Below are 288,358 nucleotides of genomic sequence, written 5' to 3'. Positions count from 1 at the left end.
GGACTTCCGACCTATACATGGTGTTGGCCTTACCTATGTTTTAATTATTGTAAATTATTAAAATTCAGAACCACTAGACAGATTTAAGTAGCTAGAGCTTACATTTTTAATTTAACTGTCAGAACAAATTGTTTTATATTTATGTGTACAAAGATTTATAAGGTGTAAGGGGTGATTGTAAACTGAGGACATAAAACCCTATATTTTAACTTCAAATACAGTTATGACTGTTGTTCTAAGTACTAAATAATCCCTTATCTTATAAAATGATTCTCGGTGTTCCAGGGCACAAAATTATTATGTCCATATCGTCTACAATTTTAGATTGATCTCCTGTTATTACATTGTTGGCTTAGTTTATAATCAGTTTCATAAGTTAGTAAGTATGACAGCTGCTTGATTTGGTCTAGGGGAAAAAAAGAACATTCTGATAAAACTCTACTAGTAAGAAAAAAATCAAATAAATAGTATAATAAACTTTTAACATCAAAAGGATATAAGGATCCTAAAGTACTGTAATGATTCAAATAGACACATTACCCATGCATTAGAAATAGTTTATTAGTAACTTCATTAAAATACGTAAAGCAGATGTATCAAAAAGCTGTAGTAAGACCCCAAAGGGAAAATATTCCATTTGCTGTCTTGTTACTAAATCTGTGTGAATTTCTTAAAATGTGAGAAAATATACTTTAAATATTGGTTTGCACACATATTTTAAACATGTTTTATTATATTAATAAATATTTTTGAAGGTGGAAGTTTTTTTTTATAGTATCTGAAAGGAGAATAGGAGTTTTTTTATGATGTATTATTTTATTTTATTATATTTAATTTTATCAATTCCATTTTATTAGGGAACATAATTGCTAACATTTAATGAATGTTTCCTTTTGGCTATTGCTTTACATGTACTAACTCATTTAATGTTCACAATAAGTTTATGAAATAGGTCTTACAGCTAAGTCATTATATAATGAGGAAATTAAGAAACAGAGAGACAAGCCAAATCTCCCAAATTTATACATTTAGCAAGTGGATAAGTTGAAATGTGAATCTAGGCTATTTGTTTCCTGAGAGATATTTTAATGACTACATTAAATGGAAAAAAAATTATATTATATATACATCCATACTCAGGAGCTAATGGAAACTTGCTTTGGAGAGGTATTTAAGTTATACAAGGAGAATCCTTTTTTAAACAATAAGCACATATTTGTATGTAACAATGCTTTTATTACATTCTAGAATATGTACCCTAGTTACAGTATTTTATCTTTCCACTTTGAAGGAATTCTAATATATTCTAGTCACTGAAAAATTCTGCAGGGTATATATGTTTTTCAGTTCTTATCTGTCCAGAGGCTGAATTTATTAATAAAGGTTAACACACACCAATCTGTCAAAGTTAACTCTAGGGTGTAGACTTATTGAATGATAAAAGTGAGGGAGACACTTTCATGGTAATGTTTTTACCTTGTACCATTTATTCTCTCACAATACAATTTTGACTTCTGTAATTAAAACAGAAGAAAGGTAAAAAAAAAAAATCCAAGCAGAGCTTATAGAGTACCACAGATGGCAGTTTTAGTTTATGGATAAGAACATGGATGCTGAGAAGGTTGGTAAAATAATCAGGATCATCTAACTCCAAAATCTACTCTTTCCATTAACTTGAACTATTAAATGAAGAAAAGCAAGCAAGCAATATGAACTTAGAAATCCAGCCTTTGACTCTGTTAGCTGAATAACTTGTGACAGAACTACGATTCCACCAGAAGTCTTGGCATAAGTTTTAAAAAGGCAAGAACTCGGTGATATTTACCTCTATCCTAACACAATGTCTGGCCCATGGTTAGAACTCGGCAGTTATTGAATTTGAATGAAATAAAGAGAATATTTTTAATTATCTCCAAGGAAACAGTTCTTTCCCATGGACATATACTGAGAGATCTGTTGTTTCCATCTCACATTCTTAGATCAAGAATCAGACACTACTTTAAAAAAGGAGTACGGCAATCAGTAGCCTGGTTGTTCACAACTCAGTTAATTTTCATAAACAGACAACCACATTTGAAATTGGCAGGAATGAGTAGTGCCCTCCTATTCCCCTGTGGCACCTGGGATTCTTTTTATGAATTTCCCAAGCAGTCAGACATCTCAGAGTATTATTTTCATCTGCTTATTTTTCTCTTCCCATCTCTCCATTTATTTCCATTGCTCATCCAAAAGTTACTATGCAAATAAAACTTTAATAAAAGAATGGGGATTATCATGAGGCATAAAATATTCTAGTTTCCTTTCCCCATACTTGTAATCTGAGTATTGATAGTAATTGCAAGTGTTTGGCCTTAAGGCAAAGTAATTCTTTCAATGTTATTTAACATCAGAACAGTGTTTAATTTTAAGTAATTGCATATGGAAGGAAAGAAAATATAATTTAAATAAACAGGAAAACCCACAATCCGTTAATAATGATCTTTAAGAAATACTTTCAGCAGTCATGACAATTCGTACCCTAAAAGTAAATTTAAAATGTAGCAGTTTCAAACCTTGTGTAAAAAATTTAAATTATACTATTTTTAAAGCTGCCTAAGCATCCTAATTGTCCTTTATCTTCCACTTTCAATATCCATTATCTTTGTATGCCTACAGTTTATGCTTAAAGAATCAAGCCATAGCCATAAAAATAGAATTGCATTTTTAGTAACTATTGCCATTATACTAAAAATACATTTGGATCTATAAGATTTCACAATTTCAGTACTCTTCCCCAATATCAAATGTCCTGAATTTACTACAATTGAGCAAGAGAATAGTTTTGAATTGTTTTTCTAATTAAAGTGCAGAAAGTTAATAGGTCTGGACATCTCTGCAAAATGAGTAAATGTGTACCCTTGTCTTGACATTTCCTTCAGCATTGATTTGAAAACACTAAATATATTTTATTTTGTAGAACCAGAGCACAAAAATACACCTAGTAATTGTTTTCCATTGATATTCCCTTGGTGAATTTGCATTTGTAGGATAAGAATTGACATTTATAATGCAGAGCCGGTCAAATTATAGAATTTGTAAACTGAAGCTCTTTATTTTTATTACTATAACCTTTCAAAGTGATTGGATGGTTTTGTACAGCCTATTTATTTATCTCATTTTAAAATTGATTAAAGAAATAACTTTGCCTATGGAACAGAAAATGAGTTATTTCTTGAACAATTCCATTTAAAATACAATTGTTAGAAAGTTATTTTGACACTTTAGGACTAGGGCTCCACTAAGAAATCAACTTGATATTAAATATTTTAACAGAAGATAGTCTAAATGCAATGGGTCAGGTCTGGTCAGTAGGAGGTCCCCCAGATTTGTGGTGAACTTGGGAACTTTTGACTTCACATAGGTGTTGAAAACATGAATAATGCCCTTACTATTGATTATATGCCAGGAGGAAAAAAGTCAGGGTAGTACATCTGTGGGAATGAGATGAAGCAGTGGCATAGGTCAAACTGTGAATAAATGAAATATCAGTTCAGCAGTAATACGCTATCCCTTCCCAAGATTCGTTGTACAGACCAACACGGAGGAATACTGAAACCAGGGAAATTCACAAAGCATCCATCTCTCAGCACTTTCTATAAACTATAACTGATATATAGATAAAACCAGGCTAAAAGGAACATGAAAGGCATTCACCCTTAACAGAAAGAGAAGTTTAAAAGGCCAAGATAGAATGGAATACAAAAGTTGGTAAAGGATAATTCCATAAACTTTGTTTTGATGTTCTGTTTGCTGATGGTTTGTGGTGATTGGGGTTCTCTCTTTTTCTTTTCCTTTGTATGAGAGTCAGAGAGGGTGGGCCCCAAAAGATGGAACTAGAAAAAATTAATCCATTAAATAAATGAACACAAAATATACAGAATATATGATTCTGGAGTGAGAATTTTTGGACTTCTATCCTAGGAGGTTTCATTAGCTCCATTGACTAAAACATCTACACAGAGTTGGTGACTCTCAATGTTTATCTTCAGGTTTGATACTTATTTTGAAATTAGACAAAACACTCTCAATATAATTTGGAGAAAATGCATTACTTTCCATCTTCTCTTTCTCTTGTCCTTCTGTCTCTGATATTGGTGACATCATCTGTTTGTTTGTCTAAGTCAGGACCATCAGTTGCTGTCCTTCAGTTTGTATTAATACTATTAACTCCCCATTATCCTCTACAACTACTGGAACAAAGGCCTATTCATGATACACCTATAACTTCTTCTTTCCTTCTTGATTGCTATCACTGCACAGGATGCCCTCATTGTCTCTATCACAGAGCATTGTGGTCATCTCCAAACCCATGGAGGAAATAAGTGTCAATGAAAAGGAAATGAGATTATGTCTCTAGTAAAGATAATTCATTAGAAAAATATTATCCTGCAATTGCACTCTTGGGCACATACCCGAAGAAAACTCTAATTCGAAAAGATACATGCACGCCAATGTGCATAGAAGAACTATTTACAATAGCTAAGACATGGAAGCAACCTAAATGTCCACTGACAGATGAATAGGTAAAGAAGATGTGGTATATGTATACAATGGCATACAACTCAGCCATAAAAAGAATGAAATAATGCCTTTTGCAGCAACATGTAGGGACCTAGAGATTATCATACTAAGTGAAGTAAGTCAGATAGAGAAAGACAAGTATCATGTGATATCACTTATATGTGGAATCTTAAACAATGATACAAATGAACTTGTTTGTAAAACAGAAATAGACTCACAGACATAGAAAACAAACTTATGGTTACCAAAGGGGAAGGGGGAGAAAGATAATTTGGGAATTTGGCATTAACAAATACACAGTACTATATATAAAATACATAAACAATAAGGACCTACTGTATAGCACAGGGAACTATATTCAATATCTTGTAATAACCTATAATTGAAAAGAAGCTGAAAATAATATACATATATATATATATATGAGTAAGTGGATCACTTTACTGTACACCTGAAACACTGTAAATCAACTATGCATCAATAACAAAGATAATTCTTTAGAAAAATACTTTGTTCAGGGTGGAGAGGAGACTTGAGGGAAAGAGATGAAACAATAACTAGTTTCACCTGTCAGGTAATTCCCTTCACAACTTGAAATTCCTTTAGTTCAATCAGTGAAAGTGTTTTGTTGTTGCTGTTGTTGTTTATTTGCTTAATTTGATAAGTTACTAAGAATGATTTTATGTCTTATGACTTCAACCTAAGGATATTTAAGATAGAAAATAATTCAGAATCTGATTATTGTTTATGCCATGCTCTCTTAGAGGACATATAGGTATCTTTCTTTTTTTGTGAATAAAAAGTAGCTTTTTATTTTTTTTATTTTTATAATTTTACATATTTATTGGAGTATAATTGCTTTACAATGGTGTGTTGGTTTCTGCTTTATAACAAAGTGAATCAGTTATACATATACATATGTTCCCATATCTCTTCCCTCTTGCATCTCCCTCCCTCCCACACTCCTTATCCCACCCCTCTAGGTGGTAACAAAGCACCGAGCTGATCTCCCTGTGCCATGCAGCTGATTCCCACTAGATATCTATTTTACGTTTGGTAGTGTATATATGTCCATGCCACTCTCTCACTTTGTCACAGCTTACCCTTCCCCCTCCCCATATTCTCAAGTCCATTCTCTAGTAGGTCTGTGTCTTTATTCCTGTCTTACCCCTAGGTTCTTCATGACATTTTTTTTCTTAAATTCCATATATATGTATTAGCATACAGTATTTGTCTTTCTCTTTCTGACTTACTTCACTCTGTATGACAGACGCTAGTTCCATCCACCTCATTACAAATGGCAAAATTTCGTTTCTTCTTATGGCTGAGTAATATTCCATTGTATATATCTGCCACATCTTCTTTATCCATTCATCGGATGATGGACACTTAGGTTGTTTCCATCTCCTGGCTATTGTAAATAGAGCTGCAATGAACATTTTGATACATGACTTTTTTGAATTATGGTTTTCTCAGGATATATGCCCAGTAGTGGGATTGCCGTGTCATATGGTAGTTCTATTTGTATTTTTTTAAGGAACCTCCATACTGTTCTCCATAGTGGCTGTACCAATTCCCATTCCCCCCAGCAGTGCAAGAGTATTTCCTTTTCTCCACACCCTCTCCAGCATTTATTGTTTCTAGATTTTTTGAGGATGGCCTTCTGACTGGTGTGAGAGCATATCTCATTGTAGTTTTGATTTGCATTTCTCTAATGATTAATGATGTTGAACATTCTTTCATGTGTTTGTTGGCAGTCTGCATATCTTCTTCAGAGAAATGTCTAGGGCTTGTGCCCATTTTTGGATTGGGTTGTTTGATTTTTTTTGTTATTCAGCTGCATGAGATGCTTGCAAATTTTGGAGATTAATATTTGTCAGTTGCTTCATTTGCAAATATTTTCTCCCACTCTGAGAGTTGTCTTTTGGTCTTGTTTATGGATTCCTTTGCTGTGCAAAGGCTTTGAAGTTTCATTAGGTCCCATTTGTTTATTTTTGTTATTATTTCCTTTTCTCTAAGAGGTGGGTCAAAAAAGGATCTTGCTGTGATTTATGTCATAGAGTGTTCTGCCTATGTTTTCCTCTAAGAGTCTGATAGTGTCTGGCCTTATATTTAGGTCTTAAATCCATTTTGAGCTTATTTTTGTGTATGGTGTTAGGGACTGATCTAATCTCATACTTTTCCATGTCCCTGTCCAGTTTTCCCAGCACCACTTATTGAAGAGGCTGTCCTTTCTCCACTGTACATTCCTGCCTCCTTTATCAAAGATAAGGTGACCATATGTGCGTGGGTTTATCTCTGGGCTTTCTATCCTGTTCCATTGATCTATCTTTCTGTTTTTGTGCCAGTACCATACTGTCTTGATTACTTCAGCTTTGTAGTATAGTCCGAAGTAAGGGAGCCTGGTTCCTCCAGCTCCATTTTTCGTTCTCAAGATTGCTTTGGTTATTCGGAGTCTTCTGTGATTCCATCCAAATTGTGAAATTTTTTGTTCTATTTCTGTGAAAAATGCCAGTGGTAGTTTGATAGGGATTGCATTGAATCTGTAGATTGCTTTGGGTAGTAGAGTCATTTTCACAATGTTGATTCTTCCCATCCAAGAACATGGTATATCTCTCCATCTATTTGTATCATTTTCAATTACTTTCATCAGTGTCTTATAATTTTCTGCATACAGGGCTTTTGTCTCCTTAGGTAGGTTTATTCCTAGATTTTTTATTCTTTTTGTTGCAATGGTAAATGAGAGGGTTTTCTTGATTTCACTTTCAGATTATTCATCATTAATGTATAAGAATGCCAGAGATTTCTCTGCATTAATTTTGTATCCTGCTACTTTACCAAATTCATTGATTAGTTCTAGTTGTTTTCTGGTAGCATCTTTAGGATTCTCTATGTATAGTATCATGTCATCTGCAAACAGTGACAGCTTTACTTCTTCTTTTCCAATTTGGATTCCTTTTATTTCCTTTTCTTCTCTGATTGCTGTGGCTAAAACTTCCAAAACTATGTTGAATAAGAGTGATGACAGTGGACAACCTTGTCTTGTTCCTGAGCTTAGTGAAAATGCTCTCTGTTTTTCACCATTGAGGACAATGTTGGCTGTGGTTTTGTCATATATGGCCTTTATTATGTTGAGGAAAGTTCCCTCTATGACTACTTTCTGTAGGGTTTTTACCATAAATCAGTGTTGAATTTTGCAACAAGCTTTCTCTGCATCTATGGAGATGACCATAAGGTTTTTCTCCTTCAGTTTGTTAATATGGTGTATCACATTGAATGATTTGCATATATTGAAGAATCCTTGCATTCCTGGAATAAACCCCACTTGATCATGGTGTATGATCCTTTTAATGTGCTGTTGTATCCTGTTTGCTAGTATTTTGTTGAGGAATTTTGCATCTATGTTCATCAGTGATATTGGCCTGTAGTTTTCTTTCATTGTTGCATCCTTTTCTGGTTTTGTATTATGGTGAAGGTGGCCTCATAGAATGAGTTTGGGAGTGTTCCTCCCTCTGCTATATTTTGGAAGAGTTTGAGAAGGATAGGTGTTAGCTCTTCTCTAAATGTTTGATAGAATTCACCTGTGAAGCCATCTGGTCCTGGGCTTTTGTTTTTTGGAAGATTTTTAATCACAGTTTCAATTTCAGTGCTTGTGATTGGTCTGTTCATATTTTCTATTTCTTCCTGATTCAGTCTTGGCAGGTTGAACATTTCTAAGAATTTGTCCATTTCTTCCAGGTTGTCCATTTTATTGGCATAGAGCTGCTTGTAGTAATCTCTCATGTTCTTTTGTATTTCTGCACTGTCAGTTGTTACTTCTCCTTTTGCATTTGTACTTCTATTGATTTGAGTCTTCTCCCATTTATTCTTCATGAGTCTGGCTAATGGTTTATCAATTTTGTTTATCTTCTCAAAGAACCAGCTTTTAGTTTTATTGATCTTTGCTATCGTTTCCTTCATTTCTTTTTCATTTATTTCTGATCTGCTCTTTATGATTTCTTTCTTTCTGCTAACTTTGGGGGTTTTTTGTTCTTCTTTCTCTAATTGCTTTAGGTGCAAGGTTAGGTTGTTTATTCGAGATGTTTCCTGTTTCTTAAGGTCGGATTGTATTGCTATAAACTTCCATCTTAGAACTGCTTTTGCTGTATCCCATACATTTTGGGTTGCCGTGTTTCCATTTTCATTTGTTTCTAGGTATTTTTTTATATTTCCCTTTTGATTTATTCAGTGATCACTTCGTTATTGAGTCGCGTATTGTTTAGCCTCCATGTGTTTGCATTTTTTACAGATCTTTTCCTGTAATTGATATCTAGCTTCATAGTGTTGTTGTCAGAAAAGATACTTGATATGATTAGAATTTTCTTAAATTTACCAAGACTTGATTTGTGACTCAAGATATGATCTATCCTGGAGAATGTTCCATGAGCAGTTGAGAAAAATGTGTTTTCTGTTGTTTTTGGATGGAATGTCCTATAAATATCAATTAAGTCCATCTTGTTTAATGTATCATTTAAAGCTTGTTTTTCCTTATTTATTTTCATTTTGGATGATCTGTCCATTGGTGAAAGTGGGGTGTTGAAATCCCCTACTATGAATGTGTTACTGTCGATTTCCCCTTTTATGGCTGTTAGTATTTGCCTTATGCATTGAGGTGCTCTTATGTTAGGTTGCACACATATTTACAATTGTTATATCTTCTTCTTGATTCGATCCCTTGATCATTATATAGTGTCTCTTCTAATAGTCCTTATTTTAAAGTCTATTTTGTCTGATATGAGCTACTCCAGCTTTCTTCTGGTTTCCATTTGCATAGAATATCTTTTTCCATCCCCTCAGCTTCAGTCTGTATGTGTTTCTAGGTCTGAAGTGGGTCTCTTGTAGACAGCATATATAAAGGTCTTGGTTTTGTATCCATTCTGACAGTCTGTGTCTTTTGGTGGGAGCATTTAGTCCATTTACATTTAAGGTAATTATCGATATGTATGTTCCTATTCCCATTTTCTTAATTGTTTTTGGTTCATTATTGTAGGCCTTTTCCTTCTCTTGTGTTTCTTGCCTAGAGAAGATCCTTTAGCATTTGATGTAAAGCTGGTTTGGTGGTGCTGAATTCTCTCTTCTTTTGCTTGTCTGTAAAGGTTTTAATTTCTCCATCAAAACTGAATGAGATACTTGCTGGGTAAAGTAATCTTGATTGTAGGTTTTTCTCCTTCATCACTTCAAATATGTCCTGCAGTGGCAGAGGCCGGTGTTATGTTGCACGAGCCTGAGGTGCCCTGTGTGTTCTCCCGGGGAAGTTGTCCCTGGAACCCGGGACCCTGGCAGTGGCGGGCTGCACAGGCTCCCCGGGAGGTAGGTGTGGAGAGTGACCTGTGCTCGCACACAGGCTTCTTGGTCGCTGCAGCAGCAGCCTTAACATCTCATGCCCATCTCTGGTGTCCGCGCTGATAGCCGCGGCTCGCACCCATCTCTGGAGCTCCTTTAAGCAGCGCTCTTAATCCCCTCTCCTTGCCCTCCAGGAAACAATGAGGGAAGAAAGTCTTTTGCCTCTTCTGCAGGTCCAGACTTTTTCCCGGACTCTCTCGAGGTTAGCCGTGGTGCACTAACCCTTTCAGGCTGTGTTCACGCTGCCAGTCCTCTCCCTGCACTCTGACCGAAGCCCGAGCCTCAACTCCCAGCCCCGCCCACCCCAGCAGGTGAGCAGACAAGCCTCTCGGGCTGGTGATTGCTGGTCAGCACCGATCCTCTGTGTGGGGATCTCTCCACTTTGCCCTCCGTACACCTGTGGCTGTGCTCTCCTCGCGGCTCTGAAGCTCCCCCCCTCCATCAGCTGCAGTCTCCACCTGCAAAGGGGCTTCTAGTGTGTGGAAAGCTTTCCTCCTTCATGGCTCCCTCCCAGTGGTGCAGGTCCCGTCCCTATTCTTTTGTCTCTGTTTATTATTTTTTATTTTGCCCTACCCAGGTACGTGGGGAGTTTCTTGCCTTTTGGTAGGTCCGAGGTCTTCTGCCAGCGTTCAGTAGGTGTTCTGTAGGAGTCGTTCCACATGTAGATGTATTTCTGATGTATCTGTGTGGAGGAAGGTGATCTCCGCATCTTACTCTTCCACCATCTTCCCCCGGCCCCCAGGTATCTTTCTTGACCTGAGTAGACAGAGTGCTGATAAAGATGTCCCCAGCCTGTAATAATATAATCATGATGATTATAAGAGTTAAGTACTTGGAGTGATTTCTGAGTATCAGCTATTCTGTTAATATGCTTACTGTAGACTATCATAATCAATCCTCATGGTAATCTTATGGGGAAGGTACTATTATTATCTTCATTTTTATAGATGAAGAAATTGATTTTCAGAGGGGAGAATTAGATTACCTAAAGTCTACCACTGGTAAATTTTAGAGTCCAGATTTGAATGCAGGCTGAATCCAAAGATAACTTCTGTAGTAATCACCAACTCTGGAACCATCTTCCTGAGTTCTAATCCCTCAGAATCTATCTCCCTTATAGGGTTGGAATGAAGCTTAAAAGAATTAATAGATATTTAGCATTAATCAGAAGGCCTAGCACATAGTGAATGCTCTATAACTGTTAACTTTTTTCATTTAACTGCCTACCCCCCATCCATACCATATTTATAAGTGAGACATTGGGTAGATTTGGATACATGTAGCTTTTAGAACCTCTGTCTACTATTTGCTTGGGGAACAGGCGGAGCAAAGGGAGTAAAGGAATAGGTTTCATCATACTCCTTAGATAAATTGGTGCACAAATCACAAGATTTTAAAAGTTATTCTGATTTAAAGACTCCCCTTGAATGGTATAAACGATCCTCAAGGCAGGAATGGAAGTCCAAGTCTAGAAAAACTGCTGGTGGGAATCTGATGCTAATAATTGTTACCATTGTTTCTGTCTGATCACACTTGGTTCTTCTCCAAGTCCACCCAGGTAGAATAGAAGCTTTGACCTCTTAAGACCAATGCTTTTTGCATATAATCATGTTTTAAAGCAAAATGAAAATGATATCCAAAAGCCACAGCAAAGAAAAATTGACAAATTCATTACTCAGAGTTTTCTCACTTATAATAGATAATATGCTCACTGAAGCACAACCTTCATATTGTTTCTGGTTTGGGCATATGAATATCTTCACTCTCTGTGTCCAAATTCAAATTTTATTAGTTTTTAAAAAGAGGAAATATTACACACAACATACACTATTATTTCAGATGCCAATAAAGGTGGATCTTAGTTAAACAAATGACTTAACTAGTTAAAGATAGTAGAAACTGATCCTAATTAATGAATTTTCTTATTATTCTTTCCCATGGTCTTTAGCTGTGACAGTTAGAGAGGAACCTATAAAACGGTGAATGGTTACCAAATTATCTCTGCTCATTTGATTTTTTAAGTGTTTATTATGTAAACTTTGGTCTCCAAATACATTGAATTTATAGTTTTGGATTATTTTAAATGGATGCTTCAAATGTTGACAGTGAAAAGAATTTCATCCTGGGAGCCAGGAGACCTGAATTTTGTTCCTTTCTTAACTTGTCATGAATGTCACTTTGTCCCTCTAGACCTCAATTTCCTCATCAGGAAATGGAAACTGTGCCTGGGTAGCTCTTCCTCTGGTTTATTGATTCTTCAAGTTTTAGCTTAAGTATCACTTTCCTAGTTTAAATCCTATTGTTAAATTTCTAATTTCGTCTGTAATTTCCTTTCAGGTATTTAACATCACTTCAATTCAATTATGTAATTATTTATCTTCTATCTACTCTGCTAATGGACCATAAGCTCCATATGAAGGTAAGAACTACTATGTTTCTCTTCTATACCATTGTAAGACATAATAGGCTCTGAATTATAAGGCATATAAGACACAATGGAGTTTAGGAACTAGATAAACTGGGGACTGTCTGCTCCACATAAAGTTATTAAAATTTAGAAAACACTATTATTGCCAAACAAAACCCTTATGGGGCTATGATTTTGTGATTTCTAGCTTCTAATAGTAGGTCATTCAAACACCCAAGTGACATTAAAACAAACAAACAAAAAACAAAACAAAACAAAACACGGGAGAGTTTATGAAATGTGTTCCATTAGACAAATTAATATATTTTTTTCTCTAATATATTTTTGTATTACCTTCTGTTGCATACTGAAAATGTTGCTCATTTTTCAGTAACCTCAATTGCTCCTTCATGGAACTGTGTTTTCTTATTGAAATATAGTTGACTTACAATATTATATTAGTTTTAGATGTACAACATAGTGATTCAATATTTTTATAGATTACACACCATACAGTTATTATAAAATATTAATTCTACTCCTGTGCTCCACATTATATTCTTGTGATTTATTTCTTGATGAACTCAACCATATACTACTATCTCAAAATATTCTTGGGCTTCCCTGGTGGTTCAGTGTTTGAGAGTCCACCTGCTGATGCAGGGGACACGGGTTCATGCCCCGGTCTGAGAAGATCCCACATGCCACAGAGCGACGAGGTCTGTGAGCCATGGCCGCTGAGTCTGGAGCCTATGCTCAACAACGGGAGAGGCCACAACAGTGAGAGGCCTGTGTACCACAAAAAAAAAAAAAAAATAGAAAGAAATTATTGTATCCCCATCAGTAACTGTACATATAGCTCTCTAAGTTACATAAAGTTAATAGGTTAAAAAAACACATTGAGAAAATAATTATTAAAATTTATCACCTCCTTACAAAATAACCCATTTTACATTGACCATGAGATCTCTTTTAATAATGAGCTCTTCTTATATATTTCAATATGCATTTATATTTACAACTTGTTTTGCATGGGACTTTTAAGATGTCTATTACCTTTCAAAGTGATATGCAGCTGTATGGATAAAAATTCTGCTTCTCAAAGAGATGAAATTGTGCTTTTTATTTACTTCACTTTTGTAATACAGACACATGTACTCTGTGGACGATCAATAAATAGTATTGACCAAAATTGCAATAGTTTTAACCTCACTTTCAAATGCCCTTTAATAAGAAAATTTAAATAACATGAAATGTAAATTAAAGCTATGAACAGAAAACTAAAGCTGGAAAATATTTATCAAAAGAAAAAAAAAGCTAGACAAAAAGAAGTTAAGTTATTCAATACCCTTGACTGTGAAAACCCTTCATTTCTCATTACAAAACTGTAGACAGCATACAAAAGTGTAAAAGTTTGAACTTTACATATTCTTTAAACTAAAGATATTCTTTAACTACCATATTAGATTCCTTACAAAAAACATTAATTTGTACCATATATAATTAAAATAATTATGAAAATAGAAATGCATTGACTTAGAATAATGTGTTTTTTCCCCCCACAGTGTTGGTCCAATGATGGGGAACAAAATACATCATTAGTACCTATTACCATGTGTATTAGAAAAATTATGCATCCAGTACTAATCTTGTCACTGGAAAAAAAAAAGAATATAGTATACCTCAATCTTATGTTGAATTTAGGAATTTTTTTCATAATCTATGTCACCACAAACATAATTATCAATAATGAAAAGTCTGCCACTTGCAAAAATGATGTAAAGAAATTCTGCAATCATCATCCAAAATTTAAAAAACAGTGCTTTTTGTGAGACAGAATATCCCTAAAGATTAGAATTAAACATAAAATAAAGTAAATAAGACACAGTTTCAAAATGCATATTAAACTTTTTGAGGCAAAAATAACTTTGTAAGCAATTTCTCAGATGATTTCTAAGGCTAGAGGATAACTCTCAGACATAATAGAAATTTCAAGATAACCTAAATATATAAGAAATAGTTAAGCTTTTCTAAATATAGAACTAATTTTATCTAAAGGAAGATTTAAATTTTATCAAAATGTACATTTATTATGCAAATATAACCATGAAGAAAATAATACCTCAAATGCAGAATTATTTGTCTCTGTCTTACATATTCAACAGCACTGACAATTGTTTACATTATAAGCTTTATGATTTCTCAAGGAATAGATTTCTAGCTAAGATTTTACAAGGATGCTGATCTTAATCTATTGAATAATTATACAAAACAAAACTCTTTTGAAAAAGAACTTCTTGATTTTTTAAAAAATTCTGAACCTAATACTGCTTTACAAAAATGAAGTCTGATAAAAAATTTACATACAGCAAACTATTCCATAAAGTATTAAAGAAACACTTTTTTTCTAGGTTATATCCATATCTTTAAATCAACTATTCAGTGATTTTTCCATATGAGATATGAATTTAAAGAGTTTCTAGGTCACCATCCCATAACTAGATTGTGACAATGAAGAAGACAAAGATGAAAACAAAGATGAAGGTGAAGGTGAAGAAGAAAGAGGAGGATGAGAAGGAGGAAAAGGAGGAGGAGGAGCAGGGAAAGGAGAAGAAGGTGATGATAATGATGAGATACCAAAGAAGATGAAAAAAAATAGTAGAGAAGAAAGAGTGGAAGAAAAAGAGGGGTAGGGAAGAAAGTGGACACTAACTAAAAGAAGGTAACTTTTATTATTCCGAAGCAAAACATTATTAGGAAAGATACGTTCCTCCTATCTTTCCATTTATTTACTGTCATATGTTAGTCATGTATCCACTCTATCCTTTTCTTTGCTGGGCAATGAGAATAATATTGCCAATTATCTCACAGATATGTTTCTGTTCATCTGTATCTATCTATCTATCTATCTATCATCTATCCATCCATCTTTCTTTCAATCATCTAGCTCTATGATCTATCTATGTACGTTACTTTCTAGCGTTTCTCAGAGAAGAAATTATCTAAAAGCAATCCATGTGTCATTCTTGAAAAATATCTAACAATAAACCTTATTCACAACTTTGTTAGCATCATCCTGGCAAGTGAAACTGTAATTAGAACAGCAGGAAAAGTTCCTCTGTGGGGTCATAACTCCTCATTTTGTATATCTTTCTGCCCTAAGCTGCCCTCAATGGACTCCATATGTAAGATCTTCCAAGCAATGCTATAGGTTGTTTTTCTCCCCATTGAAAACCATGCTTTCATTTCAGTTGACTGTAATTAAATAATCCCAAAATATTCAATTAAGGAGCAAATAGCTATCTATATTAATATTTCTCTTCTAGGTAATTTTGCATTTTAAAAGGTAATTTGTTTTAACCACAGTAAGTTTTTAAGAAAATCTAAAATATAGATATAGTAATCAGTTTATACTTACAGAGTGGAGTCCTTCTGGAAATTTACAAATCATATAACATACCCGAGCTAATCTCGGGTATGTTAAGTTCAGACATATTGGGACAAATATTACTTTCACATTAAGAGCTGGATTAAATTACTTTTGCCTCCTATTTCTTTGCTTATTCTCACCATTAGAGCTAGAAAATTTACTCACCTGTCTTCAAATCTTTTCTCATATCCAGTTTTGTTTGTTTGTTTGTTTATTTTTCAGTTCCAAATGATGTCTGCCTTTTCTCAGAATAGACCTTGTCTGTTTGTTCACTGTTGTATCTAATACAATAAATGTCGGTTGGAAGAGTGAACAGTGTATGGTTAGACCTCAGTGATGAAGGAAAACTAGAGCCAACTCAGTTTTGTTCAAAATATCCTTCTTTTGGTCAATGAAATTATGTTTTGATTTGGGCAAAAGAAATATGCACATTGGGGGGTTGCATAGTCAATGAGATAAACTTAAAGTCAATTGGTATTCACATCCTATGAGGATAACAGAAGAAACAGGTATCTAAAAATGAATAAATTATTGGTACAAACAGAAACGTCAAAAATACAGATGATTTTCAACCTTTTAGTGACTAAATTAATATTTGCAACTTTAAAGAAAACAAAAATTAGTCTTTGGAAACTCTACAGATAAGTACTAAAATGACTTGTTAATAGTTTATCATTTTATTTCAGACATGGCATGTACAAGTCTTCAACATCCCCTGATAGAATACCTTTATTCTTTCTTGTGACTCGATTTTCTTTGTCAGGCATTTTTCCCCCCTTATATCATTGCACAGTCACCTATTTCCATACACAAAGTAACTAGCCAATATATGCTACTACATTTCCAATCTCACAGAATCCTAGGCCCTATTGTTGCAATTCCTTTCTCTACCTCAGACATTGTGAAAGACATTGTTGTAAAGTATTGTTGAGTTGACAGGTTTGGAGTTGCTGATGACACTGTAGAAAAAGTCTTCCCCAAAGGCTAAAACCTACATTTTATCAAAGAAAACAGCAATGAAAGATTTGAACTATTGTGTCTTGAATTATGGCTGGCTGAGATACTCTACTGAATCACTTAATCCTTTTAATACCTGCTTATTTTAGCTTTTATATAAGCATCTGCTCATACAAAGCCTGCATCAAACTCCAAATCCAAGGACTATTAGAACTGCCTGTAAGACTGATGGACTGTGCTGTGAGCTGTGAAAAGATTCAGAAAATGAGGGCATCAGTATCACTGGAGGCCAGGAGGTGGGAGCACTTAGGTACCTGGACTCTTAGTCTTCTTGCTTCTCACTTATTGGATTTCTTCTAATAACACACTGTTTCTAACAACTAAGAACAATATGGTGTCAGGAAATCAGATATGTTGATGTAATTATTTTTGTTAAGCTTCTAAGCCTATTGATTGAGACTATCATAGGAAAATTCTATAGTGGCTGTTGTGCCACATGACTTTGAAATCAATTACAGTCGAGTTCATGTCTCATGTGACAAATCTAATAGAAAAAGATTGATCTGTTTAGAGCAAGGTAAGTACTTACTATTTAGATTTGATTTTGTTATGCTTCTGAGTAGAATAAATGAGGAAGAATAGAGGCGAGTCATTCGGACATTGCTTTGCCTCTCAAGCCTTAGCCAGCAATGTAAAATTCCCACTCCCTCTCACCATTCCCATCACAGGGAGGATAAATGAGAAACTGAGAGAAGAAACTGAGAAAGGATTGAGTCAGTGAAACAAAAGGCTTTTTTCTACTGAATAAAAGGAGAAAAAATAATCTAAAGGACAATGCAAAAATAGCCACCAAAGCAAGTCCAAATGTTTTATTCATTAAAAAACACGCGGCTCAAATTTTGAACATTTGATTCAATGCACATACACACACAATGCACACACACATTTGATTCAATGCACACACTCACAAAATCAAATTTTGAATATTTGATTCAATGCACATACACACGCAAACGCAACAAAGAAAAATCTCATCACCAAAGTGTCATCACCAATGTGTCTTGCTAGAACCAAAAGGATTATTAAGTGGACTTAATGAGGTTAAGAAAAGGTGATTAAATACCCAGTACTTCATGCTTCCCTGTGTATAGATTTTCTTAAATTTAAATCTAAGAATATGAAAACAAACATTAGCAGGTAAAGTCAGCAGCTCTTTTATAGGTAAACAAATTCTGTTTTAGAAGTAAAGAACTGGATCTCAGTGTAAAATTGTATCTCTGAGGTTGTATAATTTATATTGTTGCCCTCAAAAGTGGTAGTACTTGATCAGCGAATGTTATCTAAAATTTATTAATAACACCATATCATTTATGGAACTGAGAACTAAATATTTTACTTTCCTTTCTTGCTGTTTTTAATGATTGGCTATTACTAGCCTTTCCTCGTCACGTTCCTATTAGTGCTTCCCATGATACTTCACTGCTTTAATCTTCAGAACATTTAAAAAGAATATAACGGTACTTCTATCCTTTTTGGTTATCCCTTTATTGCACTCTAACAAGTTTCATGTAAGCTGGAATCTCCATGCTATATTACTTTACCTAGAGGACAGTATGTCTCTTTGCTAAATTTTTCAAACATTTATTTGTAGAAAATCATATTCAGAAATTATTCTGTAAGCAAGATAAAAATGTGCAATAAAAATATTACTCAACCATAAAAAGAGAATGAAATAATGTCACTTTCAGCAACATGGATGGACCTAGAGATTATCATAATAAGTGAAGTAAGCCAGACAAAGACAAAAATCATATGATATCATTTATATGTGGAATCTAAAAAAATGATACAAATGAATTTATACACAAAACAGAAATAGACCCACAGACATAGAAAATAAACTTATGGTTACCAAAGGGGAAGGAGGGGGAGGAATAAGTTAGGAGGTTTGAATTAACAGATACACACTACGATACATAAAATAGGTAACCAACAAGGACCTACTGTATAGCACAGGGAACTATACTAAATATTTTGTAATAACCTATAAGGGAAAATAATCTGAGGAATAATTTATATATAACTGAATCATTTTGCTGTACACCTGAAAGTAACACAACATTGTAAATCAATGATACTACAATAAAAAATAAAATAATATAAAACAAAAAGAATGTTCAGAAGACATGTAAGGAGCTTGCTCTCCACCACATTTTCTTCTAATTCACAGAGTAGTAAAACACTTGATTAAAAGAAGTCAAATAAAAATATCAAGTATAAATGCTTGTGGGCACCCCATTACTAACTTCTTCATGAATAAGCCAAGGAGACATTCCCTACCAATATTTAAGAAAGGGCATCAAGCCACAACATGTAAGACGAAAATCTTACCACTTAGAAAGGATTGTATACAGGATAATGCAAATACAATTTGGATATTCGTTAGGAAACCATGAGCCATAAAAAGTCAAATAGCCACAAATGATTCATCCTAAAATAAAAGTAGACATTGTTCTACAAGAAAAAAATATGGAACCATTAGGTGAAAAGTTGAATAGTGGTAACCAGTTAACCTAAGATTAATACAGGTTTACCTGCAAATGAAATGTGACAATGCCTGAGCTTTTCCTCTGGTGTTCCAGAAAAGATAAAAATGAAATAATCTTCCTTTAACTTAAGTGCTGCATACTCACAGTAGGCTGGGTAATAGAAGTGCTATTGAGACTTCTTATTCTCATTGAAAATAATGTCAAATTGGATGACCATTTAAGCATGGAAGTGATAGATAAAGAAAATTTTTTTAGTGCAAAGGGTTTTTTGTTTTTGTTTTTTCTAAATTTAAAATTCTCTTTTGGAAACTTACTTTAAATAATAAAGTACTCTATGTTCTGATGGCAGCACACAAAATAAATGCAATTGAAATAGTTTGTGAGTGATCTCTCTGAATGATGCAGTAGTAGGTACTGTTTTCATATTTCAAAGAGTGTGGACTGGCAGTGTTCTGCATGCCTTTATTTTGTCTCTCCAGCCTCACAGAGAGGACAAAGACACATCGCTCTCTCCTCCCTTCTCCTTGTTTGCATTTCTCAATTACCCCCTCTAAATCTGCAATTTGTAAGTATTGATTGAACTAATCCATTAAAACTGAATATCTTTAAGGGGTGAAACATTTTTAACATGAAATATACTATATTAATTGAAAGATTTATCCTGTCTACAGTGAAAGAAACTTAGTAATTAAAGAGTTTGTGTGTGTGTGTGTGTGAGAGAGAGACAGAGAGAGACAGAGAGAGACACAGAGGCAGAGACAGACATAGAGAGACAGAGAAAATGTGTCTTTGCATATCCTTGGAAAATTTCTGCAAAGGTTTGTATTAGTGTGAGAGCATTCACCACACTTGCAGCTTCCTGAGATATTGGCCCAGACTGAAGTATAGATGATTAAAGTCAGCTCAGGTTTCTAGTAAAAGCATATATTATTATAATGCTAGGACAGACTTTTCTCTCTTTGTATCTTTAGAGCTTTTGTGATCAAACAGAAGATTTACTTTTTTCCTATATTTGAATTTTAAAGGGCTCTAAAAATCCTGATTCTCTTATATCTGAATGTCACAAATCTTTTAAAAAATTGTTCAAGTGGACTCTGTAATATATAGAGGGGACAAGTTCAGGGATAAGCATCTGGAAGGATTCTTTGTTGCTAGGAAGAGGGGCTTTCTCTATCTTGTTATGGTGGCTCATCCCTGGAGGATCTTAAAGCAGAAGAGGTAATATCCATCTTGAGTACTTGCAATGTAGTTTCTTTCAAGTACAAGAAGCTCCCATCATTCAAACTTTAGACCCAAAGGGCTATTAACACAGCACTACTTGATAATAATGATGATGATATCCTATACAGCACAGTGTTTACAGTTTTCAGAATGCTTTCAGAAAAAAAATAATGTTCAACTCTGATCTCAGCAAAATCCCTTTGTTCACTACTTTTATCAACAGCACCCACCTACTCACACCAATTAGTACCCCTATGTCCTTGGCAGTGTTCCCCTCATCCTAATTCCCCACTGTTTTCAAAACTCCTCTGGAATCTTTTACTTTCTTTCCATGTCCACTTGCATGGGCATGGTTCAGCGCTGATCTCTCTCACAGAGAATTTTATTTAACTGTGACTTCTCTTTCAGATCTCAGATCATTACCTCTGTGTGTGTGCACTGTGGCCACCAGAGGTAACATTCTGAAATGCAGTTCTAATCACAACAGTGTCCTAGTGGTCATGGGTCGAGGACTCTTACAGCTTGCAGGGAAGTCCATACTCTTTACTGATAAAATCCACACCTCTTGCAATCTGCACTCAGCTTCTCTGGTTTTCTTTTCCTTTTCTTTATTCCTTCATCTGTACCCTCAAGTCACACAGAGGCATTGCTTACCCTTCTTCACCACACTAACCCATAGAACGTTTCTGAAACTTTGCCCATGCTCTTCCTTTTGTCTGGAACAACCTTCTTTGTTCTTGTGCTGAGAAAAATGGCCTTTGGTCCAGGATGATTTGGAGAGGACTAGAGAGGATGTCAGGGTTCAGTCATAAAGGACTCTTAAACCAGGTTAAGGAAACTGAACTTTGTGTTAAGGAAATTGGGAAACAGGGAGGATTTTTGAGAGGTAAATGATGTGCTTGCATTTTAGATGAGGATCTCCCTGTACAGAAAATGACTTGGAGAGGAGCAAGGGATGGAAACCAGTTAGGGATGTTTTGGATAAGGAGAGGAGGTGAGCTGATGGCTACAGTGGGGCAGCAGGAATTGAGAGATACATGAATTGAAGAGTCTTAAGGAAGTACATGTGGCAAAATTTGGAAATTAACTAGATCTGGGGAGTCAGAAGACTGCAATCTATTTAGATATAGACTTTCTATTCTAAATTTATGGTGAGTTTCTTGATGTCTGTTTTTGAATCTGGAGAGTATGATTTTTAGAAGTGACTTTTAAGGTGAAGAAGTTGCTATTTTTATTCAAATGTAAGGGAGGAACTTAAGGTCAGAGTTACTGCTTGACTTATTCAAGATCACATAGTTAATAAGTCAGAGCTGGGGCCGTGCCATCCCAAATAGTCTGACAGCTCTTTTAAGTTATTTTCAGCAAGGAAAACAGGAACTTTTTAAAGCTGTAAATGAGTTTTCTACAGCTAGAATTTTATTTTTACAAAAAGGAGGTGACATGGGATCACATGTAAAAATGAATGAAGCTGTTTGGGCCTGTCTGGGGCCTTCACAGTTGTCACCAGGCTCTTGATGACCATGGGCACAGCTTACCTGGCAACAGCACAGCCTGGCGAGGCTGGTGCTCTCCTCCCTCTGTGGCCTCAATCTTCCCATCCAGGAGTCACAGGTGGTGGCCCTCACTAAGTCAGCCTCACTGGGCTGCGGCAAGGCTGAGGACTGTTGTCCTTTCTCATGGCCAAAGTCATGGGCTAGTTCAATGCTCTGGGGACTTGCAGGGCTGGGGGATCTGGAAATTTGAGATTCCCTGGAAAGAAGCAGGTGGGACAGTGTCTCCTTCTGAGACCATAGAGAGGTAATTCAAACAAAAATTAAAAAATGCAGACAAGACAGAGAAGTCTCCAGAGAAAAGCCCTGGAAAAGCAGCAGAGAACCAGAGTTCTACCCTCATGGAGTTGACTTGTACCAACCAAGAACATGATGAAATAATAATAATTCAGAGCATGAAAATAATATTAAAGGCCAGATAGCTTGAGGAAGAGGAAGTCTGGCTGTGTCTCCTTTCTCCTTTGGCAACCTTAGGCCTGTTTTGTCAGAAACCAAGTTCAGATGCTTGAGCCATGTTGGAGTCATCAGCTGGGCAGCCAGTGGGGCCGTAGCTTCTCCTTCCATGTGGCTCACGAGGACAGGGATTTACTGCTGGCCTAGAGGCTGGGGATGACTCCTTTTCAAAATCAGGCATTCCTTCAGGAAAGGGAAACCTTTGTCCAGGGAATGATTGTTGGCTTGACAATGGGGAGACTTCATAGTGTCTTGAAAACTTAACTTCTGAGGAGGTTGTGGAACTGGAAAATAAATCTGTATGGAGCAACATGAAGCAAAGTGCCTGACAGCTCTTTCATAGAGCCAATACCCTTGGAAGGGGGATGTATATATATATTCCTATATATTCGTATATGTATATGTATATACATACATATATATATATATATATATATATATATATATATATATATATATATATATATATATATATGTATATACATATATTCCAAATAGATATCCCACAGGAAATAATCCCTTTGGAGAAAGAGACATAAGTATGGGCTCCTGAGAGTAATATAGTCGAGAAAAGCACTAAATGTCTTCTCAATCATGTTGTATATATAAATCATATTAATACTAAATTGCCACTGTAGTTAATAAAGCAGACCACTAAGTGTTATTCACACAGAATGTATTTCCCCACTCAGATCAAGGGGGTGAGAGTTGGGATGTGCCTCTAGGCTCATGAAAGTGTTTCAAGTATTTTGATATTTACCAAAAAAGGAAAAGTTGCCATTTAAAAAAAATAAATAAAAACAGAGGAAAAGAAAAAGGAAGGAAGGAAGGAAGGGAATGAGATAAGCATGGGGAAGAGGCTACTGAATAACAAGATGCCATAATGTATATATATGTTTAATTCATTTTTAAATAAAATTTTCTCCCTCCAAAAATAATATATACAAATCACTTGACTTCGCTGATTCTGTCTTTTTCATACAACTTTGGAATGTTTATTAGCCATTTATAAATAAGTATCCTCAAGCTTTCTTTCCCATCCCATATCACGTTTTACTAAGAAATTTTGTATTTATCCTCAATCCTCAAATTTCCTCAAGTTTAAAGCCACTTTCTTAATCTTGCTCTTTACTTATTTATTTATTTTTTGGGGTCACACCAGGTGACTGGTGAGAACCAGTTCCCCGACCAGGGATTGAACCTGGCCCCTGGCAGTGAGAGCTTGGAGTCCTAACCACTGGACCGCCAGGGAATTCCCACTCTTGCTCTTTTTTAATATCATGATGATGACATTTCTAGGATTGTCTTCTAATTGATGAGAGGATACTAAAAAAAACCAAAAATGCTTTTGTCTAAATGCCTCTTATTTTTCAATATGTCAGTGGTAATACATAATTAAATATCCACTGACACTCACTTAGTATAATTGGAAGTGAACATAACCTGGGTTTGTACTTAAAATGGAGCTCCTGACATGTACCTCCTTCCTTAGATAGATGAGCCTTGAATCATGCATTACCTCAAAGAAATGTGGTTTGTGTCAGACAGTGAGCGCAGCATTACTGAAGCAGTGGGACAGTCCTAATCAAGATGGGCAGGGAGATGACATACAGACAAGTGATGAGAGGTAAGCTATTGATATCAGATTAACTCAACAGAAGAGAGGCAGCTTGACTTGGCGGTGGGATGGAACAGAGGCAGGGAGTTGGGGAAGAGGCACCACAGAGATATGGGCAAGAAGGGAGTAGATGACAGTTCCAACAGTGTTCAGGTTTAGAATCAATGCTGCTGGATTATTCAATAGACAGACTAAGCCCAAGTTGGGGTAGGAGAAAATGCATATATTCAGAATTTTATTAGATTTCCTTATACTTCCTTTGCTGTTGAGTATTGTTTTTATGTAAATTACATATGCAGAGGGCAGTATGATCATGACTGAGCATATTTGGAGCCGAAGACAGAGGTTAGACTGTCCAGTTATGGAGATGTGAGGGCTAGGGGGAAGATAGAGCCTTACAAGACTTCAAGAAGACTATGCACATCAGTGTCAAGAACTGTGAAGGATCTGAGAATTGACTGTACACTACTTGCAATCTAACTATTTAGCCTGCCACAGTTTTGTGGCTGCTGGCAACACAAGGAGACTCCTGGGTCAGAGACAAAGGCTTTCATTACTCACAGTAATAGCAATAGTGGACTTACACCAATTCACTGAGCCTTAGTTCCCATGGAACAACATGAAGAGGGCCAGGTGATAGCTGTTCACACAGTAGGTTGAACGGTAGGAGTGAAACTATGAGTTTAGGAAACCCAGAAACTATTAATGTGTAGTAAGCCTGACCATCCTTCTGGAGGAAGATAACATTCCTGTCTTCCAAGGCTGCTCACTATACAATCATAATTGCACTGACAGCCTGCAACAAAGGGTGTCAGTGTCTTTGCTCACAAGATGTGAAGAAACACCAGAGACCCATGGAGAACTGATTCCCAGCCATCAACAAATTCAAGTCCTTATTTTACTGTTTAGGATACTGAGGCTCCAAAAGGTTAAGTGATACCTCAGGGAAACACAATCATTATAAGATTTTAGGTTAGACCTAGATGCCCAGGTCTTAAATCAGGTTAATAGCAAACCTCACTCTGTAACATACAAATTTCCCCAAATTTCTCCCACAGAGTTCTTATGCTGTGTGCATGATATACATTTTTTTAACTTAATTGAAAAGTAGTGATGATTGATACTCACTGGTCTCTTCTGGTTCCACACTTACAGTATCAGTAATGTCATTGTCCAGAGTATTTTGTGAGAGATTATTCGGATTGGGCCACTTCTTCTCAGGTAGATTCAGAGATGTATATAAATTTTTCTCCACAGGAGAAACACATGGTTATTTATACTGTGACCATAATTTGTGTAGTAATGTTAGAAGCATGACTTGGTGATACTATACTACCCAAGAGGATCCTTTAGAAAAGAACTTCTGACATCAGTGAGCCTGTCAGGAGGTAGAAGGTGAACAGCCCTCTGAATTATACAAAGAACTCAGTGATGTTTGGAAATTAACACCTCAAAGTCAAACACTTTACCTGTAAGAGAGGGATACCTCAAAGTGTTACCGTGATAATTAAATAGAATGTACATGGCCATCCTTTATTTACAAAAAGTCACCAGAGATTGTGCTCTACTTAAAATTGTGGGCAGTTGTATACTTCGTAAAAGCTGTCAATGACAATCATGAGAACTGTAAGCTGATGAATGTGACAACACTGACACTTTGCTTTTCATAAGATAAAACTTCTAAGTGTGTGACTTTCAAAGAAAAGTTTTAAATCTACAGAAACAATACAAAAAACTAAAACCAAGATCATAGAAAGATGATTTTTAAAAAGTTGTCTTTTTCATGTTCAAGCTCATTTTTATGGAAAACATGTGATTTCCTGAAATAAATAAGCTTTTGTTTTTGTAGAATATTGGGCTTATTTTATTCACTTGTCACTAATTTTCAATTTTTTCAAAATGTTGAATTTATAATGACTAAAGGTGTTTTTGTTTCTTTAATTAAAATTGATATTTTCTATTTCCACCATTTGTGTATTTTCCAATTCTGTTACTGTTCATTTAATCACTGTACAAATTGAGTGTGTTTAAAAAATCATGATATTTTTATGAACCATGTTAAATGTCTTCAGAATTCATGACTTCTAATTAATTGATAAATCACCATAAAATTGGAAATATTATTAGAATTTAGAATCAGATTGTGTCTATGGCATTTTAAGAATGTATTACCATCCTTCCTAAAGCCCAGATTTCTCCTAACTATTATTTTTACTAAGGATCTTTCATTCTTCCAATAACAATGTTTGGGCCTCATCTATTACTTGTTATCCCCCTCTCTTCCCCCTCATATAACCAGGGGTCATGTCCTTTCCATTATTCTGAATTCAGCCAAAATCATTTACCAATGTGAAAACTGAGGCCCCAGAATGTTATGATTCATTAAGGTTACACAAAAAGATAAATATCATATGATATCACTTATACATGGAATGTAAAAACACGATACAAATGAACTTATTTACAAAGCAGAAAGAGACTCACAGACATAAAAAACAAACTTATGGTTACCAAAGAGGAAAGGTTGGGGGGGGATAAACTGGGAATTTGGGATTAGCAGCTACACAGTACTATATATAAAATAGATAAACAATAAGGACCTACTGTATAGCACAGGAAACTGTATTCAATTTTTATCTTGTAATAACCTGTAATGTAAAAATAATTATTATTTTTACATTACAGGTTATTATAGGTTATATATATATACATTACATATACATATATATATACATATATATGTACATTACATGTACATATATGTATATATACATATATATGTATATATACATATATATACATATACATATATATATACATTACAGGTTATATATATATATATATATATATATATATATATTCTGAATCACTTTGCTGTACACTTGAACCACTGTAAATCAACTATACTTCAATTAAAAAAAAAGATGTTACCATATTTGAGACTCCTTCTTACTTCCTACCTCTAATCCAGACTGGCATCTTCTTTTTTCTGTCTACTCTGGTCCCTTCCTAAAGCACATATATGGTCATAGTCAAACATCATGAAAGGATTCCTGCTATTTACTAAATAAGTCCACATGTCTTGGCATAGAATTCAAGAACTTCTATGTCCAAGTCTTAATATACCTTTGCAAAATTTTTCCATCTTTTCCATAATATATCTCCATGCTTTCGTGCAACCTGACAAGTTGACATTACCTGTACTTTCCCATGTCTTCAATGCTATTCCCTTTACATGAAATGTTCCCACTTCATACCAAGCTGTCAAAATTCTACCAAAACTATAGAATCAGCTTGAAGTCTTATTCAAATCTTGAATTTATGTTCTCACATTTCCTTGAAAATCTTAACATTTTTGTATCTCTCTTATTGTAATAAGTATCTTCCACATTTAAAATTGAATCTCCATGTGCTCATGTTACATTCAGTGATACAAAAAAGCAAAATTTGTATCCTAATTATTTTAATTTTCCACTGGTTCATAGTATGTATGCTAGGTATCAGAAGTTTCTTCATCAACTTCTCAGCATCATTTCTTTCCCTGAAACTAGCCCTCACAATATTTATGTTAGATTGCCCCTTGTCCTCACCTTTCTTTGTGTATGTTGCACATTGAAACAGGAATGAGCACAGCTCAGAAACCATTTCATAAGAAATGCTGTTTATGTACCCTAAGTATATGAAGAATACATCCTTACAAAGAAAGTATAAGTAATAAAAAATAACAATCAATGTGGGACACATGTCACATGAGACCAGGGCACCAAACTTAAAAAAAATTACATAGAGTTAAAACTAAATAAATCACGCACTGTAAATGAGAAAAAAGTCTTGAGCAATATTGGTAACAGAAGTTACTATGTGGGCCACCAATAAGGAAATTCAGAAAACCTCAGCCTAAAGAGGGCACCATAGCTAGAAAACATAGGTAAGTGTTGGATGACAGAAAAATCATGGTCTGAGTCTTGAAGGAGGTTAACAGAAATCCCTGAACACCTCAGCCTCAACCTGTGTACTCAGAATTCATTACCTATGTGAGAAGAATCAGTTAAGATCACTTCTGAACATCTGAAATAGTAAAGTATAAGTATGTGCATTGATTACAAATAATTTACAGCTATCACCTAGAGTAGATTTGATGATAATTTCCAATCTCTGCTTGCCAGTATATTGGAAAAAAGGGCAGCCATGAATAACAGGGTAATCTCTGATCTCGTTCTCACCAAGGTTTTCTTCTGCCCTTGGATGTGTGTGATGTATTCACCCTATTCTGTGGCTCACATCAGTCTACAATTCACAGTAATTTATACCAAATATGTTGTGAGAGCAGCAAATTCACACATTGTAATCCAATGTACATTGCATTATATCCAGCGTAAATGAGATTTGAATGACACTTTCCATTAATCTATGTTCTGTAAGAGTTGCTTTGCTTTTCACTTCTGTTTGCTTGTGCAAAAATCCATGAAAACACAGGAAACCATTCTTCTAATGCAAAAAATTGTGTGTGTGCTTGTGTGTTTGTAGGACTCGCATGTTTGGAGGAGTTTTATCTAGCACTCAAGATTTTCTTGGGAAAAGAGCTTTTGTTCTGGATGTTACTTGGGGAATTATTCCTCACTTAACTAAAATCCTTTATCCCATGATTACATCTGTGACTCCAGAGCAAATGTAACCCCCGTGGATGCAGCTATGGATTAAATTGCTTGTTTGCTACCTCTTGGTCTTTTGGGTTTTTGTTCCAACATCATAGTTTGGGAGCATGTATAACCAACTGTTGTATGTGTTCCTACAGTTCCCTCAAGCCTCCCTATCTACACAAGAATGATCCTTTCCTTTGTGACTACGAAACTCAACTTTCTCACAAATTGAGGCAGTACAATTGGGCAGCAAAGATTTTAAAAATTCTTGGAATAATGTTTTCCATCACTTTGAAAAATGTCATTGATGTTCAGAATACAGGAAGGATTAATGAAGTATGAAGACACAGTCAGAGTGGGAAACTGAGTCAGGCCTTCACATCTTTCACTTTATTATTTCCTACAGTCTTTTACACCCTCCTGCTCTGAATTGTCTCTGTCTTTCAGATCAGTTTGTCACTGACACATCTATTTGATAAGTCATTGCAGCAGTATGTTGCCCTTTTCTGTATTTGTTTGACCTACCATGTTTCCTATATTAAGCTCCTAAAAATAAGCTATATCACAAGAATTAAGAAAATGAAGGATTTATCCCAATCCTAGTTAATTATTGATATTATTAAACTATGTACTTCCTTAAGTATGTTTGCAAGAGTCATAAACAGAAACTCTCTATTAAATGCTTCCACATTTCAAATGATTCTTGGCATTTATGTCATTCATGTTGTTTTTCTCAAGGTTTATACCATTTAATCAGTCACAGAAGAAGTAGTGGGTGGTTAATAAGTTATTTACAGGAAAAGTTAAGCAAATAAGAATTAATGAAAGTCACTTAACTGACATCACTAAAGAAAACCTGACAAAAACTTAACTACTCAAGTAGTTTTAATAGTTGTCAACTTCATAATACAATGTTACAGTTTATTATTCAACAAATATAATTTATTTTGTACTCTACAATGTTTTAAAACTTTCTAGTGGAAACTTTCACCAAGGAATTTGAGGCTATATTTCATCTTCCACGACTTGTTTTTTCAAATGTATTTTGTGCAATAAATCTGCCATATTCAGTAGCAGTTGGCTAGGATGACCATATAATTTATCATCCAAACTAGGACACTGTTGAGAGTGTGAAGGGATGCCGTTAATAATATTCTGGGTTAACTAGTGTGAAACCAAACTACCCTGGGACACCATAACTTATGGAGATCCTAAAGTTGCTCAGGTAGGGAAAGTTCACATTTCTTTGACCTTTGACCTCTTATGAAAGAAAGACCAATAAAAAAGGAGAATGAGAATTGGGTCTGGAGACTAAATAATTTGGTTAAAATCTTGACTTTTCCAAGTAGTAGCAGGATGACACTGCTCAAGTTATCTCTGTTTCCTTTCCCACTGTGAACTATAAGATCTGGTACATTTTGCATTGTCTTGGAATCATTTAATACCCAAGATTGTAATCTCCTAGAGCAGTACTGTCCAATATATTAGCCACCAGCTACATGTGGCTTTCTTTTACATGTGACTTTTTAAACGTAAATTTGAAATAATTAATATTACGTAAAACAATTTCTCAGTCTCACTAGCCACATTTAAGTGTTGAATAGCCACATGTAGCTAATGGCATCTGTATCCATGCAGATTAGAAGATTTCTGTCATTGCAAAAATCTCCATTGCCAACACTGTGAAGATCAAGATCATCATTATTTCTTACCCAGACTCTGTCAAATCCACCTGAATAATCAGTGCACATTCACTTTGGCACCCTTGGATCCATTCTCCATTCAGCAGCCAAAAGATTCTCTCAAAAGACTAAACTTGTCAGTTTGCTCATCTATTAAAATCATTTAATGGTGTCCTTAGTCTCCCCCACTCCTTGTGTGGCCTGCCTCCTCTACTCCTATCATGGCTTATTGCACCAGGCCTTCTGCTGTCTGCTTCCAGCCTCAATGACCTTATTATTCCATTTGCATTTGCCTGGCTTCCTCCCTCTACAGGTCCCTTGCCTGTTTTGTTTTCATTGCCTTGAATGCCCTTCTCTCTGATTCTCACCACAGATATCCTCCTGCAGATCAGCTCAGGTGTCACTTCTTGGAGGAATCTCCCCAAACCTCTCTGATAGATTAAATCTCACTTGATAAATCTTAAACATCAAATAGTAATCATCCAGGAGTGAATTTTTTGTTGTTTTTAAATTTTTTTCCTATTGAAGTATAGTTGATTTACAATGTCGTGTTAGTTTCAGGTGTACAGAACGATGATTCAGTTATGTATCTATCATCTATCTATCTATCTATCTATCTATCTATCTACCTATCATGTTTCAGATTCTTTTCCCTTATAGGTTATTACAAAATATTGCGTATAGTTCCCTGTGCCATAGAGTAGGTCCTTGTTGGTTATCTGTTTTATATATAGTAGTGTGTATATGTTAATCTCAAGCTCTAATTTATCCCTCCCCCCCCTTCCTCATTGGTAACCATAAATTTGTTTTCTAGGTCTGTGAGTCTCTTTCTGCTTTGTAAATAAGTTCATTTGTATCTTATTTATTTTATTTTTTTTTACATTCCACAAATAAGCAATATCATATGATATTTGTCTTTCTCTGTCTGGTTTACTTCACTTAGTATGATTGTATCTAGGCCCATGAATGTTGCTGCAAGTGGCACTATTTCATTCTTTTTTATGGCTGAGTAATATTCCATTGTGCACATATATATACCACATCTTCTTTATCCATTCATCTGTTGATTGACATTTAGGTTGCTTCCATTCTTGGCTATTGTAAACAGTGCTGCAGTGAACATCCTGCAATCCCACTCCTGGGCATATATCTGGAGAAAAACTATAATTCGAAAAGATACACATACCCCAATGTTCATTACAGCAGTGAATGTTTATTCATCTTTATATTTGAATTTCCTCTAAAGTGGTTGCCATGCAGTGGGCATTAGTGGAACAAATGAATGATCTGAGGCCTCCAGTAGGCTCTACCTGTGTTACTAGAAAAAGCTATAACACTTGATATAGAAAGGCAAAATTGATCAGAACACTGAGACTGATCTCTAAAGGTCAACAATTTTTCTCCACTGCCTCATGTTGGTTCTGTTTTGTTTGAACCAGAATCTATTAATAGGAGAATTATTTCTGTAAATATGAACTGGAAATCTGAATTCCTATTTCAAGAATTTTAATAGTTAATATAACAACCAATGATTAATTCACACTACTTGCTGTAGGGTGGTTGTTGTGAAATGTCTATTTTCTAAGAGTTTTAACACAGCTTTGGTCCCAAGAGACCAAGTCTTTTTTGGGTTATTTGATCTTCTACCAAAAGAGAATTTCTCTGTTTCCCTCTTAGGGCTTCTGTCAGGCCAGCAATTTAATATGTTTGACATTTTTGACTTAACAGTTAATGTTTAAAATAAATTATAAATTAAATTTAAATAATTAATGATGTTAAGCTTCATAATTATATATCTTATTTACAGGTGACTCCTAAAACATTTTTAATAGGATTTTGATAATTAGCTTAATGACTCATCAATGTGTTTTATGTCAAGTAGTACTGGCCTTTAAATTCTAATCATCGAAGAGTAAAAAGCAAATACAAAATGAAAAAAAATATGTCAAATATTTTGTTAAAAGTATTTATCCATACACTCTTTGGAATAAAGACATATTAAACTGCAAAATTAAGGTTAGTGTAACTAAAACAAGAGACAACTACTTAGATGTAATTGAACTATTAAAGGTTTCCATTGACATTATATTTGCCATCTTAAATGTTAATTAACATTTTTATTAATAAAATCTTTCACTCTGAAATAAATACACAGAATCTCTAAATACATGTGCATGGTAATGGGTTTTCTTTTTTATAAATATGTTGCCTTCTGCCTTTCATTTTCTCTATTGCTGTCCTGCTGTTTTCTTATTAATACTCCTAGGTTTGAACACATAACTAAGGGAAAGCTCTCCTTTGTTTTTCTCTTTAGTGTCATTGGCAGCTATTGTCACCTTAAGAGTTCTTTGGGGCCTTCCAAGATGCGTAATAATGGAAATGATGATGACTTCCATTTATTGAGAACTTACAAAGCACTTTTGCATACACTTCACGGAAACATTATGAGGCATATATCATTATCTCTCTTTCAGAAGAGGCTACTGATCCTTAAAGCGATTAAGTAGCCTTGAATTAAGTCGCATTTATGGCTAGGGACAAAGGCAAGATTGGGACCTATGTAATCTTGATTCTAGTTTCACCCTCTCAGATATTAAGCTATACTGTCCAACAAGCTATATTACCTAGTCTCACCATATTCTGGTGAGGACAATTCAACTTCTACCTTGTACCTCTATGCTTAAGATATTTTATCATACAACTGTTATTAAAATTTAGTAGGGTTAGACTCCTGAGCCTGGCTAAGTAATGTGTCATCAAAGAAAACTTGGGGAATGTTCTCTGCTTTACCTCTATGCTATGGCAATGAAGCTCACTTCAGCATAGATGGTGGTTAAAGCACAGTGGGGTCCAATGCCCTGGGGTTGAATGTTAGGTCTACTTCTCACTTTCAAAACCCTGTGGAGAATGTTCAATCTCAATTTTTCATTTATAAAATAGGGATAATGATTATACTTTCCTTATAGGATTATAGTGATGATTAAATGTACAGTCTTTGAAGAGTGCCTGGTACATACTTATCTCAATAGTTGCTGCCTACCATTATTACTACTATTAATAGTTTCATAAAAATTCTTGTAGATATTCCTCTGAAAGAAAAGAAGAACTAGACTTATATCCAAAATAAAGTGAATAGTTTAGAAATAAGAATGATAATGTAAACTTTTTCTTGGACCCATACTAAGCGACAGGCAATATGTTGGCATTTAAATATGAGGAAAACAAGACTTAGAATAAGTAATTTTTAGTAACTGGATATGAAGCCAATCTGTTTCCTGGACGCCTAAGGGCTTGATGACAATGAACTCCAGGGAGAGATGAGGAGAACCATCAGTAGTTTAAATACTCAGTTTCCCAATTCCTCCCCGACTGCACTGTTTGAGTCAGTTGTTTCAGGGTAAGGCCTGGCTATCTGTATTTTAGCAAACTTCCTACATGATTTTAATTCTATCCAAACTTGGGAACCACAGACCCTATGAAATACTTCAAAGGAGGTCAATTAACAGAAGGAAGAAGGTTTCGGGAAGAGTGAGACAAGCACAGCCCCGGCCTTAAAGACCTCCAGGAGAGAGACAAACTGGGCAAATCAAGAAGGAGAGGTTTAGAAGTCATGTGAGCCATCTTTAGGGCTATAAAAATGCCCTATATTCCACGCGCAAGAGTGTAACTGGTAAGGTTTTGCTAGGTCTTCAGAGCAGAAATATATTGGAAAATATACATAAGGACGTCCTGATTTAAGTAATTTGCTTGGCAAACCACATTAAACAAGTTTAAGCTTATGTACAGTGATTCTCAAAGCAAGAGACAGAACATCAATTTTATACTCACCAAGAGCATTCAGAGAAAAGCTGAATTAGGACATCCATGGCAAATTAAGCACAAACAAATACCTACCCGCCCCAATAAAACAGGATTGTGAAAGCTTCTCCCATTTTCCTCTGATGGCAAGCCTCTCAAAATATTCTCTTTTTATTATTAGATTGATAGAATTCTGGAGTTAATAGAATCTCAGAAGTAATCATAAGTAACAGTATTTTCTAGAGTATGGTGGCCCTACAACATTAAATATTTTTGCCCCTATCCCTCCACCTATGCATTTGCTTAAAACCAAGGAGTTCTTCCTGAGGCTAACATTCTACATATCTCTCTTCTCTGTCTGAATTTTTCTTCAGGAAAAGAAGGTACAGAGCAATTGTGTTTTGGTAAAACTTTCTTATTTACATCCCACAAAGCCAGTCATCTTTTTGTTTAGATTCATCCTTGAGTATTTGTCTTTCCACAAGTGCCCAAGCATATACATCTTACCTCTTAACTTGTGATACCAAATCACCAATGGTGTTCTTTGTATTTCCAAAAACCCCTCACATCTGTACTTGATTTGTGCTTTGGGGAGAGCTCCTTTGTTTTGGACAGAATGCTGCTTCATTTTTTTCTGCTCAACATTTTTTAATGTCTGTGTCTGACCAGCTGGCATAAAAATGTCTGTCTTTGTTGAATGCATTAAACATTATGATACTTTGTCCTTTGACCCACTTTGTCCTTTAAACCATCTCGCACATCCAGTCTGACGCCTAAGGGCTCTCAAGATTCATAATGACATCATGTGCTTGGGCACTGTACTTATTTACAGCATGCTTTACGTACGTCCAGATAAAATAGTCAAATGCTTCACTCCAGAACCACTTCTCATAATTTAGCTTCACCTTTACACTCCCTTGTCTATACTCAGTAGAGGTCTATTTTTTTCCCATTTGGCTTCTCTCCTCCCTGTGGGTCTCAGCAAACTATGTAGCCTGACCCAGCTGCCACCATTTGAGTTGTAAAAATTCACACATCTGTTAGTGTCTCTCTGTTGGCCTTTTGCAAAGAAGTACTTTGTGGAAGTGGATTTTCTAATAGATACATGCCAAGATTTTTCAGAAACAGTTAAGAAATGTATTCTAATTCGGCAAGTCATATGTTGCTCTATTTTTACAGTTTACTTAAAAATGAAATAAAAGAATCATTTTAATGTATAAATCATATTATAAAAGTTAGTACGCCAGAAGAATCTTTACATTATTTCAATTGATTATGATTTAATCAATTTAGAGGTAAGCAGAGATTCTTACATCCATTATGTGAAAGAGCACACAGAGGCATCATTTCTATTTTATTAAGGAAGCAGTTAAGTGGTTTGCCTATAATCACATATTTAGCAAGTTATGGGGCAAAGACGAGTAGCCAGGTATTCTGACTCCTGACAAAAAAATCAGTCAATAGCAAGGGTAAAATGTGCTCAGGTGCTATACAATTTGCTGACACTCTTCCACATCCTTTTAAAACTACATGGAAATTGGAAAAGACAAGCATCTTTGAGGAACCCACTACACCTACACCTAAATGTCACTATGCCCTTGCACTTGTCCCTAAAGTAGGCCTTGACAACATAAAAGGTACCTATTTTATCTGGGCCTTGACACAAATAAGAGTTGACTAGTTATTAACAGAAAGAAGGAAAGAATGTTCCAGGCAGAAGTAACAAGTACCAAAGTGCCACTAGAAGAAGCATTGTAAAACAACATGCTTATATTTCCAAATCCATAAACAGAGTAGCATTCTGCCTTAAGGTGGAAACTCAATGACTAACTTCTGAAAATTCACATGGCATAATATTGTAGCCACAAAGGCATTCAATCTGTGACTCCTTTTATGAATTATTGGGAATGTGAACAGCTGGAGCATGGATAACACCCTCAAGTGTTGCTTTTAGTCTGTTGTCTGGGAAGTATCAAAATAAGTCATTAATTTTAGAATAAACTAAAGCTCCCAAATTTAAGGGGCTTTATAAATAATGAAGTTTGCACGAAAAATGTCACTGGATCCTTACCACAATCCTATGAGTGATATTACTCTTCTTATTTACTTTGTTTGCACAGTAAGGATTTGAAAATTTGAGATAGCAAATGATTTGCTTAAGATCCCATAAGTAATTTATCCCAGAGCTGGGCCGAGAAAATAAATATTTGGACCCCTGGTCCAGTGTTCTGAAAAACAAGACAATTTTGTGATATTTCTTGGATGTAAAATTTCTTAGAGGTAAAAGATAAACGAAAGATAATCAGAAAAAGAAACCAGCTGTGGCAGAACTGTAAAAAGGTCACTGTTTGTTTTCACTCACCAAAGATTGTTTACTTTCACGCATATTAGCATTTGAGGGCACTCACCCATTGCTATTTCTATTAGCACATTTCTGTTTCCCCTCTGTATACATAATTACACCACACCCCTCCTTCAGAACCTAGGACCTCCTGCTATTTGCCTCAACCTGATTTCCTCCACATTGAATGCTGTCTGCTGACTGCAGACCACCAAGGACATTTATTTATGCCCCATGGAAATGCACCTCTTCATTTCGCTCCTTGTACCATGATTATTTGTATTGTCTGAGGCCTCAGCTTGACAGGATGACCATACATCCTGGTTTGTCTGAGAAAATCAGGAATAATGCCTGTTGTCCTGGCATAGTTAGAAATGGTGCCCCCTTTCACTTTTATACATGTCAGAGTTTTTCAAAAACGCATATGATCACCCTACACCAGATAACTGGGTAAATTAATGAGTGTTCTTGAGAGAGGGAATAGGGATGTATCAAATAATTTTCTAGCCAATGTTCTTTCAGTAGCCCACAGTTGTGTTAGATACATGTATTTTAAGAAAGAAGATAAAAAAAAAATTCTGCATGTAACTTCAACACAAGATTTTTAACCTGCCATAAAACAGATATTAATAATGTTTTCCTAGCTTTATCTAGAGAAGATTATTTTTAATTAGAATAACTTCCAAGAGATTGGTTCAAGATGGAGGAGTAGAAGGACATGCACTTACTTCCTCTTGTGAGAACACCAGAATCACAACAAACAGCTGAACAATCATTGACAGGAAGACACTGGAACTCACCAGAAAAGACACCCCACATCTGAAACAAGGGAGAAGCCACAATGAGGTGGTAGGAGGGGCACAATCACAATGAAATCAAATCCCATAACCACTGAGTAGGTGACTCACAAACAGGAGAATGATTATACTACAGAAGTCCCACACTGGAGTGAAGGTTCTGAACCTCAATTCAGACTTCCCAACCTGGAGATCCGGCAACAGGAGGAGGAATTCCCAGCGAATCAGACTTTGAAGGCCATCGGAATTTGACTGCAGGACTTCTACAGGACTGGGGGAAACAGAGACTCCACTCGTGGAGGGCACACACAAAGTAGTGTGTGCATCAGGACCCAGGGGGAAGGAACAGTGACCCCATAGGAGACTGAACCAGACCTAACTGCTAGTGTTGGAGGGTCTCCTTCAGAGGCAGGTGGTGGCTGTGGGTGACCATGGGGACAAGGACACTGGTAGCAGAAGTTCTGGGAAGTACTCCTTGGCATGAATCCTCCTGGAGTCCACCACCAAAGAGCCTGTAGCCTCCAGTGTTGGGTCACCTAAGGTCAAACAACCAACATGGAGGGAACTCAGCCCCACCCATCAACAGACAAGCAGATTAAAGTTTTACTGAGCTCTGCCCACCAGAGCAACACCCAGCTCTACCCACCACCAGTCCCTCCCATCAGGAAGCTTCCACAGCCTCTTAGAGAGCCTCATCCATGAGAGAGCAGACAGAAGACACAAGAAGAGCTACAATCCTGCAGCCTGTGGGGGAAAAAAAATTCACAGAAAGAAAGACAAAATAAAAAGGCAGAGGACTATGTACCAGATGAAGGAACAATATAGAACCCCAGAAAAACAACTAAATGGAGTGAAGATAGACAACTTTCCAGAAAAAGTATTCAGAATAATGATAGTGAAGATGATCCAGGACGTTGGAAAAAGAATGGAGGAAAAGGTCAAGAAGATGCAAGAAATGATTAACAAAGACATAGAAGAATTAAAGAACAAACACTTAGAAGAATTAAAGAACAAACAAGCAGAGATGGACAACAGAATAACTGAAATGAAAAATAAACTAGAAAGAATCAATAGAATAATAACTGAGGCAGAAGAACAGATAAGTGACTTGGAGGACAGAATGGTGGAATTCAGTGCCATGGAATAGAAAAAAGAAAAAAGAATGAAAAGAAATGAAGACAACCTAAGAGACTTCTGGGACAACATTGAATTCACCAACATTTGCACTATAGGGGTCCTAGAAGGAGAAGAGAGACAGAAAGGACCAGATAAAATATTTGAACAGATTATAATCAAAAATTTCCCTAACATGGGAAAGGAAATAGCCACCGAAGCCCAAGAAGCATGGAGAGTCCCAGGCAGGATAAACCCAAGGAGAAACATGCTGAGACACATGGTAATGAAATTGACAAAAATTAAAGATAAAGAAAATGTATTAAAAGCAACAAGGGAAAAACAACAAATAATATACAAGGGAACTCCCATAAGGTTAACAGCTGATTTCTCAGCTGAAACTCTACAAGCCAGAAGGGAGTGGCATGGTATATTTAAAAAGATGAAAGGAAAGAACCTACAACAAAGAATAATCTACCTGGCAAGGATCTCATTCAGATTCCACAGAGAAATCAAAAGCTTTACAGACAAGCATAAGTTAAGAGAATTCAGCACCACCAAACCAACTCTACAACAAATGCTAAAAGGATTTCTCAAAGTGGGAAACACAAGAAAAGAAAAGGACCTACAAAAACAAACACAAAACAATTAAGAAAATGGTATTAGTAACATACACATTGATAATTACCTTAAATGTGAATGGATTAAATTCTTCAACAAAAAGACACAGGCTCCGCAGTCTTGCTGAATGGATGCATAAACAAGACACATATACATGCTTTCTACAAAAGACTCACTTCAGACCTCAGGACACATACAGACTGAAAGTGAGGGGACAGAAAAAGATATTCCATGCAAATGGAAATCAAAAGAAAGCTGGAGTAGCTATATTCATATCAGATAAAATAGACTTTAAAGAATGTTACAAGAGACAAGGAAGGACATTACATAATGATCAAGGGATCAATCCAAGAAGAAGATATAACAATGATAAATATATATGCACCCAATATAGGAGCACCTCAATACATAAGGCAATTGCTAACAGCTATAAAAGAGGAAATCGACAGTAACACAATAGTAGTGGGGGGCATTAACACCTCACTTATACCAATGGACAGATCATCCAGACAGAAAATTAATAAGGAAACACAAGCTTTAAATTAAACAACAGACCAGATATATTTAATGGATATTTACAGGACAATCCATGCAAAAAGAGCAGATTGAACTTTCTTCTTAAGTGCACACACAACATTTTCCTGGATAGATCACATCTTGAGTCACATATCAATCCATGGTAAATTTAAGAAAATGGAAATCATATGAAACATCTTTTCTGACTACAATATTATGAGATTAGAAATAAATTACAAGGAAAAAATGTAAAAAAAAACACAAACAAATGGAGGCTAAACCATACGTTTCTAAATAACCAAGAGATCACTGAAGAAATCAAAGAGGAAATGAAAAAATACCTAGAGGCAAATGACAATGAAAACATGAATATTCAAAACCTATGGTATGAAGCAAAAGCTGTTCTAAGAGTGAAGTTTATAACAATACAATCCTACCTCAAGAAGAAACAAGAAAAATCTCAAATAAACCATCTAACCTTACACCTAAAAGAACTAGAGAAAGAAGAACAAACAAAACCCAAAGTTAGTAGAAGGAAAGAAATCATAAAGATCAGAGCAGAAATAAAAGAAATAGAAACAAAGAAAACAATAGCAAAGATCAATAAAATGAAAAGCTGGTTCTTTGAGAAGATAAACAAAATTGATAAGACTTTAGCCAGACTCATCAAGAAAAAGAGGGAGAGGACTAAAATCAATAAAATTAGAAATGAAAAAAGAGTAGTTACAATGGACACTGCAGAAATACAAGGCATCATAAGACACTACTACAAGGAACTCTATGTCAATAAAATGGACAACCTGGAAGAAATAGGCAAATTCTTAGAAAGGTATAACCTTCCAAGACTGAGCCAGGAAGAAATAGAAAATATGAACAGACCAATCACAAGTAATGATATTGAAGCTATGATTAAAAATCTCCCAACAAACAACATTCCAGAACCAAATGACTTCACAGCTGATTTCTATCAAATATTTAGAGTAGAGATAACACCCATCCTTCTCAAACTCATCCAAAAAATTTCAGAGGAAGGAGCACTCCCAAACTCATTCTATGAAGCCACCATCACCCTGATACCAAAACCAGATAAAGATACTACAATAAAAGAAATTACAGGCCAATATCACTAATGAATATAGATGCAAAAATCCTCAACAAAATACTAGCAAACAGAATCCAACAACACATTAAAAGGATCATACACCATGATCAAATGGGATTTATCCCAGGGATACAAGTATTCTTCAATATATGCAAATCAATCAATGTGACAATGTGATACACCATATTAACAGATTGAATAATAAAAACCATATGATCATCTCAATAGATGCAAAAAAAAAAACTTTTGACACAATTCTACACCCATTTATGATAAAAAGTTTCCAGAAATTGGGTATAGAGAGAACGTACCTCAAAATAATAAAGGCCATATACAACAAACTACAGCATCATTCTCAATGGTGAAAAACTGAAAGCATTTCCTCTAAGATCAAGAACAAGACAAGGATGTCCAATCTCACCACCTTTATTCAAAGTAGTTTTGGAGGTCCTAGCCACAGCAACTAGAGAAGATAAAGAAATAAAAAGAATACAAATTGGAAAAGAAGTAAAACTGTCACTGTTTGCAGATGACATGGTACTATACATAGATAAGCCTAAAGATGCCACCAGAAAACCACTAGACCTAATCAATGAAATTAGTAAAGTTGCAGGATACAAAATTAATGCACAGAAATCTTTGCATGCCTATACTCTGAAAACAAAAGATCAGAAAGAGAAATTAAAGAAACAATCCCATTCACCATTGCAAAAAAAAGAACAAAATACCTAGGAATAAACCTACCTAAGGAAGTAAAAACCTGTGTTCAGAAAATTATAAGACACTTAGAAATAATTCAAAAATGACACAAACAGTTGGAGAGATATACCATGTTCTTGGATTGGAAGGATCAATATTGTCAAAATGACTATACTACCCAAAGCAGTCTACAGATTCAATGCAATCCCTATCAAATTACCAATGGCATTTTTTACAGAACTAGAAGAAAAACAAATCTTAAAATTTGTATGGAGACACAAAAGACCCCAAATAACCAAAGGAGTCTTGAGAGGAAGAAAACAGAGCTGGAGGAATCATACTCCCTGACTTCGGAGTCTACTACAAACCTACAGTAATCAAGACAATATGGTACTGGAACAAAAATGGAAATATAAATCAATGGAAAAAGATAGAATGCCCAGAGATAAACCCACACACCTATAGTCATCTAATCTATGACAAAAGAGGCAAGGGTATACAATGGAGAAAAAACAGTCTCTTCAATAAGCGGTGCTGGGAAAACTGGAAAGCTACATGTAAAAGAATGAAATTAGAACACTCCATGACACCATACACATATATAAACTCAAAATGGATTAATGACCTAAATGTAAGAACAGACACTATAAATCTCTTAGAGGAAAACATAGGAAAAACACACTTTGTCATAAATCACATCAAGATCGTTTTTATCCCACCTCCTAGAATAATGGAAATGAAAACAAAAATAACCAAATGGGACCTAATGAAACTTAAAAGCTTTTACACGGCAAAGGAAACTATAAATAAGATGAAAAGACAACCCTCAGAATGGGAGAATATATTTGCAAATGAGTCAACCAACAAAGGATTAATTTCCAAAATATATAAACAGCTCATGCAGCTCAATATTAAGAAAACAAACAACCTAATCAAAAATGGGCAGAAGACCTAAAAAGACATTTCTCCAAAGAAGACATACAGATGGCCAAGAGGTACATGAAAAGATGCTCAACAGCACTAATTATTAGAGAAATGCAAATCAAAACTACAATGAGGTCTCTCCTCACACTGGTTAGAATGGGCATCATCAGAAAATCTACAAACAACAAATGCTGGAGATGGTGTGGAGAAAAGGGAGCCCTCTCTCACTGTTGGTGCGGATGTAAATTGATACCGCCACTATGGAGAACAATATGGAGGCTCCTTAAAATACAAAAAATAGAATTACCATATGACCCAGCAATCCCTCTACTGGGTATATACCCAGATAAAACCATAATTCAAAAAGACACATGCACCCCAATGTTCATTGCAGCACTATTTACTATAGCCAGGTCATGGAAGCAACCTAAATGCCCATTGACAGACAAATAGATAAAGAAGAGGTGGTACATATATACAATGGAATATTACTCTGCCATAAGAAGAAACAAAATTGGATCATTTGTGGAGACATGAATGGACCTAGAGACTGTCATACAAAGTGAAGTAAGTCCGAAAGAGAAATACAAATATTGTATATTAATGCATATATGTGGAATCTAGAAAAATGGTACAGATGAACCAGTTTGCTAGGCAGAAATACAAACACAGGTGTAGAAAACAAATGTATGGAGACCAAGGGGGGCAACTGGGGAGAGGCTGGTGGTGGTGGGATAAACTGGGAGATTGGGTTTGACATATATATACACTAATATGTATAAAATGGATAACTAATAAGAACCTACTGTATAAAAAATAAAATAAAATAAAATAAAAAGAAAATAAAAGTGAATGCCGGGGTTAAAAGGGTAAAGAATCTCTTTAATAAAAAAATATTTCTTAGTTGAAAAAAAGAAAAATAACTCCCACATTTTCAAATAAAAAAGCCCATTCTCAGTTGAAACACTTTCTTCACTTGGCTTCTGAGAAATAGCACTCAACTCAACTTGGTTTCCATTTACTTAATGAACATTCTCAGTTTTCTTTGCTGGCTATTCTCTTACTTCTTTTAAAATATTGGATTGAGGGCTTCCTTGGTGGCACAGTGGTTGAGAGTCTGCCCGCCGATTCAGGGGACACGGGTTCACGCCCCGGTCCAGGAAGATCCCACATGCTGCGGAGCGGCTGGGCTCATGAGCTGTGGCCGCTGAGCCTGCGCATCCGTAGCCTGTGCTCCGCAATGGGAGAGGCCACAACAGTGAGAGGCCCGTGTACCGCAAAAAAAGGAAAAAAAAAAATTAGATTGAATGCCATACAAAGCTGTCCTTGAAGGAGTTTTTTTCCCTGTTGACATGGATTCCTAACAGGATATCATTCAGTCCTGTGGTTTTATAGCAACCCTATGCAAATAACTCCTCTGAATTTCAAATGTTTAGACTCAATTGCCTGCAGCATCTCAATTTTCATTCATAAGTTTATTTATTTATTCTCTCATACAGCAAACTTTTTTTTTAGCTGCTAATAATTGCCAAGCACTGCTTTATGTGTTATCGCAGTGAGTAAGGCAGAGTCCTTGCATGCGTGGAGTTTCCATTTCAGGGAGATAACAGAGGTCTCAAATATGTTCCACACCAGAACCCTTGAATCCTCAAACACACACCCCTCCACACACATACGTGCACAAACACAAACTTACATCATCCTCAGTCTGCTATTTCAAGTGACAGCTCCACAATTGACCCATTGCTCGGACCAAAAACATTGCAGTCACTCTCGACTTCTTCTTTTCTTATACTCTAAATTCTATCCACTTAACACTTAAAATCTATTCTGAATCTCTGCACGTCTCTTAACATTCATCTTTGCCACTCTGGACCAAGCCACCACCATTGACGGCTTAGCATTTTGAAATAGCCTCTTTATTGTTCTCCTTGCTTTCAGTGACATTTGTTACAATTTATTCTCCACATAGCAACAGTAATTATCTTATTAAACATGAGCCAGATCCATTCACCAAATTTCTCCAGTAGTTTTCCCTAAAACCTAGAATAAAAGATGATACCCTTCTCATGCTTAGAGCACCCCGTTTGATAGAGTCGTGAGCTCCACAACCTCTCTTACTTCTCAAGCCTTTTATCACTTCTCTCCTACTGTTCCTCTTTTCTCACTTCCCACACTCTCCTCCTGCTGTTCCTTGAACGTATCAAACATACTCTCACCCTGCAGCCAATACAGCTATCCCTCCTTGGCCTAATATGCTCATTCCCCAGACACATGCATAGCTCATGACTTCTCGTAATTCAGGTCACTGCAGATGATACCTCTGCAGAGAGGTTGTCACTTATTACCTGGCCTAAATCAGCTTCTCACTCTCCCATCCTCATTCTGTCTATTCCCAGATCCTGTTTAACTTTTGTTTCTAAACTACAATAAACATTATATGCCTATATTTTTTGTATTGCTTTTCCAACATTCCACTGGCATATTGCTGCCATATAAAAGAAACTGTTTTATTCCAAGCCCTGAGAAAGTATAGGTCAAGTAATGAGTATCACCTACGATCTGATGAAATAATAAATTAATTCATTCAAGCAATCTTAATAATCTCTGCCTCACAGGCCCTTTACATGAGAGCTGTCTGACATGAAATAAAACCCCAAGCTTGACGATGGAAGAACATGCATAAACAACTTCAAAATGTCTTTAGACGCTTTCTTGTCTTAAATGATAGAGAGGGGTAGTTTTGTGGTGTGATGGCTCTTTCAGATTACATCATGATTTCAAATTTTGTGACCTGAAGAAGTTACTTAACTTCTCTCTACCTTAATTTCTCCGAAGTTTTACCTACCTCACAGGGCCTTTGTGCAAATTACATGACATGATACACATAAAATGCTTAGAACAGTGCCTGGTACGTTGTAAATGTGTACTACATTTCTTTCTTTTATTCTTTCATTTTTGACATCTATTCCTTATGTTATTTAGCAAGTGATAGACGAGAATTTACTATATTTTCTGGCCCCCCCCACTGTGATCTTGAGTGACACTTATTAGATGAGGCAGAATGTTTTGATGGTAGATAACATCACCAACTCAAATGCCATGTGATTGTTTTATGTGGAGATAATGTGTGGGCACTGCTCTAATGCCGTGGATGTTGGGCCCAGTGCGTGTGGCTTTAATCCCAAACAGTCCGCAATCCTCTTGGTCCCAGTGGAAATGAGACAGTGCTAAGAGCTAGGTTTGCTGTTAAGTGCTCAGAGAATCCCTGATGAATTAAATTAGATTAGTCACAGCTTTTTTCTGCCTCCGCATATACAAACAGGTGCAGAGAGGCTCACCTTATGAAATTTTTAGCTTTATTCTCCTACTAGTTTCTTTCTATTCTCTTCGTCTTTTTTTTCCCTCACCTTTTAGCTTTGGAGGCCTGAAGTTGCCAATTCAGCTGCTTTGGAGCAGGTGGATTAGTGGTGGTTTTATGAACTTGTGGATAATGGGTTTTTTATTGGGGGGATGTTTAGATTTGTCTAAAAGAGGGATTGCTGATGCTTTTACTACAGCTGCCCCTGTTCTCAGTTTAACTTCAGACACCTCAGGAAGATGCCAGTAGGGAATAACAAGAAATTACTCTATTCTTTTGAACTCAAACAGCAAGATTGTGTAACAAGCTGACTGAACTTCACCCTCTCCCATCCCACAAAAAAAAAAAAAAAAAAAAAAAAAAGACACCTGATAAAATCAGATGAGGATTTGAATCACATAAGAGACGGAATTTTGTGCCAAAATTTCCACAACCTTGTAATATCATTTGAAATTAAGCCATCGTTTAATTGTATTGCTAATATAGCAGTAACAGTGATGGTAACAGTACAAAATAAGGAGAATACAGGGAGCAAATAGAGACTTCAAATACTAGGTTAATGCCAAAGCCAGAACTGGGGGATGCTGTGTTGAATATTCCTAATCACCTTCTTCCACCTACCATGGGGAGAAAGGTCGCCAAAAGGAGTATAGTTTACTTTTCATTCCACGCCTTTCCCACCTGAAGGTCAGAGAACAGAGACAGCTCCCTGATGGACCACTTTAGAGAAAGTGATAGAGATTTTTAGGGCCTAATTTTCACCCCACAAGTTGTCAAGGTCCCAAACTGTTTTCTCCTCAAAAATAGAGAGCTGAAACCTCACAATGACAGACTGAAATTAATCATCCTATCTAGGTTTGGTTCTCCAGCCCAAGAGCTTCTCATGGAACAAGAGTATGTCTTTTATTTCTGTACCTTTAATACCTAAGTGTCACCAATAAAGGTTGAGTGAATTAATTAATTAATGTTCTGGTCTTGGCCCTGGCTCTCCCTCCTCTGTGACGTTGAAATCTGTTCACTCTTTCCCAAGTCCACCACCATGATGGACCACCATCATCTCTCACCTGGATTACACCCCCAGCTTTATAATTGGGAGCTATCCCTTCAGTTGTGGCCCCATACTCTTGCCTGAATACCTGTTTCTTTTTCTGCACTGCAAACAAAATTACATTCTTTAAATTGAAAATTTTATCAGGGCAGTTCTCCACTCAGAACTGTCCAATGGCTTTTTATATCTCTTGGTTTTAAAGTCCAGGTTTTAGTTTGTGCATTTGGCTTGTAATACCCAACATAATGCAGCCCTAAATGATTTAGCATTGATTTAATGCTAAATCGATGGCATTATTTCTGCCAACCATCATGTTTGTGTTATATGATCCAGCCATACCTCGATGCACATATTTTTCTTTCACATTTTAACATCCCTGTTATGATGAATCTCAGTTCGTGATACAATTGCTGTGTTATTTCTTTTCATATTGGTACACAAAATTATGATTCATTTTATATTTTATATCAACCTCGACTTAATAGACAAGAGAGTATTTTATTTTTTTATTTTAATTTTATAATTTCTCAAATTCCTTTATTTATTTATTTTTAACATCTTTATTGGAGTATAATTGCTCTACAATGGTGTGTTAGATTCTGCTGTATAACAAAGTGAATCAACTATATGTATACATATATCACCATATCCCCTCCCACTTATGTCTCCCTCCCACCCTCCTTATCCCACCCCTCTAGGTGGTCAGAAAGCAGCGAGCTGATCTTCCTCGGCTATGCGACTGCTTCCCACTAGCTATATATTTTGTATTTGGTAGTGTATATATGTCCATGCCACTCTCTCACTTCGTCAAGAGAGTATTTTAATTTTTTTTTTTTTTTTTTTTTTTTTTTTGTGGTACACGGGCCTCTCACTGTTGGGGCCTCTCCCGTTGCAGAGCACAGGCTCCAGGCGCGCAGGCTCAGTGGCCATGGCTCAAGGGCCCAGCTACTCCGTGGCATGTGGGATCCTCTCGGACCGGGGCACGAACCCGTGTCCCCTGCATCAGCAGGCGGACTCTCAACCACTGTGCCACCAAGGAAGCCCTTAATCTTTGACTTTAAATTCTGGCCCTTGATATATATATATGTAAACTCCCGAAATGTCTACTTGGTTAACATTTTTTTGTGGAGGAATGTCCCTTAGTTTTTATTGTCCCAGCTTCATAGAATATATATCTCTCTTAATAATATGTTTCTCCTCAAGTGTTTATATAAGACAAAAAAAATATATTTATGCCCCCGAAGTTCGATGAAATATTTTTTTTAACAAAATAACTTGCAGGGAAATTCTTCAGCTACAATCCAAATACAACTGCTAGAATGCCAGAGTCACTTTCATATAAACTGAAAATTGTGCCAAGTGTCACAAAGAGTATGTGCTTCTGGGAGACTGTTTCCAGCGAATGATGTGCCCAGTGTTTCCTCAGTATGAACAATTTGATGACATCAAATGCCAGTCCTGAATCTGTTTTCACAGTGACTTTCTCATGTAACCCATATTCTTGCATAGGTTTTGTGATAGCCTTAAAGAATATCATGGAGAAGTAAGGAGATTGAGAAAGATGATTAAAAACAAGATGTTACAGCATATACAAAACATGTTAATAAACATGTTGAAACCATGTTAATTGGTGATGAGAAAACTTTCAATATTTTACAATTTAAAATGATCATTTTGATAGGGACAGAGTAAAGGGACAAAGTAGGTAATTAAATAGTTAATCCCACTAGGGTATTGTAGGTAAGGAAAAAAGTTCAGGAGACACCTGTAAGTTAATGATCACTCAAGAAAGCAGGTTTGCTTAACCACAAAGCCAAGCAGGCTAGCCAAGCAGCAAAACCATGCAACAGAAGCATGAGACATAGGCCAAAACAATAAAACAATGGTGGCATGAGACCCACATCCTGCCCAGTGAGCTCAGCAAGTTATTGATGCCTAGGACATGCTCCTCTGAACACACTAAAAACAAAAATATAAGGAAAAGGTGAAATTATACTAAAACCTGAGATGATTTAACATTTTTAGCATATGGTACTGCCTTTTTGCTCATTTCCATTGCACCATGACTAGTCCAGGCTTGACCATATAGTGACAAGAAAACTCCCCCCTCGACATGGAGGAGGAACTGATGATGGAAGCATGATGTCTACTCAACAATGAGGAAGGTGGTCTTTTCCCCCTCCCCACTTTTCCTTTGATTATAAAATTGTAGCCCACTATGTTCTCAGGGTGTAGCACCCTCTCACCCACCTGCTTGTAAGCCTCACAAGTGTCCTATCCTAATACTTCTTAGCTATCACTTTGCCTCTCACTGAATTCTTTCTGTGCTGAGACATAAAGAACTGGAGCTCCTCGGAGCCCCCTGAAACTCCACCTAGTGGTTAAAATTTGAACACTGACATAGTCATATCACTGTGTCCTATATTTTAGGAAATTGCTTGAGGATGTGGGGTGGAGGTGTGCAGTAGATTCTTCAGTATCCTGATGAAGTAGTATAGCCTATACATCTACCATCATGTGTGGACACAGACAAGTGACTTGCTTTGACCAATGGGACAGTGATATGCATGGCAAGCAGAGGCCTGAAAGATGCTTGTGTATTAAATATATATATTTTAAAATTTCTGTATATTATGATATTTTGGCATCTTAAACTCCCTTCTGGCTAGGGAGAGACTGCCCCTTTGTGGGTTAGCCAATTCTTAGAGATAAGAAGGGGCTCAGCCTGAAGGCTCCTTTGATATGCAAAGGAGCCTACCTCCTCTCTCTGGCCCTTACACCTTTGGAGAGATAGTCTTCTGCTTTAAACATCCCAGAACTAGGTACCCCCAACTAGGGATCACTCCTATAGTTTTGAGCCAGTCAGAATATTCAGATTAGCCAATTCTCAACTGTTTACCCTGCCCTAGCTTCATTTTCCCTCTGTTTCCCGCTTTCTGCCTCCTGACCACCCTTGGGTGTCTCCCTGTGGCCCTACATGGCATGCTGTGTGCCTGCTGTATCTAAGACCTGTGATATAATAATTTTTTTGTTTTCTTGAGCTTCTACTCGATTCCCTTTTGTGGCCATACCTTACTGACCATTATATAACAGAACACAGAAGAACTTGTATGGTTGGTCTTGGTCTATTGGGCCATACTGGCTTTCTTCATGAAAAGGTCTAGGAGAGCTGGTGGTCTCAGAACCATGAGAGACATGGAGCAAGCTGGGTTCACTCCACAGCCTGAACCAACCCCTGTTCATCTCAGCCCAGGTTAACCAAACCCCCATCTATACACAAATGTGTGTGAGCAAGAAATAAATGCTTACTTTTTTAAGTGAAGGAATATGGGGATATAGTGTTATGCAGATATGTTGTGGAAAGCAGTTCATTACTACCATGCAAAACACAATTGATAATGGAAAAGAGGCTGTTGGTTAGAGATATTGTTCAGTGCATCTGATTTTTGGAAAGAACTGTTGATGTTAAGAAGGAGATAGACCAAACTATGTCATATGCTTGCTGTCAGCTTGAGTGACTTATCCTCTTCCATAGCACCCTGTCTTTTCTTATATTATATCACATATCAGATGTTAATCTAGTTGTTTATCTAAATTGTTCACTAGAATCTCACATACGTGGAGGATAGGATCAAGTTGTATTCCAGTGATTTCTGAGAGACAGCAGTGAGCAGCAGCTGGAAGCAAGACCTTAGTTGCCTGACTGGTGATGGAACCCTGGTCACAGTGGTGAGAGTGCCAAGTCCTAACTACTAGGCCACAAGGGCAGTGGCTAGAGTCTGGACCCCAGTCCTTGTCTGCCTTGAAAAAATAATTCTGACAAAGAGATGGAAGGTAGAGAGGAAAGTAAGGCATTTATTACAAAAATAGATTGCATGCTGACAGACACATGAGTGAGCTCAGAGAAAAAGTCGTGCCTTTGGGAAGTTTAAATCATTTATAAAGGGGTAGTCTTCCTGGTTTTTTTTCCTCTGGCCAATCATCTTGCTTGTTCTTTGACTCAAGACCCTCCCTTTTAGACCCTCCAAGGAGCCTTTCTGCACATGTGCAGTCGAGGTCTCCCTGAACCCAAGTATGAGAAATATGTGACCTCTTGATCTTTTGCCCAAGCAAGGCTTAGCTCATCTCTGCCCCTACCATTACTATTATCTTAGAGTGTCCACCGGAGATGAAGTCCAGCTATTTACCCTGTTCCTGCTGTTATTTCTACCTGGAATTATAAACAGGAGGCTGGTTGTAAATGTCTAGCCTGGAGCCCATCTATCTCCTGCCTCAGCAACACTCAGCATGATGCCTGGTACATAAAGACTCTTACAAATTATTTGCTGAATTAAACTATCTCATCTCAACTCTGTCTCTAGATAGTATTTGACTTGAACAAGCTACTTTATTTTTATGCTTTCAGAATCTTTTTTGTTTTTTTGTAAATGGGACGATTGGTCTAAATAATCTCTAAAATTCTATTTCTATACTATATTTTCATGTGCTAAAATTTTTTAAAATCATTTATTTAATTGTAGAGTTTATTTAAATGTTTGTAAACTTTCATCAGAAGTGATAAAACATAAAATAGGATTCCCATAAATAAGATTAGTATCTGTTATATTTGGTTGTATTTTATTCCTTTAACCACATCCTTTTATTATATTCATTTTTATAAATAAACCTGATTTTATATCATTAAGATCTCATTCTACACATACTTTTTTATCTTAACTTTTTATTTAAGGTTACATCATGTTCTAATATTTAAACAGAATGCTTAGTTCATTGAATTTCAATTAAAAAATAATTATAACTTTTAAATTTATGGATTTTTCCACAAATTGTAGCTTTGGCTGCACCCCACTAGTCTTGGGCAGAATATTTTCTATTTCATTTTTTATAAATTTGTTCATCTGTTCATTTATTAATTTCATAATCTAAGCACTCACACTAGCTAGTGTCTGCAGCACGGTTTCAAGCACTGGAATTCCAGCCATGTACCAGAGAGATAAAGGTCCTGTCTTAAAAAAACACAGTTTCTTGTATCTGTACACTTGGTAGTGAACTATAGGTTGAAAAACAACGATAACAACAACAGCAAAAAACAGGCCTCACCTACCTGCATGTAAGCTATCATTTCACTCTTCTTTTAAATTCTCAAACAAAATTTACTTGAGCTCCCTTCTACTGGTTTGAAGAACTATGACTCTGTGTACTAAAGAGATTTTCTTAGGTTCCTATCAAACAGGTTCTAATGAACAGGTATTAAATTATTTTCCAGGGACCTCCACATGAAGGCACTTACTGCTGTGGTCAGTTGCCTCTCAAAGTAATTTACGTTATCAAACCAGAACACTTAACATTGGAGTTTAAGAAAATGGTCACTTAATGGTGTTTTGTCCAAGAGCAACAGAGAGATACTTTCCTTTCTTTACATCTGTGTAACTGGACAACTCTCTCAAATTGCTTTCACAAAAGTAAATTTATCTCAATTTGAAGAATAACTGTTTACAACTTTAAAATGGCAGTTTTCTTCAAGCTTTTCTTATTATTAAAAAAAAAAATCTTAAAGAGACAGAAGCTAGGCAAGGCTCTAAGTTGTGATAGTTTAGATTTCTTTTTTGAACCATAGTTACTCTGGGATCTAGGTTTTTGATTTTTTTTAAATTGTGTGTTTTCTTTGTTTCATTATTAAAATATATTTCACTGTGGAAAGTGGAGGTCTGGTATATGGATAACTATTGTGTTCTACAGATGCTTGGAAGATTTTAGGTTGAGTAAAATGATAAATATCCTGCTGTAAATTCATGTATGAGGTAGAAACTATGCCCTGGAAAGCTAGATTATCAATTTCCCAGACCCCCTTGCAGCCAGAGGTGGTCACGTGACCCTTTTATCTGTTAAGAGGTGTGTGATAAAGCCTTTACTTTGACAACTACAGCTGTTGTAGTCTTTATTCTTTGCCATTCTTTCTGTCTAGAACGGGAATATGACTAAAAGCACAACCATCATCTTGTGACCATTAATAAGAGAGGCAAAAAACTAAGAATATGGGGAAGAAAGAAGAACTGTGTTCCTTAAAGTCATAATTGAGTTACCAGACTAGCATTAAACTGACAACTTCTAGACTTCCTTTATGTAAGGAAAAATAAAGTTGTATTATTGGTGCAAGAAGGGGGACCCCTTCCTGGGCCCTAGAGTGGGCTCTTGTCTAACACTTGGAAAATGAATTATCCGAGGAGACAAACTTGCTGACAATGCAAGAGACTTTATTGGAAAGGGGCACCCAGGGGGAGAGCAGCAGGGTAAGGGATCCCAAGAGAACTTCTCTGCCATGTGGCTCACAGTCTCAGGTTTTATGGTAATGGGGTTAGCTTCTGGATTGTCTCTGGCCAATCTTTTTTATATATATATATATATAGGCTTTGTTGTGTCTTCATTGCTGTGTGTGGGTTTTCTCTAGTTGCAGCGAGCGGGGTCTACTCTTCATTATGGTGAGCAGGCTTCTCATTGTGGTGGCTTTGCTTTTTGTGGAGCATGGACTCTAGGTGTGCAGGCTTCATTAGCTGTGGCATGCAGGATCAGTAGTTGTGGCTCACGGGCTCTAGAGCACAGGTTCAGTAGTTGTGGCACACAGGCTTAGTTGCTCCATGGCATGTGGGATCTTCCCAGACGAGGGCTTGAACCCGTGTCCCCTGAATTGGCAGGCAGATTATTTTTTATTTTATTTTATTTTATTTTTTTGCAGTACACGGGCCTCTCACTGTTGTGACCTCTCCCGTTGTGGAGCACAGGCTCCAGACGCGCAGACTCAGCTGCCATGACTCACGGGCCCAGCTGCTCCACGGCACGTGGGATCCTCCTGGACCAGGGTACGAACCCGTGTCCCCTGCATCAGCAGGCGGACTCTCAACCACTGTGCCACCAGGGAAGCCCTGGCAGGCAGATTCTTAACCACTGCACTACCAGGGAAGCCCTGGCCAGTCATTCTGACTCGAGGTCCTTCCTGGTGGCATGCCCATCACTCAGCCAAGATGGATTCCAGTGAGAAGGATTCTGGGAGGTTGGTAGGACATATGGACTGGTGTCTACTCTTTCCTTTTGACCTTTCCCAAATTCTTTCAGTTGGTGGTAGCTTGTTCCTTACTGAGGAACAAGTTGGTGGTATTTCCGAGTTCCTTACCAGATCTCCTGCTCTAAGATAACTCATGCAAGTGATTACTGTGGTGCCTGGCCAGAGTGGGCAGTTTTGGTCTGTGGTTTCCCTAACATTATCCCTTTTTTTAAAGCAGCATGATTAATAATATTGTTCAAATACTCTCTAAGCTCACAAGTTTTGTATATTTGATCTTGCAGTGACTGAGAGATTCTGTAAATACCTCTTCATAATTTTAATCATATTTTTATCTCTATATTTTGATGCCATGATGTTCAGAACATGTTTATCATTTTTATATCTAGATTGGCAAGTATGCCTTATAGCAATATAAAATGACCTTCTTCACTTATTAGTTAATTTTGCCTTAAAGTTTCATTATCTGAAAAAAAAAGAAAAATATTACATTATCTGAATCATTTAATGACTTATTAAAAATATGGATTAGGTGTTATTATAATCAAGGTTTACTTTATTATGTATTCTTCACAGAAGTACCAGAATGAAATTTTAAAAACACATTTTATGTCAATTTACTGTTTAATTAGAATTGTCAATGTTTTCCCATCATACATAGAATAAAAGCCAAACTCCTGACAATTGCCTTTTAGTACCTTTGTTGTCTAGTCCTTGCTAAACCATGTAACTTTATCCTCTCCCCAAACCTACTGTCCGCTTTTAACTTTTCATTGATAACACCATCTTTCCTGATGACTGAATGTCATCATCAGTGATTTTTTTGCACTTGTTGGTCCCCTTGAATGGGCTGTTCTTCCCCTGATTCCTTCCATCTCTACCTCCATATCTCATCCTGCAAGTTCATACCAGTTATTTTGCTGGCAAAAATCTAACTCAAGTGGCTTAAGTTTGTTGCAACATATAATTCAAGAAGTCGAGAGGTAGATCATCCTTCAGGGCTGATTTAATCCAGCCACTCATTATTCTGAGGTGCTCTCAGATTTAATAGCTTCTATGTATCTTAGACTGGTAGTGAAATAGCTGAAATAGTAACAGTTCTCAGTTCTGTACATGTCAAAGAGTAAAAGATAAATGAACTTTTTATATAATCTCTTCTTAATGATCCAGGAAGAATTCTGCTAAAACCCTCTCTAGCATTTTATTGCTCTCTTGATGTACTCACTGGGATGGGATTACCTTAGACCAACTAGACGCTTTCTAGGAGGTAGTGTGGCTCAACACTTGTGTGAGGAAGGGGGGAAACCTGAACAAAACTGGGATTTTGTGACGTAGGATAGGAACAGAGTGGATCCTGAATAAACCAAGCACAATTTTACCATTAATTGTCACGGAGGAAGAAATTTTCTTCTACCCTTCTAGATTCTTCTGGCTGGCCAAAGAACTAAGTTGATATGAGACAGATTAACAGAAGAAAATAAAACAAAGTTTAATTACATGTGTACATAGAAGAGACCCAGAAAAACTGGATAATTCACCAAAATGGCTGAAATCTTCATGTTAAACAGTGTCTTCACCTAAAGAGAAAAGAGGATGTTGGGCATAGGAGTTTGGAAATTCGAAGGGGAGGAAAGATATTGGCATGGATATGGAAAAGCAAATGTTTGGTAAATATATGTTTCCTGGACCGGGCAGAGACAGTGAGACACAGAGAAGAATTTTAATATATAGACTTTGCTAGGTTCCTCTCTCTGTCAGCCACACTAGTCCATACTATAGTTATAAATGGTAGAAATCCATTTGTAGAAATGGATTTGTAGAAATCAATTCATATACATGAATTGAATATTCACTTTAACATTTACTTAGGGAATTCCCAGGAGGTTCAGTGGTTAGGACTCAGCATTTTCACTGTTGTGACCCAAGTTCAATCCCTGGTTGAGGAACCAAGATAAGCCACATGGTGTGACAACAACAACAACAACAACAAATTTACTTTAATGTCTTTGAGTTTAACAGTGTATTTGAATTTTTAATTTAAAAATGTTGAAAAAATAATTTGAGGAGGTTGATCCAGTAGCAGGTGCCGGTGGTGGTAGTGATGGATATAGACACCCTTGAAGTGAAGGCCAAGTATCCTAGCCCTTTGTCCCATTTTGACCCTTGGGTGAATCATCTCGGTTCTCTGTGTCTCAGTTTCTACATCTGCATTTAATAGTGGATTCTCAATAAATATCTGTTGAATTAATGTTTGACATATTCATCTAAAAATTGAAAGAAACGGATTAGGTGATCTCTGGTCTCTTCTAGGCTTTCACTCATATGACAAATATTCACTGAGTGTCGATCAGATAACATAAAACTACCATGAATGAAAATATCTTAGCAATTTATGTATGGTGTATAATTATGTAAATTTGATCAATAGTGTATACTTTTAACTGATGAGCCAGAGTTTTTATTTACAAATGAGTGATAGCTCTCAGAAGTAGACTTCTGGAAAAGACACAGAAGTATAAGTCAACTTGGTAAGAAAGTCAGTGTCAAATACAGCAACAGAGTAACACTGTTCTTTTCAATGCTTTTCTCCAAACTGAAAATGTGTAAATAAATGTACGTATGTTTCCTAAAGTTTAGGGTTTGTGTCTAATTGTAGCTACTTCAAAAGACTCAGTTCCATTGGATATAACACATTTTTGTGCTGAACTGTAGTATCCTTATTACTAGTTGAAATAGAAGTTGTTAAAATACCCTTTATAATTCATCTGGTTCGAGGGACAACAAAATAATGGTGGATAATGAATAAATGTCAAATTCTTCTTTGTTAGCTGCTTGGTCCTTACCTACTGAGTTTCAAGCTGTGTAGAAGAAAAAGAGACAATTGTGACATGATACCCGCAAGTACTTATTACATTATCCTTGGTATTGAACTAATGATAACCAAAAAATTACATTTTTATCAGGCACCCAGGGTACACAATAAAATATTCATTTACCTTACACTGCATACAAAGCTGTTTCTTTCAACACTTTGTTTCTTGTATAGAATTGCAGTAATGTGGTTCCCAGTACATTAAGCACTGAAGTAATTATTATCCTCCTAGTATACAGCCATCTAAGTTAAATACCATTAAATGAAATGCTTTCATAAATATGGTATGCCTTTATAGAACTATTACCTACATTTTCTCAAAATACTGTGCTCAATTGGTCCATAGGAATTAGTGTTTTTTTCTCACAGTTATGTGGATAACCTAAGGCTTCAACCAGAAGGAAGAAAGTTTTATGGCTCCAAATTTATTGGAACACATAGGATTTCTTTGTGGCTACTATCTCAAACCATGCCTCCCATACCCCTGTCACTTTTCTTTTACAACTTCTTTTTATAGTTACTTCTATGAAGACCTTTCAGCCATGATCCTGTACTCTTTAAAACATCTTTCTGCAATTAACATTTTCTCTGACATACAGGCACTTAGCAAGATTGCCAATGCTCAGGAAACCAATTGCCAATGGTTTCTAAATTAGTCTGCACATTACAATCCTCCGGGAATCTTTTAAAGAGTTCCAAATCTTAGGACACTTCCCAAACCAATTAAATCACAATCTCTGTGGATGGACCCAAATCATTAGTATTTTTTGAAGCTCTCCAGGTGATTCCAAAATGTAGACAAGTTTGGGAACAACCAGGCCAGCAGTTATGATTCAAATTTCTTTTAAAAAACTGCTATGTATGCATCTTTTGATAGACACTTAGGTTGTTTCCATACCTGACCAATGAATGAAGAAAATTATTTATCATATATAATGGAATATTGTAAAGCCTTAAAAAGGAAGGAAATGCTGCCATTTGCCACTACATAGATGAGACTGCAGGGCATTATTCTAAGTGAAATAAGCCAGATAGAGAAAGACAGATACTTCATGTATCACATGTATGTGGAAACTTAAAAAAAAAAAGAGTCAAACTTACAGAAACAGAAATGTATAAAAGTGGTTTCCAGGGGGCTGGAGAATGGGAGAAAAAAGAGAGGTTGGTAAAAGGTATAAACTTTCAGTTATAAGATGAATAAGGTCTGAAGAGATAACATGATGACTATCATTGATAACACCATTGTATAACTGAACTTTGTTAATAGAGTAGAACTTAAATGTGAGGTGATGGATGATGTGTCAATTAACTTGATGGTGGAATACTTTCACAATGTCTAAGTACATCAAATTATCACATTGTACACTTTAAATGTATTATGATTTTATCTGTCAATTATCCTCAATAAAACTGGAAAAGAGAGGGAATAAAAAGAAGGGAAGAACAAAAGAAAGAAAGAAAGAAGGAAAGAAAAGAGGAAGAGAGGGAAAGAAGGAAAGGAAAGAAGAAGAGAGAGAAAGAAGGAAAGGAAAGAAAGAAATGTTATGTTATTGAAGTCAAATGGCACAAAGTTGAATTTTTCAGCTTTTAGGAGGAAAAATTTAGATATAGTATAACTTTAACTCCAATCAATTATTTTCTTATTAGATCGAAGGTCAAATTTAAGTACTTTTGAAGACACTGTCTTCCATGAAGTTTTAATTGTTTAGCAATAGCCACCAAACTATACATGTAGCCATTTTGACATTAATTCTGAAAGTAACAACTTATAAAATGAATAATGGCTTAGTGGGTATTTAGTAAAGATCATTTTGGGAACATTTAATATGTACGTATATATAGTAACACTCAAGCTTATCCAAAAACAAGGGAAATTGATCATAAGAATTTACATAGTAGGTAATTTTTTTTTTTTTTTTTTTTTTTTTTTGCAGTACACGGACCTCTCACTGTTGTGGCCTCTCTCGTTGTGGAGCACAGGTTCCGGATGCGCAGGCTCAGCGGCCATGGCTCACGGGCCCAGCCACTCCGCGGCATGTGGGATCTTCCCAGACCAGGGCATGAACACGTGTCCCCTGCATCGACAGGCGGACTCTCAACCACTGCACCACCACGGAAGCCCCATAGTAGGTAAATTTTAATAAAGGTGAAGATGGAAAGAAATCATTAAATTTTATTTTGTTTTGTTACATGAATCCATGACTTAGTAAGATAGTAGTCAAATTACACACAAAGAGATGTATCATGTTGTACAGGGCTTTTGGGTATTAGAAAGAGCTACATTGTTTTTTAGAATTCACTTAGATTTCCCCTGTATGATTAAGTTACTATGCAGATCAAAGTCTATTGGAAAATATATTATGTGGTTTATATTCAATAGATTTTCTGATTATATTTATGGTATTGGACACATTTCTAGATAATTTGATTCAGGATCAAACCTGAGATAGTAGGTTAAGCACATTATAACCTCATCTATTGGTGTCACGACTGCTAAGAGTCTGTTGTAGTTGTCATTTTTACCATCATATTTTCCCTTTTCCTGGTTTAGTATATTCTGGTAACATTGTCTCATCAAAAAAAAAGTCACTTAGTGGGTATAATTTACTAATGAAAAATGTACATTTTATAGTTACTGTTTTGAATATTATCAAAGAGAAGCATGAGAATATGTCTAGTGCCATGACATTGAAAGAAACCTTTAATATCTAAATTCTAAATGAATTTAGGAATTCTAAAAGTTTTTAAATGAATAGAAGTGTACATTGATAAACAAGATGATAAAATCATTGGGCTATCAGAATATAGTGAAGTACTCATCAGTTTTTAATATAGGCATTTGTCTATATTATAGGTTCAAAGGAAACACTGGGCATATGAAAGCTTTATGTATTCACCTGAGGAAAAAGAAAATAAAAATATATACCTCGACTGAATATTCTTGAATTGAATTGAGTTTACATTAGGTAACTTTGTAAACTTCTTTGTTAATGCTAGCTTTATCTTGACACACGTTCTCAAAAAGTACTTTTTTTTTTTTTTTTTGGTTGTCCTAAAACAGATCAGATGTTTTAGAACTTTCAGAGATACTAATTGAAGGCATATGCATTAATTTAAATGATTAGGTTAAAATTTTGATACTTTGCTTCCCTCCTCTAAGGATAAGCAAAAAAGAAAAATAGGAGGTTCCGTTACCTCTCACTTGAAAAAGAAAAAAAAAAAAAAACATGTTTGTATTAACAGTTAAGAACTTGGCCTATACATGTGTTTTGTTTTGCAGACTTAAAATATTTTAAAATTATCTGCCGACATTTTAAAAATTAAGAAAAGTTTTAGCAACATTTTAAACATTTTTAAATTTAAAAATTGGGAGATTTTCCCAAAAATATTCTGATTTATATTTTAAATATTCTGTTTTACCCTGAAAAATCCACTGATCCACTATCCCTGTCTCTTCAGCCCCACAAGGCAGTATTGGATCAGAGCTGACTAGCTGCTACCCGCTATAGGTGAGCTTGTTTGTTACAGTGTCGTCACCTCACTCACAGATGACTGTCTAGCTCCTAAAAACACTCCAGGAATTAGTCCCCAGAATTTGTACTTAAACGTGGTAAATAAAGCATGGGTCAAAACTGGTGGTGACTTCAGACACCCAGGATTCTAAATTACACCACACCCCTTTTTTTGACACTTGCTACAGAGTTGGCATCTGGCCATTGACATGAAAGTAGGAACAAATACTTCAGATGGTAGACAGAAAATATCTGTAAACCCCTAAGTCTGGTGCCTCCAGTGATGCTTTTGTTTGATTGGATTTATAGTCTTTCAGGACTTGAAAACTATCACACAAGATGATTACTATTCCCAAACACATGGTTCTGCCCAAGCTTGTGATACAACTGCCCCTCCCTTTTCCTAGTTAGCTAGCAAGGAGGAAAGCTTGGCAAAACCAGCTATTGGCTGGATGAATACTGTCAGGGAAATTCTAGAATTAACTGCTGCATCAAAAGTCACAACAGAATCTGTACTTGACCCCCCCTTGGCCTAACTCTGATTTCAGATGCTACTGTGATGGACGGACCACATGAGTTCAGACACACCTTGTATAGATGGCATGTTACCTCAAGTAATGATTTGGTTCACTTTCTTCCCCCACAAATTCTTTAATTCTTGTCCCCCTGGTCATTGCAAAAGTACAGCTGGAAAGAGGAGTTAATGGCATTGAACATAACCTCAATATGGAGCAGTGGACAAATACTCTAATCTCCTGTCCTTTAGGAGACAAGAAGACAAAGAATGGATTAGATTTTCTTTCCTTTTTCTAGTACTATAGTTTGAAAGTTCTATGAAACAGTGAAAAACACGTACAAAAGGAAAGATTACAGTCAGGTGCAAGGGCATTTTAATCCCCTGAAAATTAGTAGCATGCTATGTATTACCAGGAAGAATGGTGCCAAGAGATAAAGTTGGTGGGTATTATTTCCTTATTCAGTTTAGTGTGCAGCAGGCAAAGTGGTATCTTTTTTTTATGCTCTCTCTCTCTCTCTCTCTTTTCTAATGGAGACAGAAATAGAAAACCACAGGCAGGAGAGAGACAAACATATGGAAGGAGAGACCAAAAGAAAGGATATGGCAAAGATTGGAGAGATGCAATCTGTACTTGACAATTACATCTGGAGTGACATAGAAACATGTATAATAATTTAATCAAAAATAACTGCGTGATTAGCTCAACATTCTAGAACTTGAATAACATTTATTTGGAAGTAGAATTTCTCTACATGTTTTTGCCCTTTAATTGGGAATGTGATGCTGTTTCACTTTTTTTATACAGGATATACCTTCAGCTCCAATAGCATGCCTGGCAGATTAGAGTATTTCTTCAATAAATATATGCTAAATAATGAATGATTGTTGTTTAGGATCAGAGTGAGATGCTCTGTTAATTGGTTAGTTCTTCAGTGTTTGGCCAACACGTTGCCCCAGATCTACTTATTAATTACTTTCTATCCCAAGTGAGTGATGTTACAGGGATTTTGCTTTAGCTTTATCTCCCTGATAACTGAAATCAAATGAGAAATTACTGCTTCAGGGACCAGAGAATAACATTTTTTAATAAACTTGCCACAATTATTCATTAAATGAACAAAATGCTTACATTTTTTGAACATACATCTCAATCTAACTGGTCATCCAGTATTGGATTAAACAGAACCAACCTGCTCGTACATAAAAGTCCAACTATGATATTTGGCATGGCTTCAAAATTGTGATCCTTGGTTAAAGTTTGAATAAATAATAAAATTTTCTGAATAACTCTTAAGTGGATCATAAAAAGTTCACTAAATCTGTGTTATTATTCTTCATGTTTCATATTATTTGATTTTATTAAATTAAGTGTCCTTTACATTTTATTGGTAGGTTAGTGTGTTTAGGTGTTGGGTTATACAGACCAATAAGACACAGTCTCTGCCACAGTGTGCTGTGCCATTCCTATGACCATGTACCACCCACATTTCCTTTATATATTTGGGAATACTTCACCTTAAGGAAACTGTTGAGAGTAAGAGAACATTCCTTATGAAAGAAGCTCAACATGCCAGATTGTAACAGAGACTCAGACACATGATCTAGATTCTGCCAATGTCTCATTTGTGCTGACTTTGACCCAGAAGATAATGGCATCAGAAAAGGGTCCATGGATCTCTCTCCCAGTACACAAGCAGCAGTGGTGAATTCTGCAGAATTTTTTCCACGCAAGTCATGGCAGAAGAGAAAGCCATAATACCTGGTGATTGGTAACCAAAGGTAACAGTAATTTTCTTACCAGATGAATTCTGCACATGGTTTTGTAGGTTGAGTTTGATTCCATAGATTTCATGGTTCTGATTCTATCGTTCTCCTGTCAATTCATCTAGCTAAATAGCTTTAAAATAAATTCCTTTTCTGCTCCTATCATTCAAAATTAAATTGTTGATTACAGCTAAGAAGCTTCACACACACACACACACTTCTTTCAGTCTTGTGCCAGAAGATAGACAAGTGCCTATTACGATTTTGGTTATACTGATACATTCTTGATAATATTACTAATTCTTATGGTTAATAACCTACCCATAAAGGCACAGAAACAAACATATACGAAAAACCTACCATGTGCTTGGCATCACACATATTAATATTTTGTCTCATTTACTTGGCTGTAAATTGGATAGCTGCAAAAAATTCTCATTTATCTTTTGCTACTAAGAGATGTGATAAAATTAAAGTAAGAACATGCACATAGTGTGCACAATGCAGTCCCTCATACATAGTAGATGTTCAACAAATACTAAATTCTTATACTTACATATAGTAATATGTTTTCAAAGCAGTTTTCATGTTGGTCTTAAAAGGAAGATGGGAGTAACAGAAATGAGGGCTAGGTCAAAATTAAGCTAGCTTCCAGTAGGCTTAATTTGAAAAAAGTGAGATTAATTTTACAGGGAAAAATATGTACAGATATAGGTTATTTTGTAATTAAAAATCAGGCTTTCATAACAAATAACTGTAGATTTGTGTGCCTTATTTTGATATAACTTTATTGCATATAAGTTTTATTCAAATAGCATCAAGCCCAGGCTTCTCCCATAAACTTAGTCTCATATATACAACTGCCTGTTTAACTCATTCTACTTGGTGAGTATAGGCCCTTGTACTCATTTCCTAAGGCTGCTGTAACAAAGCACCACACTGGGTAACTTAAACAACAGAAATGTATTGTCTTACACTTCTGGAGGCTACCGGTCTGAGAACAAGATGTTGGCAGGGTTGGTTCCTTCTGCAGGCTGTGAGGGAGAATCTGGTCCATTCCTCATGTGGTTTTCTGGGATTTGTGGGTGTTTTTTATTTTTGCTTTATTTTTTTAAACTTGTAGATGTATCACACTAATCTCTGCCTTCATCTTTACATGACATTCTCTCTGTGCCTCTAAGTCAGGATTTCACCTTCTAATAAGGTCACATTTATGTTGCATTAGGGCCCACACTAAAGGACTTCATCTTAACATCATCATCTGCAAAGACCTTTTTCCAAATAAGGTCTCATTCACAAGTATTGGGGGTTAAGACTTTAGCAGCTTTTAAGGGGGACACAATTCAATTTATACTCTCCCCTCAACCCTCGCATATCTCAATGCAAACACTTGCTTTCTTCTCTTTCTCCCCCATGTCTTACTCCTCACTAGTCTGCTCCTCCTATACCTTTCCCCATCTTAAAGGAATGGTATCCAGTTTCTTCTGTATTCTCAGGCCAATAACCCAGAGAGACAATATAGAGGATGCGTAAAACATTGAGTCCAAGGGCCTTAGTTTGAGTTCTTGTTCTCTCAATTGCAAGCTGTACAACCTTGGCAGCTTACTTAAACACTGTCTGCCTCAATTTCCTAATCTATTAATAGAGATAATCATAATACCAACCCACAGGTTAAGAATCAAAGATGTATGGCAATTGGTAACTTGTATATGTGTGGATAAATAATCTTGCTTTCAAATGCACAATTTCCTCTTAGAAGAAAGTCACTCGCTAAAGACATTAATTAGATCTCACATATTTTATATATATATATATATATATATATATATATATATTCAATATATATATTCAATATATATATTCAAGACTGAAAAAATAATAACAAAATTATGTTTTTTCCTTAAATATTCATGAGTAGAAATCTCTGCATAAAAATAAGGTAAAAGTACATAATATTTATTAGGAGAAAAATGTAGAGCACTTAACAATCAAAGAAATCTGGGGTTGTTAAAAAAGTCTTCTTTCAAATAGCTTATTTAAATATAAATTAAATCAATTCTATTAATTGAGAGCTGAAAGAACAATCAGCCTAAAATTGGAGGAAAGTCACTCTGGAGAAAAGCTACTCTGAATCAATATTCTACATCTCTTTTTTAAGAAGTGATAATTTTATTTTTCATATATAAACCTTCTTCTGTTCAAAAAGTGTGAAAAGTCAGCAGGATTTTGCAGTCTTGAAGGAGTAAATAGACTGAGAACTGTAATATCACATGTGGAGAATGAATCACTTCTTGCTAATAGTGTGAACATCAACCTAACATCTGGACCACAGAGCAGTGACGTGTTTTTAAAATAAAATGCAAGTGTGCAATTATAATTTTTAAATATAAAAGAAGAAATTATAATCATTATTATTTTATATAGACCTGTTTTCATCTTTTGAAGACTTCTATGATTTATTAAAAATCTGAAAATCATCTTATCTCCTCTGAGGAATCCCTGGGATGGGAGCGGCAATTCTAGTCATGCAGAGGGAACAGCTTATCCAAATTCAGGTGGCCTGAAGCTTGAATAGAAAGCCTGGGGCTTTTTATTGGCTGGTCCTGGTATCCAGTCCCACCTTTCATCACAACATGCTGTTTCCATTATATACTGAATATGACAGTGCTATTAATATATGCAATTAAAGCAGAATTGCAATGATGTCAATAAATCTAGTTAATTCAGGTGAAAGTACTTAATGTGACTTTCATACCTTCCAACATTACAACTTGCTATTTACAAGTATAGTAGCAGCAGATGATAATTTCACTTGTGTTTTTTTCCCCCTCTGCAATAAAAGTGATTCTTGTCCTATATTTATATTTACAACCATTTGGTGGAAGATTTAAATCAGGTTATGGAAGTATATTTTTCATCAAAAAAGACTACTTTTACTCTCATTCCATAAAGAAGTTCTGAGGTTCTCTTCCTCAATCCTGTCCTTAAAAAATAAAATCTGAAGTTGGAGAGCCTGATTCCTCTAGCTCCATTTTTCTTTCTCAAGATTCTTTTGGCTATTTGGGGTCCTTTGTGTTTCCATACAAATTGTACAATATTTTGTTCTAGTTCTGTGAAAAATACCATTGGTAGTTTGATAGGGATTGTATTGAATCTGTAGATTGCTTTGGGTAGTATAGTCATTTTCACAATGTTGATTTTTCCAATCCAAGAACATAGTATATCTCTCCATCTATTTGTATCATCATTAATTTCTTTCATCAGTGTCTTATAATTTTCTGCATACAGGTCATTTTTCTCCTTAGGTAGGTTTATTCCTAGGTATTTGATTCTTTTTGTTACAATGGTAAATGGGAGTGTTTCCTTAATGTCTCTTTCAGATTTTTCATCATTAGTGTATAGGAATGCCAGAGATTTCTGTGCATTAATTTTGTATCCTGCTACTCTACCAAATTCATTGATTAGCTCTAGTAGTTTTCTGGTAGCATCTTTAGGATTCTCTATGTATAGTATCATGTCATCTGCAAACAGTGACAGTTTTACTTCTTTTCTGATTTGGATTCCTTTTATTTATTTTTCTTCTCTGATTGCTATGGCTAAACCTTTCAAAACTATGCTGAATAATAAAAGTGAGAGTGGGCAACCTTGTCTTTTTCCTGATCTTAGAGGAAATTGTTTGTTTTTCAACATTGACAATGATGTTGACTATACTACAAATCTTCAGTAATCAAGACAACATGGTACTGGTACAAAAACAGAAATATAGATCAATGGAACAGGACAGAAAGCCCAGAGATAAAACCACACACATATGGTCACCTTATCTTTGATAAAAGAGTCAAGAGTATACAATGGAGAAAATAAGTGGTTCTGGGAAAACTGGATAGCTACATGTAAAAGAATGAAATTAGAACACTTCCTAACGTCATACACAAAAATAAACTCAAAATAGATTAAAGACCTAAATGTAAGGCCAGATATTATAAAACTTTTAGAGGAAAACATAGGCAGAACACTCTATGACATAAATACCAACAAGATCCTTTTTTACCCACCTCCTAGAGAAATGGAAATAAAAACAAAAATAAACAAATGGGACTTAATGAAACTTAAAAGCTTTTGCACAGCAAAGGAAACTATAAAAAAAAAAACAAAATAACAACCTTCAGAATGGGAGAAAATATTGGTAAAAAAAAATCAATGGACAAAGGATTAATCTCCAAAATATACAAGCAGCTCAATATTAAAAAAGGAAACAACCCAATCCAAAAATGGGCAGAAGACCTAAATAGATATTTCTCCAAAGAAGATATACAGATTTCCAACAAACACATGAAAAGATGCTCAACATCGTTAATCATTAGAGAAATGAAAATCAAAGCTACAATGAGGTATCACCTCACACCAGTCAGAATGGCCATCATCAAGAAATCTACAAACAATAAATGCTGGAGAGGGTGTGGAGAAAAGGGAACCCTCTTGCACTGTTGGTAGGAATGTAAATTGATACAGGTGCTATGGAAAACAGTATGGAGGTTCCTTAAGAAACTAAAAATAGAATTACTATATGCCCCAGCAATCCCACTACTGGACATATACCCTGAGAAAACCATAATTAAAAAAGAGTCATGTACCACAATGTTCATTGCAGCTCTATTTACAATAGCCAGGATGTGGAAGCAACCTAAGTGTCCATTAACAGATGAATGGATAAAGAAAATGTGGCACATATATACAATGGAATATTACTCAGTCATAAAAAGAAATGAAATTGAGTTATTTGTAGTGAGGTGGATGGACCTAGAGTCTGTCATACAGAGTGAAGTAAGTCAGAAAGAGAAAAAAAAACTGTACGCTAACACACACTTATGGATTCTAAAGAAAAAAATGATTCTGATAAACTTAGGGGCAGGACAGGAATAAAGATGCAGACATAGAGAATGGACTTGAGGACACAGGGAGGGGGAAGGAAAACCTGGGTAGATGTGAGAGAATAGCATTGACATATATACACTACCAAAGGTAAAATTGGTAGCTAGTGGGAAGCAGTTGCATGGCACAGGGAGATCAGCTCGTTGTTTTGTGACCACCTAGAAGGGTGGGATAGGGCAGATGGGAGGGAGACACAAAAGGGAGGGGATACGTATGCATAAAGGTGATTCACTTTGTTATACAGCAGAAACTAACGCAACACTGTAAAACAATTATACTCCAATAAAGACGTTAAAAATAAATAAAATAAAATCTGGCCACTTTTGGTGCTATCAATATCAGTAAACCTTAACTAGTCCACTTTAATGAGTCTACCATGATGTAACAGGCTATGGGAAATGTCATTCCTGGACTCCACAAACCAGCACACTGCACCAACAATTTGGGTGGCAGGCAGGGGTATTCCCGCTGGACTCTCTTCAGGAATTTTTCTTCATGGAAGAACGAGCTTTCCCCTGTCATGGATATGGAGCATCATCAAGAGAACATCAATATGGTGGACAAACTTGCTGCAGTGGTGGTGTAATGCCGAGAAGTTGTTTGTCTTTTTTCTGCTCCCAGCTGATCTGGAATCAAGTAGGCTGGGTCCCTTTTGGAGGTGCCTCAAACAGGGAGGGCAAGGACTACCAAGCTGTGCAACTTACCGTTAGCTTCTGAGGGGAAGTTACATACCATTTTAGTGAGTACTGATAACTCTAAACATTATCTTAAAAATAAAGGTGGGGTTTTGCATTATTTTGGACCTTAATTAATTTGTAAAAGTGCATGTTATAATTGAAACTCCTGTGCAGTTTGTGTGCAATATAAATTGATGTTAGAAGATGCTGAGTTGCAAAGTTTTCTAAAAGAATGTCTACAAATGGGCATATTCATAAAAATGCTGCTTTAGCCTTCAATGACACTTTTCATACTTTCAAACAGATTGTTTACATTATGGCTTGTTGTTACAACAGAAAACATATTGTGCTGTAAATAAGGAAACATTTCAACACACAGTTTTCTTCATTCCCATAATCCTCCTACAACAATATAATTGCTGTTTCGTTAATAAGCCTAAGTGCCAGTGATGAATGTAAGTTTTTGTATGGCATATTGATGATAATATCTGAGTAGGATTAGCTGCCAAATGAGAGGCAACGAAAAAGAAATACTGCAGTCCAAATTGCATTCCAAATAGCTATTTTTTCTTCTCTGCACAATCAAAATTGTATAGTGTACAGTTATTTCCATAAACACCCATTGGTACTGTAGAATGAAAATAATAACTTCATGTGATTCACAGCAGATGCTGGTAACATAAACCTACACACCTGTGATGAATAGGATTTAGTAATTTCTCCATGATTAAGGCAACGTATGCTTACTGTTCTGCCATTGCGTTAGGTTGTTTATCTTTTCTATTAGAATTATAATTAATCATCAAAGCATGAACTGCTTGATGCCAGGTAGATTTAACATTCTGGAATGTGGGTTAGTGTTGGATACAGAATGTGTTGCACCATAAATGAAACACATAAAGTGCTCTCCAACATTTTTTTGTTTGCCAGCAATGTAGAGGGTAAATGAAATGTAGGCAAAGGAAGAGTCTAAATCAGCAGTAAAAAGTGTGCCTTCCTAGTTCAAGCTACATGGTAGATCTTCCTTACTTACCCTTGTAGAAGTTTTAATATATTTGTTTTGCTATTGTTAGTGAAAGAAGGAAATGGGTTTCTGCTAATGTAAGTGGGCAAAGTACACATTAAGGGATAACAAGGTAATAAAGTAAAGAAAACATTGTCACAGTCTGCATAATGAGAACATCAAGGCACAGTAATTCAGGTGCCCAACGAAACAAGTTAAAGCTCTCGGCTGACTCTACTAAAGGACCCTAAACAGGATCTTTATGCAGCTGAAGATGCAAATAAAGGACCCTCTGTCTCCTGGTAATATCAAGAAAGGAGAAAAGTGGAAGGCAGAAACATTAAATTTAATACGTTGCTGGTTGTACCCTGCTGTGAATCAGAGGATGACACACTTTGAAACCATACATAACGGACAAAGTTTCTCTTTTTCCAAAATTGTTCTTCATAGTTTATTTTGTAAATTAACTTCAGTATGTTACCTTCACCGTGGAGCGTGTGTACCTGAGTAGCTTGTTCTGTTTGCACCAGTATTTTAATAATTCATGTGGGTAAGGACTTTTTCCAAGAAGGTTTTAAACACTAAGAGTGGGTTCAGTCCCTCCAAGCTTTGTATTAAGTTGTTGATTGACAAAGGAAATCACTGGAAGGTAAAAGAAAAAAGACCTGTTCTGTCAGATAACAGTAAGTAATTTAGAAATCTGAAACAGTAATAATAATAATAATAAAGACATGAAAGCATGTAGGAAATTAAAATTACCATTTTTACAACCATCTTTTATGACTATATTAAGCCATCAATTCAGTCAGAAAATTGGATTTGTTGATACCACAACTTTTAGAGTTGTGATACTCTAAAAGTACCTGAATTAAAACAGTTGTTTGTTTTCATAAAAAATAGCCAAGATTCTTGCTTTTTCAAGGGAATGATTAAATTTTGAGTATTCGGTTTTAAAACTGTGTCAGACTCTAGTCCACAGGCCAAATGCAGCCACTTCCTGTTTTTGTAAATAAAGTTTTATTACAACATGGCCAGGCCCATTTGTATATTGTCTATGGCTGTTTATGAGTAACAGTAAGGACGGAGTCAGGAGTTACAATAGTTGACCCACAAAGTCAAAAATATTTACTATCTGGTCTTTTACAGAATAAAGTTTGCCAACTCTTAGTTAAGTTGATTGAATTTTACTTTTTGGTGGTCACTTCAATGTGGGAAATGACAGCAAACCCAAATACAGGTTATTCCCCCAATAAGCAAAGCCATCTCTGTAAACTTTGGTCAATTGTTGATTTAGGACCTCTTCAAGGACTAGAATTACCTTTATAAAATTATGGCAAGTATGTTTTTAATCTTTGCCCTCATTTGCATGATGTTAGTTCAGGACTTAATGCTCTTCTTTCTAACCCTCACAAAATCCAATGGGAAGTGTTGGTTTAAAAAATGAATTGAAGAACCGTATAAAATACGTCGTCAGTCAGTTCCTTTTCATACTCTAAGATGTTGAGTTGCAATTTTTAGGCAGTTTTATCCATACAGCAGACTTATTTACAATTGACTAGTCCTAGGATAGTCCTAAATTATTCAAACAATGCACACCTTTGTGTCTAGTAAAATACCATCCTGGAAAACAACATCCTGGAAAACAAAACAAGCAAGGGTATATGAAAGTAACTTTTTCTCCTGGAAGGTTCTTCAAGTTCATGATCCTCAGAGGTACAGGTAAAAGAGAATGAATATAAAAATAATTGGCAGGCTTCCCTGGTGGTGCAGTGGTTGAGAGTCTGCCTGCCGATGCAGGGGACACGGGTTTGTGCCCCGGTCCGGGAAGATCCCACATGCTGCGGGGCAGCTGGGCCCATGAGCCATGGCCGCTGAGCCTGCGTGTCCGGAGGAGCCTGTGCTCCGCAACGGGAGAGGCCACAACAGTGAGAGGCCTGCATACCGCAAAAATAAATAAATAAATAATTGTCAATGTAGCTTGGAGATCCAAATACATATAAATAATAATTATGCTCATATCTTTATAAATATATCTTTATTCCATATTGACATCAAATATCATGAACATCTGAAAAGGAAAGTCAATAAACAAATATTTCCCATGCAACCACAGTGTATGCTGGCTTTTATATGCATTTTGTTCCATATTTAGAAAACAAATAAATAACCATAGTTTGGAGAATTTGTGATGATCAAAATGTTCCCGAAAAAATCCAGGGCTGTTTACCATTCATTTTGACAGACAATGGAAAGAGGAGGTTAAAATGACTTTCTGAAGAAACAGCCTGCAATGCATATTTAATATCTTAAAATGCCATTTCAGTTGCTTAGAAATATGAGATGTTGGAGGTGTGTGTAACTGCCTCTCATTTAACAAATTGTCACAATTTTTTTTTGCAAAAAGAACCTAAAGTTAAATTTGTTTTTGCCTTCCCCCAGTCTCCTCAGTTCCATGTGCCCCTGCCATGTACACTACATGCTTTCTGCCCTCCCACTCGCCAATTATCTGCCTGGCTTTGAAACTATACCAGAGACAATAGAGGAAAAAATATCTTTAGTTGTGTTTCAAAACTAAATAATGAGGCAGTTTACTCAATACAGATATTCAGGATGCTTTTGTTTTCCCCTCTGTAGAATGTTTGTAATCTCTACTAGGTCTTGTTGGCATAGAGTTTTCTATAATCTTTCCTGGTTCAATATTTGAGGATTCTGAAAATATATTTTCTTGTAACAAACAAGCATTTGTAAAGGTCTGTGGCTTCTTCTCCAAGTCTGTATCTATAGCAAGCAGCAGATGGAATTTTCACTCTGATAATGTGAAGAACCACTCTTCAAGTATAAAAATAAGAGTGCAGATGAGATGTCCTTTCCCAGATATGCTTCAGCCATGTCTGGAGTATAAAACCCACAACTCTCTATTCTTAACATACATAGTTTGGAGATGTTCTAACCAATGTACCAGGTAAAATGCAGGAAGTAGATATCTGTTTTATTAGCCTGGAAGAATATGAATGAGAGAGTAAGTCCTCTGGATAATTTATTATCCATTTGTGCAATCATTAAATTAAACAAACAAACAAACAAACAAAAAAAAAACCCTAAAGGTGCATTTTCCCCTTAATATCAGTGCTTCCTTGACAAGAAATCCAGAGACACTTAAAGAAGCGGGACAGAAAATAACACCTCTGTTTCTGACAGCAGTAACATGTACTATTTCAAAGTGAATACTGAATTACATTGGAGGCACTTAACGTTGATTCCTCCTTTTTGGAAAACCAGTTTAGAGCTTGCTGGTGGTTGGAAACAGCAATATGGAGGAGTAATGAGAAGCATGGGATGTGGATATAAAATTAATACAAGGTTTAAATAACATAATGCTTGCAAATACTTAGCACAGTGCTTGGCACATAGTAAATGCTCACTTAAAAATTACCTGTTGTTGCTTATTGTTATCATTATAATTATCCCTTCCTCCTCATGCTCCTCTAATTTTACTACAGTAGCATGATGAATTAGTTTGGGGGGAGTATGTTAGAATCAATTTTTTTTCCCTCCAACTTGGCTATCATGTTTGTATTTGGGAGATTTTCATGTATCTGATTTATATGTGGTCCCAACTAATGCCTCATGACCCAATGTACCAGGTGACGTCTCAATTCCCGACTTTCGTGGCTATAAAATGTATACATTTGTTTGGGATTTGCAGGATTAAAGCGTCATATTTCAAGAAAATAGAGAAGTGGTTATAGAGGTTAACATTAATTTAAATGATCATTATTCTACTCATACATATGATTATCTCTGTAAGCAAAGATATTAGACCGACTACCTGTAGTTACCCTTCAAGAAAGGGGGTTTCCGTTATACACACTGGATTAGTAGTCCGATATAGCTTAGTGAGCAGGTATGACTCTCAGTCCATAAACAAGAATGTGCAAATAATATGGCTTTACAGTTTAATTTCTCTTTTAAAGCCCTAAAACATGAGGATAATAGTTAAATTTCATTATCTTGGAGTTTCCTGTTTTCAAGGGGTTGTGTCTAAGTTCTAGCGGGTTACATAGTGCCAAGTAGTTCTTGGAGGTGGAAGACTCTTGAATCATCTGCTCACTCAGGCATTGGCTGATGCCATCATGATCCATCATACCCTATTACCTCAAAAATCATAGTTCTCTTTCAAAGTGTTCCCTGCTCCTGTTGGCATGGCTTCTCAGGAATTGGAGCACTCTCAGTTATTCTGTGACTTCCCGGAGCTACCAAAGGATTTGCATTTTTGACATATAAAAACTAGACTTATAGTGTTCATTTTGATTTTCAATCTATTGCATACTGCCCTGTTAAAGGAATCTGACACCTGATTTTTTTTTTTTTTTTTTTTTTTTTTTTTTTGCGGTATGTGGGCCTCTCTCTGTTGTGGCCTCTCCCGTTGCGGAGCACAGGCTCCGGACGCGCAGGCTCAGCGGCCATGGCTCACAGGCCCAGCCGCTCTGCGGCATGTGGGATCCTCCCAGACCGGGGCACGAACCCGTGTCCCCTGCATCGGCAGGCAGACTCTCAACCACTGTGCCACCAGAGAAGCCCGACACCTGATTATTTTTAAGTCTGAGGGAGGAAAAGAGAAATTATCAGATGGAGACAAAAGTTAATATTTCAAATATTGTCTAAACACAGGAATTACTGTACAATGATCCCTACCCTACATTCTCAGACCCTTCTCTTATCTGTATAAGGGGTTGAGGGTTTGAAGATCCAAACTATGAATATAGTTATACATGAAAGGGACAGCTTTATGAGAAGAAGACACATCTATACCATCTGTGTTCACCAGGATAGAGTCCTGGAACTATGCTCATGCTCTCTCTGTAGTTATGCAAAACCTCTCTTATGTACAAGCTCTAAATGGGGAAGAGAGGCAGGCAGAAGGAGACCCAAATGTCCAAGATTCAGAAGGTAGCATTTCCATTACCAGAGCTTATACGCCGACTATTTTGTGAGGGATTTTTTATTTGTTGTACTTGTCTTGGTTTAGAAAACAAGAAGAGTTCAGTATATGAAAGAAGAGTTGAGAGCAGGAAAAACAGTTCTCTTTTATTGATGAGTACCACGTTTGCCTAACAATCTGAAATCACTATATAGCTAGACCATGGAAGGCAGAAATTCAGTGTGAAATGGAACCTTCTTGGACTACTCTTAAGTGGGCCAGTATATAAAGTGGCCTCATACAAAGTTAAAATCCACAGCTACATCTAAATACTAATCACTTTAAATCATCCTTAAAAAGTTATATTGAACTTCAGGATGAAACACTCTTTGATAAACATTTTGATACTACCAGGTATTAGAAAAGTTCTTGAGGTAGGAACTTTGCAAAAGTATAGGGAGGGAGTTAGAAATCTGTGGATCTTCTGTTTCATCTTTCTCACCTTTAAATTTGTTTTTAATAAAAAGTCGTTGGCTGTCATGAGGGAAACAGTGGGTCTAATATCTACCCACCCTGCCATACACACATCTCAGATACACCTGCAGATGCCATGAGCACCATGCCCCATAATCAGATGAGATCCAAGAGATCATTTACTTCTGCACATCTCATACTCCCAGGCCCTCTTCTCTTTCAACTTGAAGGCATAACATTCAAAAGCTGGCATTCACCTTAACCATGTCTGAAACACCTCCTTACGATGGGGGACTGATTTCACTGGCTGACTTGCCACTTGCCAAGACCCATTTCTCTCTCTTTTTTTTTTTTTTGTCCTACAATATACGTCACTTAGAATATACTGGACTGTTCAACAGATGTTTGGCAGAAATTTGAAGTAGAGGATTTGAAATATTTATGGAGAATATACTTGACTAGTCTTGATCTCTGACCAAGTAATGGATAAAGGATATAAATATTGGCATTATTTTATTCCTATTCTTCCTTCTCTTCCCTAATCTTTACATATCTTTCTTCCTGTATCTCTCTTTTTTTTTGGTAATATTTCAGAAAAGGGAAATTTAATCAAAGATGAAGTAGGAATGCTTAGTAAAGTGTATTCATATCCTAGGTTATGAGTGTTCTAAAGAATGGTGAATCATTAGAGTTTCTCTATGTGCTGTATCAGTACATTAGAATAGCTCTATTTGTTTCCTACTAGATCCTAACATGAAAAACTAAAATGGGAACCAGAATCTCTTTCTTTTACCAACAGTTCAGCCTGATTCAGACTTTTTTTTGAAAAAGTTAAGGAAGCTTCTTACATAAATTTTGTGGAGTGGTTTCCTTCTATTGAAATAAATTCGGCAAGTAAAATTAATGCAAGAATCCAGTCAAAATGGAACTAGAGGTGATTTATAGGTGGATTTTGACAGCCTGGCTATCGTGGTAATTGAGCTGAAGATTTTTTGAAATCATGTTCTCTCCTGAGAATTACTTCACGGTTAAGTTTGATTTTCCTTTATTCCAATCATCATGTAGGAATTTCTAGTTAAAGCAGAAGATCATTCAAATGTCTAAAAAGAAAAGAGTAAAAGCAAACAAAATTATTTATTTTACTGATTTGATAAATAATCATTTCTTATATTTGTAGACAGTTTCAAAAGCAGAAGAGGCTGTGTGTATTCCTATGTATATATACTTAGATGAAAGACATAGGCATGGAACTAGTATACAGTAAACAAGATGGTCCTAAGTAGCTTATGACCACTTGAGTTTTATACAGTTGTCATCTGAAAATAGTATATTATTGTCTTCCCATAAATAATGTTTATTTCCACTTAAGATGTAGAAAATTGAAAAAAAATAAACAACTCCCATTCCAGAATATACAAAGAATTGGAATATATAAAACCCATAATACATAAAGAACTTTTAAAACTCAGTAATAAGACAATCTAGTTTTGAAAATGGGCAAAATATTTTATCAGACACCAAAGAATATATATGAATGGCCAATAAGCACATAAAAGGATACTCTACATCATTAGTCATTAGGAAAATAAAATTAAAACCACAATGAGACAATACTATATAGCTATTAGAGTGGCTTCAATCAAAACCAGCAAACAAAACCAGACAATATAAAGTGCTGTCATGGATTCAGAGTAACTGGAATTCTCATGCATTTCTGGTGGAAATATAAATTGGTATAGTGACTTGGAAAACAGTTTTCCAGTTTCTTATAAAGTTAAAGATATTCTTACCATGAGACCCAGCGATCCCACTCTTAGGTTATTACCCAAGTGAAATGAAAACATAGACCCGGATAAAAAATTGTAGGTAAATCTGTACAGCAGCTTTATTCATAATCACCAAAAGCTGTAAACAACCTGAATGTCCACCAACAGAGGAGTGGAAAAAGGATATGTGGTTCATTCATACAATGAAATACTACTCAGTAGGAAAAAGGAGCAAGCTACTGACACATGCAATGGCATGGATACATTTAAAAAGTGTTATGTTAAGTGAGAGGCCCAGCAAAAAAGACTACATTCATTATAATTCCACTTATTTGACATTCTGGAAAAGGCAAAACTATAGAGACAGAAACCAGATCAGTGTTTGCCAGGGACTGGGAATGGGGAGAAAGTGACTGAATATAAAGGGGTATGAGGGAAATTTATGAGATGAGAAAATATTCCATATCTTGATTGTGGTGGTGCTTACTGGACTGTATAAGTTTTCAAAATTTACAGAACTGTATACCTTTTTAGGGTGGATTTTACTGTATTTAAATTATATCTCGGTAAACCAAAGATAAAATAAGGATATGGGGGAGAAATAATCTTTTTTGTCTAGATTAGGCAAGACAGTCTAACACTTACTGAACTGGATGGTTTTGCTCACAAATTACTGGTGGTAAGTTATCTTATCTGAGAACTCAGTGATTGCAAATTGGTACTTGAGTGTAGCTATTCAATTCATTCTAGATTTATTTTTTATCCTGTGAACTCCATCGGAGTTTTAGTATTAATGAGGTCAAAAGTCAGAGTATTAAGAAACATGAAGGAGTAAAAGCTTCTTTAAATTTTAGAGAACAGTTTGATCATAAGCCCCAGGGCTGCTTCCTCTGGGCTTTTGGGAAGTGGTGTGGGAAGGAAAGTAAGCAGAACCACAAAGTTAATGGGAAAATGAATCCTACTGTAATTAAATTTTGAGCATCAAATACTGGTGAAGTATTTACATGCAAATTTAATTGGGAAAGCCTGTTGTATCTACTAAAATCAAGCCTAACATGACTTTCTTTAAGAGCATGATTACTTCAATGCTTTGTAGCTACACCATGGAAATGCTAATGAGTTGTTTTACAGATTTGTACCAAATTATAAGTTTTTGTGTTTTGAGGCTCAAGAGAATTGATTCAATTATGCCAACAGATTGACAGAAGTAAACAGATATCGTGTAACAAAATGGCATATATTAAAAAATTAAGAACAGTTACACATTTTGTGTTATTTTAATAAATGCATTTATTTATTTTTGGCTGCATTGGGTCTTTGTTGGTGCACATGGACTTTCTCTAGTTGCGGCCAGCAGGTGTTACTCCTCATTGTGATGCGCAGCCTTCTCTTTGCTGTGGCTTCTCTTGTTGTGGAGCACAGGCTCTAGGTGCACTGGCTTCAGTAGTTATGGCACGCAGGCTTCAGTAGTTGTGGCACATGGGCTTCGTTGCTCCATGGCATGTGGGGTCCTCCCAGACCAAGGCTGGAACCTGTGTCCCCTGAGTTGGCAGGCAGATTCTTAACCACTGCGCCACCAGGGAAGTCCCTTGTTTTTAAATTTTATTTTACTTTCAGTTTGAGCAATGAGAGAGTTCATAAAAATTCTGGCAACACTGGCTTTTTAAATATGTCTTTGGAAGGCTATTGCTCACTCTCCAGTCTTACATCTGTCACTCTGCTAGAATACAATAGGACTGTACAGGTTTGGGCAGCTTGTTAGATTGCTTTCAATGTTTATTTTCACCAATATCCAAATGTGTGAATATAAGAAAGTTAATGTTTTAGAAAACAGTTTGTCTTTGTTCTTTTATAGTATGCATGCATTTTTATATCAATCTGTTTTGGAATGAAGCATATTTTATCCAGACATGGTATGTTTCAAAGACTGCAGCATTGGTCAATGCACATATTTCATTATGTTGCATTAAGACCATAACATGAAGCCAAAGAATCCGTAAAACATTTTTATGTTACACTATTTGCAATAATGGATATTTATTCTTATTAAAATAAGAAAGTAGAATTCATCATATATTTTAAAATAAGACTCATTACATCTTTGTCTTTTAATACAAATACACAACGTTTGAGGGTACATAGTTGAAACCACTTCTCTAATAATTGAAATACTTAATTATACTGTTGGTTCCACATGCAAGCATAATTATATTAAAGCCTATTTATTTCCTTTTGGCTTTTATTTGCTTGTAAAAATCAGAGGTACTTTAGATAATATTCAATTGTTTTGGTTATTAAGTTCTACCGGCTAAAAATTGTTCATCAAAGCCATATTAAATACAAAGAATTTTTTAAAGTTAGCCCTGGAGATGTAGTAAATTTTCAGGCATTTCCTCCTCAACATTCGAATAGAAAGTCTGTTCACTTTTTAAATTAAAAATGAGAGAAGAAATGGAATTCAGACTCCAATGAAAGCCTGCTTTCTATGAAGAAAATGTATGGATTTTATCATGGTCTTATTAACACGTCAAGTTGTAATTAGGTATTTTCTGAACAACTTTCACTGGGTGATTTTGCAGGCCTGGGGATCATGTAAACTATAATCTTCTGAACAGTATTCAGACCTACATTCAACACCTGCTTCTGAATTGGAAACAAACTAACCCCCAACAGACATGAACATATAGATGAAGTTATATTTTCACCTATAGTGTTATTAATTCAATAGTAGAACGAGATTTTCGTATTTGACTTGCATCTTGCATTAACTATGTGAACTGGTACACTGGATTAACCCCCAGGCTTGCTTACTTAGTCAAACTCTATCCTGTATTCCCCCTCTCCACTCATAGGAAACACACTCACACAGGTCAGCCCACACAGCTTTTATTGTTCATTTAACACATCTCTGATCAGTGCACACTTTGTTTTTAATATTATTATCCTCCGTTTCCTAGAGAGGGTCATTTTTTCCCCCCACTGGTAAAACAAAAACTCTTTATTTTCAGGGATTATTATGAGGATCCAATGTGGAAATTTTAGTAACATTGTTCCACTAACTTTATAAAGGCTTAAAAAACTTGAAACATTATAACTCAGTCATTGTTCAGATGGAAAGTGACCTGGCCATGGTCACTGAATACATTAGTATCTCTCTAGTTCCTAGGGGAAATTGATTCAAGGTGCACCTCAGGAAGACTGCTTTGTTTTGATCTAGAATGCCGAATCCCATGTGAATTATTTCCTTGGCATTATAGGCTGAACAATCATGAGTTCAGGAACACATGCTGTGCCTATAGTTTATGTCTAGACTATAAGCAGACCTAAGGAGATTGTTCTTAGCCTTTTTCCCCTGTATATCACCCTATTCACATTTAGCCTATTAAATAGGAAGTGGGAGAAATTCCTATGTTATATTACCTCACATCTAAGGAGAAAACATCCAGTGAGAGGGACCTGGGAAGATGAAGGGAACTTTTAAACACTTTGTTCCTCCAAGTTAAAGATATTCTTATCATTTTAGAACTGGAGATGGGAATATCATATTCTCAGGAAGAGTTTTGGAAGGGTGTCAACTACAAGGTTAAAAATATGCTTCTCATAGGGGTTTCCCTGGTTGCGCAGTGGTTGAGAGTCCGCCTGACGATGCAGGGGACACGGGTTCATGCCCCGGTCCTGGATGATTCCACATGCCACGGAGCGGCTGGGCCCGTGAGTCATGGCTGCTGAGCATGCGCGTCCGGAGCCTGTGCTCTGCAACGGGAGAGACCACAACAGTGAGAGGCCCGCGTACAGCAAAAAAAAAAAACAAACAAAAAAAAACTTCTTATAACATGTTTGTATCCCCCTCCAGCCACCATCTTCTACTCCATTCTCATTGAGAAGCATAGATAAAGAAAATAAAACATCTTGGAAGGGTTCATGTTGAACCTCTTTGAAAACCCTACATTCTTCAGCATAACATGTTTGAGATAAAAATGTGCCCAACAAATGTTATAAAAATCAGACTTTTCCAATTTTCTTTTTAAAAAAACATAATATTGATGAAAATCTGAACATTCTTCCTAATTTACAGTCACCAAACACATAGTACAACTGGGTAGTATGCAGCCTCAACAGGAGAAAATCTTCAAAGAAATTAGATATCAAAGAAAATATAATTTATGATTTATGACTACAGAGAACCAGCGTTGTTCAGTGTTTAAGACCTAAGGCTCTCAAGTCCACATGCTTAGTTTTAAATTCCAGCTCAATCATTTACCAGCTGTCTGACAACAGACAACTTTATTAACTTCCCTAAATCTCAGTGTCCTCACCTGTCAAATGGAATGTTAGTAGTTCTTACACTCATAGAAAAGTTAAATGAAATGATGAAAGTAAAGAACATAGAGCAAGGCTTGGCTCAAAAAGGAGTTACTTTTCTTTCAGTTAGTCTATGTAGAACTAGAATTATATTTTAGCCTTTTATAATTGTTCATGTTTTCAAAAGTATAGGTCGTTTGTAAATTAATCTTAGATGATGTTTCTAATATACATATTGAAAGTTCCAGGTAGTAATCCAGTGAATGGCATGGAATAAATTATTGTTGATAAATAAGCACATACTATGAGAATAAGAAACATCAAAACATTTTTAAAAATATGATTTTGTTATTAATTATTCTGATAGGAAAGATCTATCCTTAAAAGCAAATATGAGATATATATATATATATATATATATATATATATATATATATATATCAGTTTTGCTGATATATCAGTCAATGCTACTGAGTTCCTAAAATGCAAAATTCTTTTCTAAATTGATTGACAAATAATAAAATGTGTTAAAAGCACCAATCCTTGAAAAACAGTTTATTATCATTTGGGGGAGAAAAGATAATAATTTTTGATTTTCCCTACTGTCAACTCAACTCTGCTGCAAAATCCATTTAATAAGAACGAATGCATCACTTCTCAGACAGATGCAAATAGCTAACAACACAGCACAGTAATTAAGAACAGGCTCTTGAAATAAAATGGCTGGATCTAAATCTTGGTTCTGCTACTAGCTTTGGAAACTTTGGACTCTGTTTCCATGTCTGTTAAATGGGGATAAAAAAGAATACTCATCTCATAGGGTTATTTGAAGGATTAAAGAGACAATATTTTCTACAAGGTTAGGACAGCATCTAGCATATAATAAATGACAAAATATTAACTTAGCTAACTTGTCACCCTAAGGTTTCTGTTTTGCTTTGGCTGAGTTTCATCAGTAATTGAAAGAGTGCTTCTAACTTCTACTGGGCTAGATTAGATAAAGATCCAGCTCTTGTCAATAGTGTGCTTAATTAAGCAGACCAGATAAGAGTATCAATAAGCACTTGAAAGAAGCCTTAATATGGATAAACTTAAGGAGAGCTAATGGAACGTAGGTACATGACTAAGCATGTGCTGGGCTCTTTCAGCTTACCTCCAGGTGCATGGCTACTGTCTCATCTCATTCTAATGTATTCAAGTAATAGCATCTTACAACTCCTTTGTATTGTTCTGGAAATTTGGACCCCAGATTGTGAATGTACCAGAAGTTCATCTGCAGATCAACTGTTTGGAATTCAAAAGATATTTTTTAACAGGAACGATGTTCTGAGTGGTAGTTCTTAGGCCAGCCTAATGGATTCAAATTTTCACTGAAGAATATTATCCCATCAACTCTGACTGACTCTCATTGATACCGTGCATTTTGTATTACTGTTTTATATGCCAGAAGCGAATATCCCTGTCTGCAGTAGCAGTACATTTGTTGCAACAGGAAAGGCACACTGGTTATTCTAGGGCACCAATGACTAATTTGTCAAATCCCCATTTCTGCATAAGATAATTTTCCTCCTTATTTCTGTACCTTTGAGGAAGAGAGCATTTAAATAATAGAAACTCAGAGTTGCAGTAGGGTTTATGTTCTTTCTAGTCCACATCATCAGATATGAACTAAACTTCTTTTTATTTTTCCTCCTGCACTGTCTCTTCTTCTGAAAGAAGACTAGAGGCAGAGGTCAAGGAAGGAGTATATACTGCACAGGAGTATTGTGGGTTGTCCTGAGAAGAGTAAGGGCTCCCAGGCCAATGATGGCATTTTTATGACTGTCCTCATCTCCGCTCTCTGAGATTCCAAAGGCTGTTAAAACTTTAGCTACTATTTCTGTAACTTCCAGTGACATTTGTCACATCAGTCCCCTCTCCGGATAGAATACTACCCTCCTTCCTATTCAAATCTTTCTCCACCACTCAGAAAAATATCACATTTAAAAAACTCCACCTGGGCTTCCCTGGTGGCGCAGTGGTTGAGAGTCCGCCTGCCGATGCAGGGGACACGGGTTCGTGCCCCAGTCCGGGAAGATCCCACATGCCACGGAGCGGCTGGGCCCGTAAGCCATGGCCACTGAGCCTGCGTATCTGGAGCCTGTGCTCCACAATGGGAGAGGCCACAACAGTGAGAGGCTTGCGTACTGCAAAAAATAAAAAAACAAAAACAAACCTCCACTTGAATGGAAGATTAATTTCATCACTCTTTTCTCTGTGGATGTAAGCATCTCCAGGATGTCAGTTTATAATTAAGATTAAAAATTAAAAAAAAATAACAACCCAAATGTAAAAAGACTATATCAGTTTCAAAAGTGAATATTCTCTTAATAATGAGTAAGAGAATTTTTTTCCAACTTTTCATTATTTTCTCTTTGAAAATACATATGGCAAAAATAATACACACATTTTGTTGGATTGTGTTTCTTTAAATGCTGCATTTCATGAAGCATTAAAATGGATTTGGTATCAACATACCGAAGACTCCTGCAACTACCAAGATATCAGCTGTCAGTACTGTGTCATGGAGAGTCACCCCTAAAAATATCTCACACAAAAGTGAAGGTGACATTTGCAGACAGCTTTGTCATTTAGACATCATCTCATGGTACATAGATGGATGCTAGCTGCTGTACTCATTATAAAATGATTTCACAAATTTAGAGTGACTAGAATCCTCCAATTAGATGTTTAATATCTATGGATGTACTAGCTTTGGTATTTCTTTAACTTCAATTTGTGGAGCTTTGTGATCTAGTGACTTCCTCTTACCTTTCTGCTTTGAAATGTTTGTTTTTATGCTTTGGTTTCATAGTGTTTATTGGCAACAAGAACAGCTTAGTGCCTAACATGTAATACATTACTCAATACACCTTAGCTTTTATAAATGAAAGAATCAATGCAGCTACATCGTTTCACATTTGACTTGCTGTGTTCAACAGAAATAATGCACATACAATGATATTAGATAATGGAACTTCTTCTACCATTTTGACAACAGCTGGAAAGCCTGGATAAAGTGAAGTGATTGGGTGACCTTGGGTACTCCTTGACTTCACTACATTCTGCCCCCGATTGGCCAGGTGATGGGGTCGGTAGCCACAGGTATCCCCCAGTCAGCACTTTTCTCTGTCCTTACTACTCCAGATTTCTGTCTTTTTCCATATGTAGTTCCAGAGCTTATCCTTTCATCTGTGCTCACAGAGATTTGCCTTCATCTTTCTAAATAAGATGGTAAAGGTTGAGCAATTAGAATGTGGTCTGGAGAAGGCTCTCTTAACATATTTTTCTTTCTCTTCATTTCTCTTCAATTTCCCTCTCTTCTCTTGTTCCAAATTATAGTACATCCTTATTCTCTGCTGTTCAGATAAAATCCAACAAAACACGTCAATAAATATAACAGTACCAGAATTTTTGTCTTGACTCTGTTTCCTTCTAGCCACAAGTTTCACATGAGGTGGTGTGCATGGGAGTGTAAAAAGAAGAGGAAAGGTCTTGGAAGCTTGAGAGAGAGGGGAGAACTTGACAGGGTGAAATATGAAATCCTGGTTGAACTAATCACTGGTCGAGTGGTTTTCATCTGAGACATGAAGACCAGTGCTGATTTTTACTTCCAAGTTTATGCAGAGCAAGAAAACAGGCTACCCTTGAAGCCAAGCCACGTGGGTTTAGAGCCAGAAAGTTAATTCAGTATAAAGCCCATAAAATGTTTCCTCCAGATGCCTCCCTCTCTTTCTCTCTCTATTTATTCCTGACACCATTCATAAGAGTTCTATGACTATAGCCTCTTTCTAGCCTAAATGAATCTCTATTCCTTTCTATTCCATCACAAAATTAATCTTCCTAAAACATTGCTTAGATGACACTCCCCTGGTCACAGGCCCTGGAGGTGGGGAGACTTGGCTGTCCCCTACTTAGCTTTGAAGTGTAATATGATTAGATTGTCAGTGCAAGTCGCTAATACATCGACTCACTTCATCATTTTCCCACCATTTCTCTGTTAGTTATCTTTGGCTGCAAAGTCTGAGCATTTTCCCTAACTGGATGTGCTTAAAGATGTCTCCAGACCACACTGATTTGCCAAGAGGGACTTCTTAAGAAGTGGAATACATTTTTTTTTTTACACATGTGAACAGCCATCCTATTCCTCTGTAATACCATTTACATACTCTACATGTCAACTAACCAGTCAAATGTTGGCACAAACTGCAAAAATGGAATTTCTTTCTTATTTAAATAAATTTATATATATATATATATATATATATACACACACACATACATACATATACACACACACATATTCTATATTCTATATCTCTATCTATCTATCTATCTATCTATCTATATTCTATATATACATTTTATTCTATATACACATTCTATATTCAAGTGGCTCCCTCTTTTCCAAATTGTCTACTTGGGCAATTGTTCTCAAAGTGTGGTCCCCAAAGGAACACATCAACATCACTAGGGAACTTGAGAAAAATGCAAAATTCTCAGGCCTCACCCAGGACCTAGAATAGTAATCTCTGGTGGTAGGACCCAGCAGCCTGTGTTTTAACAAGTCATCCACATGATTTTTATAAACTTTGAGGGACGGTAATCTAATGCTTACCAATTCTGAGTTCATTTTTCATAATACAGTGATATTTTGTATAAAATATATAATACTCTTCTAGGTCATACCTACTACAGAATGAGTGTGAGTTTTCATTATGAGAATCTATCTGAAATTTTTGGAAAATGGCCGCATGATATATAGGCTTTCAAATACATATACAGACATACATACGAAAACATGCATGTACAGACATCTAACAATTCAGTATATTTTTCCAGGCACAGTTTGAAGAACTTTACATATATTAACTCCTTCATTCCTTAAAACAAACTTAAGAGGTATTATTTATTTCCCATTCTACACATGGATATAGTCAGGCCCAGAGGAGTCTAAGTAACTTACTCATCGTCAAAAAGCCAGTTGGGAAAAAGGAGGGATTTGAACGTGGTAATCTAGTACTCCATGCTTTTAACTACTCTTCATGTTACCTATTAAATAAGCATCCTCTTACTCTTCTTAGAGTTATTTTGTTTTTTAAAATACAACTGCATCATCATAACCAGAACGTTGAACATTTATGAAAAACTTGAAGTGTTACCCCAGTTTGTTTAATTTAATCTTTATTTACTTCCAATTTATACTAGCTAAGAGGTTTAGTGAGGCTACATGATTTTCTCAATTCCATATAATTATTATATTGTTTCAGCTGATCTGTTTTTGAGTATAATGTGCTTTCCCTTATACTTTTAGTTTTTAAAAAAATCAGTGTAAATTCACTGATTAAGAGGTTACTGTTTATTTTTAATGCATATCAGAAGATGAAAGACTGTAGACTTTTACTTCATGCAGACACAGTGATAGTAAATAAATCATTCCAGTGTTAAATATAAAAATCATATTATTTACAGATTGGTAAATATTTACCAGCATTTTATCTTCTAGGGCTAATACACAGAATCTTCCTCTGAAATATATTTAATATATTTTACTGTTTATAACATTACTAATATTTAGTATATTAGAAATAAATTGCAAATTGAATTATTACACACATTTAAAGTATAATCTTTGTTAGCTACATGTGTTAGCACAAATTGCTTTGCAGTATATTACATATAAATCCAATGCAAATTAACATGAACAAATATTCGGTAGATTGTCTGGACCAGTTATCTAGATTGTAGTTATTCTGAAGACTTTTAAAAATGCAAATAGAAGAAACTTTTCTCATTTATTGAATATTAAGATTAGGATATGTGTTTTTTTTAAGTTATTTTTCCATCAGCCCATCTTCATTTTAATGCTGTCTTAAAAACATTGGTGTTTTCTTTTTCATTGTCCAGTGCAAAGACATCTGAAAATACAATTCAGTAACTCAAATGCACTATGAAGTTTAACTGCCTCTTGGGGATTCAATCATCATTTGATTTAAGGCTGACTCTTTAATCATATTGTAAACTTCTGCAACAGGCCTGCATAATTGTCCCCTTAGCAAAAAAGAGTAAACAGCTTACCTTGCAACTCCAGTTCCTTAAGAAGCCCGTTACTTTCCTGAAAACATCAAAAGATTTGTCAGCATTTTCATTATCTACCCCCATTTTCTAGATCTGATAATTGGCTATAAAATTTTACTCTGGGCTTAAAATTGACATTTAATATTTTGACCATGAAATAAAGGCAGTCGTACTCTGGGAGAGAGGGTAGGGTTCTTTTGCTATGCAATTCGAATTAGGTAAATTGTTATTGACCAGACTATAGCAACTCATCATTATAATCACTGCCATTTACTGAGTATTTTCTGCCAGGCACGTGATATACACGATATTGAATTATTTTTAACAAAGTTCAACAAGGTATTATTCTCAGTTTGCAGATGAGGAGACTGATACTTAGAGGAATAAAGTCCTTTTCCAAGTTTACATAGTAAGAAACTGAGTTCAAATAGAAGTTCAGAGGACCATGGCACTTCCTACTATGGAACTGCTGATTAACCTCACCTGTGCACATGGCGTAAGGGGGTGGAGGGGACATGAGCTAATAACGAAAAACAGAGTTTTACATTTCAACATTCAACATATTTCACCTCTATTGCCAGAGGCGACTGTCTCATTTCGTAGTCAATTATAGCTCCCATGGGTATTTTTGCTGCCTATCTTGAAGGGAAAAAATTATATTAATAAGTCAGGATTAGAAAAATACATTCCACTCATTTGACATCTTGCCATGTTTCCATAACAAACAACTACTTAATTAGAGAAAATGAGGTTTGAAAATAATCCCTTTCATCCAAAATATAAACTAGTCGGTCTAAGTCTTTTTATTTTTTAAAAAAGCTCATAATAGTTACCATTCAGTAACTTAAATAACAATTGTCTCCGACATATGTTCTTTATGACTTCTTCAGCAAAAACTCTGCAAATACTTTCTCCCAGAGAAAGTTTAGGCACCTGACACCTGGACTAATGTGACAGATCACATGGCTCAGCATGTTGGAAATTCATTGTAACTTACAAATGCAACTAAAATCGTTCTGTTAAGTACTGAACAGCGTTGACGGTGATGCAAATTCGGTAGCATCTTGACTTTGGGGATAAAAGCAAATTTCAGAGACAAGAAAATTTATATTCCTCTGTTAAAAGGCAGAATATGTTAGCCTGATGGAAAATTCAATTTTCTGTTCATTATTTTTCTTCTTTTCCAGTGATGACAATCAATATCATCCACATCAAATCTTTATTAGGTATCTAGTTGGTGAGTGGTGCTGTGAAGTTGTTTGTCCTCAGAGCAACATTAAAGCAATATTCTGTAATAATCTAAACAGGAAAAAATTTGAAAAAAAAGATATATGTATATGTATAACTGAATCACTTGGCTGTACACCTGAAATTAACACAGCAGTGTAAATCAACTATACTCCAATATAAAATAATTTTTTTAAAGAATAAAGTTAAAGCAGACCAAAATCCCCTCAATGTATCCAGTTTGGCCAAAGTCTATTGATTTGACATTTTAGCCTGGCTTCATGATTAATTGTAAAGTGATCAATTGGGATGACTATGCAGTAAGCAGAATTGAAAACTTAATAGCAAGAATCACCAAATTGCCTCTAGCCATGTCCGTTAAAATTGTCTACAATTTAACTTCACATACAGGTTCTAGGATCTTTTAAACCCTTTAGAGAGGCAATCCTGCCAAATATGTCATCAGCATAGATCTAGGGAGAGCCAATTCTCAGTTAAACAGACTGATTTCATCCATGGGAAAGCTGATTTTTCAATGTTTGAGAGAATCATTTAAACTGATCAGAAGTCTTCAGAGGATATTTAGGTGATAGGTAGAAATATGATTGGCTTTCATTCCCACAAACGGCTTATAATTCAGTAGTGACTGAAAGAGAATGTGCATAAAAAATTCTAACAGTTTTTTTCAACCCCCAAACTGGATGATTTTGCTCACCTGAGGGAAGATGAGACTCAAAAACATCGTACATTTTAAGCAAGGACAGTCATCACAGAAAGCAGTCATGCTCCAGCAGAGACACTTCATAGGGAAAGCGGACTCAGTCCTCCTGGCCAAGAGGTCATTGGAAAGTTTGTTCCTTAATAAAACAGGATGATTCCCCTGCCCATAGTAGCACAAAAATGAGTTTGAACTTATATTCCTCTTTTTCCTTGAATAAAGACATACACTAAACTTTTAAGTGGCCGCCTCTCTCTTGTGTACTTTCTGCTTTACTCTTACAGATCTTTGATAATTTCCAGAACCTTGTAGATCACGGGTCTCCCAGGGAGTGAGTGGGTTGATTAGGAAGCCTCAGGTTGCTGGATTAAAAATGAAAATGCCTCTGATCCTGAAATTCATGTCAAGACAACTTGTCTCACACCATTTAGATTGTCTGTGTCTCAGCCTCACTGCTGCTTTGTGTGCCTTATGAATTCTCCTCCTAGGTCTGGATTTCACCTTGACTACAGAAAACCTGTTTTTTCAGTTACCTTTATCCAGGTTTTAGTCCCTGTCTGAACTGTTCAGTCTTAGAACACTACATAATGCAAACTGAAAAGCAAAACCTTAAGACAAGTATGCCTGTGTCTATGTTTCTGCCTGACCTCTTTTTGTTACATTTAAGGGCTTGGTTCGCTCGTGGGGGACAGAAACTGGAAAGTCTAATTCCTACCTAAGGTCACAGAATAGTCTGCCCAGAAATGGTTATGGCCTCAAGGAGCCACAAAGGGGCGACAATGATTCATCTTGGTGATTCAGAATCTCCAATTCTGCTCTTCCTATAAAGGATCTGAAGTGGAAGCCTGGGTAGGTTATAGTGATAGTATAATAGACACTCACCACACCCAGTTCTTCTTCATAGGTACATATCCATCCACATTTCTCAGTCACCGTTGCTGGTAGACGTGGCCATATGACTGACTTCTAACCGACAAAACCTGAGTTGACATAATATGGACTATTTCCTCACATAAAATCCTCCTAGGAGATTCTCTAATTAATGATAATGAGCACCTTCTCATGTACCTTTTGACAGTTGTATACCTTATTTAGGGAAATATCTATGAAAGTCTTTTGCTCATTTTTAAATTGGGTTATTGGTTTTTTGTTATTGAACTGTAGAACTTCCTTATATATTTTGGATATTAACTCCTTATCAGATATAGGGTTCACAAATATTTTCTCTTATTCCATAGGTGGCCTTTTCATTTTATTGGTTATATCCTTTGCTGTGCCAAAGATTTTAAGTTTGATGTAGCCCTATTTGTCTATTTTTGCTTTTGTTGCCTGTGCTTTTGGTGTCACATCCAAAAAAATCATTGCTAAGAAAAATATCAAGAAGCTTTTTCACTATGCTTTTTTCTAGAAGTTTTACAGTTTCAAATCCTATGTTTAAGTCTTTAATCCACACAAATGGCCAACCAACACATTAAAAAAAAAACAACTCAACAGTACTAGTCATCAGGAAAATGCAAATCAAAACTACAATGAGATGTGAATCAAGAATCTAACATCCAATGTTGTAACTTATGTGTGAAGGCAAGAAAGTGGTTTTCTCAGATACACTAGAAATCATATTATTCAATATTATTCTGAAATAGTTTATAAGACGTACAACATGGGAGTGAAAGAAAATACAATATTACCTGGTCAAGAATAAGGGAGTCATGGTTTTAATGGCATGTCAATGAACATTAAATCTATGTAAACTAAACACCCAATATATCATAATTTGTAGGTTGTATCTAAAGCAGCACTGAGGATGAAATTTACTGTTCTAAATGCTTATATTAAAGACAAAAGTTCTCCAATCCAAAAACTTGACTTAAGAAACTGTGAAGAAAACAAATAAAACCTAAAGTAATAATAAGAAAAATAATAAGGATCAGTGCAGAAATCAATGAAATAAAAATCAGAGAGGCAAAAAAAGGTCATGAGAATTCTCTTGAGAGTAATTCATTATCTTGAGTGTGATGGTAGTTTCACACAGGTATACCTATTTTAAAACTTCTTCAATTATATATTTCAAATCCACACGTTTCATTGTATGTCATTTATGTTTCAATAAAACTGTTAAAACTTTTATAAAAAAAGGTTGAAATAATTATTAAAATTTATGAGATAAAATTATCAAACAATGCAATCAAGTTTTCTTGAACTGAAGACCATCAGTACCTAGATTAAGAGGATCCACTGAGAACGCAGCACAGGAGTGAAAAAGACCTACTCCAGTATATCTCATTGTGAAACTTCAGAAGGGGTTCATAACAGATAGAAGACACCAGAAACATTCAGAGGTTATAAAAAAAAAAAAAAAAAAAAACCTCAAGACAACCAAACTAATAAAAACCATTTTTCTTTTACAGGATTAGAAAACACAGTGGCAGTTAGACTTTACAACAGCAACTCTGGATACTTGAAAACAATGTAGCCATATTTATAGAATTCTGAAGGAAATTATTTCTAATCACAAGTGTTATACCCAGAATTCAAAGATGATTAAGTTGTAGATTTAAACAGAGGGAGAGGAGGAATTGTTTAGGTGAGGGTTTGAAATCTTCAGAACAAATACATTTTGTACATGGATTACAGAGGCTCTTCTGTATAGCAATCAGAGTTCATGTTATGGTTCAGGCCCTTTGATGTACCTGGCAGCCTAAAAACAAGAACAGGTGAGGGGAGAGGGAGAGAGAGAGAAGGGAAAATTCTACCTGCTAAATGGTCAAGGGTCATTCAAAATTCACTGGTCTATGTCTCTACCTTATCGGTACAACAGGTGAGCAGTGGAATTTGGAGAAAAAGCTTAGTTCTCTTTTCAAACATTGCAGTTGAAGACAGTAACATTACTTAGGTAAAATTTGATGTATTATATTTGATGTCTTTGGCAGTATCTTATGTTTCCTTAACCTTCCTTGGAAGTTCAAATTATTCCATTTGCACTCCTAGAGTACTACTTGATATCTTTTGTAACTTGTCTAAAATTGCTAACTGTTGACTGGATATAATGTGATACATAGTTACTCCTAATCCTTGGCCCATGGTCCCTACCCCCTCCATCACGCTCTACCCACAAGTGACTTTGAAATTTTTCACCAGTCACAAATCAATCAGAATGAACAATATAAAATCATGTTTATTTTGTAGGTAAAAAATGCTCAAATTTCAACAATTTGATATTTCATTTTAGTATGTGTACAATAAATGTGAGTATTTGAATTAAATGTCATTCAGAAATTATATAAGTCCATAAAAACATAGAAAGAGACATAAATGAAAGGTACAGAATGTAATATTCTAATATTTAATATCTTTCCTCTAATAATGAATGTGGGTGTATTTCAAGGGTACAACGCTGGTTTAAAATTAAAAATAAACTATAATGTACTTAATGAAGTGACTAGGCAAAAAGTAAATAGAAATATAGTATATCAGAATAATATGATAAAATATTTATTTAGACATCATGCAAAAGCCTTGTGCCAAGTATTTTGTTTGGTGTTAGGAGGCATATTAATGGATATATAAATATTAATATATTTCTACCTGTTTTATGTTATTTAGAACAAAATTAGAATTATTATCTAACATACTACTATCCCAGAACACATACAGAAATTGCTTGTGTAGGAACAAATCAATAAATATCTCAAATAAATAAATTGTACAGATCCCAGTCTCTGAATAAAAATAAAACAAAAAATTTATAACAAATGATTAATTTAAATATCATTTAAAAATTGAGAACCTTTTATTTGATAATATAATGTATTAAAGTTTGTGAGAGGCAACAAAACTGTTTTTTTAAAGAAATACACTTCTTTGAAAGTTGTTTTGATAAATTAGAAAAAACAGAATATAAATAAAATAGACTTTCAGGGGTCACATTAAAAAATAACACAACTATAGGAAAGTATGAGTAAAAGATTAATAAGGTAAAGCAAATAGAATAAACAATAATTAATTACAATTAATCAGTAACTTAATGAGCTAGTTCTTTGAAAAGAGCAATAAACCCCTCTAGCTGATATAATGTAAAATATATATGAGAACAAATTTCTAACATTGAAAATGAAAATGATCATATAGCTACAGATACAGATAACTTAAACATTGTAAAACCATCACATTGGGAAACCCTGTGCTAACATATTGAAATAGGTAATTTCCTTAGAAAAATAAAATTACCCAAATTAATTCAAAAAGTAGAAAATGAGAAGAGTCAATTAATCATAAACAGCTTAGTAAAAGAAAATTAGTGTCATAAAGCCCCTCTAAGTAGAAGCCCCCCATTTTTTTCATGGGAGAAAAATACAAAATTTTCAAGGAACAGGCAGAGTATATTCATAGAACAAAAACCATATAAAATATTTGGAAATCCCCAAATAAGAAAACAAAGAAATCAACATTGCAATTGTAAGAAAACCTGAAAAAATGACTTGTACAAAACTAAATCCTTCAAACATATCTCATTTACAAATGACTTGGATTTGGACGTGAGCTTATCACAAGAGTTTATTATTATTATAGATGGTAGAGTAGTTGCACATTAGGAAGCCTATCAATGTAACTCATAAATTATTAAGTCTTAGAAGGCAAAATCATATGAGATGGGGTTTAATTAAATTCATTTTTCCTTTCTGATGATATTTAGCAAACTTAGGGGAGAAGAATACATCCTTAACATATAGTGCAAAAAAACTGAAGCTAATCATCAAAACTAGATTTAAGATGAAATGTAAATGCAGCATTTCCAAATGAGATCTGTAGAAAATTACTTTTTGAAGATATAACATATATTCTACGGAAGAAAGAGAAAAGAATTCTGTGTTCAAATGCATGTGAGAAATGTCTCACATTTATTCTCAGAGGGTGTGCTTTTGTACATGTGTGTTTAAAGAGACCTAAGAAACCCTATAGTAAAATAACCTTTTTAATTTTAACTAAGCATTGCCACAGTAATTTTTTACAGTGTTATCAGCTATAGTCATCGTGTTTCACATTAGCTCCTCAGACTTTAATTCATTTTGTAGCTGAAAGTTTGTACCCTTTTACCAACCTCTCCCTATTTCCTCGCCCTGCCAGGCCATGACAACCACTTTACTACTTTCTGTTTTGACTTTTTTTCTGAAGATTCCTCATATAAATGATGCAAAAAGTCTCCTTTTGAGAAGCATGCATATTAAAATCTTGTAGAACACTGCAGGTGTTACCATTTTCAGAAACTGAGGACTCAAGTCATATCCACTGAAACCAGGGATAAGACAGGATCCTCATGTTGAGAAAAGTCGTTTAGCATTTTTTTTTCTTCCTATATGGAAATTTCAGTTAAGAAGACAAGGAAGGAAGGAAGAGAGAGGGAGCTAGGGAAATAACCAAATGGCAAGTATTGGTAAAGAAGAAACATATTTTTAATGTTCTTAAATTTACAAGATTTCTTTAATCCTAATGGCATCAACTGAAAAGCTTTTAAACCAGGGAGTGTACTAAAATAGTCAGTCACAAAGTCCATATATAAAACTTAATGTCTCTTCTACATTCCCAGAAAAGATCATTTACAAAGTATAGTTGGTAAAAGTTCCCATTTCCAAGAAAAACAAAACATGTAATACAGCTAAGAATACATTTTACAGAATCTAAGTAGTGTTTATATGTAAAAAATAATTAAAACTATGAAACTGTTTTTAAAAGTATTTAAAATATACAAAAGTGTAACAGAATGCACTATGTAAAAAAAAGTACAGAACTAAATTCATTGTTATAAAAATGCATAAAGTCATTTGTCCTGGATGGCAATCTTAATGCTGTAAAGAAGCTAATTTTTCTCAAATAGATCTTTAAATTTACAATTACTTCAAGCAAAATACCATTTTCTTTCTGGTATTCAAATAAATTGTCCAAAAAATGTGAAAAATTAATTCTAAACCTTATGCAGAAAAATTAAAATAGAATAGCTAACAAATCATGGAAAAGAGGTGAGTAAAGAAGTAGTTTTTGGGGCTTCCCTGGTGGCGCAGTGGTTGAGAGTCCGCCTGCCGATGCAGGGGACACGGGTTCGTGTCCCGGTCTGGGAAGATCCCACATGCCGCGGAGCGGCTGGGCCCGTGAGCCATGGCTGCTGAGTCTGCGCGTCCGGAGCCTGTGCTCCGCGACGGGAGAGGCCACAACAGTGAGAGGCCCGCGTACGGCAAAAAAAAAAAAAAAAAAAAAAAAAAAAAAAAAAAAAAAGAAGTAGTTTTTGTACTGCCAGATATTAAAATTCATTAAAAATTCATAATTATAAATATGCTGTAGTGATAAAAATAATAGCTATACATATAAAGGAAATAGGGTAGAATATTAGAAAAATTTTCCAGGTATAATAAGAGTGCAGTGCATGTATTGTGTAACACGTTTAAAAGTCAGTATTGTACCACCAGTTGTGAATGAGGGCAATGACCAATCCAGGGCAGCTAAGGTGTTCGGAGAAATCTTATTTTATAAGCTGCCAAAGCAGAATGTCAACTGGAATAAATTTTCTGGAGAAATGTTCATCAGTAGGTTTCAAAAATGTTAAATTCGTATATGCCCTTTGGGTTCCGACTTTCTTCTCTATCTCCTTGAAGCAGTATAAAATTTTTATTTCTAGTAATTCATTCAGAGATAATTACAAATTTCACAGAGATATACTCTTGAGGCTGTTAATCTCAGTGTGGTTGAGACGATATATATTTTTTAAAAAAGAAAAAGACAAAAAGGAAAAAAAATCTAAATGTCCAACAGTAAGGGTTTGGTTTAAGTATAGTTATGTTTCAGATAGGTAAAGAAAATGATGTTATTATTAAAATTGAGGGGATAGTTCTGTATGCGACATGAAAAAATGGTTCACAACATGTACACAAATATACATATATACGTTTTACACATGAACACACATACCTAATATATATTAATATATGTATGCTGTGTGTGTGTGTGTGTGTGTTTCTCTGTCCGTTTCTCTCTGTCTCTGTCTCTCTGTCTTTTTTTTTTTTTTTTTTTTTTTGCGGTATGCAGGGATCTCACTGTTGTGGCCTCTCCCGTTGTGGAGCACAGGCTCCGGACACGCAGGCTCAGCGGCCATGGCTAACAGGCCCAGCCGCTCCGCGGCATGCGTAATCCTCCCAGACCGGGGTGCGAACCCGTTTCCCCTGCATCGGCAGGCGGACTCTCAACCACTGCGCCACCAGGGAAGCCCTTCTGTCTCTCTTGAGAGAGAGATGAGAATATCTGGTATGGATTTTTGGCCATTCACTCCTCCACTCAATTATTAAGTTCCAAGGAATTTTAGAATTTGAACTTAACCCCTCTTTCTCAAGTCTCTTCACTTAATTAGGACTTTATCCTGTCTTTCACAGGTGAAGGTCCTTGCTATGTTTAGTGCCCATTGCCTTGTTTCTGTCAAAGAAAGAAGTCAGCTTCCTAATGAAAGCTTCTGTCTCACTCGGGTCATTGGATAGGAGCCTCTCTTCACTTTCTAGTAAAGGGGCAACACTTTCCTCATTGGCTTTGCTCTGTTCTTCCATATGTACATGGCCTGGCACAGTAAGTTCCTAGATCCACGGCCGTTCATTTGGCAGAAGTTTATTTCCTTGATTTGTGCATATGTTGGTTAGGTTGTAGGCTGTAAATTTCTATACTATTTTACTGGGTGAGATGAAGTCAATAGTAACTAATTCATTCAATTGAACTAAATTTTGCTATAACAAATTGTAAGAGGTGTCCAGACTATTGTGAATGTTATATCAAACCCAGGACCTTTGGTTCACTGTAGCCTCATGTGGTCTGTGTCACGAGACTTTCCTTGTACTGTAATGCTTTGGTGAAGAGAAATCATATTTGCTGTGCATTGTCTTTGCTGCTGGAGTCTGAAAGTATAGGCACAGCTTTCAAAGTTAAAACAAAAAATCTTACAAAGTAAACAATTAATAATAATAAATTACCCAATGTAATCCAAACATATTAGAAATTAAAATGAGGAATGTTTTCAAATTATACTTATATCCAGTTCATTTACAAAAAATGAAAAATAATATTACATGATTTCTGTAATTTGTCAAATGACAACTCAGGGAGTTTGCCAATTTACCGAATTATTTTTTATTTCTGTTTTGTGACAAAGTATAAGAAGCTATGAGAAAAAATATATTTTTGAGTGATTAAAGAAAAATAAATAATTTCCTTCCTTAAAATTGGTAAAATAATCATTATTTTACTGGTGATAAGAAAAGTTTATTTTCCTGGACAAATTTTACACATACTGTCACTTCAGTGCCATAAACAGAAGGCTTAAGGCCAGAAATATCCAAACATATATTTTTGCTCTGTTCCACAGTAAAAAAATTGACTCTAACTCAAAAAGAAGAAAATTTGTGATTTTATATGGCAGGTAGTTCTGGGTTTTATTTTAAGGTAGATGTTTAACATTAAACCTGTAATTCCAGTGAAAAATTATATTTGCTCATTTTCAAGTATTCATACAGCCTATGTGACTTAAAGACAATGATGACCCAGCTTGTAGAAAAATCTAATTACTGATTCTACATTTCTTCTGGTTTTCTCTCCCTCTCCTTTTCACAGCTTTGTCCATTTTATCTGCTCAGAAAAATAAGCCCGAGAGCCTACATACACAAAGAAAAGATAAAATGTCACCTCCAGAGCTTTCATCAAAGGCGGACTCAAACTAAATATTCTAACAAAAGGTAAAGGAACAATGAACTAAAACAAAGTAACAAATATGTAATGAGCTGCAAAGAAAATCGATCGATAATTGCACTTGAGATCTGTGAAAATTTTACTGTCCCTGATCCAACCAAGAGCCTCTTGCTGCAGTATTTTGTGAACACAGCTCTCCTGTGGGATCGTGCTGCAGAGGACATTTTAGTGGGAGGACGAGAGCAATAGGAAGAGGGGTATGATTCATGTTCAGCATCTCAAGTGGAGGAAGGAGTGCAAGTATTGAATAATGAAACAAAGACAAGATATTCTGCATGCCAGGAAGGTGGCTGTTAGAGAGCTGTTAGAATTATTTAAAAAGGTTAGTCTATGAATAAACATGCTTCATCAAGGTCTCTTACACATGCAAAGAGAGATGCTAATGAATAATAAAAGAGTAATGGGGACTGGCGAAGAAATGAATTTAATCTTATCCAAAGCAGATACAAATTAATATTGGAGCAACATTTTTGTAATCACTTCTCAAGGCAAAAATTCAATTAATGTGACTATATCAATATTTCAAATCTTAGTCCCTTGAAAGTATACTTGTCTCTCTTCATATAAGCTTGCTCTCCTCTGCGAATGGCTGTAGCTCACCTTGTCAATACTTGGGGAGACTTCTAAATGGTATAGCTGGAGGATATTGAGACCAGTTTTATAAATCACAGGGCTATGATGCAGAATTTCCTTAGGGCACGTTTCAGTTAGGAAATTCACGTTAGAGAAGAGTAATTATTCTATAGAAAATAGATATGCAAGTCCAGAACAGTTTCACTCACTTCATGATTTTATTTCCTGCTTTATATATAAAAACACATATATATTCACACACACACACACACACACACAGGAGGGAGAAAACTCCGTGATTTCTGGAGAATACACATTTTTAAGTACATGTTTACAGTCATGTAATAGTTGTATATATATATATATATATATATTATATAATATATATATGTTTACCCCTATATGTATTTAAATAACATCATATCAAATGGATTAGCAGAGGAAACCACCATCAAAAGGAGAGTAGTTCTATCTGTGAGAAAACAACCATGTAAACCAAAGTTGAAAAAAATATCTGCACCTGAGCTAAATTTTATGCTTTGTCGCAGCCTGCTTTGAAAACAGGAAAAAGAAATTGAATATTTTCCTTGGAATTATGAATATATCTGATTTTTTTCCACTAGAGATTTATTTTATCTTATATCTTTTTCTTTTGTTGTAGTCACTAGATACATTTTATATAGTGAGTTATAATAGTATGTATAGTATCCTATTTGACATGCAATATAAATGCCTGTCATAGTTTGTTTAAGGTGTCAGAGACTTAGAAAAAGTTTATGAAACTAAATGGACTCCTTAAATAAGTGTCTTACAGCTGGGCAGAATGTTTTGTTTATGTTGTAATGCCCTGACAGGTTTATATAATGAGAAGTGCTAATGCCACCATACTATGATAGATTGGACTTATTTGAAGCATGGTGCTGTAGACAAATATTCTTACATGCTGTTGTTTGCAAAACCAAATGACGATCCAAAGCAAGCAACCCTATTAAAATAACTGTCTGGACAATCTCACTTCTGTAGTTTTAATAGACAGTGTATCATTCCCATAATGCAAGAAACATGAAATGGTTTCCATATGCAATGAGTTCCCTAGAGGGGCTGGGATTTGTCTCATTATATAAAGTTTTTCCATCACCATTGCAATACCTCTTCTCATCTTTGCTTCTTATCCGAGTGGAGAATTTTCTGTCAACAGCTTTAGCCTGGCTAAACCTGCATAACACAGTAGAGAAATATACTGGAGATAATATTACTTCTTTCTATTTATGTAGAAAATTATACCCAGTATTCCTGCCTGAAAAGGATTACTCTCTGATGTGGACAGCATTCTGCACTCTCTTTAAGAAAGGCAGTCTATGATTTTATTTTATTGTATTTTTTAAAGAAGTTGTATGTGGCAGGAAATACTATCTGAGATTTCATGCTGTGAAATTCACCAGGGGAAGAAAATCACCACTTGTGATTTCTCCTCAGATGCCTTTGGGAACTAACAGTCCAATACTGTACCGAGAGCTTCCCATGGCCAGCAATCCTACCACATGCCTCAATAATTTTGTTAGGAGGAAGAAGGTTAATATGATGGAATAAAATGAACTTTGTCAAGTAATATTAAAGTTCAGTTACTAACTGACAAGCCCAAGGATTTTCTGAGAAAGGATGTTACTGTGTTCTGTGATTCGCCTTGACTTTCTGCTGTTTCTCTTTGCTTTAGTTCACACAGGTCCTTTGGGCAGCCATTACCTCACAGCAGAGGGACTTCTTGTCCTCCCATGCTCCTTTATATCTTCGTCACCATCATCCTCATCATGCTTATCCTCTTCCTCTTCCTCCTCCTCGTCATCAATTATTGGTTACTTATAATATATCAATCAATATAATTTCATCATCCAAAAACAAAACCACTTCTGTGTATTTTTATGTTCATTGCACATTCAAAAATGTGACTTAGGATATAATTAACTTCTTCAAAGTCACAAGCTAATAAATGGAAGAAATAAGATCCAAAACCATGTTTGAATCTAAAGACAAGGCTTTTAACCACTCTGCAATACTTCTTCAAAAATGATGTTCCAATACTGTTGTTCTTCAGGCATATTTCTTCTATGAATTTAACCCAAATATCAAGTGCTATTGTTAAATTGCCAGATTAGGATAAAGTCCCTTGAGAGGCAAAGCTACTCCTTAACAATCCACCTCCTAGACATCAGGCTTATGGAAAAACTTGCTGTGATTTAACAGGCAGTAGGAAGAACAAATTTGCATGCATGGGTTTGTTCTTTGACAACTAATGAAGTGGTTTAATTTTATTTGACACTGATTTCCAAATGGTTATTCTGGACATATCTTTAAAGACAGGTATAGCAATGAAGTGAAGCTTGGTTTGTTTTCTTTGTTCATTTTAATAATTTCTCACATAGCAATGTAATTTTCCTTGTATCTACAAAAAAGCATTTAAAATTTAAGTGGTGATGGAAAAGGTGAAAACATGTGTTGTCCATTCTTGCTTTTAATAGAAGAACTGGATTAATCAGACTGATGTAAGATAAATGGGACAAAATAATCAAAGAACTTAACTCCCCAGTAAAGAGGGGAATTACTGAGGAAACCATCAGCAGCTAAACAAATCTGTAGCAAACACTGTCATGGGTAAAGGCTGGCAGAAAGTATTCCTATGGCTTGCAGATAAATTTCATCAACTAAATAAAGCACTCTCTTCAATGTACTTTGAATCACTCCATGTTACCTTTTATGGAGTATCTTCTAGATCCCATGCTATGGATAAAATAAAATAAATATGTTTAAGATCAACATTGAAAATCAAAGCTATCTAACCTAACAGTAGAAGCCAGCAGATGACTATTCTGTTATTTCCATGGATATATATATATATATATATATATATATATATATATATATATATATACTTTTTTTTTTTTTTTTTTTGCGGTACGCGGGCCTCTCACTGTTGCGGCCTCTCCCGTTGCAGAGCACAGGCTCTGGACACGCAGGCTCAGTGGCCGTGGCTCGCGGGCCCAGCCGCTCTGTGGCATGTGGGATCCTCCTGTACCGGGGCACGAAAACGTGTCCCCTGCATCGGCAGGCCGACTCTCAACCACTGCGCCACCAGGGAAGCCCTCCATGGATATTTTTAGGTCTGTGGTTTTCCAGCATCCATCTTCTTTGGGGGAATTATCTCTTCCTCATTTCATGCCATGATAGTTGGACTGTAATGTAATTCATATATTGGCTCTCACCATGCAGTTGAAAAGGTTCCTGGCAGTTCCTTTAACAAGTCCTTTCTTTTACAGCCCCAGTATTGCAAAAGAATGTATAACCAGACCCTCTCTATTGGAACACTGAATCTTGAGTGAATAATGCCAAGATGGAAAAAGTGACTGAGTTTTATTCTAATTGTGGTACCCCGGGGACTGGGGTGGGGGCAATTCCTGCTCTAATAATTTCTAGAACTTCCAGGACTCCCCCAAACTTAGTTTGCTAATGTTACCTCTGTATTAGTAAGATCCCTTGTATCGTTCAAATTATTTATTTATTTATTTAAATAGGGTCACATTCTATTGCTTGCATCCAGAACAGTAAATGGCTAAAATTCAAAAAGCCAAATATAAATAGCCAAATTTAATTGGTAAACTGAATTCATGTGTCCTTAAAGACAATTCCGTGCCAAACCATCATATACTGTTTAGGTAAAGAAAGGCTAATTTGATGATCATTTTTGTTAAAGGTAATTTACTTTCCCTGTCTATTCAGCCAGCAAGTCTAATGGTCTTCCCTTCCAAAATGAATCTCATACCTGGATGTTTCCATCATGACTTCTAAAAACCTTGTCCAGGTCACCATTTTCTCTCTTTGTTTAGCAGATGCCATATCATTTTATTTGCTCTTCATTTTTTGCTCTACTCCAAACTAACATCCACTTAACACATAAAGAAACATTTTAAAAATATAAATTCAATCATTTCACTTCCTCCTTAAACTTCTTTGATAGCTGACAATTATACTTCAGATAAAATCCAAACTACCATGCTTTGTAAGGCCCTGGATAATCTAGCTCGTGGCTCACTGTTAAACTTTATCTCATGTCACTGTTTCACAAGCCACTTCTACTTTCTTTCAGGTCTTATCAATTTCAAAACGGCACCCCACCTTAAGCTTTCATCTCTCTCCTTAAATACTACCACCTCAGAAAATTCTTCCCTAAAAATCTCTTTTCACTTACTTGCCCTTGTTTGTTTGCTTCATGGTTTTATTATATTTTAAGTATATACTATTTGTTTTTCACTTGTTTATCATTTGTGTATTCACTGAAATGTAAGATCATTGAGGGCAAAATGATTCATAGATGCATCCCCAGTGGGTCAGTGCAATAGAGCCCGTGGTGGCCTCTCGAATAGTTTGTGAAGAAGTAAATGCATGTTTTCTATGTAGATCAGCATTGAATTGCTTTTCTTATAAGAACACAGCTTATTATCCTCTTTTCCTTAAAATGAAAGAGTTTTTTGTTTTAATTCCACATTTCATGTTTTAGTGCTTGAAAATTTCATACAAACCTTTACGTAAGCTTGTCTTTCATAGGATATAAAATGAATAGTATATTAAAGTGTTAATGCCTATTTCCTTTGGTTTGTATAACAGTAATGAGATTAAAATGAATATAGTATAAGCAGGAAATCTACTAAAATTTCACCTAAGAATAAGCTTATAAAATACTCCTTGTGTCAGGGGAAACCTAACAAATCTTTTCTCTACCTGTAAAGCGTTTTTGTGTTATAGAAAACACGAGATTCCAAGATCTTCTGTAGACAGTGGAATGCTACATTTGAATTACTGTACGCTGTGTCAGACAAATTTCTGTTTTTTCTCTGAACAATACACTCAAAGAAACTCTCACTGAAATGGTTATTGAGTTAGAAGGAAAGAGAGCTAACACTTTTGAGAGAAAAAATTCAAATTCTTCCACTTTGGAGCAATTATGATAGTGATTAGAACTCTGCAAGACAGATCATTTCCATGGAAATGTCAACAGGTTTCATATGAAAAATAGTATAAGGAGTGCTATGCTCCTATTTTTTCACATTCCAGCAATACTCATCCACCCAATGAAGAATGAATAGAAGTTAGAAAGGAATGTGTGCAGAACTGAGATAGCAAGATGCTCTAAGAATACAAATAAAATTTGAGAAAAAAACCCTGGCAAATAAAATGTGCACTCTGATTTCCATTTGAGATATAATTTTCACATTTAAGTTGTAACAAAATGTGAAATATGATACTAGATACCATTTGTTGGATATAGTCTGGGCAAGGAGATTAACAGGAGAAAGTCTGTTAGTCTTTGCTTTCTCTTTGTTAGAAAAACATGGTGATGATATTATTTCTATGAGGCAAACATGTAACATTTCATTACTGGAAAGGGAAGAAGAGAACGCTGATAAGCTCTTTTTGTTTGTTTGTTTTTTCTGATTATAGTGTTTGATCTAAAATATCACTAATTTTAGATTAAAATGATCTAGTTTAAAAAGATGTTACAGGCTTCCCTGGTGGCGCAGTGGTTGAGAGTCCACTTGCCGAAACAGGGAACACGGGTTCGTGCCCCGGTCCGGGAAGATCCCACATGCCGTGGAGCGGCTGGGCCCATGAGCCATGGCCGCTGAGCCTGCACGTCTGCACTCTGTGTTCCGCAACGGGAGAGGCCACAACAGTGAGAGACCTGCGTACCGCAGGAAAAAAAAAAAAAGATGTTACAAATGATTAACTTTTCCCATGGATGACACCAATGTTCTAAATCCAATTTAATAAGGATTTTAAAATATTTGCTATTTAGAAAACACTAGGCAGTGGAGTTTTTCAAAGGTGTACAAACTTTTCTCAAGTAAGTTTCAATTTACCAGGATATGCAAGACCTGAAAAAATTAAGTGAGAAATCCAGGCTTCTCAAAGCTTAATGAAGGTAATCTCTTGGAGATCATGGTAAAATGCAGATTCTGTTTCAATAGATTTAGTGTGGAACCTAAAATCTGCATTTCTAACAAGCTCCAGAGTAATGCTGATTTAGCTGTTTTATGGACCAAACTGAGCAGTGAAGGTATAAATGACAGTTGTCTGAAGTGGGTCTCAAAGAGTAAGCTTACCCTTGACTAGAAAATTGCACTTATAATGAATATATGTGGGATGTTGACTGGAGATATTCTAGAAACAAGGAAGCCGTGTAAGTAAAGGAATACCGGTAGGAAATTGTCCATCGATTTTGGATGGAAATTGATAACTATTATGGCTTTTTTTGAGTGAAGGATATTGGTCACCTGCTAAGTGCCAGGTCATATACAAGGTTCTACTATATATAGCTGGTACATTTCAAGATTTACCACTGGTTAGTGCAAATGTTTATTTTTGTTTTGTTTTGTTTTGTTTTTTGCGGTACGCGGGCCTCTCACTGTTGTGGCCTCTCCCATTGTGGAGCACAGGCTCCGGACGCGCAGGCTCAGTGGCCATGGCTCACGGGTCCAGCTGCTCTGCGGCATGTGGGATCCTCCCAGACCGGGGCACGAACCCGTGTCCCCTGCATCGGCAGGCGGACTCTCAACCACTGTGCCACCAGGGGAGCCCCCAAATGTTTATTTTTGAAAGTAAAAAATCAAAAACACCATCTTCTCAGAAAATTGAACCTTTTTCCATGTTTCTTCTTTCCTAGTATACCTGAGAATCTACAGAGATGTTTTCATATGTAACTACTAGATCATTTTGTGAAGTCTTATTTCAAACGTAATTACCACCATCCTGCTCTTTTGCTCGATAACCTCCTTCCTGGTTTCTTCTGGCCAGAAATGAAGTATTCCATACTTCTTGTGCACAGTCGTTCAAAAGCTGTTCCACAGCAGAGAGATTAGGATCCTCATACTGTGAAACTTGCTTTCTCAGAGTAAACAGAATCTGGGAGTGAGAAAAGGACCCAGGTGGGTCTTGGGTTAGAGTGGCCAGATGCATCCCTTACTTGTCAACTGTAATCATTCTAGGCCCTGCTGCTCTGCCTGGCCCTTTCTTCTAGACCTCTCTCCCATATTATTCCCATATTATTTTCTTTTTCATGGGTTCCTGTAACAGAGAAGAACAAACCTGACTCCATATTGGATCTATTCCTTTAGCTCTAACCCTTGTGCTCTGTTGCCTGTGCTTAGTCATGCTGGCTCTGTGCCTTTGTCTAGTCAGACTGTAAAAAAAAATATTACCTATAGTCTGAAATATACAGAATAGTCATTCTCAAGGCTCTGATCTTTAAATGTATAACACTTTTCTATTCATATAGAGATAAAGTGCTGAAGTAACAATTGTCTTGTTTGAAGTTTATAGGAATATTGTGACCAGATCTACATGGACAGCTGCAAGAACAAAAGATTCCAATACAAACAAGTTTGCAACTACCAGCCACACTCCCTCCCTCCCCTTTTAGTATAAAAGAACCCTGAAATCTAACTCAGGTAAGATGGTTCTTTGGGGAATTTGTCCACCATCTTCTCCGTCTGCTGGCTTTCTGAATAAAGTCACTATTTCTTGCCCCAACAACTGATCTTTTGATTTATTGGCCTGCCTTTCAGTGAGCAGTATGAACTTGGACTCAGTAACACTCCTTATTCTTTCTCTTCATCTGATTTCCTTCAATTGTTCTTTGTTTTTGGATAAGTTTATTAAAAAGGAGGAGTTCACGTTCTTTTACACCGTGCTCCTATACCCTGTGTAAATTAAAGCTGTGACTGGGTAATGTTTTAGCAAAATTACACAATCTGTGACATTTTTATAAGCCCTAGAACTTTGTATTACATTCAAGTGGTTGGTCAATTTGGAGGACTCAGGGGACTTCTAAGAAGTAGTCATTGGGTATACCACCCATTGGTCTATCTAAGTCTCAGGTCTGGTTCAAACATACAACCAGTCAGTTGTGCACTATCATTTAATCCTATCAACCGCCTTATAAGTTAGATATTATCTCCATTTCAAGCAATATTTTAAGCATGGAAAGCAATTAAATCTCAAGAAAATTAAATAACTTTCACAAAGTCAGATAGCTAGTATGGTATTAAGCCAAAAGTGTTCACCTACTTGGATTTGTAAGATAACTGTGGTCCCAGTGAAATAATAACTAGTATTTCTAAAGTACTGGCTATATGCTCACCAGTGTTCTAAATCCTTGACATGTGCTAACTAATTTATTCCTTACCATAAACCAAGAAGGTAGGAGTTTTATAGTTGAGGCCATTAAAGTACAGAGATTTGTTCCAAGGTCACACAGTAAGTAAACAGAACAGCTAGGGTTTAAACTCAGGCACCATGGGTCTAAAGCCACATCCTTAACCAATAATATGTGAAAGATGAATTAGAGTACACTGAAACTAAAGATAAGAGATTAGGGTAATAGATTGTTACTGAAATGGAACCTAACCAAATGCACTGGATGACGGCAACTACGTGTAACATGGTATGAATCAGCTGATTACAGATACTTTTGCACCGTGGAAATCTTTGTCAAGAGGTGGAGAAGAGGTCCCTTGAACTAAGTGCACAGAAACCATGGAAACAAAGAAAGAAAATGAAGCAAGATTAGGCTGAGAGAATCGTGGGGAAGGATGTGAATTGCCAAAGCTCAAGAGAGTATCTCAAAGAGAGAATTCCTCTGAGTGTAGAAGATTGTATGGAGAGTATAAATCTTGGGTGGTAGTGTGCAGCCAAGGTTAATCTACTCCAGCTAGGTTGTAGACCCACTAAAGTTTCAGTTCCTGCCTCATGGAATTTCCTTCTTGATATTTAAAAAATTAAATCTGTATATATTGAAGACATATAATATAATGATTTGATATACATTACTGCAGTCAAGTTAATAAACATATCCATCTCCTCACATAGTTACCATTTGGGTGTATGTGTGGTAAGAGCACCTGAAATCTATTCTCTTAGCAAATTTCCAGTATCCAATGGATGAGAGACTAATAGTCTGGTTTCAAAATCTTCCATGACATGAAATAGGCCAAATGAGAGGAAGTCAAGGTGTGAACTATTATAAACTATGTGGAAGAAGAGAAGCCCATCATTGTGAAATGCAGGATGTAGAGCAATGGAAAATTCTGTATGATTCCTCACATATAGAAAGTGAGACAGAGAGATGAGTTGAAGGTGGAGATACACTTTTCATCCACTACTTCCAACATCTACCATCAGAGTTATTCTATCTGGTTTGGTGCTATACCTGAATATTTCACTAAGTGTTTGTGCCAGTTAGTAAAGTACATCAGCTTTAACCTTCTGTTCAATAATCTGTGATGCTGGGGTTGGAACTGCCAACCGCATTTCTGTTTTCCCACTTTGGCTCCCTTTTGTGCTCAGCCAATGAGGGACCCTAGAGGGAACGTAGAAGGCTGGAGGGGGAAGAAGAAACTTGCTCCTTCCTCCTGTCAGGATTATTCTAGCAATGTGTCTTCACTTGGTAGTGGCAGTTCATTCTAGTTAGTAGTAGTTGAATCCAGTTTGAAGTTTTGTCAAACATTTGTAGGACCAGCCTCATTGTCCCCCTGCCTTGGAGATACCAGCACAAGCCAACTATTCTGGCTAATGACTCCATGGGGTCCCTCTTCTTAGAGACATCAGTACAGGCTTAACGGCATCATCTGTTTAGCAGTCTGTGTTTCAGCTTTGCAGAATCCTTCCTTGTAGCTTCCAAATTTCAATAATTTCAGCCCCTTCCCTGCATCAGGGGTGGAAACTGCCACACAATTACTACCTTTGTGATAGTTTTTGGCTCTTCAGTTCTTCATTACCTAGAAGGGTTTAAAAAATGATGTAGTTTCTGTCTCCTAAATGAACTCAGACTGATATACCACATTTATGTCCTTGAAAAGTTTTCTGAGACTTAATTATTTCATTAATAAAAAAGAAAGGTTTTTTGCTGGACAAAAACCTTTTAGCTGTAAGTTCTATGACTGCTTGTATGGCCTTTATAGTTTCTTTCTTAAAATATGTGCTCACTGCCAAATTGGGTAAAAGAAAATACCTGGAAGTTTTACTTTGTTTTTCACTTACTGTTGGCTTTACAAGGATAATCAGTCTAGCTAATAATCCTATCAAATACCCTAAACATCTTGGCTCATGAGGGTAAAACAAAGTCACAGTAGATTTCACTGAAATTCAGGGGAAGAAATGCTAGATACATACAGTGTTGGTACAGAGACTGGGATGCTAACTGGGGAAGGAAACCACAAGTAAGGACCCAAGACATAATGACTAGAGAATAAGAAATTAATTGTTACTAACATTGTTATTATTTATTGAACATAGACTTGATACCTAACACATGGTTAATCCCTTTATGTATTTTTAATCCATCCAACAACCCTATGTAGTTGTGGTGGTGTTTTTATTAACCTCTATGGCCAATGAGGAAACCAAGGCTCAAAGAAGTTATGTAGGGTACCCATCATCTGTAATAAGTAAGGAGTGGGGCTGGATTCCAATGCTAACCCATGATGTTACAAAGCCCCCTCTTTTAATCTTTATACTTAATTTCCTGTGGTAAAGTGCTGGACCAAGGAGGGAGTGGGGCCATTAACAGGGCCAAAAGACGGATTATAAGAGAAAGATACTACGAAAAACAAATGTTATATACATCAACTTCTGGTTCTCAAGATATCTTTAGTGCCACTTTTGCATTTGAATGAGTTATATGACCTTTAACCGATTTCTGGTTTATCTTTTTTCTTTTATATATATTCTCAGGTACAAATTTTCTATCAATAATCACATCTAAGCCATAGAAACAGTTGCCCAGAAACACTACCAAAGTAGGTCCAGAACCTAAAATACATACAGATGTATGAATTTCTTTATTTTATTTTTAAATCCTACAGGTTAATAATTTACATCTGCATGTGAATTTGCTGACACTCTGTTAAATTTTGATTCATGTATATTAACATCCTTTGTATCTACTGCAAACAAAGCTGAATTTGTTGGGAAACTCAAAAAAGAGACTGATTCAGATAAAAATTTTACCCTTTAGTCTTAGATAATGATTAATGGACAGAAACCAGTGCTTCTAATTAACAGGCAAGGTATCATGAAATTCTGCCCAAATCAATGACCTACTTATTACAAAGAAACTAATATAGCTAATAAGGTCATATTGTTGCAATCTTGAGCTTGTTTATAATGTTATACTTCTGCACAGTAAAGCAGCAACAGTAGTGATGAGAATGAACATGAACACGTATCTAAATTTCTTAATCCCACATCTAAAAATTCCCTGTCTAAAAATTCAAGAAGATAGAAGGATACTATGTGCCTATCCATCAGGGAAGTTACTTGGTTTAATGCGTTGGCGTCTGCGAAGTGCTCAGAGCTGAGGGAACCATCCTGAATAAGTATTGATTATTACTATTATTATAAAATAGCAAATGGTCCTGGGCATGTGGTTAGACTACTAAGAAATTCAGTGTAAAAAAACAGTAAAGGGGCTTCCCTGGTGGCACAGTGGTTGACAGTACACCTGCCGAGGCAGGGGACATGGGTTCATGCCCCAGTCCAGGAAGATCCCACATGCCGTGGAGTGGCTGGGCCTGTGAGCCATGGCCGCTGAGCCTGCATGTCCGGAGCCTGTGCTCCACAACAGAAGAGGCCACAACAGTGAGAAGCCCGCATACGGCAAAAAAGGAAAAAAAAAAAAAAGAATCTTAACAAAAAGGGAAAAAAAATTGCTGTTATAAAAATTAGTTAGAACTAAAAGTCAAAAGATAGAAATTTTATAGGTTACTGACCGGATGCTGATCATTCCCCTTTGAGCTCTTCTGGTGCCTGCGCAAATGGGCTGAAAATCTAATGAACGCTGTCTTCCTCATGACATATCAAACATCCCACCCTGAGACAGTGCCAAAAATACCACAAGAAAGAACAGCCCTTCTCAGAGTACCCCAGCCTTCCTTTTCCAGATGGATGGTATAATAAAAATATTCTTCCAATTATTTCAGGGCCTTAAAAGAGAAAAGGAGAAGATATAGCTTAAGTTCAATTCTGAAAAGGCATGAAGCTTTCAGTGAAGTTATTTCTGAACAGGTTGGCCATTCCTAGTAAAGATTCTTTAAAGATAACTTTTCTGTCTTGTTTAAAAAAATATTAGAGGGAAGGTAGAAGAGTCATCCCCTTATCTCATAGTAGCTGTGGAAGAAATACAGTAATACAGCTGTGGAAGTTTGTGAAGTCATTTAAAATCTTGAAATTCTCACACAAAAGACATACAGTAAATATAGGAATATACAGGAATACTGAACTCAATTTGGCAGTGACATCAAAAGTACTCCCTTGTAAGATTTCCTCAGGGGACGGTCTAAGGGAGTAACTGCTAAGTACTAAAGGGAATTCCTTCCTAATTTCTCTTTCCAGAACACACAACCTCAACTCTTTTTCAAAGTCTCCCCATAATGTGAGTCTATGCAAACGCCTACCAGAAGTGAGTAATAGATTATCAATGACTAAGGGCCAAGTTGAACCTGTGGAATGTGTCCCTAGTGTAGATCTTTACTCCTGTCCAGTTCTCCTTCCTCTAGCAGGTGAACCCATGATGGTCATAGTGTCATCAATCTTCATGGAGAGACTCCCCTCCTATGGCACATAATTTGTCTGAATACAAATTCCCTTAAGTAAGAGTAATGCTGGTGATAATTGTATTACAGAGAAATTCCATTTTCTAAAATTGAATCTAAAAATGAAAAGGAAGTTAAGGGTACTAACTTAGTAGGCTATTGAAACAGAGAGCACCTTGGACTTGGAAAAACACTCATATTTTCCATATAACTGACTTTTATGTTTAAATTGGACAATTCCATTTTACTCTCTGAATAGATGCAGAGCAAAATCTTGTGATCTTTCATGTGGCAGAGAGAGTAAATTGGACAGTTTATTTGATAGTATTCAGGACCAAATTCAGTAGTTCTGAGTTTTTATTCTGGCTACCACTAATACATGATTAGCAATCAGGAAGAGATGAAATCCTTTTACTTAGAATGATCTGAAAGGTGTCAGCATCAATCTCTTGCCCTCAGAGAGGATTCTCTTGAAAATTATTAAAAGCTGCCTAAGAACTAAGGGTCCTCTGATTTCTGTGTGGGATATGTGTCATTTATTTATTCAAATGTATTATTCTTTGTTATGAACATAGCCCTGGTTGTGTGTTTATGACCCTAGGCCTTATTTAGCATTTACATAGTGCTTCTACTTTTACAAAAGTGTGCTATAGCCACTTTACTAGTTATTCCTCAGAGTACCCTGTATTATTTTACTGTATTATTTCCTGGATGTAAAACAAACTCAAGCATGACTTGGAAGTATGGCCATTTTTTTTTTTTTTTTTTTTTTTGTGGTATGTGGGCCTCTCACTGTTGTGGTCTCTCCCGTTGCGGAGCACAGGCTCTGGACGCGCAGGCTCAGCGGCCATGGCTCATGGGCCCAGCCGCTCCACGGCACGTGGGATCTTCCCGGACCGGGGCATGAACCCGTGTCCCCTGCATTGGCAGGCAGACTCTCAACCACTGCTCCACCAGGGAAGCCCCAGATGTACTTCTTATCTTAATTCACTAAAGATTTTTATATGTTTGTTGCCTTTCAAGACAATGAATGTGTATGTTGGTAAAATAATGTGTTCAAAAGCTCACAAAATATTCTCCATACACAAACATATACATATATTCAAATATTCAGCCAGGAATGCATTCCTCAAAAAGAAAGCCTGGATGAATCAGTTGTTATTTTTGTTCCAGGATTATCTTTCAATTCCTCTTTTTGCAGGACATAACATCTCCCAAGGAAGAGGCTGATACTAACCTTTTTGCAAATTGTCCATTGTCTTCTGTAGCAGTTTCTGTATCGATATGTAAGGTTGATATTTATAGCTGCTTCTCCCTACCCAAGACTCAGTAGTTGCACAGACAACAGATTCAGCTACAGTGGAGCCCTATTAAGCCAGTTATTTCAGCACTGTCAAACCAATAGAACAATTAATCAAGGTCATTAATTCCTTTTGTTATTCTGTTATTACAGCTGGGAGAGAATTTATCTCATTGGTTTCTTAGTCTCTGAGCTATATTTTATTCAAAACAGATTTGTTAAACATCCACTATGTGAAAGGAACATTATAAATGGTTGGGATAGAAATTGATGTCATGGGTCGAAGCCAAGTTTCAACTAGTTGATATAATAATGATATTTTCCCTGGGTGGTAGGTGATATTAAATATCATTTAATATTTCTCTCTGGTTTTACAAATCTCCAGGCACTTTTAATTATTTTAGCAGTCTCATGCGCTTCATCACTCTAGTGGAGCAAGGTGAGCTAGTGGAAAAGTACTGGAGGGCAGTAGGGGGGAGGTTGATCAATGGGATGTGTTGAACACATTGAGTTATTCTTGTATTTGCAAATATATATATTTTTTTACTCTGCAATTAGGCCATGTATGTTTGCTAATTGGTGCCCATCCTATGTTAGGCTCCTACCTGCCCACAGAGACAGAGAGATAATGTTACCATCTCCTTGGCAGTTTAGATTTCCAAGACATAGTTCTCAGGTCCTGGAGAAAGACATTCCCTGGGTTGGAAATTGGCAAGAGACTGGGAGAAAACTTACATACATGTCAAAAGAACAGAGAAAAAATGTACAGTTGCAATTTTTCTAAAGTAAATGCTCCAAAGGAATTCCCTGGTGGTCCAGTGGCTTGGACTTGGTGCTTTTACTGCCACGGCCCAGGTTCAATCCCTGTGAGACTAAGATCCCACAAACTGCACTGCACAGCCTAAATAAATAAATAAATAAATAAATAAATAAATAAATAAATAAATAAAGTAAATGCTTCAAGAAAAGGGAGATCAGGGGCCTTTGGTCAGGAAGGAACCTGAATAATGTTAGTTAAGCTAAAGGGAATGGTAAGACCATTTTGGTCACCACTGTTTGTGGAGAGATTGAACCTCGGCAAATTGATTAAACTCTGAAGAGGGTAGAGAGCAGGCTGCAGTCATCAACTTTCCCAAAAGGAGAGAGGCAGCCTATGGAGGTCCCTACGGTTTACCGTTAAGGGCAGGACTAAAGTAATAGTCTTTGTTGTGTGACTCATGGATCAGACACTTGCATATGTATTCAAATAAATAGACAGTTACCCTTGCTTTGCAGTGGCTAAGGATTCTAGTTATAGAATCAGGCTGAATTTAGTTAAAATTCTATCCTTGAAATGTATTTGCTGTTAAATCTGGAAATTTTACTTAATGCTTCTACTATGAATAGATAATTATACCTATCTCATAAGTGTATTGAAAGAATTAAATGAAAATGTTCTAAGGAACATTTTCCATACAGTTCTTGGCACATGATGAATGCTCAAGAAAGGGTATATACTTTACGTGTACCCAAATGAGTGTCAGTCCCTAATGGGTCTATTGCCTAATATTATTCTCAATCTGCATCTCAAACCCAGCAGATAAGCACTTATATTTAGTCTTGTTCTTGGAGGAAAAATATAGCTAACTCTTTGATCTCATCATGTTAATTTAATTATTAATGTTTATCTTTGTTATTATTGGTTATACTTTACATTCACACATAATTTAGGAATTGATTATCACAGGTGGAAGTGATCTTAAGGGGACTTACTCCAAGGTATAAGGAGATTTTTACTTCTTCTTTGGAACACTGACATTCATTTAGCCTTTAAAAAATTTTATTTGAATAGTGATTTCATCAAAGCTTTATATATCATTATTACCTTACCATTCTGAATCTTTAGGGAAGCTGTATGTTACATAAGCATGAAGGGCTTTAGAAGAGAAACTCAGTAGAGCAGAGATAAACTCATTCCTCAAAAAAAAAAAAAAAATACCTAAGCTTCCTTGGACAACCAGCAGAAGAAAATTTTCTTTATAACAAGAGCCCTGCTACTCTATAAGCCTTTTTCAAATAGGATAGAATTTTCTGGATTTCCAGCTTGCTTAAAATGCCAAGCTTCCTGCATCACTATTACTGATTACCTCAGCAGGAAAGATGTCAAATAAACTCTCAGCCTAGAAAGTAGGGCTGTAGCCTTTGGTCAATTACTAGAAACCCAACGTTGACTAGAATATCAGTATAAATACAATCTGGATGCAGTGACTCATTCTGTTTTCATTTAACTAATTTAACAATGCAGGAAAATATTTATTTTGTGAATGCTTACTATGTTCTCAGTACTTTTGGATGTACCTATATGATATCAACAAAGAGAAAGACTGACACTTGCTGTAGGCTAAATGTTCATGTTCCCGCCAAATTCATTTGTTGAAATCCTAACCCCCATGTATTGGGTGGTGTCTTTTAGGAGATGATTAGGTCATGAAGGTTGAGCTCTAATTAATTGTGTTAGTTCTCTTGTAGAAGAAACCCTAGAGAGAGCTCCTTTGTTGTTTCTGCCATGTGAGGACAGCAAAATGATGGCCATCTATGGACCAGGAAGCAAGCCTTCACTAGACACCAGGTCTACCGGTGCCTTGGTCTTGAATTTCTCAGCTCCAGAACTATGAGAAATAAACTTCAGTTGTTTATAATCCACCCGGTCTATGTTATTTCTGTTATAACAGGCCTAAAGGACTAAGACAGTATTGTTGTCACCATTTTTTAAAGATGAGGAAAAGCATTCCCAAGATTAATAAGTTGGGAGGGGATTTGAATTCAGATCTCTGAAATTTTCTAACAAGTGTTAAGAAGACAGACAAAACAGAAAACAGGTGAGTAAGTCCACCACTGAAGGAAAGAGTGCTTCTGGAATAAGGGACAGTGTGTGTTTTGAATACAGGTAACATGTCAAAGCAAAGGAGAGAATCTCTGAAGGAAGGCTTGTCTTCCTTTATACAAAGAGAAGGACCATTTGCTGGTGCTCAGAGAAGATAGAGACCTTTATTTAATGCTCTTATGAATTGGGATTTAAATGAATTATTTTAGAAGGTGTTTTCTTCCTCTCTGATTCAAAGAAAAAAAAAACTATCACTCTCAATTTTTCTTTTCTAAGAGATACTCAGCAAAATGTCAATTGAAAATAAAAAAGGAAAATAAGTGGGTATGTAGGCAGGAAGTAAATATTCCAAGTCATTTACCTCTATAACTAGACAAAAAAGAGTGGTTCTCTGCAAGTGAAGACAATAACATAACACATTCCCAGATGCTTTAGATAAAAAAGTAAAGAATCACAATAATTAATTTGATTAAATATCTAGCTCTGGAAATATTAAATTTTGTTATTTCTTCTATCAGATATAATTAAATACTAAAACAAAAAGGTCTGCTATTGATAAGCTCTTTAGAATTCAAAAAGCTGAATTTAAGCAAGGTACAAAAGACTTGTTACATACAAATCACCATCATGGAAAAATCTCAAGGTATAAAAGCCTTTAAATGATTTCCTTTACAACTCATTAAATATGCCACAGGTAGCCATTGGTCTAGAAGAAGCTCCAACAAGAAGAAATGTGTTCATGAAACTTGTCATGAACAAGAAACCTTGCAGCTGTGAGACTTGCAAAGAGAGAATTACAATAATGTAGCCTGCTGGTAATTTAGCTTAGCCAAAATCACTGAAAATATATACATGATATTAAAATTCTTGAGCTTCCCTGGTGGTGCAGTCATTGAGAATCTGCCTGCTAATGCAGGGGACACGGGTTCGAGCCCTGGCCTGGGAGGATCCCACATGTCGCGGAGCAACTAGGCCCGTGAGCCACAACTACTGAGCCTGAGTGTCTGGAGCCTGTGCTCTGCAACAAGAGAGGCCGCGATAGTGAGAGGCCCATGCACCGCGATGAAGAGTGGCCCTGCTTGCCACAACTAGAGAAAGCCCTTGCACAGAAATGAAGACCCAACACAGCAAAAATAAATTAATAAATTAATAAAAACTCCTACCCCCAACATCTAAAAAATAATAATAATAATAATAAATTTAAAAAAATAAAATTCTGATATCTTGTTCTTGTGTCAGAAATGACAGTGACAAAGGAAAAAGGAATCCATTGTCATGACAAAAACCCTAGGACCACACAAAATGGCCAAGTATGTCATCAAAATGAAGACAGTATTTACTTACCTGTCAGAAATGCTTTCTTCACACTCTAGTTAAATTAGTTGAAATGTGATTCTACTCTATTTAAAATAGTTTTTATTTCCAGCTTCATTTAGAGAAAAAATATTCTCTTTCTAGGGGAAAACTCTCCTGCCAGGAAATGATACAAGTTCATGAAGCTGTACTCTCCACAATAGGGTTAATGGACAAATCTATTTTTCACAGTAATTTATTGTTTTATGTCTAGTCATCCAACCTGGTTATAACTATTACTTTATTTACACACTCATATTTGAGGTTAGTGAGAGGTCAAGATGGAAACACTATCACAAAAGTATCTATATTAGTGCTCTCATTTTTTGATATATAAAAATTTATAGAATTCAACAAAACAACACAAAACACACCCAAGCACTGTCCCATAATTCTCTATATCAATATTAATACTATACTTAATGCTATATTAAATTGTCCTTCCTAAGATTTGCTTGCTTCAGGTTGAAATATGATGCTTCATATTTATACTTTACATGTTGCTGCTATTTAGAAACTTATAATTATCTATCTTGTAACCTTTGTTTTAATGTCATAATAATCACAACCTGGTTTGGGTGCAAATTAGCAAAACTCTACTGGAAGTCCATTTGGAAGTATATATCAAAATTGACCCAGAAATTCTACTTGTAAGTATTTATCCTACAGATATACTTGCATGCTTTCAAAATATCATGTGTACAAGATCAGTCACTGAATCATTCTTTCTAAGGCAAAATATTGGAAACTATATGAATATATATAAAAATGGATTAAATCAATTATGGTATAATCATAAAATGGACAATTATGTAGTCATAGAAAATAATGAGGTTGCTTATTTATGTGCTAATGTGGAACGAGCTCTAAGATATACTCATAATTAAAATATCAAACTTTGCATAGAAATTTCCTAAAAGAAGAAAATGTATACACATAGATGAAAAAACTTCATCAGAAATTAAGATTATTTTTTACTATGTTTAGGAGAACTAGGTGGATAAGGAAACAGTAGGAGGACTAATTTTCCATGAATGTTCTTATATTTAAAAAAAATTTTCCATATGTTAATGTATTACTGGGCAAGGAAAGGTTAACTCAGCAGTCCTGGATTGCTCAAACTCTGCACATTTCAAAGAAAGGTCTGTCTTCAGGGCTGGCCTTTGGTAGACCCTTGGGAGGAACTATCTTAGTCTTTGGTATATTCTGTCTGGGAAGAATGATTTTTGTATGACTGATGCCTTACATCACACTGTATTTATGGTAAATACCTGTGTTTGTATACCAGAGACACTGAGTCACACTCTACCAGCTTGATCAGATACATTTTTTTCCTAACAATGTAATGTATTGTGAACACCTGCTTTTCCTCAAGTGTTCGGGGAGAGTGAAGTGGGAAGACTGGTGTCTGAGTAACTAAGGTCAGCCATGTAGGTACTAAATGCCTCGGTGACTGACCCTTAATAAGACCCTGGACACCAGGCTCTGGGTGGGCTTCTGTGGTATGCATCATTTCACACATACTGTCATATACTGTTACTGAGAGAACTGAGTGTGTCCTCCGGTGACTCTACTGGGATGGGACACCACTGAAAGCTTGCACACGGCTTCTTCTAGTCTTGGTCTCAGCTGAATTTTCCCTTTGCTGATTTTTACCTGACCCCTTTCACTGTAACATACTATAACCATGAGCATAACCCTTTTTCTGAGTCTTAGGAGTCCTTGTAGCAAATCATTGTGTCTTAGGATGGTCTTGGGGGAACCTGACACAACTGTATATTCCCAAAATCAAAGTAAAATATTTTAAAGTTTAAATTGCCTTTATCAGAGTCATATCAATCAGTAAATAAAAAGTTATTCAACTCCTACTATAACCAAGTTCAGTGCTAGACACTGGGAGAAATCCTTATTGGCTAATTGAAGGATACAATTAAGACAGCAATATTATTTACCATGCAAGGAGTTATGACTACTTCATATAGAGAGTGAATCAGAGGCTCTGAGCTCCTGGAGTTTAAAGGTTATTATTGTTATGGTAAAGAATACAAGTGCTGTTTAATGAAAACAGTTCTCTCTTACTGAACATCTACTGTGCTCTGCAATTCTTGCTACTTGTTTTACTTTCATTGTCTCTAAATCACTTCAAGGTAAACATTTACATTCTTATTACAGATGAGGCAATTGAGGCTCAGAGAGCCTGAGGCCAAGATCATGAATTTAATAAATGGTGGAAGTAGGTTTCTGGTCAAAAATCTCCAATCTTATATTTACTAGTGTATTATAGATGCAACATAATTATTTACTAGTATATGGGTACATTATCTACAATTTCAAGCTTTAGAAGTGAAGCATTCTAAGGGTTAGAGAGATTAACTAACACTCAGGAAGAGCCGGACCCAAAATTTGAAGCACTGTCCACTTAAATCTGAAGATGGCTTTTCCTCCTATTGTGTTAAAGTGTCCTATGAAGCTAAACAGTCTATAAATAAGATTTTATTTTTAACTTTTATCGAAGTATAGTTGATTTACAATGTTGTGTTAATTTCTGCTCTACAGCAAAGTGATTCAGTTATACATACATATATATATATATATATATATATATATATATATATATATATATATATACTTTTTCATATTCTTTTCCATTATGGTTTATCACAAGATATTGAATATAATTCCATTTGCTATACAGCAGGACCTTGTTGCTTATCCATCCTATATATGATAGTTTGCATCTGCTAATCTCAAATGAGATTTTATAAGACAGACCACACTTACATGATTCTAGAGAAATAACAATACATCTGGTTTTAACAAGAATTTTCAGTAATGCTATATTTATCTCTGAATATAAACTAATTGTAAAGGAAGAAACTGTTAGAGTAGTATAAATAGTATGAAAATATATGCATATAAAACTACTCAACATTGCACAAAAATTAAATATATGTATATATGTGTGTTACAAATAAAAGAAAGTGAAACAACTGTAAGGTTCTCTAATTTCAACTAAAATTAAATGAGGGAGTCCAGATACACACTTCTCAGACTTTAATTCCTTATCCATAAAATATCTTTTGTACTTTGAATGTATTGCTATATAAGTCACAAGTAATCACAGAAATATTAAAAAGTTGTCAAATTGCATTAATAGATAGTGCATATATGGCAACATCATAGTTATTAACCTAGGTATTAATTTCCAAGCAATTTCTTCAAACCTCTTAGAGAGAGGCTAAATGCAGCTTTGTTTGATGACCCCCATCATTGCATTATTATTGAAGAATCCAACAGAAATGTAGGTTACTAACTAAATTAAACACATTAAAAGCTTGTCTGAAACTCCAAATTATAGTCTTTGAAGATTCAAAAAGTCAGAAACACAAAAAGAGCTATATTTAACTGATTTAAAAGAAAAAATAGCACAGCTGAAAATTTATCATAAAATACAGTGCTGATAATACAGAACTGCATGTAGTTTTCACTGATGCTATCCAAGTATTCAAAGGATGCCTTAACTTAAAGACAATATACATTTCCCTCAGGATATCACTGTATTAAAAGTAAGGTGCATTTTATTTTTAGGGGAAGAATGAACAGTTTGAATCTTGCCATACTTTATAAGCAATAAGGATGTATTACCCCCAAAGGCAAGTCAGATGCAGATTTTCTTAAGAGGAGATTAGTGAAACACGTGCTTCTTATGACAAAGATTGGTAGGAGGAAAATGATGAGATAACATAACTCTCTGAGCCGTCAAAATTTTCCTGAAAGATAGTCCATGAATTCAGGATTACAAATCTGATAGATCAAGGCTGTGGGATTGAAATGGTATCACATCATGGGATTTTACAGCCACTGAGGTCGGATCACTGCAAGTATACCACAGAAGCTGCTTGGTGCTTTTATATAACCTGCCTTGAATCTTTCAAAAAAATTATTAAGTAAAGCAGGAAACATTCCTCAATCTTCCTTTAATTTCATTCATGCTTAAATGACAAAGGAATATCTGAATATCTTGGAAGAATGGAAGCAATTTAGTGGCTTGAAGTATACCAGCAAGAGGAAGGAATAAGTGATGGTGAAATAAAACTTTTTTTAAAGAAACTGCAAAATTGGTTACAAAAAGAGTTTATTCATACTTATTGCAATACATTTTGCCCTTTTTGTAATTTTCTTACAAAATTTAAGATACATTTTTATTGAAGTATATTTCATTTACAATGTTGTGTTAGTTTCAAGTGCAAAACAAAGTGATTTAGTTATATACACACACACATCTATATCCACTCTTTTTTAGATTATTTTCCATTATAGCTTGTTATAAGACATTGAGTATAATTCCCTGTCATACCGTAGCTCCTTGTTATTTACCTATTTTATATAGTGTGTATATGTTAATCCCAAGCTCCAAATTTATCTCTCACACCCCTCCACCGCTATCCTCTTTGGTAACCATAAGTTTGTTTCCTATGTCTGAGTCTAGTTCTGGGTTTTTTTTTTTTTTTTTTTTGCTTGTTTTTTTTTTTTCCACTTCAACCAAGTATTCTTTATTCCCTGAGGACTAGACATCTCATTTTAACTTCCATATTTTTCTTCTCTTTTATCTTCATACTAGAATCATTTAATGTCATACAAGATGTCCTTTATATGTACTTTCCTTTCAATTGTTAAACAAACCCACCATTTTTATCACTGTTCCTAGAAGATTCATTCACAAGTTTGTTCTTTCACTTTCAAGGAAACATGAATCATACCATGAAGTATTGTCACTGACATTTTAATCTTGACTATTGGAGAAGTTGATCTTTTCCTCTTAGATTCTCTCCTCTGTGGGTTCTTCTTCAATCTTCCAGTTAATTCTCCAATCAATTTGCAGTGGAAAATCATTGCTATTTTATAAGTAAGTTCATTTGTATCAATTTTTTAGAGTCCACATATAAATAATATCATATGAAATTTGTTTTTCTCTGTCTGACTTAACTTCACTTAGTATGATGATCTCTACGTCCATCCATGTTGCTGCAAATGACATTATTTCATTATTTTTTATGGCTGAGTAATATTCCATTTTGTGTATATACCACATCATCTTGATCCATTCATTAAGATACAACACTTTTAATTAGCATAAAGAGAAACACATTCCCTTACTTCCTTTAAATGTCTATTTTAATTAAGAAAGCAAAAGACTTGATTAAATGTATACCAGGTGCCAGCAATATATTAATTTTTTTCTGGAGAACCAAAAATAAATAAGACACAGTCCTTTAAAGGCCCTTCTAAGGACATGAGGAAGAATTTTGTATCTAAAAATTTTAGGATTAATCATAAAACTGTGTAGCATATTTTGACTGTGATGTTGGGTTCAAATATCAGCTAAGCAAAAATTGAATTTAGGAAATAAGAAAGGATACAGAGTGATGCTACACTTGGAATTGAGAACCAAATGAGGCTTCTTTATATAATTTCAGGTTGGGTTCTAAATAATTTCCTCAAAGTGATACGTAGGTGGAAGCTAGGGATCTTTCAGGATGATCCTTGGTCTTTACTGTGTATTTTTGACTTGTTAAAAATGCCTTTAATTTAATACGTTCTCAGTTCTTTGAGTTCCCCTAAGAAAAATAATATTGTAAGCCTTTTAAAATAAAAGATTTACAAGGAATTGTATCAATTACTGTGAAAGACCAAATCTCAGAGCACAAATTTTGTGTTAACCGCCATTGCAAAAAAATTTTTACTAAAAATATAAGGCTGTCTCCATATGAGACTATTTATCCTGCCCACTAGGCAAAATTAATTCTCCTTTGAATTCTTCTCTTTCCTATTTTAAATACCATTTATTTAGTATTTGTTTAGTAAACACATTTATTTATTTTACTTAACAGCTTCCTTATATGTGTACTTTATGCGGCAGCTATTGTTTATGTTAATTGCCCTAAACTGAAGTCACTAGAAGGACTCAAATATCTGTCGAATTAGTAAATATAATTTAGATGCAGAGTAAAGTCAGTTGAGATTCCATTTGGCAAGGATTATCTAAGTTAAGAAAGGTTTTGACCACTGATTTGCAAGCAATATTTTTGAAGAAAACCATTGTGACAAAGAGATTCAGACAGAAAAAGACAAATGATTATGTGTATGTGTGTGTCTGCCCGTGCGTATATTTAAAACCAAATGGATACTGTGAGTCCTGTTTCTAAACCCTTAAAGTATAATAAAAACAGGTTTAGGAGATGATACACAGCACTTTGACATAGGCAAAATTAAACATTTTACTGGAATATGTTAGTGGTGAAAACTGCTTTTTTGATTTCCACATTGATGGGAGCTGGCAGGAAATTCTGGGAAATTTCTCATAATATCCTCTTTCTGTCTTTTTTGTTGACAAACGTTTTCTAGCAAACGTGGTGTAGCATTACATTGTAGTAATGACTATCTTCATTGGTGTCATACACAATAGCACATGTACTAGTAAAGAAAGAGTTTTGAATTCATTTAATTAACTAATGAGATACATTAAATTCAACAACCTGTGCAAAAGGAAATTAAACAGCCTGATTATTCATTTACATATATTTGTAATATATATAGAGAAAAGAAAACCTTTACTTTGAGTTATTACTTCTCTTTTGGAAATTGAGCAAGATTAAATAAGTTAGAATTTGTAATGTTTCAATCTGGATTCATTTTCAAGTTTTCATGAAAAAATAGTTTCTCATACAAATTTTGTTTAAATTATTTTGTCTAAATTATCCAATTCCAGTATTTGAACATGTTTAGATTCAACAATCTGCTCAAAATGGAAATTAAGCAGACTGACTATTCATTTACATATATTTGTAATATACAGAGAAAATAGAAAATCTTTGCTTTGATTTATTAATTCTCTTTTGGAAATTGAACAAGATTAAATGTAAGAATTTATGATGTTTCAATCTGGATTTATTATCATTTTTAAGTTTTCATGAAAAAGCCTTCTCATACAAGTTTTGTTTAAATTATTTTGTTTAAATTACCAAGTCCCAGTATCTGAACAAGTTAAATTTTGGATCTCTTTTTCCTAATCTGTAAAATGGGGATAATAATAGTCATTACTGCATAGGCTGTTGTGTATATTAAATTAAATGTAAAATAAGTACATTGATATATGGCATATAGCAATACTCAATAGTTGCTAATATTTGTTATTGATATCATCATAATCATCACTTTATATAAGCTAGTTGCTAGTAATTTATATAATTAAAATAAGTTCCATAGGGTCACTATAGAAAGACTTTATTGTTATTATTTACGATTGATCAAATATTTGAAGGCAATAAATTAAAATAAAAAGTTGGCTTTTTCCCCACTCATTGGACTGGAATTCCTTCTGTTTAGGCTGTCAAACAGACAGCTACAAAATAGCTAACAAGTGCTGTACAAAGAATGCTGCTCTGATAGCACACAATAGGAATACCTAAACTGAACTGGCAAGTTTGGAGATATTTCTCAAACAAAATGAAATATTTGCTGAGTTCCAAAGGATTAGTAAAACATATTCAGGAGGAGTTAGAGATCGAGGGAAATCCAGGTAAAGGAAGCAGCATGTGTAATGGTATGAAGATTTAAGGGGGTTCCCACATTGGGGAATTTTAAGTACAATAGTTCAGTAGCACTGGAGGTTATGAGGCATAAGTAAGTAGAAAAACAGGTGAGAAAGAAAACTGAATGAAAAATGTTAATTATATAGAACATTGTATGTTTATAAAAGCATTTGAAATTTATCCTATAGGCATAAAAGAATCAACCCAGGTATTTTTGTTGGACATATAGCTTTTAAATTGTTCACATATAATTTACGTGCATAATTTCTTTAGTGTTCAGTTTGATGTGTTTTTACAATTGGTAATTCACATGTAACAATGGCTCCAATTAAGATGCAGAACACCGTGATGAAGAGTGGCCCCCGCTCGCCGCAACTAAAGAAAGCCCTCGCACAGAAACGAAGACCCAACGCAGCAAAAATAAATTAATTAATTAATAAACTCCTACCCCCAACATCTAAAAAAAAAAGCGTTCTCAGGCAACAAATGGCGGGCGAGGGAGGAGTGCTAAATTTGCTAGCCCCCTCCTTTCCTCTCACCCCACCCCCAGGCAAAAAAAAAAAAAAAAAAAAACAATTTAAAAGATGCAGAACACATCTATCTTCAAACAAAATTCCCTCATATCCTTTTAAATAAATGCCCCTTCCCACCTCTGATTTCATTGTTACATGTTACTTTTCCTTGTTCTTGTTCTGTACATAAATAGAATCATAGAGATTGTATTCTTTTGTGCTTGGGTTCTTTTGTGTAATAAAATATTTTACAAATTTACACATGTCGAATATATCATTACTTTATTCTAATTTATTTTTAATAAGTATTCCACTGTATGAATATATTTCAATGTATTTATCCATACTTTTATTGATGGATATTTATGGGAGTTGTTTCCAGATTAAGACAATTATGCCCAAGGCTGTTATGAACGTTACCTATAAACTTTTTTTGTGTGTGTGAACATATGTTAAATACCTCAAAGTGGAATTGTTTCATCATTGTGTGGAAGCATGCATAATTTTAAAGGAAATACCAAACAGTTTTCTAAAGTTATTGTGCCATTTATGCAATGAAAATGTCAGCAATGTATGAGATCCAGTTGGATCAATCTTGCCAGCATTGTGAGCTTTCTTGATATTAAACATTCTAGCAGGTGACAAATGATGTTTTATTGGGGTTTCAATTTGTATTTCTTTAATGACTAACACTGTTGTACTTTTCATATATATATTGAACATTCATGTATCTTCTTTTTCAGTTATTTTCAACTAATTTGTCTGTTTTTGAACTGAGTTCTCTATTACTGCATTGTAGAAGTTCTTTATAAATACTGGATGCACCATTCTTTCAGTTTGTGGCTTTTCAGTTTATTTTCTTAATGGTGTATTTTATTATCAGAAATTATTAGTTTTGATAAGGTCAATTGACCGTGTGTGTGTGTTTGTGTGTATGTGTGTGTGTTCTAAGAAATAATTTATCACAATCATGAAGATAATCTGTTTTCTTCTAGCTTGTGTGTCTCTAGTTTTCATGTTCAGGTCCATACCATTTCAAATCAATTTTACTTTATAGATTAAGGAAGGGGCTGAGATTATTTTTCTTTCATTTCTATTTTTTAGCATAAATATCCAGTTGTTTTAACATTTGTTAAACATGCTAAGTACACACACACACACCCTCCTTTCTTTTTCCCTTTAAATTGACTTTGTACTTTTCTGTAAAAAAAAATAAATCAAGTGATAATATATGTGTGGATTGAGACTCCTTCTTCTGTTCCATTGATCCATGTGTTTATCCTTAGACCAATACAACACTGTTTGATGTATTTTGACAGTATGTCTTGAAATCAGGAAATATAAATCATCCAACTCTGTGCTTGTGCTTTTTATAAAATTTTATTTATTTATTTATTTATTTATTTATTTTTTGCTGTATGGTGCTGCATGTGGGATCTTAGTACTCCAACCAAGGATCGAACCCATGCCCTCGTCCAGTGTTTGTGTTTTTAAATGTCAGATTGCTTTACATCCTTTGTATTTATATATTGACATTAGAATGAGCTTAAAAAATTTCTTTTTAAAGATATGCTGGGATTTTGGTTGTGATTGTATTAAATCTATACATAAATTTAGGGAGAATGTGTATTCAAAAATATCAAGTACTACAATCCATGAACATGGTATATTTTTCCTTTTACTCATATCTTCTTTAATTTCTCTTTGAAATGTTTCATAGTTTTCAGCATAGAGATATTTCACATTTTCATTAAATTTATTTTTAATTATTTTATGTATTTTGGTGCTATAGTAAGTGCTATTATGTTAACTTTCTTAGATTGTTTATAGATTGCATACAGAAATAAAATCAATTTTATTCTAATCTTGTATTCTGCAATTTTCCCAATTTCATTTCTTGTAGCTAATAGCTATTTTGCATACTCCAAATGATTTTCAAACATATAACTGCTATTTTACTTTTTTCTCTTTAATCTTTACACTTTAAAGCATTTGTTATCTTGCCTTATTGAATCTGTTAGGATTTTTCAGTACAATGTTGAATAGAATAGATGAGCACCTACCAGACATCCTTGTCTTCTTTATTTGCTTTGTTTAAGTGCAAAATGATTGATGTTTGCCATTAGTTGAGATGTTAGCTGTAGAGTTTTATAGATGTCCTTTTTCTCATATTGAGAAAGTCTCTTCTAACTCTAGATACTGAGATTTAAAAAACAAGTATCATGAATAGCTGTTGACGTTTTTCAAATTTTTTCTCTGTATGTATTTTAATTATCATTATACTTTTAATGTGGTAAATTACAATGATTAAAAATGTTAAACCAACATTACATTTCTGGATTAACTCTAATTGGTCATGATATACTACCTTTTTTGCATATTGTTGGATTCAATATGCAAACTTTTCTCAAGAATTGTGCATCTATGTTCATAAAGTTTATTTTTCTGTGATTTTTTTTGTGTGTAATGTCTTTAATATCAAAGTTATGCTGTACAAATCGAGTTTGAAATTAGTCCCTTCTCTCTATCTTTGTAAAAGACTTGTTTATGATTTGTATTATTTCTTTTAAATATGACTGATGAAATTCACTTATACATCTGGCCCTCAATTTTTCTTTTTGGAAAGGTATTTGAATATGAACTCAGTTTCTTTGATAGGTATATTTGGGTGTTTATTTCTACTTATATCAATTTGACAAATTGTTTTTTTTTTTCAAGAATTTTCTCCATTTTATTTAAGTTATCTCACTTACTGGCATATTGTTTCCCTTAATATTCTCTAATTATTGTCTGTCTGTGGAATTTATACTAATGTCCTCTATTTCATCACTGACATTAACAGCTTTTGCTTTCTCACTCTATTTTTTTCCTTTATACATCTTGCTAAAACTTTATGAGAAGAATTCACTTTATTCACAGGGTAAATTTTTGAAAATGTGATTTTTCTATATTTGATCTATTTCCTATGTCATTAATTTTCACCCATTTTTAAAATTTCTAACTTCTACTTAATTTTATTTCAATTTGTTCTCTTTTTCTAATTTCTTAAGGAGGAAACTTAGATAATTAATTTTATATTTTTAAAATATAGGCCTAAATTCCCTCTAAGAGCTTCTTTAATTACTTCTCAAATTTTTATGTGTTTTCACTGAAATTTAATTTATTTTATAACATCCATTATGATTTATTTGATTTATGTATTATTTAGAGGGGTGTTGTTTAACTTCCAAATATTTAGGGATTTTTAAGATGTCTTACTGCTTTTGATTTCTAATTTAATCCTTCTATTGTTACAGAACACATTTTGTAAGATTTGAATTTTAAGAATTTGTTTAGAAATGTTTTGTGAATAAATATACAATCTGTCTTGGAGAATGTTCCATGTACCCAGGAAAATAATGCTTATTCTACAGTTATTGGGTGCAATGTTTTGTAAATATCAATTTTGTCAAGTTGGTGGATAGTGTTTCATTCTTCCTATCAATTACTGATGAAAATTGTTGCATCTCCAAGTATGATTTTGTATTTATCTCCTTTACCTTTAGTTGTATATTTTGCCTCCTCCACTATAAAGAATGAAGCAATTGGGACTAGATTATGAACAACTAACTCGCATGCAAATTTACAAGGATTTCATAGGAAATTTCTTAGACCAACTATTCTAGTAATTTATAATTTCTAAATTCTAGGGGTTGCACCAATTTCAAAATCATACAAAACAAGATTATTCCTATTCAGGGAAATGAAGTTACATTATTCACCAGATGTAAGAAATTGAATGACACTTAACATATTATATGTAAAGTCTGAAAAGAAAATGACTAAACTTCAATATTAATAACATAAAGAAAAAATCCTTAAAAATTGTGGAAAATACAAAAATTATTAATTTTTTGTGTAACCATTGACTGTGAAAATCTTCCATGTTCTGAATGAGTTGGGTGAATGATTTGGAGAAATTAAAATCAATAAGGTATCAATTTCCCAGAAAATAAAAGTTATTTTATTGTGTTCAAATTATGTTTGTCTTGAAATAAGTAGAATTGATACACAAAATCACATTTACATGAACATACCTACAAACTTAATAGTTTCCCAGCTTAATACCTCACTGTTTTCAAAATATGTAGGCCTCACAAGTAATTTCTAATGGATTCACTGTGTTATATAGATTAGTCAGTTAATCTCTTCACTCATTTTACATTTGTACTTTAAAAGGCCAAAGTATCTGTAAAGAGCAGAGGCTTGCTATATTTTATCATTCTCATATAAATTGATCAATCTATACATGTACAAACACCACTCGGTGTTTTACTTAATGGCTATCTAAGTGTAAAGAGATAATTAGAACAGCTATGAATGCCATGTCTATTTTCTGCTTGGGGGTGGAGGGTTGTTGCTTGTCAATGAGATTGTACTCAATCCTCTGTATTATAGAAACATAAGCTTCTGTATTTGGAACCTTCTGTAAGAAGAATTCAGATAGTCAAATCTTCAAAATAGCAAATAGTTATCATTTTAATCACTGGTGGTTGTCCTTGTGCATTAAAAAGGATACATTTTTAAAATATGAGACTTTTCCCTAATCTCTGAAACAGAAATGTGAACATGATTTAAATCTCACTTTATAGTCAAGGGGATAACAATAATCTTCAAAGTTTGCCCATTACTCTAAGTATTATATAGAAGCTTATGTTAGTGATGTTGTACACCATCCAAAAGAAATAGTAATTGCATCAATTGTCCTTGGAAAACAACCCTGATGACAGTTTACTTTTGGGTCACTTGCTGTTAACTCTATAACTGATTATTCAATGAACATAACACTTACAAAGCAACTACAGTGTGTCATTTAATTGTCAGTGTATTAAGGCTTCAAAGATTTTATATCAGTCTCTGTCCTCAAGAAGCTTGCTTTCTGTTAAAACCGAATGAAAAGCCTGTTTTAGCCAACCGTGTCCATCTAAACCCAACAATGCCGCAAGGTGGGGTTTTATACTCCTATCACCTAGGAGAAAATTAGGACTCGGAAATGTTAAATAACTTAGCATACATCAAACAGTGGTGAATGTAAGAACTAAATTCAAACTCAGTTCTCTCTTTCAAACTTGTGTTCTTTCAGTACTTCCAGGCCCCCAAAGGCTTTGATTTACAGTGAAGCATCTTCACTTCTTCCCAGTCTTCTCCCCTGGGGAAGACAAATTCTGTGAGGATGGCTGCTTATCTCTGCACTCTTGACCTTCAGAGGCAGCCAGTGATGCCTCCTTTGCTGTGAGGGTTGCCAATTTCAACAAATCGTAGATATTCAGGATTGGGAAGGTCCTTACAAGTTGTCTAACCAAGTCCCTACATGTGCAGTTTAACCGCTCAAGCTTAGCAAAGGCGACTTCACAGTCAGACCAGACTGCTGTTGGCAGAACCAGGAATGGAGTGAACATATTCTCTAGACTCGCAGGAACATGTCCTTTCCATCAGGCCATGGCATTCTTCCTCGGATGTATTCTCTATGCTCTTCCATTTCCTAGTTCTTTAATATTGCTTAGTCTTCATTTAAAAAAAAAAATACAGGCTTCAATAGAGATGCCATCAGTCAGTTAGATGACTACACCTTTCCCTATGAAGGATATAATAGCAGAGTAAGTATATTCTTCTGCCTTTTAATCTTTGTTTATGTGTTATTGGATGCTTCTACAAGATGATTTTGGTTAACAAGTTCTGTGTGTTCCCTGTGATTAAGCTAGTTTGCACACGTAGACTGGTATGAGTTAGTCCATACAGAGCTAAAGTGATGTAGATCTATGCTTCTAGGACAATCTAGACTGTTTCAGTTCCATTTTTAGCACTGTTGCCACTTGGCTTATTATAAGAACAGCCTGGAGAATGTGTTCAGTTTTTACATAATTTGGAATGGGTATTTTCGTTATGAAATAGTTTTGCTTCCACAAATTCTTACTGTGATTTAAAAAGAAAGCTATTTCTAAGTATTTTTATTGGCTCTCAGTTTTACTAACATCTCAATCACAATAGCAACTAAAAGAGACCAATGTTTCTGTATACATTACTAAAAAAATTATCTTTTCACTGATAAATAAATTAAAAAAATGCAGCTCTTTCTGCTAGGTTGACAAGCTCCAGGTCCAGTCACATGGGAGCCAAGATTTAGTACCTGGACCCAGGTTGGATTTAAGGCTTCACTTCTTCCTTTGGTCAGATGTCTCTTTGAAACAACCTACAGGAGGTATATTTTCAACCATGTGGATTAATCTGAGATTAGCTTGTTAATACCCAGGCATGTCCCTAAATGATGTTTCTGACATAGAGGAAATATACATAGGGAATGGTCAGGGACAGAGAATATGACAAGTACACACAAAGAACATCTTGAGATACCAGGTTTTGTATAGTCTGGACCCTACCTTGATCATCAGTCAGTAAGAATGTATATGATTTGTATATGATTTATATATATGCATGCATTTTTGGATTTATTTGACACTGACTCCCTCTGATTTCACATTGAATACATTTAATATGTCATCATTTTATCACCTTTTATAAGATGATGCTTTCACTGTCACTATTTTGGAAGAGTGTTGGTAAATAATGTCTGATCTCAAACAGATTTTGTGATCATAGTCACATAGACTGTAAGTCATAGTCCCCATTCCTTTGTATTTTTCAGAGTATTTTCAAAGGCTTTTATACGTATTGACTAGCTAAGCATTTCTAAATACTTCAATAGGGAGACCGAGTTATATTTATCAATTTAATTTGGATACTATCTGCTAGAAATGTAAGTAATTTAGCGCACTTGATAAGTAATTTAGTACACTTGGTATAGTTTCTAAAAGATTATTCTGAGTGAAGATTACACTATTCATTAAGATTCTTGGAGTTATGTTTCATATAAAAACAAACACTGAAAGAGATGGAAGCTAACGTTATACATTCTTCCAACCTCATCAGAGCGATTGAACCCATGAAAATGTGGGAGATTAATCTCTTTTATTGTTATGTTAATACAAAATATTTGCATCTTTGGCATTCTTAATAGCATTACATGTGTAGATTTTTTTTATAAATTGCCCTTCGGTATATGAGCAAGAACTAGTGGTATTTATTACCTTTGCACTGTCAGTGTAACTTTATGGCCCTGTGAACTGTCTCTGTATTTGACAATTGTAGAACTTTTCCTGTATTTCCTAAGAAGTAATGTGCTCCTAAAAACCGAACTAAGATTTTAAAAACCTGGGCTCTCTTTTAAGATCTGCCACTTTCCAGTCAAGTAAACCTTAAAAATTTACAACCTGTATGAGGCTCACATTTCCATCTGTGAACTGGGGCAAGAAATACTTGTCCCTGCTTCCTTCCTAGGGTCGAACTGTTAGAAGCAAATGAAAATAATATATGAAAGTATTTTAAAGTTGTAAAGTCCTATGCAGAAACAAAATGTAATTATTTGAAGTCTATTAAGTTGTACTTTGAAAAATGGTTTCACTTCTGTTATTGACATCACGTACCATACATCAAATGTGGTCAGCCAAAATACACTTCTGAATATCATCTTTTAGCCCAACCACTGTCATCATCACGTGTTCGTCAATAAATTATGCATCCACATTTTCCAGTGTATAGATTCCAAGTGCGTCATGCCATCCTCCAAGACTAGAATGTGGAGAGTCAGGGTTCAGGCCCCAGAGAGAGGTGATCACTTGTATTAGAAGGCGATTGCAGCTCCCTCTAGCGGCAAGACCTAGATTTGGTCTGTTTGATTCACTGACGCATCTCAAGCACCTACAACAGTAATTAGTTCTTACAACCTTTCAACGAGTACTTGCTGAATGAATGAAAAAAATATCTCCCCTATAATACTGAAAAGATCTGAGTACAAGTGGGAAAATGTAGTCAGCCGTCGATGGCATTTTTCAAAACAACGGTTTATCTTCGTTGTGTGTCCGGGGAAATGCCAGTACACTGACTTAGGTCTTTCATAAAGCTCATTTATATACAGATTATCTAAATGGTATCATAATATTTATGCTCTCTTGCAACTTGCTTCTTCCCCAAACTAAACATCTTGGTTGCTATTGATATCAATTTTTATAGATCTTAACAAATTTTAATGACCATAATAACATATTAATTCATTATATGCTTATACATAATTTATTTAACCAATGATCTTTTAACTATTTCTGTTGATTTTAATCTTATGCTACCACAAAAAATAGTGAGATAAATATCCTTATCCAAATGGTTTGTGCTAAAGTATGAAAACACCTGAAATCCTAAAATGAAATAACTATCAAATGTTTTATGTGACTTTTATTTGGCTACTTAAAAGCAAATTTCCTTGCAGAGAAGTTTCCATTATGTGAGCCCACACACTCACATTCCAACATCAACTCACTGTATAATCAATCTTTCACACTTTTTCAGTTGTGATAGTTGAAATATCATGTCTCATCTTATCAATTTTGAATAAATTTTATTAAAATGGAAAATTTACACAGTATTTTTCATGTGCCTAAAAGGTGTTTGCCTTTATTTTTATATGAACTATCTTTCCATATCCTTTGCCTTTTTTAATAGAATTTTCACAGATTTTCATTGATTTGTAATTGCTCATTATAAATTAAGAATTGCATTTTTGCCTATCAGATGGCTCAATATCTTTATTTTGTGTGTCATTTATTGTTAATTTGGATAATAATATGTTTCATGCAAGAATTAAAAAAATTTTGTGTAGTCAAATTTATCTATACTTTAAGACTCTTCATTTTTTACTATATTGAAATGTTTTGCCCGCTTTAATATTATGAAAAAACTTCAGTTTTATGATAATGTTTTTATCAATTAATTTTCCATTTAATTATTTTATTCTCCTGGTATTTATTTTGTATTAAAGACTGATATAGAATTCAAATTTATTATTGTGCTTTCCTCAGGTGGTTGGCAAGTTTTCCTACTTATATTTATTCAAGGATGAATTGTTTCTTCAGGAATTGGAGATTACCTTTATTATAAAATAAATTCCTATTTGGGCATCTAATTCTGTGTTCTTTCTGTTATTCCATTGATCTGTCTGTATTTTTAGGAATAAGTATCTGGTTTCTTTGTTTTCTAAATCTATATACATATTGAAATATCTTACAGGGCTAATTCCTACCCATTATTCATTTTTGAAAAAATCTTCCTGGCAATTCTTGCAAGATTTTTATTCCAAATATACCCTATAATTAACTTACTTGGTTGCAAATAAAAATCATTTTCGTGATTTGTATTAATGCTGCACTAAATTTATGATTGATTTATGGAAAACTGGTATCTTTATAATACAGTCAAAGAAAATTCATGGTTTTCTATTCAAGTATTCTAACTCCCCCTTTTCATTTTTATATCTTCTACTTATCCTGTTAAGATTTTCCAAAAGAAGTTCATCTTATTCTGTTACTATTGTAAAAATAGGGGATTCTTTCATTATGTTTTCTAGATGGCTATCTTTATGTAGGAGATATATATATATATATATATATATATATATATATATATATATATACACACATATATATGTATATATATAGTTTGCCTATTATGTTTTTACTCAGCCACATAACTAAAATTATTTTATGTTCTATAATAGTCTTTCAGGTTATTTACATGTGTATTTAAGGTATAGCCCATCACTTCAAATATCTATCTATATCTTTGATTTTCTCCTCCAGTCTAAATGTGTCAAATAATTTCTCCCCAAAATATTATATATTAACATCTTTATTGGAGTATAATTGCTTTACAATAGTGTGTTAGTTTCTGCTGTATAACAAAGTGAATCAGCTATACATATACATATATCTCCATGCCTCCTCCCTCTTGTATCTACCTCGAACCCTCCCTATCCTACCCCTCTAGGTGGTCACAGAGGACCGAGCTGATCTCCCTGGGCTATGTGGCTGCTTCCCACTAGCTATCTATTTTACATTTGGTAGTGTATATATGTCCATGCCATTCTCTCACTTTGTCCCAGCTTGCCCTTCTCCCTCCCTGTGTCCTCAAGTCCATTCTCTATGTCTGCGTCTTTACTCCTGTCCTGTCCCTAGGTTCTTCAGAACCATTTATTTTTGATATTAGAATTTCTTCAAGCATTCCTGCCTTTACAAATAAAACTTCTAATTCTCCATTAAAATTTTTACTTGCTTTTGCTTTGTTTATATCTATATCTATATCTATATAGTAATACCTATATCTACATTCCTATATATACATATATATAATGTAGGTATTTAAGTGTACCTTAAAACTATGCTTTTTTCCTTATACCATGTGCTTTTCACTACACTTGTCATCTGTGACCCTTGAAGGAGAACACGAAGGCAGGTGGAGTCTTCTGGGCTTCCGTTAACAAATCTTACTTATGTTTTTATCCAAGCACAATGGAAAAGTAAAATTCATGGGCCCATCCCTCTAGTTTGTGTAAGGAAAGGCTTCTCAGGGTACAGTGAATGCAGCACTGCAGTGAAAACCAGAAAGTTGTTAGTTTTTTGTTGTTGTTGTTTTTTGAGGAGGGAGTTTGAATGATGGGAGACGGATATGAGAATATGTGTGTCTCAAACAAAATGATACGTCCTTTCAGTGGTAAGGTAAATTGAGAAGAGTTGTAACCCCAAGTCTGGTACTAATTGTATATTTAATACATTACTTTCTTTTTTTATCATTTGAAGTGTGAGAAAGTTAGAGTAGATAGGGCCAAAATATTTTTCATATTTAACATTATTTAAATTCTTTCACTTAACGCAACCTAGAAGGTGGCGACCTGGCAAGCTGAATTACTGAACTAGATTATAATCTCCCATTTATGCCTCTTTATTCCCTACAGTTTTAAAATGTAGAGAAATAAGGCACTTCAAAGCTTCTCTTTCTGCTTATTTGATCTGTATTTTCATTTGTATGAAAAATGGGAAATGAATTCAGAATATATTTCTATTTGATTTTATATTCTGCCAAGTATTTTTCCTAATTTGGTTGAACAGTTTAAATTTTTACAGAAGATTAAGCTCTACTAAGATGCAGATTTCTTGGCTGTGAAAATAAGGGATTGGAAAACACGTGTTTGGTTGACATGGAGAGGGTAGGTCCTAATAGTTTTAGCTTTCCTTGGTAAGTAAATCTCAATGCTTGTAATGGTTTAACTTAATGGTATTCGAGATTGTGATGATATATTTTTCTTCTATAAGTAGGTGCTCTCAGGGAATTCCCCGGTGGTCTAGTGGTTAGGACTCGGCACTTTCACTGCTGGGGCCCGGGTTTGATTCCTCTTGGGAGGATCTAAGATCCCGCAAGCCATGCAGTGTGGCCAAAAGAATAACAAATAAAAATAAGTAGTTGCCCTTATCATTACCTTTGCCAAGTCATTTCAGTGTACAGGATTTGAAATACAGGATATCTGCACATGCTGCTCTGTGCCAGGCAAGTGCTGGTCACCAGTGGAGCTTGAGGTTAGTAGGTGGAGGCAGTAAAACTTGGGCTTTCTACAACTCTCCATGGAGTTTCTTCCAAACCTGATTCAGTGTCCCCCAAGAGCTTATGACACATGAGCAGTAAGGAAGGATGATTAATAATGAAGCTCTGGCAAGCAGCCAATCCCCCTGCAATGAAGCTCTGCTCACTTTAATGAAGCTCCACTGGGCTGGATACAGGTGGAGGATGGATGGTGCCAGTATGCTGAAACAGCTGCTTGGGGAGAAGCTGAAGTGGACCACATGGATGTGGGCAGGGAAGGAAGAGTGTGGACATTAGGACATTTGCTAAAGGACTGCTAAAACCACACCGTAACACCATGGTGCCATCAGGTTGTAGACTCTTACAAAACAGTAGCATCACAGAATCCATCTGGGCCTATAACTTTCAGGGGAAAAAAAGTGCCTTTCTTTTAAAATAATGGATGAGAATCAAAGCAACAAAGTTCTTTCTGGGAATGCTGGACTGACCCTTATTTTGACATGCACTCCCTTAAACAGTCAATAGACGGATATCTAAATGTTTTGATTTTTCTGCTATACAATCAGCAGGTTCTACATTTCCAGGCTTCAGAATGTGCTCTTTTAGCTTCCTTTTCAAATCCTATAAATCAGCCTGAGAAAAAGTATGGCATGAGCTAAGGCAAGGTAATAAAAATGAAAGAACAGTTAAGAAGTAAAAAAAAAAAAAAAATCTGCACTACTGTTCTGATAATTAAACCCTCTCCTGGAGGGCTCTGTGTATTTTTGGAGGTTAAATTAGTCTTAAGTTGGTGATAAAGTTTGAAGTTGTTGTCTAAAGAATAAGCATTATGTTCATAGAAAAATATACTGAAGAATGTTTATGGTTTAGAGGAAATATGCTATACCTGGATGTCCATTTATTTGGATATAATTATCTCAAATACAATAGATCATGACCCATTCCTTGACTCCAAGTTTGGAGCTGACTACTTGATTATGTCTTATATATTAATGTACAGTTTGTATATATGACCAGATTTAAGTCAGTTTGGTTGTTTGGATGTTGTCGTTAAAATCAAGATATTTCAGATATCCCCCCAAGCTCGGCAATCAATAACCAGCCTCCATTCTTTTTATTTTTTCTTTGCACATCTACCCTGTACTTGAAACAGTGCAAGGGACCGAGTGTAAAACAATGAATAAGAAACATATAATTCCTCAGCTCCTGGAACTTGCATAGTTATTGTTTAAAGCTTACTTTACTTGTTATTGTTCAGTGATACTAAGTCATACAATACATGGTACCCTATCATAAAAGGCCAACAATTTCACTGGCGAAGTATGAACCACATGAAAAGAAAATAATATGAGGCAATATGTAATAATTATCTAATGAGTTCTTCAGAGCAGGCAAACTTTTCTACAAAGGGCCAGAGAGTAAATATCTTATGCTTTGTAGGCCAAATGGTCCCTGTTATGATTACTCAACTCTGCTATTAAAGTACAAAAGGAACCACAGACAATAAATAAGATAATGGGTGTGATTTTATTCCAATAAAACTTTATTCACAAAACAAGTAGTGAGCTGGATTTGCCCCATGAGTTGTAGTTAGTCAACACCCGCTTCAGAAAATAATTTGTATAGGGACAGAGGAAGAGAGGTCAGAGAGGAGGATCACTGGATAATAAACACTGGAAGGAAAAATGGTTCATATCCATTTACTGAATTTCAGCAAAATAATTAGTATACTGTATATCTTATTGACAGTACATGCATTCATTTATATGGATCCAAACTCTGTTAGCCACATCAAGTTTAACTCCATCTTTTCTAGCCCAAGTCTTTCTACCTGATCCTTTATCCTTTCCTTTGGTTTTGAGCTTGGTCCCTGGAAAAGACTTAGTTCCCAGATCTCTTAAGCACTTAACAGACAATCACACACTGACTGCTTTAAGGCTCAGGTCTGGATTTTTTATTGGTTGGCCGGCATAGAATTCTGTACTTGCTAGTGAATGAAAGTAAGTGGAAAAATAATGAAGAATAGGATGCACATACATAAGAGTGGTAGAAAATGGATAGCGATGGGAAGAATAAAACCTTAGGAAAGAATTTTCAGAGAATGAAAGAATGTCAAAGAGACACATTAACTTTCTTCAGAAGGTCTAGTTTACTATGACATTCCATTACCTTGGACAGAGACAACTTCATTAAGAATTTGATGATGTTACAGTTGGTTAATGCCACCTCTATAGAGAGCTCATGGAAAAATTATATATTACTGGTGTTTTATGAATATGTCACTAATTAGAATACTTTCTGTTTCTATAATACTCTCCATAGTCTCCATAATTAAGCATTAATCATTTGGCGGTCTTTGAGTTCTTTGAGGATTTCCAATTATTGTGTAAGGATTGCAGAACTTTATCATTACAACTTTTTCTTTTTACCAAAAGTTGTTAAGTAACAAAGTACACATGATTCATTTTTAAGTACCAAATACATTTTAAATAAAATCACTTGCAGTGTGTGTACTCTTGTATTGCTTGGGACTATCCAGGCAAAATATTTCTAAAAGATCTTACCACTTTATGGTTCTGCCTATGTCTACATTTTCCAAATTACTTCCCTTCTGCCTGGCACTTTCCCTTGCATTCACATGTAACTGAACTTTTCAACTCATTCTATCACATTCTTCAAAGGAGTTTTCCTTGGTCTTCCCAGGAAGGTTAAGTACAAACTACATCTACTTGTTTAGGACCATTGTCACACTGGTTTCTAATTGTATTTTTCTAATCCATTGGATTATGAGTCTGCAGAACACAGAAATTCTTTTTGGTCTCAGGAGTCACTGCTTTTGCTGATACACAGTAGGCACTCAGTACATACTTGGAGGAATAAATGAATGATAAGTATTTTGCAGGTATTATGAATATATCCTAGAAGTACAAAAAGGCATTTTTTTTCTTTAGTGTAATAGCTAATACCCTATGCATCTCATCTGTGATTTACTCATCTATGTTCAACACACAATTGAAAATAATGCATAGAAGTTACAAACATCATAATCTGTAGTGGTAGTGTTTCTGATCTTAGACAAAGACAACTTAAGTTCATTACTGTCATCATCAGCTGGAGTACTTTTGGAAAGTCACTGAGCATCTCTGAGCTTTAGTTTCCACATATATCAGTAGAATGATAATAGTATTCTCCATGGTTGCTCTGAGGATGGAAAAGTTAATTCTCATAATGGCTTCTAAATCACATCATGAAATATAAACCATCATGATTATTTCATTTCTGCCCATATTCAGCCCTAAGTATCACCCACTAAAACATGGTTAAAAGTCTCAAAGAGCAGGACCTGCCTTGGAATTTATATGGAATATTATTTCCAACCATTACCTATTTGCCCCTCATTGTCATCTTTATTGTTCCTACTGGGTATTTAAAATGCTGTACCAGATACACATTTCCATAGTATTATTTATTTCTACTTTTGGTTTGAACCTCTAATGACAAATGGAGAATTAAGATAGAAAATAGTTTAATTTTCTAACTAAATAGAAAGAGGGTAAAATCATGGTTCTTTAGTTTTTAATGAGAATGATTGGTGTTTAGATAGAGATGTGTTAAATGATCAGTTTACAAAGAACACAGTTACCAGGGATTGGATATGCACACCAGGGCTCCTTTCCCAGGTAATCACTTGGCCAACAGAATAATGATTCTGTCTTTCTCTTGCTTGAGAGGAATCTGGCTATGCCTCTAGCAGATTCATGCTGTCTGACTCTGCATATCCATTATCTGTGAAAGATGGTTTGGTCTCCAGAATGTTAACTCACATTTGCAATATTGGCAAGAGCTTGCAGTGCAGGAGTGAATCTTTAAACAGACTTACTGCTATATTCACCACCCATCCTATTTAATAAAATGGAGCAGTGGAGGTGCTTTAAAAATCACATTTGTTCTTCAAATTAGAAGAAAAACAGCACATTTCTGAAAGCAGAAGTTTTGAATGGCGGAAGTAATTGCCTAGGTCATTCACATATGGAAATGGGTAGACTCTTGCTATGCCATATATAGGTGTGCAAAATGTTTTTCAATTAACTTTCTTAATTTTGACTTGGAAAATTTGGAAAGGAGATAGTAAAGTAGATATTTCCAAATGGTGAGACCAAATTTCATAGTAAGACAGAATTTTTCATCACTGAATATATCAATGACATGGTCACAATTTAAGCCTGGTTAAAAGTAACACATTTTTATAACTCCTTTGTCTGGAGGTGAGTCTTCTAACTATTCCTATCTTACAAATTGCAGAGAAATGGAGTTGGAATTGGTAAGGGAGTAGAAAAGTGGGAAAGTGTATTACGTTGGTCCCAGGCACAGGGATGCTTAATTCTGAGACTAACGGAGTGATGATAAGCCCCATGACACCGAGGCCATCCCTTCAACAGTGCAATTTCCATGTAGGAGACTTTCTAAAAATACATTGCCCCGGGAAAGAACGGTTAATTCCAACCTTCTTTTTCTAAGTTTCTAGACCAACCTTCCAAACTGGAGTCAATTTGGATGCCTGGATGGAGCTGCTAACAAATATAATAGCATTTCTTCCATTCTGAATGTTCTATGGTTGGAAATTTGATGGATAAATAAAACAAGGCAGGGGGATATAAAGTGTATGGTTGTGTCAGGGGAGGGGCAACTTTAGAGAAAGTGCTTTGGAAAAAGTCTGAAAATGTGACAGTTGATCGTGAAAGATGAGTAGAAGCGAGACCTGCAGATGGCCCACGAAAAGGTCCTGAGGCTGTAAATAACTTGCTCTGGGTTTGGTGTACAATCAGAGAAAGGACAGGAGGGAAGAGGTAGAAACCTCATCTCTTAAAGCTTTGAGGCTCTTATAACCAGTTAATTTAAAACTCTCAACGCATAGTGGATAAACATAAACCTTTTATTTAAACCTGTCACTGTATTAAATCATGTTCTAAAATATTCATTCCTTTTTGCTCTTGAGGGGCATCTTTCCGGTTATAGTTTATTAAAATCTGTCCAGGGGATTCCCTGGTGGGGCGGTGGTTGAGAGTCTGCCTGCCGATGCAGGGGACGCGGGTTCGTGCCCAGGTCCAGGAGGATCCCGCATGCTGCTGAGCGGTTGGGCCCGTGAGCCGTGGCCGCTGAGCCTGTGCGTCCGGAGCCTGTGCTCCGCAATGGGAGAGGCCACAACAGTGAGAGGCCCGCATAACGAAAAAAAAAAAAAAAAAGTCCAGTCCACGTTCAAACTTCCAGTCTCATATTTGAATCTCATTTTTCAAAGTTCTACCCGTCCTCTCCTTCTGATGCTAGGATGTAGTCCTCTACACTGTTCAGAGTAGGGAGGTCGGCAGGGAAGAGGACAAATGGCTCTTTGTGGCCACATTTGGGTTTTGGCCCCTCCTTGCCAACTTTCACTGCTTCTCTAGCTGATAATGCTGGCCGACAGTCTCTGTGTGGCAGGCATTGACCTGCTGGCTCCTGCACGGTGTGGGTGATAGATCTGGGGGCCCTGCAGGTCCTCCCCACTGCCCAGGTCTCTGATCTGGGAGTTCTGACTCTTATTCAGTCCCTTTCCTACCCACACTGGCAGCCCAGCTGCCAAGAGATGGGAGTGCAGATTCCTAGACCGCCAGCCAGCCTTCGCTCCAACTGCTTATTTTCCCTGCTGAGAAAGGCAGAGAGGAAGGTCAACAAGTTCACTGACTAGGCAGATACCCAGCTGGGAGACAGAATGCCAATCTCCTTTTATGGTGACAACATCAGTGATTATCTTGCAGTCTCCCTGTCATCTCTTTGGGGAGCTGGATGCCTCTCCCAACCAGAGAGCTCTGTCCATAAGGCCAAAGACATGGACCACCTTGCTCTCCTTAGTCTTCTAAGTACACCCACTGGGGAAGGTTGGGGAAGCAGGGACTGCTTTGGGCATTTGGTGGCTGACAAATCTCAAAATCAACAGAGAGAGTTGAATTTAATATTCAACAACATTTGGAAAATAATGGATTGAGTCTGCAGCATAGTTGAAGGAGTATTATGGGCTTTGGAGTAACTGACTCATGTTCAAATCCTGGCTGCTGGATTTACTAGATGTTTACTATTGTATAAGCTAAATCCTTCAGGGCTTTAATTTCTAATTTGTAATTATGGGTAAAATAATAATATCTACTTTATAGAATTATTGTGAAAAGTATATGGCTTAGGGCTTCCCTGATGGCGAAGTGGTTAAGAATCTGCCTGCCAGTGCAGGGGACACGGGTTCGAGCCCTGGTCTTGGAAGATCCCACATGCTGCAGGGCAACTAAGCCCGCACATCACAACTACTGAGCCTACATGCCACAACTACTGAAGCCCATACACCTAGAGCCCGTGCTCTGCAACAAGGGAAGCTACTGAAATGAGAAGCCCGTGCACCACAACAAAGAGTAGCCCCCGCTCTCTGCAACTAGAGAAAGCCTGCATGCAGTAACAGAGACCCAACACAGCCAAAACTAACTAAATAAAATAGATTAAAAAACAAGCAAACAAAAAACAAAACAAAACAAAAACTCCACTACCCAGCTGAAGTGGCAAAAAAAAAAAAAAAAAAAAAAGTCAATGACTTAATCCCTCTAAAGTATGTACCTAAGTACTGGCGTATAGGACTCGGTGAGTTTAGCTATTATTAGGGACTCTGATTAATAATGATTTTATGTGATCATTCTGACTACTAAATGAAAACTAGACTGGGTGAGGGAAAGCAGGGCAGGATGGAAGCAGAGAAATCATTAAGGCAGATAGCAGAGGAGTCCAAGAAAAATCTTACAGGGATTTGGAATAGAGTGGTGTAAGTAGAAATAGTAAAGTAGTCATTTTCATTATTTGGTTCTAGGTATTGCTGTCAAGACTTGTTGAGGAATTTTTCATTGGGTTTGAGATAAAAAAGAGGAATCAAGGATGACTCTGACATTTTCAGCCTGAGACACTCGGAAAGCTGTTAGGTTTTTAAGGGCATAGGGTTATATGAGATCAGAAAATAAAAAAGAAATAAAAACATAAGGATCTGAAAGGAAAAAAAGAGAAAAAAAACTATATTGTTATTATACACAGATGTTGTAATTTTCTACGTGGGCCTATTCAGACTTTACCATATTCTATGAGAATTTAAGCACATGGTATGGATTAAAAAAAAATACTCTATGGAAAAAACTGTCTTTTGCAGGTGAAAATGGATCCCCAAGTATGTCTACACCTTAATATCTTGCACTATGAATATGTTATTTTACGTGGCAAAAGAGACTTTGAAGATGTGATTGAAGTCAAAGACATTGAGACAGTGAGATAATTGATGGTTTCAATCTAATCACATGGGTCTTTAAAATCTGAGAAACTTTTCTGTCTGGATCAAGGAATATTGTATTGATGGGAGAAGAGTCTGAGAGATGGCAGCTTGAGAAGGATTCCATGCCCAGTGCTGGTTCCGAGATGTAGGTGGCTATGTGCAAGGGCTGAAAAGAGGCCTCTCAGAGCTAAGGGTGGTCCCTAACTTTCAGCAAGGAAATTCAGTCTTACAGCTGCGTGGAACTGAATTCTGTAAATACTGGATGAGCAAGGAAGTGGATTCGCCCCTAGAGTCTCCAGAAAGAGGGGAAGAATGATAACACCTTGATTTTAGCCTACTGAGACCTCTACCACACCTCAGATCCACAGATCTTCAAAATAACTAATTTGTATTATTTTAAGCCAAAAAGCTTTTGTCAATTTGTTGCAGCAGCAAGAGAAAATTAACACATATATCATAAAATTCATGCACTTTTTTGGACATTTAATGAATTTATAGAGTGGCAACCACAATCCAGTGGTATAGTATTCCCATGACCCTGAAAATATGCCATGTGACTATTTGCCTTCAATTCTAGTTCTGACTCCCAGCTCCACGCAATCACTGTCTGCTTTCTATCTGTATAGATTTGGTCTTTCTGGACATTGCATATGAATTAAATCATGTTATGTGTAGTCAGAATTTTTATTATTATGAATAAAGTTGCTGTGATCATAGGTCTTTGTGTGGACCAATGTTTTATTGCAGGCAGATATCTAGGAGTGAAATTGCCAGGACATAGATAAGTTTATGTTCAGCTTTTTAAGAAACAGCTCAAATTGGCTGTACCATTTTACATTCTCATTAGCAATATAAGTAGGTTCTGGTTTTTCCACTATCTTTGCCTACACTGTTGATTGTTTGCCTTTTTAATTATAGCTGTTCTAGAGGGTGTGAAGTGGTGTCTCATGTGATTTTTTAATTTGTATTCCCCTAATGACTATTAATGCTGAACATCTTTTCATGTGCTTATTAGGTATTCATATATTTTCTTTGGTGTAATGTCTATTCAGTTTATTTGCCCACTTTTTAATTTGGTTGTCTTTCTTATTATTAAATTATGAGTTCTTTACATATTCTGGATACAAATAGTAGTGGGAAAATTGGATATTCTCATGAAAAGTATGTAGACATAGACACAGATAAGTAAGTTAAAATGAATCATATGCCAAATCATAAATGTTAAGTATGTGTACATAGTTAACCCTTGAACAATGTGGGGAGTTAGGGGCTCAGTCTGACCCTCCATGTGGTCAAAAATTTGCATACAACTTATAGTCATTCCTCTGTATCCATGGCTCCTCTGAACCCTCGTATTTGATCGACCTTTGATTGTGTAGTACTGTAGTATTTACTATTGAAAAAGTACTCACACATAAGTGGACCCAGAAGTTCAAACCCATGATGTTCAAGGGTCAACTGTATGTGTGTATATATATATGAGTGTGTATATATATATATATATATATATATATATATATATATATATATATATATATTTATATATTTATATATATATATTCTCGCAGAATATAACTTACCTTTTCATTTTCTTAGGGGTGTCTTTTATTTTATTTTATTTTTTTGCAATATGCGGGCCTCTCACTGTTATGGCCTCTCCCGTTACTGAGCACAGGTTCCGGAAGTGCAGGCTCAGAGGCCATGGCTCATGGGACCAGCCACTCTGTGGCATGTGGGACCTTCCCGGACCGGGGCACAAACCCGTGTCCCCTGCATTGGCAGGCAGACTCTCGACCACTGCGCCACCAGGGAAACCCTTAGTGGTGTCTTTTAAAACCAAAAAGTTTTTTTTTTTTAATAAAGGCCAATTTATATTTATTTATTTTTCTTTTATGTACAACTATTTTGGTGTCATATCTAAAAACACTTGGCTTAAAATCATAAAGATTTTTCTCCTAGATATTATACTAGAAGTTTTATAATTTTAACCTTTACATTTTTGTGTATGATACATTGCATGTGTTTATATATGATATGAGGTGTCTGAATTAAATTTTTTCACAAAATATCCAATTTCCCCAGCATTATTTGTTGAAAAGACTATCCTTTCCCCCACTGAATTGTCTTAGCACCTTTGTGGAAAATCAGTTGAACATAAATGCTAGAGTTTATTTCTGAACAGCATTCTAATAATCTATTCTATTGATCTATATATCTGTCCTTCTATCAGAACCATAGTGCTGTGATTAATGTAGATTTATAGTAAGCTTTGTCACTGTTCTTTTTCACAATAGTTTTGGGTATCATTGGTCCTTTTCATTCTCATTTAAATGTTAGGATAAGCTTGTCAATTTTTGCAAAATCACATCTGCTGGGTTTTGATAGGGATTAAGTTGAACCTGTACTTAAAACTGTGGAAAATTGCCGACTTTACAATATTGATATTTCCAATGCATGAACATGGAACATTTCCCCATTTAGTTTAGTTCTTGTAAATATTCTTTCAGCAATGTTTTGTTGTTTTAAAGAATAGGTCTTGAATTTTTTGATAAATTGATTCTCAAATATTTTATTCTTTTTGATTCTACTCTAAGTGAAACTGTGTTTCTTAATTTTATTTTCAGAAGTCATGCATCCTTACAAAAGGGATGTTTGATAAATCAGGGGGGCAGTTGGAAGAGTATAGGGCTTTCTGTGAAGCATTTGATGGTATATTTGGAAGGATATGCTGAATTAGATTTTAAAATACTTTGCATTTAAATTCTGACCTATACAGAAGAATGACCTATGCAGTGGGGAGGAGAAAATAAAGCTAGAAGGAAGAAAATTGGGAAATGGAGATCTTTGCATAAAATGAAAAATTAGACAAGGGTGACTTGAGGAGGGCCTGGACAAAACAGTAGTAGGGACAAATATGATTTTCAGCTTGGGGTGTACATCAGCCTTATGTCTAGTGAGCCAAAAAGAAGACCTGCCTTTCAGAACCCATCACCAGTCTGGCCTATTTGAGGGGTGGAGGAGTGCTCACATAAATAAAAGATTCGTTAAAAAAAATAATAATAATTGGCCTGAGAGAACAATGTATTTCATTTTAAGCAATATTTTTGACAATCATTTATATATTTCATTTTAACTGTATCATTTTAAGAAGTGCTTTCTGTACTTTATTTACTCTGTAGAAATTTGCAAAGTCTTGGTTTATAGCTTTACAGTGAAGCAAAAAAGTAATAGATAAAAATCTAACTATTCATTGGCTTTTAAGGAGAAAATATGTTTGTTTTGGTTTGGTTTGGGTTTTTTTGGCTGCACCACGTGGCATGTGGGATCTTAGTTCCCCACCAGAGATCAAACCCACGCTCCCTGCATTGGAAGCATGGAGTCTTAACCACTGGAACTATTCACTGACTTTTGTTGAACATTCTCCAAATTCTAAATAGTTGTGGTGAGCACTAAATGAAGTAATATCTAGTACAGTACACAAAACTTGCAAAAAAAAAAAAGTCATCACTCAATAAATGTTTGTTTTCTGTTCCTTCCCCTTATCATTTATATTCAGTATTTATTGTAAGTAAAATTATGCTTGACATTCAGAAAAAGGTGTTTCCTCTATTTTTTTTATAGTATGAAGGCAAAATTAAGGTTAAAAAATATCAACAGATATTTCACAGCACACATCCTACAAGAAGGACAGGTAAATGAGTCTGCAATTAGATAAAACTGCATGCTTTTCAAAGAATTGCATTATGAAATATTCAAGATTATGTTCATTAGGGAGGATGTAAACTCAAAGACGTACATTTCTTCAGGGCTTTTGACAGTAACTAACCATTAGAGAAACATTAAATGAAACATTGAAAGGGAAAAGCAATTCAAGAAATGGACCAATTTGAACAACTCAAAGTACTGCTTTAGATGGCACACTTAGAGAACAAAAGACAAAAGAGAGGCAGAGAGAAAAAATCATTTAAAGACCAAGTGGCCATTGTCCATTGATTGAGAGGTCACACTTTAAATCATTTTGACAGCTGAAAAGGAAGAATATAGTTTTCCCAAAAGGTAGTTTAAACAATTTTTTTGAAAATAATATAAAGAAAAGGACACCAGAGCTGACCCAGAAATGACCAAGAGATTTAGTTGCAGATTATATGACCAACATAGGCCTAAGTCCAGATAAAGAATATTTAAAAAATTGGATGCAGAATAGATAAAGGGAACAACTCACTCACTTGGCATTTTCTGGCACCTTTTGAAACTCTATCTCCCTCTAGCAATATTCTACCCTTCCATTTAGTTTAAGTATAATCTCCTTTTTCCAGCATGATCTGGGTTTATGACAGCTTCCATTTTTTCTTAGCAGAGGCATTTATTAGATTTATTGCTTATGACAAATTGTCTCAAGATTTAGATGGTGAAAACAATAGCAACACCAAAACACACTTTGAGCCGTTTTCATGCTTCATTTTATGTCCTAAATATGTGCATATTATCCACTAAATTTGCTGTATATTCTATAAAATATATTCAAGGTGAATCAATAAAATGAAGTATGATTTGCTTTGCATCTCACAGACTTGTGATCAAATAGGGTTGGCATTCATATTATAGCTTGGGAGATTTTCTTTCTTGATTTTATTTTGAAATGTTCAGTGATCCTGCCAGCTGGGCTTATGCCACATACACAATGAGAAACCTGGAGAAATGAAGGAATTATCAGGATGATTCATGCAAATACTCCATTTTCATCTGAATTATATGAATGTCAGTAAGCATGATTTAATGGTTGGGTTCTCAGGTTTAGAGATAAACATACCTAGACCTGAATTCAGTTTATGCCACTTAAACTCATTAATATTCTATTCCCCTTTATATACTGGAATAATAATAAAATTGATATAATAATAAAATTGATATAATAATAGTAATAATTTCTATGAAGATTAAATGGGATGATGCATTGAAAGTCATTAGCATACTACCAGAAACAGTAGTTATTCAGCAAATGAAAGTGATACAGTAGTCGTAGTAATAATAGTAGATATGATAGTAGTAGTAGTAGTAACAGTGGGATTACTAGTCATAGCAGTTGTATTTTCATATTTGGCTTGAATTATCAAATATTTTTAAAATTTTACTTTAATTCTTGAACCCCAGGCTGAGTCAACTAATAAATGAGAATCTTTATATGTGAAAAGCGGAAGGAGAGTAAGTCATAATAAAAATGGCCTCAACTTAACAATGCTTTTAAACAATGATTGATATTCTACATGTACTCTCTCTTAACTCCAAAACAACCCTCAAGGAAGGAACTTTAGTGGAACTCTAGTTATAAGTTGCTAATGCATCTGTAACAGGTTTCATTTTAAAAAGGGGATGGTTCATCTTACAATTGAAGCCATGGGATGGAAGTGACGTCAGAACATCTCTGGATTCCATGTTGTCTCTATTCTTTGCTATTGCAGATGTACTTCTCTTAGAGGTATGCCTGTAGTCACTCTGGTTCAATGCCTTGCAGATCCTTGATCAAAATGAAAAGGGGCTTGGTCTCCTTCATGTCTAGTTTGAATATAAGAGCAGAGGACACCTGCTTGGTTCAGCTGCGGTAATGCTCTCATCCTCTGGCAACAATCACTCTTGGAGATTGGAAATACAGTTGGGAGTTAATTATGGAAGTAGGGTTGAGAGTTGATTAGCCTAGCTTATGGATATGACCTTCCTGTGTCCAGGATGGGATCTGTAATATCAAGAATGCAGGAAAGATTGCGAGGCACCAAGAAAGGTAGCAACTACAGCATATAATCAGAGCTCCTTATTTAAAGGTAGGAAATTAGGGTTCTGAGAGAGTGAGTATAATAACCCTCAGAGTTATAGTGGGAATTCAAATCTGTGTCTCTTTCGCTGCAAACCACGTAGTCTGTCCACTATCCCATACTGCTCTCATAGTTCCACAGATAATATTTATATAACAAATTCAAGTAGTAGACATTGAATATCAGGTCAGGGAATCCATACTGGTTTCTGCAATGTAAGTGCTAAATAATCCAAATTCTCTTGATAATTGGCAAACCTTCACTTAGTGCTAAAAAATTTTTACTAAAACATCATTAAATCCACACAAATTGATGTGTTTTCCTAAATATCCCAGATGATATTCATTCAGCACACAGCCCAACTGCTATTTGTCATTCAGTTGATCAATTTTCAACAGCATGCTTAGCAGACCTTGTCATTAGGAATGTCTTCCCCAGATCTAGAGAATGTTTGCATTTTCTTTCCATTTTCCAGAAGATCTCATGGAGCCCCTGAGGTGGATATATATACATGTTAAAACATAGATCAACCATGATTATCTGCTACTTCAGCATTTTTTACCATGATTAAATAATAAGTACAGATTATCTTTTGAACTATTTTGGAGATCCTTAAAGTGTCCAAATATATGCAAAAGAAAATTATTTAATTCACTGGATTGTAAGACCCAAGGTCCATAATGCTGAAGAGTCTGGGAATATTGATTCGATTCATACATTCTTTACAGTTTTTTTTTTTTTAAACTCCTGAAGTCGTTGATTTAATCAGTTTTATTCCACCCCCCACCCCAATTTTAACCTCGTTATTTGGTTTTGATACGAACTCCAAAACCATGCTCTTTTCCCAAATGCTTCTTGACATATTACAACCAACTAACACAGTAATACATAGTCTATTACGCTTTGTGGTGTGATCAATAATATAAATAAAATGTGCTTTGATGTAATTTGCTTTTTGAAATGTTAGTGGTTACAGTTTATTAAGCTATTTATAAGGTAAGATTAAGTTGTGCTCTAATTACCTGCCTTTTTCTCCTGTGTGTACCATAATATTCTTTATTGTTTCTACTGTCTCAATTGGTGAACAATGATTCCTTTTGTTTTATGAATTTGTATTTTATTGTACAGACTAGTGTGATCATCACCCTTTGGCTTAATTGCAAGCCTGCCTAAAAATGTATTTACTCTGTTTTCCAAGTAGATAAGAAGTTCAAATTTTGCATTATGCAAAAAAGTTCCATTTTTAAAGGAATTCAAAAGTTAATGTTAGTGTAATCCTAAATAAATGAAGCAATGGTGAAGAGAACTGCAGAGCAAATATGAAATTTATCAATGACATTCCAATAGCTTGCCTTTCAAATTATTAGGAATTCATTAAACAATGGTTGAGCAGCACTGACAATTAAATTACTCTCATATGAGGTATCTGGCCATATTATAAATATTGCATCCTACATAGCTCACATTTCTAAAGGGATGTAGACAACAAATTGGATTTCACATAATTAACATGCAGCTTGAATTCAGTCTCTAGACACCTTCCACTTTGTTTCCAAGCAAAAATAATTGGGATGTAACTTTATAAAGAAAGTTAACATTAAAAATGTTAAAGAAAAAAAAAAAGAATGTAGAACTTATGGCTACATTAGAAGGCACCTTCCACAGTTAGAAAGTTGAGAGGCAGAAATAGTAATAGTGAATAACCTGATAGAATTGAAAATATTTTGCATAAATCAAGACTTTTAAAGCTCGCTTGTATGAGGCACTCTTCTTTTTTCCCATAGATTACCAAGCAATTGGTAGAAGTCACACTGTTAAATGTGTCACAGCTGGGACTGAAACCTATAGAGATTGAATTTATTACCACTGCTGTATAGACATTTTAAGACACATAGAGAAGCATCATCCACAGTCTAACAGCTGGACTATTTTTTAATATTATGTTTAGTGTCTGTGTATCTCCTCAAAAACAATGAGAAGATTCTACTAAGAATATGTGTGAAAACTAAAACCCAAAAAAGGCTTACAATAAGTTCTTCCTGTGAAGCTGTCTTATGCACTGTTTGGGCGGAGCCCATAGGAAGTTGGGAAAATGAGAGAAAGAAATGCAAAAGACAGGCCTCAATATGGAGCAGAAGTTATGGAGAACAAAGTTGGGGTCTGTCTTTCCTGTGGTGGGCTTCTGTTAACTACTTTTTGAAATACACTTTTGAATTTTAGAATAGCTTTAGATTTACATAAAAATTGTGAAGAGAGTACATACCCCACATTCAATGCCCCCTATGATTAATATGTTATTATTAATTAATAAGTTAAATGTTAATATTATTAACATTTATCACAATTAACCAATTAAAAAACTACTATTGATGCACTACGATTAACTAAAGGTCATTCGTTATTCAGATTTCCTTACCTAATGTCCTTTCTCTGTTCCAGGATCCCACCTAGGACACCATATGATGTTTAGTTTCCATGTGGTGTAGGCTCCTCTTGGCTGTGAAAGTTTCTCAGACTTTCCTTATTTTGATGACACTGACAATTTTGATAGTACTGGTCAGGTATTTTGTAAAAATCCTTCTATTGTGACTTGTCTTATGTTTTACTCATGATTAGACTAGGGTTATAGGATTGGAGGGAGGAAGACCACAGAGATAAAGTATCATTTCCATCACATATCACGAGGGCACATAATCATCATGATCTATCACTTGAGGTCATTCTCGCTCACCTGGCTGAAGTAGTATTTGTCAGGTTTCTCCATTGCAGTTACTTCTCCCCACCCCCTACCTCCATGCTGGACACTTTGGGAGGATGCCCTTGTGGTCTTTCTGTTGGCTCCTGTGTTCCTTTGACATCCTTTCATCACAGTGGGGTTTTTTGAGTACTTCAAGTTTCTTCAGGCACATTTTGTATAGTTGATGCCCTATCAATTAACTTTTAATGTCACTGCATGTTATATAGTGCACACATTTTAAAAAGCTGATTTATTGAATATAATTAATATAAAGTACACATAATTAAAATGTATAATTTGCTAAGTTTTGAAGTATGTGTACAGCTAGGAAAGCATCCCCACAATCAAGATAGTGAACACACTGTCATGCCCCAAAGTTGTCTCAATTCCCTTTGTGATCCTTCACTCTTGCCCTTTCCTCTCTTCTCCTTCCCCGTCCCCAGACAAATACCAGTCTGCTTCCTGTCACTAAGAATGGTAATGAATTCTCTAAACCTTCTTTTAAAAATTGGGCTGGGGCTTCCCTGGTGGCACAGTGGTTGAGAGTATGCCTGCCGATACAGGAGACATGGGTTCGTGCCCTGGTCCAGGAAGATCCCACATGCCACGAAGTGGTTGGGCCCGTGTGCCATGGTCGCTGAGCCTGCGCGTCCGAAGCATGTGCTCTGCAACGGGAGAGTCCACAACAGTGAGAGGCCTGCGTACCAGAAAAAAAAAAAAAATTGGACTGTTTATTGTATATTCATTTTCAATAGCTTCTTTCACTTGGCATAATTATTTTGAGTTTCATCCATGTGTTATATGTATAAATAGTTAATCCCTTCTTATTGTCGAGTAGGATTCCATTATATATACTGTTAATTTGTGTCTAAAATATAAATGTATATATAAAATGTATATAGTATATACATATCAAATTTTTTTCTCCATTTACCTGTCCATGGACATTAAGGTTGGGTCCCTATTTTAGTTTTTACAAATAAAGCTCTTCTGAATATTTGTGTACTCTTCTACATTTCTCATGGGTGAGATGGGAATGGCTACTTCATACGATTGGACTATGTTTAACTTTTAAGAAACTGATGAATTGTTCTTCAAAGTAGTGGTACCTGGACTTCCCTGGTGGTCCAGTGGTTAGGACTCCAGGCTTTCACTGCAGGGGGCATGGGTTGGATCCCTGGTCAGGGAACTAAGATGCCACAAGCTGCATGGTGTGGCCAAAGGAAAAAAAAAAAAAAAGAAAAATAGTAATATTACCATTTTTAATTTCTAGCAACAGTGAGGGAAATTTCCAACTTATCCAATTGCTCATCAACACTTAGTTTGTTGTCATTTTTTGTTTTCAACATTCTAATACATGTGCAGTGTTATCTCACTGTGGTTGAATTTGTATTTTCCAAAGAAAAATGTTGTTGAGTATCTTTTCGTGTGCTTATTTTTCATCTGAACACTTCTTTGATACAGTGTTTGACCTTAAATTGTGTTCTGTGCTTTCTTTTTATTGTGTTGAAAGTTCTTTTTATATTCTGGAGGCAAGCCATTTATCAGATATTGATTTGTAAATATATCCCAGGTTTGTGACTTATTTTTTTGCTTCTTAATAATGACACGTAAAAATCAGAGCATCAAAGACCACTGATCACAGAGCACAATAACAAATATAATAATATTGAAAAATTTCAAAATGTTGCAAGAATTACCAGAATGTGACACAGAGATACAAAGTGAGCAAATGTTGTTGGAAAAAATGATGCCTATAGACTTTCTGGGTAGAGGGCTGCCACAAACCTCCAATTCATAAAAATACAATGTCTGGGAAGCACAATAAAGTGAAGTAAAATAAAACATATTATGACTGTACTTAATTTTATGCAGTCAAAATTTAATCAATAAAAGAAGAATGTTAAAGTGCAATCTCTCTCCAATGCTATTTTAGTTCAGTAATGTATTTCTAACTTGTCTTATACCCCAAACATTTGCTAACATCATTACTACTGTATTTCTAGCCAATACTGATTTAAATTTATCCAAGCCTTTTGATCACTACTTCTTACATTTCATTCCATCCCTCAAGGTTTAATTTTATACATTCCTAAAGTATGTATTATTTTATCTCCTACATTGAGTGACTGGTAAAGATAAAGATTCAATCCTTGTCTAAAAATATCTATATTTAACCTACACTATTAAATGTTTTTAAAGTTTTAGCTGGTTGCTATTTTCTTGTGTTACATTATCATCCAGTTTCTGTTGTTTCTGTGAATAGCTAGGTAGCAGTGTGATTATTATCACAGTTAAGTTTTCTTTTTGTTTGCTTTTAGGAATTCACTTTTACGTGCATTGTTTTGCCTAATTGTGTGTTATTTGGCCTTCATAGTGCTGACTTTGTGTCCTGATTTTGAAGGATGTATGCCTTTTTTCAATTCAGGAAAATTTATCTATCAGTTTCTCTTTTGGTATTGCTTCTCCCCCATGTTTATTTTTTAAAAAAGTATACAAAGTATGGTATTTACATCAAGATATACAGGTCAAAAGAACAAAATAAAGAGCCTGGAAATATACCCTCATTTTCTCACCTTTCATTATGCAAATATTATCAAACATAATTATCCTCAATTTTTCCTTTATTTCTCTTAACCTCCCTTTTATATTTTCCATATCACTCCTTTATATGGCATTATTTACAATATCCTCAAACTGATTCTGTCAATTGTATCTAATAGTATAATCTATACAAAGGTAGATTCAAATCAGGAGAATTTAGGATGGCTCAACTGAAAAAAACTTAAAGCCTGTAAGTTTATGGTTATTGTTCTCTGGAGATATACCTGAGTTTTCATTTAAAACCTGTTCATCCTAGATATAATTCTCATAATTTTAATGGCCCCTAATATTGTACTTTCTATTGCAGTAAACCGAATAGAGAAACATAGAAAAATCACAGATGCCTAGATGTAAAGATTAAAGGAGAGATGACAGAGAGGCAGACGGGTCTGAAAATATACTCATGGCTAGTAATAACATGCATAAAAGTATAGTTAAGGAGTTATAATGTTACCCAACAGGGGAAGAAAATTGTTGAAATATTTTAATCACATTAATGTTATTATCAAATTTCTATTTCAGAAAGTTAACATATTTTTCAATGAAAATGTGAACATAAGTTAGAAAACTATTGTAATAGTATATTTGTCACATGTATATGATGTCTTCTCTCTACTGTGAACTTCTCAAAGGTAGGTTCAGTGTCATATATATATATATGTCATATATATGTCATATATATATATATATATATATATATATATATATATATATATCTAGAATCTTAATCCAGTGACTTGTAACATGATAGTTATTCTCTAAGTGGTAGTTGAATTGAACTAAAAATAGTAAAATGACAGGTTTTGGAGCCCAATCTTTAGAAAATGTGATAAAAATATCATAAGGTTCCACTTTCTCATACATGTTTCATACATATATTTTAATACTAAAACCCAATAAAATTGCTATCTATAGTGAATAAATGACTACATATTGATAGTTTCTTCATAAAAATTGAGAGGTTTGCATAGATACTGGGTTCAACTATTAGGATATTAAACTGTCAAGAATGAATAGTAACATGTATTTCCTGATTATAATGTTATAGGTGACTGAACTTTGTATTTTTCTACTAGTAAGATATAAGACAACTATATTTATTAAATATGGTCTACAAAGTGTGGTATTTCCATCTAGAGAAATATATCAATGGAACAAAATAAAGAACCTAGAAATAGACCCTCAAATAGAGTCAACTGATTTTTAACAAAGGTGGAGAAAGGATAGTCTTTTTCACAAATGGTGATTAAACCATTGAATATCTATATGCAAAAAAACTCCCAAAACTTTGAACCATATTTTTCACTGTAAGTTAATGCAAAATGGATCAACAACCTAAATGTTAAATCTAAAACTGTAAACTTCTGGAAGAAAACAAATCAGGACACCTTTGTGACACTGGATTGAAAATTTAACACAGAGCAAAACCCCACAAATCATAAAATAAAACCACTGATAAATTAGACTTCACCAAAATGAAATTAAATACAGGCATACGTTGTTTCATTATGCTTCACTTTTTTCTGCTTCACAGATACCACATTTTTTTAATTAAAGGTTTGTGGCAACCCTACATCCAACAAGTCTATTGGTACGATTTTTCCAACAACATTCACTTAGTTTATGTCTCTGTGTCACATTTTGGTAATTCTGACAATATTCTAAATTTTTCATTGTTATTATATTTGTTACGGCCTGTGATCAGTGATCTTTGATGGTACTATTGTAATTGTTTTGTGATGCCACAATCTCAGCTCATGTAAGATCGCAAACTTAACTGATAAATATTGTATGTGTTCTGACTGCTCCCTCACCATCCCTTCCCTGTCTCTCTCCCTCTCCTCAGGCTTCCTTATTCCCTAAGACACAGCAAAATTGAAATTAGGACAATTGATATCCCTACAAGGGCTTCTAAGTGTTCAAGTGATAGGAAAAGTCATGTCTCTCACTTTAAATCAAAAGCTAGAAATAAGTTTAGTCAAGAAGGCATGTCAAAAGCTGAGATAGGTCAAAAGCTGGATCTCTTGAACCAAATAGTTAACCAAGTTGTGAATGCAAAGGAAAAGTTCTTGAAGGAAATTAAAAGCTTTACTCCAGTGAACACATAAATGATAAGGAAACAAAACAGACTTATTGCTGAAGTAGATAAAGCTTTAGTGGTCTGGAGAGAAGATCAAGCCAGCCACAACATTCCCTTAAACCAAAGCATAATACAGAGCAAGGCCCTAACTATCTTCAGTTCTGTGAAGGCTGAGAGAGGTGAGGAAGCTGTAGAAGAAAAGTTTGAAGCTAGCAGAGATTGGTTCATGATGATTAAGGAAATAAGTCATATCCATAACATAAAAGTGTAAGGAGAAGCAGCAAGTGCTGATGTAGAAGTAGCAGCAAGTTATCCAGAAGATCTAGTTAAGATAATGAGTGAAGGTGGCTATACTAAACAACAAATTTTTCAACATAGATGAAACCCCCTTCTACTGAAAAAAGGTGCTAACTAGGACTTTCATAGCTAAAGAGGAGAAGTCAATGCTTGGCTTCCAAGCTTCAAAGACAGGTTCTCTCTTGTTAGAAGCTAACGTAGCTGGTGACTTGAAGTTGAAGTCAATGCTCGTTTATCATTCCAAAAATGCTAGGTCCTTAAGAATTGTGCTAAATCTACTCTGCTTGTGGTCTATCAATGGAACAACAGAGCCTGGACGACAGCACATCTCTTTATATCATGGTTGACTGTATATTTTAAGCCTATCTGTTGAGACCTACTGCTAAGAAAAACAATTCAGAATATCACCCCAATTGTGCTCATTGACAATGTACCTGGTTCCTCAAGAGCTCTGATGAAGATGGACAATGAAATTAATGTGTTTTTTTTATGACTTCTTACACAACACTCTTTCTGCAGCCCATGGATCAAGTTGTAATTTCAACTTTCAAGTCTTATTATTTAAGAGACATATTTCATAAGGCTATAACTGCCATAGATAGTGATTCTTCTGATGAATTTGGGTAAATTGAAAACGTTCCAGAAATGATTCACCATTCTAGATACCACTAAGAACATACATAATTCATAGGAAGAGGTCGAAATATCAAAATTAACAAGAGTTTGGAAGAAGTTGATTCCAAATCTCATAGATGACTTTCAGGGGTTCAAGACTTCAATGGAGGAAGTAAATACAAACATGGTAGAATTAGCAAGATAACTAGAATTAGAAACAGAGCCTGAAAATGTGACTAAATTGCTGCAATTTCAGGATAAAATTTTCACAGATGAGGAAGTGCTTCTTATGGATGAACAAAGAAATTATTTTTCTTGAGATGGAATCTACCCATGGTGAAGATGTTGTGAAAATTATGAAATGACAGCAAAGGATTTAGAATATTACAGAAACTTAGTTGATAATGCAGTGGCAGGGTTTGAAAAGATTGATTAAATCCTTACAGATACTACTTTGAGGAACTCTCTGCTCTTCTCACTTTTGTTCCTTAAGGAAAGCTACTCTCCCAGAACACTCTTCACCATCATCCTACACCTTCTTTCCAGCCTAATTGATCAACACTTCAGTTCTTATTTTAATTATCATAGGCTATGACATTTTAGCCTATGACATTTGCTTGGTCTATGACTTTGCTTAAGACCTTGAACTTCTCTTTCATCAGCTTTGTCACAGTTTCCTAAAATGACTCTCCTTCCTCCCATAGAACTCTGAAAGGGCTGTGATGTAAAGGAAAATGTGTTGGATTTCCTGCATCCCCAGACCCAGCCTACAGGATAAATAAATGAGAGTAGAGCTCTGCGGGTTGAAAGAAAAACTTTCCTCTTACTTAGAGTTTTTTAAAAAATGTTTTCTTGGAGTAATATATTCTTTAGGTACCCTTCATGCTTCTTTGAGTTAATTAGTTCAATAGTCTTTCAGCAGGTACTTATTGATCACTGCAGTGTTCCAGGTACCACGACCAGTGTTGGGTTTTCAGTGGTGAATAAGATAAACATGCCTCCTTTGCTGATAATGCTTCTTATAATTTAATTTTTTTTAAAAGGGTACATATCCTTAACAGCTTACATTTGGAGAGGAAAGTCATTAAATTAAGTATTGTGTTTTGATTCAGCAAACCAACATCAGTGTTTACCTCCTTGACAAGAACTGTGTCTGAAAGTAATGTAGATGAATGAGACTCAGTTTCTGCCCTGAGGGACTTATAATCTAACAGAAAATGTTGACTACAGAGCTCGAGTGAATGAATTGTAGTGTGATTGTGTGGCTTGAGTCTGTAGGAGCACAGAGAAGCGAGCGATGTTAGATATTGGAAGCTTTGGAAGAATTCACATGGAAAGTTACATGAGTAACTTGAGTCTGGAACTGATTTGCTAAGTGTGATCTCTTCAGGACATTCTCAGTGAAAGATACAATGAATCAAGGCCAGTGGTAGACACCTTCACTGACTTTTCAGAATTATTAGCCAGCCTTAACATCCATTAAACATTTAAGGAACAGCATAATATTATGCAAAATTTGTCAATGCCTAGAATGTAGTGACAGTTGCTATGGGAATGTGACTCCCTTATAATTGGGATTGTAGGTGAAGCTATTTCTCTATTTTAGTCCTTTTATCAAGTGGCATAAGAGTTAGAGTGGTCAATACACAACTCACAAAAATAATTGCCTCTTCTATAACTTAGTAAAAAACATGAAATTTTTATTTTTTAAATCTCCTTCAAAAAAACTACTCTATTATATTCTTCCATTAATTGCCATGAATTAGTTTAACCCAAAGTCAGTTTACACACTCATTCCTCCTGACCTTATGGATGCAGCATCTGTCATAATTGTTTTTTATTCCATTTCATTTAGAAAATTTAACTCTGTAGAGACCACTTCCATTCTAGTACTACTTAGTCTATTCAAATGTGTCATTGAACTTTTTTACAACACTGGTACAGAGTGTAAATTGCATGCAAAACTCTGTTTATTTATGCAACTGCATTTTTCTTCAGAGTTCATGATCTTCATGATCATTAGATGCTCAAAAGGACCAAGACCTAGTAAAGTCTCAAAAGCACTTGAAATTCTTTCTTTTTGTATTTGCCAGATTTTAGCTACCTTGAAAAGACTCCACTCAGGTGTTTTCTTGAAAGCAATAGAAGTTGTTTAAAAATATTTGTTCTTATATCAAAAAAGGAAGCATTACTCACTTCACAACTCCTTCACAATGCCCTGTAAATTACTCTGGATTGTCAACAGCTGACTTCTGAGATGGAATCCTATTTTTCCTAGTATAGCTGGTATTTTACACAATACACACCGCATGGTTGGGCCTCTGTAGATGTGAAAAATTTGAATGGATGAAAGACATGAGTTCCTTTTTTTGTTCACTGTTTCTGGCTGAGTACACATTGGATGCCATATACCCCTAATCATGCTGCCTTGATATAATTTGTTTTATGGCTAAATCCATCCTGTGACATAAGCTATTTAAATTACAGTAAGTCTCCTACATACAAATGAGTTCTGTTCTGAGAGTGTGTCTGTAAGTCCAATTTTTGCATAAGTCCACAAAGTTAGCTTATGTACCCAACTAACACAGTCGGCTATATAGTGCCATACTGTAATAAGTTTATAATACTTTTCACACAAATAATACATAAAAAACACAAAAAATAAGGAAAACATTTTTAATCTTACAGTATCTTGAAAAGTACAGTAGTACAGTACAACGGCTGGCACACAGGGGTTGGCATCACCTGAAAAGGCAAGAAGAGTTACTGACTGGAGGAGGGGGAGGAGGTGGGAGGTGGGAGAGCTGAAGGATCATCAGCAATAGGAGATGGAGGGCAAGCTGCAATTTCACTCATGCCTGACATTGATGGCACAGGTTCTGATTCCTTGCTGGATTCAATTCTATCTACCCTCTTGAAAAAATGATCCAGTAATGTCTGGGTAGTAGCTCTTTTTTTCTTGTCATAAATGACACAGTAGCACTTGGTTGCTTTCTGAAAGGCTGCTGCAAACTTCATGTACCGTTCTACACTCGGGTCCTATGCCTCAAAAACTAACAGTGCCTCCTCAAATAAAGAAAATCCCTTTGCCATTTCCTGCGTGATGAATCTCTTCGGTACTTCAGTTACCTCTTCCTCTTGTCCCTCTTCATCCTTTCTCTGGGCCTCTAATTACATCAGATCTTCATTAGTAAGCTACACAAAATAAGTACACAAAAGCATAACCACTTGAAGAGGTTGCACACACATGACAATGTATGCCAGACACGTGAACTAATTTATGGGATTGGACTTGCAAACTACACATTCACAACTTTGAAAGTTCGAAACTTGAAGGTTTCATATGTAGGGCACTTACTATACAGTAAGTGTTTGATAAATATAAATGCATATTAAACATTTATCAATTAAAACAAACAAATCAATGCCTGCAACTGATTGGTTTACTTAAAAACAAATGGAATAATGGACATATTTCACCTTTCGGTATTTTATTATTTTTAACACTATTTTCATCCTTCATGATTCCTTTTGTCGTCTTTAATATTACTGAGTTTCCAATAGGAAGTCTGAGCTGAAACGTCTGCCACGTGAGGCTGGGACTACATTGTAATGAAATCATCAGAAGTGAGTCTCAGTGCATTTGCATCATAATTTAAGGCCTAGTTGAGGCATGATGAATGGTCCTTGTGTCTAATCATTATACCACCTGAGCAGTGCTATGTCATTCATGTCTTCCCGTTGTACTCTTGGAACTGCTACGGAGGTAGCAAATGTACAATAAATACATCGCTGGATTAAATTTATATTTCAGAAAAATTCAATGTATTAGAGAAATAGGAGTAGCAAACTTAAATGCAGCTGAGACTCTACAGTGAAAAATACTTTATTGACACCCCTTGGCTCCATCTCTTATTTTATGGTCCAGAAACAAAGAACCAGATATGTTGAATATTTTCCCCAAGAAGAAAATCAGTTACTATTTGATCTAGAATTAGAACACAAGTTAATTATCCATCTAGTCATTCCCCACGTATTTATTGGGTGACTACAGTGCTCCAGGCACCTAACTAGGTATAGATTAAGTTAAAAGGCAAATTTTGCTCTGAAGGTCTCTGGGTGTAATAGGAGTGACTGACATATTAGTAATAATTGCAGTACACAGTAAATGAAAAGAGCTCCAAGGGAGGTTATGTACAAAGCCCATAGTGTTTTTTTTTTTAATTATTTGCAATGTTGAAGAAAGTCACATATGTGTTGTTTTTGTTTTCTAATGAGAAAATGCTTCCATGCAGGGTTGCCAGAAAAATACAGGAAATCCAGTTAAACAATTTTTGTTGTTGTTGTTAGTATATTCTAAATACGAAATTCAACTTTAACTGGTATCTTGTATATTTATTCGTTACATCTGACAGCTCATTTGTTGTTAATGGCAATTCCTTATTTGAAAACTAGGAAATTTGTGGTGTTTTGAAACATTTTTTTGTTTGAACTTCAGCTGCCATTATTTTATTTTTAATTTTAATGACTCACTTTTTAAAAATTCCTTTAAATTATTTTAACTATTATATAGAAGTAACTGGTATGCCACAGTTTTTACAAACTTAGGTTTTAACCTCCCAAATTATGGCAACTATGTAACCCTCATTTTGCATAAATTGAGAAAACATAATTTTCATTTAGTTAATTTTTAACCTATATTCTCTCTTACAGGATTCCATAAGGATATTCACATGATCCACACATTCAACCTTGATGGCCTGGTACCTTCAGACTAATTTCTACTCTACTTCTCTGACAAGCCACTTGTTCACTACAGATCAAATCTACTCATTCTAGTAGTAGAGTCCCTCCTCCTCCTCCTTCTCCTCCTGTATGATTCTAGTAGTAGGTAAATAACCATTCTCAAAATTCTAATGTTTTTCCTTAACCAATTCATCTCAATAGTAGAAGTGGTACCTATAACTGTCAGCTAAAACCAAGCACTATTTACAACAGCCAAGACATGGAAGCAACCTAAACATCCTTGGAGAGATGAATGGATAAAGAAAGAGTGGTATATGTATACACACACACACACTCACACACACACTCACACACACAAACACACACACAATGGAATACTACTCAGCCATAAAAAAAGAATGAAATAATGCCATTTGCAGCAACATGGATAGACCTAGAGATTATCATACTAAGTAAGTCAGAGAGAGGAAGACAAATATATGATATCACTTGTAAGTGGAATCTAAAATATGATACAAATGAACTTAATTACAAAATAGAAACAGACTCAAAGGCATAGAAAACAAAATTATGGTTACCAAAGGAGAAGGGGGGGGGATAAATTAGGAGTTTGGGATGAGTAGATACAAACTACTATATATAAAGCAGATAAACAACAAGGTCTTACTGTATAGCACAGGGAACTATATTCAATATCTTGTAATAAGCTATAATGGAAAAGAACATGAAAAAGAATAAATATTGATATGTATGTATAACTGAATCACTTTGCTGTACACCAGAAACTAACACAACATGATAAATCAACGATACTTCAATAAAATATTCCCATAATTTATAGCTGATGCCGTGCTATAGTTTTTAAAGTAAGACTTTCTATAGTTTTAAGAGTAGGGAGATGAAATCCAATACTGGGAATAATTTTTAATTGTTATTATACATGAAGTCTCCCACAGATTATTTTGTATATAGAAGCAGATGTAGCTTTTGTCTCTTTCACTGTCTTGAGACGTATACTGCACACACACACACACACACACACACACACACACATATATAAAACATCAATATGTATAATATTGCATTTTTTATTCCAAGAGTTTGACTATTTTATGGAACACCATAAATTTAGATGTCACACACTTAGAAGAAAGAAAGAATCATGCCCACATTAAAAACAAACATAAATTGTAAGACACAGATTGACTTAGAAATGTAACAATTTGAACTAAAATGCACATATTACTTTTGACAGTATAAAATAATATTTACACAGTCTATCCCATCTGATAGTAGGCAATAAATAACTTTTTACTGAACTTATTAAAAAAACAAGATACTTAGGATAGGCATTAAAAAGAAGGGAATCCATTGCTCTCCCCCTAACTTTTTCAACTAAGCCATCTGAGCATCCTTTCTCCCTCTCTGCCCCCAACCGCCACCCAGGGACACATTGCTAATCTAAATAGTCTGATACAAGAACATTTATTGCACTGTAATTCCTAGTGAACTTTGCTTAGAGAGTAGAATTTAAGACTCTAGCCCCCCTCCCAAAAAGGATACATACGTGAGATGATGGATGTGTCAATTAACTCAGTCAGGGGGAGGGGGTTGGAATCCTTTTACAATTTATATGATATCAACTCATCACATTGTGCTCTCTAAATATCCTACCATTTTGCTTGTCAATTATACCTCAGTAAAGCTGGGAGGGGAAAATATTTGTATAGAAGTAGCTGAAAATTAAGTGCTTAAAGTAAATTAGATTCATCTTTCTCCTCACTGACTTAGGAAAATTTCGATCAGGTTGAAGATCATTCTATTTTATAAGTTTTGCAGGTGGATAATGGGGGAAGTTCTTAAGAGCCTTAACTTACCCTTAATAACATTATAACAAATATCAAGATGCCTTCTAAAAGACAAGAGATTTTGTCTAAAATTTGTTTTAATTTAGAACTCAAAAAAAAAATATTTCTCCAAAAATGCTTGAGTCCCTTCCTGGGAAAAAATGATCAGTAGTAAAATTATTGTGCTAGAACAGCTCTCATATCCCTTAGAATGAAGCTCTATCCTTCCATAGTGATACTCATGTAATCATGATCATCCTTATTTGTTTCTAAAATTCCTTCTTCCAAGAAATTTTGGTATTCATTGTTAGTGAATGAGTTGAAGAAATATATTTTTTGGTGACAACATTGGCTTTAATTAAAAATATATGACAGAGGGGCTTCCCTGGTGGCTCAGTGGTTGAGAGTCCACCTGCCGATGCAGGGGACATGGGTTCGTGCCCCAGTAAAGGAATGTCCCACATGCCCTGCAGCGGCTGGGCCCGTGAGCCATGGCCGCTGAGCCTGTGCATCTGGAGCCTGTGCTCCACAACGGGAGAGACCACAACAGTGAGAGGCCCACGTACTGCAAAAAAAAAAAAAAAAAAAAAAAAAAAAAAAAAAGACAGAAAAATCTATCATTTTAATAATGCACTTACTTTGTGTTTATTAAGGATGGCCTTTGTTCCCAGTAAAGTCACGTAGGCACAGTCACTCTCTACTCATTATAACATGATTTTCTTAATGAGACAGTTTTACTTTCACTTCAAAATGAAATAAAATATATTTTACTATACTCTCCTTGGGTCTATTCAAATTATAAAAAGCATAATACTCATTAATGACAAGTGAAGAAAGCAATGGCTAATATTCTCTTGTCCTTCCTATCTGCCTCTGAAAATGATAATTACAATTTTAATTTGAAGACTAGGCATATTTTAAAAATGTTCATCATGTGATATGTCTAGGTTGAACTATATACTTATTTTACATTATGAGTCGTGTAGCAGTTACAGTTTCAATTACATTTTTCAATCATAAAACCATTTTTATTACTACTATTGATTTCAACATGAAAAGTTTCAAGATGCATTCTTTCCCAGTTAGTGATATATATTGTATACACTTTTATAAGTTTAATGACCACCATTGAGCAGGAGATTACAGCTATTACAAAGCTCTAAAAGGGTCTGGCTACTTTCTCATAAGCATATGTTATGCCAACAAAGCTATGCGGAATCATCTGTTTTCATGTTTGTTTGTTTTTTAATGAAAGATTAGATTTTATTGAATAGCAAACATATACTACATACCTACAAAAACAATGGAAAGGTTTAGTTAAAACAGTAAAAGTTTAAAAACATTTTTATTAATGTAAAGTAACACTTAGCTTAAAAATGCCCTGCATTTTCAATTATTTAATATGAATATATAGTTCACAAAAAGTTACTTTGATTATATTATCTTTTAAATATTGTTTCCAAAATCTCTACAGATTCAGTGAAAAAGAGGGTGTCATACAACAAAGTTGCAGTAAAAGCAAACTTAAAAGCCCTAATTTAGGCATAGAAGTACGGCCTTTACCTTCACACTAACATTCTAAAAATATTGTGTAATTTTATATTTCTTTCTAACCTCTTTAGAATTCCTCCAAGAGTTATTATTTCATATTCATTTGCTTATTTCTTACTATTAGCTCCTTTTCAGTATGGTTTAGAAAATTGCTTATGAAAGGAAGTCTTTAAATACATTATATCAATTCTAAAACACATGTGACTAAACTATTCAACAGCTGATAACACTTTCAGTTTTTTTTTAAGTTTTAGTGAATAGTGGAAATATATCACTTCATTGGCCTTCTCTTTGTTTTCCTTTTTATTACTTTTCTTTGCCTTTATGCATTTTATTCACCTCTGTGACAGTGAATTCTGAATCCCAGGTCCCTATGTGTGGTTTGGTTTTGCCTCATCTCTTAGATCAAAATAAAGATTAATTATGGAAATAACAAAATTTCTGGTGATAATTTTTCTTGTTAACAATCTTTATATTTAAGTATCTGGTTTCTGAATACATTCATTAGTGGATGGTGACCCTCATGAATCCCACATATACAAATATAAACTTTTAAAAGTTGAAGTTATTTTCAGTTAGTATTTGTGAATTATAGATATGGAATGGTTGGGTATAGAAGTGGCTTCCTGCAAAAATCACATATATAAATTAAGATCTTCTGAAACCATCTAACCATATTTTATTATCACCTCAAAATTCCTTATATTTTAATAAAAAATTCCCAAATGGTATACTTATGAACATCTTTTATATTTTAGGGTTTTGAGGCAGGATGTTTGAATCCATTCTATTTTATTCCTCTCTATCTTACCTTTCACTTGAAATGCACTTGGAAAACATTAATCCCCTTCTTACGTTAACATATGTGATCTAGTATTGTGTTTAAAATTAATTCAATAATCTGCAGATTAAGATAGCGCCTAGATACACACTATGTTGTAAAGGAGATCTATTTTCAAAAGAGGTGACCCATTAGCCCATGACTGATCATTGGTATGAATGAGTTTTTCAGATCAATGCAATTGAACTAGCCCAGAAGAGGGACCTCAATTGAAAAACGCGACAAAAGAAGGAGTCCCATTTTGAAAGCCAAATTTTGTTGTAAAAAATATAACATGGATGTTACCTAATAAAGGTAAACTGAGACTCATTTGACACTATGGTGGTAAGGCATGGATAAGAGGGTGTGAAATGGCTGCAGAGCTCTGAGAATGATGGATGTCCAAGGGTCTATGAATGAGTAAAAATAGGTGGAGCATCAAAGGAACTTTCTGATTTTACTTTGCTTATGTAGAAACTGAAATAATCAACTTTGCATATCATCCATATTGTACCAGACTCTGTTATTTAATTGTAAAACTGTCTTTAAAAGATCATGTAAGAATTTCCTACTCTTAACCATTTTGACAATAGGATTTATTTTTTAGATATAATCTTTAGAGATTATACACCTAGCCTTCTAAATAGGTTAAATAATACATTTTATAAATTGTGAGGGATTGTCTGGTATATTCATTTACCTCTGTCTTTGTCTGATTTGCTCTTCTATACATTTATTGATGGTGTTTTACACCTTTTGTGTTTTACCCTAAGGTGCTACCAGGGTGTATTACAATGTTCACTAACATCTCTAACAGTTTTTGACATCCCATGATCTCGAAAGAAAACTATGCTCGTGTACTCTATTTTTACATTAATGATGCTTTTTACTTATGCAAATGTGACAAGTAATTGGAGGGTGGAAATGATGAGTATGTTGGATATAAAGTGAAGTCCTCTCTAGTTAATTGATTTTTCATTTGTTTTACTGAGTTAGAAGGAATTGTTTTAGCAACAAACTTACTTCAGCCGGAGTTTTCTTCCTTTGATTTCGTGCTTTGTAGTATATATCTCCCCCTTTCTTTTAATGATCAGTAACTGCTTACCATTCTGCTTTTTACCCACTGACCTAAGCTAATTAGCTTTCTCCACTAACATACCACTACAACTACTTCTATTTCTACCATTTCTCTTAAGAGCGACACAGTACAATAAAGAGTCCCTTGAGTTATATTTTAACTGTATAATGACATAAAAATGTGAAATTTTGAGAAGTGAGTCAAGCTCATATTATGCATGTGATGCAACATACCTCATCTGTTTCTTGTCTTAAATCTCCTTAGATCTTCATAGGACAACATCTTCAACCTGTAAAATGATATTTTGAGGGGAGCAGACATTTCAGTGATTCTAAATTTAAAGTTAGAAGATTATCCCTAAGGTTGATCTATTGGAATTACTTCTCTGAGCCAAAGTAATTCAAGTAATTTAGGTGTAGTGAAACACTTCTAATTTTAAATTCAGAAGCAGTGAGGAATGAGTTGGATTACTGGCTATAGCACTTAGCTGATCCTCTTTCTTATCATACTTAACTTTTAAAGCCTGGTCTTTTTAAAATGTGCTTCAGAAATCCATGCGCTCACAATCATTTGATTCATTAATTTTGAAAGACTATTACAAAGGTCTTTTAGTAATTAGTTCAGATACCAAAAAACCCAAGAGTGAACATACACAATTAAAATAAAGAACTCTGTAAAAATGTCTCAATGAATCAGAGGTGAAAAGGTGATCATATTCTAACAGGGAGGTCATATACATATATATGTCTAAATCCTCACACAATGGATCCTTGGAATTGGAGGTGGGCAGAGAACAAATAACTTCCTTTTTGTTCCTATGTTATATGTGTTTTCAGTATATACATTTGTAACACTTTATTTTTGGTATTAGTTAGCAAGTGTTAGCACATGCTAGCTAGTGCTTGTTAGCAAGTGCTACAAGGGAATAAAGAGAATACAAATTTTACATATATCAAATCAAATGTCTGAGTAGAACATGTACCAAATTTAAACTAATATTCAAGATATTTTTCTTTATTTCTCTCTCTCTTTCTTTCTATTTTCATTCCTTCCTCCCTCCCTCCCTTCCTCCATCCCTTCCTCCCCTCCTTCCTTCTTTCCTCACTCTCTCTTTCCCTCTCTCTCCCCCACCCCCAGCTCTCTCTCTCTCTCTTGCTCTCTTTGCCCCCTGAAAAGTGTAATAGCATTTAACAAGAGTAGGTATGACATTGCTACCATTTATTCAAATCTCTAGTTCTATCCAATATTCCCTGTTGTATGTATGTGGGTGTATAATGTGTATATCTACAGATGTACACATATACATGTAATATATAATTTAATATTATGATACAATATATACTAAACAAAATATGTGTTTCAGATTAAAGAATTTTTTATAAGCTGAACTTTTGATGCTTACTAAATTGTAATGGGTTACATATTTTAATCTGTTACTACAAAAATATTATTTACTTACTTTGTTTTCTAATTCTATATAGCTTTTTGGTTTGCTTGCCACTGTACTGGCATAGTAGAGGTAAAAAGATGAATATTTACACTGTTTTGAACTTAATAACTTACTGTTCAGCTGGAGGACACATGTCAGTAACTACCACTTGATCTAGGCTTTTGGGTAGAATTAGAAGTATTGATATTTTTGGGAGTGGAGAGGAAAGGGAAGAGGCCTTTAAGATTTGAGAAACAGTTTCAAAAACAAAGAAGGAACAAGAATGGAGAGAGCCCTACTGTGAGAAAGGGGACTATTGGACATGGCAAGAGACAATGCCATGGCCACATCAGGGAGAAGCTGAAGAGCGAGGCTGAGTGGTGGGTGTGTTACTGCATAAAGAACAAACATGTTTCTAGGAAAGAGGAAAGAATAAATGAAAGGTAAGAGAAGATCAACAGTAGCAGCAGCAGCAGCAGCAGCAGCAGCAGAAGAAGAAGAAGAAGAAGAAGAAGAAGAAGAAGAAGAAGAAGAAGAAGCAGCAGAAAGAAGAAGAAGAAGGAGAAGGAGGAGGGGAAGGAGAAGGAGAAGAAGAAGAAGAAGAAGAAGGAGGAGGAGGAGGAGGAGGAGGAGGAGGAGGAGGAGGAGGAGAAGGAGAAGGAGAAGGAGAAGAAGGAGAAAAAGAAGGAGGAGGAGAAGGAGAAGGAAAAATTGCCAGATCTCAGAAGACAAGAGAAGATATGGGATAAAAACAAACAAAAGGAATACAAAGAACATCTTGTGAAAGTAAGGACACAAGGGATTTGGCCCTACCTTGTCCATGTAACCATTCTTGTAGACATTGCTAATCCACCATGTTTTTCTCCAGAAAAACTTGATCAGAACGAGAATCATTCATGAGGTAGTACTCCAGGAAACCCTATCTATCATTACTGACACATGAGATGAAAGTTATTTTGTATTTTAGAAATAATACATAAGAGTTCAAGAGGCACTAGAGACAGAAGTCACTCATGTTACCATTTTCACTTGCAAAGGTGTAGATAAATAATTTTACTTTTTATTTCCTGGATGGAGAGTTCATCAGTTGCACAGTTGTGGGAGATTATCCACCTAAACTGTTTATAATGCTGTGTTTCTCAAATGATGGTCTACAGACCACCTCCAGCATAATTGTTGCACTTCTGAATCACCAGATTCCTCTGCTAAGGCATCCTGAATGAGAATCCAGGACAGGGAACAAATAAGTTGTGTTTTTAGCAAGCACCTTGCCTGCATCTTTTACATAGCAAAGTTTGAAACACAGGAGTATAAGGATCACTCATCTGGGTAACATTCCTATCAGCACTAAAACAGCAAATGCTGACTGAGTGAACTGGTGAAGTTACTTTTCATTAATGATACTTAGTTTCTTTGAATTCACAGCTTTAGGAAGGCATCAAACCTACTAGCTGAGATAAAATTTAACAAAGTATCTGTGTTAGCTAAATGGAAACACAAATATATACATTGTACAGTACTAAAATAATGCATCTATCCAAATATATTGTGTCTGATTTTTAATTACCAGTGATTTAGACTAGATGAGGGTGAAAACTCCTCCAGGCATAACCAGGGTATGCCTCCTGACTAGACCTTCTTTCCCTTTCACCTGCTGGCGTTATGTCACTGTGTCAATATTGTTCTTTCTGCTTATGTGTTCTGTAACCCTAATTGAGACCTGCCCATTATAATTTCCTCATAAAGACTTGTTTAATTAAGTTCTGCTTGATTTTCCCCTCTGGTGATACAAAAGAAAGTAACATACCATTCAGAGTTGTGAAAGAAGGAAAATAGTTTTGCATAGGTGGCCAGATTCAAGCCTTACATATCTTAATATCATATTCAGAGCTACTAATAGTCAAGCTAAATCATGAAATTTAAAGCCATTTTCCATCATTTTCCCCTAATATATGCTTTTTACTTTCTGTGCCTTTCCTCACTTTACTACTTCTGCCTAAAATACCTTTGTTCCTCCCACATCTTACCCCTCCCTCACTTTTGCCCGTCTAGATAAAATATTTTCAACCTATAACTATCTATAATGTGTTTACTATGTCTCTCTTATGACAATAAAATATACCTTATATTTTCTTATATTTATGGTAGCATAATTCCTTATTTATACAAAACTGTCTCCAAAGGCAGATTCTCTTTGCTTCCCCAGCACCTGGGTGTTTACAGTAGGTACTCAATTATACTTGCCAAAATTAACAAATTAATAGATGATCAAAAAAGCCAGCTCTGGGAGGATTGTATAGGGATAAATTCCTTTTTGCCTCATCGTCACTGTAAAATGATCTTGCTAGAAAAAATTTGCCCTGACTTGGACACAGAGTCACTCCATCAGTTCTGAAATGTAACTATCCAATGGGTATTTTTGAGATTTTCATTTGTGCACAGTGCCATGGTTACCAGGTAAACACAAAGTGTTGAGAAGAAATTCAATTATTTCTTTGTGACTCATTGACGTTCCACCTAAGTAAGCACTTGTGCATTTGTTTTAATGATTCTTTCTAGAAGTTTTAGGGATAGTTAAGAAAAGAAGCTATGGGACTTCCCTGGTGGCTCAGTGGTTAAGAATCCACCTGCCAATGCAGAGGACATGGGTACAATTCCCTGGTCTGGTAAGATCCCACATGCCATGGAGCAACTAAGCCCCTGTGCCACAACTACTGAGCCTGCACACTAGAGCCCTTGAGCCACAACTACTGAGCCTGCATGCTGCAACTACTGAGGCCTGCGTGCCTATAGCCATGCTCCACAACAAGAGAAGCCACCACAATGAGAAGCATGTGCACAGCAACAAAGATAAGCCCTCACTTACCACAACTAGATAAAGCCTGTACACAAAGATCCACCACAGCCAAAAATAAATACATAAAATACATTTATTAAAAACAGAAAAGAAGTTATAATACTTAGAAGTCTATAATTTTTTTTTTAATTAACAATGGACTGTAAGATTTTATGACAAGGACGGAAAGTGAGATGGGGGAAGACATGCCATGTATTTAAATGAAATGGAACCATCTTCAGAGTCACTGTAGATGATACTTCAGTCTATTGATGGGCATTAAAATGAGTCAGAGAATGAGGTTTAATGAAGCTCAACCCAGTATTCCCAATGACTGAAAAAAAAGCCCAGAAAGCTTAATAGTTTTTTGAAAATAAAAATTGGGGGCTTCCCTGGTGACGCAGTGGTTGAGAGTCCGCCTGCCGAGGTAGGGGATGCGGGTTCGTGCCCCAGTCCGGGAAGATCCCACATGCCACGGAGCAGCTGGGCCTGTGAGCCATGGCCGCTGAGCCTGCACGTCTGGAGCCTGTGCTCCACAACGGGAGAGGCCACAACAGTGAGAGGCCCGCAAACCATAAAAAAAAAAAAAAAAAAAAAAAAATTGGGGAAAATACATTTCTCAGAATATTTCACTCTTATGTCTAATATATTACCCTGAAGAACAATCTATTCTCTTGTCTAAATTACCAAAGACTAAATAATCATTTATTCCCTGAGGTAGTGGATGTTGAGGGTTTGTATTACAAGAGTAAAGACTGCCAGAGATAAAATATAGAGTTACTTCACTAGAATTTTTTTTTTCTCAGGATCTGTTGTATTATACATCACCCTATCCCCCTAATTCATGTTATGACACTGAAAAATGCCAGATGGTTTAATTTAGCTATAATTACTTCCTGCTCCTAGAAACACTGGCATTCCAGAAAGTAAATTAATTTTTCACTTCTGGTTTCAGATTACTGACTCTTGGTAAAAGGGTTATGCTAATTTTTCTGGTCAAGTGTCAATTGATGAGTCCCATAAAAGCACAGTTAAAATGCTATAAAGATCTCTGGTCTTTATCAAATATTTTTAGGCAATTGTGAAACCGATGAATAGGTTTATCCTGCCCCACCTCCTAAATAAGGGAAAATAAAAGAAAACTTACTGCATAATAGCCTTATGACTATGCATATTTAGCCTCTATTTTACATTTGAATACATTTTATTGAAATATGCAAAACATCCAAAAATTTTAAAACATGCACAAAAAAATAATATGACAAAATGCAAGCTATCCTTTAATGTCACCCTTTGGGAAGGATGTTGGGAAGCTGTTATATATATTTTCTCTGAATTTGCCTTGAAATATGCATAAATTCATATGACATTTTGGTAAATGTATTTCCCTAAGAAGATGCCGTGCATTTCAGTAAGTGTATGATTTGGCAATTATTAAAGAAATTCATTACTCATGTATAAAAAAATAGTTCCATTAAATACATGTAACCTGTCAGAATGTGACTTATGGTTGCCTCTAGCAATAGCAATGTATGTTCTCTGCTCATTCAATTTAATAATACATTTTCAATAATAAATAAATTAGGTAATAAATTCATGTTACATGCTGGAAACTACAAATAACTCTCTTTCTCTCTGTCTCCTTCACTCCCCCTTCCCTTCCCTTCCTTTTCTCTGTCTTTGTCTCTCTCATCCCTCCCTCTCTCTCTCTCTCTCTCTCTCTCTCTCTGTCTTCAATGTGCAGTATTCCGTTGAAGTCAATATCTTTTGGAAAAAAAATAAACAAGTATTATCCCAAAATAAAAATAATCCAAAGGAGACTAGTCCAAAATTGAATATGATCAATAATTTTTAAGAATCCTTCCTTCCTATTATTTTATTAATTTATTTTTACATTTCAAACTGCTTTACATCTCTCATCTTATTTTACCTGAATAAAATATTGTGAGGTTCTAAAATATTACTTTGACAATATATAATAATATCAGTGGAAGTCAAGGTCCATTGAGGTCACATGATCAACAGTTCATATGGGAAGTGGTAATTAGTAGCATATTTAGTTTGCGAATACAGTTTTCTTGACTTAGTTCAATGTTCTTTCTCAAAACCAAAGAGGTAGATAATATTGGTACAACAATTCCCCCATTTACTGTGTCAGCTTCGTGGCTTGTCCTGTTTTTAATCTTAAGTGTTTTAAACCCTTCCCCTTTGCCCCTGTCCTAGTATAGAAATAAAAGCAGTTGAAAATAACTTTCCTGCTTAGATCTCAAAGATGAAGACTCAGTTCTCAGTCAATATATGTGCTTAAGGTGAAGTCATCATTGGTGAGGTCTGAGGACATACATGTACTTGTCTGCAAAGGGAGAAATTGGGATTTTTGTAAGTCACATGATTGCTCATGTGGGGCACAGCATAGTAAAAACAGCATAGATGTTAGAATTAGATATTAAATATGAGTGTTAACCCCTGTTCTCCCACTCACCAGCTACGTGTTCTTAGAAAGCTGAAGTTCAAATTTTCAACTAGTAAAATGATGGAGTTGTAATATTTAAGTGAAATAGGCCATGCAGGGGCTCACTAAATATTTACTGACTGCTTTCATCTCATTCCCTGTGGATTTAAACTTGCTTCTCTACGGTTCTCTCTATTGACTGTATTGAACTGTCTCCTCTTCTGGTATAGGCTGAACAGAGACAATGAAAGTCAACAGAAGGGAGAATGAAAGTGAACATTTGTGTAGGCATTTCTTGTCCCAGGGTCCTTTCTATTGGTTAAAGGACCACCTTTCTGTACCAAAGGAGAGACCTGCTGTCCCAGCAGATGCCCCTCTCCCACTCCAGTTTCCACTTTGGCTGGGTCCCAGTAAACCCTCCTTCCACTAAGCCGTTCAGGCTGAGGGTGGGAATAGCTTTCCTGCCATGGTTCTTCCAGAGTGTTTCACCATCACTTGTTGACTTCCTCAAAGCTGCTCACACCTTTTAAAATAACCCCTTTATTAAACTCTCTTCAAAAGTCCATTTTCAATGTTCCATCTGTTCTCCAACTGGGATATTGATCAAATCATTATTGTCCTTATCATTAAATATAATTATTAATGAATGGCTTCATTGAATGCCATACGAAGTGTTGCTATGAACAAGATTCATAGTATTTAACTGCCTTGAGATCGTGAAAGCTATCAAGTGACACGTGGAAATGCAGAACCATCTATCCTGTGAGGTTTCTGGATAATTGCCTAAAATGCAGATGTCATAAAGGAACTCAAAAATGTTTATATCTGTTGAGAAGTGTACTAATTTACTAATTAGCAAATATGTATATTTAATAGGGCATTGCTTTTGTTTGTTTGTTTTGTTTTGTTTTGTTTTTGTGGTATGCGGGCCTCTCACTGTTGTGGCCTCTCCCGTTGTGGAGCACAGGCTCCGGACGCGCAGGCTCAGCGGCCATGGCTCACAGGCCCAGCTGCTCCGTGACATGTGGGATCTTCCCGGACCAGGGCACGAACCCTCGTCCCTTGAATCGGCAGGTGGACTCTCAACCACTGCGCCACCAGGGAAGCCCAATAGGGTATTGTTGAACACTGCACAAACAGTATATATCTATCAAATTGTATAAATAATTATAAATGCAAGGACAAGGCAAAAATCACTTTTATCTTTTACATTAATGAGAAACATGAAAAATATGTTAAACTTGCATTCCTGGGAGTGGCTAGGATGGGGATTTCAGAGAGACAGGCTTCTGCCTTCAGCCCTGGGATGATCACAGCTGTGAGCAAACTGATCCTGACCTGCCCAGAGCCTGTGATTCCAGTGGCATATCCACCATGGGAACTGGTTCCACACTGGCTAAGATAAATAGCAATAAACAAAATCTATTCAACTGCATGGAAAAAATAGAAGATGCTGAGGGATGGGCTTAATGAAAAAAACATTTTGGCAAAAGATAAGAAATAGAAGGAGCAAAATATTTTTTAATTTATAATATGATAAATCACATAAGTTAAATAATTTAATAGCATGACTTTTAAAACTTACACATTGGCTAATATTTTTCAGTCATTTTCTCTGAAGCAGTGTACTACATATCAGAGAAAATCAGCTGATTCACTTTTACAGTGCCAGAGGAAAATAAATTGGGATGAGAGTTTCTCCTCCTAGTAAATGTTGAGAAGATGAGCATTCATTTTCCTGATGTTTCCTATCAGTGAGATTTCCAATAACCCATAGTTTCATGCAATTCACTCCTTCTACCTCATTTGGTTGACCCAGGCATTGGGATTGATTGCTACAGGTTTAATATAACTATATCTAATGGCTTGTAGATTGTTTTATAATCAAGCCTTCCTTGAAATGTCTATTCAGCTTTGCCCCAGGAATCAGAATATTAAAGTGCCTAGGACAAATGACTTTCTTCACATTTGGCGTAAAAACCCTTCCTAACAGGGTAGCATAGTAGTTGTTTATTCTGGAATCCACTAAAATTAATTACAAAAAAACAAAAGTGAATATAAACAATTACAAGAGCTTTAAGTGATAAGGAAGATTTTGAAGTTCACTAGGAGTAAAATGTATTGTTTCACAGTCTATTGGTGACGTAATGGATTACAGAAGATCCTGAAGGTGTGTGATGTTTTTTACTTACAATGTTCATGGTAGGTTTCTGTCAATGCACACAGACATTGCAGATATCAGTCTAATAACCTTGAATTTCTTTCAAATGTGGACGTCATTAGAGCTGTTGAACTTTGTTTTTACAAGAATGAGCATCTTATAAATTTAAATACCAACAGTGAAAGATAATAAAATAAGTTGTTGTCTCAGATTATATTTTTAAATAACTCTTTTTATGTTGTGCCTATAATTTGTTTCTTATAACTTTAGCTAATATAATTACTTCAAATATCTAAAAGTTTATTTATTTTCTCCAAACATCTGTTTAGTATATCTTAAATAATGCATAATAAAGGCAATTACATAAGTGAGGCTTCTGTATTTTTTAAATAGTGATAAAAGCTAAGGGAATACCAAAAAGTCTCAAACTGACTCTTGAGCAGGAAAAATTAGGTAAGGATGAGAAATAAAAATTTGAAAAGATTCTACCTAATCCATTTGTTTGTATTTGAGGCTGATGACGTACTGATCTGGCTTAATTAACATGAGAACATAATTGTTAGCACTTATCAATGGAAAATTTTGACAGATTCCCATCTTTGTTCAAAAAGAGTCTGAAACAAACTTCTTAACTTTGATTCAATAGGTTTTATTCATATACCTAATATACCAGATATTTTTATATGTATTTATTTATAAATACAATACACCCAAGTACATCTCATTGGATTTTGATCTGTCTGAGAGCATTTGAGTAAATCACATTATGAATATAATTAAAATCTTAAACTAAGAAATAATGGCATCATGAGAGGGCTAAAATCAAAATATTGAGCCATAGCATCCTGGTTTAACATCTTACATCCAAATATTTATTCTCACTGTGTCTGGTGCTTTGATTCGTGCATTAAAAAGCTAGTTTGCATAAATGTTCAAAAGATGAGCATTTCTTTATCTCAACAGGTGTTAGACTTACGCTTTTTTTATTTCCAGTTTGAATTCTTTATTTTTTAATTCTTTTTGACATCTTTATTGGAGTATAATTTGTTTACAATAGTGTGTTAATTCCTGCTTTATAACAAAGTGAATCAGCTATACATATACATATATCTTTAGACCTACTCTTTTTTTTTTTTTTTTTGGCGGTACGCGGGCCTCTCACTTTTGTGGCCTCTCCCGTTGTGGGGCACAGGCTCCGGACACGCAGGCTCAGCGGCCATGGCTCACGGGCCCAGCCGCTCCACGGCATGTGGGATCTTCCCGGACCAGGGCACGAACCCGTGTCCCGTGCATCGGCAGGTGAACTCTCAACCACTGCGCCACCAGGGAAGCCCTAGACCTACTCTTAATGAAGGATTATCTTTTTGATTAAGCTGAAACTAAGAATCAATGAAAAGAAAGAATAAAAAATTTCCAAGCCTTCATAATACTTTGGATATAGGTATGTGTATGAAACAGGGAGAGGAGGTAGAAGGATACTTACATTAATTGTGAACAATGATACAGCTTTATTTTTGTGACTGCAAAATCATATTTTTTTTCATTAGGATATATATATAAATAGCAAAATTGAAAATACTTTAATCTACAAACTGGTCATTTTTTTTCAATCACATATTTTCTACCTGGTTGCACTTCTGCTTGTCCACTTGTTTTTTTCTTTTTCTTTTTTTTTTTTTGTTGTTTATTTTGACATGCACAAACCATTGCACCTTGTAATATATATATTTCTCATCATCTTTCAGTCATTTGTTATTTTGGCCACAGTTGGTTGAAGGTTTTGTTTGTTTCAATGTGTTTGTTTTTAATAACTCAAGTCTGTGACTATTTGAAATCAACTTAAAAATAAAAGTGGAAAAGTGTGTTCTTTGTTGTTGTTGATTTTTTTTTTTTTTAGAATGCCTAGTGCCTGTCTTTATAGGGGAAATTGGGACAAGAGAGTTGAAAACTAGAGAAAAATATAAGATGAGCAATATGTAGTCATCAACTATCTTTATAGATTAAAATTATCTTATTCAGTATAAAAATATAAAATTACATTATTAGTAATTTTATTTGATTTGTTTTCAAAATTATCATATTTGATATATTTATATATAGGAACATATAGTAAAGAAGAAGAAATCACTTTTGAATACATGGTTTGAATTTGCCCTTCTGATAGTTGGAGACTGCTGAATTAAAAGCCATTAGCAAATATTCTCTCCTTCTATGTTCTCAACCTGTATATTTATTGTTTGAGACACCCTGAATTTTTGAGGACTAAGAAGTCTCCTTGTCTCACATTAACATTTGAATTCTGACACAAAATAAATCTGTTTTGAAGAACATCACAATAGATAAGCTGTCAGGATATTCACACTTATAACTCCTTTTAAATAATGTTTCATACAATATTTTATAGCGTTTGCAGATCAGTTATCTCTGAATAGTCCTTCTTGAAATGGTCTTATACTTTAAACAGCAGAAAATTAATTAATGCTGTGTATATTTAAATACTCATAATAATATGTTAGAAATTTTGGGTTGTTTTAGGAAGCAACAAGAAATCCAATTAAGGAGGATTAGAAAACAATATTATCTATTATACACTGTAACTTTAAGATGAAAAGTGTTGAAAACAATTTTATTAGTTGTCTCTAATTATAGTTTAAGGTAAGTGATGAAGAAAACTTAAATGTAATAAACTCCCCATAATACATCCTATGGAACAATACAAAATATGGCCAGTTTGTTGCTTAAGACTAAACATTTTTAAAAAGAAAAAGAAACATGTATCAACACTTACATTGGCAAATACACTTACCTTCAGCTGATTAGAGCTGATACGGTGTTTTCAAACAATGTGGGCTGTACTTAGTTGAATTTACTTCTTGACTTTAAATTCTGTACAATGAAAGCAAAGGGACCTCAATTTAAACTCAAATTGTTCTATTCAACACATTTGAAATGTACCTGAATTCCAGTTTATGTGCTTAATGAATGAATAACAATACTCAGGCACCTATTAATCATGAAAAAATGAAGTTAGATAAGACAGGACTGTCTGATCTTTGCCGGTCTCCCAGAATCAAGATGTATTGCTTTCAGGCAGATGTCTTGAAGAGTCAGAGTGTGGGAGGATGACTTAAATTTGAAAAAAAAAAAAAAAAAAAAAAAAAAACTTAACGATGAGGATGAGACAATCTGTTGTGTCACAACTTCCCAAGTAGCTCTTCTATAATAAGGATGACATGAAGTAGTATAAGAATCTTCCCTTTAGAGAAACAATTGCAGACATGTGCCTACAGTAACTCAAGTGCTCTGACAGCTCAAAGAAATGAAGCTCTGACCTAATTGGCCAGTTTTGAACTAGAAGCATTAGAATAAATTCCATATGTTGGAAATTGAGTAAACTCATGTCGAGTAAAGAGGATGATAAATTAAGGAATATATGTGTGATTTATTACTCCTTTCTCGAGAACACCTTTAGCAATAGCAAATGTAAATTAAGATGACACTACAAAACAGATTAGTGGAAAATAGTATGCAGAATTCCAAGGAGATTAACAAGCAGGACAGGAGACGCTTTTAAAAATCACAGAAGAAACTCAAGTGCCTGCTGGTCTTGAAAAGAATCAGTATTTACCTAGTCCTTTTCATCCAAGAATCTTAGTATATTTCAAAGTATTTCAAATTGCTTTTTACCTGGTAAGGTATTCATATTGTCATCTAAATCCTACAGATCAAAATAAAAATCAAAGTGCCCTATATTTATTAAAAACTACAAAATAGGAAAAGCAAGTTAGTGATGGATCCCTCTTGGTATATTATTCAGGGACACAAATGCAAGGAAGATGAGCAGAAAACACTGTGCTTTACTAATACTGTGTGGCAGGATAATTTATTGGAAAATTCATTTGTGTTTTGTTTTCTCTGCTCAGGAAGAATCAGAAAGAATGAGAGTTCACAGTATTTTGTGCTCTGCATTTTTCCTTCCATTCTGAGTAGGCCTTTATGTTTCTTTGCCTGAGGGACTGTTCAGGACCTGAACATAACTTATTTGAAAATAGCCTCTGTTTCCAGCTTTTGTGAGAGTACAAATCAGGGGTTGCAAATTCAAATACTGACAGAGCTAAGCAGCACCGAAGTGAACAAAGCAGACTGGGTTTAATTTTTTCCACATAGGCTCGATTTGGTTGCATACTTATTTGTGTAGGAATAGTCTTTACTTTCACTAAAGAGTGTACTTCCTTTTTTTTTTAATTTAGAATTTTGGTTCATCTTTCTTTTCTTCTTTTGATACTGTCCACGAAACACTGCACCAAACAGAGTTAAACAGGAAAAGAAAACTTTACTCAAGATTACCAAAGGGGCCAAGACTGTTGCAATAGGAAAAAGAGATTGAACTCAATTTTGCTGAAAGAAAAAGTGGGATGAACTAAACAAAATACATAAGAGGACGTGGTGGGGAGATTGATCTATGTGATTAGACCATCTGTGTTTGTTGATTGTCACTTATCAAAATTAAGGTCTAGCATCCCACAGAGATTGGGAGATAGGGTCAGGAATCCCTTGGATGATTACATAACAAAGGGAAGACTCCCAGGTCCTTGAGAAAGACCTTTCTGAGTTATAAAACTGCCAAGAGCCCAAGAGAAGATTTACATCCAAAGGGACAGAGAAAGAATTCATAATCACAAGTTTTCTAAATAAACGCCCCAAGAAATGGGAGGTCAGAGACCTATGGTCAGGAAGAAGTCTGTCTAATATTTAGTCAAACTGAGGAGAATGTTAAGGCTTTTACAGTCAAAAGTGATATGGTCAAAGGGAAATCTTTCTGTTATATGTGGAGGACAGCAGTGCGAATATGGTGCTAAATGGTGACCATCGAATTAGTGTTGTGAGAGACACCTGGTACTAATGAGGGATGCTGAAAGCTTGCCAGGCTCATGTAGATGGGGCAGCAGTACTATCAAGAGGAACTGAAGACTCAGTTTTGCCAGATCTGTCCGTTTTTTAGGAGAATCTAGATGTAGGCAGTTAATATAAAGTTTTTATCACTTTGAAATATTAATAAAAGATTTACCTGACCAGCAAGCCATCAGTCTATCCTCTCTTGCAAGATCTCAGAAAGCAATATATTAAACATCCTAAAAAGAGATGGAAGGGGGGAGCCACCCTCTTTTGGCCAGGGGTTGGGGATGAAAGAAGTGGAACAAAGAAAAGATGGTTCAGGAGGATGATTAAGGACTGTCTGCATGGGTAATGGATCATGAAATCAACCTGCCTCCTTCCACTGGAATCAAAGAACTTTAAGGCTTAGAGTCAAGTAGATTTGATTTAAAGTTAAAAAAGAAATCTGATATTTCCTACAGAGTGAAATTTGTGGAGAAGAATAATATGCAAATACAGTGACTGAATGACTTGATGGTTACCATCATCTATTTCATATGATAGGTATGTGCAGTGGGGGAAGGGGGATATGATTCATATTTTCCTATCCAGATGTACAAAAGAATAATGTTATTTGCTTTCTATAACTGATGTCATTTTTTATTAACCCCCATTTCTACTTATAGAGTACAGTGTAGGGCCTGAAAGATCTCAAGTTGCCAAATTATACCTCAGTCCTCCCATTTTTCAAACTTTCTCTTTACATTCTCAGTCTCTTTTGAATACATAGTCAGAACTTTAAAGTTGAAGCATCAAACCAGGGCTGTTTCTCCTATTTCAAAAGGGACCCCTTTTTTTCCTCCCTGTCTTCTTTTTTCATGTAGCCCCTGGGTGCAGGGAAATATATATTCTTAGTGGAAGAAAGAGCCTCACCTATGTCCACAAGAATGTGATTGTTCTTGTCCTGTATCTTGGGGATCAAACTTATAGTCAGGATTGCATCATGAGAACCAGTATATGGAGAGTTTAAGATCATAGACAAGAGGATAATATTCCCTGGACTCATAGCCCAGCTTTTTTTTTTTTTTTTTTTTTTTTTTTTTTGGTATGTGGGCCTCTCACTGTTGTGGCCTCTCCCTTTGTGGAGCACAGGCTCCGGATGCGCAGGCTCAGCGGCCATGGCTCATGGGCCCAGCCACTCCGCGGCATGTGGGATCTTCTTGGACCAGGGCATGAACCTGTGTCCCCTGCATGAGCAGACGGACTCTTAACCACTGCACCACCAGGGAAGCCCCATAGCCCAATTTTGCCACTGATTAGATATCTGACACTGGGAAATAACTTAAACTTTCTAGGTCTTAATTTTGTCATGTGTAAAAGAGGGGTAAAACAGTACCTACTCATAGAGTTTTAAAAGGATTTAGTTACTGAATGCAAGCTCCTGGTAATATGGCAAGCTCCAGGTAAATATTATCACTACATTACAGGACTGATATCAGCTGAAGGGTGGTTGGTACTGTGGTACTCACATCCCTAGGGTTGTTGCCATTGCCTCTGGTGAAGGAGGTCCATACCACAGTGCTTTCCTTGCCCCAAAACAAGGCTTTTCCTGTCAATAGCTTCTTAACTGTACTGGAATTCTTAGCTATATTCTCCTCACCATAGTCAACACATAAGATGTCTGTGCGTTTGATTAACTCAGTTATAATAAATGACTTTATTAGTGTAATTAGAGGCAATAGGGAAGTCTTTTTCTTCTTAGTTTCAATCCCCCCTTTTATTTCTTAAACATGTGAAACATATTTGTAGGTTTCTTCCAATGTTTGAAGTTTATAGGTTAGTTTATGTCATCTGCTGTTTCTCCAGACTCTTTTTTACAGAGGTTAGCTCAAGATGGTGGAGTATAAGGACGTGAGCTCACCCGTTCTTATGTAAACACCAAAATCACAAGGAACAGCTGAACAACCATTGACAGAAAAATGCTGGCATCTACCAGAAAAGATACCCTACATCCAAAGGCAAAGAAGAAGCCACAATGAGCAGGTAGGAGGGCACAAGTGCGATAAAATCAAATCCCATACCTGCCAGGTGGGTGACCCATAAACTGGAAAACAATTATATCACAGAAGTTCTGCCACAGGAGTGAAAGTCCTGAGCCCCATGTCAGGCTTCCCAGCCTGGGGGTCTGCAACAGGAAGAGGAGCCCCCAAAGAATCTGGCTTTGAAGGCCAGTAGGGTTTGATTGAAGGAATTCCACAGGGCTGGGGGAAAAAGGAAATCCACTCTTGGAAGGTGCATAGAAGGTCTTGTGCCCACCTGGGCTCAGGGAAAGAAAGCAGTGACCTCATGGGAGACTGGGCCAGACCTACCTGCTAGTATCAGAGGGTCTCCTGCAGAGGTGGAGACTGGCTGTGGCTCACAGCAGGCAGAGCTCTGGTGAGTACTCATTGGTGTGAGCCCTCCTGTAGGTCACCATTAACCGCACCATACAGCCTGTAGGCTACAGTGCTGGTATGTCTCAGACCAAGCAACCAACTGGGCAGTAACACAGACCTGCCCATTAGCAGACTAGCTGCTAAACGTCTTCCTGAGCACAGCCATGCCCACCAGAGCAATGAGACCCAGCTCTACCCACCAGTAGGCAGAAAGCAGACCCTCCCATTAGGAAGCCCACACAAGCCTCTTAGACATCCTCATCCACCAGAGGGCAGACAGCAGAAGCAAGAAGAGCTACAATCCTGTAGCCTGCAGAATGGAAACTGCAATCACAGAAAGTTAGACAAAATGAGATGGCAGAGGAATCTGTTCCAGATGAAGGAAAAAGATAAAACTCCAGATGAACAACTAAGCGAAGTGGAGATAGGGAATCTACCAGAAAAAGAATACAGAATAATGATAGTGAAGATGATCCAAGATCTCAGAAAAAGAATGGAGGCAAAAATCAAGAAGATGCAAGAAATGTTTAATGAAGACCTAGAAGAACTAAAGAGCAAACAAACAGAGATGAACAATAAAATAACTGAAATGAAAAATACACTAGAATGAATCAATAGCAGAATAACTGAGGCAGAAGAATGGATAAGTGACCTGGAAGACAGAAGCAATAGGCATTTAGAATCTAATTATTTAAGAAAATATTATAAAATTATTTAAACTTTGACATTTCAAGTCATTCAGTACCCATTGAGCATTTATGGTATGCAGAAAGCAGATTACAAACTAAAGATAGGAGTAGGGGTTATTCCGAAATTATAAAAGCATAGTCTACTTTTAAGAGTTGAATTTTCATCCAGAAATGGAAACAAATGTATTCATACGCATAATACTAGAAACAAGGCAAATGCCCTTTAGTCCACAGAAGCATTATAAACAAATTCTGATACTCAAACAAATTAGGAAGTTATAACCTTCCACTGAAGAAATGTTTATAAGAAGAGGAGGGAACATACAGAGTTGAAAACATCTGTATGGGTTTAATTATCAGATAGAGAAGAAGCACAATTAAAATTGTGTACATATCAGTAGGGAATATGTGAGAATTTTTCCTTTTCTGATAATTCTTAATTGAGATCTGTTTTGAGGTTAGAACTAGAAACAGATATTGGATGAGTTAGAGCAATGAATATCAGAAGACATGTACTGGTCTTTTCTCCCTAAGCAAAAAAGAACCTTCAAAGGTACATGAATGTGTGAAGACGCAAATTTGTGTTTAAGGAAAAGTACTCCATTGATAACATGTAGGATAGATCTGAAAGAAGAAAAGTTAGAAACGTGGATGAAACTGAGTCTCACTTGCAAATCATTTCCTAATGGGTTTTTATATATATATATATATATATATATATATATATATATATATATATATATATATATATATATATATATATATATATCTTAGGTTGGGTACAGTTGGGATTTATTTCTTTATAGTGATTTGCGGGAATTCCTTGGAAGAAAAGAGTGCATGAGGAACTAATCTGGTGGCTGAGATGCCAAGTTTCCTACTCTGAGTTGTATTCATTTTCACATCTCCAATTTGGCTAAAACAATATATCACAACAATAAATTAACTCTGAATTGATTTTGAGTGAGTTGAACTGAGTTATAAAGGTAAAATGAAAATCAAAGGAAATGATAAAGGGTCTCTATTATTAGATAAAGAAATATATAAAACTCAGAAAATATTGTCACAAAACAAGCAAAATTTGAGTGTTGATCAAGAGTTCTAGGCTGTGTGTGTGACTGGATGGAAGCTTCAATAATGTGAATTAGAAGCCAAAGATTCATCTGTTAAAACTATCTCTTTGCCAGAAGGTCATGACAGTGGTCACCACTTCATTTAAAGATCTTTTAGAGAAAATGCATTGATTCCAGAAAATGTTCATACATTATTGTAAAGGCATTTTCCCAATTATAAATTTAACTCTGCAAGAAGATTTCTTAGAAATTCTAACCCTTCATTTATATTTCAGTGAAGAGGTTTGAGCTGATTATAATAGTCTGTTCTGATCTGTGCTCATTATATTGTATTTTCCTTTAAAATTGACTGTCCTTCCCTTCCTGCCTCCATTGGTAAATTTCCTATGTGTTGTCATAAAATGTGTACTGTTGTTTTTATGTGCATATATTTTAATGTACATAAATTTATTGTGTCCTTCAACTCATTTTTCTTACTTTTTTTCCACTAAACATTAAACTTTCAAATTCTCTCCATGTTTTTATGTGTAAATATATTCCATTGCTTCTGAATTCTATTTGAATTCCATGGAGTGTATTACACTTTACTTATCCATTCTGACAGTGATGGACGTCACAATTAACTCTAATTCCCAGAACTCACAAGAATGCCGTCATGAATACTCTTGTTTGTTTCCATTAGAAATCTCTATGAGAATCTCCTAAGAGTGGTATTGTTGGTTATAGACTGTACTTATTCCTACAAATTATAAACAATTTCATCTCCAGAATGGAGATGCCAACCTTGTCTCTCACCAATGGTGCATGAACATTCCTCCTTCCCCACATCCTCACTAACAGTTGCAATTATCCATCTTTTTAGTAGATGAAAAGTGGTATGTTTTCATTTTCAGTTCTTTAACTATTAAGAAATGAATTTGAGCATGTCTGCAATGTGCTTGTTAGCTTTTTGTTTCCTCTTCTATGAATTTCATGTTCCATTTTTCTAATATAATAAATTTATACATATAAGCTGATATACAGAAATTCATTATGTACTCCACATACAAGTCCCCTCATCATTTTTGTCTTGTAAAAATAACTTTACAATCTATAGTCTGTTATTTTTGACCCTAATACTTATTCACTGAGCACAAATGTTCAAGCATTCGTTGTTATCTAATTTTCAATATTGTCACCTTTTTGGCCTTAATGTTTGTGCATTTAGAAATTCTTCCCCACCCCAAGGTAACAAAGGTCATTATATGACCTCAAATTAGTTTTAACATTTTACCATTCCCATTTTAATTATTTCTTAGTTTTACTTTAAGCACCTATCTGTACCCATATAATCTCATGGAACTAATCACCTTACATGTCCTTTAAAAGAGGGAAAAGTGAAGATAAGAAGAAAGGATAAAAATTCATCTTAAACAAAAAATAAAGATGTGGAGTTCTTTGACAGAGATGAATACGAAGAAGGACATATCCACCAGGTTTAAATCACATAAAATATACTAAATAGTGGTGCTATGGACTGAATTGTGACCTGCCACTCCTACTCCATTCATATGTTGAAACCCTAATTCCCACTACCTCAAGATGGGGTCTTTAAATAGGCAATTATGTTAAAAGAAGGCTATTTGGGTGACTCTAATTCAATCTGACTGGTGAAGTAGAGATTAGGACACAGAGAGAGAGAGGCACCAGGGATGTTCCTGCGTAGAGAAAAGGCCACGTGAGGACACAGTGAGAAGGTAGAGAGGCAAGTAGAGAGGCCAGAGGAGAAACCAACCCTGCTGGCACCTTGGTCTTGGACTTCCAGACCCAAGAACTATGAGAAAAGAAATGTCTGTTGTTTAAGCCACCCAGTCTGTGATACTTTGTTTTGGCAGCCAGAGCCAACTAATACAAGTGTGTTAATGAGGAAGTGAAACTTTAGATTAAGTTTTCAGAACATTCTTACCACCAAATACTATTGGAATTATAAGATGATTACTCCAGGTAAGTGATGACAATAACAGCCCCTGAAAAGATTTACAGCTACTTAGTAACAAATGCTAATACAAATGATATCTTGTATATTGACTGGTGCTTAACAGATTGGGCTATGGATTGTTAGTTCATTTCTAGAATTGACTTCCATGTTCTATTAACAATTATTTGTTGTTTACTTAGCTATGCTGTTGTAATAAGAAGAAATGTCTTGAAGGCTTGGCATAAATAACGGAGCAGAAAAACAATGCAGTTGCACCTAAACAAAAACAGCTATTAGCTTAACTTCACTCCCCTTAAATAACAATTTTCAACAAGCCCTATTCCACTCTACTTAAGTAAATTGTTCGTTCTTTAACCAAGTCTAAGTTAAAGAGTGACTCATTTCCTGTTTCCCTTGATTCTCTATTTCCCAAATAAGTAAATAGTTCTTAATTGGAATAACAGTGACTCCTATCCTTATGCAAATAAAAGTGAAGCAAATTCTCACTTGTTGTCAATGTTTTGACAGCAGAAGCTTAAGTTCAAAAATGATGTTTTTTGCTTAAAGAGACCTCTTTCACGCTTTAGATACCCTGTTGGTCTGAGATAGTTTTCTTAGTATATTCAATGCTTTGATGATAACCAGAGCAAGGGCTGCATGCAACTGTCAATAAATACACATAGTGAGAAAAAGCATTATGATATAACTCAAGATAAAATTTATTGATGAGAACTGGAGCCCCTATCATCAGTCAACTCTCTCCTTTCATTTCACCTAGGTATGCTGCCTTTAATTTTTATTTTTTTTAACTTAACAAGGAGTATATTGCAGAAGCTAAAAAATGGTAAGGACTCACTCATTGATTTATAGGATGCACAGACCTCACAGCCTTAACTGGACTGAAGTTTACCTGAGTAATTCTTATATACCTAAATGATGATACCTTCTTAGAGTGGTGATAAAGCACCACTTCAGTCCAACGTTAAACCAGCCAGGCATAGAGGACAGACCACTCCCCCCATCTTCATTCGTGATGATAAGATTATATCACTGGGAAAACAGCAGGTCTAATTCAAGATATGAAATGCCTCTTTGTTCTCTCGGATACACCGAGGAAAAACATTCCGAAGTTTGCCAACTCTACAGGAGTAATCATGAGAAGTTAGTTGATTCTCACCAGGTGACAACCATTTTACTCAGCGCTCTCAGAATATCATTTGACTGTAAACCAATTTGAAATGTATTCAGATGATTTGGCTTTGAGAATCTTATAATCTCATATTTATTTTCACAGAATAGGGTCAACAGCTGGGAACAACAAATTATGAAAGTGTATGTGAAAGTTGTCTCTCTTTCTCAATCTTGCTCTCTGGCCCCCTCCCCCCCACCCCATTTCATTCTAGCTCTCACTCCTGCCCTTTTATCATTGCAAGGAGGATAAAGCTGGTGTTGTGTTGATCTAAACTCAAATCCTGATTTTGGCACTTAATATCTGAGCAAATGTCGACAAGACATTTAACTTTCTGAACTTTAATATATTCCTCCATAATGTTTAATTTAAATTATGTACTGAAGTACTCAGTTACTTGCCCTAGTGCCTGGAAAATATTTGTCTCAATAAATTTTAGTATATTCAAATTTCATCCCTATGTTGGATTTTTCAAAAAATATTTTATAGATTTCAAAGATTATTAACACAAAATTGCAAGGATATCTAAGAATAGAGATGAACTTGTTTTGATTCAAAAGACATAAGAATATGATGTTTTAGAACTCAAGATATAAGAGTAGGCACTTCATTTAAGATGGATCTTGATATATGCCTGTAATGCCATAGTGAAAAACAAATATATTTTTTACTATCTTTCTTACAGAAGACATTGTTCTATATTTTTCCCATTAACTCGTTAATTGGCTCAGTTAAAATAATTCTAAAACATTCCAATATTGCTATTGTACCATGTGCCACTGCAAACACTACGTGTTTGTCAGTTTAAATGGTAGAATGATGAATTTCCATGATGCTGGGATACACTGGCTGCTACAGCAAGGATGCCTTCCCTGCTGAATGAAGGATGTTTTCTGATCTTAGTACAGATTCTTGGTTGAACATGTACCAGCCAATATCTCAGGATTCTGAATTTCTTTCAGATTTTGATGCTTTTAGTTGAGTTTGAAATAGCTTTCCCAACTAGTTCCTCCAGAGTAAGGCCATGCTTTTCTTTGTTTTGTTTTTAGTACTGACTTACCAAAGCCCTATTTCCAGTAATGTTCATAACCTTCCCATAAATATATCACCTGATTTGAGTGGGCTTTAATTTTTTTTTTTTTTTTCATGAAAAGCTTTGCAGCTGGAAAACTTTGGACTCCATGTGAATCAACTCTGAGGTCAACTGCTGGCCTATTGTATTGAGGAAGTATCTGGGTACTGCCCAAAGCATCTGTGTTGAAGGCCACTTTAACTATTTAACTTTCTAAAAAATTTCTAATTTATTCCAGATAGACACTTTAAAAAAAAATGATGGTTAATTTGATGTGTCACCTTGACTAGGTCAAAGAGTGCCCATATGCTTGATCAAACATTATACTGGGTATTTATTGTGAAGGTGTTTCTGAGTAGATTGACACTTAAATCAGTAGACTGAGTAAAGCAGATTGACCCTCACATAATGTGGGTGTTACTTATACAATACATTGACGATCTAAGTAGAACAGAAGGACTGACCCTCTCTCCAATAGGAGGGGTTTCCTCCTGCATGACTGCTTTTGAGTGGGGACACTGTTTTATTCCTGTCTTCAGACTTGAACTGAAACATCAGCTAGTCCTGGGTTTCAGGCCTACTGGCCATCAGACTGGACATGCACCATTGGCTCTCCTGGCCTCAGGCCTTCAAGATCAGACTGTATATGTCATTCCTTCTTCTGGGTCTCTAGCCTGTTGACTCACCCTGCAGATCTTGGGATTGTACCCCTCCATAATCTCCTGAGCCCATTGTTTATAGTAATGAATGGGTTTATGAGATTATGGATATATACATACATATATATGTATATATCTTATAGTTTCTGTTTCTCTGGAGACCCCCTACTATACACTATACCAAAATTAGCTCCTATGAAAATGAAATAAATAAAACATAATATACAGAACTTTAGACCCAGTTTTATTTTTTATTACTAAATTAAACAGATGTGAAATTACTCTGTCAAATTGCTGTAAAAGTCTGTAAATGTTTTCTCTCAGTTTTTGTTCTTACCATATTGTGAACAATAAAGAACAGTTCAGGGATACATGAAGGTGTACAGTTTAAACTCTGAGCAGCACCATTCTAACATATTTTAATAGGACACTAGAGAATAGATAAGTAAATGTTTCTTCTTAAGTGAGTGAGGAGAGGTCATAGAGAAAAAGCAATTGAATTGGTGTAGATTCTTTGCAGTATTAAACACATTTTGAATATATCTAGTATTGAGTGTTTAATACTTTTACACGAATGTTACAAAATCAGTAAAAAAGCATTTTCTTAGTGAAAAGAAATAATCTTGCTTTCCAAGAGGAATGGATGGTAGTAAACATTTAAGCAAAAATGCAAGACAGAACATATGATGTGTGACTTTTTATTTAGAATATTTAGAAATCAGTATTGTAGGAAATATTGGCCTTTTCCCCTTAAATTCTGCAGTCTTTATGTAGGATGTGGGATAAAATGGAATTTGTAGAATGAATAAGCTTTAGACAAGTGGACACAAGGATTAGCATCATTCCACAAAGAACTAAGAGAGGGTAATCATGCAGCAAGAGGCATGAGCATGATGTATCCATGGAAGAATAAAGAGATGTATGGCCAAAATTTTAGAGAGAAATATTATGGAAAATGTAAATAGAGGTCAGGTAATGAACAATCTTGAAAAGGACAATGAGAAGATTGACGATATTGATAGAAATAGTAAGTCTCAGGGATTTTGACTTGGAGAATGACATAATAAATGTTCTGTATTGGTATTGAGGTGGACCCTCCACCGCTATCTGGAAAAAACAATAGAAGTCAAGAAAAATTAATATGACAGTAATAACATTTATATCAGATTATTCAGACAATAATAAATGATATTCTCAATTAATATTGGTTCCATTGTCATCAAAATAGGCTTGGGAGCCAGTGAATACATACTTTTCATTTCTCAGGAATAAGGGTCAAAGACATGATAAAAGGAAGAAGATGCATGTCTCACATGAAGTAGCCTGAGGTCTTTGAGAGTTAATACTCATGGTGGTGATGGATGTTTTTCCATATGTAATTTAGAAGACACATAGCCATGGCCATTTCCAGTGAAAAGGAAACTTGAGCAAAACTTCCCAGTGTTTTCTATGCTCCCTGACACCAAAACTCATATCTCCCTTTTGGGAGACTTCAGAAGGACAACCAAAAAAAGAGGTAAATGCCTTTAACATCTGGTTGAAACCTTATTTGTTTTTATAACACAAAAATAAAGACAAGACAGGGTCTCCATTATTATGTGAGCAGCTATGGGAAAGTATAAAAGGAGGGAGAAAGCTGAGGCTTCAAGAATCCTAAAAAGATCTTGGAAAGATAAACTATAGAAAATATAAAATAAGAATTAGGAAAATAGAAATTTAGGGCTTAAAGGGAAGATCTATGTGAAAAAACATCTAAAATCTGAAAGAGTAGAGCCTTGTTTTCCCTATTTTTTTTTTATCACTGTCCAACCCTCATTCCTTGTTTTGTGTGTTACAGGTGGTGGATTACTTCTGTGCCCAACTCCTAGACCCTCAGTCCTGTACTGCCTTGTAATATTTAGGAAGATTCTGAGAAAAAGCATATCTATTAGAGATCACTGTGTGCTAATCTAGGGAGGTTGAAGAGAGGGTTGGAAGAACACACAAGAGAAGGAGAGTGCATATTCTTGTGGTCCAGTGGTTCATGGTTTTTCTTTTGGGGAGATTAGTAGACAGTGAAGTCTCTCCAAACTTAGAAGACCAAAAGGACTTGTCCTCTGTGACTAATGATAAGTATCCCTCCAGAATTAAAGAAGGACCAGGTCATAAGAGTTTCATTAAAAGGGTTATTTTTGTGTAAAATAAAGAACATGAAGACATCAATATCCTAAAAAATATATAATAATATCAATTCCGTGAGCAAGTATTACTGAACATCTACTGTGGTCCTAGCCCTGAGTTAACCATTGACAGTGAGATGCTGAATAATCTATCTGGATAGACAGAAATGACAAAGACAAGGTGTTATACATTGTGATACATAAATAGATATTAAATTCTGTGATGCAGACATTAGGACTCATGAAATGAGAGAAAGGGCATCAGTGTGGGATGGAAAATGGAGCAAGGAATTCTGGGAGTTGAAGCAGAAGTCAGCCATAAATGACGAGTAATAATGTGGACAGAAGCATGCATCTCTTTCAGAATCTGTATAGTGTAAGGATTATCATTATATAATGAAGTACATTCTTTCCTAGCCATCTACATGTTTTTGGATATTGTAAACCTTGTAATTGATTTTTCACAAGAGAATCTACACTATGTTTTCAATGAGCAACACATGTGCCACTTAGTGGTAGCCAAGATGCCAGTCCTAAAATGATCTTAAGAGTGAGGACATGCTGAGGGGATAAATTACTTAAACATTTCAAGGGCAATATCTCAGAGCTAAAAAACAATTTCTTCTCCATGTCATTGGTGTAAATAAGAAGCATTCCATTCACAAACCGATGCTCTTTCCCATTGATTTGTTTCCTGGGGCATTTTATTGTCAGGAATATGGAGTTTTGCTTTAATTCCAGGTTTCTTGCTAGGTGAAACTTCCCAGCTCATCTCAGGAAATCCAGCATGCTAAGCAAACAGAGAAATAGCATTTGCCTTAAAAGAACTGCTGGATGATCTTCGCTTTGATTGTGATGGATGACACAGCAAGCCCTGTGAGTTTTAAGTGGTTACATTTTCAGGGTTCCTTGTCACAGTTGTAGTCACTTACCCTGGCTGGTCCAAAGAATGTATATAGTAAAACATTCTTTTGCCCGGCTAATAAAATAATCTAAAGCTTCTGGGAGATCTATAAAACTGATAGCATCCTTGATGGTTTTGCAGCTTTGAGCTCTCGTCAGTATCTAAATCTGTCATAATGTTTGTTTAACAAGAAGGAAAAGCATTGGTGAACTGACTTGTTTCATTAAGGTACTGCTACATTCTCATAACCAGATAGGAAATTTTATCATTGTTATCTTAGCAACAAGACACTAGCTTACTTCTGACACCACGTTGGTGGGAATGATTTTAAGCAATTCATGCTCTCAGCCTGTCTGCCACCCACACCAACATCCTCTTAGTGACTGTATAACCATGGAAAATGAGTTTGCTTTTGCCTTGATGGCTCTGGAAATGTGACTCAAAGAGGTTATTCATAGAACAAAATGGAAATGGAATGAGTTGATAGACTTATCTGAATCATTTGGAAATTAATTATATCTTTGTTGGCATCTTAAAAGTGAGAGGTACATAGAGATGTGAGCTGCAGGGTTATGATACCTGCTCTTTTAACTGGAATGGCTACCTGATGTGAGGACTAGTAAACTACTGTCATAAGCATGGAAATATGCACAGACATCTATATGGGAGTTTTGTCACATGAGATAACTTTATTATTGAATCTTACAAGACACTTGAGTTGCACTATTCATCAGAAGCTCTAAAGTTACTTGGATATGATACTAACAGCACATATAATTCAACATTGAAGCAAAGTCCCTCAACCCAATAAGTTAAATGACAATGAACCAAATTGTCCAACCACATTTTTTACTGATAAAAGGGGATTTTCTACTGTTGCATTTGTCAGTGTCAAATTTTTCCAAAATATTTGCAGTTCCTTATTAGACCAAAATATATACTACTGATCTTTATTGACAACCATAATGCCTTTCTAATTCTCTTCAATAGGTTAATTCTAAATTTAGTTATCATTTTCCATATTGTATACATTTCTGTTTTGAGTAGACATAGGTAAGTTTCCAATCCAAGCCTGCAGCCCTTCCCCTCAGCTAAGTTTTACAAAGTTATGGTATTAGCAACCTTTCTGTAATACATCATAGTACACAAGATCATGGCTTTGGGGTTAAGTCAAATCAGAGTTTAAATACAATGCCTCTTACTTGCTTGCTGAGGAACTTTGGACAAGTAATCAAAACTCACTAAATTTCAATTTCTCTAGTTACAAAATATGCAAATATAGTATTATACTATACTACATATTAAACCAACAGGGCTTTTGTGAGGATGGATTGATTTTAGAACAGTTCCTTGAACTGTATTTGGCTTAAAGTAATCACTCGATAGTTATTAAAAATTATGGATGAAAAATATAATATTCATAGGTGCCTTAACTACACTTACTAAGAGTAATTAATGTAGATTCAGTAAATATTCCTCCTTGTCAGAACCCTATCCAGAACTAGGGACAAAAAGTCAAGAGCATTTTACATATTTTGCTTTACTCCTTGAAATTTTTTTGTGGTGATATGAGATCAGTTAAGTATTATTCAGGATAATATTGTCTTTACCATCAAACAGCTATATATAGAAATTTGAGACCATGAGTTGCATAATTGCACTTCACTCCGAAAACTTTAGATCATCTTTGACTATACAGTTTACTTGTAATTACATATTTTACAAATTTATTAATATTTTTGATTAATTTAAAGGGGTTAAATTGCATCCACCTTCAAATCAGATTCAACTCAAGGGATAACTGTGAATAGAAATTGTGTCCACTTAATTGTCAAAAATTAGTTATTTCTGTTTTACATGATTAACTAAATCAACCTACTGGTGACTTTGTGGAAACTGTGGTCTCTCTAGGGCCACCCACGGATCCCTTGGAACCCTGGTTGGAAAACAATTCTCTACATAATTGACAAATAATTATCACTCATGAATAAATAACTGAGTTGACCTCCAGGCTGTTGCCTACAGGACATGATACAAATTCCTTCTATTTCTTACTTTTTAATATTTCTTAAAGTATTTTACTATTTCTCCCTTCTGTCAAAACATATCCATGTTATTTTGAAAAACTTTGATCCATAATGCCACCGTTCCACCTTTTCTCCCTTTTCTGTATAAATATCCATCACTGCTGACATTTAACGTTCAGGAATGATGGTAGCAGATTTCACTTATGCATGATTGGGTATGGTTTTCTATATTTAGACACATGTTTGGTTTATCCATAAGATTTCCCATATTCTTTATATTCATAGATTGATATATTAAAGCAATCACACTTTTTTTTCACAAAATAAATATGACCAACTAAGATATTTAAAACATCCTTTTCTCAGGTTATAAATATACACTTTTTTGCCAGTTAAAATAAACTAGTAAATCATTACAATAGACATTTCACAAAATCATATATAAACTACATTCAGAAAATTAGAATTAGAAGAACTGAGCAATGCATTTTGATAGAATTGGGTTGTACTTCAGCCTGACACCTTATATATGTTGGACTCCCTGTTCTTTTAATAACTTACCCACTACAGGATTAGCCTTGAAAATTAGATGAGACTTTACATTACAGTTTTGCACAGGTGTTGCTGCAGTGTTGGCTCAAGGATTAGCTCCTTCTTTTTGCTTACTATAATTGCAATTCCCACAGACAATTAAGGTAGAATCTTATTAGGATCCATATTTTACTTGATTTTAGACACCACATTTTCTCTCTACAATTGAGAGAATTATCTGTCAATCCAGAAATACCTTTTAATTGAAACATTTTGGTCACATATACATATACATCCACAAATGGGGGTCTTGCTCTACAGTGTTTTGCCGATAACCACAATTTGGTTAATTTTAGATCCAAGGACAACTCTTACTGATGTCCCAAAATGACATGTGTATAGCATGGGCTCCTTTAAGTCAGTCTTGCTGCTTAGGCCAAAAGGAGAAGTCCAAGTGTAGTATATATATAAACACACACACACAGGCATGCACATACACATATACACACACATAAACACATATACATATATGCATATATGTACATGTGCACACATATATGTCATATGTTTGTAGAATGTACATTCATGGGTGTATATATCCAGGGATAAATATATTTGCATTATGCATGAGTGGATAAAATGCAAATTTTATTTTGGCTATCAAATAACCTGGTAATCATAAATCATGCATGTTGTGGTTTAAAGCAACCATAGAGATCAAGGAAGGCAAAACAGCTGTGAATCCAGGCATGAAGAGCAGCCAATGCAGAGGTAGTGGAACCAGCACAGGACTTCGGGTTGGGGGCCACATGTCCATTCCCACCCAGGTTGCCCAGCTGTGTCATGAGCCCTTCTTGTGTAACATACCTGTACAAATACTGCCACCCTAGCCACTCTTTTTCCCATGACTCTCTCAACCACTGCCACTACTAATTTTTATGGTTGCTACATTCTTGCAAAGTAAGCCAGAGCCAAATTCTATAGGTATATTTATAGTCTGCTTGGCTATTTCTCCTCTGTTTCTGATTCTTTTTCACTGCCATGTTCCTCTGAACGTAAAGCTGGACCCACTGCCTGCACATATCAAGTCTTTTTTTTTTCTTTTTGCTTTTATTTATTTATTTATTTATTTATTTTTATTAGTTTCTGCTTTATAACAAAGTGAATCAGTCATACATATACATCTGTTCCCACATCCCTTCCCTCTTGCGTCTGCCTTGTAAAAAGACATCCTATCTTGTAGACCAAATAGAAAAAGGCATCTATCCTCCCAGAGGAGGCCAACCATTTCTGAATGCAAAGCTGGGTGAGTTCGTGTAGGAGTGATTTCGGCCTCCACCTGCAGGGTCTCTGCCAGGTATCTTTGTGCAGGGCACAATTGTCACAGACCTGTATGTCAGCCTTCATGGGGAGCCTACAGATGGCCACATTAGTTATGCGATAATAACTTGTGATGGCTTAAACGAACCTAATTTTTTTAGGCCACCGCTGTAATTCTTCACAAAACTAGTCTATGTTGTTTTGGGACTGTGCTAAAATTAGGGAGAGCTTACTCCTTTTTGCAAATCTCCTTATTAATGAATTGCTTACTTTTTCAAAGCTGTGAGATGAAATTTGTGAACATTAGGAAATAAAAATAACTTGAAAGAATTTTTTCATGTGCCTTTTTTAGGAGTTTCTGTAAAATAAATGGAATTGACAAAGAGGTTAGCCAAAATCAAGTTTAATAGCCACTATGTGGTCACTGCTTCAAAAGGGGATGTTTCCTGTCCTCTGTAATCTTCCCAGAGACAGAGATATTGGACAGGGATAACATCCCATTATTACATTTCCCCCCCTTTTTTTGAAACACTGAAAGCAAGTACTTCTGTAGTTTCTAAAATATACATTTTAAAGTAGCTGGCAGACAAAAATTTTAGTTGGAAGACAGGTATAAGAAAATGCTTCCATTACTTTTTCCCCCTTAAACATCATGGAGGGCTTCCGTGGTGGCGCAGTCATTGAGAATCTACCTGTTAATGCAGGGGACACGGGTTTGAGCCCTGGTCTGGGAAGATCCCACATGCCGCGGAGCAACTAGGCACGTGAGCCACAACTTCTGAGCCTGGGCGTCTGGAGCCTATGCTCCGCAACAAGAGAGGCCGCGGTAGTGAGAGGCCCGCGCATTGCGATGAAGAGGGGCCCTCACTTGCCACAACTAGAGAAAGCCCTCGCACAGAAACGAACACCCAACACAGCCAAAAATAAATAAATAAACAAATGTGGGGTTTAAAAAAAAAACAGCATGGATAATATGTCTCTTGGGCTGGAACATTCATAGTAGAAGTAGTTTATCTATCTTACTTCTTCCCCAAGAAAAGGAAGAATTGTGGTCTGGCTGATGTCCAGAAAACTCTCTCACTGAAGGCAGTAGCATGCCTAACTGTTTAAGGCATAAATTATTTTAAATTTGTCATTATGTTGATATGAATTCAAATCCTGCCTCTGACACCTTGAAGAACAGAGTTGGCTATTCTGGAGTGTCCAAATCAAGTTATTAAATAATGCTGTCTCTGAATCTAACATGATCCATAACTTAACTGACTACAGAATCCTTTAGGGAATCAGATGGTTTTCTCATTGCCTGAGAGTATTCACACGTTTGACATATAAAATACAGCTATGAAAGGTAAGCCTTCTTAGTGACTTTTTCTGTTGTTGTTGTTTAAAACAAATGAAACTTCTTGCTAACTTTGGCAGCATATAGACCAGAATTGGAAGACTCCAAGAGATCTTTGTGGCCACTCAGTAAGTATGATCTGGCCCTTGTAAAGTGAAACTCACTGTAGAAATATACAGAATAATTTATTGAAGACTCATTTTACTAAAACCTCCCTAGATTTAGTGAAGCAGATATCCACCATTAGAAACAAATTAAGCCATTTATGAACCAGGAAGGTAAAATCAGATTATGCACCAATGTTCAGGGGCAATATTTGTATAGATGCTACTATTGGCTTGATCAAGAAATAATTACCTTTTGATTCACCTGAATATAGTGAATTACAGATTTCTCTAAAGAAGCTGAAACTTGGGTTTCGGGAACCTGCCAAACAGAGGCACACAGAGCAATCCAGTGATAGAATGCAGGATGTCGCTGACTATTAAACTCCTTTCTGCCTAGACATTATTTGTCACACTTTCTGTTGACAAATGACTTTAGTCAGCAAGTTCTTCTTTAGAAAGTTACCTGTGGATGTTATTTCCAGTGAAATATAGGCTTGAAGCACCACCTTTATTTACTTATTCAAAATTAGGAAGTTGTATATATAGAAAAGTCATGGTATACCTCAATTAATATGTGAATAAAATCCTCATAATGATGCTTGTAAATATTTTAAAATAATAAAAAGTTCAATTAAGGCCCCATACCTGTTGCGCCAATAAAGATGGTGAAATATGTTATGGTAGAGATGTGAACTATTTATTATAACAGAGGGAATGACAACAGACACCATCTGTGTGAGTGTGCTTTCTGGTTAATTGTACAATTTAGACATCTTACTTAAATCAAGTTCATATTGCACTCTGAATTTCAGTAGTATTGCATTAATGACTATTGTAATGAACCCATTAAATCTGAAAGTCAATATTAATTTATTATCAGAAGTCTCAGTGAATTACATTAACAGTTGAGAAGAAATGGTTTAATATTATCTGTTTGATTATTTCATAGCCTATGTGCAGATTGTAAAGCAGTTTCTGGTTGCTAAATTCCTATTTCAGTTATAATTACCTCACAGTGAATTATATCATAGTGGCTTTTCAATGGAAAATCATAGTATAACTATCCGTGATTATATTTATTACATCTTTTTATGCAGAACTGTTCTTGTATGTAAAGTCTGTTTTATGAAATAATGAAATCCAAATATTTTAACAGGTTTAGGGGAAAAAAATCAATCAGGGAAAAAATCAATCTCCTGATCACCCTTTCTACTCCCTGCTTCTCTGGCCCCATGGGAAATTGATAACTACTTTCAACTTTTCTGGCTGTTTTCACTTCTGAAATTTACTTGCATATTTCCAAATAGTCTGCTTCTTCTACTGTGTTTTAACTTTTCAAAATATATTATCTACTAATTTCTATGAAAGTTATGGGTTTAATTCTAGAACCCACCTTGTACTACCATTCAGTGAGCATTAGTGCACATGGGTGTGAATGTACATCTGTATATAGCTACACACACTTCCCCTCATCCTATGTTCCTTATATAATTTTATCGATTTTTGGTTAAAGCAATATCTAGTGTTTGTGTCATCAATAATTAATAATATTAATGTAAATATTATTCAGTGCTAAGTCATGCAATTCACTATGATTATATTTGCTTTTCAAACACATTTCTGATGACCTTGGAGGTAATAATTGTCATATTTATCATTTGCTTCACTTTCTTTGTCACTGTCAGAATTCAGCTCAAAACTCTACAAAGGAAGTATAAATCTGTGTTCAATACATTAAAAATTGTCACATGATTTCCCAGATTTGTTATATTCTTGGCTATATCCTTTCTAGAGATTTTTATATCCTTCTTCTCTCTGGACCAGTTACTTTCTAGGTGTGCCACATAGCTGTCCTCCTGGATGACTTTGGTCCTCTCCTAGTATTATTATGTTATTATGCAACATTATATTACCATATTATCATTATTATTTTAATGACCATATCATACAGTTTCTTCTTAAGAAAGAGTGAATGGGAAATTTTTGAAAATGTGTATACTTTATTTATTTATTTATTTATTTATTTTAGCCTTACACATGACTGAAATTTCACCTTGGTATTGAATGCTTTTTTGGGAGTCATATTACCTCCAAATTTTGAAAGTAGTTTTCCATTAACAGCCAGCTTTTTCCTATTGAGATGTCTAATTCCATATGTTTGAGTTAGAGGATGTGAATTTTTTTCCTACACGTCTTTAAAATCTCCTTATTATTCCCAATTGTTTGGAAATTTCCTGAAGATGAGCTTTGGTGGGGACCATTTTTCATTCATGATGCTGGGCCCTTGATAAGTCCTTTCAAGCAAGAAAGTCATTTCTTAAAAAAATATGATATATCTTTGATAGTTTCTTTCTCTTGTTTTCTCTGATCCTATTTCTAGAGCTTCACTTATACAGTAAGATAATGGATAATAGAAAAGTGGAGCTACTGGGTCAGTCCTCTAATTTTCTTTTCTATTTTCTCTTGCTTGGTATTTTTCTTCTGCCTTCTGAGAGATTTCCTTAAATATATATATATATATATATATATATATATATATATATATATATATCCTAAAACTTTGTTGTTTTCGAATGTAACTTTAATTGTGTTTAAGCCTTCTGTTTTTATAACATGAGTGCAAAATTTCCCTCTACCTGTCTGAATACAGTAATTACAGTTCTTTTTCTTTAAGTTTTGCTCTATTTCCTGTCTTATTTCTCTTTCAGTTTAGCTGTCCTTTGTTCATTTTGTTCCCTGTCTTCCATCTTAGAGACTTTCCTTAAATGCCTGGCATTCGAAGACTTCCATTCAAATTTTAAGAGAGGAACTAAACTCAGACAGAAAGCTCTGGACATGGACAAGACTTGTTGAATGATGGGTTTTCAAGTAGTGTGTGTTAATTCTAAATTGCTGCCATAACAAATTACCTCAAACTCAATGGCTTAAACAATAGAAATTTATTATCCTATGGTCCTATGTTAGACATCTAGCACAAGTCTCACTGGGTTAAATTGAGGTATTGGCAGGGCCACGTTGCCTTCTGGAGGCTCTAAGGGAGAATTCTTTTACTTTCCTTTTCTACCTCTAGAAAGAGGCCACCCACATTCCTTGGCTCATTGACCTCTCTCTGCATCTTCAAATCCAGCAATGGTGGGTGGGTCTGGGTCTTTCACATCACATCATTCTGACTGTTGTTTCATAACCACATCTTCCACTGACCACTGCCAGCAAAAGCTATCTGCTTTTAAGGACCTATGTGCTCAAATTGGAACCACCTGTATAATACAGGATCCTTTTCTATCCCTAATTTATGATCCTAACTTAATCACATCTGCAAAGTCACTTCTGTCACATAAGGTGACAAACGGATTTTATCCAGGGATTAAGATCTAGACATCTTTGGGGTCCAATATTCTGCTTACCAGCAGAGAATCAAGCAGAGAGGCCCAACCATTTTTGTTGATGAATGGTTTTCAGGGTTGTGATTCTCTGCTCTTTGAGTAAAATATTTATTTTTTATTTTCCTTCCTTTTGTATATAAGACTGTCTGCCAGCTTTCAAGGAGTCAGATCTGGGAAAGTGACTGGGGTCAAGCTGACTAGGATGTCGCATTCCTTTATCTGTCCCTGTTGTACTTGAGTTTCAAGACCCTCTCATGCAGTCTCTGGAGAGAGCAAACCTGCTGGTATGTTCAGCATTAGGGACAGGCAGTCAGCTCTTCACACAAAGTGGACATGGGCTTTCAATCAATTGTACTAATCTTCAGCCCCGAGTTTTGGAGCATTCCACACCAGCTTCTTGACACCATCAGCCCACAGGCTCTTAGCTTTCAACTTTCACATCTGCTGAGTTACACTGAAAATCTGGTTTTCCTCTTCCAAAATTTGGTTGACATTCTCATCTGCTGTCATTTTTTCTCCTATTCTCTTTGAACTTATGAGTTTACCCATTTTTTGAACCATTTGTCATCATTTTAGTGAGTTTATAGGACATAGTGAACATCAAGGTGTATGTTCAATACATCACTTTAAACTAGAATTCCTTATGTATAAAAATTAAAACATGAGACTTCCCTATTTCTCCCTATTCATAGTTGGTTGGTTTTTGCAACATTGCCTTATGTGAAATCATTTTGACACTGTAGTATTCTGTAGTATTTGTATGGTATGAAAAATTTATAGTTTAGATATATCTGAGGACAGAACTTTAGGCAACAATAATCTGTCATTTGAATAAATATGTGTAAGACATTTATTTTGAAAAAGTGGAATATTAAACTACAGGGAAAAAGAGACCAAAGGTCATCATAAGATAAAACTATTACAGGAGAAAGTGGCAGGCGGGTAGTGTGATGAATTGGGATATTGGGATAGACATATATACACTAATATGTATAAAACAGATAACTAGTAAGAACCTGCTGTATAAAAAATAAATAAAATACAATTCAAATATTCAAAAAATTGGTTTTTAATTAAAAAAAGATAAAGCTATTACCACCAAATTAAATGCACAAAGGTTTTAGTACACCATCATTATAATTTAAGTATCTCCATCATCCTTATTGAAATCCATGGAGTTATCTTGATAATTTTGTTTTTTTATTTGATGCATGTTTCATACTAGAAGAAATCCTGTTGTGATTATTGGAAAAAACATAGTAAATGATTATAATAATCCATAGAAAATCTTTTTTAAAATTCTTTTCTTAACATAATTGTAAGAATAAGTGAAATTAAATTTATTTTTATAATTAATAAAAACAATATATTTCTCAAAAGTAAGAAGCAGGGCCACATACCAGTATTCATGAACTGTCTTTGGATTTCTTAAATTTCCTTTTAGAGGCCAATGAAATAAATATCAAATAATTGGACCCAGCACATAATTTGGAAGCAAAACATTTTGCAAGTTCAATTAATTTTAAACAGGAAAAAACGAATTGCTGGAAGGCATTTGGAACGCCCTAGGCTCAGACATAATGACTAAACCCTGTCTGATCTCCAGGGTGTTGCCTTTGGAAGGCTTTATTTTATTGTTTGGAAACTTTCCTTTTTCTTAATATTCTAAAATTACTGGTTGTCAACACATATGGTATATCTTGTAATCTACAGTAAATAGATAGTAGGCAAATAAATACATGGATTATAAATATTAGTGAAAATAAGAAACAAAATAAAAGAAAGAATAACTACTGGTCTTGAAAATCAACATTACAGAATGTTAGATTCATGATAAAGGAAAATATAAGGTAAGATGGGATCTCTGGAAAACAGAACAGTATGGGAAACAAGAAAGCCAAGACAATAGATTATATATTGGGGGAAAATATTACTCTGTTGAAGGACATCTGGGAAATTCAAGTTAGATGTCTCTAAGGAATGGTTAGCTCAGGTGTCCTTCAAGCAAGTGGATACCAGTTAGGAACCATGATAGCAGGAATTAGTTCTGCAGACAATACCAAGTTCATGTGGCCTCTGTAAAATCAATTTTCGGTGGTCTGTTCATTGACAAGACACTAACGAGAGACTGTAGTGATAAGAGGAAGGATCTTTTGTATGCGGTTATTAAGAGATACGTGGGCTGACCAGAAAAGATGAGCAACCAGACTTTTACGTAGAAAAGAGCATTCAGGCATTAAGTAGAACAGTCATATTATAATAGAGGTAAGGGAATGTCGAAGTTTAGAGATAATATCCTAGGTCTATGTCAGTGAGATGAATTCCATTCCTCCCCATATAGTGAGACTTGATGGCTAATATATTACCTACACAGAGCAGCATTTTTTTGTAATAAGTCTTCAAGTAGACTTCAGATGGAAGCGAGGGTTGAGGAAGGTAGGTACTGGCAAAAATAAAGATCCATTGGTACCTACAAAGCCAAAGTTTATTTTTTGAGTCTTTCTAAATTAAAATGTATTTGGATGTTAATTTAGTCCCAATATGATAACAAGTAGACTAGATTGAATTTCATTATCAAGAAATGAGTAAAAGTCTTCCAAGATATTGACTAGCTCAATTGTTCTTAATCCTAGTTGTACATAGAATCACCTGGGTATCTTTTAAAAATACTGATGCCTGGGCCTTTTAAAAACAGAAACTCTGCAGGTGGGGCTTAGGCAACACTATTTTGAAAAACTCCCCAAGTGATTCTAATGCAGTCAGGTTGAGACTAAACAAACCATTAGGAGGTCATCATTTTCCCTTAGATCGTGATTCGAATGGTCCTTGGAAATAAGCGTGACCTTGAGAAATTCTGGGAAAATAGTTTAGTTTTGTAAGTTCAAGTAGAGCAGAGACCAAGTTTGCAAAATTCAGCATGAATAAAACTCTGAAAGTCACTTTGCAATTTTCAGTTATTTTTTATAATTCCTATGCATTTCTACAACATACCCAGAAGCTACTCAGATGTGTCTTTTGTAAGTCCACTGAGGAAAAACAGTACCTTTATCGCAAACCGTTTCTGTTTCTACACTCTAAGCGAAAAGGAGGATGGAAGCTATTATACTGATGTTTTAAGCGAAAAATTATCCCAACAGTAGACTTTAAATATCTTGCTAATTGAAGCAAAAGTAGTATTTTTTTTTCATTTTCCTATATTATCTGGAAAACTATCTTGATTATGGACTCTGCAGGCCTAGCAACATCCTTCATCTAGAGAAGTAAAATTTATGATTTATTCACATCTGTAATGGTAATGAGTCATTGGTCTGTGAGGGAAATTCGAGTTTATCAGTTATTCCAAGGGTACTGAAAGCTTTCTTTACATCTAGCTGTTCATCTCTGTAACATTCCTGGAGGACGTCTTTTGATAGTTGATTATTATTTGAAATGGCAGGAGGCAGGCAGCTTCAAACGAAGCACCTTCTTCAGCTGGAACTAAGAGTCTTGAGATGACGTTTCCTATTCGAAATATAACTAAGTTTGTTGATTGTAACCATGGGAATTTGGGGGATATTGTGGAAGAATGTACATTAGGAAAAAACAAGAGAAGGAAGTAATACAATCTTGGAAACAGGTTAATATGAAGTGTTAGTGTTATTTCCAATCAAGGAGAGATTTTCCAAAAATGAAGTGTTGGGGAAAGATGTGATTAATCCTTTCCTTGAATGGAATTCATGCATTCACCTTTCAAAATGTAAAACAGTAATATTACAAAATCGAGGTCTCTCCAAGGCACAGGAGGATAAACTGTGTAAAGAAAGTAAATAAACCACCCTTCTTCAACCCAAACAGTCCAATTTTTATTTATTTCTGTATTGGTATTCGACATAATTTTTGGCTTGACAGAGTATTTTAATATTAAAACAAACAGAAAAACAGTAACAATGATAATAAAGTTATGAAGCCCATTGTTGGAAAGGATTCAGTTATAGTTGCCACATCTAACCCCCAAATATGTATTGCACCATGTAAGCAGAAGTTATCAGTGCCTTACACATTGTAGACAGCTCATCTCAAACCATACCTAACATTTCCTCTGCCCTTTTCTGGAGTCTCCCTCTCCACTCCACTATTCCTTCTTCCTTTCCTCTCTTCTCCTTGGCATCTGGCTATAAAGTGTGATGTTAACACCTCTGACATGGGTTTGACTTCACTGGATACTCTTCCCTTTTTCATACTCATTATTTAAGGCCAGTTTGGATAATTACCCTTCATTCTCACTCTTTAGAATACTTGTACCTCAGTTTCACTTGCTTTACACAGATTTGAAAACAGTAAATAGGTTAAGAACTCAAATAAATGAGGCTCAGAGCTGAAGGCCAAACTATTAATAATGCTATTTGCTGTGTTTCACATACTTATTAAAGTACCTGGAGAAAAGCAACTATTTGCTACTGCTTTAGGTACCTGTAGAACCAGGAAATGCAAAACATTTGTAGAAAGTCTGCAGTAGAAATGTAAGCTAATAGTATTATACATCTTATATCCGGAATGAAATTATTTTGTGAGAAGTCACACATCTGTGAACAATTTTCATCATGGTATACTGGGTGTACATCTGTTTGAGTTCACTCACAAAACCTGATTTTCTAATGGCCTAGTAACTCTAAAATTTAAATCCCTATCAACTCACTCAAGGGCTACAAGAGAGTCAGAGCTGGAATCCACTTCATGCAATCATCTGCCCAAGCCCCATCTCACACAGATCCACAATAGAACTGTCAAAAAGTTAAGAAATCATATCATAAGAGCTGAACATTGAAACGGCATCTTAGATTTAAGCTCTAAGGATCTTATTCCTCCACAACTCTTTATTCCACAATTTAACTTTGCTTATTTTTCTCTAGATAATGTGATCAACAACGGTTACTTATATGTTCTTTTTATTCTGCTTTTCTTCTGCAGTGCCCTCAAATTAATAATTATACACTTGCAAATGTCTAGTAAATAATCAATTAGGTCCCTTTTTCACAGGCTAAATTGCCCATTATGTTTCAAGAAAATAATCCTTTATTGCACTATATGATATCTATTGACTAGTTGATTGACAGTCTGACTTACTCCTACCTAGTTTCTGGGAGTCTTTGACATAGCTATTTTTTTCTATCTTATTTGTCTCCTATCTGAACTCTCCTCAGTTTTCAACTCTTTTACAATGCATGAGTCAAGACTGAATAAATTTCCATGACCATTGCAAAAGTACGATGAAATAATTAACTCTGACTTCTGCGTTTCACTTTTCCTAAATTCTACTGGCATTTTTAGTGAAAGTGCAAGTCACAGTCAGTATGCTAGACCTTATGATACTGCTGCTTTTGTTTCTATTTTCCACCACTTCCATCAATGTAATTTGGTGTGCATCCCTAAATATACCAACTTAGCCATGTGTCTGATCAACATAATTTTGGTTTGGGTGATTCATTACATTATTTTATGACTGCTATTATTTTAATTCAAGACTTGTATTTTAATTAAATAAAACAAGGTGCATTTCTATGATCTTAAGGTATATTGTATAACAGATAAGACATACTTATTCTGCAATCTCCACTGTTGGAGATTGCAAGCAAATTATTATAAATAATAACACTGAACAGAGTATATTAACTGCACTAGATATTGTACAAAAACCTAAGATAAATTTTATATTCTTAAATTTCTATGGCAACCAGGATTTGTGAATCATCAGCTTGAATTTTTCCAAATGTTACATGAGAAACTCACATGGTCTGTGATCAAAGATTTAAGCAAAAGTCATGTAGTAATGTAATACTGAAGAGATGGTGCTGGAGGACACATTGAAGATGTGTGTTGGGCAGAAGCAACAAACAAGCATCTGGCAGAGAAGGCTGATCCAGGACCCTGGGAACAGGCAGCTGCATCCTCATCTGACTCTGAGAGTTTAATGGGCAAGGCCTTTCAAAATCCTACAGCTTTTGCTGGGTCATCAGCATCCACATGAAATCTGCTTAGCTAAACTTTCTAATTTTTTTCTTTTAATAAAAATAAAGTGTCTGTAAATTTGTGATAAGAATTCTTTCTAAACATGTACGATTCTTCTCTCTTAGTTAACAAATTTATCCAGGATCTTGATGCTATATGTACCATGGATGAAAGGGTAATGTACCACATGTAAAAAAAAATATGTAACACAAAAAATCACCATCTCTTAAAGAAGTACCACCCAGTGAAGCACGTTGTTATAATGTTAATTTGCATATGTACACATTGTCACCCCTTCTGGAAATTTATTTTTCGCTTTCAGCTTAAGTTCAGCTGGGCTTCTGCTCAAGGCTGCAGGCTGGAGTTTGTTTGACATCACATGTCTCATTCATTCACCTTAGACCAGAGAATAAGGTAAACCAGTCTATCCAGGTCTAGTTCTCCTTGTTGAGAGATCAAACAGAGTCAAGATTATGAATAGGAATGCACACGGTTTCTTAAGGCTTTTGCTCTAGACTAGCAGAACTTCACTGTTCATCAAATAGAACTAACAAGGAAATAAAAAACTATATGGCAATCCAAACACCAATGGGTAGGTAAATTGACTTTACTCTCTCTCTTACACTGCAATATCACATACCAACAGGGATTGAAGAATTGAGAAGGATATTCCAATCTACAAAAGCCTGTCTTAAACAAATGAAATATAAGAAAGTAGAGAGGGGAAAATGCCAAGAATGGGGGTGCTCTATAAAGACATATTTATATGAAAAATAGGCTAATTTCTGTAGTATACTATTTCAAAATCTCAGTGGCTTAAAAACAAATTTATTTCTCACTTACTCAAAATCAAGTATAGATGTTCCTCGTCTGTTGGCTTTAGGGGCAGCTCTCTTCCAAGTGGTGACTTGGGTATTCAGTCTGTTCCCACCTTCAAGTTTATCTTTCTGCCATCTATCTTACAACCAAGAAGAGGGGAAGAAAAGAAGAAAAGTGTTTGGCAAAATTGCTCAGGAAATTTAAACACCTTGCCATTGAAATGACACACCACATTAGCTCACATTCTATCAGCCAGAACAAGTCACATTACTTCACCTACATGCAAAAGTGAGGGTTAATAAATGTAATTCCTGGCTGGGCATTGATTTGTCAACTATATCACCACTCTATCTGAAGGCAGCAGAATCCCTGGTGATTAACCAGCTCTTTGGTTGAGGAGAGAATGATGGAATACAGTTGTTTGACCAGGAACCCCTATCTATCCTAAAGGTTATGTAAAATATAAGCTTTAAGATTGCAAATAAACTGTGTTGTTGGTGTTGTTTTAGGAAGAAAACAGAGGAGTATGGAAAATTTGGTTTAAGACAAACTACTCTGGTTTCTAGGTGGGTAATCAAATGCTATAATAATCAATAACATTTGCCTAAAACTTTTTTTTTTTTTTTTTTTTTTTTGTACACAGGCCTCTCACTGTTGTGGCCTCTCCCATTGTGGAGCACAGGCTCTGGATGCACAGGCTCAGTGGCCATGGCTCATGGGCCCAGCCACTCCATGGCATGTGGGATCTTCTCAGACTGGGGCACGAACCTGTGTCCCCTGCATCGGCAGGCGGACTCTCAACCACTGCACCACCAGGTAAGCCCCTGCCTAATACTTTTATTATTAACTTTAATGTATTTTATTTTATCTTTATACCAATTTTGTGTATATTTGTATGTTATAATACCAAGAACAACTGCTCTAGAAATATACAAAGAGATACACTGAAAAACACTATAAATCAAGATAAAATCATAAACATATTCTAATAACCCACAGAGAGATAATATAAAATAAATTTAGGAGCAAGAGCCAGAGCAAATAATAAAATATCAGACTTAAGTGCTAACATATCAATAGTTATCTTAAATGTAAGTGGTCCAAATGCATCACTTGAAAGACAAGGATTAGCAGAGTGGATAAAAAATATGATCTGATTAGATATGTCTTACGAGAAACTCACTTCTAAGTTAGGGACAAAAGTAGACTGAAAGTAAAAGGATGGAAAAAGCTATACCATGCAAACATTAATCAAACAAGCAGGTGTGAGTGACTATATTAAATTGAGGACTAGAGAACAAAGAAAATTACTAGACACAGAGAGGGACAGTGTATAATAATAAAAAGATGAGAGGATAAAATCATTGCATAATGATATACAAGGCTAAATGTTTACCAACCAAACAACAGAGCCTTAAAATATACGAAGCAAAAACTGTTAGAAGTGAAAAGAAAAATAGACAAATTCACAATCATTACTGGGGATTTCAACACCCTACTTTCAGCAACTTATACAAACAGTAGATAGAAAGTCAACAAGGACATAAAAAATCTGAAAAATACGATCAACAGATCTAGTTGGCATTTATAGAACATATCACACAACCACAGCAGAAGGCACATTTTTCAAGTGCTCAGGGAACATTCACCAAGACAGACTATATGTTGTGCCCTAAAACAAGCCTCAAATTTAAAATTGAAGTCAGAGAGTGAATTCTCTTACATCATGGAATCAAGCTAGAAATCAATAACACAAAGAAAACAGAAAAATCTCTAAATATACAAATATCCAGAAACACATGTCTAAATAACCAATGGGTCAGAGTTAAAGTTTCAAAGGAAATTTAAAAAATAAATGAAAATCAAAACATGGTATACCAGCTTATGTGTGACGCAACTAAATCAGTGCTAGAAGGCAATTTATGACATTAAATATTTTCATTAGAAATGGGAAATGGTTGTGAATAATAATAAATGAATAAATGTGAATTTCCATGAAGAAATGGAAAAAAAAAAGCAAGAAGAAGGAAGGCAATAGAGTAGAAATGAATAAAATTGAAAACAAATCAAAAATATAAAATCAGTGAGACAAAAAGCTGAATCTTAAAAATAAAATAATAAAATTGACGTCTATAGCAATATTGACAAAAATATAGAGAAGAAATAAAACCACCAACATCAGAAATCAAATAGAAGATATTACTAAAGATTTGGCAGCCAGTAAAAAGATAATAAGGACATACTATCACCAAATATGTGCACATGAACTTGGAAAAAAATGACCAGTTCCTTGAAAACCACAAGCTAAGTCAGCCAAGATGACATACATAATCTGCATAGTCCTATAATGATTAAAGAAATTCAATTCATAATTAAAAAGCTCTTGAATAATAAATCTCCAGACTCAAAAAATTTTACTGGAGAAATCTACTGAACATTTAAAGATAAATTAATACCAATTTTCTACAGTGTTTTCCAGAAAATAGAAGAGAGAATATTTTTTTCATCTTATCAATATTACTCTGATACCAAAGCCAGCCAAGGAGGGTAAACAGAAAGAAGAAAAGATAAGGTAGGAACATAAAGCTTTACTCCTAGTGACTAAGCTCTATCCATGCACATAATATATTTATTCAGCAACACTCAGCAGTTGTAAGTCACTTGCTGGCCAGACTTGAGGAATCTGGGAAACCATACCTGGCTGTTACACTGCAACATTGGATAGGATCTCAAGGAGCTTTGAGAGGTAACATCATCAATATTACATATCCAAAAAAATGGGACAGATTAGGAGAACATTCTAGCTCTGTCATTTGAAGTCTATCCTTATCTTTTTAGTGTGAAAACATGGGAGTTTTCCCAGTTTTAAAAAGTTTATCTAATGGGACAAAAGGAGGAGTAGGTTTCTCAACCTTGTCACTCAAAATGTAAATGATTGATATATGAAAAGTATGTCTATATATAATAAGCATCTCAACATTATCTTACAAGCTATGACAGTACCTAGTATGTTTAATTCTAAATAATCCTTGTAAATTGCTGTATGATGTTAATTATTATTTGTGATAAAAGATAATTACATTTAAAAATGTTCAAAATACAATGACTTAACTTTGATAGAAGTTTATTTTTCTTTCCCATAATATTGTGGCCACACTAAGCTGGGAGGGCAGCTGAGTGGAACAGTCACTCCAGGACTTGGGTTCTTTCTAACTTGTTGCTTTATGAGTCTCTGAAGCATTGCCCTCATTTACCTAGAAATATCTAGGTTACTAGCCTATTCATATTTTAGAATTTCAGAAGGAAACATGAGACTAACTGAAGGGAAACTGATTGTATGTATATATGTACATATTTGAGTTAGAGATCGTCCAAACATTTTGCAGATCACTTTGTCTAATTTCCCATGAGTCTGACATTGATCTCATAGCCACATCTGGCCAAATGGGAAATGCAATCTCTAACTGAATTCCCTATATCCAGAAATAAGGTGAGAAAAATTATTGTCTAATTTATGAAGAATTGTGATATAAGGGGTAAATGTGGGTACATGAGAACCATAAAATAAGAATTTCATGACTGGGACAAATAGGAAAACAAAAATAGAGAGGTAATAGACTTAAATTCAACTAACTTATAATTTCTTATCAGCTAACAATCTAAGATTACCAGAGTGCTTAAAAAATGTCTAACTAGATGAAATTTACACAAAACTCATTAGAAATGTGATATAGATAGTTAAAAGTAAAAATAAAATGTACCTTGATCTGTATGGTGGTTGTATAGTTGTACCATGTGTAATAATTTATCGAGCTCTTACCTTAAAATCAGTAAACAATGTATACTTCACTCTGTGACTGTTACACAGAAAAGGTTAATTCAGCAAGTCTGAATTGCTCAAAACCTGCATATGTATTTCAAAGAAAGGCCTATCTATGGAGAACAGTTTGAAGAGTCCTTAAAACACTAAAAATAGAATTACCATATGACCCAGCGATCCCACTACTGAGCATACACCCTGAGGAAACCATAATTCAAAAAGAGTCATGTACCAAAATGTTCATTGCAGCTCTATTTACAATAGCCAGGACATGGAAGCAACTTAAGTGTCCATCGACAGATGAATGGATAAAGAAGATGTGGCACATATATACAATAGAATATTACTCAGCCATAAAAGGAAACAAAATTGAGTTATTTGTAGTTAGGTGGATGGACCTAGAGTATGTCATACAGAGTGAAGTAAGTCAGAAAGAGAAAAACAAATACCGTATGCTAACACATATATATGGAATCTAAGAACAAAAAAAATGTCATGAAGAACCTAAGGGTAAGACGGGAATAAAGACACAGACCTACTAGAGAATGGACTTGAGTATATGGGGAGGGGGAATGGTACACTGTGACAAAGTGAAAGAGTAGCATGGACATATATACACTACCAAATGTAAAATAGATAGCTAGTGGGAAGCTGCCACATAGCACAGTAAGATCAACTCGGTGCTTTGTGACCACCTAGAGGGGTGGGATAGGGAGGGTGGGAGGGAGGGAGATGCAAGAGGGAAGAGATATGGGGACATAGTATATGTATAATTGATTCACTTTGTTATAAAGCAGAAACTAACACACCATTGTAAAGCAATTATACGCCAATAAAGATGTTAAAAAAAAAAAAGATTGACCCTTGACCCGCTCTTAGGAGATAGCTTCTGAGTCCTTGGAATATTCTGCCTGATAGGAATATTCTGAGCTTTTGCATTCCTAAAGCTTTGGGCCATGCAGTATTTATGAAGAATACCTATTTTTATATGCCTGGGGTTTTGGGCTATGCTGTATCAGTTTGACCAAATAAGTTTACCTAACAATGTGATTTATGGTGAATGTCAGTCTTTGCTCTGGGGTTTAGGTTGGAATGGTTGGAACCTGAGAGCTGAGGTCAGTCATATGCATGCTGCATGAATATATGACCCACCCCCAATAAAAAGCCCTGGACAGTAAGGCTTGGTTGACCTTCCCTGATTGGCAACAATTTGCATGTGTTGTTTAGTACTGTTGGGAGAACTGATTGCATCTGAATGTGACTCCCATGGGAGGGAACAACTGGAAGCTTGTGCCTTCTTTCTCCTGGGCTTTGACCATGTGTTTTTTTCCTTTGCTGACTTAGGTCTGTATCTTTTTGCAATAATAACCTGTAAATGTTATTACTGTATAATAGTGTAACTGAGTCCTGTATGTCTTTCTAGCACATTGTCAAGGCTGAGGTTAGCCTTTTCAATGAAAAAGTGAAAAAGAAAAAAAAAGAAATAAGGAAGGAAGGAAAGAGTTAATTTTAAAAGAAGTTAGACAATTGAGAAGGAAAGCTATTTATTGATTGATTGATTGATTGATTGATTGATTTATATCCATAAAGCATTGTTATAGCAAAGTGGAATTATTCTTCTATGGAGTCTGTTGTTCTGATAGGTCTTGGCATAAAATTAATGACAAGAAAGGATGTTAGCCATGTGCTTAAGTGATTTAGAAAAGAAGAAATGACTTCCAAAGGACAAAAGATAATAACAGTCATGATTAGAGAGATTGACTTGGAATTTATTTGAATACTAGACTTTATTTATAGAAAGCCTACTTTGTTCTTACTAGGAACAGAATGGAAGTCTCCTTAATTTCAAAAAAGGCCAGCTAAATATATATATATATATATACACACACACACACACACACCTTTGTCATCTAATGTTGAGTCCATATTTGATTAATTCGAATCATATATACACTAAGTGTTCATTCAGAGTCACCCATATTGTTATTTTGTTATGTTTTATGTGCATTCAGCCTTAGTGCACTCGAGGAATGTATGCAATAAGAAATAAGACAATAGATAACTAATTAGAACCTGCTGTATAAAAATAAATAAATTAAATTAAATTTAAAAAAGAAATAAGATATTTTTTATTTATATAAGGTGCTGGACTTCAAGATTCATTGTCTATTTGGGTAAATAGACATGCACATACCTAAGTCTATAATTGAAGTATCAGGAACTTTGGTGACACAAAAAAGAAGCGTCTACTTCTACCAAAAAAAAACATAACTTACCAGAAAAATAGGTGATGGTGCATGTATATTAGTTCTTTCTGTCTCTTGGTAATGTATGGGTGAGGCACAAAGAATCCCAGAAATTAGACACATTCATTATCAGTGCCTGACCCGTGAAAAAGGAAATTGTACCAATTTCCTTGACCTCACAAGGCATCTTTCTGGCATAAACATATGGTGTTTATGATCATGGCAATTTATATAATAAAAGAGGAGGATAGAATTAACTAAGAGAAGTGATATTCAAATGTCCAGGGTGGTAGAGAGGGCATTTCAATCACTTTCTCCCCTCATTCAACTCTAAGAATGATAAGAAACAAAACTATAATTGCACAAAGCTATTTCAGATATTAATATGTATGTTTACAAATATGAATGTGGGTATATGGTTTTCAGAAGTCAGAGTAAACCAAAAACATTATTTTCAAAAATAAACAAAACTTTCCAATAGCATCACATTATTTTACTACATTCCAGAATTGTACTAAGTAGAAGGGACATGAAATTAAACAAAATAGATATGCTTTCTACCTTCACAAACACACTGGAGGAGGCAGAAAACTTAAACAATGATAATACATTATGTATTACTGCATCAGAAATGCCCTGGGAATAATTACAACTATTGCTAAAATATGCACCAGTAAAATAAATCAATTATCGAAACCAACATAAATAGGACATAAGTCCCCAGGAAATTCTTCAGAAGGCTAAACACTAAAAAGGAGGCTCATTTGATGATTATATTCAATTTTTTCATCTCTTCCGTATGCTTTATATATATTTTAAAGCAAGAAGGTCAGTAAGCCTTCCCTTGAAAGCTCTGGCTAAGCTATATTTGTACATATCATCAGAGAGGCAGTGCTGTCACACAGATGGCCCCCTGGTCTGGGCAGCTTGACGAAAGTGCCTTTGTGTTCCTAATTAACTAGTGAACAACTGTGCCAATTGCTTTCATACTTTTGAAACCTTCTGTTCTCAGACTTTTGATGAGCTTTTTATTCAGGAACAATACCTGCCTGCTTTATTGGCCCTGGCACACCACTTGTAAAGGACAGAGCTACAGTGAGATTGAAAAGGATTCCTCAGTTCCAAGGAAGATCATCAGAAAGCATTAACCATATTCAGGTAGTCTGCTTTAGATCCCATTGACGAAAGGATAAAGCCTATGACTATAGAGTGCAAACATTTTCTGTCAGTAACTCAATAGATCTAGAGCTCACAGCTCAGTAATGAGCTGCCACACCAACTCCTTATTTGACTCTGGGAGTTCCCAAATCTTTAGCAGTATTTAAAGAAACAAGATTTCCACGATCTTTTACTCAACCCTTGAAAAGATTAGTAGTAAATTAGATGCTGACATAGAGCGTAAATTAGAACACCAAACGATACCAGAATAATAAATGTTAAAGAGCATGCCAAATTATATTTAGCATACAAAGGAAAGATATGTAAATGAAGCCCAGAGCCCCAAACCAATTTTGTGCATATAATTGTGTGAAATGTAATGGGAGGGACAAATGTTAGTAGCTTTTTAAAAATTTCCTTGCCTGAGTGTAATGTAGATAGTTTCAATGCCATATGATGAAATAACTACCTTTTTCATTTATAAGTGCAGCAGATTAAATAAAACGACATTTTTCAAAATTAAAAATTATAGGGTGCTTCCCTGGTGGCACAGTGATTGAGAGTCCACCTGCCAATGCAGGGGACACGGGTTCATGCCCCGGTCCGGGAAGATCCCACATGCCACGCAGTGGCTAGGCCCATGAGCTATGGCCACTGAGCCTGCATGTCCGGAGCCTGTGTTCCACAATGGGAGAGGCCACAGCAGTGAGAAGCCTGTGTACTGGAAAAAAAAAATATAAATTTACAAGCATGTTTTTGGAAAGGCTCTTTGCAAGTTAGAAAGCTAAAGTTTACCTTAGGACTAGTGGCAATGATGAAGAAGGGAAAAAGTAATACCAATGTCCAATCCTAAAACATTTTAAAAGTAGCTAATGTGTTTCCTCTTAATAAAGGAGAATATCTAAATCAAGATATCTCAACCTTGGCACAATCGACATTTGGACTAGATAATTTTTGGTTGTGGGAGATTGTTCTGTGCATTGTAAGATATTTAGCAGCACCTGGGGGCTCTACTCACTAGATGCCAGTAGCACTCACTCCTATTTTGTCAACCAAGAATGTCTGTAGACATTGTCAACTACCATCAGGGTTAAAGAACCACTGGTTTAACTTAGAGAAAAAGGACTTTTGATTTGTTATATAATGTGGTATAGAATCAGCTCTGCCTGCTTCTACCTCCTAAGTACAACTATAAAATGTATTAATACCTTAATAGATGAACAAGAGAGAACTCTGAAATATAGTAAGACGAAGGGAAATTGGTTAGGAAGCTCTGGAGAGGGGGAACAATATAGCAGCAGAACTCTTACAGAATTCTACCCAACAGAAGAAGACAATCCAAGTCCATGCTTCCCGACCTCTGACCAAGGAACTAAAGGTGGGCCAGGTAAACTCATTCCTTACCAGGACCCAAGTAGAGTCCTCCAACAACACAAGGATATCCCTACTAAACCAGCAAGGAGGATCATTGATCCATTTGCCATACTAATGGTAAAAGACCAGAGAAAGTTTGCTCCTTCTGCAATAGGCCTGAGGCTCTCTCATCTCACTTACTTTGTGACACTGCATGGCCAGGGGACAGCAAGCACCAGCAAGGAGTATCCTGCAAAACAAGCTCCTGGCTCAATATTAGAATGGGGATAATAGGAGATAGAATCTGTGGACTTGAGGATAGATCAATAAAATTTACCCAATCTGAACAATGGAGCCTCCAGGACCAGTGGGACAATATCAAAAGATACAAAGTTAGTATCACTGGAATCCCAGAAGGAGAGGAGAAAGAAAGTAGGCTGAAAAAGCATGCAAAGAAATTATGGGTGAAAACATCACAAATTTGTTGAAAGACATAAACCCACATATTCAAGAAGCTGAGCAAACTTTAACAGGGTAAACTCAAAGAAATTCAAGCCAAGACACATCAAACTTAAACTTCTGAAAACAAAAGACAACAAAAGATTTTGAGAGCAACTAGATAAAAATAACACATTACATATATGAGAACTCCTATTCAAATAACAGCAGATTTCTCATCAGAAACCAAGGAGACCATAAGGAAGTACCACAACATTTTTCAAGGGCTGAAAGAACTATCAACAGTTAATTCTATATCTGGAAAACTGTCCTTAAGGAATGAATTAGAAATAAAGATATTTTCAGAAGCAATAAAATTAAAGAAATTGTTACTAGCAGATTGATCCTATAAAAGGCTAAAAGAAGTTCTTCATACAGAAAGAAAATAATAAAATGACTGAAAGAATCTTAGAGCATCACGAAGGAAGAAAGAACAATAACATAAAATAAGTTACAAAAATATTTAAAAGACAGCATTTAAAATGCTCTCAAGATGACTAGTACATCACAAATAACTACCAAGACAATTTTTGATACTTTTATAAAACTACCCATCTCTGTGTCCCAGACTTTTGTAATCTGAAGTAAAAGCAGGAAGTAAGGAGCAACTGTAACAGAGGAACAGGTATAATTCCTTTGATAAATTCTCCAGCGAGCACTACTTTCCCTTTCCTCACATCTTCTTAGGGACTTCTAGTTCCCCATGTTGCTTCTTCTATCTTTCTTGTCCTGTTACAATATTTAGTTCCCCTTTGTTGGCATTTATTCTATTTGAGCCTCTTTTCATGAAAAATCCCAAATTCCTTCCTTGAACATCAATTCCCATATAGTTGTCAGTTATTGCTCTGGCTCTGGACTTCCTCTCATAGACAAATTTTATTGAACATATTCATTTCAATTGATGTCTCTATTTCCTCACCTTCTACACACTCTACAATCCACTTCAGTCTAGATTCTTTCCCAGTTACTTCACTTAAACTCTGTGTGCAAGATTATAATCATCTCTTGTTTACAAAATTTATTGAGCTCCTGAGAGTCTTTACTTTACTCAAACATTTGGAAACATTTGATGTTGTTGACACATCTCTACTTTGTGAAGTGTTTTTGCCTTCGGTTTCCATGATATGATATTCTCCTGATTTAGTGGATATAATTTTACATGGGGATCTTCTTTGAGAGATCTTTTACCTCTGCTTACTTTGGTGTTGGTTTGCAAATGAGCTCCCGAAAACAGAGGGCAAGGAGAGACTGAGGAAAGAGGCAGATCACTCCAGATTGGTAGGTGGCAGGTGTAATAAGCAAGGGAACTTACATAGGAGGCTTGTCTTTGAGCAGCTATAAGATGAGTAGGTCTCTATAGCCACCCGCCAAATCTTAAAAGTTTATACGGAAGTCTTCATGGGGTTCAGTCACATATACCATCCAGATGTTTTCAACAACACATTGTTATCTCAAGGTTGTGTCTCTTTTGGGGGGGGAAGCCAAGCATAGTGCACATTCTAAAGATGGGGATGGTGTGTGTGAAGAACCTCAGATTGCCAATTTCAGCTCTCAGGTCATCTGCAGTCTGGTTTCCTCAGTGACTTCCTCTGACACTTGTAATTCCTGATGTTACTCCCAGTTCAATACAAGATTTTTTGTTGTTGTAGTTTTTTGTTTTTTTTTTTTCTCTCTTCTCTCTCTGGATAGTTTACCCAGTCATTATCTACTGATAGATGAGTTGTTATCAGCAAACTACCATATTTCATTTCCTACATGACCATTTTCCCAAGCAAAACTTCTCAACAACTTTTTTCCTTATTTTTGATCACCTTCTTATGTTGCATACAAAAATCACGTAGGTTAAACTACCTAAAAAGAAAACTGTTTATAATATTTCACTCCTGTGTCTCCTTCTCTCTTCAATTAGCAAGTTCTCTAGCTTCAACTTTGATACTTTGGAAATAGCATTCTCCATTCTTTCTAATCCATCACCCTAGTTCAAGACATCTTTACCTCTTACCTGGGTTTCAACAGAAACCTCTTCACCAAGCTGCCTTCACCTAGCTTTGCCCTCTGCTTATCCATTAAGTTGCTCTTTACCCTACAGGGACAGTGTTCTCCCAAAACATAAATAGGATCATACCATCCCTTTTCATTATGCCCTCAAGATAAATTTTAAATATACTTAGCATGATATTCAATATTTTAAATAATTACCCTCCACTTATATCTATAGTATTTTCCATTATCTCTCCCCACCCTTTCTAGTTATGAAGTTCTTTTAGTTCCTGAATACATCATGCTTAGTTTTATTCTTAAATAGTAGCATATCAGCTGCTTAGAACAACTTTTTCTCCCTTCCAGGTGCCCTCTGCCCTTCTATTCTGATTAATTTTCAGTTTTTGAAACATCCTGCATGAATTCTTTCTGGCCTACTATTTTCTTTGTGCCCTCATGATACCCTACCCTCTGGGATTTACCTGTCTTAGCTCTTAACAGTTTGAGTAGGAATTATCTTATTTGTACATATCTCCCTACCAGTCCTTATCTTCTGTAGCTCATTGAAGATGGAGATTTTCTATATCTTACAATATTGTTTCTCAATCCTTATATTACTTGACACTTGATAAATTGTTGACATAATTTTTTTCAGTAATAAATCAAAGATGACAATTCCAGAGTTATAAAGGAAGATGCAATGAACATAGGCAGCTTGTTTTATGAGATGATGATGATTTTAAATGGTAACCAACTAAATTATATCTGCAGAATTTTGTGGTGAGTATAATCAAAGTATTGTTCAAATTCATTATCACAAAGCCATATACTCAGCAAAAGCTAACAGCAATCAATAAACAAACTGCTTTTTTTTTCTTCTGGTTCATTTGAGTACCCCTCTTGGTAATCATAAGGCCTATCATTAAGGCCAAAGAGGGGGGCAAGTGAAACTCAAAGCCTCCAGGGAATCCACATACTACATATTACCTTTTAGAATGTCTTTATTATATCACCAATTAATTCCTATGTGACCCTTTCATTAATATTTGCTGAAAAAGTACATTGATGATAAAAATCACATATAGTATAAATGCTATACCCATTATAATTGATAAATTTTGTTTAGCATTTCATTTACTTTGTCTACAAAGCATTATGAGATTAGGAAATTGATGTAAATACTGTTTCTCCACTTTATAAGTGGGAGACTAAAACTCAGAAAAATATAGGTTATTAAAAAAAAAAACCCTCTTTTCCAACATAATGGAAGTTATCAAAATTATTAAATCACGGTAATTTTAAAAACCAAATTGTCTTGGTATTTAAGGGTTGACTTTCAACCTATCTGGCCAATGATATATAAAAGAGATTCTTCATGATACATTTCAAGTACACAGAGAAGTATAGAAAATAATACAGAAAGAATGCTGAAAAATGTGGCTAAAACCTGACTTCTAATCATAGTAATGGGACTTGGGCATTTGAGGAGCTAAAAGGTCATTTAATCCTCATCTAATACTTGAAACTTTCCTATATCAAATAAATAGCTTTAAAACTTGAAAACCTGCAAATATAGGAGACTTCCTCTCTCATGCTCAGAAAAGTTGTCATAAATGTTTTTACTTATAATGAAGTACTGTTTGACTCTCTTTAATGTGTATCTATTAATGACAATCCTATGAGGTGTATAACAGAAGTTAAACCCTTGTCTTCTATAATGAGGCTCTTTGGGGACTTCCCTGGTGGTCCAATAGTTAAGACTCCACACTTCCAATGCAGGAGGCAGGGTTCGATACCTGGTCAGCAACTAGGATCCTGCATGTTGTGCACAGTGCAGCCAAACAAAAAAAAAAGAGAAGAAGCTTCTCTCTTCTACCATTATGTCCTCCCTCTTCTCCATCTATGCATTCATATTATACCAATAGCTCCCTTTCCAGAGTACAGGGTTTAAGTTCAGTTCCCATCTAGGGGAATAACAGGGCATTCTCTCTCTTCTGCCACCCAGCTCCAGGAGTGAGAATGCTGATTTGAAATCTCTATCTCACTAGAGTCTTTTGGAGACAGAATGTTGATTTGAAATCTCTATCTCACTAGAGTCTCTTCCAGATATTTACCGGGCCAGGGAGCTCATTAGTAAGTGGCATCAATTGTTGTGACCACAATAGGAACCCTAGCAGGCCATGTGTCTGCAGACGCACAGGTGCAGAGGTTGTGTGCAAAGCCACTGCCTTCCAAGCTCTCCCTATCTGTGGGAATTAACCTGGTTTCCAGTGAGTTAAGTGAGCAACATCTTTTATTTTGCCCATGAAGCTGCAGCTCTGATTGTAGATGTAGCTTGCCTGAACTGAATTCAAGAATATGCCAATGGATTAGGATTTCTACTCTGACATCAAACCCAGGCACTTCCTGGTACCTGTGTGCAGCATCCATTTCCTGTGCCAACTCCCAAGTCTGTAGCTACTCTTAAAATGTAAGGGATAGGGCTACTGAGGCCTCCATTAACTGACAGACCAAAAATCTCAAACACACATTGTCTTCTCCCTATCTCTTTCTGAGTCCTAGACTTTTCTCATTTTAGAAACTCATACACCAAAGAGTTGACTGTATGAGACATCCAACACACTTAAGCAATATACCCACTCTCAAGGGCAAACATTCACCTTATGTGAACTTAGGACACTTAATTTCTCCCCTGGTTTATTTTTATTGTCTATAAAATGAGAATAATAGCTTATTTTCAAAGTTGGTATAAGATTAAAATGTGCAGTAATAAATATAAAATATTTTAAATATTACATGACACAAAATATGTGCTTTATCATAGTAGGTTTTGATCCTGATGTATTTAGGGTAGCTCCATCAATCAATAAACTTCTCCATTTTTATCCTCATCATAAAAAAAAAAAAAAAAAAAAAAAAAAAAAACTTTGATGCTACCTGCACAGCAAGGATGTGAGACCTGAATCTTAAGATGGAGACCTAAGTGCATTCTGGGAGTCCTAGTCCTGCCTTCCACTTATTGGGTGACCTAGTCGCCACTGTTTGGCTGGGACCTTCCTGGTTTTAGCACCAAAAGTCCTACATCCAGGGAAACTCCTCAGTCTCAGGCAAACTGGGATGGTTAGTCACCCTACACTTTTCCTCCCACCCCCTCTAGTTTCCTGAACCCTCTCCTACCCTAATTTCAGCTATCTGTAGTGACTCAAAATTAGTTTAGATTAGAGGGCAACCATCTGGTATCTTGATGGCTAATGCAGAAAAAAAATTCAAGGTTAATATCACACAGGGTATATTGCTACATTCATAAATGCCCTTGATACCTTCAAATAAAGTTGTTATCCCCTATCTCCCATTCTGGATTCAATGGCTTTGTGTTGGTTCCTGATGATCACCAACTGTTTCCTCCTAAATTGTTGCATACTGTGCTTTTAATAACCAATTCTAAAAATAAACCTCTGAAATTTTTGGTATTGAGTTCTTCCCCCTTTTGAACAATGGAGCTACAGTTAGACACAGTCTCATACAGATGTCTCCTCTCTTGTGTCTAGCAGAGCTCATTAACTTGAGCTGCTGAAACTCTAAGTGTCTTGAAAAGTATACAAGCCACACACTTGAACTCAGAGCAGCTAGGTTTTCTTTATAATCTTCTTACTTACATTAGATTCCAGTTTCTTCTTCTCAATGCTCATCTTACCCCTCCCAGTTGTGAGTTCATTTTTGCAAGAAATCAATAATTACCAATATTTACTGGATGCTTGTTATAGGCTAACATTTGTGACCAGCACTTACATTGATTTCTTACCTTGATACTCAAAATGACTTGATGGGTAGGTAATATCCACTGGGCAGGAAATGTCCAGATGGGGTTAGATACTTTCCCTAGGATTATGCAGCTGGAAAATTTTGAAAGGGAAATTTGAATTTAGGTTTTTCAGACCTCAAAGCACATGATCTTCTTAACCACTAATAGAAGAAAACTGTAAGTGAGATATTTCTGCCCCTGTAAATATTATGCCATGTATTCAATGCCTACATCTTCTTTTAGTCTCATTAATATGACAAAGTACCCAATTGGAAGCACTCTCCCAAAATTATTTTGAAATAAAATAGTGTATAAGTTTAAGTACATCAATTTTAAGTAACTTTTTCATCTTTCAGAAGTCCTTGTTTAATTACTTCTTCATTCTAAATGTTTTGATTCTTGAATAGGTTGCTGCATGGCTGCATTCAGTACTTTACATATTAATACACTTATCTATCTATATATATATATGTACATATATCATAGATACATATATTCACCAGAATAAATGCATTTGAGAACATTTATATATTTTTAATATATCTTTATTGGAGTATAATTGCTTCATAATACTGTGTTAGTTTCTGTTGTACACCAAAGTGAATCATCCATATGCATACACATGTCCCCATATCCCCTCCCTCTTGAGCCTCACTCCCATCCTCCTTATCCCACCCCTCCAGGTCATTGCAAAGTAGGGAGCTGATCTCCCTGTGCTATGCTGCTACTTCCCACTAGCTAACTATTTTACATTCAGTAGCGTATATATGTCGATGCTACTCTCACTTCGCCCCAGCTTCCTCCTCCAAACCCGTGTCTTCATGTCTATTCTCTATGTCTACGTCTATATTCCTGCCCTGCAACTATGTTCATCAATACCATTTGTTTTGTTTTGTTTTGATTTTTAGATTCCATATATATGCGTTAGCATACAGTATATGTTTTTCTCTTTCTGACTTACTTCACTCTGTATGACAGACTCTAGGTCCATCCACCTCACTACAAATAACTCAACTTAATTTATTTTTATGGCTTGTAAATAAAAAGCCCTCATGATCAACATAAATTGAGGCACATTAAAATTAAGAAGTGTAGACCAAAGAAAACATAATTTTAAGTATAAAAAAGTCATTATCAATGCCTTTTTCTGTTTAGTAAAGCAAATCATGGGAGCCAATACTTCCAGAAATTGTTTGAATCTAAGGTGGCTTTTCAAAATTCTAAAAATTTCTTAAACAAAATTTCCCCCAAATCTTGTCCTGTTAACGGAAATGTAACCTAATCAAGCCCAACCAGTTGAGCATCTACCTTTAGAACAGGAGTTGAAGAGAGATAAGGAGTCACCAAAAGTAAGTCAAGCCAATAAGAACCAAAGCCAACAGCTCATCCTGAAGTGGGAATCCCAGCCAGTCTACAGAATGGACTCTGGTGGAGAGAATATTAGGGCTACTCCTTTCCATCATCCAATAGTGTGTTTCTCTCCTTTTCCCTTCACCTTCCTTTCTCAGTTCTTAATTCCATTTATATATAATTCCCATTCTTGACTTTATGATTCTTCTATGTCATGTCCTAAACTCTCTAATTGATTTCATCTTTCCACAAGTATTACATTTGGTTTATCCACTGCATGGGATTTGAAGAACCTTTATTTGCTCACAATGTACTTGCCTTCCCTAATGCTGATTATTATCTTAAAAATATTTTCTAGTACCCAAGAGTCAAACCTTTGTGCCCCAATTTTTTTTCCCCTAACAAAGTATTGTTTACAAATACATGATACCTTTGTTATCTTCCTTGAACAGTCATCTTCTAGGCTATGATTATGTGCAACATTCTTTTATTCTGTTCTGTCTATAGACAAGTTATAAAAGAAATCCTCTTTGCTGTATCACTGAACTCTTTCTTGTTTATTTCTTGGTATCAAGGTCTATATGACAGAAGGGACCATTTAGGATTATGGTGGTTGATTTATTAGGGTGTGTACTGGCTACTGACATTAATGGGAAATATTATGTTCTACAAAGGCTACCTCTACTGTGGTAAGTAACATAAACCCCAACTAATAGGAAATAGATGTATAAATATAATAATTTCCCAATAAGCTATTTTCCCAACTTAAATTCGGACATCTTTATGATATTGTGTTTCCTTTTTGGAAAAATGATGCTCATATTATTTTTCCCTAAAAAATAGTTTTGACCTGCAAACAGGCAGGATTAGTTTGATTGTGGTTGGTTTGTTATTTAAACTCTGCTAAAATTCTTATCTGAACTAAATTCTCAGAACCACAGATAATTCAGAGTTGCATACCTTACTTCCTAATAACAATTAATGCAATGACATAGAATAAAAGAGCCAGAAGCAAACTGATTTATTGAGTTTAGTTACTCTCAGAATGCTTGCTTTAGTTATGTCAAAAAAACCAACAATAAAGCTCTTAATATAGAAATAGTTTGTCTTCTCCCAAATATCTTTTTGCTTTCATGAACTTAATTTATTTATGTCTGGTAGACCATCACTTTGGATCAATTTGGCCTAATTCATTTATCAAATAAGGGACCAAAAAGTATTATGTCCATCACCTAAAAATTTATGCCTAAAATAAGAAAACTTGTTTAAAAAGTCCTATCATCCTATTCATATTTATACGGAAATAACCTGTGTTTTGAACTTCTGTTATATTCAGTGTCCCATCTATGGAAGAACTATGTATCTGAACTCCCTTGAATATAAGTATTCCATATGTATTAGTTTTCTATGGGTGTCATAGAAAATTATCATAAACTGAATGGCTTAAAACATCAGAAATATATTCTTTCACAGTCCAGTAGGCCAGAAGTCCAAACCCAAGGAGTCAACATGATTGGTTCCTTCTGGAGGCTTTGAGGGACAAACTGTTCCTTGCTTCTCTCCTAGCTTCTGGTGGTTGTCAGAAATCCCTAGTGTCCCTTGGTTTGTAGACGCATCACTCTAATCTCTGCCTCCAATCTTCATATAGCCTCCTTCCCTATATGTCTGTGTGTCTTCCTGTGACTTTTATATTAAGACTTCAGTCATTGAATTTAGGGCCCACCCTAATCCAATATCACCTTGTCTTAATTTAACAAATTATTCCACAAAGAACCTATTTCCAAATAAGTTCATATTCTGATGTTCTAGATGGGCATACTTTTTCTTGGCAGAGGTTGGAGGGGGAGCTGTATTTAATTCAGTACATCACATTGCATGTTTTGACCAAGAAAATGTGAGCAGAAATGTTTCATGGATTCTGGGCTTAAATTTTAAAGGCTAACACTTTGTTTGCCACCCTCTTACTTTTCTCCTGACTCTGCCAGCTAAAATGCATATTAAAATTGACCCTGCATATTAAAATGGAATCTCCATCAGCCTGGAAAAGACATGTGATGTAACACATCTCATGAATAAGGCATAGACATTATTCTTTTAAGACACTGAAATGTTCAAATGCTTCTTTCCTACAGAATAACTTGGCCATCATAATTGTTGTACAAAAATTTGTTTTGGATCAAAGAGGCTCCCTTAATAGACAACTGAAAAATGTGGCCTGGATTTGTGGCAGGAATTTGGAGCATGAGTTTTTTTAATCAGAACCTAGAAGGATGGTGATGCATGTCATGCAGTGGTTAACTATTTAGAAAAAGTATCATATGTGATAACTTAGAAGGGAGATATTATACCTACTAAGCTTTATTTTTAAATGAAGAGGTGAGAAACCAGTGCTAGTAGCCTGAGTTTCTTCTTGTTGATTACACTTGCCAGGATAATGTGAGAGAGGTGAGTTCAGGAAAGAACTGCTTTGCAAGCAGAACTTAAGGGAAACAGAGAGCATACAGAGTGGAATGGCTGTCTGTTGGAAGTTTAACTGGCACTCATCTCCCTTTAATATATAGAGCTGACAAAGCAGCTGAATAAAAATAAACAATTAAACTTCAGGCTTAAAGACCAATATCAGGGTGTATTTATTACACTAATTTTAAAAACTCTTAATGGGTATCATTTTCCCAGGAAATTCTTTCAGTTGGAAAAATATGGTTTAAAAAAAAGAAAAAAAGGCATCTCTCTCCTATGGAAGTATGATAGGCTTAAGTTACCCATATTAAATCCAGAGAAAGAGGCATGGTTCCAGAAGAACCAGTGTGTCTCTTGACACATGAGACATGAGAATCAAGTAAATAAATCGGTTAACTTTTTGACAAACCAGCAAACCAGCAAACCGTTGGACCTAAGGTAACTGTTTTTTTCAGACATCAAGGTTGGACCCCCAAATTCTATGGACAAGAAACAGGCAGAGATGATCAGCTAAAAAAAAAGGTTCATATAATATCAATAAAATACCCCAGCCTTCTTACTGGCAAAATTAAATTACCCTAGGAAATTATTAATTAATTTTAGCTATAAGTAAAAATTCTTCACTATATTTTCCAACAAGAAAGCCCATTGAATTTTCTGGTAGTTATTGATAATTACTGATAATCTCTAATTTATATAACACAGAATAAATATATTCTATATACATTTTTGTACCTATGCTTCTATGTATTTGGAAAAGCAGTTAAGCTAATAATAGGCATAGAAGCAAACGTTTGCTTGAATTTAAATATTTTGTGTTTTTGGCTCGCTTGCTATAAGATATAATATGGGAAAAGTTTCAACTGGCTTTCAAAATTCAAATTTAGGGGAAATTTTAAAAAAAGAATTTTTCTTTCAGTGTTTTAATAACTGAAGATTAAAGCAGTGTTTTCCATTTTCTAGTTAATTTTTTTCCTACTAGAAAACATTGCTTCTCTTCAAAACATGCTCTTATTTTAGCAGCAGGTACATTAGAATATTTTGGTAGGACAATTAAATAAACATGCCCACAATGCCAGCTTGAATATGCTGTTTCATGCTGCTAAGCCTGACTGAATCAGGCTGTGAGCCCCACTCTTCCTCACAGCAGTAGACACAGTAAGAAAGCAGAAGACAATTCAGGGGGAACAAACCACAATTCTTTGTATCCTATGGTAAATAAAATCAGGCAAATCTGATTTCAGAACAATGCACACTCTTCTTTTCTTTTTAACATCTTTACTGGAGTATAATTGCTTTAAAATGGTGCGTTAGTTTCTGCTTTATAACAAAATGAATCAGCTATTCATATAAATATATGCCCATATCTCCCCCCTCTTGCATCTCCCTCCCACCATCCCTATCCCACCCCTCTAGGTGGACACAAAGCACCGAGCTGATCTCCCTGTGCTATGTGGCTGCTTCCCACTAGCTATATATTTTACATTTGGTAATGTATATATGTCCATGCCCCTCTCTCACATCGTCCTAGCTTACCGTTCCCCCTCTCCGTGACGTCAACTCCATTCTCTATGTCTGTGTCTTTATTCCCGTCCTGCACCTAGGTTCTTCAGAACCACTTTTTTTTTTTTTTTTTTTTTTTTTTTTAGATTTTATATATATGTGTTAGCATATGGTATTTGTTTTCCTCTTTCTGACTTACTGCCCTCTGTATGACCATCTCTAGGTCCATCCAACTCAGTAAAAATAACTCAAATTTGTTTCTTTTTATGGCTGAGTAATATTCCATTGTATGTATGTGCCACATCTTGTTTATCCATTCATTTGTCAATGGACACTTAGTTTTATCAATTTTGTTTATCTTCGGAAAGAACCAGCTTTTATTTTAACTGATCTTTGCTATTGTTTCCTTCATCGCTTTTTCATCTATTTCTGATCTGATCTTTATGATTTCTTTCCTTCTGCTAATTTTTTGGGGGGGTTTCTTTTTTCTCTAATTGCTTTAGGTGTAAATTTAGTTTGGTTACCTGAGTTGTTTTTTGAGTTAGGATTGTATTGCTATAAACTTCCTTGTTAGAATTGCTTTTGCTGCATCGCATAAGTTTTGGGTTATCATGTTTTCATTGTCAATTGTTTCTAGGTATTTTTTATTCCCTGTTTGATTTCTTCAGCGATCTCTTGTTTATTTAGTAGTGTATTGTTTAACCTCCAAGTTTTTGTATTTTTACAGATTTTTTCCTGTAATTGATATCCAGTCTCATATTTTTGTGGTCAGAAAAGTTACTTGATATGATTTCAATATTCTTACATTTACCAAGGCTTGATTTGTGACCCAGGATATGATATACCCTGGAGAATGTTCCATGAGCACTTGTGAAGAAATTGTAATCTGCTGTTTTTGGATAGAATGTCCTATAAATATCAATTAAGTCCATCTCATTTAATGTATCATTTAAAGCTTGTGTTTCCTTATTTATTTTCATTTTGGATGACCTGTCCATTGGTGAAAGTGGCATGTTAAAATCCCCTACTATGATTGTGTTACTGTCAATTTCCCCTTTTATGGATGTTAGCATTTGCCTTATGTATTCAGGTGCCCTTATGTTGGGTGCATAAATATTTACAATTGTTATATCTTCTTCTTGGATTGATCCCTTGATCATTATGTAGTGTCCTTCTTTGTCTCTTGTAATAGTCTTTGTTTTAAAGTCTATTTTCTCTGATATGAGAATTGCTACTCCAGGTTTCTTTTGATTTCCACTTACATGGAATATCTTTTTCCATCCCCTCACTTTCAGTCTGTATGTGTCCCCAGGTCTGAAGTGGGTCTCTTGTAGACAGCACATATATGGGTCTTGTTTTTGCATCCATTCAGCCAGTCTATGTTTTTTGGTTAGAGCATTTAATCCATTTACATTTAAGGCAGATATTGATATGTATGTTCCTATTACCATTTCCTTAATTGTTTTGGGTTTGTTATTGTAGGTCTTTTCCTTCTATTGTGTTTCCTGCTTAGAGAAGTCCCTTTGGCATTTCTTGTAGCACTGGTTTTGTGATGTTGATTTCTCTTAGCTTTTGCTTGTCTGAAAAGGTTTTAATTTCTTCATCGAATCTGAATGAGATCCTTGCTGTGTAGAGTAATCTTTGTTGTAGGTTTCTCCCTTTCATCACTTTAAATATGTCCTGCAACTCCCTTCTGGCTTGCAGAGTTTCAGCTGAAAGATCAACTGTTAACCTTATGGGGATTCCCTTATATGTTAATTGTTGCTTTTCCCTTGCTGCTTTTAATATTTTTTCTTTGTATTTAATTTTTGATAGTTTAAGTAATATGAGTCTTGTCATGTTTCTCCTTGGATTTATCCTGTAAGGACTTTTCTGCATTTCCTGGACTTGATTGACTATTTTCTTTCCCATATTAGGGAAGTTTTCAACTATAATCTTCAAATATTTTCTCAGTCCTTTTTTTTTTTCCTCTTCTCCTTCTGGTACCCCTATAATTCTTATGTTCATAATTTTAATGTTGTCCCAGAGGTCTCTGAGATTTCCCTCAATTCTTTTCTCTTTAAAGTGCTCTGCAGTAGTTATTTCCAATATTTTGTCTTCCAGATCACTTATCTGTTCGTCTGCCTCAGTTATTCTGCTATTGATTCCTTCTAGAGATCTTTTAATTTCATGTATTGTTTTGTTCATCATTGTTTGTTTGCTCTTTAGTTCTTCTAGGTCCTTGTTAAACGTTTCTTGTATTTTCTCCATTCTATTTCCAAGATTTTTGATCATGTTTACTATCACTACTCTGAGTTCTTTTTCAGGTAGACTGCCTATTTCCTCTTCATTCATTTGGTCTTGTGGGTTTCTACCTTGCTCCTTCATCTGCTATACATTTCTCTGTCTCCTCATTTTGCTTAACTTACTGTGTTTATGGTCTCTTTTTCTCAGGCTGCAGGTTCATAATTCCTGTTGTTTTTGGAGTCTGCTCCCAATGGGTAAGGTTGGTTCAGTGGGTTTTGTAGGTTTTCTGGTGGAGAGGACTGGTGCCTTTGTTCTGGTGGATGAAGCTGAATCTTGTCTTTCTGGTTGGCAGGGCCACTTCTGGTGGTGTGCTTTGGGGTGCCTGTGACCTGATTATGATTTTAGTATGCTAATGGGTGGGGTTATGTTACTGTCTTGCTAGTTGTTTGGCATAGGGTGTCTAGCACTGTAGCTTGCTAGTCGTTCAGTGGAGCTCGGTTTTAACATTGAGATGGAGATCTCTGGGAGAACTTTCGCCATTTGATACTACATGGGGCCAGAAGATCTCTGTTGGACCAATGTCCTGAACTTGGATCTCCCACCTCAGAGGCTCTGGCCTTACACCCCTTCAGAACACCAAGATGTTGTCTGCCACATGGCTCAGAAGAAAAGGGAGAAAAAGAAAGAAAGGAAGAGAGAAAGAGAGAGAGAGAGAGAGAGAGAAAGAAAGAAAGAAAGAAAGAAAGAAAATATAAATAAATAAAATAAAATAAAAATAAGTTTAAAATAGAAAAAATTATTAAAAATAAAAAAGTAATAAAAATAGAAAGAAAGAAAGAAGAGAGGAACGAAACCAAAAACAAATCCACCAATGATAACAAGGGCTAAAAACTATACAAACAAAACCAAACAAAACAAAACGGAGAGTCAGAACTGTAGGACAAATGGCAAAAGCAAAGCTATACAGACAAAGTCACACAAAGAAACCTATACATACACACTCACAAAAAGAGTAAAAGGCAAAAATATATATGTGTATTAAAAAAAATGAAGAGAACAACCAAATCAATAAACAAATCTTCCAATCATAATAAGCTCTAAATACTAAGCTAAGATATACATAAAAACAGAAACAAATTAGATGCAGAAAGCAAACTCCAAGTCTATAGTTGCTCTCAAAGTCTACCGCCTTAGTTTGGGGATGATTTGTTGTCTATTCAGGTATTCCACAGATGTAGGGCACATCTTGTGGAGATTTAATCTGCTGCTCCTGTGGCTACTGGGAGAAATTTTCCTTTCTCTTCTTTGTTTGCACAGCTCCTGGGGTTCAGCTTTGGTTTCGGCTCTGTCTCTGTGTGTAGGTCTCCTGAGAGCGTCTGTTCCCTGCCTAGACAGAATGAGGTTAAAGGAGCATCTGATTATGGGGCTCTGGCTCACTCAGGGCAGTGGGGAGGGAGGGGTATGGAATGTGAGGCGAGCCTGTGGCAGCAGAGGCCAACATAACTTTGCAACAGCCTGAGGTGCGCCTGTGTTCTCCTGGGGAAGTTTTCCCTGAATCATGGGACACTGACACTGGTGGGCTGCACAGGGTCCTGGGAGGGGAGTTGTGGATAGTGACCTGTGCTTGCATACAGGCTTCTTGGTGACTGCACCAGCAGCCTTAGCATCTCATGCCCGTCTCTGGTGTCTGTGCTGATAGCTGTGGCTCTCGTCCATCTCTAGAGCTCTTTTAGGTAGTACTCTGAATCTCTTCTCTTCACGCACCCCACAACAATGGTCTCTTGCCTCTTAGACAGTTCCAGACTTTTTCCCCAATTCCCTCCTGGCTAGCTGTGGTGCACTAGCCCCCTTCAGGCTGTGTTCACACAGCCAATCCCAGTCCTCTCCCTGGGATCTGACCTCAGAAGCCCGAGCCTCATCTCCCAGCCCCCACCCACACTGGCAGGTTAGCAGACAAGCCTCTCAGGCTTGTGGGTGCTGGTTGGCACCAATACTCTGTGTGGGAATCTCTCTGGTTTGCCCTCTGCACCCCTGTTACTGTGTTCTCCTCTGTGGCTCTGAAGCTTCCCCCACCAGCAACCCCATATCTGCCAGTGAAGGGGCTTCCAAATGTGTGGAAACTTTTCCTCCTTCACAGGTCTCTCCCTGATGTGCAGGTCCTGTCCCTATTCTTTTCTCTCTGTTTTCCCTTTTTTCTTTTGCCCTACCCATGTACATGGGAAGTTTCTTGCCTTTTGGGAAGTCTGTGGTCTTCTGCCAGCAGTCAGTAGTTGTTCTGTAGGAGTTGTTCCACATGTAGATGTAGTTTTGATGTATTTGTGGGGAGGAAGATGATTTTCATGTCTTATTCTTCTGCCATCTTGAAGGCCTCTGGGAAAGAACTTTTATTTATTTTTTCTGGTTTCATTACATGTGTCTGCTCCTTTTTGGCAACTACCTTGTTTCCCATGTCTCCAAAACTGCTGTCCCATCACAAGCCAAGCCCAGGCCACTGGCCCACAGTGCCTCCCCCTGGGTTTCCTGGAGCCCACTGAGCATGGCAGAGCCTCTTCACAATGTACACTTTTGATGGCAGTGCTTGCTACTCCAGTTGGGGAAAGCTATTCAGGAATAAAGTAGAAAGCCATGAGGGGAGTAAACATCAGAGAAATAAAAGACAAGATGTGCTTTATAGTTTAAATAAAAAATCTGTTCAGACTGCATTTTGAGTGTTCAGAAAACAAGTGAGCTAAACACTAGTTACATGTATTCTTGTCAAAACAATGGTATGCAATCCATCAGTGTTAAATGGGTACATTTGTGCCCATGACTGCACTTTCAAAGAACTAGTAACTTTGAAGAGTGCCTTTTGACATTATTTTAAGCTAGAATGCATGATAAGATTGTTAAGTCAATTATGAGTAGGTTATAAAGCAATGAATTACTTAGCGATAGACATGGAAACACATTTGAAAAGCATGTTCAATAGTTTGAAATATGCTTAAAAATGGATCAGGAAAAATTTCAGAACAAGTTACAAGTGTCTGCAGAACTGACATGTAGAATATGTCTAAAATTCCTTACATTTTAAAAGATAAGTTTAATGTGTTTTGCTTATAAAAATGAATATATTTTAATATAGTTAAATTTATGAATTATATATGACTAATATCATGTGACTTACCATAATGTCTCTGCCATTCAATTCTTGTTACATAATAATAAAATTGTGAAATTATTCATACATTAAAAGAAAAATAAAAACAGAAATTTTATATATGTATGTGTGTGTATGTGTGTGTGTGTGTGTGTGTGTGTGTGTGTGTGTGTGTATATATATATATATTCTTTTTTAGATTCTTTTCCATTGTAGATTATTATAAGCTACTGAGTATAGTTCCCTGTGCTATATGGTAGGTCCTTGTTTGTTATCTATTTTATATATAATCATGTGTATATATTAATCTGAAATGCTTAATTTATCTGTCCCCTCCTCCTTTCCCCTTTGGTAACCATAAGTTTGTTTTCTAAGTCTGAGTCTACTTCTGTTTTATACATAAGTTCAATTGCATAATTTTCTTTTAGATTCCACATGTAAGCAATGTCATATGATATTTGTCTTTCTCTGGCTTACTTCACTTAATATGATTATCTCTAGGTCCATCCATGTTGCTGCACAAGGCTTTATTTCATTCTTTTTTATGGCTCAGTAATATTCCATTGTGTATATGTACCACATCTTCTTTGTCCATTCTTCTGTCAAATGGACATTTAGGTTGCTTCTAAGTATGTCTTGGCTATTGTGAATAGTGCTGCTATGAATATTGGGGTCCATTTTTCTTTTTGAATTATAGTTTTCTCCAGATATATACCCAGGAGTGGGATCTTTGGATCATATGGTAACTGTTTTTAGTTTTTTGAGGAAACTCCATATTATTCTCCATTATGGCTGCACCAGTTTACATTCCCACGAACCATAGATGCTTATTCATTCCTACCATACTATGAGCTCTGTGCTGGATAGTGGGTACTATTCATGCCATTGGGGACATTACATAGTAACAGTAACAAAAGACAAGTAAGTAGATTACAGAGTATGATAAACAGGATTAGAAGACTGTTATGAAATGCCTCAAACTGGGCCTAACCACAAGTGGATCCTGAGAGAGGACTGAAGTTCTAGTACTCTGTTTTGTTAGTGATACTAAGAAACACCAGGAGGTCAGGGAGAAAGTGAAACAGAAGGGAAAGAAGACAACACAGTTTGTGTTAATGAGCAGGTTACAGTTTTGGTCAACTGAGATGCTGAAATGTCACATGACATGCCTGTTTGCTCATCTCGGTGATTTGGACTCAGCATTTGTCCTTGGCTAAGGTTTCTCATGGACTTCAGCTCTGTGACATCTCAACCAGTCCAGCACTTGTAGGTTCTTGCCATAAGATGTAGCCAGGTGGCATGGGGACTATGAGAGAGGTTAGAACATGGGCAGGATGTTGACAGTGCCTGTTATAGGAATGGACTAAAATGCAACTACCCCAAAAGAAGAATGAGGTTGGGGGAGAACTGGATGCCCCTTCCAGTAGGAAAATTAAATGAACCAAGTTTTTAAGGATAAGTAGGAGCTGGGAAGATGAAGCATGAGGTAGGATGATAAAAAATAATAATGATAATGTGCAGCATGCCACTTTCAGAAGACCTTAGTTTGTTTAAGAGTTTGTTTCTTTTTGTTTTTATGTTTGCCCTAAAGGAGGTAGAGACAAAAGGGAATGATTATTTTAAACTTTAACACAGTCCTTTCTTTGAGATTCTGTTTTAGTTTAGCTAGTTACCCTGAAAACTATGAGAAGGCTGTGAGAATTTTAAAAGGAGCAGTTTTTAAAATCCTCCATTCACTCTTTTTTTTTTAAATATATATTAAGCCTCTTCTCTCTGTCAAACATTGTACTAGGCACTAAAGATAAAATGGTAAACAAGATAAGCATGTTTGTGATCCTTGTGCAATTTGAGGAAAGACAAATCAGTAAGAGTTTTCAGTGTAATATTATAACTGGTGTGCTAGGGGCTGTTCAGGTTGCAATAGAAAGATGTAAAATGAGCATCTATACTCTGCATAATTGGGTCCTTCTAAAACTCTTGTCCACCTGGAACCTCAGAATGTGACCTTATTTGAAAATACGGTCTTTACAGGTATAATCAGTTAAGATGAGGTAATACTGGGTTAGTGGGTCCTTGATTCAATGACTGGTGTCGTTATAAGATGGTCATGTGAAATCACAGATGCACCTGGAAGAAGAAAACCATGTGACGATGGAGACAAAGATGGGATTGATGCCTCTACAAGTCTAGGAATGTCTAGAATTGTGGGCAACTTCCAGAAGTTAGTAGAGAGGCATGGGACATTTTCTCCCTAGAGTCTTTAGAGGGACCATGGCCCAGCCATGGACTCTAGCATCTAAAATTGTGAGAGAATACATTTCTGTTCTTTTGCTTAAGCCACCCATTTGTTAGGGCAGCCCTAGGAATCTAATAGAGCATCTAAATCAAACCTCAGGAATGTTGAAGAGAATGGGTGTTAAAGGGAGGAAATATTTCAAGGAAAATGAAACTAGATGCTTAAATATCCAGAGGAGAGGGAGAAAATTTTGCACTTGAATAACAAAAATATTTTTATATGTTGAAATATTGAAGTGTGGGATCAAGAGACTAAGCAAGGGAGAAATATAGGAGCTGGATGATTAAGGTGCTTCTAAGTCAATTGAAGGATGTTAGAACTTTATCTTCAGGGCAATAACAATATATCCAATGGTCTTAAACTGGGGAAGCATAGAATTATACTTGCAGTCTATAAAAATCACTATAAGTGCATTCTGTGTTCTCCTCAGGAGAATGAGCAGAAGGACAAATCTGATGGCAGAAATATCAGCCATGAGGTTTATGGAAATCCAGATGGAAAAAAAAATCATTATCTAAATACAGACATGGGAATGGAGAGCTGTGACTAAACTTGAGAGACAATTATGAAATAGAATTTTTACAATTTGATAACTGTTAGCATATTGAGAGTAAAGGACAGAATGAAATCAAGGATGCTCACATATCTACTTGAACAACTACATGCAGTGACATGAGAAGAGTGAGCAGGCATATGAGGAAAAGCTGATACTAGGTCTGGACATACTGAGTCGAGGTGTCCGTGGGACATACAGGTGGACATGTCTAACAAACAGTCAGATATGTGGATCTGAGGCTTAAAAGGAGATAATGGTGAAATAGAGTTGGATGGGGAAATTGATCAGATAAACAATTAGAAGATTATGTAAGTAACCAAAATAATAAATAGAAAGGATAGTAGTGATGAGGATTTAGATGAGAGGAGGCATTTAAGAGATATTAATAAAGTGAAATTTTCAGGTTTTATTGGAGAGAGAAACATTTCTAGAGTGAAGAGTGGAAGTACTACCTTTATCTTTGCAGAGATTTGAGCATATTTGTGTTCAGAGAAAAGAACCAGTAAAGATGGACAGATTAAAAACAAAGCTGAGTGTGATCCATGAGAATTAAAGGAATCAGATCCAGAAAACAAGTTTGTTGTATAGAATAATTATAAACCAATGAGGCATCCCTGATACCAAAATGATTCTTAAACTAAGATATAGCCCGGATTTGTTAACCGACAGTAAAATAAAAGATAAAAAGACGGCAGGCACCCTCGAGAAGATTGTATCTTCATGGGAAAAATCAAAAGCCGTCCAATTTTTCTCTTTAGCAACATCACTTAATAGTAGAGGTGAAGGGTGATATTGGTCTGTGAGGGCTGAAAAAAAATGCAATAGACAAAAATGCTTAAATAATAGAAATAAATGTATAAATCTTTCTAATAGCTTTTCTAACAGCAAGACTGGAGGTGTTTTATCACATATTCTTGTGCAACTAACAGGTTTTACACCAGCAATAGAGCCGAACTGACCTTGGTACTCAGAACTTCATCCAGGAACTTTACAGAGATCACCTAGGGCATGGAAGTGGGGTACATGTGCCAGTTTTCAAACGTCTCCTGTGAAGAGAGAGAAGGGAAATATTTAGGTGAAAATTAGGACACATTTGAAGGGGTAAGATTTAAGAGTGAGAGAGATGGGTTGTGATGGTGTCTAATTTCTCTGCAAGGTAAGAGCTAAGGTTAATCACTGAGAATGAAGGAGGCAGGGAGTGGTGATAGGACTTAAGGAAGTTGGTGAATTCTTAAAATAGCTCATATGGGACAAAAAACGTTGACATGGTGAACATTGCAGAGCAGTTTTGAAGACCTCACAGTAATTCAATACTATGTTTTATTAGAACTGATAGCACAGGGAACTCTACTCAAAATTTTGTAATAACCCATAAGGGAAAATATTCTGTAAAAAGTAGATGTATCTGTACATATAGCAGAATCACTTTGCTGAACACCTGAAATTAAACAATGTTTTAAATCAACTATACTTCAATTTAAAAAATAAGTGAAAAAAATAAAATAAATTCTTAGAAGAAAAAAAAGTTGCTGTTTGCTAATACAGTATTGGTCAAGACCATTCGTCATTCATATAATCATTCAGAGATAACATTCCAGGAAATGATTAAGTATGAAAAATGGAGTTTTTCTTTCTTTGTTGTTTTTGGCTCCTTTCCTTTACATCTCTCCTTTAAAAATTTTTCCTCTCCCTTTTTTTGTTCTTCACTTTATTTTTTTCATTTTTCTTCATTTTTATTTTCAGCAAACAGATGCTCTTTTAGCCCCTTGCAGATCCTTTTCTTATTATATTTCAAATTTACATATTTGTCATTTAAAAAGTCAAATAATACTTCCAGTCCTGTAAGGGAAAAAAATTATCTTGTAGCCTCACCATCCCTACCCTTAGTGCCTTGACAATCAAATACTTCACCTGTTTGAACCATTGCTTCTGGTATTAATCTATTTAAAGTTTAGACATTAACTTTTTACTTGTAATATTCCAGTTCAGGATTTAACTCTCTTGTGCCTCTCACTCACAAGTACATCCCCACACCCCATCCTCCTGACACAATTCTATGACACTATTGGTTACATTAACTTTTATTTAGGATTTCTAATATGTTGACTTGTGTAAATATTTTTCAGAGCATAAAATAACCTTTTTTTTATCATCCAACTTTTTATCTTCGATGGCATTAATAACTGCCTAGCTACTTCTTTGGTTAAGTTTTCTATGTACCCTTGCACTAACTCAGCACCAAATTTCTGGTAGAAGCATACAGCTCCTCTTAATATGGTAAGAGTCATCTAGGGATTTACTAGTTCTATTTGGGTACTTTCATCCTCCTCATACTTTTCGTCTTTCTCTCCCAATGCATTTTATGCTTTCAAACTCTGACAGCTCTCATGTAGGATTTCTTTCATAGTCAGCTCAGGGACTCTATTTGCCTCTTTCCTGTTACGTATTCTATTTTGGATGCTATCCTTATGCCTTCTTTTGAAATATAAGCTATAGTTGTGTCAAAGCAAAAATTGCACTGTACAAATGTAAACATGCAAGGAAGACTTAATTCAAGGCTATTATAACAGGGGAGTGAGACCAGAACCCTGTCTGAGTTCAACTCTGCTGAAAAAAGAACTGGCAAGTTTTTAAGAGGTGGGGTGGAGGAATCATAGGCCATCTGTGCTTGCTATTGGCTTTATCCAAAGTAAAATAAACTCTCATATCTTTAAAACAAGAGGTAGTTTTACAGCTTGGAGAAAAGTGCCTGCCTAAGTTAGGCTCCTACTCTGCCAGGGAAATGGGAGATAGGACCATGATCCTTCTTGGTGATGACATTACAAAGGGATGGTTCCCAGGTCCCAGAGAAAGATATGCCTGGGTTGTAAAACCGCCAAATCTTTTAAAAAATTTACATCTCAAAGGAACAAAGAGATAATTTATAATTCTAAGCTTTCTAAAGTAAATGCTCTAAGAAAAGGAAGTCAGGGACCTAGAGTTAGGAAGAAGCTTGTCTATATTTTAGTGTTGTCGAGGGGAAGGTTAAGGTCCTCTAAGTCAACTGCCTTAGGAAGGTACTTGGCTGGTCTTTTGAAATATTTTTGAAACTTTTTTGAAATATTATGCTTCTTACAAATGAGTAGCTGTTCATTTTCATGAAGAATTCTAGACTGACAGTTATTTTTCCTCATATTTTAAAAGGCGTTGTTCCAATGCCTTCTAGTTGCAATACTATTAAAACATTGGATGCTATTCTTACTTTACATTCTTAATATATGCATGGTTTTTTTCTCTCTGTAAGATCATAGTCTTATTTTTCCACCTATGATTCTGAAATTTTATTAAAATTATGTTTTTGCATGGGGTCTCATTTATTATTCTAGGTACCCAGTGTAGCTTATTTCATTGAAAAATTATATCCTTTAGTTTTAGAAAATATTCCTATATTATTTCTTAAAATATTTTCCCTCTATTTTTCTCCTGTTTATTTCTGTACTAATTGAATGTTGAAACTTATAAATTAATTATTTTAAAACACTTTCTTTCTTTCTACATTTCCATGTCACTTTTACTCCAGTTTTTCTTTCTGAAGTCCATCCCCAACTTCAGCTTCCCTTCTCTATTTTTGTGGTGGTGGTGGTGGTAGAGGTGGTTGTTGATTTTTAGGTTTTGTCCTTCTTTTTAGAATTTCCTGGAGCTTTTTCTTATTGTCTGGATTTTCTTTTCCTGTAGTACCTTTTTTTGGAAATATTTACAGCTCTCTGAAGATTAATAGATATTTTGAAGTTTCCCATCACCCTCTACATGATCCCTGTTTCCTCCAAATTGCTCTTTGCTCCTTTTATCTATTTTGTTGCATCCTTGTTGTTTTGTTTTGTCTCTTTTATAGCAGTGGATTTCCTCAAATGTCTGCTGATTATTATTTTCCATTTATATTTATGTTATGAGGCACTGAAAAGGTGATTGTAAGCTTTTGGGTATGAATGAAGTTTGTTTCTACCAGGCCTCACTCCACAGTGATTATACAAAGACTTAGAAGACCTGTAGGAATTTCCTCTAAATACAGAGGTCTATAGATCTTTTATCTCAGACTTTCTAATATTCTAGTTTGGGGCATTGGCCATATAAATATAGAGACCTTTACCTCAACTTGCTGTGTTGAGTACTTAACCTCACCTCTACTCTCAACTTTGTCCAAAATTCCAGGTGCAGAATCTCTTCAGTTAACTCTCTTTGGATGGATAGCTTCCTGTTTCCCCTCATCTTTGGTAGAGACAGTTGCTTAGATGCAAGGGCTCCAGGCTTATGGAGGCTTGACTAATTCTTCCGAAGACTTTCACTCAGAGCTAGCTGTTGCCAAAACACCCAAACATTTCCCAGGCGAGCTTCTAGCTGATTCTCCTCTGATCCTGGAGATATCATCGTTTTTTTTTTTTTTTTTTTCCTGGCAAGTCAGGTATCACTTGTCTGTCACCTTGCCATCTTCCAAATTTTGTTGACATCTGGTTTTCACATTCTTCTCTTATTTATTTTATGTTGGTGGATATGTATGTTTTAAACTTCTTAACAGATTTTTGGTACATAAACACATGTATTCAATCTGTGATGTTTCAATTCAAAGTGGCATTCATTTTACAACACATTAAAAAGCATTCCCCATTTTTATTTTAAGGTTATATTAGGTTGTGAATTGAGATATCTGCCATATAGCCTCTATTTAGATTATGTTCATTTGTTTGTGGGTTATTTGACTAGGATCAGAGGGATATAATTGTAGGATTTTTTAATTATTTTTTAAAGTAGTGGAGAAATTGGAACATTCTGTTATGTGTGTGTGGTGCTTTTGGGCAAGGTGGGATTTGAAATAAAAGAAATAATTAAATAAAAAATATATGAGAGACTGGGACCAGAAAATAAGCACACATGGCAATTCTAATTGCCTGAGAGAGAGAAAAGTTGAAAAAAAATTTCTTCTTTACAGTGATAAATATAAAAGTGGTAATTAATTACAAAAGAAAACTTGGCAGATTTCCAAAAGTTTTGTGGTAGAGATAACTATATCTATGTCTCTATATTTCTCTCTATATAAAGTATAAATTAAGTATAAAGATATATATATATATATATACATATATATTTATATAAGATTTTTAAAGGAATGGTATATACTACACAAAATTCCACAATTATATATATATATATATATATATATATATATATATATATATATATATAAACATATATCCTAAACAACTGTAACATGGAGGTCCAATATTATACACCTTGAACTAGAATATTAAAAGACATGGAATAAATACTTTTTAAAAAAGAAACATCAAGCATTTAGCAAGAAAATATTTATTTTACATTCTTAAAAATACAAATAATGAAAGATAATTCACTAGCAGAAAAAATCTGTAATTTGGGATGTGTTTGCTTTTCAAATTGGCTTTCACATTTTAGAAATATTTTTTCTGTCATGAAGAATATAGTGTTGCATTACAATTTGCAGTGTTTCATAAAATATTTACTAAATTTTATATAGTAAGGAAGCAAAAGTATTTTAATTAAAATTTTATAAAAGATTATATGTCTCTATATATGTATATTCTTCATGAATTTTTGGGAAAATATATGACTCAATTATTGATTTAATTAGGTTTCATAATCAATACTTTCTTATCCATTCAGTTTTTAAAAGCGAGATATTTGGGAAATAAATTCAATGTATCATATTTTCACATTAACACATAACATTACAGTAAAACGAGAAATCATCCACCATGTTCTGTAACTGTTGCTATTATATTTGAATCTTTGTTTTCTATCTCCTTTATCAGCATATCATTCCACATATTTTCTCCAAAATGGAAATTTGAGGTGCCATTCGCTTTTCTTATTACCCTTATTGGCATTATATCATCTCTAATCACAAATTATAAGGAATTAATCAAATCTGAACTACGTATGAAGGGAGATGCTGAAATTAGAGGTCTAAATTAACTAGAAAATAGATCATCAGTTCTTAAAAATATTTTTTTAAATAAATATAATAGCTATACTGTATTGTTAGGAAGAACTTAGATTGTTGTGGCTGTTATAGTTGAAATAACTGGAATTTTAGTATGTGAAAAAAAATGCAAGCCTATCATGAAGAAAAAAGTTGCTACTTGAAAATCAGTAACAATTTTCTTTGCAGATCTATCAGCATGTTATTAGCTGGACTAAAAGTCATATTAAGACAAGAGAACTATATTCAATATCTTATGATAAACCATAATAGAAAAGAATACTTTAAAAAAGAATGTACACCTATGTATAACTGAATCACTTTGCAGTACAGCAGAAATTAATACAACATTGTAAATCAACTATACTTCAATAAAAATCTGTTGATAAAAAAAGACAAGAAGCTTCATTTAATTGTTATGGCAATGTAAGCAGTGCCACCAGTTTACATCATTTATGTTCACATCATTTTCAGATACTTCATATTAGTCCACTGTTTTGAATGCAAAAATTCAACATGACAAAATTTGGTTTCTAGACATGAAATATCAGGAAATAAATTTTAAAATTTCTTCCTGTCTTCCTCTGGTGCTCATTCCGCTCTTGTGTACGAGATTGTGTACGGCATTCTGGTTTTTACTTTTGACTCTGAAAGAGGAGTTCAGGAGGATCATCATTCATCACGCACAGCTCACCTGGTGAAAGCTAACTGCATGAGATCATTTTCTCCATGGCTGGGGAGGGGGATATCTCGCTTGTCACAGACTATTGAAAATCATCAGCTTTCATCAGTGGATCCTGAAAACGTGGAAGGAATGATTCACCTAAAGGAAGCAGGGGGCATAGCATTTCAAAAGTGATCTCTAAAGACTGATTATTTCTTGTCCTTGACACCCTGCCAAGGGCTAGATACATTGAACATTTGGGATGTAATGAAGCCTACAAATCACTGGTTGCCTAGAGTCTCACTGGACCTATGAGAGGATAGCATGCTTGACTTTAGTTCAGTTTTTTATTACATGTTGTAAACTTTTGACAGCTCTGATATGTCTTGTCATTGATGTGTCAAGATCGGACTCTGACAGTGTGTCTGACGTGATTGAAATCAAGAATGTTCTACTGGATCTTTTAGAAAATAATGGGAAATCTTCTGTTGTAGGACCCTGGGAAATGGAATAACATTGTATAATTATGCCATTGAAATAACACAGAGTCATTTTAAAAATGAGCATTTTAGTTAGAGGGAAGGGGCTTTCTCTGGACTGCAAAACTTATAATTTAATCATATATTATAAAAATTCAACAGATATAAAGTCACAAGTTATACATTTTGCTAAGGGTTAACTTTGCTGGTAGAAATTTGTCCATCTAATACCTGCTGCTAAGCGGTGTTTTGATGTTTTACTGCAGTTGATGTAAATGATTTCTTTGTCACACAGGAAAAATCACAAAAGACTTGTTATCAACTGAGAGATAAACTCTGCTTTTGTTATTCCAGTATTCAAAGTGCTCACTTGACAATATTTGAAAATCTTTTATGACTGTCTCATGAAATGCAGTTTTGAACAACACCATCTTACAAGTAAGAACACTATCAATGATAACAGTGGTTTACCCTGTGGAGAAAGGATTGTGGATCAAACAGTTTTTTTCTTCTTCAAAGATATTTTCTACTCATAAAAGCTAGCAAACAGGAAGATAAGATATTATTTTAGCCACAGTAAATCCTAATCAAAGTAACAGAGTACTGATGTGAAAGAGTAGCTCCAAAGAATTCTTCAGGTTGATTTTGTAATTTTTCAGTAGAGAGTACCCACTTGTTGATTAAAAGATGCAGGCCATCACTGCCTGAGTTGTTATTTTGAAGAAGTTAAGTAAACAGTCACCTTCCTCCCATGAGTTCAGGAATATTGCCAAAGCAAATGAACAAAAACGTCCATGCAAAGAGTCTTTTAAATATAGGAAGAAAAAACTATGGGGTATAAAAAGTCATTTTCTTCAAAACTTATTGCTTTCCTAAAGTTTCTCTGCCCTACACATGAAATGTTAAATTAAAAAATAGAGCTTGACAGTAGTTAAAGTGGTAAAAACAGATTTTATTCAGGGACTATTGTGACAGGGGAATAGAGACCTCAGTATCAAACTCAATACAAGAACAAGTGGGGATTTATAGTCAGGGAGCAGGGAAGGTAGTTTAATACATGGAAAATTACTAAGGAGACATCAAGGGCAGGGGATTTCTGATAAACTGACTTAACAGGATTCTTGCTGAAGGGAGGTAAGGGTGTTCAAATATCATCTGGTGGATGGTGGAAGATGAGGAATTTGACCAGATATCAAAAGTAAGGGATTCTTAAAAATGGTTCTGAAGAACCTAGGAGCAAGACAGGAATAAAGACATAGACATATAGAATGGACTTGAGGACAGGGGGAGGGGGAAGTGTAAGCTGGGATTAAGTGAGAGAGTGGTATGGACATATATACACTTCCAAATGTAAAATAGATAGCTAGTGGGAAGCAGCCACATAGCACAGGGAGATCAGCTCGGTGCTTTGTGTCCACCTAGAGGGGTGGGATAGGGAGGGTAAGAGGGAGGAGACATGGAGATATATGTATATGTAGAGCTGATTCACTTTGTTATACAGCAGAAACTAACACACCATTGTAAAGCAATTATACTCCAATAAAGATGTTAAAAAACAAACAAACAAAAAGACTGTTAGGGATCTTCTAACCAGAAAAAAAATAAGGGATTCTCTCTAACCTGACTTAGCATTATTCTTGCTAACACTGGCCTATGCAGGCCCAGCAAGATGGGGACAAGGTTGAGGCCTAGTCCAGAAGACGGCACAGGAAAACTTGACTAACGTTTGGCAAAGGAGCGAGTCTTCATCAATGGTAAAACACTATTCTTCTTTGGCACTAAGTTCATGGTGCACATCAATTGTAATTCCTTTCTATTTTACTTGTTATAAAGTATTATTCTGAAATTAATTTATACCCACCAGAGCTTTCTGATACCTATGGGTATCTTTTATGAAGGTCTAGTAACATTTTGGAGAAAACTACATTTTATCTAAAGTACACACTTAATATTTGAAGTGTTTAAGAACTGATCACAAGTTTTTGGAGGAGTGGCTGAGAGTCAGGCTTTGGAGTCAAAATTTCCAACCTTGGTTCTATTATATATTAGCTGTATATACTTGGACACATTACTTACATATCTTCTCTACACCTCAGTTCTTTAATAGCTAACATGGAGATCATAATATCTATCTTATAAGAATGTTGTAGAAGGGCATAAGATAAGATATGTAAGGTTTTTAGTACAGTAGTACCTCAACACAGTAACATAGTGTTGGCAATATTCAAAACAAAGATGGGGAGATTTGTTTAAATAATTTGATTTAGTTTGAAAAAAAAGAAGGGAAACAAGATTTCTAGAACTGAATAAAACTCTTTAAAATTCTGGACTCTGGAATCTGTCATTGCAGAGTGCCCTCTCTGTCAATTGTGGTTTTAAATCTGTTACTTATACTAGTGCAGCTTCTTACTGTGATGAATTATTCAAAAATATACAATGTGTACACTTACTTCAAGTTTAGAGGAGATAAGGAAATAGAGTATCTAAATGTAAATGAAAAATATCAACCTTGGTCCAGAAGTAATGATTACAAGTATTTATGGAAACAAAGGAAGCAAAACATATACAGTTGTAAAGGATCTATTAACTTAACTAGTAATCTTCTTGACTTTGCTAAACACAAATATGTGTGTGTGTGTGTGTGTGTCTGTGTGTGTCTTTTAGAGACTTTTGATTCTAATTTTAATTTGCCCATGAAATTGAATTTTCTTATTTCCCTCAGGAGGCAGTTTGCTGCATATTCTTGAATATTTCATTCAGAGATGCTCATCCATCTCATTCAAAAATGTTCACCTGTATTCAGCTTTACTTTACCTTCCTTCTTCTCAAGTTTGATTTGGTCCATATTTTTCTATTATAATCTACTGCCATGCCCTAAGATGCATTTTTCTGAATTGGTAACCAGGAATTATAATACTACAGTGTTATGCAATTAGAATATGACAGTCATGTTAATTTAATACACACTTATAGTCAATGACCCATGACATTGTATTTTTTAGATGGGATAAAAGATGCTTCCCTGGTGGCGCAGTGGTTGAGAGTCTGCCTGCCAATGCAGGGGACACGGGTTCATGCCCCAGTCCTGGAGGATCCCACATGCTGCAGAGCGGCTGGGCCCATGAGCCATGGCCGCTGAGCCTGCGCATCCGGAGCGTGTGCTCTGCAACGGGAGAGGCCATGGCAGTGAGAGGCCCTCGTACTGCAAAAAAAAAAAAAAAAAAAAAAATGCTAAAAACACCTGCTGTATTTCTGATTTATGTTTACCCAAATTTCTTATTCAGTCTTAGACTGTTTGCTGTTCAATTTAGAAATTATGTGATCAACACCCAGAGTATCTTTGGCACGCTAACACAGAATCACATGCTGAACGCCACTAAAATAAATCTTAACTTTTAGCATAAACAAATGATTTGAATTAAAAAAAAAAATTGGGGACTTTTCTGATGGTCCAGTGGTTAACATTCCACACTCCCAGTGCAGGAGGCCTGAGTTCGATTCCTGGTTGGGGACTAGATCCCACATACATGCCACAACTAAGAGTCTGCATGTCACAAATAAGAAGCCCACATGCCACAGCTAAGAAGTCCACTTGCCACAACCAAAAAGAAAAAAAGAAGACCCCGAAGGTCCCACGTGCCACAAATAAGACCTGGCACAGCTAAAATAAATAAATAATACATAAATAAGTAAAATAAATATTAAAATATATTACCAGCACCTACTCTGTGCAAGACTGAGTATTACCACCACTTAATGCTGTTCCACATAGTAGAAACTGACTACAACTTTTATGGAGAAAACTGAACTTGACTGACATTGACATGGGAATGCACAGCATATTCCAATACAATGACCAGTGGGGCTTCCATGGGGCTGTGCTTTGGATTTCCAAGAGCAGAAATGCCACCCAATTGTAGGGGAAATGGAAATAAGATGCTTTTTCCAGCTTAGAGCAGGAGCAGCTTTTAAAATTGTTTAATGATGACATTTTTCCAATGTAGCATGACCAATCAGTGAGAAATTCATAGGAAATTGACATTAAAAAAATCCCCATTATGTTAACCTTGCTGATTCTATTGTGTGTTAAAAGGATATTCTCAAAGTTTGGTGGAGATACAGAGGGATAGGAAGGGAGAAAAAGTGGAATTCATTCAAAATACATGTTAGTGTTTGAAAAAGTTCTTAGTTTTATTTTCTAATTTTACTGAACAGTAAATCGGGGACCAAAGGTGAAGTGATTTGTGAAAGGTCACACACAATACATTCTAAATCAATCCCTCACTACATTGCAAACTTACACAAAGTGTTTCTTTTTATTTCATTCCATCTTGCATCATAATGTCTCCCTACCAGATTGGGATGACATGGAAGTCTTTATCTTCTGCTCTAATAGCTTCTATAGCTGTAAACCTATTGATGTAATACTCCTCTAGATATATTAATTTCTTCCAAAAAATGTTTTAAATGCACCACAAAATTTGTGTTTTGTCTTTCACTTTCTAATTAATCATCTTCCTTGCCAGCTGTGTTCTTCCACTACACCCTGCCAATTTTTTTGGTGAAGTCAACATTTATTCCCATCCTGTGGGAGTCATCCTTTAATTCCCTCTTTGCCTTGACTCCTGTTGATTTAATGGACAGCAGCATGATCATCTGCTTATTTGTCTCCCATGGTATACTGTATGCTCTTTGGGGAAACAAGCTTAGTCTTAGTCATCTTTGAATACTTAGGGTTTGCTAAACTTTCTTTCACACAATAGAACTCTAATGGGTATGAAGCAATGGATGGAACTAGGATCTTTTGTTTGTTTTTAATGCAGTAGCACTTATATCCTATTTTCCAAACAAAAAATTCTAGCAAATTGTAAATTCTTTTCTAATTCTGTGAAAAATGCCATTGGTAATTTGATAGAGATTGCACTGAATCTAATCTGTAGATTGTTTGGGGGAGTACAGTCATTTTCACAATATTGATTCTTCCAATCCAAGAACATGGTATATCTCTCCATCTGTTTGTGTCATATTTTATTTTTTTCATCAGTATCTTTTAGTTTTCTGAGTATAGGTATTTTACCTCCTTAGGTAAGTTTATTCCTAGGTATCTTATTCTTTTTGATGCAATGGTAAATGGGATTGTTTCCTTGATTTCTCTTTCTGATCTTTCCTTGTTAGAGTATGGGAATGCAAGAGATTTCTGTGTAGTCATTTTGTATCCTTCAAATTTACCAGATTCATTGATGAGCTCTAGTTGTTTTCTGGGAATATCTTTAGGGTTTTCTATGTAGAGTATTGTGTCATCTACAAACATGACAGCTTTTCTTCTTCTTTTCCAATTTTGATTCCTTTTATTTCTTTTTCTTCTCTGATTGCTGTGGCTAGGATAGGACTTCCAAAACTGTGTTGAATAATAGCAGCAAGAGTGGATATCCTTGTCTTGTTCCTGTTATTAGAGGAAATGCTTTTAGTTTTTCACCATTGAGAATGATGTTTGCAGTGGATTTGTCATATATGGCCTTTATTACATTGAGGTAATTTCCCTCTATGCTCACTTTCTGGAGAGTTATTAGCATAAGTCAGTGTTGAATTTTATCAAAAGCTTTCTCTGCATCTATTGAGATGATCATATGGCTTTTATTCTTCAATTTGTTGATGTGTTATGTCCCATTTGTTTATTTTTGTTTTTATTTTCATTACTCTAAGAGGTGAGTCAAAAAAGATCTTGCTGCAATTTATGTCAGAGTGTTCTGCCTATGTTTTTCTCTAAGAGTTTTATAGTGTCTGGCCTTACATTTATGTCTTTAATCCATTTTGAGTTTATTTTTGTGTATGGTGTTAGGAAGTGTACTAATTTCATTCTTTTACATGTAGCTGTCCAGATTTCCCATCACCAATTATTGAAGAGACAGTCTTTTCTCCATTGTATATTTTTGCCTCCTTTGTCATAGATTAGGTGACCATAGGCATGTGGGTTTACCTCTGGGCTTTCTATCCTGTTCTACTGATCTATATTTCTGTTTCTGTTTCTGTGCCAGTACCATACTGTCTTGATTACTGTGGTTTTGAAGTACTGTTGGTGGGAATGTAAATTGATACAGCCACTATGGAAAACAGTATGAAGATTCCTTAAATAACTAAAAAGAGAGTTACCATATAACCCAGCAATCCCACTTTTGGGCATATACCCAGGGAAAATCATTTTTAAAAAAGACACATGCACCCCAATGTTCATTGCAGCACTATTCACAATAGCCAGGACATGGAAGAAACCTAAGTGTCCATCAACAGGTGACTTGATAAAGATGTATACATATATACAATGGAATATTACTCAGCCATTAAAAGGAACAAAATTGTGTCATTCGTAGAGATGTGCATGGACCTAGAGAGTGTCATACAGAGTGAAGTAAATCAGAAAGAAAAAAACAAGTATCGTATATTAACACATATATGTGGAATCCAGAAAAATGGTATAGATGATATTATTTGCAAAGCAGAAATAGAGACACAAACATGGAGAACAACTGTATGGATACCAAGAGGGAAAGGAGGTGTGGGAGGAATTGGGAGATTGGGATTGACACATATACACTATTGATTCTATATATAAAATAGATAACTAATGAGACCATATCATATAGCACAGAGAATTCTACTTAATGCACTCTGGTGACCTAAATGGGAAGGAACTCCAAAAAGAGGGGATATATGTATATGTATAGCTGATTCATTTTGCTATACAGTAGAAACTAACACAACATTGTAAAGCAACTCCAATAAAAATTAATTTAAAAAAGAATAAAAATAGTTGATGTAGTGTATTACACCGATTGATTTGCAGATATTGAAAAATCCTTGCATCCCTGGGACAAATACCACTTGCTCATGGTGTATGATCCTTTTAATGTGTTGTTGGATTTGGTTTGCTAGTATTTGTTGAGGATTTTTGTGTCTATGTTCATCAGTGATATTGGCCTGTCATTTTCTTTTTTGTGTGATATCTTTGTCCGGTTTGGGTATCAGGGTGATGGTGGACTCATAGAATGATCTTGGGAGTGTTCCTTCCTCTGCAATTTTTAGAAGAGTTTCAGAAGGATAGGAGTTAGCTGTTCTCTAAATGTTTGATAGAATTCTCCTGTGAAGCCATCTGGTCCTGGACTTTTGTTTGTTGTGTTATATTTAAACACAGTTTCAATTTCAGTACTTGTGATTGTTCTGTTCAAATTTTCTATTTCTTCCTGGTTCAATCTTAAAGGTTGTATCTTTCTAAGAATTTGCTCATTACTTCTAGGTTGTCCAATTTTTTAGCATAGAGTTGCTTGTAGTAATCTCTTACATTCCTTTGTATTTCTGTGGTGTCCATTGTAACTTCTCCATTTTAATTTCTAATTTTATTTGAGTCCTCTCCTTTTTTTTTTTTTTTTGATGAGTCTGGCTAGATGTTTATCAATTTTTTTTATCTTCTCAAAGAAGCAGCATTTAGTTTCACTGATCTTTGTTGTCTTTTTTCCTTTGTCTCTATTTCAATTATTTCTTCTTTCATCTTCATGATTTCTTTCTTTCTACTAACTTTGGGTTTTGTCTTATCTTCTTTCTCTAGTTGCTTTAGTTGTAAGGATAGGTTGTTTATTTGAGATTTTTGTTTTTTGAGGTAAGATTGCATTGCTATAAACTTCCCTCTTACAACTACTTTTACTGCACCCCATAGGTTTTGGGTCATCGTGTTTTCATTGTCATTTGTCTCTAGGTATTTTTTGATCTCCTCTTTGATTTCTTCAGTGATCCATTGATTATATAGTAACATATTTTTAGCTTCCATGTGTTTGAGCTTTTTACAGATTTTTCCTGTAATTGGTTTCTAATCTCATAACACTGTGGTCAGAAAATATGTTTGATATGACTTCAATATTCTTAAATTTACAGAGGCTTGATTTTTGACCCAAGATGTGATCTATAATGGAGAATGTTTTGTGTGCCCTTATTTATATGAAAACACAAAACACCACAAACATCCAAATCAATCTTGAGAAAGAAAAACAGAGGAGGAGGAGTCAGGCTCCCTGACTTCAGAATATACTACAAAGCTACAGTCTTCAAAACAGTATGGTACTGACACAAAAACAGAAGTATAGATCTATGGAACAGGGTAGAAATCCAGAGATATACCAGTCACCTATGGTCACCTAATCTCACACAAAACAGAAAAGACTGTGAGGAAAAGACACTGGAAAAAAGACAGTGTCTTCAATAAGTAGTGCTGGGGAAACTGGACAGCTACATGTAAAATAATGAAATTAGAGCACAACATAACACCATGCAAAAAAAATAAACTCAAAATGGAATAAAGGCCTAAATGTAAGGCCAGATACTATACAATTCTTAGAGGAAAACATAGGCAGAACACTCTCTGACATAAATCACAGCAAAATATCTTTTGATCCACGTCCTAGAGTAATGAAAATAAAAACAAAAATAAACAAATGGGATCTAATTAAACTTAAAAGTTTTTGCACAGCAAAGGAAACCATAAACAAAATAAAAATACAGCCATCACAATTAGAGATAATATTTGTAAATGAAGCAACTGACCGAGGACTAATCTCTCAAAATATACAAACAGCTCAAGCAGCTGAAAAACAAAACAAAACAAAACAAAAAAAATGAAAAACAAACAGCCCAATCAGAAAATGGGTGGAAGATATAAATAGGCATTTCACCAAAGAAGACATACAGATGGTTTAAAAGCACATGAAAAGATGCTCAACATCACTACTTATCAGAGAAATGCAAATCAAAGCTACAATGAGGTATCACCTCACAGTGATCAGAATGGCCATCATCAAAATATCTACAAACAATAAATGTTGGAGAGGGTGTAGAGAAAAGGGAAACCTCCTACACTGTTGTTGGGAATGTAAACTGGTACAGCCACTATGGAGAGCAGTGTAGAGGTTCCTTAAAAAACTAAGAACAGAGCTACCATTTGATCCAGCAATCCCACTCCTGGGCATATATTCAGAGAAAACCATAATTCAAAAAGATACATGTAGTTTTGGAAGTTTTAGCCACAGCAATCAGAGAAGAAAAGGAAATAAAAGGAATCCAAATTGGAAAAGAAGAAGTAAAGCTGTCACTGTTTGCAGATGACATCATACTATACATAGAGAATCCTAAAGATGCTACCAGAAAACTACTAGAGCTAATCAATGAATTTGGTAAAGTAGCAGGATACAAAATTAATGCACAGAAATCTCTTGCATTCCTGTACACTAATGATGAAAAATCTGAAAATGAAATCAAGAAAACACTCCCATTTACCATTGCAACAAAAAGAATAAAATATCTAGGAATAAACCTACCTAAGGAGACAAAAGACCTGTATGCAGAAAATTATAAGACACTGATGAAAGAAATTAAAGAGGATACAAATAGATGGAGAGATATACCATGCTCCCGGATTGGAAGAATCAATATTGTGAAAATGGCTCTACTACCCAAAGCAATCTACAGATTCAATGCAATCCCTATCAAACTACCACTGGCATTTTTCACAGAACTAGAACAAAAAATTTCAAAATTTGTTTGGAAAAACAAAAGGCCCTGAATAGCCAAAGCAATCTTGAGAACGAAAAACGGAGCTGGAGGAACCAGGCTCCCTGACTTCAGACTATACTACAAAGCTACAGTAATCAAGATAGTGTGGTACTGGCACAAAAACAGAAAGATAGATCAATGGAACAGGATAGAAAGCCCAGAGATAAACCCACGCACATATGGTCACCTTATCTTTGATAAAGGAGGCAGGAATGTACAGTGGAGAAAGGACAGCCTCTTCAATAAATGGTGCTGGGAAAACTGGACAGGGACATGTAAAACTATGAGATTAGATCACTCCCTGACACCATACACAAAAATAAGCTCAAAATGGATTTAAGACCTAAATGTAAGGCCAGAAACTATCAAACTCTTAGAGGAAAACATAGGCAGAACACTCTAGGACATGAATCACAGCAAGATCCTTTTGGACCCACCTCCTAGAGAAATGGAAATAAAAACAAAGATAAACAAATGGGACCTAATGAAACTTAAAAGCTTTTGCACAGCAAAGGAAACCATAAACAAGGCCAAAAGACAACCCTCAGAATGGGAGAAAATATTTGCAAATGAAGCAACTGACAAAGGATTAATCTCCAAAATTTATAAGCAGCTCATGCAGCTTAATAGCAAAAAAACAAACAACCCAATCCAAAAATGGGCAGAAGACTTAAATAGGCATTTCTCCAAAGAAGATATACAGACTGCCAACAAACACATGAAAGAATGCTCAACATCATTAATCATTAGAGAAATGCAAATCAAAACTACAATGAGATATCATCTCACACCAGTCAGAATGGCCATCATCAAGAAATCTAGAAACAATAAATGCTGGAGAGGGTGTGGAGAAAAGGGAACACTCTTGCACTGCTGGTTGGAATGTGAATTGGTACAGCCACTATGGAGAACAGTATGGAGGTTCCTTAAAAAACTAAAAATAGAACTACCATATGATCCAGCAATCCCACTACTAGGCATATACCCTGAGAAAACCATAATTCAAAAAGAGACATGTACCAAAATGTTCATTGCAGCTCTATTCACAATAGCCCGGAGATGGAAACAACCTAAGTGTCCATCATCGGATGAATGGATAAAGAAGATGTGGCACATATATACAATGGAATATTACTCAGCCATAAAAAGGAACGAAACTGAGCTATTTGTAATGAGGTGGATAGACCTAGAGTCTGTCATACAGAGTGAAGTAAGTCAGAAAGAGAAAGACAAATACCGTATGCTAACACATATATATGGAATTTAAAAATAAATGTCATGAAGAACCTAGGGGTAAAACGGGAATAAAGACACAGACCTACTAGAGAATGGACTTGAGGATATGGGGAGGGGGAAGGGTAAGCTGTGACAAAGCGAAAGAGAGGCATGGACATATATACAGTACCAAACGTAAGGTAGATAGATAGTGGGAAGCAGCCGCAGAGCACAGGGAGATCAGCTCGGTGCTTTGTGACCGCCTGGAGGGGTGGGATGGGGAGGGTGGGAGGGAGGGAGATGCATGAGGGAAGGGATGTGGGAACAGATGTATATGTATGACTGATTCCCTTTGTTATAAAGCAGAAACTAATAAAAAAAACCAGAAGGTTAGATAAAGAAGATGTGGTACATATATACCATGCCATATTACTCAGCCATAAAAAAAAGAACAAAATAATGTCATTTGCAGCAACATGGATGGACCTAGAGATTGTCATACTGAGTGAAGTAAGTCAGACAGATAAAAACAAACATCATATTATATTGCTTTATATGTGGAATCTAAAAAAAATGTGTACAAATGAACTTATCTATGAAACAGAAATAGAGATACAGATGTAGGAAACAAACTTATGGTTACCTGGGGTAGTGGAAGATAAAGGAGGGGAGGGATAAATTGGAAGATTGGGATTGTCACTACACACTACTCTATGTAAAATAAATAACTAATAAGGACCTACTGTAAACACAGGGAACTCTACTCAGTACTCTGTAATGGTCTATATGGGCAAATAATCTAAAAATGAGTGGATATATATACATGTGTGTGTGTGTGTGTGTGTGTGTGTGTGTATAACAGATTCACTGTGCTGTACACCTGAAATTAACACAACATTGTAAATCAACTATACACCAATAACATTTTTTAAAAAATTCCAGCACGTAGTGTGAGGTAACCAAGTCCTGACTTACATCAGAGTCTCCTCAGGTCTCCTCTTGTTTCCTCTGGTTCTTCCCTGGGCTAAGCAACAGTTTCTTAACTGCTTTTTCTCACACTTATTTTGTCCCCTTTCAAATTGTCCTTGTGTTGATATCTGCATTTCTGGGTAAGTACGTTTCAGATATCATTTAAATAATTTACAACTCAATTTTTTCTCAATTCAACACACTCATGGTTATTTCCATAGCTGTTGGTCCTCAGATCACATCTTAAGGAAATATAATACTTTTTATATTTATTCAACCAAACATTTGCCAACCTGAAGGAGTTATGTGTCATGGTGTCCTAGCCTTCAAGAGATCCATATGATTACCTTTTTCAGAAAACATCTCTTATTATAGAGCAAGGGATAATAAAGAGCTTACCTGCACACATTCAGATCTTAAATGATATTTCCACATTTTCTCCTTCCCGGAAATCCATGCCACTGTCACACTGACCAATTCATTGCAATAGCATCTGTTCCTGGCAAACAATTCTCCAGCCGTTGTAACTGACTTTATCAGTGTAGTAGCTCCTTCTGGTCTTCCTAGCTCAGAAATGGGAGCAAGATCCCTCTTGAAGTGTGTCCCCCAGCTGAATCCTTCCTGTATCATAGAGGACAGTGACCCCTTGATGAGTGCATCCACGCTGATGATAACAATCACTGGGCAAGACATGGTCTGCTGGTCCTCCTGGATAACAGCCAGCAAAGGCTGCAGCCATAGCACATTCACCTCACAGTTGCACTCCAGAAACACCAGAAGTTCTCTTAGACCATGGGTTGCTCCAATCATTCTTCCTCCAATCAATCCCTCACACTTGTATTTCTTATTTTAGACATATTAATCTAACTCTCCATTTAAATCACCAAAGTCACTATCTTTATCCACAAAGATGATTTCATGGAGATGATGTGCTGGTGTGCCATCTATGACTCTGTGCATGTCCTGAGCAAGGCCAACAAAGCTTCATTATAGAAACAAATAACAACACTAGTGGCTTAGTGTCTCTTTGACTAGACAACCCAAACCAGTCAGACAAGACTTTTTTTACATACGTCACTCCTCGTGTTTGACAAATCTTCATGACTGCCCAAGTAGTTACTAATAATCATATAAAGTCATGTTTCTGATAGCCTAAGTATCACAATTCCTGATCACTCTCATTAAAAATCATATCCAGTTCAGAAGAGAATTTCACATTGCCTTCTTCTGGATCTTCAATATGATTATCTATCATATCACAATTTTGTTTGCATTTAATTATGACTCTAATACCAGACATGGAGTGAAACAGGGATAGAATTTGGGGGGGGGGGAGTGATACAAGGGACCCAGACCCCTTGATGGACACATTCTTAAACAGCTGAGTCACTTCACTGAAGATGAAATAAACAAAAAGAAAAACTGTACAGGACACAGACATAAAAAGGCACCCAACAGAAATATCAGACTGTGACACTTCCCACTATTGACTTAGCAGAGCTGTAAGGCCTTTTTCCATTTCCTGGAGCAGAAGCTGTGAGCCAGAAGCTGGTGCTGGAGGCTGAGTGTAGACTAGTGAGAGTGAAAAACTCCAGGGTGTAGCCTGAAGGGGGTGGGTGTAAAGCCCAGAGAACTTCAGGGGGTGCGTTCTGTAGGCTTTACTTCCAGGTTCTCCATCAGGGTGAAGATCCTGGAAAGATCACTCGTGACTCCCAAATTAGGGCTATGGCATTCTCATTCCTCTCTGTAGCAGCTGTCACAGCTGTTGTGTCCCCAGCCAGGCAGCACTGGGCTGCCTTGAAGCCCAGCATCAAACAGGCAAGGACATGGTGGCAGCCACCAGCCAACCCAGGCCCTGAGGCCTCACACCCCAACTCTCATCTTTTTTTTTTTTTTTTCCCAAAGATATTAGCAGGCAGGCTCTTAAAATTAAGCAGGAATTAAAAGCATGTCTTGGGGAATAGCAAGGAAGAAATTTGCACACTTCCACTCCTCTCTTGATCTCATTTTGAACTGAACCAGGGGTTATTTGAAATACAAAAGATAGAGCCAAGTTCTACATGTAAGCTAGAAGAAGGAAAAGAAGAAGAATAAGGAAAAATGAAAAATAACAATGTTCCATTGGTAACTGGCTATTGGTTTTTGTTTGTTTGTTTGTTTGTTTTTAAGAAGCTGAAAATCTCCCTTTTGAAAAATTTTGTACAGTTTAGTTTCTGTCTTCTAGCATGGAGACTGTTATTCTCCTTGGAGGCACACAGCTCCTTTGATGCCTATGACTGCATTAATATATCTTTCTTATGCAGAAGTAAGGCATTTTGTCTAAGCATGTGGCACACTGACTAGAAGATAGAAGATGCTAAATAAACAATTTATTGAAGTAAATTGAATAGTAAGTTTTTGCTTTATTTTGAGACTCCTTTAACATTTTATTTGTGTAGGCTATACAAAGTAGCAATTGAAAAATGTAAAAGTATTATTATCTACCTCACAGAGTTGTAGGTAGGGTAAAGAAGCTAATATTTAGAGTGACCTAGTTCATCCTTAGCATACAGTAAGATCTTAGTTAATGCTTGTATTGCTATTGTTGAGCTGCTATCAGTAATGAACACAAATGGACTTGTTTGTATATGTGTGCATTTATGTTTCTATATGAGTACATTCATAAGTGTTTGTGTCTTTATATACTATAATATCATGTTTTATGTGTATCTCTAAATTCACTTAAAATGCTTTCTTACTTTATTTTTGAAATGTAAGTTCATATATATTTTTAAGACCATGTACATTATTACACTTAATGTGCTTTTAGGGAATTTTGAAAGAGCTATTCTAATCTTTAGAGCTTTCAATATTTTTAAACCTATTTTCAAAATGTGGAATTATCCCCTTGAGTGTATGAGGAAAAGCTCAGTTTCCAAAATTGAAAGAATGTGTGTCATTTCTACCTAGAGCAGTTGCACAGGTGAATTTTACAGGAATGGGGAAGATTAACTAGGAACTCAGTATGATGTAAAGGCATCTGAGAAGTAGTAGGAGATAATACTTGACCTTCTGAGGCTTCTCAGGGGATTGAAGTTAAAGCAACTCCAGGTGGTCTTCAGAATCACTTGACATTTCCTGTAAGTGATGGACCAAACAAGAAAAAGCCAGAAAAAGTCAGAGTTACAATAAAGTTCCATTTCACCAATTTATTGAGCATATTTATTTAAAGTATCTCTTTGGCTCTACAGTTAGTATATCTAAAATGCCTCTCTCTACTCATCACAGCAACCAACATGGTGCTTGTAAGTATCAAAGTTCATCCTCAGGTCTTACCCTCCCCTCCAGGCTCTCAGTCAATCCCAGAGTTTCAGCAATTCCATCTGTGTTGATTACCTAAAACCATGTTGCCAACTCCAATATTTTCCCTGAGATCGAGATTCATATGTTTAACACCTGCTTTATATCTGCATTTGAGTGCCTATCAGTATCCAAGACTCAGGTTTCCCATTTTTCAAGATGAATGAGCATCTATTTGATGTACTCTGTAGTCAACACCGTGGGTACAAAGGGGAACACACAATGCAGTCTTTTCCTTGTGGAGCTTGTGGCCTAAACCACAGGTCAACAAACTTCTTCTTCTTCTTTGCTTTTCTTTTTTATTTTTTCCGCAAAAGACCAAGTAAACCCAATTCACAATAGTAGCTAGAAAGACTTTCCCAATACACAATGACAATAAACTGCTTCTCTCACCATGTGCCCATTTTGCACTTTACACATACCCTTATTTTACCACTTACCACATTGCATTACACTTGTTTCTTTGCACTGGAGGTCAGCAAACAACAGACTGAAGGCAAAATCCAGCACCAGACTGGGTCCTGTAGGATAAGTACATTCCAAATTGTTTAGAAACATCATTTTTATTTAATTCTCCAAAAGCTCTTTTTCTAAATTTAAATTTACCATTTCTGATAAAAGATACCACCACCCTCTGAGATTGTTAGATTAGAAAAGTTAGACTCTTACACTCCAGCCTCCATGAATAGGTTAGTTGTGGTGTTATGTACACAAGGACTAGTCTAGGCTTTGTACTTTATATGATATGGGGGTTTTATTTAATAAAAGAATTCCAAATTATTAATATATAATTTGGTACAAACCTTGGAGGAGGGTGCCCAAGTGAGGGTCTCAGACACATAAACTTTATGGTAAGTAGTGTGTCCACATGTTCCCTTGTATTTCCACTTCTTTTCCCTCTAGTTCAGATCTTCATTTTGCTTCCCCTGGATGTCTTTTTTCTATTGGTCTTCTAGGGCTGCCATAACAAATGACCACAACTCAGGTGGCTTAAAACAAAGTTTATTCTCTCTTAGTTCAGGAGAACAGAGCTAGAGATCAGAATGTCAGCAGGATTGGTTCCTTCCTGTAGCTCTGGGAAGGGGAAACCATCCCATGCCTCTCTCCTAGCTTCTGGTGATTGAAGGCAGTGCTTCACATACCTTGGTTTGCAAATACATTACTCCAATCTGCCTCCATCTTCACATCACCTTCTTTTCTGTGTTTCTCTGCATCTTACTAAGGACACTTGCTGGTCATAGAATTTTGGGCCTATCCTAAATCCAAGATGATTTTATTTTGAGATCCTTAACTAATAACATTTTTTACATAAGGTCACATTCTAAGGTTCTGGGTGGACATGATTTTTCATGAGACACTGTTCAACCCATTATACTTCTCCACTCATATTCCACTTTGGTATGTTATCATTTACTACTGTGTTGTCAAAATAACTTCATTGTTCTGGTCATGCTACTTCCTTGCTCAACAATATTTATAATTTATCAAAGCTCCTGAAATGGGGCATAAACATATTCTCTTGGTATTTAATAACACTCCCTCTTTTCAAGATCCATGCTTTTCTCAGAAGTACTTTCTTCTATAATTCAAAACTCTAGATAAATTGGCTTAGTTTGTCTCAAAACAAACCATTGCTTTCCTGCTGCTATGTTTTTTGATCATTCTTTCCTTTAAACTAGAATGTAATCCCCATCAAATAACTGCTAATGAAAAATATCTATTATTCTTTAAGATCCCAAACACATAAACAATTTAACTAGCTGACTAGTTAACCAACTATCATCTACCAGGAAAATTAGTTGCCCCTCTCAAATACTTTTAAAATGTTATTTCTCCCTACTTTAAATAATAACAGAGAAACAACAATTTATTTGCTTTTGTATAGCTCTTTATTGTTTATAGGGCACACACAGATAGATCTTATTGATTATAAATACTGTTATAGTCATTTGTATACATGTTTAATTTTCCTTACTTTCAGAGTTAGGTGGGCATAATGCTGGCGTCTTGGTCTTTTTATAATCCCTGCAGCAATTAGTGTAGGGTCTTAGGAGCAATGTAGCACCACTGTACAGAAATTATTGTTCTGCTAAACTGGTAATATGGAACTTTAGGATTATGGGCATAATTGTTAGTAGAGATCTACTTGCTTGAGGATACTGTCTTGAATGATACTCCAAGTCATTTTAAAAATCTCAGGACACAGTAAATACAATCAAATAATTAATTGGCAATAACAAAATTCACACTATATTGCTAAAACTAAATATAGTTTGTTAAATGGGATTATGATTGATCCTCAGAGAATTACTTCTGAGGCTTTATCTTTCCAGTACCCACCATGCAATGATGTGTCCTTTTTAAGGGAACAGAAATTACTGCTAAATTGTGGTCATGGTTCCAGTTAAAGTCATCACATCCTTCTTTATAGGATAATGGCACTGAAGAAAAATAAATAATGTGTACAAATGCCCTGCTTGAATATTTATCTCTCTAATCTACTTAGGGAGACATGTCCCTTAATAAGAAAAGGAATTTTGCCTGAGAGTGGTTAATTGAATCAGTCCATTAGTTGAAGTTGTGGGCAGAGTTAAATGATGTTCATGATTTCTTTCTGAGATACAAAATAAGAGCAGATAAGACACCCTCACCATTTGGCTAGAGCAGTAGCCCAGATAGTTTCTCCCAATGCTTTGGTGCTCTCTCTGTTGCCAGCTCCTAATTACAAAGGAACAGTGCCAGGTTGGGGGCTCAGAATTCTGCTCCAAGTGAAATATCCTCCTGTCATACAGAAGGATGAAAACAGTACAGATTTTATTTAAACATATTCTGTCTATTGAAATTGAAAGAAAATAAAAAGGCAAATACTACCCTTTTGACAGGTTTAAGTCTCTTAAGAGTATGGAAGTTTCCTTTCATTATAATTAAAAGATTCAAAATATAACTTCAACTGGAAATTAGAGGCATCCTAACTTTGTCCTAAGAAGCAAACACAGTTAACATAGGTATGAATTAGTGTTTGAGCATATTACATGAATGTTGAAAGATTTAAACTCCCATTCTTCACTCCCCAATGGGGGGAAAAAAAAGTTGCATGGATAAAATAAAAACATTTTGGACGTAATACCACTTGTTACCTTTTTCTACAAGCGGGTTTGTGATGTAACCTAGAGAATGGAAGAGGAAGATGCACTCTGAGACCAATTTTATTTTGTAGAAAATGGGTCAAGGTTTGACAAGAAAAGATAAAGAAATTTCTCATACAAATCAGATGTGTATCTCCAAAAAACATGTTATTGCTTTGCTGTGACAAATGTGTTTGATTGATTTCAGATATTGTAGGAGAGAACCAACTACGTCCCAGAAAGTAGATATGCTGCATTCATGTACACCTTTTTCCTTGCCGAAGGTCATAATTTCTTATCTTTTCCCCCAAATTGTTAAGTCTTTGTGGTATTTACCGGAGCACTTCTATGAAGAACTATAAGTTGAATCATACAAAATTAGTTGAATAGAAGCAAATTCTATTGGGTCTTATCAGAATGAAGTACAATTTTTATTGGAGAATAATAGGTGAGGAGGTATATACAATAGGGAGGGGACAAAAGTACCCAACACCTCCTGCCCCCCATGGCCATCTGAGAGGCATTTGCTGTTTCCTCAGTATGAACCACAGAGACCAACTAGGCTGGAGAAGCAGGTTGATATCTCTGGTAAATTTTCTATACCTTACAAATACTAGAGGTGTACCATGAGGGACAGAAAAGCAAAGAATATGTCATACAGGTCATATTTTCTGATCTCACCTAGAATCTTTGGACTTTAATACAGTACCCCTTGGACCATAATCATCTATAAGCCAGGCCCCAGAACCTATATATGAGTCGGGTGTAGCTCTGTCCCTTGCCCTAGCCCTACTTTGTGAATCATAGCCACTAAATTGAGTTTCAAAGTTGGGAGAAGAAGCAAAGCTAGCACTCAGAATATACTTGCTGAGTGAGAGAAATATGATGCAAGCAGAAATGACACCAACCCTAGAGTGGCTGAAAAAGTGGAAAGACCTGGTGTTTCCCAGGGCAACTGTACTCCATGCTATTCAAATATGCAAGGTCCATATCCAGGTGTCCTCAAGAGCTATCAGCAAGGCTAGGCCACAGAGCATGCTTAGAGTAAACTGAGCACTAAAAAAAGTTACAGTCATGTTTTTGCATGAGGAAGAAGAGGAAGCTCCATATCTGATATGGAGAGTTAGGACTCACTCTGCATACAGATGTCCAGCCTGAGATCTTGCACTATTGACCAGACCTGAGCTCCTGGGTAGGTCATGAGGTGGACAATGCAGTCTGTTATTGTTGGCACTTTATTCTGGAAATTTTTAGTATACTTTGAGGTGAATATGTCTAATTGTTAGCAACGAGCAGGTTTTCTTTTGTTTTTTGTTTTTTTTTTTCAGTTCTTTTAAGCCTCTTTATCAGTTCCATGCTGCTTTATGATGGGGTTGAGGGCAGGCTGCTCCAGAATGTGTCACTTTGCTGAGTGGATTATTTTGAGCTAAAGACAATCAAGGCCAAACAGACTTAAGAAGATCTTTTAACTTCTTCCTAAACTGCCAAAAAGAATTTAGATGGGGGCTTTACCAGGGAGAGAACTATTACCAGAGATAACTTTTTACATCAGAAAGACTTACCTGCATGGCATGGCACACATTTGTTTACCAAACATTTGCTCTTCCTATCTTTCTGTGATTTGTCTTTCTCCCCTTTGACATCCCAGACTCCTATCCCCTTCTCCTAAGCTCAGGATGGCATATAAGCTGCAACTGCCTGACTGTCAGGAAGGCTCATATTTGAGGGTTCCTATATGTATGAATTAAATTTGTTTTTCTCTCGTTAATCTTTATTATGCCAATTTAACTATCAGATCAGCGAAATAACTGATCTTTGGAAAGGATGGAGAGAAAAGTTTTCATCCTCTACATTTAAAACAGAATGAAAAATCCCTCATTTTAGAGAATGTATTAATATGAAAATTCTCAGCCTGTGATTCCTCCAAGATTCTCTATAGTGTCAGCAAGCCCAGGCAGTGTTCAGGACTTAATATCTGTGCATGGAAGATTTAGACCAAAAAAACTGCAAATGTTTCCCATTTCTCAGAATCTTTTATGTGATCAGGAAGATATAATAGATGAGCTTTAAATGACCCTTTGGAAAGACATTACTTAGTTATATCCTGATTTAATAAAAAGAAACAGAATTGTATTTGTACTCTCCTGTTCTGCCCTATTTTATATCAGTGAGGGAATTATATACCATTATTCCACTATGGTTTTGATGTGAAAGATAAACTTTCCTCAGATGAGTCCCACCTGGAAAGTTCCCACTAGAAATTCTTCAGTGTTAGACACACACAGCCCTTTTGCCCTCCTTGTGTCTTCCATTCCTTACTCCCATGGCTACATTAAAATTAAGGATTATCACTATTTAACATTTAATAATTACCATGCCATATGTGTCTATTTAATTGAATTAAGTAATTTCTGTTGATTATATCAACAGTAAAAACAGTCAAATAAACACCAAACCAAAGTTTTGATAAGACCCTCCACTGACTTCTACTTAGCAAAAAAGTGAGTATATAATTTCATGGACATAGTGATAAAAATATTGATTTGCAAAAGACATTCTATGACAAATTTTAATAAAAGTTTTGTTGGATTCTACTTATTGATACAGTTCTTATTTCTCAGAAGCTTTATGAATCAGGAAGATGTAATAGAAAACATTGAATGACACTCTTGAAATATATTATTGAATTATATACTGAAAATCATTTTATATCATCACTAACCATGTTTATTTTTTATTCACAACTGACCCAACTGTAATGACAGGTTCAGAGAATTATGATAATGAAGATAAATAGCATTTCTATCTGTCTCAGCAAGTTTCTTGATGCTATACATTAGATTTTCCACTTCTATATAAATTCTTCCTTATCCATAGACAAGGCCTTGAAGAGACTGAAGTAAACTTATTTCAGATAGGAGACATTTGGGTCTGTTATATTTTTCTTGGTTGATTGCTACACATACCCATTTTAAAGTGTATCTATTTATTTCAAATCATATTCTGTTGGGGAAATATAGTTAAAAACAAAATGTCCCAATCCAGAAATCCTCTCCACAAACGTAGTGGAGTAAGAAAACACTTTTATTGTTGAATAAGCATTGTTAAAAAACAAAATTCAACTGAATAAGTTTAAAGATCTACTTGGCTTTATTCAACAATTCATAAATGGGGCAGCATCCCATTTAATGCCTAGAAGAGAGCTCCAGGAGTTGTACAAAATAGGAGGCTTTCATAGGCAGGAGGGTGGGACAAGGAAGTTAAAATATCAGATTGTTTCAGGCAAGGTCCCCTTTCCTTAGAGGAAGGCAAGACTTTTATCAAGATTACCTCAATAGTCTTGATCAGAAAATTCCAAATTGGTTTAAAATTCCACTCATGAAACTTCAATTAGGTTTGCTATTATGGCTAGATGGGGCTTAGCATAAGGGACTCCATTTGGAGCTGTTGTTTCTTTTTAACAGCATTAAATCAGAATATGATGTGTGTCACATGTAGTATGCTAAGCTAAGAGATTGCAAAGATGGAAAAAAAAAGTTTATTCCCTTATATAGTCGGCAGATGCAATTCATTACATGCATGTAATAAGATAAACAGTAACTAGTTCACAAGTAAGAGAACTTGACAGCACCATTTGTCACACATGTACATACTAACTCTACCTGGTAATTGGGGTGACCATCTGTGTTAGCTGATTGGCTACTAGAGGAAAAACAAACTTCTCATAGCTTCATAACAGAAGATAGTTTTCCAATTCAGAATAACTGAAGTTAAACTCCTGCCCTTTCACAGAAACTGGAAATAATAATGCAATCTCCCTTAATTTTTACATTTTAAAGAGATGGTCCCTAGGTCTTTGAGAAAAGCATTCCTAGGTCATAAAGCTAACAAAAATCCTGTCTAGTTTTTAAAAGGATTTATATACATTTCAAAGAAATGAGAAATACTTACAATGACAAGTTTTCTAACGTAAATATTTTAAGAAAATTGGGAGAGGGAGGAGTAGTTTCTTCCCTTATTTTCACAGAGGAGAATTAAGGATCTTATTTTTAATTTTTATTTTTCTTGATAATTATTCCAGTAACATCCCATAATACTCTAACAGGAAAAGACACAGTGTTTATGTTAAATATAACAGCATTACTTTCAAAGCTTACTAATTTTCCATAAGTACTATGTAGACATGAAACAGACTGCCAGATATTTATCCAACAAAGATGGGTTCATTCAGGATCAGCAGAGGATTGCAACTCGAAGTCTGCAACCATTGCAGCCACATACAAGTCCTTGCATGGCAAGGGAAGGAGAACTCTTTTTTAGAGGAGAAAGGAAGTTGGGAGGCTACAGTCCATGGCTTTTCATTGGCTGAGTCCTTGCCAGGAAGGAAGAGGACTCTTTCTTCTTCCTGTTGGGCTCTGTTATAGTAACTGGGTCTGAAAGCTCCTCCTTCTGGTTTCCCAACCCTATTTTTTTTTTTTTAGTTTTAAGAAGATGTTGGGGGTAGGAGTTTATTAATTAATTTATTTATTTTTGCTGTGTTACGTCTTCGTTTCTGTGCAAAGGGCTTTCTCTAGTTGTGGCGAACGGGGACCACTCTTCATCGCGGAGCACGTGCCTCTCACTATTGCAGCCTCTCTTGTTGTGGAGCACAGGCTCCAGATGCGCAGACTCAGTAGTTGTGGCTCAGGGGCCTAGTTGCTCCGCGGCATGTGGGACCCTCCCAGACCAGGGCTCGAACCCGTGTCCCCTGTATTGGCAGGCAGATTCTCAACCACTGTGCAACCAGAGAAGTCCCCCAGCTCTATTTAATTGAGATTTGTTTATTAATTTTTTACAACTACCATAGAGTGTGTCACTGTAAAAATGAAGACAAAAATGAATAAAAAAAGAAAGCCTGAAAGGCAATTGGGGTGGCTGTTTTCTTAAATGAGGCAGCTGTTGACTTAAAAAAAAAAAAAAAACCGCACAACGTGAGAGTTGCGAGTTAAGTTTTATTTGGGGCAAAATGAGGACTGCAACCCAGGAGACAGCGTTTCATGTAGCTCTGAGAAACTGCTTTGAGGAGGCGAGGCAGGGAAGCCAGGTTATATTGAAGTTTTGTAACAAAGTGCAGGTAGTCTGAACATCAAAAGATTATTGTTAATTAAAGAAAACCAGGTATCTTGAGTTAAGGAATTTACCACTTTTCTATCTATGGGAAGATACAAGAGTCTGGGCTCACTGAAATAATTTCTTTGATATGCACCTCAGCTCTCTGGGGCGAGTGTCCTGTATTTTCACATCCTGAGTTTCCTCAGGTCTCACAGTAGGGAGTGGCTTCGGGGAGTGGCTGCACTCTGATAGCTGCTAGATGGCAGGTGTTCTTTTCAGCCCTCCATTTCCTCAGGGCTCACCAGCTCATGTGGGAGGGCTGCAATAATTGATGAGTGTGACATCCTTTGTTTACTGATATGGCAGGAAATATTCTATTTCTCAGAGCCATGGCATGCTAAGGGAAAGACTACTCCATGGTGTCACATGCCTTCCATTTTTTTACCACTGATGTTGTTATTTTACAAATCACTCTAAAGCTATAAGTGGCAGGCCTAACCAGATGATTTCTGGCTCTTAGGTTTTGTCCATGAATAGATTTTGACCTCCAGTAAACACATGTATACTAGCCTTTCTCCAGTATCCATAAAGAAATTGATGGGACCATTCCTAATATTTCAGTAAATATATTTTTTTCTTCTCAACTTCCTTGGAAGGCATGAAATACACTTTCTTGTTCTCAGGACACTAGAAGTTAGACTTTCACAGTGATACAGACCCAAAACACAGCACTTCATTTTCATGTTTCTGACATTTTTCTCTGTTGTCATACATGCATTTTCTTATGTCATATTGGGAAAGGAGATCTCCCGTTGCAACAAGGATTCAGCAGAGGTAAAGAGGGAAAATGCAAAAGGTCAATGGAGCATTGGGCAGGTATTTTCATCAGAGAAAAACAGACAGTGTATCATTTTAGCAAGGCTGGAGCTGTCAGTTCCTGGTGTAAAACACAATGCAAAAGAAGAATACCCTAGAGGAACAAACCTAAATGGGAGACAGGGAATGACAAGAACAAACCAGTTAAATGCTCCCTGAGGGAAACATATACATACAAAAGTACAAGAATTTAGGTTTAAAGAGCTTTTTATAACTTTTATTTTGAAAAGGTAAAAGTGAAAAACAGTATGTCCAATTCAAGCTGGCTTCTGACAGCACTTAAATAATAAAATGCTTAGTGAGGAACATTGAAACCTTCCTGTGGTGTTCCTGTTCCCCTTAAAAATGAAATCAAGTTACCTTGACACTTAGGCCCAGTGTTCCGTTAACAGGGGTACAAGAAGGCTCACTGTTTTTTCATATACCACAAAGCTTATTTGATTGAATATTGGAAAGTACCTTAAAAGTTCAAGCAGTTTCGCTAGCCCAATGAGGAAAATCAAACAGATGCCACATGGCTAATTGTGTTTTCTATGGTTTCAAGAAAATAATAAATGTGTTAATAGGGAGATGCCTAAGGTCGCCTTTCTTCAAATTAGATACCTAATTATTTATGTACTGAAATACATGAGCATCTGTTTTCCAAAATATATACATTCTAGTTTATATATATATATATATATATATATATATATATATATATATGTGTGTGTGTGTGTGTGTGTGTGTGTGTGTGTGTGTGTGTGTATAGTATATATGTATATATATATATATTTAAACTTACTTACACTTTAGTGCCTTCCTTATCTCTCTAGAACTCTCACTTCTAAATATATAAATAATGACAAGATTGGTTTTAACAATCTAAAATGTAAAAATATTACTCCTAAAAAATTACAATTAGAGTTGAAAATATACAAAACCTATAGATTAGAAAAATGAATAGAAAAAAACTGTATTACCCTGCTGTTGCAAATACTTCACAGATTGCTTAGCCTGGCAAGACTCTGTGTCAAAGACTTTGTAAACGTTCTAGTATTTAATCTTTATAACATTTTTGAAACGGAGGCATTATTGGCTCCATTTTTATAGGAAGGAAAATGAGGTTCCATGAGGTTTGTCATAACTAATAATTATTTAACTAATAAATAAATATAATAATTTTAAATAATGCCTGATAAAGACCCTGTCCCCTCCCTAGACTCTTCTTACAAAGCATTCCCTTGAGAACAATACTTTTCTGTTAGATCCTCTATCACTCGGGCAATTCCATGTTTCATGGGTCACTCCTTTTACCTGGACAACTCACTTAACCCCACAACTCTGACATTTATCAATTCCTAGTCATTTTTCAGACCTGAAGTCAAGTGTAATTCCCCTGGTCAAAACTTCCCTAATATGTAGGACAGAAAAGATCTCCTTTTCATCTTTCATAATACCATACATGCTTCTTCAGACTACTTACCAAAATTTTCAATAGTTCTGTTGATATTCAACTATTTAATGTGTGTCTCTTCTGGGCTACAAGATAAGTTGGATGATGGCAGGGGCTGAGTCCCTCCTGCTCACAGCTATATCCTCTTTCTGTAGCACAGGGTCCTGTAATGGCTGAAAGACTTAGTAGATGGATAAATACATATAAACATAAAATTCAAAATTTTGACTCTAGACCACACATCGTTTTATCTTTTTTTTTTTTGACGTGCAGGTTCAGAGGCCATGGTTCACGGGCCTAGCTGCTCCGTGGCATGTGGGATCTTCCCGGACCGGGGCACGAACCCATGTTCCCTGCATCGGCAGGAAGACTCTCAACCACTGTGCCAACAGGAAAGCCCCTAGACCACACATCTTTAACTAGTGAACTAGGCTTACCATGTGACTAAATTTCTAGAACAAATACTCTTAGCTCATATGGAAATGAGAAGCATAAATCTAATTCTAGAATGATTTTCATTGCTTCTGGGAGATTAAGGCATTTAGAAACACAATTTTGGTATAAAAAATATCATTATGTTAATGACCACCAATATAAATAATTCCTTAATTTGGGGTGAGACAAAAACTATTAAATTAGTCAATGCGTTGTTGTTAATGTAAGAAGATCAAAGGGGTTCACATTCAGCATGGCGACAGATACTCTTCCAGTAGATTTTTAGTCTCCCATTCAGAATAAATTTAGATAACCCAAGAGGGGTCAAATTCTTTGGAATTATCTTCACTTTTCTGTACAGTACAACAAATGACTAATGTCTTGTGGGATCCCGATTTGCCAGTGTTGGAACAGTAAAATATACTTTGTTCTGAGCACAGAAAGAGTACATGTAATTCTAATCATATCAGGCAAAAAGGATGGATAAGACTAGTCTGTGGACAGGCATTTGCTGTAAACTGCATCGCAGTTTAGCATTTATTGCTGTGTACTATTGCCACTGCCATGTATTTGAAACCTAACATAGAAACTAAAACAAAAGAAAGACACAGAAGTCCATTTTTTATATATAATAAAAGTCAAATATAAAAATTTATATAAAGTTCATGGAATTTAATTTACTCTCTTTCTTGCAGCACAGATAAGATTATCTAGAACAAAGTTTATATGAAGTTCTAATTTAGAGGGAAACAAAAGATCTAGACTGTCAGTAGTGGCCACCTAAATCTTTTAAAATGATGAAGTATTTGTAATTATTTTTTTAAATTATTTTTACTGGCTTATAGTTTCTTTACAATATTCTGTTAGTTTCTACTGTACAGAAAAATGAATCAGCTATACATATACATATATCCTCTCATTTTTGAACTTCCTTGCCATTTAGGTCACCATATAGCATTAAGCAGAGTTCCCTGAGCTATACAGTATGTTCTCATTAGTTATCTATTTTAGACATAGTATCAATATTGTATATGTGTCAATCCCAATCTCCCAATTCCTCCCACCCCCCCTTCCCCCTTGGTATCCATACATTTGTATTTTTAATTTTTATTGCACATTTGTTATAATACTTACAGGCTAAATTTGTGACCCAAACGAGTTGTTCAATTTTCGTTTAACATATATTTACAACATGGTGAGATAGCCTATATGATGTGTTTGACATTTACCCATTTATTGTCTCACAGCTGCAAATGCAAGCTTTGTATACCTGCTCTAAATAATAGACTCTTCGAACATTTTTTCCTTTACAGTGAGCATGATTTTAAGCTTCGTCGGTAGAGGGCGCTGGAGAAAGTCAGAAAGAAGGTTCTCCTTTTCAGGTTAGGATAAGTGTTATTTTGTTTTTTCTTGCTCCTGACATGCTGTCTGTCAAGGAGCAGGTGTGTGGGAATATTTAGTGTCACTCTGCCCCATCTGTGCACCCAGAACACCCAGTCCTTTGGTGACCATGCTGCCCCAGCCCAGAAGTTTTCTTCCCTGTTTGCTTGATGTCTGTAAAAACTAGCTTTGGCTCAGACAATACAACAAACTTCTTCACTCTTCACTAGGTCTGAACCCTATCCTGGCCCGCTGTGGGGGAGGGGGGGTAGCATGGAGGGAAGTATGTCCTTACTTAGGTACATTTTCTTAGCTCTAGGAAAAGACAGAGGAATCCTTCAGAGTACATTTTAGCATTCTCTTTCATTTTTACAGTTATGATTCTGTCCTAGCTTGATAACTATTTATATTAAACTTCCCCTACTTCAGTTACTATGTCTCTCTGTCTCCTGATTGGACCCAGACCAATACATAGCCCAGATACACTATAATGAAGCACATTTAAAATTTTTGTAACATGTTTTATTTTCTTACTTTGTAAGTAATTACAATAGCTGATATGCGTATATGTATATATATCATCATGTTTGATCAAGACTTCAGTTTAGAATAGTGAACTTTATTTCCTCCAGGAGAAAAACCATCATACACATACCAATCATATGCTTTACTTCAGTGCATCACAAAGAAAATCTGTGGTTTTATATATAAATAAGTATGCCATATTTTTCTACTGTGAGAATGCTGCTTTGAAAAGCAAGTATAAAAACTATCACTTAACTAATAGGTGACCTGAAAGTCAGAGCCTTTGTAAAATGTACACATTAAAAACACTGAGATTCAATTTGTAAATCTGCGGCCTTCAGTTATTATTTCTGTCAAAGAAAAGGAAGAAAACACAACACAATTATTTTCTTCAAAGTTATGAAAAGAGGTAAATTTTATTAAAATCTTATTAATGCAATTGATTTACAATGTATTTTTAATTATTAGAGTGATATAACTGCCTGTTAGCTGTTGTACAACAATTGTTCTCTAGCCAATCTGGGACTTGGCAGTGGCAGACAAAGTTTAGATTGGATAGAAGTGGGACGCTAAAAACTAATGCTGACATAAAATCATCTCTTAGAAATTGTACAAGAATAAAGTGATGGAAATCCAGCCAGACAGACAAAACATTTCATCTGGAGAATACAACAGTGAATACTAGGCAATAATGGATCAAGACAGGTGGACAGACAGGCAGGCCATCACACTCACGTCCAGAAAGACAAGCAAGAGTGTAAAGTTAGGTGTTAAGTAACTTTAAGTTAAGGCAGCTAAGTACTAAAGCAAAGATTCTAGACAGGATTACAGAAACACCAAATAAATTGAAGAGGACTGGCATAATTCTTGCTTCAGGGCTAAAATTTTCAAAATGGATTAGAATACAGAATCTACGAGAACATGGTGGGACTAAAATCCTAGGTACATAGGGGAGATGGGCAGGAAATCCAAACCAGGACACTGGCATGAGGTTAAAAAAGAGCAGGAGACTCAGCTACTTGATATAGAATGTAGGATGGCTTCATCAAAAGCAAATCTTGGAAGGAGAACGTGACTGCAAGAAAGAGTGAAGTTTCCAAGAAGTTACCTCAGTGTTGAAATGCTGATTTACTGGATTGGAGTCTTTAAATTCTATCTGATGAGAATCTTTCTTGATCCTGGTGCTGGATTTGTCAGGATGTCAGGATGAAATTAAGTGTTCCTAGTTAAATTATAAGGGATGACAGTGAATGGGGCAGAGGAATAGATCAGGGAATAAATCTTCATCACATAAATAATGAATTTATATTTTGAAGTCCACTAAGAATTAAAAATTCAGCTATGTTTATTTTCTTCTTATGTGGGTTGAGTCTTAAAATGTTAAATAGTAAAAAAGAAATGTTAAATAATACAAGACAATAAGATAAAAATTAAAAAAAAGAAAGGACATAATAAACATATTTGACTTTCATAAAGTTGATTATTTAATTTCTAAACAGTATAAGATAGCACTATATTTTTAAATATGCACTTTGTTAGGACAAAGAGGTATAGTGGAAATAAGAATAAGCCATGGGTCTTGGCTTCACATCCCTGTCCTCCCCCGTATAATTGCAAGAACTTGTGCAAATTACTTCATTTCTCCTTGCCATAATTTTTCTGTTAAAGATTTATTTTGTAAAAGAGAAGGGTTGTGTTCCAGTTATCTATTACTGTGGAACAAATGACCACAAAAGTTAGTGGTAAAAATCCTACAGTCATTCTACTGTATCCTATAAATTGTGTGGGTTAGGACATCCAGTAGAGATCAGCTGGATAATTCTGCTACTCCATGTGACATAATAGAAGTCACTTGATGATATTCAATTGTTAAACCATCTGAACTAGAAGGTAGAATTTGCTTACTCACATATATGGTGACTTGGAGGGTATATGTGAAAAGCTGAGTTCAGTTGGAATTGTCAATAAAATAAAATGCCTAATTGTGACCTCTTCCATATGGCAGCCTCAAGGTTGAATTCTTACATGGTGGGTCCGTGTGCCAAAAGAAATTCTTCCAGTGAAGAAGGTGAAAGCTGCATGAAGTTTTAAAATCTAGCACCACTTTTGCCCTACTCTGTTGGTTGAAGCAGACCCAACCAAGTGCATACTCAAGGTGGGGGACCACAGACCTGAATATCCATGAGAGAAATTTCAAATAATTTGCTTCCATGTTTGAAACCACTTAAGTTAATGCCCTGACCACAAAATTACTGATCTTTCTTCCTCATGCAAGAACCACCAAAAATCTCATCCTATTATGCTGTAAAGTTCAGGTTCAAGGTCCTGGATCTCGTCATTGAAATCAGATCTAGCTACAGAAGAATCTCCTTGGCTTTTATGCCTTGGATAAAGTTGCTGTTAGTCTAAAGACTTATGAAATTAAGAGACTATTTATCTGCCCCCTGTCCACCTAATGTCCAAAGATGAGACAGGCAAAAGATAACTAGATAAACACTCCTGTTCTACAAGGGGAAAAATGAGAGACATGTAACAATCACTGTCCTGCAGCAATTCTCAAATATAATCTTGTAGATGTGTTCATTTCCCTAATTAAGTCTCATTCTTGATCTCTGAGTATAATTCTACATGGCTCTGGGTTTTGGACCTGCCCTCTGAAAATGTCCTAGTCCATATGCAGTAATGTAGCTTTTTCCATAAAATCTAGTTTCCTTAAAATCCAGTTTTCCTAGATTTTTTTTCCCTGCTTAGAGAATTTGGGGCTTCTTTTTTTTTTTTTTTCCTATTCTTTCGGTCCCTCTCAATCTATGCTAATATAATTCCTTTAAAATCTTGTGAGCCTCTTGTGTATCAGTTCCTAATCTATCCCATTAGATAAAACCATATCCATAAATCTATTTAAGATAAATTCTTCTCTAACTTTGTGATAAAAGAAATTTTCACATATTGGGTATGGGGAAGTCATTCTGGCTTATACATGAGTTAACTTAAATTTTATGCTAACTAGAATAGCCTACTTGTGGCCTCTCAAACATATATTATACATCTGCTTTAATTATTGAAGAAAAGTTCATATTGACCAGAAGTAAAGAATGCCCATGTTAAAAATAAAGATTAAATGCCTCCCTTCCTGGGATGCCAATACTGGTACTCCTTCAATGATAAGACTCCCTTCCCAAGTGCCAAGTTCATACTGAGTTTGTGTACATGCTGATCTTTCTGTTTTGTTTTTGTTTTCTTTTTTTTTTTTTTTGAAACCTTGAAGGAATGTATCCCTGACTTCTTTGATATTCTTTTTTCTGACAAGGTATAAAACTGTTATGAAAACCATGCTTCTCCAGAGCAGTTCTTCAGAGTTATCTAGGAGGGTCTTCCAGGCCATAGTCCTCAGTTTGGCTTCAATAAAATGCTTTTTTATTCCTATTATATATTATTTATTGATTATTTTCATCAACATTGGTTTTCCTGTGAGATTGCTCTTTCACTATGCACTAAGCACTATTGTCTGTCTGAGGGCATCTATATGGCATGCTCTTTTTTTTTTTTTTGTGGTACACGGGCCTCTCACTGCTGTGGCCTCTCCCGTTGCGGAACACAGGCTCTGGACGCACAGGCTCAGCAGCCATGGCTCACGGCCCCAGCCGCTCCGCGGCATGTGGGATCTTCCCAGACCGGGGCACGAACCCGTGTCCCCTGTATCGGCACGCGGACTCTCAACCACTGCGCCACCAGGGACACCCCCTTTCTCTTTTTGTAACTAAGATATAGACTTAAATCCTTCTGAAGTCCTAACCAAGGACCTTATGACCACAGCCTGGATTCGCTAAGGCTGGGTTCTCCTCAAAGTGCCCCAAATTTAATCTTTACCCTGAGACTGTCTCCTACTTCGAGGAGAACTTGCTGCCTGGAGAGGCTGTCCAAAGTCTTTTACATTAACTCCATATTCTATAAACAGTTGATTATTTAGTCCATCTCTCTTTTCTCTCCTTTAGGTAGACAGCTGGAAGAAACCAGGTGGCACCTTCAACATTTTGCCCAGAAATCATCTTAGCTCTATTATCAAGTTCATTAAGTCTATTTTATATTTCTCAGGTTACGTCGGGTGGCAATATTACCAAACTTTCTGCCAGCTCTCAGTATAGTATTTTTTTCAATCTCCGTCAAGTCCTCTATACCAGTCACTTCAAGGCTTTTCAGATTTTTTATGTTGTCTTGTCCCCAAACCAAAGTCACACATTTTAGATTTTGTAATGTTAACACCTCACTTCCAGGTACAAAATTCTATTTATCTATTGCTACATTAAAGAAAAGAAACTGCCCCAACTTAATTGCCTAAAATAATAATTTTATTATATTTAATAATTTTATGAAAGAGTAATTTGGCACCATTCAAATGGGTGATTCTTCTTTTTCATGTGACTTTGATGGAAGTCACTCAGGGGTATTCAGCTGACAGATGGGCTGGTATGGAGGGTCCAAAACCAATTCCAGTCACATGATGTTTCATTGGGAGTGGCAGGAAGGCTAACCTCAGCTGGAATCATCAACTAGAATTTTTCCACATGGCCTCTCCAGCATGGCAACCACTTCAGCATAGTGGAACTTCTCACAGGGTGTCTGAGAGCTTCTGGAGCAAGCCTTCTAGCTTTCACCTCTTGACAGGAGGAAGGAAAAGAATTTGTGGTCCTGGTTTGAAAATGCCAAAACTGGATGAAATGATCATTAACATCGTAGTTTTTTGTCTCTAAGGGGTCTGTTTCAAAGGCAACAATAAAGACTTAGAATGAATATGAAATAAAAGGAAAAGCATTTTAACTTTTTATGAGTTATAAGCATCTAAACCTGCTGAAACATTAGTCTATACCATTCATCTCGCAAAAGATTTAATTCCAAAGATAAATGTAGGTGATAAAGACATATATAGTTGACATCGGATGGAAAATATCTAAAAATATGTAACTTTATATCTGTTTCTATAAAAATGGCTGTATTGCTTATCACCTCTTGTGAAATGCTTTATTTTCCATGAAAGCCTATAAACAAACCTGAAAAACATAATTTTTAAAGATGTATTTTCAACTATTTTGATAATATGAAAAAGAGTACCACCTGAGAAGTTTTTAATGCAATTCATTATTTAAGATAAAGTTACCAAAGTCAATAAATGATATTCTCCTCTTGATATGGTTCTATGTGGTACCTGAAGTAATAAAGCCATAGAGATTGGAATCATCTCAGAGAGCATCTTGACTAAATCCTTTCTGTCACAGATGAAAGAAGAGCCCTAGAGGGACTGTGAAGCTTGTCCAAGGTCTATTATCTGGTTAATGGGTAGAGTCAGGAGCTCTTTCTATGACCATGGTTCTGATAGTTACAACAGTACCCTTAAGAGAAATAAGCTTCTCAAATGATATGACTATCCCCTTGCAGTTTATGCTTTCATTAATTTTCTTTAACAGATCTTCATTCATCTGTTGTACATAATTTTTGACCCACCTTACTAAGTTTGAAATAAATTCTAATCAGGCTGAATTAGTAAAAATGAAGTTTCATCATTTAAAAAAATAATAATAAGTAACATTGTAAGCATATTTCTAAAAATAGTGAGAAATTAGTAAAGAAAAAAGTGTTTATTGCTTTATTTCTTTCATTCAGTATTTAAGGAATCACAGATTTTCTGCATGAGATGCTATTTTAAAGGCTACCTCCCTTTTGACTCAATTTGGAAATATCTTCTTAACCACTCTGAAATACAAGCATACCATGTAGGTTTGAATACTTCCAGTGATCAGTTGCTCAATTTTTTCTGGGGGGAAAAGAAAAGAGAATCTTTGGTATAACAACTGTAATTATTATTATATTCTACCTTATAAAAATATCTGTCTCTAAGCAATTTTTTAATCTATTTTTTTTTGGTCTATGTGCCATCACGAAATATGTCAAAATCCTTTTTTAGATGAACGTCTCCAAATATTTGAAGAAAAGTGTCAAGTTGTGACCAAGTGTTTTATAATTTAAATATACAGTAGTACCCCCTTATCCACAGGGAATGTGTTCCAAGACTCTCAGTGAATGCCTGAAACTTCTAGTAGTACTGATTCCTACATATACTCTGTTTTTTTCTATAAATACATACCTATGATAAAGTTTAATTTATAAATTAGAGAATATCCAAATTGCCAGCATCAGTACTCTTGGGCTTTGGGGACATTATTAAGTAAAATATGGGTATATTTTACAAACAGTGTTATACCAAGGCAGTTGACTGGATACCTGAGATGACTACTAAGAGACTTATGGGTGGGTAGAGTATACAGTGTGGATACTCTGGACTAAGGGATGATTCAAGTCCCAGGTGGGACCGACCTAGAGGACACAAAATTTCATCCCACTACTTAGAATCATGTGCAATTTAAAACTTATGAATTGCTTATTTCTGGAATTTTGTGTTTAATATTTTCTGACCATGGTTGACCTTGGGTAACTGAAATCACAGAAAGCGAAACCATAGATAAGGGGGGAATGCTGTAAGCAATTTTCTCAATTAGAAAAGATTCTAAAATAGGATATATGCACATGGATGAGGATAAGCTAAACTGGGCACCCAGCTAAAAGGACAATGTTATAGACCTCATTTATTTTGCTTCTGTCCCATTTCTCTGTATTCTTCTCATAGTGTGATTTTATCATTTATCTGCTTGAATTTACTTTTTTATTTAAAATACCTTCATGCTGTGTCTGTAGTTATATAAAACTGACACATATATATGTGTATATATATATATATATATATATATATATATATATATATATATATATATATATATGAAATTATTGTATTGGCTTGATATTGTACATAAAGAAGGCAATATTTTTTCATAACAAGTGTTGAAAAATAAGGACTTTTAAAATTCTCATGTTTAGATGATATGCCTCAAGATACCAAGATTTCACAAGGTTATAAATTACTGACTGGATGAAATTCTTGTGACTAAACAAACTGGAGGCAAACTTGCATTTGTAGGACCACACTATTAATTACTTCTGATGATTTTTTTTAATAAGTTTGTTTTCATTTTGATGGAAGGAAAGAAGTTTTGAACTGAACATAATAGAGTGTACCCATAAAACCTACGTCATTAAAAGTGAAAATTTTTCCTTTGTGTAGATATGAGGTGTTTGCATTGCCTGCTCCCTTACTGCTACCAGCATTATGGAGTCATTCCATTTATTAAGACTTTATAATACCAGCTGAACTTTGTCCTCATTACATCATCCAAGAAGGTCAAGAATATAGTGGGTTGAAAGATGAGTTCAAATATAGTAATGCCCTCAGTTACTCTGTGCATAGTGTGCTTTCCTAAGTCAACTGCATTCATCCTTGGAGTATATACTCATTTTTTAAATTAATTTTTTTATTGGAGAATAGTTAATTTATAATGTTGTGTTAGTTTCTGCTATACAGAAAAGTGAATCAGTTATACATACACATATATCCACTCTTTTTTAGATTCTACTCCCATATAGGTCATGACAGAGTATTGAGTAGAGCTCCCTGTGCTATACAGTAGGTCCTTATTTGTTATCAATTTTATATATTATAGTATGTATACGTCAATCCCAATCTCCCAATTTATTCCTTCCCCTGCTTCCCCCCTAAGTAACCATAGGTTTATTTTCTGTATCTGTGACTCTACTTCTGTTTTATAAATATTTTCATTTGTACCATTTTTTTAGATTCCACATATAAGCGATATCTTATATTTGTCTTTCTCTGTCTGATTTACTTTACTCAGTATGACAATCTCTAGGTCCATCCATGTTGCTGCAAATGGCATTATTTTGTTCTTTTTTATGACTGAGTAATATTCCTTTGTATATACATACCACATATTTACCTATTCCTCCATCAATGGACATTTAGGTTACTTCCATGTCCCGCCCATTGTAAATAGTGCTTCTATGAACATTGGGATACATGTATCATTTTTTTCTTTTTAAGATTTTTTGATGTGGACCATTTTTAACATCTTTATTGAATTTGTTACAATATTGCTTCTTTTTTTTGTTGTTTTGATTTTTTGGCCACGAGGCATGTGGGATCCTAGCTCCCCAACCAGGGATCGAACCCTGACCCCCTGCATTGGAAGGCGAAGTCTCAACCACTGGAACCCCAGGGAAGTCCCACATGTATCATTTTGAATTGTGGTTTTCTCCAGAAGTATGCCCAGGAATGGGATTCCTGGATCATAAGGTAATTCTATTAATCCCATTTCTCACAGGATTAAGAGGTATTATCTCACATGCTTCAGATGAATTTGTTATCTCACATTATGACAGTTCTTTAAGGATAAGGACTTTATTTTATATATCTTTGTAACTAGTCAATGAATCTAGTGTATGAAAAGTAGATAATTCAAATCAATTAGTAAATTTAATTTTAAGATTTTTAGATTATTTAAAGTCATTTTAAAAAATTTGTTGCCTAGAAGTGAACCTGTTATTCTATTTGAGATATGGCCCTTGCAGAGACTATTGTATAATTATCTTCCTTAAAAATCTCAAGTACATAATTTATTTCACTAACATAAGGATAATATGCATAGACAGTATTTTTGAGTTCATATTATACAAGTCATAGTTAACTAAAATTCTCAGGTAGTATTTCCATAATTTTTTTCATGTTTTTTATCATCTAAGTTTCTCAGTTTTCTAAAAATTAAATTTAATACCACTATTCATTCCTGTGTAATTCTCGCCCTTGGTCTTTATAGTAATATGACTTACTGTTTTATTTGCTTTTATTCTCCACCAAATATTTACTAAGTTTTAAGTATTTCATTCTTTTTTTTTGTGGGGGGACTTCTTAACATCTTTATTGGAGTATAAGTCCTTTACAATGGTGTGTTAGTTCCTGCTTTATAACAAAGTGAATCAGTTATACATATACATATATCCCCATATCTCTTCCCTATTGCATCTCCCTCCCTCCCACCCTCCCTACCCCACTGCTCTAGGTAAACAAAACACCGAGCTAATCTGCCTGTGCTATGTGGCTGCTTCCAACTAGCTGTCTACTTTACATTTTGTATATATGTCCATGTCACTCTCTCTCCTTGTCCCAGCTTACCCTTCCCCCTCCCCATATCCTCAAGTCCATTCTCTAGTAGGTCTGTGTCTTTATTCCCATCTTGCCACTAGGTTCTTCATGACTATTACTTTTATTTTTTCTTAGATTCCATATATAAGTGTTAGCATATGGTATTTGTTTTTCTCATTCTAACTTACTGCACTTTGTATGACAGACTCTAGGTCCATCCACCTCACTACAAATAACTCAATTTTGTTTCTTTTTATGGCTGAGTAATATTCCATTATATATATATGTGCCACATCTTTTTTATCCATTCATCTGTCCATGGACACTTAGGTTGCTTCCATGTCCTGGCTATTGTAAATAGAGCTGCAGTGAAAATTTGGTACACGACTCTTTTTGCATTATGGTTTTCTCAGGGTATATGACCAGTAGTGGGATTGCTGGGTTGTATGGTAGTTCTATTTGTAGTTTTTTAAGGAACACCCTTACTGTTCTCCATAGTGGTTGTATCAATTTACATTCCCACCAAGAGTGCAAGAGGGTTCCCTTTTCTCCACACCCTCTCCAGCATTTATTGTTTGTAGATTTTTAATGATAGCCATTTTGACAGGTATGAGGTGATATCTCATTGTAGTTTTGATTTGCATTTCTCTAATGATTAATGATGTTGAGCATTCTTTCATGTGTTTATTGACAATCTGTCTATCTTCTTTGGAGAAATGTCTACTAAGGTCTCTGGCCCATTTTTGGATAGGGTTGTTTGTCTTTTTGATATTGAGCTGCATGAGCTGCTTGTAAATTTTGGAGATTAATCCTTTGTCAGTTGCTTCATTTGCAAATATTTTCTCCCCTTCTGAGGGTTGTCTTTTCATCTTCTTTATGGTTTCCTTTGCTGTACAAAATTTTCTGTAAGTTTAACTAGGTCCCATTTGTTTATTCTTGTTTTTATTTCCATTTCTCTAGGAGGTGGGTCAAAAAGGATCTTGCTATGATTTATGTCATAGAGTGTTCTGCCTATGATTTCCTCTTAGAGTTTAATAGTGTCTGGCCTTACATTTAGGTCTTTAATCCATTTTGAGTTTATTTTTGTGTATGGTATTAGGGAGTGTTCTAATTTCATTCTTTTACATATAGCTCTTCAGTTTTCCCAGCACAACTTATTGAAGAGGCTATCTTTTCTCTACTGTATGTTCTTGCCTCCTTTATCTAAGATAAGGTGAACATATGTGTGTGGGTTAATCTCTGGGCTTTCTATCCTGTTCCACTGATCTTTATTTCTGTTTTTGTGCCAGTACCATACTCTCTTGATTACTGTAGCTTTGTAGTATAGTCTGAAGTCAGGGAGCCTGATTCCTCCAGCTCCGTTTTTCTTTCTCAAGATTGCTTTGGCTTTTCGGGGCCTTTTGTGTTTCCATACAAATTATGAGACTTTTTATTCTAGTTCTGTGAAAAATGCCAGTGTTATTTTGATAAGGATTGCATTGAATCTGTAGATTGCTTTGGGTGGTTTACTCATTTTCACAATGTTGATTCTTCCAATCCAAGAACATGGTATATCTCTCCATTTATTTGTATCACCTTTAATTACTTTCATCAGTATCTTATAATTTTCTGCATACAGGTCTTTTGTCTCCTTACATATGTTTATTCCTAGATATTTTATTATTTTTGTTTCAATGGTAAATGGGTGTGTTTTCTTAATTTCACTTTCAGATATTTAATCGCTATTGTATAGGAATGCAAGAGATTTCTGTGCATTAATTTTGTATCCTGCTACTTTACCCAATTCACTGATTAGCCCTAGTAGTTTTCTGGTAGTATCTTTAGGATTCTGTATGTAGAGTATCATGTTATCTGCAAACAGTGACTGCTTTATTTATTCTTTTCCGAGTTGGATTCTTTTTATTTATTTTTCTTCTCTGATTGCTGTGGCTAGAACTTCCAAAACTATGTTGAATAATAATGGTGAGAGTGAGAAGCCTTGTCTTGTTACTGATCTTATTGGAAATGGTTTCAGTTTTTCACCATTAAGCATAATGTTGGCTATGGGTTTGTCATATATGGCCTTTATTATGTTGAGGTAAGTTCCCTCTATGCCTACTTTCTGGAGGCTTTTTACCATAAATGGGTGTTGAATTTTGTTGAAAGCTTTCTCTGCATCTATTGAGATGATTGTATGTTATTTTCTCCTTCAATTGGTTAATATGGTGTATCACATTGATTGATTTGCATATATTGAAGAATCCTTGTATTCCTGCGATAAACTCCACTTGATCATGTTCTATGATCATTTTATGTGCTGTTGGATTCTTTTTGCAAGTATTTTGTTGAGGATTTTTGCAACTATGTTCATCAGTGTTATTGGCCTGATGTTTCTTTGTGACATCTTTGTCTGGTTTTAGTATCAGGGTGATGGTGGCCTCGTAGAATGAGGTGGTGAGTGTTCCTCCCTCTGCTATATTTTGGAAGAGTTTGAGAAGGATAGGTGTCAGCTCTTCTCTAAATGTTTGATAGAATTCGCCCGTGAAGCCATCTGGTCCTGGGCCTTTATTTTTTGGAAGATTTTTACTCACAGTTTCAATTTCAGTACTTGTGTTTGGTCTGTTCATATATTCTATTTTTTCCTGGTTCAGTCTGGGAAAGTTGTGCATTTCTTAGAATTTGTCTACTTCTTCCAGGTTGCCCATTTAATTGGTATATACTTGCTTGTAGTAATCTCTCATGATCCTTTGTATTTCTGTAGTGTCAGTTGTTACTTCTCCTTTTTCAATTCTAATTCTATTAATTTGAGTCTTCTCCTTTTTTTCTTGATGAGTCTGGCTAATGGTTTATCAATTTTGTTTATCTTCTCAATGAACCAGCTTTTACTTTTATTGATATTTGCTATAGTTTCCTTCATTTCTTTTTCATTTATTTCTGATCGGATCTTTATGATTTCTTTCTTTCTGCTAACTTTGGGGTTTTTTTTGTTTGTTTGTTTTTCTTTCTCCAATTGCTTTAGTTGTAAAATTAGGTTGTTTATTTGAGATGGTTCTTGTTTTTTTTTTTTTTTTTTTTTTTTTTGTTCTTGTTTCTTAAGGTAGGATTTTATTGCTATAAACTTCCCTCTTAGAGCTGCTTTTGCTGCATCCCATAGATTTTGGGTCATCGTGTTTTCATTGTCATTTGTTTCTAGGTGTTTTTGATTACTTCTCTGATTTCTTCATTGATGTCTTGGTTATTAAGTAGTGTATTGTTTAGCCTCCATGTGTTTGCATTTTTTACAGATTTTTTTTCATGTATTTCATATCTAGTCTCATAGCATTTTTGTCGGAAAAGATATTTGATATGATTTCAATTTTCTTAAATTTACCAAGGCTTGATTTGTGACCCAGGATATGATCTATCCTGGAGAATGTTCCATGAGCACTTGAGAAGAAAGTGTAATCTGCTGTTTTTGGATGGAGTGTCCTATAAATATCAATTAAGACCATCTTGCTTCATGTATCATTTAAAGCTTCTGTTTCCTTATTTATTTTCATTTTGGATGATCTGTCCTTTGGTGAAATTGAGTTGTTAAAGTCACCTACTATGATTGTGTTACTGTCAATTTCCTCTTTTATGGCTGTTAGTATTTGCCTTATGTATTGAGGTGCTCTTATGTCATGTGCATAAATATTTACAATTGCTATGTCTTCTTCTTGGATTGATCCCTTGATCATTATGTATTGTCCTTCTTTTTCTCTTGTTACAGTCTTTGTTCCATTGTCTATATTGTCTTATATGAGAATTGCTACTCCAGCTTTCTTTTGATTTCCATTTGCATGGAATATATTTTTCCATCCACTCACTCTCAGTTTGTATGTTTCCCTAGGTCTGAAGTGGGTCTCTTTTAGACAGTGTATATAAGGTTCTCATTTTTGTATCCACTCAGCCAGTCCATGTATTTTAGTTGGAGCATTTAATCCATTTACATTTAAGGTAGTTATCAATATTTATGTTCTTATTGCCATTTTCTTAATTGTTTTGAATTTGTTTTTGTAGGTCGTTTCCTCCTCTTGTGTTTCCTGCCTAGAGAATTTCCTTTAGCATTTGTTGTAATGTTGGTTTGGTGGTGCTGATTTCTCTTGGTTTTTCCTTGTCTGCAAAGGTTTTAGTTTCTTCATTCTATCTGAATGACATCCTTTTGAGGTAGAGTATTCTTGGCTGCAGGTTTTCCCCTTCATCATTTTAAACATGTCTTGCCACTCCCTTCTGGCTTGGAGAGTTTCTGTGAAAGATCAGCTGTTAACCTTATGGGGATTCCCTTGTACGTTATTTGTTGTTTTTCCCTTGTTGCTTTTAATATTTTTTCTTTGTATTTAATATTTGATAGTTTGATTAATATGTGTCTTGTCATGTTTCTCCTTGGATTTATCCTGTATGGGGCTCTCTGTGCTTCCTGCACCTGATTAACTATTTCCTTTCCCATATTACGGAAATTTTCCACTATAATCTCTTCAAATATTTTCTCAGTCTCTTTCTTTTTCTCTTCTTATTCTGGGTACCCTATAATTCGAATGTTGTCGCATTTAATGTTGTCCCAGAAGTCTCTGAGACTGTCCTTAATTCTTTTCATTTTTTTTTTCTTTATCTTCTCTGCAGTAGTTATTTTCACTATTTTATCTTCCAGGTCACTTATCCTTTCTTTGGCCTCAGTTATTCTGCTATTGATCCTTTCTAGAGAATTTTTGCTTTCATTTATTTTGTTGTTAGTCACTGTTTGATTGCTCTTTAGTTCTTCTAGGTCCTTGTTAAAGGTTTCTTGTATTTTTTTCTATTCTGTTTCTGATATTTTGGATCATCTTTACTATCATTATTCTGAATTCTTTTTCAGGTAGACTGCATATTTCCTCTTCATTTATTAGGTCTGGTGGGTTTTTATCTTGTTCCTTCATCTGCTGTGTGTTTCTCTGTCTTCTCATTTTGCTTAACTTACTGTGTTTGAGATCTCCTTTTCACAGGCTACAGGTTCGTCATTCCCATTGCTTTTGGTGTCTGCCCCCAGTGGCTAAGGTTGATTCAGTGGATTGCGTAGGCTTCCTGGTGGAGGGGACTAGTGCCTGTGTTCTGATGGATGAAGCTGGATTTTGTCTTTCTGGTGGGCATGTCTATGTCTTTTGGTGTGTATTTGGGTGTCTGTGGCCTTATTATGATTTTAGACAGCCTCTCTGCTAATGGGTGGCATTGTGTTCCTGTCTTGCTAGTTGTTTGGCATAGGGTGTCCTGCAATGTAGCTCGCTGGTCGTTGAGTGGAGCTGGGTCTTGGCATTGAGATTTAGATCTCTGGGAGATTTTCACCGTTTGATATTACATGGAGCTGGGAGGTCTCTTGTGCCTGCCATCTTGATTCTCCCCTTTCTCTAAGATCTTGAGTACATTTCTGTAAACCCAGAGAGCCTTCTCAGCCAGGAGAAAACCAGTCCCTCTTTCCTGAGTGTGAGCAGGTGTCAAAACTCCGTTGGTAGAGTGCTGTCAGTCTCTGTGTGTTTTCACAAGATGTCTGAGGCAGCCCTGCTCTCTGCTCAAGGCAGCGTCACCTGGGAACCTCATATTGTGGACTCCATTTATCTTTCAAAAGTTGAAACCCAAACCTATTACCAACAGACAACCATATCTATTAGAGATGAGTGTTCTATTTCATTGGCCACATGTAAGTTTCTTTGAGTATTGAGTTTGCCTTTTTTGATATTGCTTTGTAAAGTACTATATCTATTAGGTATTCTAAAATAAATGTTTGATTCCAGATTATTGGATTTTTGTAAATGCCATATTGGAATGGAAAATAATACAGTATTTTGTGACTGACTTGGGACATGGGTCACATAATTTCTCATTTCTGTGCTTAGATACTTAAGGATAGACATTTCTGGTTTAGTTTTTAAAATTTCACACAGAGCTTTCTCTTGTAAATGCAGGCTGAATACCTTTCTTAACAATGCACAGTTGATGGACAGAAAAACTAGATATACTTATTGAATTTAAAGTATACCATCTTTAAAGTCTCAGTTATAAGTAAGTCTTGTATCAAATCCAATATATGAAGAAAACTTAAATATATGCCCAAGAAATTTAGCTGTATAATACATTTTTTTGGCTAGATACATATTTTTATAAGTACCCTTCTTCAATGATACTTGCTGATTAGATTCCCAAGTAGCACTTACATTTCTGTTATTTTCCATTAGAGATATATTTGTACATTTCTCTACATCCATTAATATCTTATGACTTTACATAAATCTCCTTCACTCTCTCACCACAAAATAAGTGCAAGATCATTTCACTGTTGTATCCCAACAATTCTATAATAACGATTCTATTACTAAGATAGCTCTCTTTCTTATAACTATGAGTCATTCTCAAATTTTCTCTTTTTATACAGTTACTATAAACTGATGGAAAAACAATTTACTACAAACTCTAATAGATGAGTAAAAATACTATAATTTTCAGGGAAACTATTCCTAAAGTGTGTAACTGTTACTTTAGGATACATTTCTTTTCTACCATTATGATCATTATTTTTGCTTGATTTTATATGTATTAAGAAGCTGAAAAGGATATGTCTTCCTTTTCATTTATTTTTATAAATTGGGAAGACACTGGTTCTCTTTTAATGTCACTTCCTTTATATATAATGGAAACATTCATTTAGATCCATTAAAGGAATTTACTCCTGCTCAAAGTTAGTTAGAAACTTTAGGAATGAAGTTGCATTTTTATTTTCAGTTAAATATATTGGACTAGACTGAAAAAGTGAAAGGCAAGAAAGGAAGCCAGGAAGTTCTTGGCCCAATTATTTATAATGGAAACTAGAACTTAAAGAATCACTTGAGTTCTCTAAATCTACTGTCACTTTTTCTTTGTATGTATACTTCTACTACCTGAAATACACTAATAACCATCCTTACTACTCATCTATAATTGTGCTACTCTGTGTAGTTTATTCCTCTGGTCCTTAAGATGCAACTCAGGCATTACCTTCTCCAAGAAGCCCTCTTATGACCTAAGGGCTTCTCTCATACCCAGTGTTTTTTCTGTTGTAACATTGTCTCAATCTATTGTAATAAATCATTCATTTTTCTGTTATTTTC

Source organism: Hyperoodon ampullatus, assembly GCF_949752795.1.
Source record: "Hyperoodon ampullatus genome assembly, chromosome: 16".
Lineage (NCBI taxonomy): Eukaryota > Metazoa > Chordata > Mammalia > Artiodactyla > Ziphiidae > Hyperoodon > Hyperoodon ampullatus.
Note: the sequence above shows the minus strand (reverse complement) of the source record.